The sequence below is a fragment of the Rana temporaria genome, chromosome 1 (assembly GCF_905171775.1).
Source record: "Rana temporaria chromosome 1, aRanTem1.1, whole genome shotgun sequence".
NCBI lineage: Eukaryota > Metazoa > Chordata > Amphibia > Anura > Ranidae > Rana > Rana temporaria.
Genome location: NC_053489.1, coordinates 610912584 through 611168094, shown reverse-complemented (window position 1 = coordinate 611168094; position 255511 = coordinate 610912584). Strand labels below are relative to the sequence as shown.

The window sequence follows — 255511 nt, the reverse complement described above, 5'->3', positions numbered from 1 at the left end:
TCTACCTTTTTTTGACCTTTAACATCTTAATTTACATCTCTTTAACAACATTTAAACACCACACATTTGCACATTGAAAGTACTATACCTGGCTCCAGCTGGGCAAATCCGGATCTTCATCCAGGATGGAAGGCTGCTGAGAGGGCTCATCTGCAGAGGGAGCAGCAGGTTGGCTGGAGGGAAGGCTGGACCTTCTGTTACTTCTGGGGGGAAGGCTAGAAAGTGACTCCCTTACCTCCAGGTGTTCATCCAGGAAGCTCAGTTTACTATAGTACCACAACTTTGGTACATATACCTGCCTTGCTCCAGCTCCAGACCTCATCGAAGCCAAGACCCTGTTGCGTGCCTTCCTGTAGGTGCCTCTCAAGGTCCCAATTTTGACCTCCAACTGGTCAGTCGTCACATCAAACCCCACCTGTCTCCGCACAAGTGGGAGCAGGCTCTCCAGTGCTGTTTTACGCAAGTCTTTGTTGCGGGATATGGGGTCTTTGGTGGCCCACAGAACTGGAAGTTCTCTCCACCTGTCAATAAAGATCTCCAAAAACTCAGGTTTGTTGAACTGGTTCATCTTTTCCTGTCCAAAACTGCTGTCCCAAGTTCTAAGCATACCTACACGTTTGTCGTTCAAACGTCTTTCTTCCGCACCCCGGTCGGACGGACGCCACGTGTGTTGGAGCTTTATATACACTCCGCACACGTCGTCCGCCCATGCTTAAATAATTCGATGTTTCCCCCCGCCCCTTATCTTTCGTCGCGCAATCGACAAGAAGGAATTATCTGAGCAGGAGTTTGATACTCGGTCACGTTAGAAAAGCATTACGGGGGGGGGGCGTGGCCGGACGAGGATGGCGTTGGACGCTTTTTAGATGAGCTCCGTGAGGCCGATTCTAATCTGGAACCATCGGCTACCAATATTGCCGTTTTGGTTCTAAATTCGTCCCATCCTGTATCAGGAGGTATACCTACACAAAAAGATACCATTATTGAGGAGGTTGGTGATATACTTATCCGTTGATGTGACCCGAGGCCTCCTCTACACTCTGTGGCGTCATCGCCATTTTGAGGCCTACGGCTGCACGGACATCCCCGGACTCGAGTACGGATTGCGGTGCCGATTTAGCGGTATCCACCCCTCCGTCCACCCAGGATACATTACTCTGTACTGAGAGTCAGATACAGCCATAGGCTCAGGGATCTAGGACAGACATCGATACCATTAGGTTCGATCCCTCCAGTGGTCACTACCAGATTCCTTATCCCTGAGGCCTGTAATCCCTCCGCGTTCCGCGGGCTCCATAGGACCCAGCTACTTGCTTACCCAGGAACATCCTTACCTAGGATTCGATTCTCTGCCCCTCAGCAAGCCGTCGGAAGCGACAGGAGGCATATCTCCTTCCCCCTCAGCTACTCGAGGCCCGTAGTCTCGGCCTACATACGGAGGCCCGGCGGCCATCTTGCTTTACCCACTGTTTTACCTCACGATCGATCCTCTCTACTCAAGGCTCTGTGTTGCTTCACCTTTACCCTTCACAGTGGATGAGACATTTCTATGCTTTAAATGAAAAGAGCCCGATCCTACCACAATAAGCCCACAGACTCCCCTTGAGGTATATACAAGGAGGTAACGCCGCCATCTCGCGGCCTGCATATTTCATACTAATATAAAAATATTATAAACACTTTTCTGTGGCAAAAACTACTGCAATTAACCACTTTTCTCTCATAATCCGCCTCAGTGACTTATACTCAGTGTATAGTAACTTGTGACCATTATACTGCGGAATTACTGTGAGGATCTGATAGAGTATAGATGGATTTTATCCCCAGGTCACCGTGACATCCTGAAACATACATAATCCACTGTATCACACTGTTTGGAGTTCTTATTATATTTATTTCTTCTCTAAACTGAGGTAATTCTTTGTTCACTGGCTACCTGACTGCAATAATAGTCTAATAACAGTAGTCGAAGGTTGGTTACCAACTGGATATGGTGCCCAGGGTCTGTGTTATACATTGTGGGATTATCCTTTGATTGTCCCTGCTATGGAAACTTGCTGAGGTGTTCCTACACACCGTCCGATGTTAGTCGACAAAAGCTACAAACCAATCCGCTAATATGACACCTGCATGATAAGTAATTTGAGGCATTTTTATGATGCTGATCTTTTCACAATACTTACTGTAAAGGCTCAAAACTGGGCTTGGTCTGTTCACATAAGTAACACCCACTGAATGATGTTGGTTATAGGACTGTTACACCTATAGGTGCTGATATAGGAGTGAACTGTTGATTCTACAATATAGAGCAACTTTACCCCTGCTAATACGAATTCACTATAGCACTTCTTATATATGAAGGGGAAACAGTGCAAAAAAAAAAATAAGAACTCAATTATCAAAGAGTGTCTTTTTAATATGGACACACCTCCTCATACAAGTCCTCAGGTGCCTGTGGTGGATCCTAAGTTTACTGAACATTTCTCATCTCATGTGACACCCTCCTCATCACCTCCTCCCTTAAGTTCTACTACATCTTCAGCTTTATTTTCATCTGTAGTAAGGGAGGGTATAATACCTATAATGGCTGATCACGGGATTCCTATGGTTTCTCCCTCACATGACCCTATACAAGTACCTGCTAACGTTGAAACTGCCCCAGAAGTTTCTTTCAATGTTGCTGATCTCTATAACAGGATTTCTGAAATGCTGGAAAGGGGTTTAGCTCACACGGCTGAGAATATTACTAAAGATATTAGGGCAGACTTCCAATGTCTTGGCAACAGGATTGATTCAGTTGAGCATAAACTGGACACTAACGTTTCTAAAACTGACCAACATGATGATCATATCCATTTCCTACAAGAACAACTGGAGGCCGCTCAGGCTAAGATTGACGATTTGGAAAACAGGTCAAGAAGAGAAAACTTCAGGGTTAGGGGTCTCCCTGAATCCATTATGGACATTCATTCAGCAATACGAGATATTATGAGAATCCTCCTTCCATCTGCACCTGATATAAAATTGGAGATTGATAGGGCTCATAGATCGTTAGGCCCACTGAGAAGAGATGGTTTGCCCAGGGATGTGGTGGTCAAGCCTCATTTTTTCTCCACCAAAGAAGACATTATGAAACGGTCCAGACAACAGGAGAATCTTCAATACCAAGGTACTAATATACAAATATTTTCTGACATTTCACCATACACCATTCAGAAAAGAAGAGCAATGAAACCGTTATTGTCTGCCCTCATCAACAAAGACATCAAGTATAAATGGGCTTTCCCCTTCGCCTTAAAATTCAATTATAATGGTAGAAACCATATAATACATAATTTCCAAGAAGGTGAACGACTTCTGTCTGATCTGAAAATTATATCTCTTGATCCTGTCATGGACACTAATCCGCCTCAACTTCCATCTGCCAAGAGGAACACACCTACTAGTCCGACTCAAAATCCTTGGAACAAAGTCAAGTACAGGAAAATTGGAGGTGACCAAGCACCCTGATATTGAATAGACTTACCCAAGACGTATCTCTTTTTCTTTTATTCAGATGAATTTTTATCCCAGAAGCTTTCTAAAAAAAGAAGACTCCGGGATTACATGTCTAGTTTAATGCAGTTTTTCTTTAGATTATTCTCCTATTGTTTTTTGGTCATCCTATGATTCACATGCCTTTTTTCTTAAACTTGTTTTAAGATGTGATGTTTAATCTGTCGGCAACTGACGACGGTGAGGTATTGAACCTCAACTTACCTCTTGTGTCGACACTTTGTCGACCCAATGGGTAAGAATATAGTCCTTTTCCGGGACTATGCAAAAATTTCTTGTTTGAATGAGGGAAGGAGAATCATTCTCTTCCCCCATTCTGGGTCACGAATTGACCTTGCACGATCTAATAGTTTATTGTGCTATATGTTTTTTTATTTTTCTCTTCTTATCTCTCCTTTTCATTTCTTTTTCTTTCTTCTTCATACTCTCTTCGTTTCTTCAGCCTGCCTGCCATTGTTCGTATTTACGAGACTATTGATGATATCTGTACGGTCCTGCATGTTCATAGATGTCGACAAGACTTATGGCTGGATCGAATGATGTATCTAAACCCCTTAGTGTTGTTACTCACAACACTCAGGGGTTGAATTCTCCTGAAGAGGCGCAAAGCTTTTCAAGTATATAAGTCTCTCCGTGTAGATGTGGTTTTCCTTCAAGAAACCCACTTTCCTAAACGATACAACCCTTCCTTTATGCATGCCCACTTTCCAATGTTTTACCTAGCTAAAGCAGAAAACAAAACTAAGGGTGTGGCCATTTTGTTTTCTAGGTATTGTAATTTTAACCTGACTAAAGAAGTCGGAGATCCGGAAGGTAGGTTTCTATTGTTACAAGGTACCCTTGATGGCAGATTATACACATTTATTTCTTATTATGCTCCTAACAGAGGTCAGAAAAAGTTTTTCTCTCAGATGCTTGATACCCTCCGACCATTTATGGAGGGGATCATTCTTATGGGTGGAGACTCTAACCTAGCTTTTGACACAGGATTGGATAAGTCCAAACCTTCTGTCAATGGAATCGTCAGACCGACTAAACTTAGTCTACAAGTAGCACGCATTCTACATCAGTCTAGATTAACTGACATCTGGAGGGAGTTGAACCCCAAAATTAAGGACTATACTCACTATTCTAACCCTCACCATTCTTATTCGCGTATAGATCATATATTAATCTCTAACCATCACGTCCCAGCTGCCATTAAGTCTCACATAGTTGATGTTTCTTGGTCAGATCACTCGATGGTTCTATTGTCACTGAGGAGAGAGGACACTTCTCCTAAAGTGTCTCATTGGACACTAAATAAGTCTATTTTGAAGGACCCTGCCCTACTGAAGGATATTGAGCAATCTCTTCTAGAATACTTTAAGCATAATGATACAGGAGATGTGTCCCCTGAAACTCTGTGGGCTGCCCACAAGGCTTATATCAGAGGCAAAATTATACAAGTGGCCGCTGGCCTCAAGAAACAAAGAAACATAGACATAAGGAAGCTGGAAAACAACTATATAGAGCTCCGTAAAAACATAAATCTGATCCTCTTAACTTTCCTACTCAGGCACTTGATGCAGCTAGATCTGCCCTAAACTTGGTACTTACCACCAAAGCTGGGGAAGATATGAAATGGACTGGAGCTAATTTCTATAAATTTAAAGATAAAATAGGCCCGATGCTAGCTCATAAACTCTCACCCAGATTTCAATCACGGTCTCTCCCTAAAATAAGGATGACGGATGGTTCTCTTACCCTGAATCCTAGGAAGATAATGGAGGCCTTTCATGATTTTTTTTCTAAGCTTTATGCATCCACTGATGAGTCTTCTTCAGAGGGAATGGATGATTTTCTAGACAATTTGAATCTACCTCAATTGACTGAAGTTCATAGAGAAATGATGGAGTACAGGAAAATTGGAGGTGACCAAGCACCCTGATATTGAATAGACTTACCCAAGACGTATCTCTTTTTCTTTTATTCAGATGAATTTTTATCCCAGAAGCTTTCTAAAAAAAGAAGACTCCGGGATTACATGTCTAGTTTAATGCAGTTTTTCTTTAGATTATTCTCCTATTGTTTTTTGGTCATCCTATGATTCACATGCCTTTTTTCTTAAACTTGTTTTAAGATGTGATGTTTAATCTGTCGGCAACTGACGACGGTGAGGTATTGAACCTCAACTTACCTCTTGTGTCGACACTTTGTCGACCCAATGGGTAAGAATATAGTCCTTTTCCGGGACTATGCAAAAATTTCTTGTTTGAATGAGGGAAGGAGAATCATTCTCTTCCCCCATTCTGGGTCACGAATTGACCTTGCACGATCTAATAGTTTATTGTGCTATATGTTTTTTTATTTTTCTCTTCTTATCTCTCCTTTTCATTTCTTTTTCTTTCTTCTTCATACTCTCTTCGTTTCTTCAGCCTGCCTGCCATTGTTCGTATTTACGAGACTATTGATGATATCTGTACGGTCCTGCATGTTCATAGATGTCGACAAGACTTATGGCTGGATCGAATGATGTATCTAAACCCCTTAGTGTTGTTACTCACAACACTCAGGGGTTGAATTCTCCTGAAGAGGCGCAAAGCTTTTCAAGTATATAAGTCTCTCCGTGTAGATGTGGTTTTCCTTCAAGAAACCCACTTTCCTAAACGATACAACCCTTCCTTTATGCATGCCCACTTTCCAATGTTTTACCTAGCTAAAGCAGAAAACAAAACTAAGGGTGTGGCCATTTTGTTTTCTAGGTATTGTAATTTTAACCTGACTAAAGAAGTCGGAGATCCGGAAGGTAGGTTTCTATTGTTACAAGGTACCCTTGATGGCAGATTATACACATTTATTTCTTATTATGCTCCTAACAGAGGTCAGAAAAAGTTTTTCTCTCAGATGCTTGATACCCTCCGACCATTTATGGAGGGGATCATTCTTATGGGTGGAGACTCTAACCTAGCTTTTGACACAGGATTGGATAAGTCCAAACCTTCTGTCAATGGAATCGTCAGACCGACTAAACTTAGTCTACAAGTAGCACGCATTCTACATCAGTCTAGATTAACTGACATCTGGAGGGAGTTGAACCCCAAAATTAAGGACTATACTCACTATTCTAACCCTCACCATTCTTATTCGCGTATAGATCATATATTAATCTCTAACCATCACGTCCCAGCTGCCATTAAGTCTCACATAGTTGATGTTTCTTGGTCAGATCACTCGATGGTTCTATTGTCACTGAGGAGAGAGGACACTTCTCCTAAAGTGTCTCATTGGACACTAAATAAGTCTATTTTGAAGGACCCTGCCCTACTGAAGGATATTGAGCAATCTCTTCTAGAATACTTTAAGCATAATGATACAGGAGATGTGTCCCCTGAAACTCTGTGGGCTGCCCACAAGGCTTCTATCAGAGGCAAAATTATACAAGTGGCCGCTGGCCTCAAGAAACAAAGAAACATAGACATAAGGAAGCTGGAAAACAACTATATAGAGCTCCGTAAAAAACATAAATCTGATCCTCTTAACTTTCCTACTCAGGCACTTGATGCAGCTAGATCTGCCCTAAACTTGGTACTTACCACCAAAGCTGGGGAAGATATGAAATGGACTGGAGCTAATTTCTATAAATTTAAAGATAAAATAGGCCCGATGCTAGCTCATAAACTCTCACCCAGATTTCAATCACGGTCTCTCCCTAAAATAAGGATGACGGATGGTTCTCTTACCCTGAATCCTAGGAAGATAATGGAGGCCTTTCATGATTTTTTTTCTAAGCTTTATGCATCCACTGATGAGTCTTCTTCAGAGGGAATGGATGATTTTCTAGACAATTTGAATCTACCTCAATTGACTGAAGTTCATAGAGAAATGATGGAGTCTCCCGTATCAGCTGAAGAAGTATTGTTAGTAATTAAAAACCTAAAATTAGATAAAGCCCCGGGCCCTGATGGGTTTTCAAGTGCTTATTATAAAACATATTCGAACATTTTAACACCCTACATGGTTAAATTCTTCAACCACATGACCGGTGGAGTTCCCATAGACAGGCAACTTAATTTAGCTTATATTTCGGTTATCCCAAAGCCAGAAAAAGACCATAGCCTGGTGGAAAACTATAGACCTATATCCCTCATTAACAACGATCTTAAGATACTCACTAAGGTAATGGCCAATAGAATGTCCTCTTTCATTGGCCAGTATGTTAGTAAAGATCAAGTAGGCTTCATCGCTGGAAGGCAAGGTCCTGATCAGGTTAGGAGGGCTGTGGATCTGATCTCCATTTTGAACTCGGGTTGGACTGGTGATACTAATCAAAGGGGAATGCTTCTTTCTATTGATCTACAGAAAGCATTTGACTCAGTATCATGGCCATTCATGTTAGAAGTGATGAAACGTTGGGGGTTTGGCACGAAATTTCTTGGAATCTTATCTGCACTTTACTCTCATCCTAAAGCTAATATACGCTTTCAGGGTATCTTTTCGGAACCTATTGAGATTCATAGGGGTACTAGGCAGGGTTGTCCTCTGTCTCCCTGGTGTTTGCAATAGTTATGGAATCTTTGGCTATAGCTATTCGTGAGAACACAAACATCAGGGGAGTTAGATGTGCCAAAATGGAGCATAAATGTGCCTTATTTGCAGATGACCTTTTACTGTTTTTGACCGCTCCAGATACATCCCTACCGGAATTATATTCTCTTTTAGACAAATTTTCTATAGTTTCAGGTCTAACTGTGAATATGGCCAAGTCTAGGGCCCTCAATGTTTCTCTCTCTGAATCCACGGTTTCTCTACTAAAGGAAAATTATGGATTCAAATGGGACACCTCTTATATCAAATACCTAGGTATCTATTTGACTCCCAACATCCAAAACTTGTATTTGGCCAATTATCCACCTATGTATAGAAAACTTGAGAAAGATTTGAGAGATTGGGGGACTCAGAATATAGGTTGGATTGGTAGAATTAACTCGGTTAAGATGACTCTTCTCCCTAGGCTTTTGTATCTTTTTAGATCATTACCCATACCGATATTTAAAAGTCATCTAAAATCCTTTCAAGGAAAGATTATCAAGTTTATTTGGAACAATAAGGGTCCACGCCTTCCATCTCGCACTCTCTATAACTTGCCTGAACAGGGGGGTCTGGGGGTACCCAACTTATTATGGTACTATCAATCAGCAAGATTGGCACAGTTATCGGAAACTTTTCTTAAACATGAACGCCCTGACTGGTTAGATATAGAAGAGCAGGCGACCCCGAATCTAACGATAGAGGAGTTAATGTGGAGTCCTACCAAGAATAGGGCTTCTATTTTATCTCCGACTCTTTCTCAAACCTTTGTTTTATGGGATTCACTTAAAAACAATCCCTCTCTAATTTACAAGCCGACCTCAATGCTCTGTCTGATTGGGCGACTAAGTGGCAGATGAGGTTTAATGTAGATAAATGTAAAGTTATGCACTTGGGGGCTAAGAATATGCATGCATCATACATACTAGGGGGAGTACAACTGGGGGGGTCTGTAGTGGAGAAGGATCTGGGGGTTTTAGTTGATCATAAGCTCAATAATGGCATGCAATGCCAAGCTGCGGTTTCCAAAGCGAGCAAAGTCCTTTCTTGTATTAAGAGAGGTATGGACTCCAGAGACAGAGATATAATTTTGCCCCTGTACAAATCATTAGTAAGACCTCATCTGGAATATGCAGTTCAGTTTTGGGCACCAGTTCTCAAAAAGGATATAGGAGAACTGGAGAAAGTGCAGAGAAGAGCAACCAAACTGATAAGAGGCATGGAGGAGCTCAGCTATGAGGAAAGATTAGAGGAACTAAATTTATTCACTCTTGAGAAGAGGAGAATAAGGGGGGATATGATCAACATGTACAAATATATAAGAGGTCCATACAGTGAACTTGGTGTTGAGTTATTCACTTTACGGTCATCACTGAGGACAAGGGGGCACTCTTTACGTCTAGAGGAAAAGAGATTTCACCTCCAAATACGGAAAGGTTTTTTCACAGTAAGAGCTGTGAAAATGTGGAACAGACTCCCTCCAGAGGTGGTTCTGGCCAGCTCAGTAGATTGCTTTAAGAAAGGTCTGGATTCTTTCCTAAATGTACAGAATATAACTGAGTACTAAGATTTGTAGGTATAGTTGATCCAGGGTAAATCCGATTGCCTCTCGGGGGATCAGGAAGGAATTTTTTCCCCTGCTGTAGCAAATTGGATCATGCTCCGCTGGGGTTTTTTGCCTTCCTCTGGATCAACTGTGGGTATGGAGTTGGGTGTATAGGATTTTACTGTGTTTTTTTATTTTGTTTTTTGTGGTTGAACTGGATGGACTTGTGTCTTTTTTCAACCTGACTAACTATGTAACTATGTAATTTCTAAAGGCAGACCTTTATCGAGTATTTTTCTAGACCCACTCTTTGTTTCTAAAATTGAAGTAGATTCGTTTAAATGGTGGCATGACAAAGGGTTGTATCGTATAGGCCGTTTTTTTTCGCGCTCGGGTCCACTTCCTGAACAACACTTCATTGACAAGCTAGGTCTTCCTGTCTCAGAAAAATTAAGATTTTCTCAACTACATGACTATGCACAAAGCCTATGGGATAGTGGCTCGATCTCTGGACTATTGACACCTTATGAAAGTAATTGTGATCAGGGTTTGATCAGGAAGGGGAATATTTCAATCATATATCAATCGCTTGCTAATAACTGCACCAAATTACCTCATATGCTGGCCTGGGAAAGGGAACTTAATAACAACTGGGATTTATCTGACTGGTGTAGTAATTATACTAGATCCATTAAAGGATATGTGAATATATCCCTTGTAGAGGCTAATGTAAAAATTTATACTAGGTGGTATTTAGTTCCCGTTAAACTGGCTTCCATGTATCCGTCAACTTCGCCCCTTTGCTTCAGAGGTTGTCAGGGATTGGGGTCTATGGTACATATATGGTGGGAATGTCCCAAAATACGTGGATACTGGAATAAGGTGTTCAACATAATAAGACGTGTCACAGGCTGTAATTTGCATCAATCCCCCACTATCGCTTTACTTAACGGGATGTTACCCCAAACCTCCAAGGTTACTAGAAAACTCATCCTATACATTCTGACAGGTGCCAGGATCACAATTGCAGCTGCGTGGAAAAAATCTACTGTCTCCATCCGGTATATGAAACAAAAGGTTACATGGATTATGGAACAAGAAAAGAGGGTCTGTTCCATGTTGGATATGTCTACTCTTTTCCATGAAATATGGGAACCGTGGATGAAATTTATGGGAATATCTTTTATCCCATAAAGGCTGTGGTGATATTTATATCCTTAGGACGATGTTGTTCGTTGACAGGCAGGCTGCCATCTCTTTTTCCTTTTACTTTCCCCTGATCTTCTTTTTTTTTTTCTCTCTTTTCTTCTCTTTTTTTCTCTTCTTTTCATTGATTGTTATTTGATTTGATAATTTTGTTTTTTACACGAGGATAACATCCTTGTTATTTCTCATTCTCAGAGTGTTATGTTTAGAAAAAAAAAAAGATATATATAAACATTTGTATTAGCCTATGTTTGGGTTATCAAAAGATTCCACCAAATTTTTGGGGATGTTAGGCATGTTAAGGGTTTTGAAAATATATATTTACAGATACTGGTGGGTATTGGTGATAATTATTGGAGGGAGGGAAGGGGGATTGAAAGGTTTGCTTAACCTCTTGGACACAGAATGTTCCCAGTGGGGGTGTCGGAGAGGTCATTGTTAGCCAGAAATCCTGTCCTTTATTCGTTCCATGAAATTAGACCCAGCACACACATGGGGTTTTTTATTGTGTGACAACAATAAGCCTAAGGAATTATATAGTATATGGAAATATCCTTTTATTTATTTAATTATAAATTATTGGTTATACCTAGCTTTTCTTTTTAACTATTACAATCTGTTATACTCTCACCGTATGGTGATAGCATATGATATGGCTGTATATGATAGTCAGTTTCTATGACAAGACCATCTTCTATGTAAAACAATGCATTGGATTTATTATTTACTGTGTATTACTGAATTGTATACTGCTGTTATAGTACAAATGTATGTACTTTTATTGAAAATAAACATAAATTTGAATGAAAAAAAAAAGAAAAGCATTACGCTCAAGTTTACTCATGAATTCAAACGACAAGATTCTTCATGCAAAAAATTACCCCTTTGATGGTCAAAGAACGACATTGCCCACACAACATAGTTTTGGCAAAATGTCCGAGGAAACCGCGGTTACGTACAGCACGGCACTAGAAAGGGCCATTTGCATGTCAGATCTTGGCTGACTTAAATCTAAAGTTATGTTTATTGCTTCTTTCTGCTAGGTTAACACCATATCTAGGTGACAAACTCAAACGTTCAAAAACAAGTTACGTACCGTCGTCTGACACGATCTTCTAAAGATTGGGAACGCCGCCTTCACTCACGTGGTTTCCCTTTATACACGCGCATGCGTGACGCTCCGCCCGTATCCACACCCCTGACGTTCTTTCTCGTGATTTCACCGCCCCTTCTCTATCATCACACCCACATGAACAAGATGGCAGCAGCAGCACCCCAGCCCTCCAACATGCCTGCCCCACAACAAGAGAGAGCCCACAGATCCGCTGGCCCATCCAGGAGAAGGACCTTTAAAGCCACCAACATGAGCTTTATGGAGATGGTAGAGATGGCTCAGATCCTCCGAGAGGAGGATTATGATTGCAAACACGGGCCATATGAACATCCCAACAAATTAAAGGCCCTGATTATGGACAAGGTTGAAAGGCGACTGTACCGAAAGTTTGGGGTCACAAGGTCACCCGAGCAACTCCGTAAGCGATGGTCGAACCTGAAGCTGCAGGAGCCAGAGACCATGAAACTAATCAGAAAAGAAATTAGAAGAAGTAAGTAATTTTGATGTGTAATCCTGTCTTGTGTTTGCTATTTGCGCCATGTGCTTTTTCTTTAAGGTTGTACTGTATGTATTTCATGTTTGTGGGCCCAAATATTTGTCGGAAAAGTCGACGTTCATTTAGAACGACGACTCGTACGACCAAAGATTGTGCCCACAAACATGAAATTTTTGCATTTTTTATGGGGGGGGGGGGGGGGGTGAGATCCATTGTGGAATTAATGTCAATGTGTTTTTAATACTCAAAATTAAGACAATATACAGGAAAAGGATAGTCTGCTCAGCAGTTGGTGACACACATGGACTCAGTAGCACAATTGTTGGCCACAAAAACGTCATTATTTAGGGGTTAACACAGAGGTGAGGTCATCCAGTGGATACTTGGTTTGCTTCCATGTTGAAAAATAAACCAAAGGTACAACGAGTTTATTCATCTTTGGCAATGCCTACAATCCTGCGTCCTGCTTAGAGTGGATTTAAAAACCAACAATAGTCCCCGAAATTAGTTGAAGAATGATTCATATTCCTCTTTCAGGCCTACAATCTTTTGAAATAATGTTTAAAACACCTTTTCTTCATTCTTGTAGGGCGACATGAAGCAGAGAACCAGGAAGCACAGATCCAAGGCCCACCCCCGCGGGATGAGTCTGCCACCACATCCGGTAAGAAAGTATCATCTAACCCAGCTTCAGGTAATCTAGATGTAGGTCTGCCTAATTGTAATAAATGCTTTTGTCACACATTTCAGGGGCAGGTGGTGGCTTGGACATGCATACTGCCCAGATGATAATTTCAGAAATCTTGGTGTGCAGGGAAGAAGTGGAGGAAATAAATCAGGCCAGCCGAGAAATTGTACAAAGGACAAGGAGGGTGGAAAATAAATTACGCAATCTAATAGATGTTTTGGGTAGAGTTTAAAACTCCAAACAAAAACATAACAAAAAAAAAAAAACAAGATTGGTGCTTTATTGGGGAATCAAAAAAAAACAAAAAAAATAAAAAACAAGATTGGTGCTTTATTGGGGAATCAAAAAAAAAAAAAAACAAGATTGGTGCTTTATTGGGGAATCAAAAAAAACCAAAAAAAAAACAAGATTGGTGCTTTATTGGGAAATAAAAAAAAACAAAAAAAAAAAAAAAACAAGATTGGTGCTTTATTGGGGAATCAAAAAAAATACAAAAAAATAACAAAAATGTGATTTTGGAATGTTTATAATAAAAAAAAAAAATACAAAAAACATAACAAAAATGTGATTTTGGAATGTTTATAATACTAAAAAAAATACAAAAAACATAACAAAAATGTGATTTTGGAATGTTTATAATAAAAAAAAAATATATATATATATATATATATATATATATATATATATATATATATATATATATTTTTTTTGGAAACAAAAAGAACCCCAAAAATATACATCTGTGATATTTTGTGTCTAAAAAAGATGATTATGTTAAAAAATAAAGAGATTTGGAAATTGCAAAAAGTGTGTGGGGTTTTGCTTAAAATGCGTCTAAGTTTATGTGTGTTTTGTTTTGGGGTCACCTGGGAAATGTTTGCTAGTTGATAAGGAAAATACACTTGACACTACATGTAGAACAATAGTTACAATTAGTAAACAACTACAAGCAACACAAGCAAGACATAACAAGTTTTTTAAAAAGATTTGTATTTATTTTTTCTAAAGTAGAAATTACGGCAAATTGCCTTGAGATGGTATTGCCCCCCTACCCAAGAAATAGTCCATGTATTTGTCCCGCACTTCACGGGCACTCTGGGGGGGGGGGGCAGTCCTGTGTGGCCAGCTTCAAGGCCCGGCAAAGTTTCTGCTGGAGACAAAAGTTGTGCCTCGGGCCCAACCAGGGCCAGATAAGTAGGAGATTGTCTCCGCAAATAATTGTGTAGGATGCAGCATGCAAAAATTATTGTATTCCACTTATATTCCGCCATGTGGAGAGAGGTGAGGAAAAGGCGGAACCGGCTGGCCATGATGCCGAAGGCGTTCTCAACCACTCTGCGGGCTCGGCCCAGCCTGAAATTAAAGACACTCCTCTCTGGGGTGAGGGTGCGCTGAGGGTATGGCCTCATAAGATGGGGTCCCAGGGCAAACGCTTCATCAGCCAGGAAAACAAATGGCAGGCCTTCTACATTCTGGTCATCCGGTGGCAATGACAGATCCTCATCCTGAAGGCGAAGCGCAAACTCCGTCTGCCTGAAGGCTTCCCCATCCGATATCCGTCCGTTCATCCCGACATCCACAAAAAGGAATTCGTACTGTGCTGACACCACCGCCATCAGCACAATACTGTTGAACCCCTTATAATTAAAGAACTGGGATCCCGAACGGGGTGGAGGCACGATGCGGACGTGCTTCCCGACGATGGCTCCCCCGCAGTTGGGGAAGTTCCAACGGGTCTGGAAGTCCAAAGCCACAGACTGCCACTCCTGTGGTGTGGACGGAAGCTAGGGAAGAAAAAAAAAATTAATTAGCCACATAACCTTGCAAGCAGATTAGACAAAGACATTCTAAGCATTATAACATTTCTGGGAACTAGCATATTATATCTAAATATATTTTGACAATTAGCACATTAAACACCCCCTCTGATGGGCCAGTGCCCAAGTTTGGGGGAGGGCTAGATGAGTTTGGGAGTAAAAAAATATATATAATTAGGATTATTGGTGAACATAGACTTTACAACACATTTTGGAGGGGAGGGCTAGATGAGTTTGGGAGTCCAAAACTCAAAAAAAAAATATAGTTAATATTGGTGAACATAGACTTTACAACACATTTTGGAGGGGAGGGGGGGAGCATTACAATGGATATAACACAATACATTGGGAAGTGACTAGGCTAGGTAGGTTGGGGCCCAGGATAGCATGCTGGGGAGGTAAGTGATGGGAAATATGCATGTAGGCCAAAAAAGGGGCATCAATAAAGTTTACAGCATGCATGGGGGCAAAGGGGACATTCACAGCATATTCCAGACATGGTAATTAGGGAAGGAGGAGATAACTACAAGACATTAGCATACATTATAGACATAAAATGGGATATTAAAGGAGAAAACTTACCCTCATATATTCCTCCTGCAGAACCTGGATGATGGCAGAGCAGGTGTCAGGAATGATGAGGCCCAGAGCCTGGGGGGAGATGCCCGTCGAGAACTTTAAGTCCTGAAGGCTTCTCCCAGTTGCCAGATAACGGAGGGTGGCAACTAGCCTCTGCTCAGCACTGATGGCTTCCCGCATAACGGTGTCCTGCCTGGTAATATAGGGGGACACCAAAGCCAACAGGTGCTGAAAGACGGGATCAGACATCCTCAGGAAATTCCTGTAATCAACAGGATTATTTTCCTGAAGCTCCCGCAGCAAAGGCATGTGAGAGAATTGGTTCCTACGGAGCAACCAATTCTTGGTCCATGAACGTGTCCTCCTCCTGTTCATGAACTCCTCATCGTCTAGGTCATAAACAAACAGACCTACACACATAAGATGCTGAGCACTAAGTCGGCGACGACGAGGTGCCTGCAACATGGCTACAAGGCTAGGAACGAATGACAAATCAGAATTGCACTAAACAGACCGCAGTGAAGAACAGCAAGACCTATGAAGAACGACCTGACAATGAAAAACGCGGGGACAGGACCGCAATGTAAAACAATACGACCTGACCACACGTCCCGATTGCCTAGATACGACCCCCACAAGTACAAACTGAACGGCAGAGATCAATCTGAAAGCACAAAGACTGAAAAGCACGAATCGTCACTCACCAAACTTTTACTAACACGCGTAAACACGGAATCAGCAAAAGGAGCCCCAAGGGTGGCGCCAACAAAATCAAACCTCCCCTTTATAGTCGCGTCATACGTGGTGAGCTGGAGAACGACCAAATTGTTGTCTGTTACGTGTGTACGCAAAGCAAGCCTGTCGAGCTTCTCGACAAGTCCAACAAGGAACTCGACGAGGAACTCGATGTGTTTGGCACGTCGAGTTCCTCGGCCGTGTGTACGAGGCCTCAGATACATTACGGCGGCGTAGTGTATCTTAGTTACGATACGCCCGGCGTAATAATGCGCCGTTGTACGTGGATCTACCCCCAGGTGTTTTGTTGGTTAGATAATGACGGGTTTTCTCCCTTTTCCTGTCATTTACATTCACCATTTGTATATATTTTTCTGCCCTCTTATTTTATTTAATATAGGTTGGTCAATCTCCGTTTAGTTAGTGACCAGACTGTTGGTATTGCCTCTGACCTTTATTTTTATTAGCGTTTGGTATCAGTTCCCGTCTGTTACCATTCTTGGGTGCAGTTCCGATGTGAGCCACTATTGGCCTCGCATGTCGGATGGCCTGATTGGTTGGTTGTCATGACACCATCCCCGCGCTATATATATATATATTTTAACAGTGGGACGTCTGCGTTGTTGTTTGCCCTACGCTGAGGAAGTGCCGCCCACGGGACGTAACGTGTACGAGGGGGAGGAGCCACGTGTGACGTCACCCGCGATTGCCGTTCGTATGCTGTACACAACGATTGGAGTTATCTGACTGTTAGCCCGCACTCGGCTGAGAGTGCAGTGACATGTGAGTGTACTGCTAGTGTACTTTTAATAAATGCCGTTTTTGTACTGAGCATTAAATCTCTCTCCCTTTTATTTCCACATACACCACATTGCTGTCTTATATGGGCTTTCCATCTTGGAGTTGCCAAGCAATCTTCTGACCGTTCCCTATAGGACCTGAGATTGATTGACATGCATTGTGACCTTTTTAAGGTCGAATTGTTGAGGTGAGAGGCCATCCTTACTTCTTGGTGGAGGATCTGTGTTTTGGTCACCTGCTTTTGTATCTACACCACTGAATGAAAATCTATTGGATTTCTCCTCTTCACTTTCACCTATGGACTCTGTTCTGTTTTATATATCATTATTTGAATGTTTGCGCTGCACTGTTTCACTTTATATGGCATTTTGGGAAGTTTATCTGAATTTATCCTTGAGTGCTGGCTAGCAATTTTTTCTTTTTATTATTATTTTTATTATTATTATTTCCAGCGCTGAATACTCTTTTTGTTTATCTTCAAATTCCAACCAGTCACCTCTTGTAAGTTGAGGAATTACATACTGCCGTTTTTGTTTTGCCTTCAATAATTTAAGGGATTTGACAGACATCAGCTCAGAATAAGTTAGAAATTAGTTTAGGAGTTTGTCAAATTGAGGCGTATAAATAAAACAATATCAAATTAAGAGGTTTATGTATGAAAGAGTGTATTCTTGATTATTACAACCAATCAGAATCCTCCTTTAACCTTTTCTGCCCCAGAAGGTTTTACCCCCTTAACGATATGCACTGTGTTACTTTAACTGACAATTGTGCGACCCAAATAAAATTGATGTCCTTCTCTTCCCACAAATAGAGAGCTTTCTTTTGGTGGTAGTTGATCACCTGCGGTTTGAATTTTTTGCGCTATAAACAAAAAAAAAGTGACAATTTAAAAAAAAAAATAACATACACACACACACACACTATATATATATATATATATATATATATATATATATATATATATATATATATATATATATATATATATTTATATTTAACTTTCAATAAAAAAAAAAAAAAAACAATCAAATTTCTTCATCAATTTAGGCCAATATGTACTCTGCTACATATTTTTGGTAAAACAAATAATGGCAATAAGCATATATTGGTTGATTTGCACAAGTTATAGCCTCTACAAACTATTTTTTTTCTACTAGTAATGGCGGCGATCAGTGATTTTTTAGCAGGACTGCGACATTGCAGCAAATCAGACACCTGACACTTTTTTGGGAACCAGTGATATTACAGTGATCAGTGCTAAAAATATGCACGCTCTTTTTTCGTTTATAGCGCAAAAAATAACCGCAAAGGTGATCAAATACCACCAAAAGAAATCTCTATTTGTGGGAAAAAAGGACATCAACTTTGTTTGGGTACAGCCTCGCACAACCGTGCAATTTTTAGCTTAAGAAATGCAGTGCCGTATCGCAAAAAATGGCCTGGTCAGGAAGTAGTTAAATCCTTCGGGGCTGAAGTGGTTAAAGTGTAACCAACTTAAAGAGTAATTTTTTTTTATATTGTGTCTTTACAGCCCTTAAATGTGGTGGAGGCATTTTTTTTTTCCTTTATTTTTACACATGTAACAGAAACTTTTGCTAGACAACTTGGACTGTTAAAGGAAGTACAAAAATAAGGGATTGACTGCCAGGATTAACAGGTACCTTAACAGGGGCACTGCTCTGCTAATGCCATCAGACTGGATCATACTGTATATGTTTTTGATTTTGACTAATTCCACTTTAACGTTATACATATGGCATGCCTACACTGGAAGCATTGCACATGACATAAAAAAGAAAAAAAAGAAATGAATATTACAGTTGACGCCATCATTCACCCTTTGTTTCGCATTTCACAAAGTGCGACAAAGCTCAACATGAAGTTCCTCAATATATTTAATGGTGCACAACATTTTTTCCCCCAGACAGAATCTTGATAATGCACAACGCGTGTTTTTGTGCCTTACACCAGTCTCTGGATCCATTGAAACTCACAGTTGGAGTTTCTAAGCAAAATGGAACAGATCCTTCCTTCCACAGAACTGCCTGCTAATTGCTTCTGTCTATTGGAGCCTAATTACTTCAGATGCCAGCCACCCGGATTGGAGAACCCATCTACAGGTCTAGACTATGGGATATTGGATTTTTCATTCCAGTATAGCATTGAATTTCTTAGGACTCAGAGCAACTTCAATGTCCTTGCTCTTTCTTGTTATCACTTACATTCATCTTCAAGGTAGGACCCAGAACATCTACATTCCCCCAACCCAAATAGGGGGCAGATGTTATTCTCACACCTTTCTAGTACAAAAATCAGGAAAGTTTCGATTCATTCTAAACCTAAAACAGGTGAATACGTTTGTACAAGCGTTTCAAAATGGAATCAATATATACAAGAGAGCTGGTGTCGTATGACCTCAGGGACGCCTATCTTCACATTACCCTTTTGATGGGAGTCCAGAAGATACCTCAGGTTCGCAATGCAGAACGGGCTTAAGACGTTATATTTTCAGTTCAATGCTCTGCCATTCGGCCTAGCGTCTGCTCCCTGTATCTTCACGAAAGTGCTGGCAGAAGCTCTTCAGACTCTAAGGTCAGACGGGATCCAAATAATCCCCTACCTAGATGATCTACTGCTCTTTGCAGATTCTACAGGCGAGGTGGAGCAGAATCTAAGCAGAACTATAGATCACCTCCAGCATTTGGGATGGCTGGTCAATCTGGAGAAGTCCTATCTGATTACCACTCAAGTGATCGTGTTTTTGGGGTACCAGGTAGACTCAAGGATTTTTTTTTTTGAAGAAGGAAAAAGTACAGACATTGGCCCAGATTCAGGTAGGGGCGCGCACTGATACGGCGGCGCAGCTTATCGTTTTTACGCTACGCCTCCGTAAATTACTTGAGCAACACTGCATTCACGAAGCATTTGCTCCGTAATTTGCGGCGGCGGTTCGTAAAAGGGGCCGGCGTAAGCGCGCGTAATTTAAATGATCCCGTAGGGGGCGTGGATCATTTAAATTAGGCGCGTTCCCGCGCCGAACGTACTGCGCATGCTCCTGACGTGCATTGCGGTAAATGACGTTGCAAGGACGTCATTGGCTTCGACGTGAATGTAAATGGCGTCCAGCGCCATTCACGAACGAGTTACGCAAACTTTAAAAATCGCGACGCGGGAACGACGTCCAAACTTACCATTGGCTGCGCCTCCTAATAGCAGGAGCAGCCTTACGGCGAAAACGACGTACGCAAACGATGTAAAACCGAGCGCCGGCCGAGCGTACATTTGTGAATCGGCGTTGGTATGCAATTTGCATACTCTACGCTGACAACTACGGGTGCGCCACCTAGCGGCCAGCGTCAGAATGCACCCTAAGATACGACGGCATAAGAGACTTATGCCAGTTGTATCTTAGGCTACAGTCGGCGTATCTAGCTTTCTGAATACAGAAAGTAGATACGCAGCGTAATTGCTAAGTAGCGCCGGCGTATCTATTGATACGCAGGCGTAATTGCTTGCTGAATCTACCCCACTGATATCAGAAGTTACCAAACTTTGTGCAAGCCTGGATTCTTCAATACGGAATGTAATGTGAATCCTCTGGCTTATGACCACAGTAATTCCGGGTGTTCAATGGGCACAGTTCCATACAAGAACACTACAGAACATTTATGCTCTCAGCTTGGGACAGCAAAATCGGGTAGGGATCCTGCAGGCGGTAAAGAGTCAGCTGGTGGTTGGACACCATAAATCTATCAGCAGGTCGTCTTTGGTCTCAGCTCAATTCTGTGATTATCACGAAAGACAGACGCCAGTGCTCATGGTTGGGGAGCTCACTCAGGCAGATAGCCCAGGGTCTCTGGGATCAGCAGCAAGGCTGCCTCTCTTCCAATGTAGCTTTTGGTCCATCGTTAAGGGAAGACATATCCAAGTCCTTTCGGACAACGTGACCACAGTGAGCTATATAAACAGGGGGGTCTGATGGACTGTTCTCATCAGACCAAACCGATCGTGTGTGGGCCCCATGAATTATTTATCCATCGGTTAAAAATTTGAAACTTGTTTTAAAATTAACCGATGGATACCTAACCGATTGTTTTTTTTTTTTCTTCTATCGGTTATGTATCCATCGGTTAATTTTAAAACAAGTTTCAAATTTTTTAACCGATGGATAAATAATTGATGGGGCCCACACACGATCGTTTGTAGGCACGTCCATCAGTTAAAAATCCACGCATGCTCAGAATCAAGTCGACGCATGCTTGAAAGCATTGAACTTTTCAGCACGTCGTTGTGTTTTACGTCACCGCGTTCTGACACCATCAGTTTTTTAACTGATGGTGTGTAGGCACGACTGACCATCAGTCAGCTTCATCGGTTAACTGATGGAAAAAAATCCATCAGACCGTTCTCATCGGATTGACCGATCGTGTATACAGGGCATTAGAGGAACCTATTACCTTCAATCTGCATTGAGCGCCGCTAAATTGGGTAAAGCCCTGGGCCCCGACGGGCTTACCACTACCTATTACAAGATCCTTCTCCCTTCCCTAGGCAACCATCTGGTGTCCCTTTTCAATAGATTTGGCTCAGGGACGAAGCTACACAACTTTACATTACAAGAACAGATATCTGTGATCCCTAAAGAAGGCAAGGACCCAGCCCAATGCTGTAACTATTGCGAATCTCACTACTAAACACGACCTTAAGCTGTTCACCAAAATCATAGCATCCAGAGTACAGCAGCATCTATCCAACCTAATACACCTGGACCAAGTTGGATTTGTGCCAACCAGAGAAGCCAGGGACAACACCACTAAAGTTCCTTAACACTACTGTCTGGGGTAAAGGCTCATTCAAACAGGGCAGTATCAACTTCTTGCTGAAAGGGCTGGAGCATCTCCCCTCCAAATTTGAAAGGCAGCAACCTGGTCCAGTTTCCAGAAGGCATTACAGGCTGGATCTGCTGGCCAGCCAGGACCAGTCTTGGCAGGAAGATTCTGCAGGCTGTGGTCCCGCCCTAATCAGGTATTCCTATTTTGTCCTCTCTGTAAGCGGTCCTGGAAGATGACTTGGAAAAACAGTCTTATTACCTGTTCACTACTTTTTCCAGGATGGCGTCAATCACTCCCTTTTATTTTGTGACATACTTAAGCGGTCGTATAGGGAGCTTCGCTAAGAGAAATGTTTATTATGTGCCTTCGGTTATTTGTTAACACTGAGAGGCTACTGCCTGAGTCTGCTTTTCTAATGTGGATCATGCGTTTCCTGTGCTAGGTGGGAGGAGCTTATGTCTCTGTAAGCCTTCCTGGAAGACTCCTGCAAAAAGTAGTAATAACAGGTAATAACACTGTTTTTGCAGCTGTCGGGGCCGGGCTCAGCTGGTGCTGGTTTCTTCTTTGTAAAGAAGAGAGCTGAACTGAGACCTTGTATTGATTATAGGGGTCTCAATCGTTTTACGATTTAGAATGCCTATCTGATTCTGTTGATTATGGAGTTATTTGATCGCCTCAAGGGAGCATACAATCTTGTGAGGATTAAGGAAGGCAACAAGTGGAAAACTGCGTTTAATACCAGAACAGGCCACTATGAGTACCTCCTAATGCCTTTTGGCCTTTGTAATGCTTCGGCAGTTTTCTAGGAATTTATTAAAGATGTCCTCTGAGATTTGTTGGTTATGTGTGGTGGTTTATCTCGAAAATATCCTAATATTTTCCAAGTCCCTGGAGAGCCACCACAAAGAGGTCTGTCGTGTGCTTCAAAAACTAAGAGAACAATCTCTATTGTAAATTGGAGAAGTGCAAATTCCATCGTAAACAGGTTAAATTCCTGGGTTATGTAATTTCCACTGCTGGTTTTTCGATGGACACAGATGAACTTTCAGCAGTCCCGAAGTGGCCCTGTCCCATGGGTTTACATCCTCTGCAGCGTTTTCTTGGCTTGACAACCATTATCGGAAGTTTATTCGTAACTGCTCGTCTCTAGTCAAGCCCCTGACTGATATGACCAGAAAGGATAGTAACCCACAGAGTTGATCTCTGGAGTCCATTAAGGCCTTTGAGAGTCTCAAGGCTGCCTTTGTTTCTGCTCCTGTGTTGGCACATCCGGATCTTACGTTACCCATTATCCTTGAGGTTGATGCTTCAGGGACTGGATTTGGTGCCCTTCTGTCTCAACGTCCTACCTCAGAGCGCTATGCATCCTTGTGGCTACTTTTGTCACCTGCGGAGTGCAATTACAAGATTCACTAAACAGCCAAATTTGAAAGGAAATTCCAATACCTAATTTACAAATTTCTGAAATTTTGAATTTCCAAAATTTTGAATTTACAAAATTTCCGTATTCCAAAATTAAAAATTTCAGAATTTGAATTTTCGAACTTCCTAACTTCTAATTTTCTAATTTAGGATTTTTAGAATTTTCTAATTTTACGCTTTTCAAATTTCAGATTTTTGAATTGCCTAACTTTAAATTTTCGAATTAATGCTTTTCGAATTTACGATTTACCAAATTCGAAAATCGAAAATTCGAAGTTAGGAAGTTAAAAAATTCAAAATTCTAAATTTCGGAAATTCAAAATGTCGGAAATTCGGTATTGGAATTTCCTTTCAAATTTGGCTGTTAGTGAACGTAATAAATACAAATTCATCCGAAGTTACGAATTATCCGAAACAAATGCTGCATCTCAGTAACAATCTAATAATAATAATAATAATAAATAATAATGTTTTATTATTTATTTATTTTTTATTAATTCGTTCCATTTCTTTAGATGCAAAAATGTGTTATTTTGGATAATTCGTAACTTTAGATACATTTTATTGGTTACATTCACTAAGAGCCAAATTTGAAAGGAAATTACAATACTTGTAATTTAATAGTTATTATTAGTTAGTTATTATTTCAAATTTTACTGATGTTAGAGAGAGAATTCTTGCATGAATAACAACGTATCCACCGTTCGGATCCAGGGCCAGATCCAAAAGCCTAAAGGGGAGCGGTTTGAGCACCAAAACGCTAATGCCTTGTGCAAAATGAGTAGGTGGAGTGGTAGTGATGACCTATCAAGGTTTTTTTCAGGGTCAAAGTTCAGCTACCCATTAAGTGGGTCTCCTGAAGGACACAGATGTGAGGGTTATAAGTTTTAAGAAATTGGAACACCAGGGATCTCTTGATCGGGGAGTTCATGACAAAATGTTAAAGAAGGACATGAATACTGTGAAGGACATGAGGAATAGGATCATGAGGTTGAGGCTTTTCTGGGTATAGCGGTCGGACCCAGATGACACAGACACTTTGCCAATGTAATGCTGACACATTGATTTTATGCTCATATGCAAATACAATCATACTACAATTTAAAATGAAAGGGAAAAAAAAAAATAGCCCCTACTGTGCAAATAACCCCCCAAAACTGAGGACTTCCATCCCAAAATCCCAACTCAGCACGTCGGCTGCAAAGGGGGGACCTGTGCAAGAAGCGTGCCGCTCCCCTTTTGGATCTTATCTGGGGGGTGCGATCGAGCGAACCAGTTTTCAACTCCCCTATCCTCTGCCGGTCATTGAGGACGCTAGTGGAGATATGGCACAGTCACAGAATGGAATGAGTCATTTACTTCCCCAGCAGCAACTGAAAAGATGACCCAATCTATATACCTGACAATAAAGGGGTTGTAAAGGTTCATGTTTTTTCCCCTTAAAGTGGTTGTAAACCCACTTTTTTCACTTTTACCTACAGGTAAGCCTATAATAAGGATATTCCCCTCGCAATGCGGGCGGCGCATGCGCAGGGGGGAATCCACGGCGAAAGGACCGGCATCCGCCGGACCCTGCCGATTTTAAATCTCCTGCGCGCACGCGACGTCATCGCCGCTCCAGCCAATCACAGCGCTGGAGCGGCGATACCCGGAAGACACGCCGGAGCAAGATGACATCTCGCTCGGCGTGAACCAGGTAAGTGTAATTCACCTCGTTCCGAGGTAAGTATTTCATAATCAGCTAGTATGCGGTGCATACTAGCTGATTATGCCTTTTGCCTTGCAGGTTTAAAAAAATAAAATAAAAAGTTTATGCGGTTTACAACCGCTTTAATGCATCCTATGCATTAAGGTGAAAAAAACATCTGTCGATTACCGCCCCCCCCTGGTTTTACTTACCTGAGCCCTGGAAAGTCCTGCATCGTGAATGCGCTAAATCTTTGCCTGGGCTTCTCAGCTCTTCATTAGATAGATTGATAGCAGCGCAGCCATTGGCTCGCGCTGCCGCCAATCAAATCCAATGACGCAGGTGCCGGGCAGCGGGACCAAGTCATACACTCGGCGGCTATGTACGGCAAGTGTATAAGACGGGAGTGCGCCCGCAAGGTAACCCCCTCGGGAGAGAGCTTCCCAGAGGGGGTTAGCTATTGCGGGGAGGAGCCAAGATAGCCGCCACGGGACCCCAGAAGAGGATGATCGAGGCGACTGTGCAAAACGAACTGCACAGTGGAAGTATGACATGTTTAAAAAAAAAAAAAAAAAAAACTGAACCTTTACAAATCACGTTAAACATGTGGATCCTTGCACTGCCCAGCAGTAGACGATGAGTGGGCAGTTTCAAATCTCCTGATTATGTCAGGGGCAGAAGCTTGGGTTGTTGAAGAACAGTCTAACCATACAGTCACCCCCCCAATAACTTACTCCATCTTCCCAGTGAAAGCTTACCGCTGCACACCCAAGAAATCCAGTGTAATAGGAAGAGGTGGTGGATGATTAGGAAAGGAAGAAAACAGGGAGGTACTTTTCAGTATATGGGCCATGGCACACGAGCATCCCTCAATGGGCATAACAGTGCAATGGAGGTGGGCATCAAGGCCTTTCCACGTGGCATGTGGGTGAATCTCAAGGTCCTAAGCCCAGGCCATCGCTACTAAAAACCAGGCAGTTTAACCGTAGGTGTAATTCAAGAGAAACTCTCGGTCAGCGGGCAGGTGGCAAGGAATCCAGCCAAACAGAGGCATCTCTCGGCGAGGTGAAAAAGTGGGTCGTCTCTCCATCCATAGTTCTATCAGGACCTTGGAAGCCCGCAGAATTTCGTTGAGCATGCAGAGGATGAAGGTCCGCGGGGGGGGGGGACCCTCTAGGTGCTGGTTTAGTGGGACTCGGTCTCTCTCCATGGCATAGTGGGGAGAGAAGCGGGCATCAGGCAAGAGGGAGCGTAGCATATCTTCCACAAATCCCGCCGGGTTTCCTCCTTTTGTGCTCTCAGCCCAGACCTATTATGCACAGATTATTCTTCCTGTTCCTGTTTTCTGCGTCCTCTGATCTGTATTCCAGGGCCTTCACCTTAGTTTGGAACATGCAGAGGGCAGGGGAATGCTCCATAACATTATCTTCCGTTTTAATTGACCCTCTGCTCGGCCTCCGCCACTTTGGATCGGAGCTTGTCCATGTCCTGGCACATTAGGCCGACATCCATCTGTACTGCCTCAATCTTAGCCATGAGCGTGAATTGGCAAGTGGCTATTACGGCCATCACTTCAGCAAGCCAGGGCACAGGGGCCTGTCTGAGGTCATGTGAGAGCAGTGCTTGGAGCGTGTCTCCACGTGTGCGCAGAAGAGTGGCGGTGGTTCTTCCGTGATCAGTGGGAAATGGAGCCTATTCCCATTTCCGGATTGTGCACCGATGATCTGCGCCTCATCCAGGTGGTACCAGGGCAGAAATTAGTAAGTTCTGTTCTACAGATCCAGATTTTAGCCAAGGAACCAGCGGAGCTCGAGGAGAATGCAGCCGCTCACGTCGACATCTTAGACGCGCCCTCTACTGCAGGTTTAACGCAGTATATTTCAGTGTGTTACTGCATGTATACGCAGTATATTTAAGTGCATTACTGCACGTTTAATGCAGTATATTTGAGTATGTTTGAGTTACTGTTACTGCACGTTTAACCAAATATATTTATGTGCGTTAGTGCAGTTTTACTGCAGTATATTGAAGTGTGTCTGTGTAGTGAGTACTCAGGTTAAAGTGCACCAAACACCACTTTCTATTGATGAATGTGAATCCACGTACACATTTCCACATCTTTATTGCATTTTGTTAATAAGCGTCCCCCCCCCATCATGTCGAGAAAGGCCGTTCCTATGGCACTGGGGGGTGGCCCAGCAGCGTATGTGTCCACAGGCAAAAGGTGGATGTGGTCCATCCTCAGGTAGGGCATAATTTCCTCTGTTTAGTGATGTTGCCCATGCCATCCAGCCACAGCATGCAGAGGAGGTGGTGGACTGACTTACTAAACCATAATCATCCTCCATAACCCAAGCAGAGATTAGTGTGCAGTCCACTGCAGCTGCCAGAGGGGCCTTTTTCTGCCTCCTTGCCCACAGCTACTCCTGCCATAGCCCTAGCATTGGGCATGGAGGAGTCAGCTGAGTTATTTGAACATAGCATCAGCCACTTGCCCTTTGATGATGCACAGCCATTACTTGATTCGGATCTTGGTTCTGAGGAAGGTAGGGAGGGGAGAACACTGGTAAACAAGTTGGCAGCCATGTTCCCCCAGCCACAGCATATTGCCAAGTTGTCTTCAGTGATAATGAGAATGGAGGGGATGATGGGTCACTGACACGACACAACTCAAATGGGTGCTGGATAGAGCAAAGGAGGAAAGTGAGGAGGAAGCACAACCCCAAAGAAGCAGTCGCCATGGAAGAGAAGAGTGCAGCCATCCTATTCCACCAGATTTTGGAGTTGTTATCTCTCTGCCCACTTTCCTCAGCTCAGCTGTTTGGGCCCTTTTTAGCACATTTGCAGCCAATCACACTGTTGCAATTTGCAAGCTATGCCACAAGCTCATCAAGCATGGCAAAAACACCAGCCATTTGGGTACCACATGTACGAAGGCATTTAACCTCCCATCACAAAGCCTGTTGGCAAGAGCACCTCAAAGGGCCCCACAAAAGGGACGCAATTCTGCTCCTCCTCACGCCTCTCCTTTCCAGTCTACCCCCACTATACCTCATGACCTCTCAGCAGCCTCCACTGACAGGGATAATGGTAAAGAACAGGGTGTCCCAGGTCCTTACAGCACGTCTGGCAGTAGCACACCACTAGCTGTAGACTACAGGAGGCAAATTTCTCTGCCCCATTTGCTGCAGCGAAACAAAAAAAATACAGTCACTGCCACCAACATGCCCAGCGTCTAAATTCAAGCTTGTCAAAGCTGCTGGCTTTACAACTCCTGCCTTTCCGTCTGGTGGATTCTGCCTCTTCTCTGAATTTGCAGAATGTGCTGGCAATGGCAGGTTCCTAGTCACTATTTCTTTTCATGCAAGACTATTCCAGCTCTTTGCCATTATGTTGAAGGCAATGTTGTGGCATCGTTGGGCAAGGCAGTCAGCCGCAAGGTCCACCTTACTGCTGACACGTGATCCAGCAAGCATGGTCAGGAAAGATATATTTAGTTCACAGCACTTTGAGTATCTCTGCTTGAAACGTGGAAGGATGCAGGACAGGGCTGAGTGCTGCAGCTTGTTGTGCCACCACGTCTTCATACAGCTGGAGGTGATAATGCAAGATTTGTCAGCTCGGCCCCCTTCTCCATGCCTTTCTGTGCTAAATTGTCCCATGAACTACCCCCTAAGCGTTCAAGTGATTATTCAATGAGTCAGGCTGAAAGGTGCCATGCAGTGCTTCAGCTAGTCTGTCTAGGGCACAGGAGCCACACCGAAGCAGAGAGTTTGGCAGGTCTGCAGGGGCAGGCCCAGAGGTGGTTAATGCCACGCCAGCTGGAGCCAGGAATGGTGGTATGCGATAATGGCACAAACCTCCTGTCTGACCTTAGACAGGGAAAGTTGACACATATGCCATGCCTGGCACATGTCCTCAATTTGGTGGTGCAGCATTTTTTAAATAGGTACCCAGGGGTGAAAGATCTAAACCAGGCCAGAAAAGTCTGTATCCATTTCAGGCAGTCATAGACAGCCAGTGTTTGGTTGGCTGAAATTCAACATGAATTCCACCTGCCCTGTAAACCACCTGATTTGTGTCATGTCCACCAGGTGGAACTCGACTTTGGCAATGCTTCAGCAGCTGCACATGCAGAGTGCCTGTGAGTATGGCACAACGACAGGCTCAGGCCAGCTCACGTTTTTTTCCCACACCAATGGCTGCTCATAAAGGATGCATGCACTGTACCGTCACAATTTGAGAAGGCCACACAAATGGTATGCCGTGACAATGCATGCATCAGTGACACAATGCCTATTGTGTTCCTGCTGGAGCAGACTCTGCGTGGCATTATGGACCCTTTCCATCCTCTCAAGGCCCACTTTATGCAGACACCATTCTTCCTATGCCACAGAACACACAAGAGGAGGATTCTGGCAGCTTTGGAGGCATTGAAGCAGAGCAGGACATTAGTCAACCCTTAACAAATGGTTTTCCATTCCCAGAACCCTTGGGATTAGTACATGGCTGGGAGGAGGCAGCTCCAAATACTGTAATCCTTACTGACCCCAAGGAGTCTACTTCTCATGCCTCTGCAAACTTGCAGTGTATGGGCTCCCTTATCCTTCAAAAGCATGTGAAAGGACCCAAGAATAATTGGGATCAAGGAGAAGGATTACTATTGATTGTAACAATGGTCAAGAAGGGTTGCCAAAGGACAGTCTCGGAACTCATCCCATCCCCACAGAGGGAACAGAAGATCAAATCTCTTGGTGACATCTTAAAAAGAGTAGTTTATGTAACACCTTTTCCGACTCTGGAAGGTTACAGTCTGGTGGTAAATGTTGTTTTGAGGCTTCTGTTGGTCAAGAGAGGAGCAGTGGAGAAGGGGGCCACCTCCGTGATGACTTTCAAAATGTATTTAACCGTCGGTACCCAGGGCTGTCAGAATACACATCACATCAGTGTCTTCATCATATGGTGGGAGATTAACTAGGGGCAAAAACAGATATGGAGAGCTTTCCAGTTGACCATCCACTGGGGTACTGGGTCATGAGAATAGACCACTGGCCAAAACTTGCCCAGTATGCAATAGAGCTGCTGGGCTGCCCTGCATCCAGCGTATTTTCTGAACGGGCAGACTCTGTGGACGGGCAGACTCTGTGGACTGGCTGATAGTTATCAAAATGAATCAGTCCTGGATTAGCAGCAGCTATCAAGCCCCTGATGCTGATGTCGCTGTTTAAGTGCTTTCTGGATCTCAAATCTCTGTAAGACTGTCTAGGCTGCCTAGCTTTGTGGGTGTTAAATTTTTAATTTTTTTTATGGGCACAATTACACCCAAGGACCATTTTTTCCACACCTGTTTGACAGGTGCATATTATTGCAATTTTTGACAGCAAGGCCAATTCTTGCTTTCATCAAGAGTACCTCGATAAGGTTAGGGTTTCAAGGCACCACTGACAGCCAAAGACCAATTTTTCCACAACTGTTTGAGCGGGGCATCACATTTTTTTTTTTTTACATCAAGGCCAGTTCTTGTTTTCTGTAAAAAATAACCTCTATAGGGTTACAGTGTGAAGGCACCACCAACACCCAAAGCCCAAATAAATCACTGCTCATTTAAAAATTATGTTTTTTTACAAATAAAATGTCCTCCATGCAGTACCCAGACCCCCATAATAATTGTATGCCCAATTATTTGCATATAAGCCTTCAAAATAGTCACTTTTGATTTTTAAGTTTGGGTCCCATAGACTTTAAGGAGTTCGTTATTCAGTTCTGAACTTTTGCCATGTTCGAAAGTTCTGCCGCAAACCAAACAGGGAGTTGTCAGCCCATCTCTACTGCCTAGCCAGAAACATGTTTAAAGCTTCACAGGGACCTTTTACTTCATACTGCACCCTGAAAGCTGTTTTACCGCAATCACAGATTTCTATAGGTTATGTTCTCAACTTGAAATGTATTTGTAGCCTGCGCTTATATGTATTAGCCTTGTTTCCATATCATATGCACCAAAATATAGGAACCGGGGTGCAGAGAAATGGCAGCAGGTGCTCTGGACTGACGAGTCAAAATTTGAGATAGTTGGCTGTAGCAGGAGGCAGTTTGTTTGGCAAAGGGCTGGAGATTGGTACAATAATGAGTGTCTGCAGGCAACAGTGAAGCATTGTGGAGTTGGAGATTTGGTCAGGATCAAGGGTGTCCTCAATGCTGAGAATTTATTCTGCAGCAGGACAATGACCCAAAACATATAGCCAATTTCATTAAAAACTATCATCCGTGTAAAGAAGAATAATGAGTCCTGGAAGTGATGGTTTGGCTCCCACAGAGCCTTGATCTCAACATTGAGTCTAGCTGAGATTACATGAAGAAACAGAAGGATTTGAGGCAGCCTACATCCACAGAAGATCTGTGGTTAGTTCTCCAAGTTGACTGGAACAATCTACCTGCCAATTTCTTTCAAAAACTGTGTGCAAGGGTACCTAGAAGAATTGATACGGTTTTGAAGGCAAAGACATCAAATCTGTTAACTTACTTTCCATGTTTTTAATTTTTAATTGATAAAAATAAACTATTAACTATTTCTGAAAACATTCAAAATGTATAGTATTTTACACAGTACTGTATATACAGTACTGTACATATATAATTAAAGACAATGAACTATAATTTTATATAGTGAAAAGCTATCCCTATATAATATAGAACTGGCTTAATTTTCTTTCCTCTACGGACCAATATAGCAAAAAAAAAAAAACACTATTTGAAAGTTATACTTATCCTGTCCATGCTCCAGCACTGTCCCCGACTACCTCTTTAGTCCAGAGCTGGAGTCAGGGATGGCCCATCCATTAAGGGCGCACGGGTGCCGCCCCCTCTCTCCGGCCACCCCCTCAATGACTAATGGATAGATTCATGCATGGCCGCCACTGCCATCCCCTATTCAGGCGTCCGACCCCTTTTCAGGCAACAGGTGCCTGATTTTCAGTGGCGGGATGTTTTTTTGAAGAACCTAAGAGCCATAGGCTCCAATAGGCTTAAAAAAGGTAGACTTTGAGTGCAGAGCATTGCGCTCGCAGTCCACCCAGATGTGTTAGAAAAGAAAATAATTATTTGCTTTTCTAACACTGAACCGCCTCTCCACCAAATCAGGTAGCACGGGTCTAATACCAGTCACCTGATTGGCTAAAGGCACAGGTGCCCTGATTGGACGCCTAGCAGACTGAAAAAGAGAGGAGGGGGGGGAAGCATGGAGGACACAGGAGCCATCCCACAGCTCACCTCGGTCACCCACCACTAAGATGGGGTAAGTGCCAGGCAGACAGTGGGTGGGGATCACAGTGGCAGCACTTGATGGGCACAAGTGGTGGCATTTTCTGGGCACATGTGGTTGCATATGATGGGCACAAGTGGCTGCATTTTGATGTTTTTTTCTTCAGTATTTTTCAGTTTGTTTGCGCCCCCCAAAAATTTCGAGCATCAGTCGCCACTGGCTGAAGGTCCACCTCTAGGCTGAACACCATCATTCTGCCCATTTTCTATGAGCCCAGATATGGGGGCGCATCATCTTGCAGGCTGAGCTCACAAAAGATCAGGACTGAGTGGCACAGAATGCCCACTACCCAATGAAGTGTGAAGCCTCGTACACACGATTGGATATCTGATGGAATCTAATCTGATGGATTTTTGTGTCGGATATCCGATGAAGCTGACTTTTATCAGTCTTGTCTACATACCATCAGTCAAAAATCCGATCGTGTCCAAACGTGGTGACGTACAACACTACGACGAGCCGAAAAAAATGAAGTTCAATGCTTCCAAGCATACGTCGACTTGATTCTGAGCAAAAACTTTGAAAAGATATGGACAGCCGCACACCAAAAAAACTTAAGGTAGCCTTTTAATGGTAAAGGAAAGAAGGCACTACAAAAAACAGCAAGCAGTGGGGTATATAGCCGACGCGTTTCACACTGGGGTTCAGTGCTTAATGACTAAGCACTGAACCCCAGTGCGAAATGCATCAGCTTGCTGTTTTTTGTAGTGCCTTCTTTCCTTTACCATTAAAAGGCTACCTTTTTAAGGTTTTTTGGTGTGCGGCTGTCCATATCTTCTTTTCAAAGTTTTTGCTCCGTGCATTGCCAGCACCCATCTGGTTCTGAGAGGACATTGATTGCTTAGTACACTCACCTGGAGCGGCAGTTCTCTCCTTTTTGATTCTGAGCATGCGTGGATTTTTGATCGATGGAGTTCCATACAGACGATCAGATTTTTCTATCGTTTTTTTATCCATAGCAAAAATTTAAAACATGTTATATTTTTTTTTACAGATGGAAATCAAACTGATGGGGCCCACACACGATCGGTTTGTCAGATGAAAACAGTCCATCGGTCTGTTTTCATCGGACAAACCGATCGTGTGTACAGGGCTTGAGGCTCTATTCTGAAAGTCCCCCCCCCCCCCCTACTTGTGTCTCCATTGGAACAGCTTACATAGGAAACTGTTTGCATGCAGACCATAATGGCAGAGAAATGCACACAACTTTTTGTAGAATTGGTGTGTGCACAAACTGTCTTGAATCAGATTAATTATTTAACACAGGCTAACTTTGCAGTTTATTGAATCAGGCTGTGAGCTGAAGTATTTTTTGAGCCAGGCTGGGAAACTGGAATTGATGTAAAATTTGTTCTCAGTAGGCAGATACCAGCATTTACAAAAAAGTTAAGGTTGGCCGACTACAATAATGTCTTGAAAAAAATAATGAAATTAGTAATTGATGCCACGAATGAAAAAAAAAGGGTAACAAAAAACACACTAGAAATTACTTGCGATAAGGATGAGCAATAGCAATATAACAGAACATTTCTAACAGGAATAAATGCCTAAAATAGCACCCTAGGAAGAAACAAATATGATATGTTTTACATAGTAGATTGACCTCCCATTACTCTCTGTTGGCGTTTTAAGATACCCGTGGCTATGAATTACATATTGTGTTCTCTAACTGAAAATGTTCAGAGTCAGTGCATGTTCGTGTTTATTACAATTATAAAGCAATGCAATTAAATGTTATCACCATTTTATGGTTTAACAAATATAATGCTAGTAATGTTATAGTCCTCTATTTGTGCAAAGTACAATATTAAATAGCAATGCAGGAAAAAAAGCAAAGGGTTACTTATTAACTGTGGGATATATATATTCTTACATGTACAGGTATTTGTATTCTTCTATATTTCTGTACTTTAATTACCCAATCCTTGTAAGTTTCATGAAAGCACCGTGATATTTTTCACGTTTGAGAACCACACAGTCCTGCCACTATTCAAATTCAGCACTGATTTCATGGTTCTTGAATATTGCATACTAAAGTGTTAAAGTGATATTAAAGCGGAGTTCCGCCGATTCTTTTTTTTTTTTTTTTAAAGTCAGCAGCTACAAATACTGCAGCTACTTTTAAAATATGGACATTTACTTGTACTGGGTGCCCACTAGGGATGAGCTGAACACCCCCCTGTTCGGTTCGCACAAGAACTTGCGAACACACCAAACGTTCGAGTCCCATAGACTTACCGGGGTTCTAAAGTGCCAATTTTAAAGGCTAATATGCAAGTTTTTAGGACAATAAGGGTTTGGGGACCTGGGTCCTGCCCCAGGGGACATGTATCAATGCAAAAAAAAGTTTTAAAAACGTCAGTTTTTTCGGGAGCAGTGAATTTAATAATGCTAAAAGTGAAACAATACAAGTGAAATATTCCTTTAAATTTCGTACCTAGGGGGGGTGTAAAGTTAGCATGTGAAATAGCGCATGTTTGCAGTACTTAGAACTGTCCCTGCACAAAGTAATTTCTGAAAGAAAAAAAGTAATTTAAAGCCGGACTTGCGGATATAATGAATTGTCGGCTCCCGGCAATTCAGAGAGGATTCATTTAAAAAAAAATATAGCGTGGGGATCCCCCCAAATTTAATTACCAGGCCCTTCAGGTCTGGTATGGATATTAAGGGGAACCCCGCCGTTAAGTTACAAAAAATGACGTTGGGTTCCCCACAAATATCCATTCCAGACCCTTCAGGTCTGGTGTGGATTTTAAGGGGAACTCCACCCCAAATTAAAAAAAAAAAAGCGTGGAGTTCCCCCAAAAATCCACACCAGACCCCTTATGCGAGCACGTTAACCTGTCCGGCTGCAGAAAAGAGGGGGGGACAGAGTGCGGCCCCCCTCTCCTGAACCGTACCAGGCCACATGCCCTCAACATGGGGAGGATGTCCCCATGTTGATGGGGACAAGGGCCTCATCCCCGCAACCCTTGCGCGGTGGTTGTGGGGGTCTGCGTGCGGGGGGGCTTATCAGAATCTGGAAGACCCCTTTAACAAAGGGGACCCCCAGATCCTGGCCCCCCCCTATGTGAATTGGTAATGGGTTACATTGTACCTCTACCATTTCATGAAGGAAGTGTAAATAATTGTAAAAAAACACACACACACACACACAGTAGAAAAAAGTTCTTTATTAATAAAAAAATAAATCCAGCGATGGTAATCCACTCGGTTCGGGCTCCCTGCTCCAATGCTGTCTGTATCCAGCGACGGGTGATCTCCTCTCCGGTTCCAGCGATGAGAAGATCATACGTGATCCAGAGCACAGCGTCGCCCGCCTCCTCTCTCCGCCGGACACAGCCTGGCAAATGAGCGGCTGAAGCTGTGACATTTATTTTATTGGTGAGGCGGGGCCACCCGTCACGTGACCCCATTCCCCTCTGACGCACCCTCTGCTACGTCACTGGGGAAGCCTGGCTTCCCCCTTGCATCAGAGGGGGCGGGGTCATGTGACGGGTGGCCCCGCCTCACCAATAAAAGAAATGTCACATGTCCGGCAGAGAGAGGAGGCAGGCGACGCTGCGCTCTGGATCCCGGATGATCTTCTCATCGATGGACCAGAGAGGAGATCACCCGTCGCTGGATACAGATAACGTTGGAGCGGGGAGTCGGGACCGAGTGGATTACCACCGCTGGATTTATTTTAATTTTTTTTATTAAAGTACTTTTTTCTACAGTGTGTGTGTGTGTGTTTTTTACAACTATTTACACTTCCTTCGTGAAATGGTAGGGGTACAATGTACCCCATTACCAATTCCCATAGGGGGGCAGGATCTGGGGGTCCCCTTTGTTAAAGGGGTCTTCCATATTCTGATAAGCCCCCCGCCCGCAGACCCTCACAACCACTGGGCAAGGGTTGTGGGGGATGAGGCCCTTATCCCCATCAACATGGGGACATCCTCCCCATGTTGAGGGTATGTGGCCTGTTACGGTTCAGGAGAGGGGGGCGCACTCTGTCCCCCCCTCTTTTCTGTGGCCAGCCAGGTTAACGTGCTCGGATAAAGGGGTCTGGTGTGGATTTTTAAAAAAAAAATAAAAATTGGGGTGGAGTTCCCCTTAAAATCCACACCAGACCTGAAGGGTCTGGAATGGATATTTGGGGGGAACCCCACGTAATTTTTTTTTAAATTGACGGCGGGGTTCCCCTTAATATCCATACCAGACCTGAAGGGCCTGGTAATTGAATTTGGGGGGACCCCCACGCTATTTTTTTTATTTATGAATGAATCCTCTCTGAATTGCCGGGAGCTGACAATTCATTAAAGCCGCAAGTCCGATTTTAAATGACTTTATGTCTTTCAGAAATGACACTTTGTGCAGGGACAGTTCTAAGTACTGGAAACATGTGCTCTTTCACATGCTTACTTTACACCCCCCCCCCAGGTACGAAATTTAAAGTAATATTTCACTTTTATTGTTTCACTTTTAGCATTATTAAATTCACTGCTCCCGAAAAAACGTCAGTTTTTAAAGCTTTTTTTGCATCGATACATGTCCCCTGGGGCAGAACCCAGGTCCCCAAACACTTTTTAGGACAATAACTTGCATATTAGCCTTTAAAATTAGTACTTTAGATTTCTCCCATAGACTTTAACAGGGTGTTCCGCGGCCTTTCGAATTTGCCGCAAACACCTCAAATTGTTCGTTGTTCGCCGAACAGGTGAACAGGCAATGTTCGACTCGAACAGGAGTTCGACTCGAACTCGAAGCTTATCCCTAGTGCCCACGATGTCGGCACCCGAAGCCGATCTGTTCCTTGGCTCTTGGGTGCTGCCGCCATTTTCGGTAAGGGAATCAGGAAGTGAAGCCTTGCGGCTTCACTTTCTGGTTCCCTACTGCGCATGTGCGAGTCGCGCAGCACAATTGGAATGGTCCCTGCTGTCTTCTGGGACCTGTGTGTCTCCCAGAAGACAGCGGGGGGATGGAGGAGGCGCCGGACGTGGCTAGATATCCACGGATATCTATAACTGGAAGTGGGAGCAAAATACCTGGATTCCGAAAAGCGAAGTTCAATTTTTGGGTGGAACTGCGCTTTAAAGCTTATGTTTTTTTTTTTTTTTAGCCTTGCAGGAGTTGTATGTGTGCGCTGTAATCTTTTTTTTGTCTGTACGGTCTTATGGCTGCACCATCTTTGATGCATTTTTTTAGGGTGTGCCCCCCAAATCTTTGTTTGTCTAGTGTATGCTGGAGCACCCCCCCCCCCATTATTGCCTCTTATTAGTGTCCATCTGTGTTATAGGAGTCCTTTAGTTCACCCATGGTTCAGAGAAGCAGGATCTTCCATTCTATGGATAGTGTAGGACCCACTGATATTGGGGTACCTTGACGTAGTAGTGGGCTTAGCACTAAATAGCCATATGGTGTAACTAAATCCCTCACATTTTCAGGTGTTTTTAAATAGCCTCGCTATTTTTGTATGTGTGCATTGTAATCGTTTTTCCTTTTTTTACCTATAGCAGCCCCCTTTCCCTTAACCACTTGCTGCCCGCCATATAGCAGAATGACAGCGGCAAAGTGGTTTAGTTATCCTGATCGGACGTCATATGACGTGATCAGGATAACAGAGCTGGTGATCAGAGGTGCTGTGTGTCAGTCGGACACACCGAAACCCCAAATCGTGATATGAAGCCTCTGACAGAGGCTTCTTACCACGTTATCAGCTGTGACCAATCACAGCTGATCATTGCGTGAACCAGGAAGTGCCTGTAAACGTCTCTCCTCGGTTCACGCTGACAGGGAGAGACAATCTGCGTCTCTCCCTGTCAGAGGGGGGGGGGGTCTATGCTGATAATCAGCACATTGATTATCAGCACAGCCCCCATCAAAAGTTTCCCATCAGCTGCCAATCGGTGCCCAACACCTGCCAGCCTGTCCCCATAATAAATGGATGCCAGTACCAATCAGTGCCCACAACAGTCCCCAAAAAAGTGCCCGTACCCCATTTGTAATGCCTGTCAGTGCCACTCAGTAATGCCTGTCAGTAGCTCCTCATCGGTGCCGCCTACCAGTGCCACCAGATTTTTTTTTTTTAATTGTTGTTTTTTTATTGTTTATAGCACAAAAAATTTGTGGGAAGAAAAAGATAAAAATTCAGTTTGGGTACAGTGTTGCATGACTGCGCATTGTCATTCAAAGTGTGACGGCGCTGAAAGCTAAACATTGTCCTGGGCAGGAAGGGGGGAGAGTGCCTGGTATTGAAGTGGTTAAGGCAAGCAGACCTACCGGTACTTGGTTGCTCCCAGGACTTTGGCAGACAGATAGCGTGGTTTTATTACAGTCCAGGTAAAAGGCATGTTGAGTTCACGGAATAGTCCAATATCCGATCCAGGTCATACACAGGGAAATCCAACAGCAAAGCAGGGCAGACAAACATGAGGCTTGATCAGGAACAATGCAGGTAACTGACTGTCACAAGCAAGGGATAGAATGTTCGGTTTGCTTATATAAGGTGACTGACCAGATCAATCACCTTGCAGGGGAACACAGACAGGGGGAATGCAACAGCAAACACCTGGATGCTGGAATGGGAAGCAGGAGCACTAAGTGTTACTAACAGTTTTGCAATACCCTGGTATTGATTCCTAAGGTCTTCTTTGACAAAATTGATCAACTTCTTACCACCTTTATCTGGGATGGGAAGGGCCCCTGCTTAGCAAAACACTCTGCAGCTCCCTATGTCTATGGGAGGATTAGCCTTCCCTAATTTTAGATATTACTGGGCGTCAGGACTGGTCACTGTCAGTGGCGGCTGGTGCTCAATATTTTTTTTGGGGGGGGGGGGGGGGAACCAACACCCCCCTGTGTGGAAGACAGACAGCAGTGATCGTCCCCATATCTCTCCCCAGTGAGCCTTATTTAAAGTCTCTTGCCATCTTCCCATTGATGATTGCCCGGCCTCCATCCCCCTACAAGCATGACTCCAGGTCACCTAGCATCTCCAATCACTCACCCACCCTTCGATCCGCAATACACACAGCCCAGTCTGATCAGGAACAATCCATCCCATCCCATGGCAGGATCAGAGGAATGTATAGAGATGGGGGATCCAAAGAGCTCTCCATCACTCCTCTCCCCCTGGGACTCAGGTGCAGTGACCTCGCTCATAACCAATGATTGTCTGCTCACACTCTTCATGTCCATGCACACCATCCATGTCCTCAGGGTGAGTGCAGTCAATCCCCAACCACAGCAACCCCAGCAGTGGCAACTGGTGGGTCGGCGTGTTGGTCTGCCTTCCCTTTCGTCTTCTCCTCACATCACGGCGGCCATGCATCTCCTCCCTCCATGCCAATAGGATCGCTTCTCCTTTTAGACAATCGGCAAACTGGTTTCAGGACTCCCTTCTTGACTGTCCGGGAGAAGAATCAGTGTAACAATAGCAAATATTAAATTCGCTATTGTCACACAACTGGGTGGACTCGGGCAGCAGTGCTCTGCATCCTGAGCCCACCCTTTTTTCAGTCCTTTTATAGCCTTCGATAAACTGAAGCTGGAATTTCATCTCCCCAACAAAATGTTTAGATAACCGTGTCATGCGGTTAGGGCACAATTCCCCCAATTCTTTTACACTGGAATCACATTCAGTTGAGCGCTTCTTGATTTCTAAAAACACGGATAGGATACTTTATTCTCTCCATCTCAGGATTTCTGGGAAGGAGGCGACTAAGGTCACTTAATTGTGTTGTATTTGGCAAAATTATATTTCAGACTGTGATGCTGAAGACAGGGGGGGAGGGCAGGGGGGACATACAGCAATTTATTCCAATGATGATTTCAACTAGGGATAGGTTCATTCAATTGACGTTTTTGCACTGTGCATATTATACTCCCCAAAGACTATCCAATATTTACTCTACAGTTGACAAGCACGGTCCTAGTTGTGGGACGGAAGTAGGCACCTTCATACATATGGTCTGGTTCTGTCCTGCCCTTCAAACCTACTGGCAAAGGGTGGTGAAGGAGCTTGGTGCACTTTTAAATCAGCAAGTTCCTTGGGATCCAGTTTTTCTACTGGGTACTCGGTTGGAGATCCCTTTCCATCAAAGTTGCTTCCTTTTCTATGCAACGTTTTATGCACAGAAGCTCATTTTACTTGGATGGAAGTCTTCTGCAGTCCCAGTGCCCACAGTACAGCAGTGGAGAGCACTGGTGAACCAGGTGTTTGAGGCTAGAGGACTGTCTTTGTGATATTCTTTGCTTCTTTTTTTCCCCCTTTGGGTCTTCCCCCTCTGTAGAAGATGTATGTGTTGTATTTACATAGATGTATGAGGACCTGGGGGTGGGAACAGGAAGTAGGAAGTTATGAAGTGAAACTAGAAGAAAAGGGTTTTACATGCTGGCTGGAATAAACACGTTCTGACTATGCATCGTGACTTCTACAAAATCTTTTTTTTTTTTATTCATTTATTTTGATTTTCTTAATCCAGCAATTGATAAGTACAAATAACAGTTACAGAATACAAAAAAATTGCGAAGAGAGAGAAAAGTGAGAGACTTCTACAAAATCTACATGGTGACAGATCGCTGAAACATCATGGCTCAGAATCTACGTGGCATACAACCTCTAATCTTTGATAATGACATTGCTAACAACTGGCTGAAATTCAAAAGAGAATAGGATGTGTACAGCAAAGCAGGACTCTCAGGCAAGTTAATGGTCACTAAAGGAAATTATTTTTTTGCTGAAATGAATGTTTACAGGGTATAGAGACATAATAGTTAACGGATTCCTTTTAAAAATAGATACAAACCAATCATATAATGTACCTACAGTTTAGTTTTTGCTGTTGTTTCCTGGTTCTATGATGTACAGAGCCAGAGGGCAGTGAAGGTTTTGCAAAACGAAACTGGATTGGTGCTGAGGAGTTTTAGACGCACAGTAATCACACCTCCTTGATTAGTCACCACAGTGAGAAATCTCCCAGTACTGCGGTGATCAGGAAACAGACAACCAGGAAGTGTCCAGAACAGAGAGGAATTACAGCAACATCAGAGCAAAAACGAACGAGGACATGAAACCAGGACTGCCGTAAGGTAAAGGAAGCTATTTAGCTAAAAAATGTTTTTCCTTTAGTGACCCTTTAAACTCTTCTCAGTTTTGCTGATTCAGATGCACTAGACCAGGGGTGGCAAACTCAAATTCATCTGGGGCCGCATTAGCAGTATGGTTGCCCTCAAAGGGCCGGTTGTATCTGTAAGACTACGTGTCCACTATTATCATAAACAATTGTCACTGCATTTGTTTATTACTGGTTTTATGGAGCGCAGGATTCAGGAGTTTGCTGCGTACGAAATGCAGGATACAGGAGTATGCTATGGACCGTGTGCAATATGTGACCTCTGCACCCTCCACTCTCCTTCTATCCACCCTGGGATGGGGTGGGGTAGGATGAGATGGGATGGAGTGGGATGGGATGGGGGGATGTGCCGTAGGATGGAATGGGGACGGGATGGGGTAGGATGGGATGGGGGTGGGGTAAGATGGGATGGGGTAGGATGAGATGGGATAGGGTATGGTGGGGTGGGATGGGATGGGATAGGATGGGATGGGCTACCTGACATACACAATGACTTCACCTACCTGACATACACTGACCTGACATACACAGACCTCACCTACCTGACATACATGGACCTACCTGACATACACTGACCTCACCTACCTGACATACATGGACCTACCTGACATACATGGACCTACCTGACATACACTGACTTCACCTACCTGACATACACTGGCCTCACCTACCTGACATACACTGGCCTCACCTACCTGACATACACAATGAGAAAAAAGGGGGGGACCACCCGAAGGTGTTTGGGACTTTAAATGAGAATACCTCTGTGATGTATCTCCATCCTTGTGTCTTGGACTTTATATGAGATTACATCCATACTATATCTCCATCCCGTATGCGGAAAATTGCAACGAAGGGAATTTGGGACTTTAAATGAAACAGTGGGCTGAATGGGGACAAAGTAATGAAACAAGCCATAGATGAAATGTTCATGTATTGAGAAAATAGAATATTTAGTAAAAACAAATAACTTGTACAAAAGTACAGAACATACATTTCATACATAATACAATAATTGATATAAAAATACATTAAATAAATAACAGTCCATGACAACATATATAGCCACATAGAGGTTGGGCATAACCACGCAATAGGTGAAGTATAAAATGTAAATAGATCATAGAAGTACTGGTTGATCAGAATGGGTCCCATAAACGCATATAGCTACATCTTTGTAAGCCCGACGCGGCGTTTCGTGTATATGAAAAACACTCATCAGGGGCGGATGTAGTGGGATATCTGGAATACAGATTTGATTAGTGATCAAGGTATTAAAATTGGATCCACCAAAAAAGAGGTAGTAAGTCAATTCTGGTTACTTACATAGTATGTCAAAGTGGTAATGTAAATACAGTTAAGACCAAACATATGCCTGTCCCGGGACAGAGGTGGCAGACCAGCAGGCAAACAGCAGAGCGCATAAAGCATCCCTCCCAGACAGCACAGCGACCATGGGTAAAGTAAAATTGTAGTGTATCCTCATAGTACAGGTAGGTATCTGTAATGAATGAATGAATGAATAGGTCCATCAAACAGTGACCCACATAGTAAGGGGATAAGGGCATAACAATTACATTAAAATTAACAAAGGATACCTGGAATGCGAGTAGGATGGCCACAGCTAGTGACAGCTGTAAGGCCTGCATAGAAAATGGCCACTGGCTGAAGAGCTGGGAAGGTGCTTAAATACGTCCAGCAAATGCACCAGACTGCCCCCAACGTCACGTCAGCTGACCAGTGTGGGGGCGGGGCCCTCAATCAGACAGCACAATTGCCTGTACTGAAGAGATGCTACACACACCCACTTGATCAGCTGTGATGGATACTAGCCATACAACAGGGCGACGCCCAATAAGGACATCACTCGGATGGCACGTAACGCCGATGCACTGACGGTAACCGCCCATACCCCCAAAGGGGGGGAAAAAGGAAGCACAGTGAGTGCATCGCAATCCCGGGATGCAGACAAAAAAAAAAGGGTCTAAACAGTGCGTGATGTTTGCAAGCAGCTAAGTGGTGTGTTCAGCAACTGAATGGCAAATTAAACCATAATTAAAGTATGCCGTTTGTGTGGACAGATTATGCACACTTTGCACGGACAGCCCCATATAGGGCTGGCAGGGGAACACTGCCAGCTGCCGATCACTGTTTCCATCCCTGGTACTATAAGAAAAAAGGGGGGGACCACCCGAAGGTGTTTGGGACTTTAAATGAGAATACCTCTGTGATGTATCTCCATCCTTGTGTCTTGGACTTTATATGAGATTACATCCATACTATATCTCCATCCCGTATGCGGAAAATTGCAACGAAGGGAATTTGGGACTTTAAATGAAACAGTGGGCTGAATGGGGACAAAGTAATGAAACAAGCCATAGATGAAATGTTCATGTATTGAGAAAATAGAATATTTAGTAAAAACAAATAACTTGTACAAAAGTACAGAACATACATTTCATACATAATACAATAATTGATATAAAAATACATTAAATAAATAACAGTCCATGACAACATATATAGCCACATAGAGGTTGGGCATAACCACGCAATAGGTGAAGTATAAAATGTAAATAGATCATAGAAGTACTGGTTGATCAGAATGGGTCCCATAAACGCATATAGCTACATCTTTGTAAGCCCGACGCGGCGTTTCGTGTATATGAAAAACACTCATCAGGGGCGGATGTAGTGGGATATCTGGAATACAGATTTGATTAGTGATCAAGGTATTAAAATTGGATCCACCAAAAAAGAGGTAGTAAGTCAATTCTGGTTACTTACATAGTATGTCAAAGTGGTAATGTAAATACAGTTAAGACCAAACATATGCCTGTCCCGGGACAGAGGTGGCAGACCAGCAGGCAAACAGCAGAGCGCATAAAGCATCCCTCCCAGACAGCACAGCGACCATGGGTAAAGTAAAATTGTAGTGTATCCTCATAGTACAGGTAGGTATCTGTAATGAATGAATGAATGAATAGGTCCATCAAACAGTGACCCACATAGTAAGGGGATAAGGGCATAACAATTACATTAAAATTAACAAAGGATACCTGGAATGCGAGTAGGATGGCCACAGCTAGTGACAGCTGTAAGGCCTGCATAGAAAATGGCCACTGGCTGAAGAGCTGGGAAGGTGCTTAAATACGTCCAGCAAATGCACCAGACTGCCCCCAACGTCACGTCAGCTGACCAGTGTGGGGGCGGGGCCCTCAATCAGACAGCACAATTGCCTGTACTGAAGAGATGCTACACACACCCACTTGATCAGCTGTGATGGATACTAGCCATACAACAGGGCGACGCCCAATAAGGACATCACTCGGATGGCACGTAACGCCGATGCACTGACGGTAACCGCCCATACCCCCAAAGGGGGGGAAAAAGGAAGCACAGTGAGTGCATCGCAATCCCGGGATGCAGACAAAAAAAAAAAAAAAAAGGGTCTAAACAGTGCGTGATGTTTGCAAGCAGCTAAGTGGTGTGTTCAGCAACTGAATGGCAAATTAAACCATAATTAAAGTATGCCGTTTGTGTGGACAGATTATGCACACTTTGCACGGACAGCCCCATATAGGGCTGGCAGGGGAACACTGCCAGCTGCCGATCACTGTTTCCATCCCTGGTACTATAAGAAAAAAGGGGGGGACCACCCGAAGGTGTTTGGGACTTTAAATGAGAATACCTCTGTGATGTATCTCCATCCTTGTGTCTTGGACTTTATATGAGATTACATCCATACTATATCTCCATCCCGTATGCGGAAAATTGCACGCACTGTTTAGACCCTTTTTTTTTTTTTTTTTTTTGTCTGCATCCCGGGATTGCGATGCACTCACTGTGCTTCCTTTTTCCCCCCCTTTGGGGGTATGGGCGGTTACCGTCAGTGCATCGGCGTTACGTGCCATCCGAGTGATGTCCTTATTGGGCGTCGCCCTGTTGTATGGCTAGTATCCATCACAGCTGATCAAGTGGGTGTGTGTAGCATCTCTTCAGTACAGGCAATTGTGCTGTCTGATTGAGGGCCCCGCCCCCACACTGGTCAGCTGACGTGACGTTGGGGGCAGTCTGGTGCATTTGCTGGACGTATTTAAGCACCTTCCCAGCTCTTCAGCCAGTGGCCATTTTCTATGCAGGCCTTACAGCTGTCACTAGCTGTGGCCATCCTACTCGCATTCCAGGTATCCTTTGTTAATTTTAATGTAATTGTTATGCCCTTATCCCCTTACTATGTGGGTCACTGTTTGATGGACCTATTCATTCATTCATTCATTACAGATACCTACCTGTACTATGAGGATACACTACAATTTTACTTTACCCATGGTCGCTGTGCTGTCTGGGAGGGATGCTTTATGCGCTCTGCTGTTTGCCTGCTGGTCTGCCACCTCTGTCCCGGGACAGGCATATGTTTGGTCTTAACTGTATTTACATTACCACTTTGACATACTATGTAAGTAACCAGAATTGACTTACTACCTCTTTTTTGGTGGATCCAATTTTAATACCTTGATCACTAATCAAATCTGTATTCCAGATATCCCACTACATCCGCCCCTGATGAGTGTTTTTCATATACACGAAACGCCGCGTCGGGCTTACAAAGATGTAGCTATATGCGTTTATGGGACCCATTCTGATCAACCAGTACTTCTATGATCTATTTACATTTTATACTTCACCTATTGCGTGGTTATGCCCAACCTCTATGTGGCTATATATGTTGTCATGGACTGTTATTTATTTAATGTATTTTTATATCAATTATTGTATTATGTATGAAATGTATGTTCTGTACTTTTGTACAAGTTATTTGTTTTTACTAAATATTCTATTTTCTCAATACATGAACATTTCATCTATGGCTTGTTTCATTACTTTGTCCCCATTCAGCCCACTGTTTCATTTAAAGTCCCAAATTCCCTTCGTTGCAATTTTCGACATACACAATGACATCACCTACCTGACATCATGTGTCACAGCATCCAGCCAGCCAGAAAGGAGGGGAGGAGAGCCACCCGCCCATGCACTAGTGTTGTCATATTCTGCTCCCTAGTGCATGGTGTCAAGGAGGCTTGTAATTGCCGCCTTCTGGAGTCTGCGGCGCCTTTGATGGACGTCACACGTCCCGCAGTCCTGTGATTGGATCTCCAGGACGTCCATCATAGGAGCCGGGTGTACCAAGATGGCTGACTGCTCCGGAGCTAGGCCGAAGCCGCGGCCTTTCCTAAGGCCGAGGCAGCGGTGCGCTCCGCGGATCGGTAACGATCCATTGCATCACTAGTGGCAACGGACAGCCCGTTGCGCGGGCCACATGGCAAGGTCTCAGGCCTTGTGTTTTCCACCCCTGCACTAGACAAATATGCGTCATTTCATTTACAAGAAAATTAAGACAGCGAGGATCCTGATGTCTTAATCAAGAATTTTGATGAGCTATGCTTACCACAACGTAATGTGATAATAGACAGACATGCATTTAACATGATGTCTTGAAAACCTGATGAAGGAATACAATCCTATGTAGCCACACTGAGACTGCTAGCTAAAAAATGAGAATTTGGTGCAACAGATGAACTGAGACGTGACAGGATTGTATGGGAGATCTACAATGATGAAGTTCGTGCTCAGTTGTTAAGAGAGAAAGATTTAACACTGGAATCAGCCATCAGACTATGTATGTTGTTTGAACATTCTGAAAGGGCCACTAAGGAACCAAAAAGAGGCAGAAGTTTTTGCGGTGCAACAGAACAAAAGGCAATGCAGCAACTGTGGTAGTGAACATGCTACTGAGTGCAAAAAGTGTCCAGCTTTTAATAAAAGGTGCAACTCATGCAACAAATGGAATTATTTTTCAAAATTTTGTAGGTCCAAACCTACAGATAGAGGTGCATGGATGACACCATCTAGTCATACTAAACAAAATGTGCACAGAATTAATGAACTGGATAGTGATGATCAATCATAAAAATAAAATAAAAATGTTTTCATTGTGAAAGTGTGGACCTAATTGCAAATAAGGGAGAAATATTCACCACATTCTCAACTGCATGCAACAAACATGTCAAGTTGAAAGTTTACACTGTTGCCAAATGCAATGTCATGTCCTTATCCACATTGCACAGCATCACCCCAAAGCTGAAATTGATCAGTTAAATAAAGTAAACCCGATAGCTTATGGCGGTCAAATAATTCAGACACTAGGGTCTTCTACCTTGGATCTATCAGGGGACAAGCTGCTATTCCACATTGTTGATAGAAATGTTAAGAGCCAGCTAGGCTTGCCAGACAGCATGTGCTTAAATCTAATCCAACTCAGTCCAGAAGTACATGCAGTATAACAGGCTCCTGAGATGAACGCTTATGAGGACTTATTTTGAACTGACACTGTTGGTAAGCTTCGTCATTTATCACATGCGCTTAGATGAAACGGTACAGCCTACTGTATGTGCCCCTCGAAGGATCCCATTGGCTATAAAAGATGAAGTCTTGCAGGAGTTGGAACGGATGACTACACAGGGCATCATTGCACCAGTGCAGGAGGCTACCCCTGGGTGTCCGCCATGGCAGCAGTAGTCAAGAAAGATGGCAATGCCTGAATATGCATTGATCCTGTGCACCTCAATAAGGCTCTCCTGAGGCCGCCTCACCTATTAAAAACTGTAGAGCAAGTGATACTGATATGCCACAGGCAAAGGTCTTCAGCATAGATGCAAAATGAGCAAATCCCTCTGGATGAGGAATCATTACTCACATCACTGATATAGCACCCTGGAGTTTAGGCAGGGATGTTCCTCAAATTTACTCCACCTGGTTGATTGTTAGTGATCCATTGATTTATCCCTAAGTTTGGCCTTATTGCACTTTTCTCTTCTACCACTAGGTGGCCGGCTACTTAGTGGTACTAGATATGGGACGGGCAACTCAAGGTCAGGCTATAGATATATGGGTTGTCTCGGCCAATGGGCAGGGGTTTTCTTTTCTCTGTCCTCTTATTGAAGTCTCTGAGTCTGCTAATTGAACTTGCAACTCCTCAAGGGTGTCCTGGCCCTAATCCTCTTTCCCCCATAAAATAAATAAACATCTCTTTTGCATTCAATAAGTGTCTGGTGCTCAATAACTTCCACCTTGCACCCACTATGCCTCACAACCCACCACATACTGAAGGATGTCAGCTATCTTTGGCCCTGGAGGTTCTCATTAGACTGAAGGAGACCAGAGACCTTGCTACATTTATGACCCCATATTAGAGATGCAAATGCTTATGGATGCCATATGGAATTTTAACTAGAAGCAAAGTCTTTCAGAGATTTATAGAACAGCTCTTTGATGGACAGCCATGTGAAATAGTCGTGGATGATATCTTGATTTGGGGATTCTCCATTGAGGAACATGACAAACAACTTGCATGCATACTAGACCTTGTCAGAGCCATCAATATGCAACTCAACCCAGGGCCGGCCCAAAACATTGTGCTGCCTGGGCCCCAGAAAAAAAATGGCGCCACCCCCCCAAAAAAATAATAATCAAGCCCACCAAAAGGCCAACACAATCATTATTTTATATCATGATGACTAAAATAAAAAAATTCAGAAAAAAGGATTAAAAATGCCATAAATCTATTCACTATTTTGTAGACGAGATAACCTTTGCACAAACCAATCAATATACGCTTATTGCAATTTAACCAAAAATATGTAGCAGAATACATATTGGCCTAAACTAATGAAGACTTTTTTGGGTATATTCATTATAGAAAAAAGTATAAAATATATATATATATATATTTTTTAAATTGTCGCTCTATTTTTTTGTTTATAGTGCAAAAAATAAAAACCGCAGAAGTGATCAAATACCACAAAAATAAAGCTCTATTTGTGGGAAAAAGAGGACATCAATTTTGTTTGGGTACAACATTGCACGACCGCGCAATTGTCAGTTAAATTAGCAGTGCCGTATCGCAAAAAATGGCCTGGCCATTAAAGGGGGCAAATCTTCCAGGGCTGAAGTGGTTAATCAGGGCTGGGTAAGGCAAGTACCTCTCAGGCTCTCATGACTCATACAACGTGTGAGGTGTGACAGTGCACTTACAGTACTTGGATTCGGACTCCTGCAGTCAATGCTGCTATGGGGAACTCAATGGGGGCAGAATGGACAGGGTGAGGGTCAATGCCGAGCCTCCAGAATATGGACACAGCATCAGGCAGGCTGCAACACCTCAGGCAGCGGCAGGTGCTGTGCAGTTGGACTGTGAACAGCTCACACTCAGGCACAAGCAACCCTCTTCAGACGTGCTCCCTTCACTCAGGCTCTGAGCCACGCTGAAGAAGATGGGAGAGGTGGGTGGAGGCGAAGCTAATTGACTAGGCGTGGGAGCTGAGCGCTCTGAATGCTGGGGCAGCCACGGCCTATGAAGTCACTGGGGGTCATAAATCATGATCAACTCTGGTCGACCCTATCATTAGGAATAATTCCTTATACACCACTGCCCCCTACAGGTTAATATCGGCATGGTTCAAGATAGCCATATCCTTGTTTGCTAAGGGCAGCTGACCCAACATAGCATCATGTGACATCGCCAGTCACGTGATAGTGAAATACACACCCACTTCTTTGGGGAGATAAAAAGTGATTACACAGGACAGGAGGGAGCTGTAGGCTTGATGAGGGGGCTCAGAGGAAGGCTGATGGGATCTCTAGGCTGATGGGATCGCAAGCCTGATGGGATCTGATCTCTGAAGGAAGCTGGAAGGCAGACATTGACCGCAAACATGTAGCATAGTTCAAAGACAGTCATTCATTAGGACTCCCACTTCTCAAAACAGAAAGAATTCTTACATACTGGCAATGTATAATCTTGATTATTTACCTTTTGGTAATTTGAAGATTTTCACATACACACAACTGAAACCATTTAAATATACTTGGCAAATATAATTTGGGAGTTGGTTATTTCTAACTGCAGTATGAGATAATTGTATTCCAAATATTAAAGACATACACATTACGTTTGTCTTTGAAAAGCTAAGTGCCAACGATGGTAAATCGGTTCCTAGAATGAGGTATGTGAAAATAAATTCTTCCTAAATTTAAAATTAAGCTTGTTTGCATTGCAAAGCTTGTGTACAATATGAAGTTTGTTCTGTACACGTATATATATATATATATATATATATATATATATATATATACACACACAAGTAGTAGCAAGAGATCTGTTTGTTATTGAGAAGAGATAATACAATGTCAAGATACAAGCCGCCCAGCAGAAGCAGCAATGCGCGCCGCCTCGGGCGCGCACACAGAAGATTCTGTGCGCGCCGGGTCTATGAGACCCGGCGCTACACAGATCAAGGAACAGTGGTCTTTTTCCATGTGATCGCGCCGTCCAATGACGGCGCGATCACAATGTAAACACAAAACACAAAAGGTCAGTGAAAGTTTATCTCCTCTCCTCTCCTCTCCTCACACAGTATCAGCGAGAGAGAAGAGGAGATAAACTGAGTTTTACAAACCATACAAGTGCCCCATAGTGCCAAATCTGTGCCCATATTGCCCCATAGTGCCAAATCTGTGCCCATAGTGCCACATCAGTGCCACATCTGTGCCTAAAGTGCCACATCAGTGCCACATCTGTGTCCATAGTGCCACATCTGTGCCCAGTAGTGCCACATCTGTGCCACCTGTGCCACACCAGTGTCACCAGAGCCGCACCAGTGTCACCAGAGCCGCACCAGTGCCACAACAGTCCTATACCAGTGCCAAAACAGTGCCGTACCAGTGCCGCCTGTGCCCACCACTGCCGCCTGTGCCCACCAGTGCCGTCTGCGCCCACCAGTGCCGCCTGTGCCCACCAGTGCCGCCTGCGCCCACCAGTGCCGCCTGCGCCCACCTGTGCCCACCAGTGCCGCCTGTGCCCACCAGTGCTGCCTGTGCCCACCAGAGCCACTACAGTGCACATAAGTGCCGCCTTCTGCTAATCAGTGCACACCAGAGCCCCACCAGAGCCACCTGTGCCCACCAGAGCCACCTGTGCCCACCAGAGTCACCTGTGCCCACCAGAGCCACACCCGTGCCACTACAGTGCACATAAGTGCCGCCTGTGCCCACCTGTGTCCATCAGTGCCACCACAGTGCTCTGCAGTACAGCCTCACCAGCCACCAGTATGGCAAAACAATTCTTTACCGGTGAGCAGGCCGTACAGCGTCTACTAGCCATGAGCAATGAGAGCAGCGAGGAGTCTCTGTCCGATTCGGATTCGGCCTATGAACCCGTTATAGACAGTGGGTCGAATTCAGAATCTGAAGAGGAACGTGGGCCCAGGAAAAGAAGGGGTGCTGGCGTGGAGAAGCGGCCTACTCCCAGACGCGCAGGGCCGTCCACCTCAAGCGCTGTGCCGTCCACCTCAAGCAATGTGCCGTCCACCTCAAGCAATGTGCCGTCCACCTCAAGCGCTGTGCCGTCCGCCTCAAGCGCTGTGCCGTCCGCCTCAAGCGATGTGCCGTCCGCCTCAAGCGATGTGCCGTCCGCCTCAAGCGATGTGCCGTCCGCCTCAAGCGCTGTGCCGTCCGCCTCAAGCGATGTGCCGTCCGCCTCAAGCGATGTGCCGTCCACCTCAAGCGATGTGCCGTCCGCCTCAAGCGATGTGCCACTGCAACAAAGCCCAGGCACCAGTAGGGTGTCATCTCAGCCCCAAAGGGATAGGGGCCATGCCAGCCTTCCCTATGGCCTTCAAAACCCCCTGTGGCTTCCCCCTAATTCCGGAGCAACAAATATCCCCCCTTTCACTGCCCAGCCAGGTGTCCAGGTGAACACCGAAAACTTTTCAATGCTTAATTTTTTTAATTTACTTTTCACCGAAGATTTGCTATCCTTCATTGTGGCCCAGTGCAATCTCTACGCACAACAGTACATAAGAAGCAACCCTGGTTCCAGATATAACGTTTACTATGGCACTTTCAAAAAAAAAAAACAATTGTACTCCTACTGGTCCACCAAACCCATTCACCACATGCCACTCTTCTCCTCCCTTATGCCAAGATCCCGATATTTAATAATTATGCGGTTCCTCCACTTTAACGATAACGCCCAGTGCCCTCCCCGAAATGACCCTGCTTTTGACAAGCTATTTAAAAATCAGCCACTTCTAAATTTTTTCGCTCAACGATTTCCCCAATTATATACCCCTGAACAGAACATATCTGTGGACGAGTCCCTTGTCAAATTCTCAGGCAGGCTGAGCATCAAGCAGTTCATCCCCAGCAAAAGGGCCCGATATGGGGTCAAAATGTACAAACTTTGCGACAGAGCCACAGGGTACCTATACTCATTCTTGGTGTATGAAGGGAAGGACTCCCAACTGCATCCCCCTGAATGCCCAGAGTATATGGGAGTCAGCGGAAAAGTGGTCTGGGATCTGATGTATCCACTCTTTGGAAAGGGATACCACCTTTATGTGGATAATTTCTACACCAGCTTGCCCCTGTTTCGCTGTCTTTACCTTCGGAATACCCCAGCATGTGGCACAATAAGACCCAACAGGAAAGGCTTCCCGCAAAAACTGGTGGATCAAAAGCTCAGACGAGGGGAGTCTGCAGCATTGAGGAACCAGGAGATATTGGCTGTCAGGTGGAGGGACAAACGGAACGTCCACATGCTTACATCAATCCACGACGACACCTGCGTGGAAGTCCCCAAAAGAACCGGCCCAATCCAAAAACCAAAATGCATCTATGACTATAATTTGTTCATGGGGGGAGTGGACTTCAATGACCAGATGATAGAACCCTACCTGCCCACAAGAAAATCCCGCCACTGGTACAAGAAAGTGTCCATTTATTTTTTTAGTTTGGCCTTTTATAACTCCTATGTAATCTACAAAAAATCATCAGAGAACCCCGTATCATATCTGGACTATCAAGAAGAAGTCATCACCGCCCTTTTGTACCCTGAAAACCCACCGGAAAATATTCGCTCTGATTCTGTGAGCAGACTCCACGAGCGTCACTTTCCTGAGAAAACCCCCTCCCCTGAAACAGGCCACAGAAATCAGAAGAGGTGCCGGGTGTGCTCCAGAAGAGGAATTCGAAAAGACAATGTGTATTACTGTCCCGATTGTCCTTCCCAACCAGGCCTCTGTATTGGAACATGTTTCCGCCGTTACCATACGTTTCTTCATTATTAGGGACGTATGGTAAACGCAATTCTAATTTCCTGTAATTTCCCCCCACACCCCTTATGCCACTGCACTCATACCTCTGCCTTCTCCGGAACCGACCATGGCCTGTTATACGACCACTCTTTTGCCTAACCCTAAACATACTTCTGCCTTCTCCGGAATCGACCATGGCCTGTTATACGACCACTCTTTTGCCTAACCCTAAACATACCTCTGCCTTCTCTGGAACTGACCCTGGCTTGTTATATGACCACTCTTTTGCCTAACCCTAAACTGTACCTACCTCTGTCTGCTCTGGAACTGACCCTGGACTGTTTGACCACGTTTTTTGCCTGCCCTCTTCGGATTGATCTTTTACCCTGCTATACTAGTGGGAACACAGGGGTCTCACATATGTGAGGGGCTCCAGAATTGTTTTTCTGGATAAAAAAACTAATTTTTTTGTTTTCTCATTCCCGGATTAGGGTCTGGTTGCCCGGAGGCTTCAAAGAGATTTGGGTGGGAGAAGCCTCTACCCCTGTCCCCATTCTTTCCTGGCCCGCTACTTGGACCATGTTCCTACCAGGACGAATATTTTGCCTGACTATGGACAATATTCCTGCCTGCTGCCTGCTGCCTGGACAATTCCATTCACTGTCGCTGACCAGTGACCACGTCCCTGCCTGCTGCCTGGATCGGGGCTCTCCTTCTGTGGACAATTGCACTACTAAAACCACAGGTAATCTTTTTTTTTTTACCCATTACTCAGCAGAATGTATTTTAGGGTGTAATTCTTGGTATGTACATGCTGTGTTAGAAATATGAAGGCCCTTCAAAAATGTGATAGATTGTAAGGAAATTGGATGTGTAATTTATGTCCCTAGAACACCTGATGGTGCTTCTTGGATGTTGGGCCTCTGTATGTGGCCACGCTGTGTAAAAGTCTCACACATGTGGTATCGCCATACTCAGAAGGAGCAGCAGAATATATTTTGGGGTGTAATTATTTCTATGTACATGCTATGTGTTGGAAATATCCTATAAATGGACAACTTTCTGTAAAAAAAAAATGCGTTTTTATTTTTTTTTTCACATTTTCCAAGAACATCTGGAAAAAAATGAACTGTTCAAAAGACTCATTATGCCTCATAGATTATACGTTGGGGTGTTAGCTTTCCAAAATGGGGTCACTTTGTGGGCGTTTCCATTGTCCTGGTGCTCCAGGGCCTTCAAAAGTGTAATAGGTGGTTGAGAGATTAGATGTGTAATTTATGCTCCTAGAATGCTTGAAGTTGCTACTTCGGTGTTGGGCCTCTGTATGTGGCCACACTGTGTAAAAGTCTCACACATGTGGTATCGCCATACTCAGGAGGAGCAGCAGAATATATTTTGGGGTGTCATTTGTGGAATATACATGCCATGTGAGAGAAATAACCTGTTATAATGACAATATTGGTATGAAAAAAAAAAAAAAACTTAATTTTGCAAAGAATTGTGGGAACAAATGACAACTTCAAAAAACTAACTATGACTCTTACTAACTACCTTGGAATGTCTACTTTCCAAAAAGGGGTCATTTGGGGGGTATTTGTACTTTATTGGCTTGTTAGGGTCTCAAGAAATGAGAGAAGCTGTCAGTACTTCAGGTGTGATCAAATTGTTCAATTTTCAGAAATTGGTACCATAGCTTGTAGACCCTATAACTTTCACCCAGACTAAATATCCAAATTTTTTTATTTTTTTTTTTACCAAAAATATGTAGCAGTATGCATTTTAGGCCAAATGTATGAGGAAAAATTACTTTTTTTACAAAATGATATGATAGAAATGAAGAAAAATTCATTTTTTTACAAAATTTTCGTTCTTTTTTCATTAATAGCGAAAAAAAAACGCAGAGGTAATTAAATACCACCAAAAGAAAGCTCTATTTGTGGGAAAAAAAGGACAACAATTTCATTTGGTTACAATGTTGTATGACTGAGTTATTGTCATTCAAAACGTGAGAGCACCAAAAGCTGAAAATTGGTCTGGTTATTAAGGGTGTTTAAGTGCCCAGTTGTCAAGTGGTTAAATAAGAGCTATGAATATACCTTGTCATATAATGTAAATATCTGAACATTCAACCATCGCTTCTCTTTGATTGTAAAAGTATACCAATTATTTGTTTTATCACAAATTGTACCCGATTTTAATTGTTGCACTATATCTTTAGTTAATAAATATATTTATATATACTTTAAATATTCAGTTGTGTTGCTTGTCCTCAAAATAGCACGGATAAAAGAATTTTGATATCTTGTATTGTAGGAAAATTGTATATCTCCCAAAGCACAGATTTACAGATTTACATAAATACAATAATATTTTATAGTTCAGTATAAACATTGACGGTATAGGTAGGCTCTATGCTGAGATACGTCAATGGTTCTGACATTATAACCTGCTGGGACTTGTAGTTCCCCATCTTCTCCTGGGCTCAGGTGCATGCCATCCACACCCATCCACCTCAGAGCCTTATTGTATGTATAACCTGCTGGGACTTGTATATCTCCAATCTCCATCTTCTCCATGAGCCCCAGGAGAAGATGGAGAACTACAAGTCCCAGCAGTCTAGCTACAATAACAGGCTCCGAGGTGGATGGGTGGGGATCAGGCAGTGCACCGCTGATGACTTTGGAGGCGATCACTAGAATTCCAATCCATATTGTCACTCAATGACACGAGGCAATGACATCCATCAGCTTACCTTGGCACTGCAGCTCCGCTCGGGCAGTGTAAAGAACTGAGCTGCCGCGTGACGTCACTTCCGGTTTTCATCTGTAAGAAAAATCCCGGCCGGAACTAACAGCAATAGTAATGCTCCCGGCACACGGGAAGCTATTCAGCGCTTTGCAATGCGCCCATAAGGTGGGATAAAAGCCTGCAAAAAATGAAGCGCCATGCCTGCAATCTAAAGATTGCATTGACGTGGCGCTTCATAGGGCAATGGTGGCTGGCGCTCAATCTTATTTTATTAAAGGACATTTTTTTTGTGCCTACAAGAGGGGGGGGGGGGCTATGGGCGGGCCACCACTGCTCAGGTAAAATCTCCATAGCCCCTTTCCATTCCTCTTCACTAAGATCTGTCAGGTCTTTTTGGCAATGGATAAGACTATTCGCCTGTCCATCTACCTTCTCTTCATTTAGCAGCATCAGGTAGAAGTCCCTTATTAATCCTCGTTTCATAGGTCGTGATGAAGTTGCCTTCATCAGGATCTCTGATGGATTATATTGTAATTGGAATGTTAAGGTCTGGCTTTGTAAAGCGTGTATTTGAAGATACTGATAGAAATTACTATTTAATAATCAGAAACAAACTTTCAGTATATCGAAGGGTAAAAGCACATCTCCTGCGAACAATTGGTATAGAAAAATGAATCCTGCTTTTCTCCATTATAATAATTTTGGTAGTTTATTCAGCTCAGATAAACAATTGTTATCCCATATTGGCATGTGTCTAGTATATCCCCCATGGTGAGTAATGATACGTATAGTTTCCTATAACCTATAGGTCCTGACTGACCTCTTAGATGTCGCTGGGCCAAGAGAGGAGTGCCAAGGGGGGACCCCAAAAGAGGAGGTTTGGGGCTGCTCTCTGCAAAACCATTGCACATAGCAGGTAAGTATGACATGTTTATTTAAAAAAGAAGAAGAAAAAAAAAGTGCAGTACCACAGAATTGTGCAGGAACAGATTTGCTGATACAGGTGCAGATTGACAGGAAAGAGTACTGTATACGATTTCATGCATAGTTACTGTCACTTAACCATATTTATGTAAATACTCCCCTCTAGTGGTCAGAATTTCCACTGCACACTTTTCCTTATCTACAAGTGCATGAAGAAAGTTCAAAAACAAAATAAGAAGAATGTTTCCAAGCAGTCAGGCACAGTGGTCAGAGATTCAAAAATAGGTTGCATGAATCAATTTGTAATAATTTAGGTTTAAAGTGATTGTAAAAGCATGTATATATTTTTTCTAAACAAGTTAAACTTACCTGCTTTGTGCAATGGTTTTTCATTCATCCCTTGGATCCACTGGCAAGGGTGTTTGGCAATCCCCCCTCAGGTCTATGGGGGAGAGGACGTGTGGCATGTCCTTTTCAGGCTGCCATTGCAGCAACTACACCTTTTTGCGAGGCTGCAATTTCTATCCGCCTCTCCCCTACTTGGGATGCTAACTGCTGAACCTCCTCTTTGGGGCACCATTACCAGAGTAGGGAATGGCTATCACTGATGAGTTTTAACTTTCTTTGGCTGATGTATACAAGTTGTATTTGCTGCCAACATAAGCATCGACTTCTACTATTATATAAACCCCTGATGAAAAAAATTTAAGTTTGAAACACGTTGGGCGTGCTCTGCCACAGTATCCTCATTGTGGCGACTCTTGGTATATGTAGAACCATTGACTGGAACTTTTTACACCGCCTTATTTTGTCTTTTAATGATTGTTAATAAAATTTGTACTTGAGATTTTAAATACCTTTTTGGTTTTCCTATTTCATCATTATGTGTTATGTATTATAGACCCTTAAAGCGGTTGTAAACCTTAATTTTTCACTTTTACCTACAGGTAAGCCTATAACAAGGCTTACCTGTAGGTAAAAATAATATCTCCTAAACCTGTACGGTTTAGGAGATATTCCCCTCGCAATGCGGGCGGCGCATGCGCAGGAGGGATCCACGGCGGAAGATCCGGCAGCCGCCGGACCTTGCCGATTTTAAATCTCCCGCGCGCACGCGCGGGAGTGACGTCATCGCCGCTCCAGCCAATCACAGCGCTGGAGCGGCGCCGCTCCAGCCAATCACAGCGCTGGAGCGGCGATACCCGGAAGACACGCCGGAGCAAGATGACATCTCGCTCGGCGTGAACCAGGTAAGTGTTGTTCACCTCGTTTTGAGGTAAGTATTTCATAATCAGCTATTATGCGGTGCATACTAGCTGATTATGCATTTTGTCTTGCAGGTAAAAAAAAAAAAAAAAATTGTATATGCGGTTTACAACCGCTTTAAAGTCCCCTGCTGTACTGCTGCCCCCATAGCAAGCCGCTTGCTATGGGGGCACTCATGCATGCTCCTTCTCAAGCCCTACCCCCATTCCCTCCTTGCTGGCTTCTGTGTCTGAGCCAATGAGGAGAGAGAATAGGGCCTCTGCATTTGTGCACATTGCTGGATCAAGATCAGGCTCAGGTAAGTATAAGGATGAGGCTTGGGGGGGGGGGGGGGGGGCTTCTGGCTTTAGAACCACTTTAATTTACAGTGGTTAAATAGAAAAAAAGTACTATATTTTCCAGTTCTTTATTATAACATTATTATTGCATGTAATTGCTGAAAGATTTACATCAAATTAAGTATTGCTATGACTCAGTTTTTTACTTGCTTTCTGTTCCATCTTTTCATGATGGTAGTTGATATTTTATAAGGCACAGGGAAAACTGTTGGTGCTATAAAAATCCTGAGTAATAATAATAATAATAATAATAATAATAATAATAATAATATTGTACAAATATATTGAATGTGTTCTCTCAGCCCAGTGAAGCAAGGTTCAGTTCAATAACTCAAAGTATTTGTAGCCACAGATAATCAGAGGTTAGTGCTCTGCTGTCCCTCTATAAGTCTGCACACCACTGTGCATTTATAGTTTACCTATTCATGGCTAAAGGAACATAGTAAAGAGCATATACCTTCAATATACAGTAAAACCTTGGTTTGAGAGCATTTTGCAAGACAAGCAAAATGTTTTAATAAATTTTGCCTTGATATACAAGCGATGTCTTGATATAAGAGTAGCGTCATGTCACAACTGAGTATAAAAAAAAAAGAAGAGGAGCCTCTGAGGCCCCATACACACGAGAGGATTTATCCGCAGATACGGTCCAGCGGACCGTATCCGCGGATAAATCCTCTCGAGGATTTCAGAAGATTTCTATGCGATGGCGTGTACACACCATCGCATTGAAATCCGCGCTGAAATCCTCTGCCGATGACGTGTCGCGCCGTCGCCGCTATTATGACGCGGCGACGGGCGCAACGCTGTCATATAAGGAATTCCACGCATGCATCAAATCATTACGACGCGTGCGGGGAATCCCTTTGGGCGGATGGATCCGGTAAGTCTGTACAGACGAGCGGATCCATCCGTTGGAATGGATTCCAGCAGATGGATTTGTTGAGCATGTCAGCAAATATCCATCTGCTGGAAATCCATCCCAGGGGAGATTTATCTGCGGATAAATATCCGACGGAGTGTACACACCATAGGATCTATCCGCAGAAACCCATTTGATGGGATTTATCTGCGGATAGATTCTATGGTGTGTATGGGGCCTAAGTGTAGCAATATGGTTACATTTAATGAAGGTACAACATTTAGCAACTTATTGCTACACTAAGGCCCCATACTCACGAGCAAACATGTCTGCTGAAACTGGCCCGCAGGCCAGTTTCAGCAGACATGTTTGGTCGTGTGTGGGCGCGAGCGGGCCGAATTCCAGCAAACATTTGCCCGCCGGGCCTTTTCCCAGCAGACAAATATTCCTGGACTTGTTTTAAAACAGTCCGCTGGAATCCTGCCCGCTCGGACATGTACGGTCGTCAGTACAGACCTACCGTACATGTCCAGGCGCCCGCCGTCCCTCGCATGCGTCGAATGACTTCGACGCATGCGTGGAAGCATTTTAAAGGCGGGCCGCGCACGTCGCCGCGTCATTGTCGCGGCGACACCGCGTCATCGACGCGGCGACACCGCGGACACGCCCCGCGTATTGTTTACGCGCGGACTTCTGTACGATGGTGTGTACAACCATCGTACAGAAGCCCTCTGGCAGACATGTATGGTGAAAACGGTCCGACGGACCGCTTTCACCATACATGTTTGTCCGTGTGTACCCGGCCTTAGAGTTGCCTCTCTTCTCTTGTATACCCTATAAATAAAATGCTTTAATATACAAGTGCTTTGGATTACAAGCATGTTTCTGGAATGACTTATGCTCACAAACCAATGTTTTACTGTATTTTCCTACTCATGTTTTTTCACTACAGCCTTAACTTTATTCCTAAGTTCCCTTTAAAAATTGTCAGTTTAATATTTTAGACTATGGTCTGAACCACTAAAATGTATTCCTTTGGTGTCCCTTTTCTTTTGTATTCCACAGAAGGTTGCTAGTGGGTCTGTTCTGTGCAGAACTGGGCAATTTACATTATTTTAGAAGATATTTTAAAGCTTTTGTCGCCACCTAGTGGCCAAGGTTATATATGTGCAAATATGTTTCTCTAACAAATGCTACGCTGAGGCCCCATACACACCATAGAATCCATCCGCAGATAAATCCCAGCAAATGGGTTTCAGCGGATAGATCCTATGGTGTGTACACGCCAGCGGATCTTTTTCTGCGGATATATCTCCCCTGGGATGGATTCCAGCAGATCGAATATTTGCTGACATGCACAACATATCCATCTGCTGGAGTCCATCCCAATGGATGGATCCGCTGGTCTGTACAGACTCACCGAATCCATCCGTCCGAAGGGATCCCCCGCATGCGTCGCAATGATTCAACGCATGCGTGGAATTCCTTATATGACAGCGTCGCGCACGTCGCCGCGTCATAATCGCGGCGACGGCGCGACACGTCATCGCCAGAGGATTTCGGCGCGGATTTCAATGCGATGGTGAGTACACTCCATCGCATTAAAATCTGCTGAAATCCTCGAGAGGATTTATCCACGGAAACGGTCCGCTGGACCGTATCCGCGGATAAATCCTCCCGTGTCTATGGGGCCTAATACAATTGCTGTCATAAGACATAGTAAAAAGACACCCATTATAAAAAATAAAATGTCCTCATATATATGTTTGGAGACCTACAGCACCAGGAAGTGCAAGAGCTGCTCCTATGCCATTAGGCAGGGGTGTACTGGAGTTTCTCTAGCAGTCTCATTCCGCTTCATACAGCTATCTCTACATCAACCATTAATAAGTATCAGACTTGTACGTACCTGATCAACGAGCCCAATGGAGCAGAGGAAGGTCCCCCTTACAGATCCGACTCACAGCCCCTGGTAGTGCAGACAGGTGGTGCGGGAGTACGGAAGGTTATGAGAGCCCGGAGAGTAGTTAGAGTGGTGGCTCAGTATCCGGATGCAGATGGTGAGATGATCCACTCAGGCAGCAAGTAGGTAAGCAGGTCCACAGGAGGGTGAAGCTAAGCAGGAGCAGAGAAGAGTGGTCAAATACAGGCAAGGTTGGCAACGGTCAGGCAACGTGGTACAGAGGGGCAGGCAAGTTCAAGGTAAAAAGCAAGCCGTGATCAGATGCAGGCGGAAGACAGGAGTAGTCCAAGTGACAAGCTGGGTGGTCAGAAGATCAAGTTCAAGCAGACAGCAGGAGCAGGGTTAACAGGGAGCTGCAGATCAGACAGCACTGGTCTGAAGTATTCCAGCCGTTTAAAAGGACTGTTTGGCGACAAACGCATAGGCACGCACGCCCCGCAGAGCGGCTTGTAAACCAGCACGCCCAGAGGCATGGACAACAGCCCGCACCGGCGAGCAACAGGGCAACCAATACCACGTCCAGCAAGGTAAGTTCTCTGACAATAAGGAACTATGCATATAAGCTTAAAGTAGGCACCCCCCCCCATTTTGGATTGAGCAAGGGAGGGTTATAACCCCTGTCAGATTTATTTTTCACCATCTGTGTCCCATTGCAGAGATTTACCATCACTTCCAGTCCCATAACCAAACAGGAAGTGAGAAGTAGTATCTGCAAATTAACGGAATTCTTTGTGGACCCCCAGGTCACTGGAACTAGTACCCCTATTGGAAGAGTTGCCCCCTATTACTTTTAACCACTTGACACTTAAACCCACTTCATAACCAGACCAATTTTCAGCTTTCGGTGCGCTCACATTTTGAATGACAATTATTCAGTCATACATTACTGTAACCAAATTAAATTTTTGTCCTTTTTTCCACACAAATAGAGCTTTCTTTTGGTGGTATTTGATCACCTCTGCGGTTTTTATTTTTTTCAATAAATGAAAAAAAAAAAAGAACGAAAATTTTCCATTTTACAAAAAAGTAATTTTTCTTCATAAATTTGGCCAAAAATGTATACTTCTACATATCTTTGGTAAAAAAAAAAAAAGTGGATATTATTTAGTCTGGGTGAATAATTACTGAAAATTGATCAATTTGATCATACCTGATGTACTGACAGCCTCTCATTTCCTGAGACCCCCAACAAGCCAGTAAAGTATAAATACCCCCCAAATTACCAATTTTTGGAAAGTAGACAGGCGGCACTGGTGGGCACAGGTGGCACAGGTGGAACTGATGTGCAAAGGTGGCACTGGTGCGGCTCTGGTGGGCACAGGCAGCACTGGTGCGGCTCAGGTGGCACTGGTGGGCACAGGTGTCACTGATTGGCACAGATGTGGCAGATATGGCAACGATGTGGCACTATTGGGCACTTACAGTTTGTCTCTAATTGCTCTCCTCTCATGCTGGATCGATGTGAGGAGAGGAGAGCGATGAACTCAAAATGTCCCTGTGTGTTTACATTTGTGATCACGTGGTAAAGAGCCGCGTTCATTGGCCCTTTACCGCGATCCTTGTTGATGCGGGTCCCGTGGACCCTGCGTGCACAGATGATCGCGTGTGGGTGCCCGAGGGAGCGCGTGGGAACGATTCTTTGGGAGGACGTCCATGGACGTCCTCCCAGAGTTAAAGTGGAGGTTCACCCAAAAAAAAACAATTTTTAACATTAGACTGAGGCTATTTAAAGCGGAGGTTCACCCCTACAATATACTTTTTCCCCTTAGATTCCTGCTCGTTTTGTCTAGGGGAATCGGCTAGTTGTTTTAAAATATGAGCAGTACTTACGGTTTACGAGATGCATCCTCTCCGTCGCTTCCGGGTATGGGCTGCGGGACTGGGCGTTCCTATTTTGATTGACAGTCTTCCGAGAGGCTTCCGACGGTCGCATCCATCGCGTCACGATTTTCCGAAAGAGGCCAAACGTCGGTGCGCAGGCGCAGTATAGAGCCGCACCGACGTTCGGCTTCTTTCGGCTACTAGTGACGCGATGGATGCGACCGTCGGAAGCCTCTCGGAAGACTGTCAATCAAGAAGGAACGCCCGCTCCCGAAGACCCATACCCCGGAAACGACGGAGAAGATGCATCTCGAAAACGGGTAAGTACTGCTCATATTTTAAAACTAGCCGATTCCCCTAGACAAAACGAGCAGGAATCTAAGGGGAAAAGAGAAAAAAATAAATAAATGGGTGAACTCCCGCTTTAAAGGGAGCAGAAACGGGTATTTTTTTTTAAATCAATGCGTTCTTTCCGTTTTCGAGATAGATGTTCTCCCGCTGCTTCCGGGTATGGGCTGCGGGACTGGGCGTTCCTATTTGATTGACAGCCTTCCGACCGTCGCATACAGAGCGTCACGAGTTTCCGAAAGTAGCCGAACGTCGGTGCGCAGGCGCCGTATAGAGCCGCACCGATGTTCGGCTTCTTTCGGCAACTGGTGACGCGCTGTATGCGACCGTCGGAAGGCTGTCAATCAAATAGGAACGCCCAGTCCCGCAGCCCATACCCGGAAGCGGCGGGAGAACATCTATCTCGAAAACGGTAAGTACGGCATTGATTTAAAAAAAAAATACCCGTTTCTGCTCCCCTTAATTAGCCTCAATCTAATGTTAAAAAAAAAAATTCGGGTGAACTCACGCTTTAAGGAACCGCCTTGTAGCTGTAATTCGGCTATGGGGCGGTGATTAAGTGGTTAATGATAAAGGTACACAAGACAAATAGAGACGGTGAATCTCCCTAATGGCACACATGCAGGAAAAAAACTGAAAGGTGTGCTAATCCCTCTGGACTTTTCAGAACAAAAAGACTTTAAAGAAATGTTACTCTACACAAAAGTTAGGGCTCTTTCACACGTCCGTTCCGTTCGTCCGTTTTTTGGACGTCCGTTAACGGACCGCAATGCTTCCCTATGGGCTAGCGTCCGTTAGCGGATGAGCATCCGCTAACGTCCGTTAGCATCCGTCTGCGTTCAGTTCCGTTTTTTTGGACGGAAGAAAACCCTATTTTTCTTCCGTCTAAAAAAGTGCCAAGTGTGGTATCAAGCTCTTATCCCCAGCATCTGCAGATCCTGATGACGTGCGGGACAAGCACGAAATGTGTTGAAATCAAGGCTCTATAAAAAGTACAGTCCTCCTCTTCCACATTGTTGAAGCGCACAGCTGAGGTGCATGCTGCACACACTGCCTGCCCATAGAGCGAACCATTGGGGACAAAATGGCTCACGCTTTCCCTCAAGCTGCGCATGATTGTTTGCTGCATCTGGCTTACATGCATGAACTGTAAGTGCTGATTTTATTATTAAAAATAAGTTACTGCCCTATATTGGCTTTTAATGGCTCTGTTTGGCCAAGCCAAATATCTGCAGATGCTGGGGACAAGAGCTTGATACGACACACACTTTGATTCTGATTGGATGGGAGAATTGATTGTTATCTGATGTGATCTGTCGTGCGATTCCTGGAGGCCACTGATGCCCTGTATTACATGCTTGTGGGTCACTTGGTGGCCAAAGATTTCTGGTGAGAATTCAACCATTATCACTTCGAGTGAAGCACTTTATTGAATATTATTTGCACATGTTAAAAAAGTCACGGTGATTGGATATACAGAAGAAATCTGCCTGGACACAATATATTTGATTTTTGTGTGTTTTTATTAATTTCCCATATGGTTCTCTGCGCCCTATGTCATTTCACATTTATCTATTAGTATCCACTAATCTAGTGGCTGCATTGACCATTCATCTATTAATTGGTAGCGCCATTCCCCTTATATATTCACCTTATTATATTTTACATCGTTTGCGTAAAACGTTCGCGAATAGGGCTTTGCGTAAATTACGTTCACGTCCAAAGCATTGACTATTTGCGACGTGATTTCGAGCATGCGCACTGGGATACCCCCACGGACGCGCATGCACCGTTAAAAAAAACGCAATTTACGTGGGGTCAAGTTGAATTAACATAAAACACGCCCACATCTTTGTCATTTGAATTCCGCGCCCTTACGCTGACACATTTACACTACGCCGCCGTAACTTACGGCGCAAATTCTTTGTGGATAAGGAACCTCTGCACTAAGTTACGGCGGCGTAGTGTACGCTACGCCCGATTATATTTACGCCGAGGTACGTGGATCTGGCCCTATATCTTTTCATGTGACAACACTGAAGAAATTACACTTTGCTACAAAAGTAGTGAGTGTACAGCTTGCATAACTGTAAATTTTTTGTCCCTACAAAATAAGTCAACACACAGCCATTAATGTCTAAACTGCTGGCAACAAACGTGAGTACACTCCCGTGTGAAAATGTCCAAATTGGGCTCAAAGTGGCAATATTTTGTGTGGCCATTATTTTCCAGCACTGCCTTAACCCTCTTGGGCATGGCGTTCACCAGAGCTTCACAGGTTTCCACTGGAGTCCTCTTCCACTCCTCCATGAAAACATCACGGAGCAGGTGGATGTGGGAGACCTTGCGCTCCTCCACCTTCCATTTGAGGATGCCCCACAGATGCTCTGTAGAGCATAGGTCTGGAGACATGCATGGCCAGTCCATCACCTTTACCCTCAGCTTCTTTAGCAAGGCAGTGGTCATCTTGGAGTTTTTATCATGTTGGAATACTGCCCTGCAGCCAGTGTAGGCTAGTGCTCAAAAAACATTTTTTTTGGGGGGACCGTCTGTCCGTGTTCACCCGATCCGATCCGCCAGACGGATGGAAAAGTAGGTTTTTCCGCCGTCACACTTTGGCGGATCGGAGCGGGTCGGATGTCAGCGGGCATGTCACTGCTGACATCCGTGGCTCCATAGAGGAGCACTGAGTGCCCGTTCAGGTCCGCCTAAAAAACTGGCAGGCGGATCTGAAAGAGCCCTTATGGGCCATACACACGATATGAAAATTGGACAAAAAATACCACTTTCAACATGATCGTACGATAATCAGATCGTTAGTACAGAGCTTTTGAGAGCTGATCACGACAATTGATCCGATATTATTCGATCGGACAAGCACAAAAATTTTCCTTGTATGATACCAGATTGTACAATTTTCATTTAGTCAGTACAGAGGTCATCCGAAAATATAATACAAATACACTACAACACTTGAAATCACTTCCGATTTATTTTTCTGTCCTACGAGAATTTTGGTGACTTTAGTAACCTTTTCAATTTCTACATGCGACTAGTAACCGAAAAAAGTCAGACGATCTGTTGTCAGATTTTCGGATCGTGTGTACAGGGCATTAATGCAGCAAACATACCTGAACAGCCAGTGTTGTGATTAGATCAGAGTAGCATGCAGTACATCAGATTACACAGCAAAAAGGAGCCACCTGGATTGTCAGTCTGACCAGCATGTCATGCAGAGTTCCTTTTACAGCACCCTGTATATATAATTTTTACTATTATTTTTTTTAAAAAAAGAATAAAGTATATTAAACATATTATAAACACTAAAAGTTGGTATATTTCCTATCCATTCACTGTGAGTGATTCATAGTACACATTAATTCATACTTTTTGTTAGCATCCCCACATGCAAGTTTTGTGTGCTCTGAGTCGTCTTATTAATGTTTATAACATGGCAATAAAATGCCTAATAAGGCAAAGAGAGAAGGAGATTGTTGTACTTTATAAATAAGACATTGGGCACAGCATTATTTTGGCAGCCTTTTTCTGAAAATAGTTAGATTTTATTATTTGTGTTGGTAATAGGGAATGTTTTTTTTTTAAGATTTTGGTTGTATTGCATTGCTGTATATGTTTACATATGTCTTTCTATGTTACTTCTTGCTATATATATATATGTAAATGTGATCAGCTTATTGTAAAATAATCTTATTAATTTCACTAAAGATATATATATTTTTTTAAATAACAAACATGTTATGCCGCATACACACCATCACTTTATGTGATGAAAAAAAACGACACTTTCTGTGAAGTAAAAAATGACGTTTTTGAAACTTCAATTTTCAAAGACGAAGTTGCCTACACACCATACCGTTTTTCTCACAATGTTCTTGCAAAGCGAGGTTACGTTCCACCACGTTTTACCATTGAAGCTTGCTTCATAAGTAGCTTCTGGGCATGCGTGGATGAAAAAACGTCTTAGAAAACGACGTTTTTTGCTACACACGGTCAATTTCTGTGAAGTAAAAAGTGCACTTTTGAAAAACGACACATAAAATTGAAGCATGCTTCAATTTTTTTTGGTCGTTTTTTACAAGACATAAAACAACGTTTTCCCCCACACACAGTCAATTAAAGTGACGTTTTTAAAAACGTCATTTTTTTTCATCACATAAAGTGATGGTGTGTACGCGGCATTATACTTACCTCCACTGTGCAGCTCGTTTTGCACAGAGTGGCCCACGAACCTGGTCTTCTGGGGTCCCTCGGCGGCTGTCTCGGCTCCCCCCGCAAGGACTCAACACCTTCATGCGAGCGTGCTCGCATGGTGTTGAGCTCTTGCGGGCGCGCTCCCGTGATACAGCCGGTGGCCACTCGACCCGCCCGCCGCATCATTGGATGTGATGACAGCAGCGCAAGCCAATGGCTGCGCTGCTTTCAACACATCCACTGTAACCAATCAATGGCCAGGCTGAGCGGCGAAGAGGATGTCGGGGACGAGCGCAGGATTTTCGAGGGGTCAGGTAAGTATAATGGGGGGGGGGGGGGCTGGTATTGTCGGATGTTTTTTCACCTTTCTCCTTTAATGGTTTTAAAAGCCTGCTTCTATGTATAGTTTGTAACCATACTAGCAAATGTGTGCCCTTTATAAAATGGTGTAATTGTTGGAGTGGGTGTAGGCTTTTTTGTTATTGTAGTTGTGTGCAAGTGGAATGTTTTGCACAAGATATTTAAAGGGGTTGTAAAGGAAAAACATTTTTTTTCCTAAATAGCTTCCTTTACCTTAGTGCAGTCCTCCATCACTTACCTCATCCTTTGATTTTGCTTTTAAATGTCCTAATTTCTTCTGAGAAATCCTCACTTCCTGTCTGTAACTCAACACCGTAATGCGAGGCTTTCTCCCTGGTGTGGAGAAAGCCTCTTGAGGGGGAGGGGCGAGCAGGCAAGTCAGGACACTCTCTACTTTGCAGATAGAGAAAGGAGCTCTGTGTTAGTGGGCATCCTGACATTCCTGCTCGCCCCCTCCCCCTTCAAGAGGCTTTCTCCATACCAGGGAGAAAGCCTTGCATTACCGTGTGTAGTTACAGACAGAAGAACAGGAAGTGAGGATTTCTCAGAAGAAATAAGGACATTTAAAAGCAAAATGGAAGGATGAGGTAAGTGAAGGACTGCACTAAGGTAAAGGAAGCTATTTAGGGAAATTTTATTTTTCCTTTACAGCCCCTTTAATTTCTGCAGTTCATCAGTTCATTATCATCCTACTACAGCTCACAATTACATTGTTAAACCTGAAGCATTAACCCCTGCTCAACCCAGTACTTATGTTACTTAAATAAAAAAAAAACTAAGCTATTTAATTCCCTGGCCACATGACTCACTGGGTCCCAAGTCTACTGTGTAATGTCTAATGACCAGGAGGTAATCCAGGAAGTAGTAGAACTGAAGTAGAAATGAGTAAAGTGGTCCACCTGGCTTTGCAGTATGGCAGAGATGTGAAAAAACAATTCCAATGCCTTGGCAGCTAAAGTGGTTTGCCTGTGTAGCACTATCCCCTTAGGAACGGCTGAGTATTTTTGAGTTCAGGGGTGCACTGTATATAGAGTGCAGGGTTTAGGGGTGCTCTCTGTACAGAGTTTAGGAGTATGCTGCATAAAGAGAGCAGAATTCAGGAGTATGAGGTGTACAGAGTGCAGAGTTCATGGGTGTGCTGTGTACAGAATGCAGGGTTTAAGGGTGCGCTATGCACAGTGTCAGGGCCGTCTTTAATATTGATTGGACCCTGGGCAAACATTTCCTTTGGGCCCCCCGAGCTCCTCCCAACTGAAAATCAGGTCAGGCAGCAATTGCGATCAGTGGCGTAACCAGAGTTATGGGCGACCGGGGCAGAATTTTTTTTTCCGCCCCCCTCTACCCCCTTTAAGTATTAAACCCCTCTTCTTTCCCAAATTCTCTTATTCCCCCAACCAAGCCACCCTCAGCACAAATCTCTTATTTAATCCCTCCCTGACAATTTCCCCATACAAGCACAACCCTCACCACAATACAAAGGCACTCGCCTCCGGATTTTCCCATAAAAAACAAAAACAAAAAAATCTTAATCCCTCTCAGCATAAATCCTTCCTCTTATTGCACAAATCCTCAGATCCTTTCCCCCAGCACTGACTTACCGGTTATCAGTTACCGGGTCCTCATCGCAATACGTGTATATTGATTGGTTTGCGCAAAAGTTATAGGCCCGGATTCACAAAGCACTTGCGCCGACGTATCTCCAGATACGCCGCGTAAGTGCAAATATGCGCCGTCGTATCTGTGCGCCGTACTCACAAACTAAAATACGCCTAAAAACTGGCTTATTCCCGCCGACGTAACTTGCCTACGCCGGCGTAAGGTGGGCGCACACTTACGCTGCCCGCTGGCCGCATGGTGGCGCTGCCATTGATTAGCCATTCAAATATGCAAACGAGGAAAATACGTCGATTCACAAACCTGCTCCCGCCCGACGCAGGCTACGAGAGGTGCGCGTAAGTTGTACGTCCGGCGTAAAGTTAAGCCCCATAAAGGAGGTGTAACTCAGCAGCAGACATGTAAAGGTCTGCACCAGGGAACAGAAGCCGGCGGTTTTTACATAGTTTACGTTGGACGTGTGTCTGGATGGGCGTAGATTACGTTCATGGCGTAGGCAGTGATCCGGCGTATCTTAGGTAGTTGTTCCGACGTGGTTATGAGCATGCGCACGGGGATGCGTCCACGACACGACGCATGCGCAGTTCGTTCAACGTACTTGTCTGGCTCTCAAACCATCATTTGCATGGGGTCACGCCTCATTTGCATGGCTTTGCATTGGGGAAGCCCACTTCCACCTACTCCGGCCTGCGCCTTCTAAATCTACACCACGCTGAGACAGCTTTGGGAGCTCTGGCTTCCTGAATTCCATGCTTGCCTCTCTGCGCTGCGTTAGCGTAGCGTACATTGAGATGCGCTACGGCGGCATAATGTGCGCCCGTTCTCTATGAATCCGGGCCATAGTGTCTACAAAATAGAGGATAGATTTATTGCATTTTTATTATTATTATCATTATTATTTTACTAGTAATGGCAGCAATCTTTTTAGGGGGACTGCGACATTGTGGCAGACAGATCGGACACTTTTTTGGGACCAGTGACATTTATACAGCGATCAGAGCTAAAAATAGCCACAGATTACTGTATACATGTCAATGGCAGGGAAGGGGTTAACACTAGAGGGCGACCAAGGAGTTAAATGTGTTCACTGGGAGGTGTTGCTAACTGTGTAGGGGCTGGGCTGACTGGAGGAGGAGAAAGATCGCTGTTCCTAATTACTAGTACTCCTCCACTGACAGAACAGGGATCTGTTTGCTTACACTGACAGATCCCCGTTCTGCCTGTCTTTGGAGCAATCACGTGTGGCCAGCGGACATCGAGTGCACCTGACCCGCTGGTTGGCTCCTTCTCTCGCAAATGTGCGCGCCTCCGGTGGCATGAGTGTGCCCACAAATCGCCACCCCCCCCAAACCCCCTCTTTTTCTTACCGAATCACATCTGATCCAGCGATGTGCGATAGCGCAGCGACTCCAGCCTATGTCACCTCTTTGGACAGATTGATAGCAGCGGGAGCCAATGGCTCCCAATGTCAATCAAATTCGGGAGCCAATGTCAATCAAATCCTGTGACAGGGGGCTGGGGGCGGGGCCAAGTTCCGATGTCTATGTCGATGAATCCAGCAGCAAGATTTGGGAGCAAGCCCGCACAGGTGTCCCCATGGAATGCGGCTTTCTGTGGGGGGCACCTAACGAAGAGGAGGAGAATGGAGCGCCAGCGGGGGATCCCAGAAGATTGGGGCTGCTCTGTGCAAAACCATTGCACAGAGCAGGTAAGTGTAGACATGTTTGTGATTTTAAAATAATAAAAGAAAAGATTTACAGACACTTTAAATGCCACCAAAAGAAAGCTCTTTTGTGATTTTTTTGTGCAAATTATTATTATTATTTTTTTATTCATGTGGGTACAGTGTTGCATGACCACGCAATTGTCATTCAAAGTGCAACAGTGCCGAAAAGCTGAAAATTGGTCTGGGCAGGAAGGGGGTCAAAGTGCCCGGTATTGAAGCAGGATAGAAATTTGTATTCCTAAGCTCACACCCAAAAGCTGTTTTTTTTTTAAAAAAGGGACAGGTCTCCCCTAATGAGGGGAAGTTGGCGGCTTTGCTGACATTGGGCCATATTCTGAGTAAAGTTACGATGGAGTAACTCAGGATACTCCATCGTAACTCCCTTTTTTGACCCGTGTATCTATGCTCCTGATTCTCAGAATCATTTTTGCATAGATACACTTAAGATCCGCCATCTGTAAGTCACTTACACTGGCGGATCTTAAATGCAATGACGCCGGCCGCCGCTAGATGGCATTTACATGAAGGAGTCATTTGCATATGCAAATGATCCTTCTACGCCGATTCACGAACGAGTTTGCGTCGCGTAACCGTCGCTAACGTCGTTTGCGTAAGCGGAAACTTACCCCTGCTATATGAGGGGTAAGTTTCCGCAAGTCTCGCGTAGGCCATGTTACGGATGGCGTCGGGTCCCCGTCGTGTTTTTTCGCCGGATACGTCGTTTACGTAAGTCGTTCTTGAATACGACTTTACGTCAATGACGCACACGTCGGCGTCATTGACGTTTTCCGCCGAGAATTGGAGCATGCGCACTGGGCTTTTTGCAGCCCGGCGCATGCCCAGTTCTTTTGCGTCGGGGGCGCGCTTCATTTGAATAGAAGCCGCCCCCTTGGGGGTACCGATCCAGCAGACAGAATCCTGGGGGTCTCTTTTCAGCAGACAGAAGCCTGGAGGTCCCTGTCCAGCAGACAGAATCCTGGGGGTCCCTGTTCAACAGTGTGAAGCCTGTGGGTCCCTGTCCAGCAGACAGAATCCTGGGGGTCCCTGTCCAGCAGACAGAATCCTGGGGGTCCCTGTCCAGCAGACAGAAGCCTGTGGGTCCCTGTCCAGCAGACAAAAGCCTGGAGGTCCCTGTCCAGCAGACAGAATCCTGGGGGTTCCTGTCTAGCAGACATAAGCCTGGGGGTCTCTGTCCAGCAGACAAAAGCCTGTGGGTCCCTGCCCAGCAGACAGAATCCTGGGGGTCCCTGTCCAGCAGACAGAATCCTGGGGGTCCCTGTCCAGCAGACAGAAGCCTGGGGGTCCCTGTCCAGCATACAGAAGCCTGGGGGTCCCTGTCCAGCAGACAGAAACCTGGGGGTCCCTGTCCAGCAGACAGAAGCCTGGGGGTCCCTGTCCAGCAGACAGAAGCCTGGGGGTCCCTGTCCAGCAGTGTGAAGCCTGGGGGTCCCTATCCAGCAGACAAGCCTGGGAGTACCTGTCCAGCAGACAAAATCTTGGGGGTCCCTGTCCAGCAGTGTGAAGCCTGGGGGTCCCTGTCTAACAGACAGAAGCCTGGGGGTCCCTGTCTAGCAGACAGAAGCCTGGGGGTCCCTGTCCAGAAGACAGAATCGTGGGGGTCCCTGTCCAGCAGTGTGAAGCCTGGGGGTCCCTGTTCAACAGACAGAATCATGGGGGTACCTGTCCAGCAGACAGAATCCTGGGGGTCCCTGTCCAGCAGTGTGAAGCCTGCCCAGAAAACAGAAGCCTGGGGGTCCCTGCCCAGAAGACAGAAGCCTGGGGGTCCCTGTCCAGCAGACAGAAGCCTGGGGTCCCTGTCCAGCAGACAGAAGCCTGGGGGTCCCTATCCAGCAGATAAGCCTGGGAGTACCTCTCCAGCAGACAGAATCTTGGGGGTATCTGTCCAGCAGTGTGAAGCCTGGGGGTCCCAGTCCAGCAGACAGAAGCCTAGGGGACCCTGCCCAGCAGACAGAAGCCTGGGGGTCCCTGCCCAGCAGACAGAAGCCTGGGGGTCCCTGCCCAGCAGTGTGAAGCCTGGGGGTCCCTGTCCAGCAGACAGGATCCTAGGTTCCCTGTCCAGCAGACAGAATCCTGGGGGTCCCTTCCAGCAGTGTGAAGCCTGGGGGCTTCCCTGTCCAGCAGACAGAATCTTGGGGATCCCTGTCCAGCAGACAGGATCCTAGGTTCCCTGTCCAGCAGACAGAATCCTGGGGGTCCCTGTCCAGCAAACAGAAGCCTGGGGGTCCCTGTCCAGAAGACAGCCAGCTAAATGTTGTACTGCCTGGGGGTCCCAGCACCCTTTTCTAATATCCAGCAGACAGAAGCCTGGGGGTCCCAGCACCCTTTTCTAATATCCAGCAGACAGAAGCCTGGGGATCCCAGCACCCTTCTAGCAGACAGAAGCCTGGGGGTTCTATCAGACAGGATCCTGGGGGTCCCTGTCCAGCAGTAGCAGACAGAATCCTGGGGTCCCAGCACCCTATAATATCCAGTAAACAGAATCCTGGGGGTACCTGTCCAGCAGACAGAAGCCTGGGGGTCTATGTCCAGCAGACAGAAGCCTGGGGGTTCCTGTCCAGCAGTTAGAATCTTGGGGGTCCCTATCCAGCAGACAGGAGCCTGGGGGTCCCTGTCCAGCAGACAGAATCCTGGGGGTCCCTGTCCAGCAGTGTGAAGCCTGGGGGTCCCTGTCCAGCATACAGAAGCCTGTGCAAAACCATTGCACAGAGCAGGTAAGTGTAGACATGTTTGTGATTTTAAAATAATAAAAGAAAAGATTTACAGACACTTTAAATGCCACCAAAAGAAAGCTCTTTTGTGATTTTTTTGTGCAAATTATTATTATTATTTTTTTATTCATGTGGGTACAGTGTTGCATGACCACGCAATTGTCATTCAAAGTGCAACAGTGCCGAAAAGCTGAAAATTGGTCTGGGCAGGAAGGGGGTCAAAGTGCCCGGTATTGAAGCAGGATAGAAATTTGTATTCCTAAGCTCACACCCAAAAGCTGTTTTTTTTTTAAAAAAGGGACAGGTCTCCCCTAATGAGGGGAAGTTGGCGGCTTTGCTGACATTGGGCCATATTCTGAGTAAAGTTACGATGGAGTAACTCAGGATACTCCATCGTAACTCCCTTTTTTGACCCGTGTATCTATGCTCCTGATTCTCAGAATCATTTTTGCATAGATACACTTAAGATCCGCCATCTGTAAGTCACTTACACTGGCGGATCTTAAATGCAATGACGCCGGCCGCCGCTAGATGGCATTTACATGAAGGAGTCATTTGCATATGCAAATGATCCTTCTACGCCGATTCACGAACGAGTTTGCGTCGCGTAACCGTCGCTAACGTCGTTTGCGTAAGCGGAAACTTACCCCTGCTATATGAGGGGTAAGTTTCCGCAAGTCTCGCGTAGGCCATGTTACGGATGGCGTCGGGTCCCCGTCGTGTTTTTTTCGCCGGATACGTCGTTTACGTAAGTCGTTCTTGAATACGACTTTACGTCAATGACGCACACGTCGGCGTCATTGACGTTTTCCGCCGAGAATTGGAGCATGCGCACTGGGCTTTTTGCAGCCCGGCGCATGCCCAGTTCTTTTGCGTCGGGGGCGCGCTTCATTTGAATAGAAGCCGCCCCCTTGGGGGTACCGATCCAGCAGACAGAATCCTGGGGGTCTCTTTTCAGCAGACAGAAGCCTGGAGGTCCCTGTCCAGCAGACAGAATCCTGGGGGTCCCTGTTCAACAGTGTGAAGCCTGTGGGTCCCTGTCCAGCAGACAGAATCCTGGGGGTCCCTGTCCAGCAGACAGAATCCTGGGGGTCCCTGTCCAGCAGACAGAAGCCTGTGGGTCCCTGTCCAGCAGACAAAAGCCTGGAGGTCCCTGTCCAGCAGACAGAATCCTGGGGGTTCCTGTCTAGCAGACATAAGCCTGTGGGTCTCTGTCCAGCAGACAAAAGCCTGTGGGTCCCTGCCCAGCAGACAGAATCCTGGGGGTCCCTGTCCAGCAGACAGAATCCTGGGGGTCCCTGTCCAGCAGACAGAAGCCTGGGGGTCCCTGTCCAGCAGACAGAAGCCTGGGGGTCCCTGTCCAGCAGACAGAAGCCTGGGGGTCCCTGTCCAGCAGACAGAAGCCTGGGGGTCCCTGTCCAGCAGACAGAAGCCTGGGGGTCCCTGTCCAGCAGTGTGAAGCCTGGGGGTCCCTATCCAGCAGACAAGCCTGGGAGTACCTGTCCAGCAGACAAAATCTTGGGGGTCCCTGTCCAGCAGTGTGAAGCCTGGGGGTCCCTGTCTAACAGACAGAAGCCTGGGGGTCCCTGTCTAGCAGACAGAAGCCTGGGGGTCCCTGTCCAGAAGACAGAATCGTGGGGGTCCCTGTCCAGCAGTGTGAAGCCTGGGGGTCCCTGTTCAACAGACAGAATCATGGGGGTACCTGTCCAGCAGACAGAATCCTGGGGGTCCCTGTCCAGCAGTGTGAAGCCTGCCCAGAAAACAGAAGCCTGGGGGTCCCTGCCCAGAAGACAGAAGCCTGGGGGTCCCTGTCCAGCAGACAGAAGCCTGGGGTCCCTGTCCAGCAGACAGAAGCCTGGGGGTCCCTATCCAGCAGATAAGCCTGGGAGTACCTCTCCAGCAGACAGAATCTTGGGGGTATCTGTCCAGCAGTGTGAAGCCTGGGGGTCCCAGTCCAGCAGACAGAAGCCTAGGGGACCCTGCCCAGCAGACAGAAGCCTGGGGGTCCCTGCCCAGCAGACAGAAGCCTGGGGGTCCCTGCCCAGCAGTGTGAAGCCTGGGGGTCCCTGTCCAGCAGACAGGATCCTAGGTTCCCTGTCCAGCAGACAGAATCCTGGGGGTCCCTTCCAGCAGTGTGAAGCCTGGGGGCTTCCCTGTCCAGCAGACAGAATCTTGGGGATCCCTGTCCAGCAGACAGGATCCTAGGTTCCCTGTCCAGCAGACAGAATCCTGGGGGTCCCTGTCCAGCAAACAGAAGCCTGGGGGTCCCTGTCCAGAAGACAGCCAGCTAAATGTTGTACTGCCTGGGGGTCCCAGCACCCTTTTCTAATATCCAGCAGACAGAAGCCTGGGGGTCCCAGCACCCTTTTCTAATATCCAGCAGACAGAAGCCTGGGGATCCCAGCACCCTTCTAGCAGACAGAAGCCTGGGGGTTCTATCAGACAGGATCCTGGGGGTCCCTGTCCAGCAGTAGCAGACAGAATCCTGGGGTCCCAGCACCCTATAATATCCAGTAAACAGAATCCTGGGGGTACCTGTCCAGCAGACAGAAGCCTGGGGGTCTATGTCCAGCAGACAGAAGCCTGGGGGTTCCTGTCCAGCAGTTAGAATCTTGGGGGTCCCTATCCAGCAGACAGGAGCCTGGGGGTCCCTGTCCAGCAGACAGAATCCTGGGGGTCCCTGTCCAGCAGTGTGAAGCCTGGGGGTCCCTGTCCAGCATACAGAAGCCTGGGGGTACCGATCCAGCAGACAGAATCCTGGGGGTCTCTTTTCAGCAGACAGAAGCCTGGAGGTCCCTGTCCAGCAGACAGAATCCTGGGGGTCCCTGTTCAACAGTGTGAAGCCTGTGGGTCCCTGTCCAGCAGACAGAATCCTGGGGGTCCCTGTCCAGCAGACAGAATCCTGGGGGTCCCTGTCCAGCAGACAGAAGCCTGTGGGTCCCTGTCCAGCAGACAAAAGCCTGGAGGTCCCTGTCCAGCAGACAGAATCCTGGGGGTTCCTGTCTAGCAGACATAAGCCTGTGGGTCTCTGTCCAGCAGACAAAAGCCTGTGGGTCCCTGCCCAGCAGACAGAATCCTGGGGGTCCCTGTCCAGCAGACAGAATCCTGGGGGTCCCTGTCCAGCAGTGTGAAGCCTGGGGGTCCCTGTCCAGCATACAGAAGCCTGGGGGTACCGATCCAGCAGACAGAATCCTGGGGGTCTCTTTTCAGCAGACAGAAGCCTGGAGGTCCCTGTCCAGCAGACAGAATCCTGGGGGTCCCTGTTCAACAGTGTGAAGCCTGTGGGTCCCTATCCAGCAGACAAGCCTGGGAGTACCTGTCCAGCAGACAAAATCTTGGGGGTCCCTGTCCAGCAGTGTGAAGCCTGGGGGTCCCTGTCTAGCAGACAGAAGCCTGGGGGTCCCTGTCCAGAAGACAGAATCGTGGGGGTCCCTGTCCAGCAGTGTGAAGCCTGGGGGTCCCTGTTCAGCAGACAGAATCATGGGGGTACCTGTCCAGCAGACAGAATCCTGGGGTCCCTGTCCAGCAGTGTGAAGCCTGCCCAGAAAACAGAAGCCTGGGGGTCCCTGCCCAGAAGACAGAAGCCTGGGGGTCCCTGTCCAGCAGACAGAAGCCTGGGGTCCCTGTCCAGCAGACAGAAGCCTGGGGGTCCCTATCCAGCAGATAAGCCTGGGAGTACCTCTCCAGCAGACAGAATCTTGGGGGTATCTGTCCAGCAGTGTGAAGCCTGGGGGTCCCAGTCCAGCAGACAGAAGCCTAGGGGTCCCTGCCCAGCAGACAGAAGCCTGGGGGTCCCTGCCCAGCAGACAGAAGCCTGGGGGTCCCTGCCCAGCAGTGTGAAGCCTGGGGGTCCCTGTCCAGCAGACAGGATCCTAGGTTCCCTGTCCAGCAGACAGAATCCTGGGGGTCCCTTCCAGCAGTGTGAAGCCTGGGGGCTTCCCTGTCCAGCAGACAGAATCTTGGGGATCCCTGTCCAGCAGACAGGATCCTAGGTTCCCTGTCCAGCAGACAGAATCCTGGGGGTCCCTGTCCAGCAGTGTGAAGCCTGGGGGTCCCTGTCTAGCAAACAGAAGCCTGGGGGTCCCTGTCCAGAAGACAGAATCCTTGGGGTCCCTGTCTAGCAGTGTGAAGCCTGGGGGTCCCTGTCCAGCAGACAGAAGCCTGGGGGTCCCTGCCCAGCAGACAGAAGCCTGGGGGTCCCTGTTCAGCAGACAGAAACCTGGGGGTCCCTGTCCAGCAGACAGAAGCCTGGGGGTCCCTGTCCAGCAGACAGAAGCCTGGGGGTCCCTGCCCAGCAGTGTGAAGCCTGCAGGGTCCCTATCCAGCAGACAAAATCTTGGGGGTCCCTGTCCAGCAGTGTGAAGCCTGGGGGTCCCTGTCTAGCAGACAGAAGCCTGGGGGTCCCTGTCCAGAAGACAGAATCGTGGGGGTCCCTGTCCAGCAGTGTGAAGCCTGGGAGTCCCTGTTCAGCAGACAGAATCATGGGGGTACCTGTCCAACAGACAGAATCCTGGGGGTCCCTGTCCAGCAGACAGAAGCCTGGGGGTCCCTGTCCAGCAGACAGAAGCCTGGGGGTCCCTGCCCAGCACACAGAAGCCTGGGGCTCCCTATCCAGCAGATAAGCCTGGGAGTACCTCTCCAGCAGACAGAATCTTGGGGGTCCCTGTCCAGCAGTGTGAAGCCTGGGGGTCCCTGTCCAGCAGTGTGAAGCCTGGGGGTCCCTGCCCAGCAGACAGAAGCCTGGGGGCCCCTGTCCAGCAGTGTGAAGCCTGGGGGTCCCTGTCCAGCAGTTAGAAACCTGGGGGTCCCTGTCCAGCAGTGTGAAGCCTGGGGGTCCCTGCCCAGCAGACAGAAGCCTGGGGGTCCCTGTCCAGCAGTGTGAATCCTGGGGGTCCCTGTCCAGCAGTGTGAAGCCTGGGGGTCCCTGTCCAGCAGACAGAAGCCTGGGGGTCCCTGTCCAGCAGTGTGAATCCTGGGGGTCCCTGTCCAGCAGTGTGAATCCTGGGGGTCCCTGTCTAGCAGTAGCAGTGTGAAGCCAGGACAGGCTGTGTTGGGTGAATTGCAGGTTGTAGGAATCATGCTGTATATATATATATCAGCCTCCCTCCCCTCCTCTCCTTCACTCCTCCTTCCCTGAATATGATCGCAGGAGAAGCAGGGCAGCTGCTTAGAGATTTGCTTCTCCTTGCCTGGCCCTCTCCCACCCTGTGAAAGCATTTGGTGACAACACTGCCTGGGGAAAGAGAGAGCCTATTCCTGCCCAGTGCCAACAGCTGGATCCTCTGCCCAGTGCCCAGCAGCACAGCACCCAATGGCTCAGATCTCACTTGCTTCTCCTTGTGACAGATAGAATCCAGTGCAAAGAGCTTATTGTCTGCAGGACACAGCTGACTGTCACCCCCAACCATGGTGTCATGGATCATATCCCGGCTTGTAGTGTGAGTACCCTCCATTGTGTGACATGTGTGACATGTGTGTGTGTGTGTGTGTGTGTCCACCCTGACACTGCTCCCTGTGTCAGTGCAAGGTGATCTGCCAAAGCTATATATAGCTGTTGTCTTATCCCATGTGTTGCAACTGTTAGAGGGCCCAGGGAAGGTATTTTTTGTTCTATTTCTACAGGGATGCATGTTGCTTATTCATTTCAGCTGCAAGATTTTTATCATTAGAGTCTTTGCATGGGATAGATAATGATGATTTAAAAACAGCCTTTGTTTGTGCATTGGAATAAAGGGCAGTTACACGGTGACACCGCTAGGGGGCTCTGCAGTGACTCCTCTGTTCTGTGTATTACCTATTACTGTACTCTATTGGGGATCAGCAGTGCAAAGATGGTGTGCAATAACCCAAAGAAAACAGATTTAAGCTTTTATCAGCCTGAAATAGTAGAAGAGGGTTGTCTGCTGAGGGGGACAGCACACTGGCCTTTGTTTTTACTAATGCACAGCATAATGCAATGCATGTTGTGTTCTACAATCTGCATATTAGAATTGTCAGTAATGGATTGTGAGGCTGAGCTTCAGCTAAGTGACAGTGATGGGGGGTCAGCAATCAAATATTTATTAAAGGCACAGCTGCTATGAAGTAGCTTGGGGGCAGAACATGTCCAGACAGACATTCCTTTATTATTTGCAATGTCATATCTAATATCTTCTAATTCTATGGGAGTGCTGCAGCAAGGATGGGGCTCCTGTATAGCAAGGCCCACTGGAAAGACACAATCTATGCAGTGTGTTTATTTCTTTATTATGACAGTTTACGTTGTGATGTTTGGAAATACTGACGTCTGATTTGTAGAATATAGCGATAATGTAAAAATATTTTCAAATCAAGTTAGGTGTAACATTTCAGGGCCAGCCTACTATCCGTTTCCTGCCGGTATCCATTGTTTTGTCTTGCTTGGCTGTCTGTTTTACAATGGAACACAATGATGGTCATGGAAAATTTCTGTATTGGCCTGTAGTGATGAATGACATCCATACCTGCACTGGAAAGTGACAACTGGGGAATGAAAAGCAAAATCGGTTGCTATAGGACAGCCTTTATTGACCTTTTTTCTCCGGAGGTGCCCTTAATTTTTTTTCCAGGTCTCAGAGGACTAAAACAGATGCTGATCCTAAGACATTCTATGGTCTGACCAGTTAGTCATCCCCATTTAACTGTAGAAGTGGTCATAGCTATTCAATGCAAACATGTTTACTGTATTGCATTTGCTCTCCTTGCAATTGCATAATAATTTTTTTATTTTATTCTCTAATTTGGTTTCCATTGGTTAACGTTAGTGAAACCCGAAAGGTTTCCCCATCAGGGATCCCACTCTAAAAAAAATGATATGACTGTATCTTAGCATGATCACTTTGTATAACGTTTTATATATAAGAAAAATAATAATATAGCAATCCTGGTATTTTTGACACCCTGGGCTGATGATTTTTTTACATCCTTCTGCTCAGTATCATACATTTTTTTAGTGGTAATCTAAACTTGAAAATACTGTAAATGAATAGTAAGGGCCCTTTCACACGTACGCATTTTCATCCGTCCGTTTGCGGATGAAAACGGGACATACATGGGTCCCTATGTGATTACGGGTGTCAGCGGATGAACATCCGCTGACACCCGTAATTTGTCCGCCTCCGCAAAGATCCGCATTTGCAGACGGAAGAAATCCTATTTTTCTTCCGTCTGCCGGATCGGATCGGATGAACACGGACATACGGTCCGTGTTCGTCCGATCCCCCATAGGGGAGAGTGGAGGAAACACAGGGCGGTCCCTGCACAGTGTGCGGGGACCGCCCTGTCAGCTGCCAGCTCAGCGGGGATTTTACGGAGGATCCCCGCTGAGCTTTGCGGACACACGGAGCGGATCATTACTGATCCGCTCCGTGTGAAAGGGCCCTAACAGTAAAGAAAATGCAGACAGTAAAAATGTTGGTGTTCCCTAGGATTAGTGTTCAGTGCAGAATTTCTTCCTTGCATTGTTGGTCAGTGTAGGCCATGGGTGCTCAATCTGTGGCCCTCCAGCTGTTGCGGAACTACAAGTTGCAAGCTTTGGCTCCCAAAGGCTGAGGCAGATGGAAATTGTAGTTCCACAACAGCTGGGGGGCCACAGGATGAGCACCCATGTTGTAGGCGGTAGATCAAGTCACCAGTGCTCACTGCTCAAGGAAGCCCTGAGAACCTCAGAAAGAACCCTAGGGATCCATAGGACCATGGTTGAGAAAGGCTGTTCTAGTGTAGGGGTGTCAAACTTAATTTCATCGTGGGTCGCATCAGCATTATGATTGCCCTCAGAAGGGCCGGTTGTGATTGTGAGATTAGATGTCCAGCGCATCCCCTCCCCTTTTCATTAGATGTCAAGAGCCACCCCACCATCAGAAGTTGAGTCCCCCACTCTCTCTTACATCACAGTGCACCCCCCTTACCTTATGCTGCTGCTGGGAAGAAGCTGGATGCATTGCTTGAAAGCAGAAAGTAAGGGTCTGGTATAGGGGTAGAGGAAGGCTGGAGCTCTCCTGCAGCTGTAGGAGAGGTGCGAGGGCCACATGAAATGGCCTAGAGGGCCGGATTTGGCCCGCAGGCCTTGTGTTTGACACCTGTGCTCTAGGCTATTGCTAAGGCTGGACATAGACGGTTCGAATCTTGGCCCGGTTCAGCAGGGACCATGTATGGGCAGGCTGAATGTACTAAGTTGATAGTTCGATCAACTTGGGTACAACCAGCCACCTGGATTTTACTTAAGATTTTTTTCTACTGGCTGCTATAGCTGCTAGCAATAATTGCTGTCTTCTCCCGGCAGAGACGGTTTCCCCTGCCACCCGACCCCCCCCCCCTCCTTCCGCTGGGAGAATCTCGGCATGCAGGTTTCCCTTCTCAGCACTGTGTTGATGGGGGAATCGTGCACATTTTTTTCCTGCAACCTATGGTTGCAGGAAAGAAATTTGCACTGTCTACGTACGGCCAGCCTTAAGGCCCGTACACACGATCGTATTTTCTGGCAACAAATGTGTGATGTCGGATTATCCAATCGTGTGTACAGAAGTCCGTTGTAAAGAAAAAAAATATACAAAAATACAAACACGCATGCTCAGAAGCAATGCTAACCACAAGACAACATTAGCAGAAGTTGCCCAAAGGGTGGCGCTAAAGAGATGAAAAAACACGTAGTTTCTGTTTGTTGGCCAACAATTCTTTGCTGTTTGTATGGAAGACAAGTTCACAGCCAACGCCCTTCGGAACAAAATTCCACGGCTTTGTCCAATGGAAATCCGATCGTGTGTACGAGGCATTACAGTTCTCATTTCAGAAACTTTGATAAAAAAAGGCTGCTCCAGCACCTTGACAATTAAGGCCCATCATTTTTTGACTCTAGAAAAAAGGAAAGGTTTTCCATATCAGCCGAAAAGATTCTATGTATAGTTTTCTAATTCAGTTTAGACAAACAAAAGCTCAAACGTGTGCTTTGCTTGGGTCTTTTTAAGGCAGGCTTTTGTACATAGCATATGTTTCTCTGTGGCTTTTGCATGCTACGATTGTCCATTCCAGCTGCTGGCTCGGCAGGGTGTGGTAGGATGTGTAGTTCCTTAGCAGCTGTCTGACCATGCAGTTTAGTCCATTGTATGTGATATTTAACAATCATTTGTATTGGCCCCAATTCACACTCGAAAGTGCGGGTTTTTAAGCAATTTTGACCACTTGTAAATTTTTTTAGGGCGTTTTAAGGCTCTGTGTACACGGGATGTTTTTACAACTGCTTCTAAATGATTAAACCTGACAGATAGTAACCCACCTTTAAAACGTCCGTTTTGCCGCGTTTAGCGGCGTTTTGCCACGTTTGCGTTTAGAAGCGGTTTAAAAAAGCGTTTAGCCGCATTTGGCGACTGAAACTTGGAAATCGTATGCGTCTGAACCCATTTTTTTGCTTTCAAAGAAACGCTGTTAAACGCAACTGCCTAAAAACGGCAATAAACGAGACTCTGTACATGGTCACATAGGATAACATTCAGTGAGTTCAGGAGCAGTAGAAAAAAGCTTCCAACTGCCTCTGAACGTAAGTTTAGCAGCGTCCCGTGTACATGGGGCCTTAGGCTTTGCTCACTTTGTTGTAGCTTTTTGACTGACATGTTTCAAGTTACATGATGCTCAGGTGCAAACGGGCATCATTGAATATAATGGGAATCCTGATTTTTGATTGTTGAAGACAGTGCTTCAGGAAGCGACCTTCCAACCACTCATGTCTTAAGCTGCATACACAGGAGCTTGCTCGCATGAAGGTGGAAAGCCAAGACAGCCGCCGAGGGACCCCAAAAGACAGGGTTAGGGGACACTCTGTGCAAGACGAGCTGCACAGTGGAGGTAAGTATAACATGTTTGTTATTTAAAAAAAATTTTTTTGCCTTTAGTGTTCTTTTAACCACTTCCCGACCCCCGCATGTACATATACGTCCACAGAATGGCACGTACAGGCAAATGGGCGTACATGTACGTCCTTGCCTTCTAGTGGGTGGGGGGTCCGATCGGGACCCCCCCCGCTACATGCGGCGGTCGGATTCCCGCGGGGAGCGATACGGGATGACGGCGCGGCTATTCGTTTATAGCCGCTCCGTCGCGATCGCTCCCCGGAGCTGAAGCACGGGGAGAGCCGTATGTAAACACGGCTTCCCCGTGCTTCACTGTGGCGGCTGCATCGATCGAGTGATCCCTTTTATAGGGAGACTCGATCGATGACGTCAGTCCTACAGCCACACCCCCCTACAGTTGTAAACACACACTAAGTGAACACTAACTCCTACAGCGCCCCCTGTGGTTAACTCCCAAACTGCAACTGTCATTTTCACAATAAACAATGCAATTTAAATGCATTTTTTGCTGTGAAAATGACAATGGTCCCAAAAATGTGTCAAAATTGTCCGATGTGTCCGCCATAATGTGGCAGTCACGAAAAAAATCGCTGATCGCCGCCATTAGTAGTAAAAAAAAAAAAATTTATAAAAATGCAATAAAACTATTCCCTATTTTGTAAACGCTATAAATTTTGCGCAAACCAATCGATAAACGCCTATTGCGATTTTTTTTTACCAAAAATAGGTAGAAGAATACGTATCGGCCTAAACTGAGGAAAAAAAAAAAATTGTATATATGTTTTTGGGGGATATTTATTATAGCAAAAAGTAAAAAATATTGAATTTTTTTCAAAATTGTCGCTCTATTTTTGTTTATAGCGCAAAAAATAAAAACCGCAGAGGTGATCAAATACCACCAAAAGAAGCTCTATTTGTGGGGAAAAAATGCCGCCAATTTTGTTTGGGAGCCACGTCACACGACCGCGCAATTGTCTGTTAAAGCGACGCAGTGCCGAATCGCAAAACCTGGCCTGGGCATTAAGCTGCCTAAAGGTCCGGGGCTTAAGTGGTTAAGACAAACTAACAACAACAGCAACAAACAAACAAAAAAAACAAATCTATTTTCTTATTGTTTATGATCTACATGCATGTATCTTAATATTCCTACAGGGACCCAACAATTCGAAAAGGCGCTGAGCATGCGCAGCTTATCCTGGACACTTCTGACTGGCATTCTGACAGTGGGTGTCCAGCTGTGGCTTCACAGCCAGGCACGCACTGCGCGTGCTGCGCGCTGTGATTGGCCGGGCAATCTTCTGCACGGAGGGAGGGATGAGAGGTGAACTTCCTTCTGGCGCTGTGGAGCCCCAGCAGGAAGTGGGAGCTGGGTGCCTTTAGGGCAGGGGTGCCCAACCTTTTGAAATGCAAGGGCGACTTTGGTAACCGGTCACGGGCCACAATGAGCGGAGCGGGTGGATGGCATGTCCGTGTCTGCTTTGCTATACTCTTTTTTTTTTTTTTTTTTTTCGGATCGAATTGGAGGTAGGACACAAGTCGGTTTATGTCTGCCACTACTTATAGGTGAATGGAGGGTCCAATTGGTCGAACTGTCGGACTGACAGTATGAAAGGAGCCCAAGGCTGCTTTCATACTGATGTGCTACAGTTTAGCCGCACCTCGGGTGCAACACAGTGTCACTTTGGCTTTCGTGCACTTTGCAATAGACTTCTATTATATCTTCTATTATATTCTGCAGGTTTGGTGCACTTTCAGAGAGCTCACCAAACTCGCAGAGTCGCAGATAATAACAGAAGTCTATGGCTCAGTGCAGGTAACCTGCAGGTAAACTGCTCTGCACCTGCGGATCAGTTTGAAAGCAGCCCAGTACCCACTGCAGAACAGATATGCCCATATATACACTGTGACTTTAGTAATAAACTTACCTTTAATAATGGTATTCTATTCCATCCCAGAGCAGGAGGTCGCAGGAAACATCACAGGGCTCCGCGGGCCACATGTGGTTCCCGGGCCACTGGTTGGGCACCCCTGCTCTAGGGTATCTGCCCCCCCTCCCCCAAAAAAGACACGCCATTTGGCATGTCAGGGGGTCACCTTCACTTAAAGCGTAAGTTCCATTTTTGGGTGGAACTCCGCTTTAAACTCAAAAATGTAGTATGTTGCACCTTACTGATCATTAGATGTGGAAGCTGCATCAGTTTTCTTTTCTTTGACTTTCTCCCTCTGTTTTCACCTGGTGATCTGGCCAGCAACGCACCTCCTGTATTAGTGAGACACCATTCTGGATGAATGAGAAAAGGAGGCACAGCAGACAACAAACAGCATTGTCAGTTGGTGGGAAGGGTATTGTTAAATGTATATTATTGGAATTTAGAAGAAAAGAAAAGATTTTGCATAAGATAAACACAAAAGTCACACATTCGACCTATCTCCAATGAGAGTGGGAAAAAATGTCTGGATCTTTTAGGGTTAAGTGTTTCAGGCAGTCTGTTAGGAAAGGGATTGGGGCATTGTTGTTCTCCTGCCAATGGATTTTGGGCCAAACTGCTTCTTGAGCTACATCCCTGGAAAGTGCTGATCTAGTGCATGCGATACATAGGCCGTGAATTCTCCGTCAGGTGCCATTCTCGTCTGTGCTAATCATAAGTGCCTTCTTTTAACCACTTGCTTACTGGGCACATATACCCCCTTCCTGCCCAGACGAAATTTCAGCTTTCGGCACTGCGTCGCTTTAACTGACAATTGCGCGGTCGTGCAACGTGGCTCCCAAACAAAATTGACGTCCTTTTTTTCCCACAAATAGAGCTTTCTTTTGGTGGTATTTGATTACCTCTGCAGGGTTTATTTTTTGCGCTATAAACAAAAAAAGAAAGTCAATTTTGAAAAAAATACAATATTTTAAACTTTTTGTTATAAACATCCCAATTTTTTTATTTTTAAATATTTTTTTTCTCAGTTTAGGCCGATACGTATTCTTCTACATATTTTTGGTAAAAAAAAAAAATATTGCAATAAGCGAATAGTGATTGGTTTGCGCAAAAGTTATAGCGCCTACAAAATAGGGGACAGAATTACGACTTATTTTTTAACTAGTAATGGCGGCGATCTGCGATTTTTATTGTGACTGCGTCATTATGGTGGACACATCGGACACCTTTGACACATTTTTGGGACCATTCACATTTATACAGCGAACAGTGCTATAAATATGCACTGATTACTGTACAAATGTGACTGGCAGAGAAGGGGTTACCACTAGGGGGCGGGGAAGGGGTTAAATGTGTACCCTGGGAGTGATTCTAACTTTGGATAGAGGGGACTGACTGGGGGAGGTTACCGATCTGTGTCCTCAAGGGACACAGCATCGGTCTCCTCTCCCTGACAGGACAAGGATCTGTGTGTTTACACACACAGATCCACGTCCTTGTCTGTGTAACAGCCGACCGCGGGCACCTGGCGGACATCGCGGTCGCCAGGCACGCGCATCAGCACCGCAGTGTGCCCCCCAGTGGCCAGAGGAGCCGAGGACGTCAATAGACGTCCTCCCGGCATTATAGAGCCACCTTGTGGCCATCATATTACAATGCCGCAGGCTCCAGGTGGTTAAAGAGAATAAAGTATTTTTAAAATAAATATGTTACGTGGTCAGGGTAACACTATTTTTAAACACCACCTTAAGACGCCTTTCACACTGGGTGCTTTTCAGGCGTTTTAGCGATAAAAACGGCGCCGGTAAATCGCTAAAAATAGCACCTGTAAAGTGCCTCAAAAGCGCCTCTCAAGCCTCCCCAGTGTGAAAGTCTGAGTGCTTTTACACTGGAGCCGTGCGCTTTCAGGACTAAACCACCCCTGCCATTCAAATCAGTGGGCAGCGCTGCCGAAGAGCCTGCAAAGTGCTTCGGCAGCAGTGCATTGCGGGCGATTTTAACCCTTTATTCGGCCGATATCTGGGTTAAAATTGCCCTGCTAGCAGCTAACCTTAGCAGCGCTTTCCCGCTAACAACGCCCCCGCCCCGGTGTGAAAGCAGCCTCAATGTGACTTATATAGACTTAAAGTGTTTGTTACCCCAACATTTCATATTCCTGATATGTGCCTGCTGTACCTCGTACTCATTTATGTGAAATCCCTGTTGTTCCTGCCAGTCCCTTTGGTTTCCTATTTAAAACTTACCACACCATGAAGTAGAGCACACCGTGCTCAGTTCTCTAGCTGTGCTGGGAACTCAGCCTGCTCTCCTTCAATAATAAGACTTGACCTGACACGCCCTCGCTGCACAGCCATTCACTGGGAAGCTCAGTGTGCTGCTGCTTCTCCTCCCCTAGCTCTTATGCAGTTGAGAACAGAGGGAATGTGATCACTTTTAAAAAAGGGGGGGGGAAAGGTGTTTATAATGTATTTTTATATTTAAATAAATGTTTTGCCTTTGATTTCTGTTTTAAACTAAATGGGTTGTTTTACAAGGTGATGGTTTACAATCATTATAAAGTGGATCTAACATCAGATATATTTTTTCATGTAAAAAAGGAGCTTCAGGCTCCTTCTGCCAAAAATTAATAGTCAGCAGCTACAAATACTTGAGCTGCTGACTTTTAATATTATGCCACTTACCTGGGAAAACAAGTGTATAGGTGCTTCAAGCTTCCCACCTAAAAGCTCCGCCCGGTGCTCAGACCTTAAGGCTGCCGACACCTCCAACGTACCAGGATAGGGAAAGGGATGGTCGGCACAACTCAGGATGACATCTAAAATAGTATTCCCTAATTAAATACGTGTACAGGGCTGTAAAACAACCTACGCGTTTTGGACGTTCGTCCTTAGTCATGGCCCATGACAAAGAACTAATGTCCAAAACGCGTAGGCTGTTTTACAGCTCTGTACATGTATTTAAAGTGGAGGTTCCCCCTAAAAAAAATTCTAACAATACATTCGGAAGACTGCTTACACTGCGGGTAGGCTGGCTTTTTTTTTTTTTCGTACATACCTTGATATCGCCGTTTCATCCCTCGGCTTCCGGGTATGATTCTTGCTGGACCTAGTTGATTGACGTTCTTCCGACCGGCGCATACTGCGCGTCACGACTTTCCGACAGAAGCCTAACGTCATTGCGCAGGCGCCGTATAGAGTCGGCTCTATACGGCGCCTGCGCAGCGACGTTCGGCTTCTTTCGGAAAGTCGTGACGTCAAGTATGCGTCGGTCGGAGGAACGTCAATCAACTAGGAACGCCCAGCCCCACAAGAATCATACCCGGAAGCCGAGGGACGAAACGGCGATATCGAGTTATGTACGAAAAAAAAAAAAAAAAAGCAGTGTAAGCAGTCTTCCGAATGTATTGTTAGAAATTTTTTTTAGGGGGAACCTCCACTTTAATAAATGAATACTATTTTGGATGTCATCCTGAGTGCCAACCACACTGACCTGGCCTGGAATCCTGCTGTGTCTTCACCCCAGCCGATTTTTTTGTCTGGCTCTCTGGTGATGCCTCCGCCATTTACTGTAAGGGAAACCATCAGTAAAGCCTTGTGGCTTCACAGCCGCCTCCCTACTGCACATGCGTGAAGTGCGCTGTTCTTTGTGAATGGCCTGGCGGCAGGGTAAGGAGGAAGGGGGCTAAACTTCCGGCTGACTGCCACAGAAAAGTCACACAGAAGTGGGAGAAGGTACCAGTCAAAACCAGGTACCCACTCCCCTCTCCCCCAAAATGTGCCAAATGTGGCAGCGGAGGGGGGAGGAAGCAAACAAGCGGAGCTTCCCCTTTTAAGTGGAGCTCCCTTTTAAGCACATCTCCACTAAGAAATATGTAGATGTAATCCTGTTACAGTTTTTGTGTTCACAAATGTCTGACTCAAGTCAGTCCCTGTTTGTGACTTGCTACAATGTTACAATGTTTCAGTCTCATTGCCAGGGAAGAGGAGACTGAGTAAATACTTCCTCCTGCCTGCAGCAGACTGAAAACATTATCTCAGGCTAGGTAAGTCACTAAAGTCACTAAACTGGACCCCTACAATGATAGAAGGTGGAGCTTTTTTTCAAAAGCAAATACTGTTACTGTGTAATGTGACTTGTCAGGAATTTATGCACGTAGATTTGTAAAGTTACCAAAAGTTCCACAGGAAAGGGTTGATGCACCTTGCCCAGCCCCCCCCCCCCCTTGATCTAAATTTTATGGAGCTGGGTAGTAGTTTCAAACTCCACAGAGGTCTGCAATGATAACCCCCTGGTGTCAGTGGTGGCAATAACCCCCCTCCCTCCCCATTTTTGTTCAGTAAAAAAATAAATAACTCCCCCCTCCTTTTATTGATGTGCAATCCCTTGCCAGTGATATTTTATCCTTTTGATTTTGTACATGCCTTTCCTCAAAGCCTTCAGAAAGGGCACCTGAAATGTAGAACCCTCCTTATTCTTTTTCTGACAGTGGCTGATCCTTGATAATGTAGAGAGCATTGCACTGGGAGTGCAGCGCCTTAGTGGGCAGGTTCAAGATGCCTAGCACTCACAATATGTCCTCAGTCTTTTCCCAGTTAAATGACACTCATGGAAGACTGAGGACATCTTGTGGCAGAAAAAAATACTACAGGGAGACATGATCACAAGAGGTGAATATTGCAGCCTGGGCTACTTTTTTTTTTTGAATGCTGCTTGTGGGATATTAACCAGTTAACAACAGTTAACAACGGCCCTATAGACGATATACGTCTACAAGGTGGTTGCTTAACTCTGGGAGGACGTCCATGGACGTCCTCCCAGAATCGCGCTCCCGCACGCCCTCTGGGGCGCGCACACGGGAATGTCCGTGATCCCGGCGCATCACGGATCACGGTAAATCGCCGCTGAATGCGGTGGTTTACCACATGATCGATCCATCCAATGACGGAGCGATCACTAGTAATGTGATGACGCCGGTTCCTCCCTCTCCTCTCTGTACCGAACGGTACAGTGTGAGAGGAGAGGGGGGAGAGAGCAGATAGAGCAGGAGTGCTGTGGGCTGGATCTGTGACACATGCAGTCACAGATCCAGCCAGCCATCCATCCCTACTCAGCCATCCCATACCCATACTGTGCAATACGCAATACACAATACCCATACTGTGCAATACACAATACACACTACCCATACTGTGCAATACCCCACAATACTCTGCAATACGCCACACTACTCTGCAATACCCCACACTACTCTGCAATACCCCACAATACTCTGCAATACCCCACAATACCCTGCAACGTCGCCTATGGGGATTTTTAAGTAGCAAAGTTTGGCGCCATTCCACGAGCGTGTGCAATTTTGAAGGGTGACATGTTGGCTATCTATTTACTCGGCGTAACTTCATCTTTCACATTTATGCAAAAAAATGAAGAAAAAATAAAAAATTTGCAAAATTTTATAATTTATAAACAAAAAAATCATTTTTTTTTACAGAATTTTCAGTCTTTTTTTCTCTTATAGCGCAAAAAATAAAAAACCCAACAGTAATTAAATACCACCAAAAGAAAGCCCTATTTGTGTGAAAAAAAGGACGAAAATTTCATTTGGGTACAATGTTGTATGACTGAGTAATTGTCATTCAAATTGTGAGAGCACCGAAAGCTGAAAATTGGTCTGGTTATTAAGTGGGTTTACGTGCCTGGTGGTCAAGTGGTTAAAAAAAAAAGTAGCCGAAAGTTAAGCTTTAAACATTCCTTCAGGTGTCCTGAAAAGACATCATACCTTGTAGCAGCTTTTCCCACCCAGGAACAGAGTCTTTCTTTTAATGAACAAAGAGATTTTTTTCCCATAAACACCTTTCTTTTCAGAATAATGTGCAACCATATCATTTACAGAAGTATGTACGTATGTGTATAGAACATTCTGGGCAGGAGATTGTTCTCCTTTGCTCTTAGTCTCTGGAACTCATTACCTTCTGATAAACTTGGCTCAGCGCTTGCACATAACCTGTCTACAGGATTGCTCAACTCATTTAATACTTCACCAATGCTCTATCTACAACCATTAGAACAGACAATGGAAAGACAACTAATTTGAAAAACCCTGCGGTCATAGCTGAGAGGTTCCCTGAGGCTGACAGTAGCTGTTCAGTCAAATGCCTGACTTCAAGTGGTAGTAAAGCTTAAAAAAAAAAAACCCTGCAAGGTAAAGGCATAATGTGCTAGTATACATTTCATACTAGCACATTATGAAAACTGATCTGTTACTGCTGCAGATGCTTTCATCTTCACCAGGTCTTCCTTCCATGACTAAGCACTGATCGCAGTGCGAAACGCGTAGGCTGTATCCCACTCTTTGCTGTTATTTGTAGTGCATTTTCCATCCACTGTTTTTAATAAAGACAACCCAAGCGTTTTTTTGGAAGTGCGGCTGTCCATCCTTTCAGCTTCTACGGGTCTTCCTTCCAGGTTCATAAGCTGCGGCCAGTTGAATGGCCGAGCCATGATGATGTCACTTCCGCACATGCGCACGGGAGTCACGGCCGTGTCACAGAGCTCTGAAGGAACGACATGGTCATGCCGTTCCCTCAGAGCGCATGCATAGGGTGACTTCACCAGCTGCTGCTCCCTAGAATTTCGATGCATGTTTAGGAGATATTAACCTGTTCCGGATTAGCTTATGCCGATATATGTCGGCACTTAGAAGAAGGATATCGTTGTTATGGCGGCAGCTAGCTACTTTAACCCCGGTATCCTCTTCTTCAGTGAGCGGTCCAGTTTCAGATAAAAGTGGTCTCTGCGACGGATTCGCCGCAAGATCACTTTTATCGGCGGCGGGAGAGGGACACCCCCCTCCTGCCTCTCCGCCTACTGGAGCTGCCAGCAGCGGCGGAGGTGATCGGATCCTTTTCCCTGTGTGGTATGGAGATGAGTGAGGGGAAGATGGCCACCACCCGTCTCCATACCATTTTTTCTTTTTTTTTACCCCCAGATCTCACATTTAAGAGGTTCTGTCATGTTTACATTCCTTGTAATAGGAATAAAAGTGAAACTTTTTTTTTTTAAAGAACAGTGTAAAAATAAAAAGTAAAATAAATAATATATTTATATTTTTTTAATGCTCCCCGTCCCGCCGAGCTTGCATGCAGAAGCGAACGGATAAGTGAGTAGCATCTGCATATGAAAACGGTGTTCAAACCACACACGTGAGGTATCACCACGATCGTTAGAGCGAGAGAAATTATTCTATTCCTAGACCTCCTCTGTAACCCAAAACATGCAACCTGTAGAATTTTTTAAACGTTGCCTATGGAGATTTTTAAGGGTAAAAGATTGTCGCCATTCCACGAGTGGGCGCATTTTGATGCATGACATGTTGGGTATCAATTTACTCGGCGTAATATTATCTTTCACAATATATTAAAAAAAAATGGGCTAACTTTACTGTTGTCTTATTTTTTAATACAAAGAAGTATATTACTTTGTATAGAAGTTCTGAAAACCTTAAACATCGATCTGTTGATTTAGAGATTGGATATGGGTGATATTGCTTTGTAGGTGTCCACAGTGTTCCCGTCACCAGATATGCTTTCACAACACAGGCTGTTTCAGGTCAATCTGTGTACAAAACCATCCAGAGTATTCCCAGCTATCTGAGTCATTTGTGTTTTCTTCTCCTTCCTTCATACAGTGTTTATGCGGATATGCTGCCATGCTGCCAAGGCTGTCAACCAGGACTGGTTTTATTACAGGCAAATGCAGCCCAAAATTTCAGAAATCTCAGAAAGATATGAACCACTTCAGCTACCACACCAGAGCTAATTTTATATTTTTGCAGTGGGCCTATTGCTTCTTCAATAACTTTGACATTACTTCAGCTCCAGGAGGTTTTCCCCCCTTCATGACCAGGCCATTTTTTGCCTTTTTGGAATGCAACGCTGTACCCAAACAAAATTTATATAATGTTTTTCACACAAATAGAAACAAAAAAAATAAGAAAAAAACAAAACAATATTTTTTTACTCTCTGCTATTATACAGGATTTATATAGTGCCGACAGTTTGTGCAGCACTTTACAGCATGAGGGCAGACAGTACAGTTACAATACAATTCAATACAGGAGGAATCAGAGGGCCCTGCTCATTAGAGCTTACAATTAGAGTTTACAATCTAGAAGGGAGGGTCAAGTGGAAAAAAGGGTAATAACTGTGTGGGGTGATCAGATGAAGAAAATGAAAATGCAGTTGTTAGGTGTGGGTAGGATAGGCTTCTCTGAACAGAGGGGTTTTCAGAGATCGTCTTAAAGCAAATAGAGTAGGCGACAATCGGATAGATTGAGGTAAGGAGTTCCATAGGATTGGAGAGGCTCTGGAAAAGTCCTGGAGGTGAGCATGGGAGGAGGTGATGAGAGAGCTAGAGAGCAGGAGGTCTTGAGAAGAACGAAGAGATCGATTAGGTTGTTTTTTTTGAGACTAGGTTAGTAATGTAGCTGGGGGAAGAGTTGTGGATAGATTTGTAAGTACCGTATTTTCCGGCATATAAGACGACTGGGCGTATAAGACGACCCCCTAATTTTCCAGGAAAATGTTGGTTTTAGGATTTACTCACTGTATAAGACTACCCTCTTCTTACTAGTCTTTCTGGAAGCTGAGGGGGAGCCAGAACCGCTGACAGAAACAGGCTTTTTCAAATCTCACTGTGCCATTACATTACATTCCTCACTGTGCCATTACATTACATGCCCCCACTGTGCAATCACTTGCCCCTCACTGTGCCATCACTTGCCCCTCACTGTGCCATCACTTGCCCCTCACTGTACCATCACTTGCCCCTCACTGTACCATCACTTGCCCCTCTCTGTACCATCACTTGCCCCTCTCTGTACCATCACTCTCCCCTCACTGTACCATCACTTGCCCCTCACTGTACCATCACTTGCCCCTCACTGTGCCATCACTTGCCCCTCTCTGTGCCATCACTTGCCCCTCTCTGTTCCATCACTTGCCCCCCAGTGCAATTACTGCAAACAGACAGTGCAATCACTCACTTTTTTGTGTGAATAGACAGGCGGTGACAGTCTCCGGGCTGCGCGTGTCAATGATTTGAAAGCCGCGCCTTCTCTTTAGAGTGTTCAATAATAGGCGGAACACAAATCTTCCCAGCAGCGCCTCTGTTCTGTGTTCCGCCTATCACGGACGTCTTCTCATCTCGTCCGAGGATGAGAAGGCATCTGTGATAGGAGGAACACAGAACAGAGGCGCTGCTGGGAAGATTTGTGTTCCGCCTATCACAGAACACTCTGAAGAGAAGGAGCGTCTTTTAAATCATTGACGCTGGCAGCACGGAGACCGTCCCCGGGGTATAAGACGACCCCCGACTTTGGATGCATTTTTTGCATCCAGAAAGTCGTCTTATACGCCGGAAAATACGATAGTTAATATTTTGCCCCGTTCCTCCTCTTCTCGAGTGCCCCATGGAGAGCCGCTCTCCCTCAGGGCACTCATACGGCATGCTCCTGTGTCCTGCTGCTGCGTCTATTGATACAGACAGCAGGACTCGGCCCCACCCCCAGCTCCCGCGTCATTGGATTTTATTAACAGCAGCGGGAGCCAATGGCTGCGCTGCTTTTAATCTATCCAATCAGGACACAGGCTGGAGCTGGTGTGCTCGTGACCGTCACTGGAAAGACCAGGTTCAGGTAAGTAAAAGGGGGGCTCTGGGGGGCAGCTGCAGCACAGAAGGAGTGGAAGCCAGTGAGGGATTAACAGAGAGGAGCAGCAGAACGAAAATATATAAAACATATATAAACTAGGGTTGTCCCGATACTAGTATCTGTACTAGTACTAGTATCGGTATCGGTACCGATACCAAGCATTTCCCAGAGCAAATACTCCGATGCTTCACCCGATACCTGGGCAGTCAGGGATGATCGGTGCGGGGAGTTACAAGCACCGATCTCCCTGTATAGATTTCAATACAGCCTGACAGCTTCTCCCCGGATCCCCCCCCCTTTTCAGCTGCTTTAGTGAAATCTATACAGCGGTGATTGGTGCTTGTAACTCTCCCCAAAGCCGGACCGATCACCGCTGACTGTCCCTGTATCCTCCTCCAGTTCCCCCATCTGCTCTCCCCCTCCGTGCTTGGCCACATTTTTTTCTGCTACATGTCTTTGATAAAAAAATCCCAAAAAGTGTATATTGATTGGTTTGCGTGAAAGTTATAGCGTCTACAATCTATGGTGTATATACTAGGGATCTACCGATATTGGCCCAGATTCAGGTACATTTGCGCTTTATTTGCGGAGGCACAGGGCAACGATTTTTTGCCCTGCGCCCCCGCAAATATTTTGCGCTGCCCTCGATTCACGGAACAGTAGCTCCGTAAATTGCGAGGGCGCGCCGGCAAAATTGCCCGGCCTAAGCGCGCGCAATGTAAATGATCCCACCGGGGGCGGGAATCATTTAAATTAGGCGCGCTCCCGCGCCGAGCATAGAGCGCATGCTCCGTCGGGAAACTTTCCCGACGTGCGTTGCGGCAAATGACGTCGCAAGGACGTCATTTGCTTCAGAGTGAACGTGAATGGCGTCCAGCGCCATTCACGAATCACTTACGCAAACGACGTAGATTTTAAATCTCGCGACGCGGGAACGTGGGTATCCTATAGCATTGGCTGCGCCTGCTATTAGGATGTGTAACGTTGCGCGAAACCCGACGTATGCAAACTAAGTAATTTGCGTACGCAGGGCTCGCGCAACGTTGTGAATCGGTGTTAGTATGCAATTTGCATACTATACACAGATCACAATGGGAGCGCCCCCTAGCGGTCATCGCTAGAATGCAGCCTAAAATCTGCGTGGCATAAGAGCCTTATGCCACGCAGATTTTAGGCTGCAGTCGGCATAGTGATGTTCCTGAATCAGGAGCATTCGCTACCCCGGAGCAAGTAAGCAATTGCGCCGTGTAACCTATGGTTACACAGGCGCAATTGCTTCTTGAATCTGGGCCATTGTTTTTTCAGGGCCGATACAATACTGATTTTTCGGCTGCCTTTCAGACCGATAGCCGATATCGGGTGCTGATATTCGGTACCGGGTAATGCCTGCCACTGCAGGCATCAGACCGATACAACCCCTTGTAGCAATATTGGTAATATCGGTACGTTTTGTGACCGATACCGATGCTTAAAAAATATCAAGCTGCACCAATAATTGGTCAACCCCTAGTATATATTGGATTTTTTTTTTTATACTACTAATGGCGGTGATCAGCGACTTATAATGGGACTGCAATAGTGCAGCGGTCAATCTGACACTAACTGACACTAGGGTAAGCTGACTAACTGCCACTGACATCATGACATTAATACAGTGATAATAATACTATACACTGCCACTGCACTGGCTGGGAAGGGGTAACATCTAGGGCGATCAAGGGGGTAAATGTGTGCCTAACTATATGTAATGTGTGTAAAGTGTGCTGCTTTTACTAATAGTTTCTCATCCCTGCTTTGTTCAGAAATGTTTCCCTATTAAAAACATAAATGAAGACGCTTATAAATACGATTTGACACGTTTGCGCACTGTTACAAGCTTTTGGTGTTTCAAATGCCAAACTTCCATCCTGAAGGTGATTTTTTTGCTTTTAAAAAAAACTCACTAAACTCAACTGCCTCTAAACCACTATAAACTACTCAGTGTACATGTACAGATAATATAACATAAAGGAGAGTTCAGGGGCTGCTGAAAAAAAACGCCCAACTGCTCCTAAACGTCTATTTACCAGCAGCAGTGTACATGAGGCCTAAGGCTGCATTGAGCGATTATCTGCTTGAAGCTCAAAAAATGCCGGAGGAGAAAAAAATCAATGATTCTCTATGGAGATGGTTCACATCGCCACTCCATGTTGCCTGAAGCTCAAACAAGCTCTGGAGCTTTTTTTTGTCGCTCAAATCGGGCAGATTTGGGCATTTTTGGCATGTTTTTATTCTTGTAAAAATGTATGGAAACGTGCTGTTTGGGCGTTTTGTCACACGTTTTTCTGCATGATTTTCTGCTCAAATTTAAAAAATAAATAAAAAAATAGTAATAATATATAAATAAATACATGTAAATGAAATACACAAAAAACTAAAAATCATCATAAATAAGTAAAATTAATTAATAATATGTAATAATTCATTAATAAATAATATATGATAATATAATAAAAATATGAATTTATAAAATTAATAATAATGTTTTTTTTGTTCGAGTTGGGTGTTTTTTTATTTTATTATTAATAATATATATGATGTATTTCATCTATAGTATAAAAAATTGATAAATACAAATTCCAGCATATACTAGGGGTTAACCGATTATTGGTGCGACCGATATTCACTTTTTTAAAGCATTGGTAACTTACCGATATTACTGATATATAGGGGTTGTACGGGCTGATTAAATAATAATAATTTATTTTGTGTTAGGGTTAGGGTGTTTAGTTATTTATTATTGCTTTATTTTTTAAGGGGTAAGGGTTAAAGTTAAGGATTAACTATTTATTTATAGTTATTTAGTATTAATTTATTGATTTTTTTTATGATTTATTTCTGTATTCCTTTTACATTTCTTTATTCATTTATTATTATTCATATAATAATAAACAAAATAAAATAAAAAGAATAATAAATAACCATAATACACAACTCCTAATTGTAACCCTAACCTAAACTAAACTCAAACCCCTTACTCTAACGACAAAAACATTATAATAAATGAATAATAATAAAAGAAGAACACTTTTCAGATAATTATTTGTAAAAAATGTGGAAAACCATTTATCATTTTCTTTCCACTTTACAATTATGTGCCACTATGTGTTGGTCTATCACATAAAATCCCAATAAAATACATTTACGTTTTTGGTTGTAACATGACAAAATGTGGAATATTTTAATGGGTGTGAATACTTCTTTAAACCACTGTGGATTCTCGGGTATTAGGCACCCCAGCAGAAGCTGGCTACTCGGTGGCATAGCATGGGGGGGGGGGGGGTTGCGGAAGGGGCTGTGGCCCCAGGTGCAAAATGTAGGGGGCCTAATGTGTACGGATGGTGCCACCATGTTCCGGCTCAGGAATGGGCAGCTGGTCCCCGGTGATTGGACGAATGGGGGTCATGTGCGGTGGCAGGGATGAGTAGCTCCAGGAGCCCCACCTCCACCTCGCTGTGTGAGCCGCCGCCGTCTTCTCCTCCACTCTGGACTGGATCTCCCCTTTCCCTATGGTGGCAGCTAGTCTGGCACTGGCACGGCCGAGCCTGCTCTACCCCACATGCACATGTGATGAAATGATATCTACTGGAATCTTCCAGACCAAGTGAACTGTGGTATGTGACACGGATGTACACTCACACAGCGTACACTACACAAACACACAGAGCATCACCCTCTCTCCCAATGTTCCTCCTTTCCCCCCAATGTCCCCCGAATTATTCCCAATGTCCCTCCTGTCCTCCCATTTATCCCCAATGTCCCTACTGTTCTCCCACTTATCCCCAATGTCCCTACTGTTCCCGCAATGTTCCTTCTATCCTCCCACTTATCAATGTCCCTTCTGTCCCCCAATGTTCCTCCTGTCCTCCCACTTATCCCCAATGTCCCTCCTGTTCCCCCAATGTTTCTCCTGTCCCATGAGGCATTGCAAGGCTGGCAGTTACAATTACTCCCAGAGGCATGATGGGACTTATAGTTCTGCAACAGCTGGAGGGCCCCAGGTTGCCTACCCCTGACCTTACATTATTTAACCAATGGTATTCCGTGGCTTTCATGCTGCCATGTCACTTAAACCTAGAGCATGTCCTGACAGCCAAAATCAACTTTTGTTGGTGTCCGCTATAGGGCTGCCAACTGTCTAAGAATTTATGGGCTCACCATTTAATTGAAGACCATATAACTTTTTTGTTGTGAAGCCCAACTAAATCTTCAATTTAAATGAGCTAAAACACATCACAGGTGCCTCAAAACAAAAAGTATACAAAATGTTTGTTTTCTTTAAAAGCAGCCACACCTGCACTAGAAAAGCCTGTCCCTTTGTCTGCAGCTGCAGAGTGGGACCCTTATGCCCCGTACAAACGATCAGATTTTCTGTTGAAAAAACCTTGGATGGATTTTCCATCAGAAAAACCCTGGATGGTTTTTCCGACTGAATTCCACTCAAGCTTGTCTTGCATACACACGGTCACACAAAAGTTCTCTGAACTTTTCAAGAATGCAGTGACGTACAACACTACGACGAGCTGAGAAAATTAAGTTCAATACTTCCGAGCATGCACTGAATTGTTTCCGAGCTTGCGTCGGAATTTTGCACGTCGGAATTGCTACAGACGATAGGATTTTCAGAGAATTTGAGAACCAGCTCTCAATCTTTTGTTTGCGGAAATTCCGACAGCAAAAGTCCGCTGGAGCATACACACGGTGGGAAACTATTTATCATTTTCTTTCCACTTCACAATTATGTGCCACTTTGTGTTGGTCTATCACATAAAGTCCCAATGAAATACATTTACGCTTTTTGGTTGTAACATGATTTAAAAAAATTTCAAGGGGTGTGAATACTTTTTCAAGGGACTGTAGCAATTCCATAGGGCCAACTGCATCCCTAAGGACCGTTAAATTGAAGAGGGTCTGGAGCATCCCAAAAACCCTGGGCCAGAAACCCACCAGTCTCCTGCAGGACCACCAGGTATGTAGGATATCTCCCCTTTGTCCATAATTCCGAAAGCATCTGTCACTACTCCCGGGGTAAGCTTTGGTGACTCTGGTAGGCACCCAGTACCACCTGAAAAAATACTTATAAGCAGTTTCAGGCGTATTTGTATCAAGAAGCATTTTGCAACTGTTTTCCAAGCCTTACTCCAGTCCTCTAGATGTATTGGGGATTGAAGGTCGCATCCCATTGAGTCATGATTGTAGCCTTAAATCTCTAGACATAAAAAAACACAAATGCATGTTGGTTCTCTTTAAACCTGACTGCTGGGCAATGGCTCCAGTTTTGTTTCAGTGTTTCTTTGTTCCTTGTTTTGCTGATCATTTTGATAGTCTAAAGCCCTGTACACACGACCGGGATTCCCGGCGGTATAAAGTCCGCCGGGAATCTCAACGAGAAAACCGAGAAACTGCCCGGTGAGTTCCCCTGTGTACACACGGCCGGGTTTCCCGTCTGGAAAACTGCGGGGAGAGCTTTGGCCGGGAATCCCGGCTGTGTGTATACTCCCTTGCAGTGTTTCCCCATAGGAAAACTGCCCAGGTGGAAAATAGAGAGCAGGTTTGCCTTTTACACGCGATCGGTTTTCCCAGCGGTAAAAAGTCAGAGAACAGCGAGGAAAACCGAGAACCTGCTCGGTAGCTTTTTCCCCCTTCCACACGGCCGGTTTTCCTGGCAGGAAAACTGCCATGAGAGCTTTGGCCGGGAAACCCGGCCGCGTGTATGCTCCACCGCAGTATTTCCCATAGGAAAACAGCCAGGAAAAAGACAGCCCGAATCCCGGCAGGAAAAGAGAGACATGTTCTAATTATTCCCGGCTGTTTTCCTGTCAGGAAAACTGCCATGGAGCATACACATGGCCAGTTTTCCCCGCCAAAAGCTGTCATGGCAATTTTCACGATGGGAAAACTGGTTGTGTGTACGAGGCAGTTCTCTATTTCCCTGCCGGGATTCCCTGCAGTTTTCCTGGCAGGTAAACCCGTCGTGTGTATGAGGCTTAACTGCCTGAAACCCACACCTTTCCTCCATTATGACTTTCTGTAAAGCTCCCATTTAAATCAGTCTTTGTACAGATGGGATAGAGGTAATGATTTTCTCCTCTCCCCACCCATACTAACCCTCAATCAATGTACTTGAGGTTTTAAAGCCACTTAAATAGATCAGTTCTGTCTGCTTCTGTGACATGTGCCGCTCCTCAATGGGACCTGAGACCCGGGAACAGTTGCAGCAGTGAAACCTAATCCCCTCAGAGTTGACACAAATGTCTCCTACAGAGGACGAGATTTCTCCCTACTCAAGGCCTTCACCTCTTGTGCCCTGCGCTCAGTAACCGGTTTGTCACCTGTTCTGGGATTGTCACCGCACTACGGGACCTTCTCCTTTTTCATTAGGGGCAGATTTGGCAGCAATAACTCTGACTGCACATATTTCTGTCTGCTGAGATGACAAAATGTTACCGCAATGACATGATAAATCAGTTATTCGCACTGAATGAAAAAGACAAAGTGTGTACGATGGACGTTGTCTAGGAGTGACTTTCACATTTTGAAGTGTTTCCATGGTTTTACTCTTTTACAGTCATGCCGTTTTTCACGACGCGATTCCTCTCCAGCCTGACTTGCATACACTCGTTCATGCAAAAAAAACGTTCGACCAAAGCGCGGTGACGTACAACGCGTATGACGGGACTATAAAGGGGAAGTTTCTTTCAAATGGCGCCCTTTGGGCTGCTTTGGCTAATCCTCGTGTTAGTAAAAGTTTGGTGAGAGACGATTTGCGCTTTTCAGTCCCTTACAGCGTGAGGAATGTGCTAGCTTCATTCTGAACGCTAGTTTTACCAGAACGAGCGCTCCCGTCTCATACTTGATTCTGCTAGGGTGCATACACACGACCAGTTTTCTCGACAAATATAAAAAATGGCAGTTTTCTCGTCGTAAAAAACGGTCGTGTGTACAAGGCAATCAAACCTTGGATTGCGAGCATAGTTCTTTCCGGAAACATGCTAGTAATCCAAAGCATTTGTATATCAAAGCAAATTTCCCCATGAGAAATAATGGAAACTTAGATGATTCCTTCCACAACCATTTATTCAGAAGTCCTTATAGTCCATATAAAAAGATTATAACAATGTGATAAGTTGTGTAACCATAACATTTCCCTCCACAAATGGCAGCCTCCATTAGGAGCAAAATCCAGCAGGAGCTACAGAGTATAAAAGAGAAGAGAGGCGCCTCTAATGCCTCGTACACACGCTCGGTTTTCTCAGCAAGAACCAGCAAGAAAACTGCTGGCAGAGCTTTCTTGCCGAGTATACCGTGCCTGTGTATGAGGCTTTCAGGTTTCTCGTCAAGAAAACTGCCTAAAATCTCGACGAGAAAAATAGAGAACCTGCTCTCTATTTTCTCGTTGTGATTCTCGGCAGTGTTTTGCAGAGAAACCAGAGAGTGTGTATACTTACCTGTCGCCGTGGAAACCCGTGCATGCTCAAAATGACTTTGACGCATGCGCGGTAGCTTCCTAGGCATAGGTAGGATGCAGCAAGATGGCGGCGACGGCATCGAATGTGACGAGCGCATGCTCATCGTACACGATGACGCCACCTCGTTCTTGCCTTTCAAAAGAACCGCCCATCTATAAAAAATTGGAGGCTGATCTCAAACTGTGGTCTAAATTTAATCTCTCTTGGCTGGGAAGAATAAACTCTATTAAAATGACCCTATTCCCCAGAATACTATACTTATTTCGCTCCCTCCCTAACCCAATAAGAAGAAATCACCTGAAATCTTTACAAAGCAAACTGCTTAAGTTCATATGGGGTTCGTCGGGGTATCGTGTGCAACAGGACACACTAATCCGCCATAGAAGCAAGGGGGGTCTAGGTCTACCCGACCTTCACAAATATTATCTCTCAGCTAGATTAGCACAATTCTCTGCCTTATATTCCAGGCTCAATGTACCAGATTGGGTTAATATAGAACAACTAGCTGTTCCCTCTGCTCCCCTTGATTATCATCTTTGGTCCCCCATCAAATCCCGTCCTTCCATTCTCTCCCCAGTATTATCCCAATCTTTTGCTTTGTGGGATAGCCTTAGACACAACGCCAGACTGACATCAGCTGCCCGTCCTCTAGCTCATATTTTTAATAACCCTGATTTCCCACCGGGCATTCGACCCTCAGAGTTCAAGTGGTGGCTGGACAAGGCGCTGTATCGGATAGGACAATATTTTTCTTCTAGCGGTCCCATCTCCCAGGATTACTGTACTCATACTTTGAAGCTTCCTGATTCGGAGAGGGATCACTTTAAAGAAATTTCTGAATATTTACATAGCATCTGGAAGTCCAGACCCCTACCCCCTGACTTCACTTCATACGAACAATGGTGTGGTCAAGCCGTGGGGCGGAGGGGAGGCATCTCGGTGATCTATTCGGCCCTCACTCACCCAACAGATAAAACGTCTTATATGAAGGCTTGGGAATCTGACTTCCAAAGCAATATGAGCCTGGAGAACTGGCACAAAACTTTTTTCAGATCATTTAAGGGCATACAGAGCGTCTCCCTAATGGAGGCAAGTGTGAAGGTTATCACCAGGTGGTATCTTACCCCCTCCAGATTAGCCACCATGTTCCCTACTGCGGATCCCCTTTGTTTTCGGGGGTGTCTGCTGCGGGGCACCATGGCCCACATATGGTGGGAATGTCCTAGAATCCGTTCCTTTTGGAGAATTATCTTCAATATTATCTTCAAAGTTACTGGAAACCGGATCTCTAGGACTCCCAATACGGCCCTCCTGAATGCCCATGTACCGCATCTTGCCAGATCCACACAAAAGTTGGTGCACTTCATCTTACTAAGCGCCATCGCCAAGTCTTGGAAACAGCCCAGGCCGCTCATTTCAGTGGTTAAACAAAAAGTTTCATGGATCATGATTCAGGAGAAGTTATCCAGCATACTGAATGATTCCTCCGAGGCATTCTGTGAGACTTGGGTCCCTTGGGCTGACTATGTTGGTATTCCTCTTACCCCTGTATCTGTATAGGCCAGTATGTTCACTTGATTGGTATTAGGCATTAAATTCCCCCTCTTCCCCTTGACCCCCTTCCCTCTGCTTCCTTTTCTTCTGTCCTTTCCCCTTTACTTCTTTTGCTATCCCTGTTAGATTTAGTTTTATTCACAGTTCACTTAAATGAGTTCTTGGGGGTTATGGCCCTATAGTATTATTGCTCTTTGTTTTTTTCTCTCTTCTGGTTTTTTTTTCATCTTGTTACCCCTAGAGGGCTGTATATTCCTTGCCCGCATTGGTGAGAGTGGTGTGGGTTGGGGATGGGGGTCTGGGACCTTTCGCTTGGCACAGCTGGTTCCCAAGTGGGGTGTCGAGGGCTGGGTCCCGGATCTCATTCAGGTCCGGCCCCTTGGGTATTGAGTACTAACACTAGAGGCACATTGGTTCTCTTCTGTACCCTAGCTGGACCGTTATTTAGTCTGTCCCATTATCTACCTACTCCCCCCGGAAGAGATTGTTATTGTCTTCTTTCTATTCTCTGTTGTAACCACAAAATGGTATTAACTGCCTCTTGGGGCTTCTGTTATTTTTATTAATATGAACTTACTGTAACCCTTTTGATAAATCTCAATAAAAATTATTGAAATCAAAAAGTAACACTCACATGAACGAGCTGTTACAAACAGCATGCAAACTTCAGCGTGTGTCCCCGCTCTGCGGCCGCGAGCGGATGACGTCACCAGCACCCTCCTAGTCCTATGAAATAAAAAATATTGTGTTTTTTTAAAAAATTGTCGCTCTTTTGTTTATAGTGCAAAAAATAAAAACCGTAGAGATGATCAAATACCACCAAACGAAAGCTCTATTTGTGGGGGGGAAAAAACATAAAGATTTCGTTTGGGTACAGTGTTGCATGACCACGCAATTGTCATTCAAAGTGCAACAGCGCTGAAAACTAAAAATTGGTCTGGGCAGGAAGGGGGTGAAAATGCCCTGTATGGAAGGGGTTAAAGAGGAAATAAACCCTGATGGGTTTTACTTCCTCTTTTGGTCGCTGCAAAGCCTGCAAATGAAAAGCATAATGGACTTGTATGCATCGGATACAAGCCCATTATGTGAAAAGAATCCAAAAAAAAAAGAATCCAGCAATGTCCCCTGTGTAGGCAGCATCCATCTTCTGGCCCCTCTTCCTTCCGGGCTCTGTGATTCGTCGGAGCCGCGTGATTGGATTTGATTGATAGCAGCGGGAGAGTCAATGTCTGCGCTGCTATCAATCTATCCAATCAAGAGCCGAGACCCCATGGAGAGAGGGACAGCTCAATGGGGGGCTGGTGACTGCCAGGTGTTTTTTCACCCTAATGCATAGGATGCATTAAGGTGAAAAAACACAAGGGTTAAAGTTCATGTGCGTGTAAAGGCAGGCGTCCCAATACTTTTGGTATTGTAGCGTACAATATATGTATGTATTGTCTATATGTACTTAGGGTGACCACATTTTCAAACTACCATTCAGGGACACCTTCCCTTTCCAAAAATCAGCTTGTGCTGTAACGAATCACAGCACAGTGATTGGACACAAGAAGCAGGATTTATGATTTCTCCAATCACAAGCAGGGGGCAGGATTGTGCTCCTCCAGGCATTCCAGGCCAGGACAAGTACTGTCAGTGAGTAAAGCGGTGATATAGCGGGCTTTTTTGGGCGCATCAGATTGGCCCGGGGGGGGGGGGGGGGGGGTGGCTGTGTCAGGTTCATTCCGGGACACTGTATTGTCCTGAAATGAATGTGCCCGGGACAGACCTGCAAAATGCGGGACTGTCCCGGTTAATCCGGGACACCCTATATGTACTGTATGTAATGTTGCATACATATGGAACATAGATTTTGGTGCATTAAGCAGGTTGGAGAAAAATAAAAAGATTATAATATCCATTAATGTAAATTCAGAGAGGTGTTTATAATGAATTATATGACAGACATCGCACTCTGAATACAGCAATGCTGATTTGTTATATAAGCAGCTGTGCGCTGAAAGGTGGCGTGTATGCAAGTGAATGACTTTGTACGGCGGGATGACGACTGATAAACGATGTGCGTGCTGCTGAATTAATAAATCATTATTATTTCCGTCTGTAGTCACTGTCTATCACTGCGCATTGTATGCAAAATGAGGAGAATTATTCAGTGTGCTTCTGTTTACTGTCACCTGAGGTAAAACTGTTTTGGATAGAATGATAGATGCTGTCTGCTTTGCAGTCCCAGTTTGGGGAATTTTTCCTCACTTCCTGTCACCTGTCACCAGAAACTATGGCAATATCCTAAATAGGGACAGAGGGCCAGATTCACAAAAGAGATACGACGGCGTATCTCCTGATACGCCGTCGTATCTCTGAGATACGATTGTCGTATCTATGCGCCTGATTCATAGAATCAGGTTACGCATAGATAGCCCTAAGATCCGACAGGTGTAACTGTTACACCGTCGGATCTTAGGCTGCAATTCTAGGCCGGCCGCTAGGTGGCGATTCCATTGCGGTCGGCGTAGAATATGCAAATGACTAGTTACGCCGATTCACGAACGTCCGCTTTGCCCGTCGATCTAAATTTATGTCGTTTCCGTAGAGATGTGTCGCGTAAAACTAAGCATGCCCTCTAGGTGGTGTAACCCATGTTAAGTATGGCCGTCGCTCCCGCGTCGAAATTTTTAATTTCACGTCGTTTGCGTAAGTCGTCCGTGAATGGCGCTGGACGCCATTTACGTTAACATCGAAACCAATGACGTCCTTGCGACGTCATTTAGCACAATGCACGTCGGGTAATTTTACGGACGGAGCATGCGCAGTACGTTCGGCGCGGGAACGCGCTTAATTTAAATGGTGCCCGCCCCATTTGAATTAGGCGGGCTTGCGCCGAGCGGATTTACGCTACGCCGCCGCAAGTTTACAGGTAAGTGCTTTGTGAATCAGGCACTTACGCTGTAAACTTGCGGCGGTGTAACGTAAATGGGATACGTTACGCCGTGGCTAAGTTACGCGGAAATACGTGAATCTGGCCCAGAGTTATTAATGCAAATCTGACAGAGGAACCCTCTCCTCACTCTATCCAAAACTTAAAGCGGAGTTACATGGAAAAAATAAAAATATTAAAAGTCTGCAGCTACAAATACTGCAGCTGGTTCCCTACTGCGTATGCGCGAGTCGCACTGCACAATCCCACTGGTCCCTGCTGTCTTCTGGGACCTGTGTCAGCGGGGGGGCGAAGTGGGAGCTGGACGTGGCGTAGGTCACCGCTGTGATCTATGCCAAGAAGTGGGAGCAAATATCTGTATTACACAGGTATCTGCTCCCCCCTCCCCCTGAAAGGTGCGAAAATGTGAAACCGGAGGGGGGAGGAATCCAAAAAGCGGAAGTTCCATTTTCGGGTGGAACTCCGCTTTAAAATATACTGGACAGATATAAAGGAAGACTTTCATATGAGAAACTGAGCTCCATTACTTACCTATCCTTCTGAAAATGCTAGTTGCCTGGCTGCTACTCTGGTTTCAATACTTTCAGGATCCAAAGACAATTGCCGTATGCAGTCTGTTGCAGATTCATTGTGTTCAATGACAGTCGTTCACATCCATGTGTTGCGATAGCTATGCCAATGCGATGCAGCAACAAAAAAAGGGTCCTGTGCGAGTTTACTGCGTTGCGATTTTCCTCTCCATAGACATCAATGAAAACCGCACTGAAATCACATCTTGTGTTCAGATGTGTCCGAATACTTATTTTTCTCTGTAGAATTTTACACCCCCCCTCGCAGCCCAATCCCATCTAAAAAATTTAATTAGCATTATAATCGCACTGTCTTTAGCACAAATCGCAACACAAAATCGCACTGAACTCCAGAAAAAATCTGCATGAGAATTGCACCTATTCGCATTGCATCAGTGTGAACCCAGACTAGAGCCTCTTACACGCAATCAGATTTTCCACCAGGAATTGTGTGATGGCAGGCTGTTGTCGGAAAATCCGACCATTTGTATGCTCCATCGGACAATTGTTGTCTGATTTTCCGCGGACAAATGTGGGATAACATTCTTTAACATTTTTCCCCAACAATTGTGTATTGTCGGATTTTCCGATCGTGTGTACACAAGTCCATCGGACAAAAATCCAAAGTACAAACCCGCATGCTCAGAAGCAATGCTTACCAAACACAACATTAGCAAAAGGTGTCCAAAGGGTGGCGCTGAAGAGCTAAAATTTCACGTAGTTTCGGGTTTGTTGGCTGCCAATTGTGTGCCATTTGTATGCAAGACAAGTTCACGGCCAACGCCCTTCGTACAAAAGTCCTACGTTTTGTCTGCGGAAAATCCGATCATGTGTATGAGGCTTTAGTCTGGGTTCACAATAATGCGGTGCGGGATTCACACAGATTCCTGCATGTTACCTGCACCACATCACAATCACATTCCATTCATGCAAACTAATGTGGGTGTCAATGTTAAGTCAACGATACCCCAAACACAGGTTGCAAAAACCGCAGTGCGATTGGCTGAATCGGATCATGATCCGATTCAGGTGTGGCCAAAAAAAGTGCACCTTTTTCGTGCAGGTGCCGTGCGATTTGAGCCATACAAAATGAATGGTCTGAAATCGCACTGCAAAGAATCGCATGTGATTTGAACAGAAATGAGGTGGAATTCCAGTTCTGAATTACATGCACTTATTGACAAAAGTATTGTGACGCGCGCCTGCCATTACATGAACTTTAATGGCATCACAGTCTTAGTCCATAGGGTTCAATATTGAGTTGGCCCAGCCTTTGTAACTATAACAGCTTCAAGAGGAGTTCCACCCTAAAAATTGACCTCTGCTTAACCCACTCCTCACCCCCTTACATGCCACATTTGGCATGTAATTTTTTTGGGGGGGGGGGGGAGTGGGGGCTTCAGGAGAAGGGGACTTCCTGTCCCACTTCCTCCTTCCGCCGAGGGGCTGCAAAGGTGATTAAGCTTAATCGCCTTTTGGCAGCCCCTCCCTGTAGGCGATCGCCTAGGACACGTGACAGGTCCTAGGTGATCGCCTGTCCAATCAAACAGCGCAGCGCCGGGCCGCGCCACGCGCGCATGCGCAGTGGGTGCCCGGCCGTGAAGCTGAAAGCTGTCACGGCCGGGTGCCCACAGTGACAATGAAGACGCCGGCCGGGGAGGGGGGGAGAGGAGCGGAGCCCCGGCCGGCGCGTCGCTGGAACGTGGAGCAGGTAAGTGGCAGTTTATTAAAAGCCAGCAGCTACACTTTTTGTAGCTGCTGACTTTTAATAAACTTAAAAAATGGGTGGAAAACCCCTTTAAGCTCTTCTGGAAAGGCTGTCCACAAGGTTTAGGAGTGTGTCTATGGGAATGTTTGACCATTCTTCCAGAAGCGCATTTGTGAGGTCAGGTACTGATGTTGGTCTCAGCTTTAATTCATCCCAAAGGTGTTCTATCAGGTTGAGGTCAGGACTCTGTGCAGGCCAGTCAAGTTTCTCCACCCCAAACTCACTCATCCATGTCTTTATGGACCTTGCTTTGTACGCTGGTGTGCAGTCATGTTGGAACAGGTAGAGGCCATCCCCAAACTGTTCCCACAAAGTGGGAAGCATGAAATTGTACAAAATGTCTTGGTATGCTGACGCCTTTAGAGTTCCCTTCACTGGAACTAAGGGGCCAACCCAACCCCTGAAGAACAGCCCCACACCTAACCCCCCCTTCACCAAATGATTTGGACCAGTGCACAAATCAAGATCCATAAAGACATTAATTAGTGAGTTTTGGGTGGAGGAACTTGACTGGTCTGCACAGAGTCCTGACCTCAACACCTAGGGGATGAATTAGAGTGGAGACTGTGAGCCAGGCCTTCTCATCCAACATCAGTGCCTGACCTCACAAATACACTTCTGGAAGAATGGTCAAACATTCCCATAGACACACTCCTAAACCTTGTGGACAGCCTTCTCAGAAGAGTTGAAGCTGTTATAGCTGCAAAGAGGGAGCCAACTCAATACTGAACAATACTGACTAAGACTGGGATGTCAATAAAGTCCATGTGCGGTGATGCATGATGAAGCACGTTTTACCACTCATTACTACAATGCATTGAACGAAATGGTCTCTCAGACTCCAGAGATGAGATCTCTGCACTTTAAGTTCCAACCCTAAGCCCCCTGTCCCTCCATCATGGCAGGCATGTTAAATAAATGTTTCTGTATGTGGCATATAGCAAGAGAGAATCACTTTGCTTGGCTTCACGATGACGGTGTCTGGGGAATAGGGAGGGGGCTGGGAACACTTCCAGGGAGATCTTGCGGCATTACTTCCCAGGAGATGTCAAAAGCCGACAAATGATTTAACACGCCTCCATTCACCTGTAACTGGGGCTGGATTACCATCCCGGGAGCTATAGGCACAAATAGCTAGATTCAGGTAGAGTTAGGTCGGCGTATCAGTAGATACGCCGACCTAACTCTGAATCTGCGCCGACCTAGGTTTAAGGCCTCGTACACACGACCGAATCTATCCGCTGGGATTGATCCGCGGATCAGTTCCAGCGGACAAATCCGGTTGTCTGTACGACCTAGCGGATATTTATCCGCGGAGATTTGTCCGGCCGATCGATTTCAAGCGGATAGAAATTTCTTAGCAAGCTAAGAAATCTATCCGCTTGAGTCGTGTCCAGCGGATTGATCCGGTCGTCTGTACAGACTCACCGGATCAATCCGTCCGCTCCCCTCCCTCGCATGCGTCGTAATGATTCGACGCATGCGTGGAAGTACTTACCTTCCAGCGTCGCCGCGTCATCGTCGCGGCGCGACACGTCACCGCGGATGTATTCCGCGCGGATTTTGATCCGATGGTGTGTACAAGCCATCGGATCAAAATCCGGAGGAGGAATCTCCGCTGGAAACGGTCCGGCGGACCGTTTCCAGCGGCGATCCCCTCGTCTGTACGAGGCCTTAGTGTATTCTCAAACAGAAATACACTTAAACCTATCTAATATATGACGGCTTGCGCCGTCCTATCTTAGGGTGCAATATTTTGGCTGGCCGCTAGGTGGCGCTTCCATTGCGGTTGGCGTAGAATATGTAAATCACTAGATACGCCTATTCACGAACGTACACCCGGCCGACGCAGTACAGATACGCCGTTTACGTAACGCATTAGCAGGCCTAAAGTTATTCCATCAAATAGATGGAATAGTAATGTTAAGTAATTCGAAAGTAATTCGAAATTTTTTACGTCGTTTGCGTAAGTCGTCCGTGAATAGGGATTTACGTCGTTTACGTCCACGTCGAAATCAATAGGCCCGTGCGGCGGACTTAGCCGCAACACACACTGGGAAATGTAGGCGCACGGCGCATGCACAGTTCCAAAAAAACGTCAATCACGTCGGGCCAAGCCTAATTATAATAAAACATGCCCCCTCAGCCGAATTTGAATTAGGCGCGCTTGCGCCCGCCGCATTTACGCTACGCCGCCATAAGTTAAGAGGCAAGTACTTTGAGAATACAGTACTTGCCTCTCTGACTTAAGGCGGCATAGCGTAAATATGATACGCTACGCCGCCTTAAAGTTGCGGCCATCTCTGTGGATCTACCTAATAGTACCTAAAGTAATGCCTATTTACAAAGAACATTTTCTTGTTTTACTGGTTCTAACTTGGCTTGGAATATTCTGGCAGTGTGTAAATATTCTTACAGTATATAGGATGACTGTATTCTGCAGATGATGTAAAAGAGATATCGGGTCAAAGCCGCCCCTGACAACTACATGGGACAACATGTGTACTGTGCCGGATGGCAAACCCAGTTCTTCTAGTAACTAAAGTACTGAATTTAATTATTCTTGTTTTTTAAAGGAAACCTGTCAAGATAGAAAAATAAAAGGCCTAGTTCACACAAGAGCAGTTTGATGCGTTATTTAAAGCTCCACCACTAGCGTCTCAACACTAGACACTGGGATTTCCTATATATTTTATGGGGCCTGTTCACAACTGAGCAGAGTGTTGCTTGAACCTCTCTGCTTAAGGTGGTTGTAAACCCTCCAATACAACTTGATCTCTCTGTAGTCTAGATAGCACAGGCAGCTGATCGCTGATTGCTGCCTGTGAAAGTGTACTCATTGTGTTCGTTTCCATAGAAATCGTCCTGCAAGTTTGAGTGACGTCAGGCGCGATTGCGCACTAGTTATTTTTATTAATGGTACACTATATGTGCCGTTTCTATCTCCCCTGCATGCCGGGACATTAGTATTGACAAGCTTCCTCTCAGAAGGGCACAGAGGGAAGTCTCACGATGCTACTGTGATCATCTCCTTCCTGCTTCTCCTCCTTGTGACGGCGCTAAGGCGCATGCGCATGATTTCCAAAGGGAAACATAGTAAGGGCGGAAGTGACGTCCAGAATAGATTCATGAAACAGTACAAGTAATGGCGCGGCCGATAACCAGAAGTGGAGATATAAAAAAGCTGATAAATAAGTTATTTCCCGACCTCGTTTTATGCCGATATTAATGTATTCAAGTGGAGGTACGGCATTAAAACAATAAAAAATAAAAGTCAGCAGCTACAAACACTGTAGCTGCTGACTTTTTATAAGGATACTTACCTGTGCAGGGTGCCCGCGATGTCGGCAGCCGAAGCCGAGCAATCGCTCGGGTCTTAGCTGCCCCGCCGCCATCCTCGGTGAGGGAATCAGGAAGTGAAGAGTTGCGGCTTCACTTCCCAGTTCCCTACTGCGCATGCGCGAGTCGCGCGGCGGTATGTGAATGGGTGGATGTCTCCTGGGACACACACAAGGTCCCAGAAGACACCGCTCCCCATTTCCCAGGAGGCAGCGTGAGGATGAGAAGAAAGAAAACCACAGCGGACGAGGAAGTGGCAGATTGGGACGATCTGCCTAGTAACAGCCATTTCTGGTAAGTATAAAAAAAAGTTTTTTTTCTAATTTTTTTGTAGCCTTTTTGGCATTTTTTTTTAGGGTGGACCTCCGCTTTACCATTTGTAATTAGCTATAGTGGGGTAGATTCAAAAAGAAATTGCGTCTGCGTAACCATAGTTACGCAGCGCAATTGCTTACTTGTGCCGGCGTATCGAATGCTCCTGATTCAGGAACCTCGATACGCAGACTGCAGCCTAAGATATGACTGGCATAAGGCTCCTTATGCCGTCATATCTTAGGCTGCATTCTTACGCAGGCCGCTAGGTGGCGTTCCCGTTGTGGTCAGCGTAGAGTATGCAAATTGCATACTAACGCCGATTCACAACCGTACGCGCGCCCTGCGTACACAGTTTACGTCGTTTGCGTACGTCGGGTTTTGCGTAAGGCTGCCCCTGCTATTAGCAGGCGCAGCCAATGCTAAGTATACCCGTCGTTCCCGCGTCGCGAAATTTGAAAATTACGTCGTTTGCGTAAGTGAATCGTGAATGGCGCTGGACGCCATTCACGTTCACTTTGAAGCAAATGACATCCTTGCGACGTCATTTACCGCAATGCACGTCAGGAAAGTTTCCCGACGGAGCATGCGCACTACGCTCGGCGCGGGAACGCGCCTAATTTAAATGATCCACGCCCGCTACGGGATCATTTAAATTACGCACGATTACGCCGGGCATTTTTCAGGAGCGCCCACGCAATTTACAGACCTACTGCTCCGTGAATCGAGTGTAGCGCAGGTAATTTACGAAGGCACGGCGGCAAAACGGTGCGCTGCGCCTCCGTAAAAAATGCGCAAATGTACCTGAATCTACCCCAGTGTTTATATGTTGAAAAGAAATAAGAAAAATCGCCCAGGATTTACTTCCTCTTTAAAAAAGTACATGAGCTAGTTTTTGGGCAGGGTCACACTTTTTGGCTTCTATAGACTTCATTGAAAGTGCATGAAAAACATGCATAAAACACATTTCTCACATTTACTTGCATAGAATCGGCTATATAAATGTTCTACGTCAAATAGTCTTTCAACTTCATTTTTTTTTTTTTTTAATCATATTCATTATAGATTCTGAACCGTATATTACAGCCACAGCGTTACAAGGTGCAGTTTAGCGATGCAGGAAAACATAATAGGTGCCACAATAATTGAGAACATTTTAATAATTTCAATAATTGAGAATTGAGAGCATCTCACTGTATATGCATTTTTTTAAATCATCCCTTTATACAATAAAGGAGACCAGTGATAATTCTTATTTGTATTGTCAAGTTCAAGGGTAGCTCTCAGGTTTCCATTATTCTATATAGTATAAGGTTCCCATTATTCTATATATAGTATAAGGTTCCCATTATTCTATTTAGTATCAGGTTTCCATTATTCTATATAGTATCAGGTTTCCATTATTCTATATAGTATAAGGTTTCATTTATTCTATATAGTATAAGGTTTCCATTATTCTATATAGTATAAGGTTTCCATTATTCTATATAGTATCAGGTTTTCATTATTCTATATAGTATCAGGTTTCCATTATTCTATATAGCAGGGTTTGACAAATTTTCTTGGAATCTAGGAGCTAGCTAAAAAAGTTAGGAGCCAGAAAACGCACCCCGTCCCGACGAGCTTGCGCGCAGAAGCGAACACATACGTGAGCAGCGCCCGCATATGTAAACGGTGTTCAAACCACACGTGTGAGGTATCGCCGCGATTGGTAGAGCGAGAGCAATAATTCTAGCCCTAGACCTCCTCTGTAACTCAAAACATGCAACCTGTAGAATTTTTTAAACCTCGCCTATGAAGATTTTAAAGGGTAAAAGTTTGTCGGCATTCCACAAGCGGACGCAATTTTGAAGCGTGACATGTTGGGTATGAATTTACTCGGCGTAACATTATCTTTCATAATATTAAAAAAAATCGGAATAACTTTACTGTTGTGTTATTTTTTAATTAAAAAAAGTGTATTTTTTTCCCAAAAAAGTGCGCTTGTAAGACCGCTGCGCAAATACGGCGTGACAGAAAGTATTGCCACGATCGCCATTTTCTTCTCTAGGGTGTTAGGATAAAAAATATATATAATGTTTGGGGGTTCTAATTAGAGGGAAGAAGATGGCAGTGAAAATAATGAAAAATGACATTAGAATTGCTGTTTAAAGTGGAGTTCCACCCATAAATATAACATTACATCAGTAGTTTTAAAAAAAATTCATTAGTCCTTTACGAATTTATTTTTTTTTTTTTAGATGCCTTCAAAGTGTTGTTGCTAGGCAGAATAGTTAATCTTCCCACTTCCTGCACCTAGGTGCTTAATGCTTCCTAACCTACACCGCACAGACTCCTGGGAATGTAGTGGGTGTAACTTTCCAGAAGTCTGTGCACTCCCCAGTCTCAAAGAATCATGTGACTTGGACAGCACAGGTGCTGAAACCTGATCTGACACTGCTTGTGCAGCACTGAGCATGTGCGAGATTTGCAAGGCTGAAATCCAGGAAGTCATACAGTCTGGCTTCATGATGCCCACACTTAAGATGGCCCCAGTCAATTTCTATTTTATAAAGTGTCTAAATGCTGTAACAACCTAACAAAACGGACCTTAGTTTACAGACTAACTTTACTAGAATACATTAAGCTTCTGTATTACAGGGGTATTTATATTTAAAAAGTGAAATTGCGGCCGGAACTCCGCTTTAACTTGTAATGCTTAACTTGTAAAACCAACGGCCACCACCAGATGGCGCCAGCCCACACAAGGAAGAGCTGGGGACTTGCCCACTTTCCAAGCCAAGTCGCCAGGAGGCCATTTCTAGTCGCCATGGCGACCTGGCGACCGGGATTTGTCGAGCCCTGCTATATAGTATCTAGAGTTATCTCCTAGCCCCAAAAAGATCTCGACAGATCTAAAGTGGCCATTCTTGGGGTGTTAAGCCATTTGTTCTACAGCATCCCAATTGTAGGAACTATCTTTTTGTTTAGTATCAGCGGCAAAATTTGCCTGTTCTACACATTACCCAAGATGACTTACACTATATTGTCAAAAGTATTGGGACACCTGCCTTTACATGCACTTTAATGGCATCCCAGTCTTAGTCCATAGGGTTCAATATTGAGTTGGCCCACCCTTTGACGCTATAGTAGCTTCAACTTTTCTGGGAAGGCTGTCCACAAGGTTTAGGAGTGTCTATGAGAATGTTTGACCATTCTTCCAGAAGCACATTTCTGAGGTCAGGCACTGATGTTGGACGAGAAGGCCAACACATTCTCCGCTCTAATTCATCCCAAAGGTGTTCCGTCAGGTTGAGGTCAGGATTTTGTGCAGGCCAGTCTAGTTCCTCCTTTCCAAATTCGCTTATCCACACTATATTGCCAAAAGTATTGGGCCACCCCTTCAAATCATTTGATGGAGGGAAGAATTATGGTGTGGGGTCGTTCTTCAGAGGTTGGGCTTGGCGTTCCAGTGAAGGGAACTCTTAAAGCGTCAACATTCCAAGACGAGTCAGGCATTCTCATCCAAAATCAGGACCTGACCTCACAAATGCGCGTCTGGAAGAATAGTTAAACATTCCCATAGACACTCCTAAACCTTGTGGGCAGCCTTCCCAGAAGAGTTGGGCTGTTATAGCTGCAAAGGGTGGGCCAACTCCATATTGAACCCTACAGACTAAGACACCATTAAAGTTCATGTTTGTTTGTAAAGACAGGTGTCCCAATTCTTTTGAAAATATAGTGTATCTATGATTGTTCCTCTGCTCTTCATAAGGGGTATAGGTCTAGTGGGTTCAGGAGGTATCATGACCATATATCATTCAGACTATATATAAGATCTTGAGAATTGTAGGACCGTATGAATGAAGCTCTTGTATGATTGATTGTTATGCCTTGTACACACGATCGGACTTTTGACTGTGCAAAAGTCTGCCGCGAGTCTGTCGGAAGTCCGACGGAAAGAAAAAACAGTTTCTCTACCTAAGGTCCGTCGGACTTCTGAAAAAAAATCAGATGGAGCTTTTTTTCTCTGAAAATCCGGCCGTGTGTACAAAGCATCACTGTCTGGATTGGCCAGGTTTGTCAGAGTTGGCCATTGCTTTGGGCAACCCTCACCCGAGAAGCACAAGTGGGCTGATCTACAATATATGGTCCACTAAAACCTAATTTACTGTTGCAGCCATTTGGGATTGCATCTTTTTCAAACTATAATGCCTCAAACACACGACCGGTTTTCCTGTCAGGAAAAAAAAAACAAAGTTTTTCCCGACGTGATTCCTCTCCAGCCTGCCTTGCATACAAGCGTTCATGCCAAATTCCCCCCCCGACCAAAGCGCGGTGACATACAACACGTACGACAGGACTATAAAGGGGAAGTTCCATTCAAATGGCGCCACCCTTTGGGCTGCTTTTGCTGATTCTCGTGTTAGTAAAAGTTTGGTGAGAGACGATTTCATGCTTTTCATGCGCTGCATTAAACGAATTTACAGCGTGACAAATATGCTGTCTCCATTACCAACACTAGTTTTACCAGAACGAGCGTTCCCGTCTCATACTTGATTCTGAGCATGCACTTTTTTTTCCCCTCAGAAAAGCATACACACAAGCTGTTTTTGCGATGGGAAAAAAGACCACCGTGAATCACGGCGGGAAAAAAAGAGAGCTGGTTAAAAAAAATTTGCAGGCAGTTTTCTCGTAGGGAAAACTGCTATGGAGCATACACACGGCTCGGAAAAACCGGTCGTGTTTACGAGGCATTAGAGTGCTGACAGTCTAATACCAATATTCAGTGCTTTTATCACAAGATATACAGTATGGGGTAGATCCACGTACATCGGCGCATTTATGCGCCAGGCGTAGCGTATCTAAGATACACTACGCCGCCGTAACTTACTTTTTGTTTTTCAAATCCACAAAGAATCTGCGCCGTAAGTTACGGCGGCGTAGTGTATCTTTGGCGGCGTAATGGCGCGGCATTCAAATCTCTGTGATGGGGGCGTGTTTTATGTAAATACGTTGTGACCCGACGTAAACAACGTTTTTTTTTAACTGCGCATGCGCCGTCCGTGGGGGTATCCCAGTGCGCATGCTTGAAGTTAACCCGGAACAAGCCAATGCTTCCGACGGTGACGTCATTCTACGCAAATCCCTACGACGTAAAAATTTCAAAATTCTACGCGGGAACGACGGCCATACTTAACATTGAGTACGCCTCATAACAGTAGCTTTAACTATACGCCGGAAAAAGCCGAACGCAAACAACGTAAAAAAATCCGCCGGTCGGACGTACGTTCGTGGATCGCCGTAACTAGCTAATTTGCATACTCAGCGCGGAATTCGACGGAAACGCCACCTAGCGGCCGCCGAAATATTGCATCTTAGATCCGACGGCGTACTAAGACGTATGCCTGTCGGATCCATCCGAGATGCCGTCGTATCTTGTTTTGTGGATACAAAACAAAGATACGACGCGCAAAATTTGAAATTACGCGGCGTATCAAGAGATACGTCGGCGTAATTCTTTTGTGGATCTACCCCTATATATGTAACAGGAAATGGTTCATTTCCGGAACATGCTTTTATGTTATGCTTATTTAAAACCCAAGCATTGAGAAAATAATTTTTTATCGTTTGATGATAGCTCAAACATTATGTTTTAATGAGCCTTCATTGTGGAAAGCAGATACAGTACTGAGGCTGAAACGCACGTTCGGCTCAGTCTTTCTGTGTGATGCTGCAGTGCTGAATCAGGGTGTGATTATAAATGCTCATGAGACACATGGCTGAAGATATGAATGTCATTAGAATTTGCTCATAGGATAAGGTGACCAGATTTGTAAAATTAAATCGGGGGACATATTTTTTTTTTTTTATTGGCAAATGGTAAACTCTTTTATAAGTATATTTTCCTCAAATTATATATGCAGTCAGTGGTGTAGTGTGGGTTGTCAGCGCCCGGGACAAGGCAAGAATTTGCACCCCCGCCAGACTTTGAGCACTTCCTTCAACTAGTACAGTAGTACTGACCAACTTGATTTCTACACTGACCTACCTGACCACTGCACTAACCTACCCGATTCCTACACTGACCAACCTGATTCCTAAACTGACCACTACACTCATCTACCTGATTCCTACACTGACCACTACACTGACCTACGTTTTCCCTACACTAACCCACCTGATTCCTACACTATCCACTATACTAAACTACCTGGTTCCTATACAGACCACTACACTAAACTACCTGATTACTACACTGACCTACCTGATTACTACACTGACCTACCTGATTCCTACATTGACCACTACACTGACCTACCTGATTCCTACACTGACCACTACACAGACCTACCTGATTCCTACACTGACCACTACACTGACCTACCTGGTTCCTATACAGACCACTACACTAAACTCCCTGATTCCTACACTGACCTACGTTTTCCCTACACTAACCTACCTGATTCCTACACTATCCACTATACTAACCTACCTGGTTCCTATACAGACCACTACACTAAACTACCTGATTACTACACTGACCACTACACAGACCTACCTGGTTCCTATACAGACCACTACACTAAACTCCCTGATTCCTACACTGACCTACCTGATTCCTACACTGACCACTACACAAACCTACCTGATTCCTACACTGACCACTACACTGACCTACCTGGTTCCTATACAGACCACTACACTAAACTCCCTGATTCCTACACAGACCTACCTGATTCCTACACTGACCACTACACTGACCTACCTGGTTCCTATACAGACCACTACACTAAACTCCCTGATTCCTACACAGACCTACCTGATTCCTACACTATCCACTACACTAACCTACCTGATTCCTACACTACTCACACACCCCTCCCTCCCTACATGAACAGTGTAGATCAGTTAATTTTGCTTACCTCTCCATGGCCTCCATGATAATCCATCGGAGCAGGGCTCTCTCCAGCACCAGGTACTATTCCGAAACCCAGTTGCTCCTCAATATACATTGCCATTCTCACACACACACACACATCGGCCGCCCACACCAGAGGGATCATGGGGGACAGGCTGGGCCACAGGATTCCCTGGGTGGGGGAAGCAATACAGCACACTTTGTGGGGCACAGTAATGATTTTGTGCCCCCCTAAATGTTGCAACTGGGGTGAGAGTACCAGATCCCCCCCCCCAATGCCACTGAAATCCGGGGACAAATCCGGGGACAGACTGGCTCCGGGGACAGTGTCCTCAATCCGGGGACTGTCCCTGGAAACCGGGGATGTCTGGTCACCCTATCATAGGAACTATATTATGTAAGAGTAATTAACCAATCACATATTTTATAAGAAGGCAATACTCAGAAGAATCATCTAAGTGTTCTTTTTTCCCAGATAGTATCTTGTACACCCAACATATACATTTAGGGGGTAATCCACAAAAGGGATACGCCGGCGTATCTACTGATACGCCGTCGTATCCTTGTTTCTATCTATGGAACTGATCCACAGAATCAGTTTCTCATAGATAGGCAGAAGATCCGACATGTGTAAGGGACTTACACTGCCGGATCTTAGGATGCAGTACCGCATCCGCCGCTGGGGGCATTTCTCGTCGAAATGCCGCTTTGGGTATGCAAATTAGCACTTACGGAGATCCACAAAGCTTTTACGCTTCGTTTTTTCTCCGTAAGTATTAGTTTGCCATCGCAATATTAGGGCTGCTTTTACAAGGCCTAAACTGTTTAGGCCTTGTAAAAGTAGACCCTTCTATCCCGCGTCGCTGTCTTTTTTTTCCCGCCGCAACTCGTATTTTTTTTTTTATGCCCGTCGCGATTCTCAAAACCCGGCGCAACGTAAAACCGCGCAAAGCACGTCGGGAAAATTACGTCGGGAGCATGCGCAGTACGTCAGGCGTGGGAGCGCGCCTAATTTAAATGGGACTCGCCCCATTAAATTAGGAACGCCTTGCGCCGGCCGGATTTAAGTTACACCGCTCAAAATTTCTAGGTAAGTGCTTTGTGGATCGGGCACTTATTTTGCGGCGATGTAACTTAAATGGAAAAAGTTACGTTGCGCCGGGTTTTTGAGGATTAGGCCCTTAGTCCATGATGAGCATCTCACCATTATTGTCAATATTAGACATGTGCACTACCGAAAAATTGTTTGTTTTAGTTTTTGTTTCATTTGTTTTTGTTTTTTGTTTTCGGGTCATTCGAGTAAAAACGACAGTGAATAAGATTTGTTTGATTTTTTTTTTAATTATTGTTTTTGAGAATCTGTTCACAGACTTGAAAATTTCTGTTCACAGACGCTCTCCATCCAATCTGACAGAGCTTGAGCTGTTTAACAAAGGAGAATGGGCAGATATTTCACTCTCTAGATGTGCAAAGCTGGTAGAGACATCCCCCCCAAAAAACTTGCAGCTGTAATTGTAGCAAAAGGTGGTTCTATAAAGTGTTGACACAGAACCACACTTTTCACATATTTATTTGTAAAAAAAATTGAAAACCATTTATCATTTGTCTTCCACTTCACAATTATGTGCCAATTTGTGTTGGTCTATCACATAAAATCCTGATAAAATAGTTTTAGGCTTCATGCACACTGGAGCTCATAAACTGACGTTTTGAACGCCGGATTGCTGGCAGGAAAACGCTGCTTTATAAACGCGATTTGATCAGCGTTTTGCATTGCCGTCAATGCTTTCAGCAGCGTTTCTCTGGGCCCCGCCCCAAAGCACCCACACCCCATGTTGAGGGCATGCGGCCTGATACAGTTCAGGAGGGGGGGCGCTCGCTCGTCCCCACCCCCATTCCTGGTTGGCCGGGCTGTGTGCTCGGATAAGGGTCTGGTATGGATTTTGGGAGGACCACCACGCCGTTTTTCGGCGGGATTTCTTGGGATTCCCCTTAAATCCATACCAGACCGAAGGGCCTGGTATCGTCCGAGGGGGAACGTCACACCAATTTTTTTTGTCATTTTTTTGGGCGCCTGAAAAATACCCCAGTGTAAAAGGGGTCTTAATATCACCTAAATGAAGTGCAATTGGATCTTGTGTGGATGTAAAAATATCACGACTCATGAGTACCATTCACTGATGTATGCTGACCAGGTTAAAAAAAATTGGGTGATTCATACTGTTCTATGCAGATTAAATGAAAACTACCGCTATTTTACAGGGGGTGGATTCTGATTGGGTAAAAAACATGGCATTTAGAAGAGAAATTTAATTCCTCACATCAAGAACCCAGCGCTGGTCCCTTCACTTCTATGATCAGTCCCACCATTGTACCCAAGTCAGGATGCTTCCTCCTTCATGTACAGGACATTTGCTAGTTAAAAAGGATTCATTCTACTCTATTTCTAGTGCCTCTCCAGATGTGCATCCTCCATTCATAAGGTTTTCACCTTCCATTCTCCCAACACAGGATCTTTTGATGGTGCGTCTAGAATAATGTGATGCGATAGGTAGCCAATCTTTTTGCTTTCCATCTAGTTACAGAGGCCTTAAAGTACAACTAAAGGCAAAACTTTGTTTTTCGTTTTGGATAGAGTGGAGAGGGATACACTTGTCAGTTTTTATTGCTGTCAGTGCCCCCGTTAAAGCGGAGTTTGGCACCTTTCAGGGAGGAGAAGATACTTGTCTTTGACACTTCCAGGAGACAGGGCCACGGCAAATTACGTCACAGCTCGGCTCCCTCCTCCTCCCCCCGTGACCGGGCCAGTAGGAGAGTGCAGCCCTGCCTCGTGCATGCGCAGTAGGGACCCGGGGTAAAGCCGTAATGCTACACTGCCAGGTTCCCTTACCCGTAATGTCAGCGGCAGCACCCGACAGCTGATGGAAACATCAGCTGCCGTGCCGTCATTGCTGGACTCCAGGTAGGTGTCCTATTTTAAAAAATCAGCAGCTGCTGGCTTATAATTTTTGCAGGCGTGGGCGGACCTCCGCTTTAACCACTTCAGCCCCGGACCATTTTGCTGGTCAATGACCGGCCCACTTTTTGTGATTCGGCACTTCGTCTCTTTAACTGACTTGCGTGGTCGTGCGACATGGCTCCCAAACCAAATTGGCATCCTTTTTTCCCCAGAAATAGAGCTTTCTTTTGGTGTTATTTGATCACCTCTGCGGTTTTTAATTTCTGCGCTATAAACAAAAATAGAGCGACAATTTTGAAAAAAATAAAATTTTTTGCTATAATAAATATCCCCCAAAAATATATATAAAAAAAAATGTTTTTTCCTCTGTTTAGGCCGATACGTATTCTTCTACATATTTTTCATAAAAAAGAAAAATCGCAATAAGCGTTTATTAATTGGTTTGCGCAACAATTATAGCGTCTACAAAATAGGGCATAGTTTTATGGCATTTTTATTAATATTTTTTTTTTACTAGTAATGGCGGCGATCAGCGATTTTTATCGGTACTGCGACCTTATGGCAGACACTTCGCACACATTTTTGGGACCATTGGCATTTTTATAGCAATCGGTGCTATAAAAATGCATTGATTACTGTAAAAATGCCACTGGCAGGGAAGGGGTTAACACTAGGGGGCGAGGGAAGGTTTAATTATGTTCCCTAGGTGTGTTCTAACTGAAGGGGGTGGGACTGACTAGGGGAAATGACAGATCGCTCTTCATACAATATATGAACAGACGAACAGTCATTTCTCCCCCTGACAGGACCGGAAGTTGTGTGTTTACACACACAGCTCCCGGTTCTCGCTCTGGAACGAGCGATCGCGGGTGCCCGGTGGTGATTGCGACCGGCGGCACCTATTGGCTGCAATGCGAAATGACGTATAGCTACATGATTTCGCGAAGCCGAGCCGACCTGCCGCCGTATAACTGTTATACGGCGGCTGGTCGGCTAGTGGTTAAAAGGTCACCAATGTAAAAAGCAGAAAAATGCCTGTAATCTGCCCAAAAACAAGGTTATGTACTTTTTTGTAGACATGTGCACAGAAAAAAAATTCGTGTTTTTTTTGTTTCATTTCGTATCGTTCCGTAGGTTCGTTTCCATTCGTTTTTCGTAAGACGCCCGTTTTCCTGTTCGTTCCTGTTCGTTTTTCGTACAACGAGATTTTTTCGTATTCCGATCCTTTCGTATTTTCGTTACCGTTTTATTTTCGTACATGCGGGATGGTTCGTTATTCTGTTTAATTCATGTTCGTTACTTGTTAGACAATAATTTTCGTGAATTTTCGTCAATGATTTGCATTCTGTGTTTTGGATTCCTTTTTCTGTTTGTGTTTTCGGTCGTGTGTTTGTGTGACATCTATGACAATTTGTTGTGGATGTCATGTGGGCATGTGACTGAAGATACGAACAGAAAAAGGATTTTCGTCATTTTGTACTTTCGTAAATATATCGCGGGATTCGCGGCACTTTCAACACGCGGCTCATCAAAATTAACTATTGTTAAGCCCCATACACTTGGTCAGACTTTTTTAACAACAAACATAAAAACGATCGTTTTCCGTTCGTTCTCAGAAAATTTGTTCGTTTTTAAACTCCATCAGAAAACCATTTTTGGGTTCAAAAGTCTGGCCAACTGATCTCCCTTCAGATGAAAATCCACAGAAAAGTTTATTTGGCTTTACTGTACTACTCAGCACAAAAGAGAAGCTGCTAACTACACTCACTGCCCATTCAAAAAAACGAAAAGTACATCTGTGGCAAGGGATTTGCATTCTGTGTTTTGGGTCCTTTTTCTTTTGGTGTTTTCGGTCGTGTGTTCGTGTGACATCTGTGGCAAAAGATTTGCATTCTGTTGAATCCAAAATACGAACAGAAAAAAGGAATTCAAAATACAGGGTGCGGGTCTTTTGTTGTGGATGTCGTGTGAGCATGCGACTGGGGATGCGGACAGGGAAAGGATTCAAACAAAATGCAGAGTGCGGGTCTTTTGTTGTGGATGTCTTATGAGCATACGACTGAGGGTGCGAACAGAGAAGGGATTCAAACAAGATACAGAGTGCAAATCTTTTGTTGTGGATGTCGTGTGAACATACGGCTGAGAATACGAGCAGAGAGGAGATTCAAACAGGATACAGAATGCAATCTTTTGTTGTGGATGTCGTGTGAACATACGGCTGAGGATACGAGCAGAGAGGGGATTCAAACAGGATACAGAATTCAAATCTTTTTTTATAGATGTCATTTTCATTCTTTTGCCGTTTTCGTTTTGTCGTATTTTTGTCGGATCGATCGTTCGTTCGTATTTGCTGTTGTTCGTTATGCGGCTCATTCGTAATCCCGTCGTTTTCGTATTTTGGTGCTTTAATTTTTTCGTATGTACACATTATTCTGCGGGTACGAAAATGAAAATTTTCGTCCGAAAATAACATTCGTACGAACGGGAATGCACATATCTACTTTTTTGAGCTTTAGGCGTTTTTAAAGGCAACATGCATAGATGTAAATCGAGCCTTAAAGGAGTTGTAAAGGAAAAACATTTTTTGGCTAAAATTAATGTCTGCAAGGTAGACAGACAGAATAGTGTAATGATTCTGTTAAAAAACAAGTAAATACCTATTAAATTCCTTCATCTATATCACCTCCGGCATTCTAGTTTCTGTTCTCTCATTCACTTCCTAGTTTGCGGCACTCGTTCATGTAAGAACTACATTTCCCAGTATGCATTGCGGCACGCCCAGTAATTCACACCTCCTTGAAGTCAATAACACGTAGAGACCCCTTGGGTCATTTAGCAGCATATTGGCCCGGTCCTTAAGTGGTTAAGGACCGCCGCACGATGATATACGTTGACAGAATGGCACGGCTGGGCACAAGGGCATACATGTACGTCCCTTTTAATAACCCAGCCATGTGTCCGGGACCCGCGGACCCGTTCGCCGCCGGTGTCCCACGATCAGGGTCATGGGAGCTGAAGAACGGGGAGAGGTGAGTGTAAACAAACCTTCCCCGTTCTTCTCTGTGGCAGTGTCAGTGATCGCCTGTTCCCTGTCATAGGGAACAGCGATCACTGACGTCACACGTCCAGCCACGCCCCACTACAGTAAGAAACACACATGAGGTCACACTTAACCCCTACAGCACCCCCTAGTGGTTAACCCCTTCACTGCCATTGTCTTTTTCCCAGTAATCAGTGCATTTTTATAGCACTTTTCGCTGTGAAAATGACAATGGTCCCAAAAATGTGTCAAAAGTGTCAGATGTGTCCGCCATAATTGTCGCAGTCACGAAAAAAAAACGCTGATCGCCACCATTACTAGTAAAAAAAAACTATTAATTAAAATGCCATAAAACTATCGCCTATTTTGTAGACGCTATAACTTTTGCGCAAACCAATCAATAAACGCTTATTGTGATTTTTTTTACCAAAAATATGTAGAAGAATACGTATCGGCCTAAACTGAGGAAAACATTTTTTTTTATATTTTTTTGGAGGGATATTTATTATAGCAAAAAGTAAAAAATATATAGATTTTTTTTTAAATTGTCGCTCTATTTTTGTTTATAGTGCAAAAATTTAAAAACGCAGAGGTGATCAAATACCACCAAAAGAAAGCTCTATGTGTGGGAAAAAAAGGACGCCAATTTTGTTTGGGAGCCACGTCGCACGACCGCGCAGTTAAAGCGGCGCAGTGCCGAATCGCAAAAAGGGGCCAGGTCCTTCAACTGCATTATGGTCCGGGTCTTAACCGGTTAAAGTAACGCCGTGGAAAAAAGCAAAAAATGGCCTGGTCATTACAGGGGGGGGGGGGGGGGGGTGTAATCTTCCGGGGGTCAAGCGGTTAAACAGCAGTAGCATGGCACTGTGCAAAATCCTCCAGAGGGACACAACCTACATACACTTTACAATGATCAAACAAGCAAAAGGTCAATCGAGGGTCTGAGAAGAGAAATAGGACAAGCCCCTGTATAGGGTTAAATCTTGCTCCACTTTTTCCCCAAGCATAAACTTGCTTCTCTAACCAGCAATCCTAATAATTAAATTGCATGATTTTAAACATACAGAGCTTTTCTTGTGCTATTCCCTCGCTCAATTAAATATGCAACACATAAGCTGAGTGTACATAAAATATACATTAGCGGCTGAAATTTGTGGGGGAGGGGATAAATTTAGCCTTGATGTGCAGCTTGTTGGTTTTTTCATTTGTTATTTCTGTCTGCATGTTACTTATCACAGCGGCTGGATGATGCTCTTTGTTCTCTGACTGTCTTCCAACGCCCCTCTTCCTTGGCTGACACATCAGGTCCTGAGATAGCTCTGTAGAGGAAATGCACAGCAGTTTTACAGGAAAGAATCTTATGTAATTGGGGAAAGCATGACATATCCCACATTTATCAATAAATCAATATTTGCTTAGAACAATATAGTTTTATTTTCATTTGAAGATTCTCAGTTTATTAGGAAAAAGGCCTGATGCGTTTATTGCAGTGGCTTTAGTGAAGTTTATTACTGCTGCTCCTGTTCTGTAGCTAATATATTTTTAGAGATGCTGATTTTGAGAAAGAGAAATGGAAGATTGAACAAACAGGATGTGGTTATCAATCATTGTTCTGTATCTGAATGTAGAACTAAGGCCCAGATTCTCGTATCTCGGCGTAAAACTATGCGGGCGTAACGTATCTCGTTTACGTTACGCCGCCCCAAGTTTTACGGGCAAGTGCTTGATTCACAAAGCACTTGCCTGTAAAGTTGCTGCGGCGTAGAGTAAATTCCCCGGCGCAAGCCCGCCTAATTCAAATGATCTGGGTAGGGGGCGTGGATCATTTAAATTAGGCGCGTTCCCGCGCCGAACGTACTGCGCATGCGCCGTCCCTAAAATTTCCCGACGTGCATTGCGCGAAATGACGTCGCAAGGACGTCATTGGTTTCAATGTGAACGTAAATGGTCCAGCCCCATTCACGGACGACTTACGCAAACTACGTAAATTTTTTAAATTTCGACGCGGGAACGACGGCCATACTTAACATTGGTTGCCCCTCATATAGCAGGGGCAACTTTACGCGTCGCAAATCTAACGTAAACGATTTATCTTCACTGCATCGACCACGCGTACGTTCGGGAATTTGCGTATTTTGCTAATTTGCATACTCGATCGGGAAAACGACGGAGGCGACACCTAGCGGCGGAAGAAAAAATTGCATTTAAGATCCGACAGCGTAAGAGCCTTACGCCTGTCGGATCTAATGGTTATCTATGCGTAACTGATTCTAAGAATCAGACGCATAGATACGACGGCCCAGATTAGGACTTACAACGGCGCACATGGCGTTGCGCCGTCGTAAGCCCTTTCAGAATCTGGGCCTAAATGTCCATCTTTGCTTGCTAAATCCACCTTGTGGCTGCCTATAGGGTTGCCACCTGTCCAGGATTACCCCGGACAGTTCGGGTTTTGAATCATGTGTCCGGGTTTCAGTCCACCCCGAAACCCAGACACAATATTTAAACAGGAATGTATCTCAGAACAGTGCCTGATAGGAGGGTAAGGGGGCACCATGCACGCCATATTACCATTCTCTTTGGATAGCCAAAATGTTTCCCAGGTATTTTACAATCCTATAGAGCAGGGATATGCAATTAGCGGACCTCCAGATGTTGCAGAACTACAAATCCCATGAGGCATAGCAAGACTCTGACAGCCACAAGCATAACACTCAGAGGCAGAAGCATGATGGGACTTGTAGTTTTGCAACAGCTGGAGGTCCACTAATTGCATATCCCTGCTATAGAGTATGCTAATAAAAAATGTGTTTGCTGTGCACCGCTAAAGTGTTCGGGTTTGGCTTAAAAAAAAAAGTGGCAACCCTAGCTGCCTACCAACTTGGCACTGCCCAACTTTGATGTCTATTACTGGGTGACACTGCTAGTTTCTGTATAATGTTTCTTTTATGGGTCCTCCATCTAACGCTGCTGAATGTTTGGACGCCGCTTTCCTGGGCTCCTTAGCCGACCTCCAAAACTTGGTTTACAGAGCACCCAAAGCATACGACACGGTTCTGGGACCGACGCGTGCCACCTGGAGAGTGCGGGGGGGCTGCCCATCGTTGTTTTTTACATCCGAATCAGTGATCACCTGCTCAACTTCTATGGGGCAATACTTTTCTCCCCCCAACTTCATACCATCCGGGTGACCACGTGTCCCGGATTGCCCGGGACAGTCCCGGATTTTGCAGGTCTCTCCCGGGTACCTTCATTCCAGGACAACACAGTGTCCCGGAATGAAACTGACAAAGCCACCCCACAGGCCAATCTGATGCCCCCAAAAAAGGCCGCCACATCACTGCTTTACTCACTGACAGTACTTGTCCTGGCCGGGAATGCCTGGAGGAGCACAATCCCACCCCCTGCTTGTGATTGGAGAAATCATAAATCCTGCCTCTTGTGTCCAATCACTGTGCTGTGATTCGTTACAGCACAAGCTGATTTTTGGGAAGAGGGGTGTCCCGGAATGGTAGTTTGGAAATGTGGTCACCCTATCCCTGATCCTCAATTGTGTGCAGCTTGCTGGGCTCAATTTCCTCACCGCTCCTCCAAGCTGACTCAATTGAGAAACTACTTGCACAGGGTGACATTGATAAACCCCTTTCCACACTATATGGGCGCTCCTCAATACTGACTCCCCTGAATCTAGAATTATTGCTCTCTCTAACGTTCGCGGAAATACTTCACATGTGTGGTACAAAGGTTACCATCCAAGGTTTTTCCGACGGAAAATCCAATCATATGTACGTGGCATTACAGATTCCTGCATCCACATACGCAAGGTGGATGTTGGAAACCAACCCCCCCCCTGGTGGGACATTGCCATACACTGATCAGCGCTGTAGCTAATTGGCTGCAAGCTGCTGATCTAAGGTTTTCAGGAGTGTCCGTTTGAGAGAAGCTGATAGTAAGATCAGCTTCTGTTGAACAGAGAGGGCTGCACACAGACTGAAATTCATCTGATTCCAATAAAACCTGCTGAATTTCAATCCGTGTGTTGGGTAGGCTTTACTTTATTCAAAATGAAAAACAAAACATCTTGCCTTTACTTGTACTTTAGGCTTGGTTCACACTGGTGTGGTGCCGGAAACCCTGCGATTTCTATATGGGTTCCCGCATTGCACCTGAATCACAGGCAGTTCACACTGACATCTGTGAACCGCTGCGGTTGTCAATGTAAAGTTAATGACACCCCCAAATCGGTTCGCAGATCGCACTGCGAACTGTGAAATTGAACACCCATGTGATCCGATTCCAGTGCGGAACAAAAAAAAGGGTCCTGCCCCATTTTGGTCTGAATGCGATGCAATTTTAGCCATACAGTTTGTATGGCTGAATTTGCATCGCACAGGCATCCCATGTGATCGACACAACAATGTGGTGTGAATCACATGCGATGTCTGGCATCAGACTTGTGTGAACCCAGCCTTAAGCCTTGTACACACGATCGGATTTTCATCGGACAAAGCGTAGGACTTTTGTCCGAAGGGCGCTGGCCGTGAACTTGTATTGCATACAAATGGCAAAGAATTGTCAGCCAACAAACATGAAACTATGTGTTTTTTCAGCTCTTTAGCACCACGCTTTGGGCAACTTCTGCTAATGTTGTGTTATGGTGAGCATTGCTTCTGAGCATGCGTGTTTGTACTTTGGAGTTTTGTCCCATGGACTTGTGTACACACGATTGGAAAATCCAACAACACTCATTTGTTTGCGGAAAATTTGAAAGCATGTTATCCCATATTTGTCCATTGAAAATTGACAACAATTCTCCGATGGAGCATACAAACGGTCGGATTTTCCACCAACAGCCTGTCATCACACAATTCCCGTTGAAAAATCGGATTGTGTGTACGAGGCTTTAATCTCCATTACATGTGGGATGATTGGATTAGTAGGTTACACCAGATGAATACTCATAGCACAGGAAAAGACAAGGACACAGCAAAATCAATAGGCATTTTTAATACTTGGTAAAAAATATTCTTAACCAAAGAAATAAGACCTAATGCAGCCACCATATTTAGGGCCCGATTCACACTCCGCATAGTAGGAACTCCAATTTGCCTTTGTTTGGGTGATTTTTACGCGATTCTGCGATGCTGAGGATTTCTAGGCAGAAAAATTGGAAGTACACTTGTTCTCGTTGTTGTTTTTAAGTATAACATAATGGAATGTTAAATCACCACACCATCATAATGCATAATACAAACTTTTCTTGCTAATTTATACCCCTGAAGAAGGAGACACCTGTACTCCGAAACGCGTTGGGTAGGTAGAAGAATATTAGACTGTACTACATTAAAGTGATGGTGACAATGTTGTAGATTTGTAAAGAATTCCTTGTTTTTACATGTTTTATATATAATGTTTTATAAATATTCTCTCAAAAAGCTTAAATATATTTCTAAATGATTGTGCCTTTAAAGTCCACCACAAGGGGATTTTTCTTTTCTCCTAAAAATATTGGACGTGGCACTAATGAATGCATGAAATTGCTGGCTTACAAATTCCGTCACTCATAGGGCAGCACATTCACTTCAATGGGCTGCCCTATGCGAGTTTGTCGCCCATAAGAAGCTTGTGCTCCTTTTTGGGCAACAAGCTTCATACGGTTTTTAAAGCCGCATTTTGCCACTATTGAAGTGCAATTGCAGCAAAATTGCACCACATTTGGGTTGCCATTTACAATAAATGGCACCCAAATGCGATTTGTACCTATTGCCCCATGATTTGGATTTGTGGGGCAAAATCATGCCGATTCCTCCCACGATTCCAAATCGCCAAGTGTGAATGAGGCCCAACGACTTGTAAACCGCATTTCACAGTATTGCAGTTTTGTGCCTTAGTTTAGTTATCATTTTGGCCTCACATATCTGGGTCTCCTGCTCTGTATGGTGGATTCACAATGTTGCTGCTATGGGTGTGTCTGCCACAAGAAAAATTATAATGATTAATTTATTAATCTTAATAATCTCATCATTGTGTCCGCTATAAATGGGCATACTGTAATTGAGCAAGAATTATCTCCTAGTGTCATGTCATGCTTCGCAGTGCAGAGCTTGTAACTCTGAGTGGTAGACCACCCACCCCTTTGTTTCCCGGATTGACTGCTCATCTGTCTACCACAGAGAGAAGACCTCTCCTGGGAGCGACGTTGGCTGGCAGATGCTCTCCATTTAGGCAACATGCAATTTTCAAAGAATTCATTTAGATGATAGAAACATTTGGCACAGTGCAGCAGAGAAAACTGTAGCAGGGGTTAATGGATATATCTGGTGACCATTCCCTAATAATAGTATTTTTGTAGCCAGGCTAGCACTCTATAATCAGTCTATGCACATAGGTCAGTTTCAGGGCTTTCCTGACCATTTATGTATTTTTATGTGTTTTCCTGCACCGCCGTACAGCCAGCTTACACACCAATATGAACTTTCAGTTTTCTGGCTATTTTGCTCGCTATCTATGTCTGTTTCACTCTCAGAAAGGAACACGCTTACACAACTTTCCAACCTTAGACAGACACTTCCTGTCTTTTATGGTCTACCCACCTGTGACATCTGCAAGGTGGAAATCCTGACCTAGAGTGGAACCCAACCTCGTTCCACCAGACTCCAGAGTCCAAATCACAGACTTCCTGCCTGATCAACACAGTGTTATCCTCTTGAGCTTTTTTTTTTTTTTTTGCTTTTTTTTATTGAGTAGTAACTCCACTTTTGATGAGATAAAAAAAAAAAATATCTGATTCCTACCTTTTGTTGCTCAGAAGAAGTAGCTATTTGTTTTACTATGTCCTTTGATGACTGAATCTGAATGAAAGGATCTGGTTCATTATAATCACCTGGTGTTCTCTCAGTGTTTTGATAAGAAAAGCACAAGGGCCTGCATCTCCTTGGAAAGTATTTATTAGAGATGCACAGATATATCGTCCGCCGAAGATTAGCAGCTGAAAATAGGGTTACAGAAAATTAAAGGTGACGATAATGGCATGCTGAGTCCCATAGACTTTAATGCAAAAACGCCCCCTTAGTGACATCAATGCGAAATCGCTTTCCATAGACTTCAATGCAAAATCTCCCCCTAGTGACTTTAATGCAAAAATCGCATCCTTTAGACTTCAATGCAAAAACAGCCCCCTAGTGACTTTAGTGCAAAATCACGTCCCATAGAGTTCAACGCAAATCACGTCCCAAAGACACCCCTTAGCGACGTCAGTGCAAAACCGGTCCCTCTTAAAGCGGAGGTTCACCCAAAAAATAAATGTTTTAACATTACAGTTAGCCGAGTTGTCATAATGACAATCGGCTGTTTTTTTGTTTTTTTTTATCCCCGTACATACTGTATTTTCACCGCCGCTTCCGGGTATGTCTTCTGCGGGACTGGGCGTTTCTAATTGATTGACAGGCTTCCGACCGTCGCATACTGCGCGTCACGAGTTGCCGAAAGAACCTGAACATCGGTGCGGTTCTATACGGCGCCTGAGCAACGACGTTCGGCTTCTTCTTCTTATTATTATTATTATACAGGATTTATATAGCGCCAACAGTTTGCGCAGCGCTTTACATCAGGGAAGACAGTACAGTCACAATACAATCAATACAGGAGGGATCAGAGGGCCCTGCTCGTTAGAGCTTACAATCTAGAAATATAGAACCGCACCGATGTTCAGGTTCTTTCGGCAACTCGTGACGCGCTGTATGCAACGGTCGGAAGCCTGTCAATCAGATAGGAACGCCCAGTCCCGCAGAAGACATACCCGGAATCGGCGGTAAAAATACGGTAAGTACGGGGATAAAATAAAAAAAAACAGCCGATTGTCATTATGGCAACTCGGCTAAATGTAATGTTAAAAATTGTTTTTTGGGGTGAACCCCCGCTTTAACCACTTGCCATCTGCCTCACGTAGATATACGTTGGCAGAATGGCATGGGCAGGCAAAGTAATGTACCTGTACATTGCTTTGAATCTGCCGCCTATCCGGCGCGCGTGCGCAAGCTCTGTGACCGTACCTGCAGACTCAATGTCCGCCAGTGTCCCGCGATCGTGTCACGGAGCGGCAGAACAGGGAGATGCCTGTGTAAACAAGGCATTTCCCTGTTCTGCCTAGTGACAGGACAGTGATCTACTGCTTCTTGTCATCGGGAGCAGTGATCAATGTCATGTCACTGGTAGCCCAGCCCCCTCACAGTTAGCATCACTCCCTAGGACACACTTAACCCCCTTCCTTGCCCCTTAGTGGTTAACCCCTTCCCTGCCAGTGTAATTTACACAGTAATCAGTTCATTTTTATACCACTGATCGCTGTATAAATGACAATGGTTCCAAAATAGTGTCGCAGTCACGATAAAAATCGCAGATTGCAGCCATTACTAGGAAAAAAATAATAATAATGCCATAAAAACAATCCCCTATTTTGTAGCCGCTATAACATTTGCGCAAACCAATCAATGTACGCTTATTATTATTGCGATTTTTTTTTAATTAAAAATATGTAGAAGAATACATATCGGCCTAAACTGAGGAAAAAAATCGTTTTTTTAATATATTTTTTCAAATACCACCAAAAGAAAGCTCTATTTGTGGGGAAAAAAGGATGTCAATTTTGTTTGGAAGCCACGTCGCACGACCGCGCAATTGTCAGTTAAAGCGACGCAGTGCCGAATTACAAAAAATGGCCTGGTCATTGGGCCAAATCGTCCGGGGGTGAAGTGGTTAACTTTAATGAATAGTTACATCCCATTGACTTCAATGCAGAAGCGCCCCTTAGTGAATTCAATGTAAAAACGGCAACCACATTAATTAAATAAAAAATTAGCATTTTTCTGATTAAATAATTAAATAAAAAGGTGCCAATTATGGCATGCTGCGTCCCATGAACTTCAATGCAAACTCACATCCCATAGACTTCAATGCAAAATAGCTTCTTAGGCCCCGTACACACGACCGAACATGTCAGATGAAACTGGTCCGTGGACCAGGCCCCTTTTTGCGATTTGGCACTGCGTCGCTTTAACTGACAATTGCGCGGTCGTGCGATGTGGCTCTTTAATAAAATTGGCGTCCTTTTTTCCCCACAAATAGAGCTTTCTTTTGGTGGTATTTGATCACCTCTGCGGTTTTTATTTTTTGCGCTATAAACAAAAATAGAGCGTAAATTTTGAAAAAAAATGCAATATTTTTTACTTTTTGCTATAATAAATATCCCCCAAAAACATATAAAACATTTATTTTTTCCTCAGTTTAGGCCGATACGTATTCTTCTACCTATTTTTGGTAAAAAAAATCACAATAAGCGTTTATCGATTGGTTTGCGAAAAATTTATAGCGTTTGCAAAATAGGGGATAGTTTTATTGCATTTTTATTAATTTTTACTACTAATGGCGGCGATCAGCGATTTTTTTTGTGACTGCGACATTATGGCGGACACTTCGGACATTTTTGACACATTTTTGGGACCATTGTAATTTTCACAGCATAAAATGCATTTAAATTGCATTGTTTATTGTGAAAATGACAGTTGCAGTTTGGGAGTTAACCACAGGGGGCGCTGATGGGGTTATGTGTGACCTGAAGTGTGTTTACAACTGTAGGGGGGTGTGGCTGTAGGTGTGACGTCATCGATTGTGTCCCCCTATAAAAGGGATGACACGATCAATGCTGCCGCCACAGTGAAGAACGGGGAAGCCGTGTTTACACACGGCTCTCCCCGTTCTTCAGCTCCGGGACCGTTCGCGGGACTCTAGCGGCGGGACTCTAGCGGCGATCGGGTCCGCGAGTCCCGAAGGCGCGGTCACGGAGCTTCGGACCGGGTCACGGGAGCGCGCCCGCGACCCACCGCTGGGCTTTATACAATCACGTACAGGTACGTGATTGTGCCCAGCGGTGCCATTCTGCCGACGTATATCGGCGTTAGGCGGTCCTTAAGTGGTTAAAAAGAGAAAGTATTCAAAAATGCAGATCTTGACGTTTTGAAAACTTTCAAGTGGAGGGGTTTGGGGTCCCTCTATAAAGAGTACCTGTCACTGCCTATTACAATCACAAGGGATGTTTACATTCCTTGTGACAGCAACAACAGTTATAAAAAAAAAAAAATGTTTTAATATACAGAAAATCAGCAGATAATATCAGTTATCGGCCTGACAGGTTGCCAAAATATAGGTATCGTATTCGCACCGAAAAAACGATATTGGTCGATTCCTACTGTAGATATATGTCCCCAATTTCATGAATAGGGTTTACATCCACTTTAATGCATAGAATGCATTATGTTGAAAAATCTTGAGGCTTTACAATCACTTTAACAAGATAAATAGCTTTATATGTATATATCTTTTATCATTTAATTCCAAGTATCTGTGAAAAAAGATAGATATTCCAATCTTTCTAATGCCACAGGGGCCCATCCACTTGGTATTGGTGATATATCACATCAAAGAAAATGGAAAGACACATGTACAGTAGGTTCTCTTGTTTTTTTTTTTGAGAGCAACAAACATGTTCTCCTGTTTCCGAGGGGTACCACCTACATTGTACAGTAATACCTTGGATTACAAGCATAATTTGTTCCAGAAGCATACTTGTAATCCAAAGCACTCGTATATCAAAACAAGTTTCCCCATAAGAAATAATGATGATTCGTTCCACAACCACTGCTAGTGTATGCAGTACTGTATGTGGCCAGAGGTGCGGGGGCGCTGGTGACACTCTGAGACACTCAGGAACTGTTCATGCCGCGTACACACGGTCGTTTTTTGCGATTAAAAACGTCATTTTAAATGATCGTGTGTGGGCAAAACATTGTTTTTTGTCTTCTGAAAAAGAAAAAAAAAAATTCGAACATGCTTCAATTTTTTATGTCGTTTTTCAAAACGTCGTTTTTTGTGTCATAAAAAATTATCGTGTGTGGGATAAAACGACGTTTAAAACAACGTTTTTAAACCCGCGCATGCTCAGAGGCAAGTTATGACGCGAGCTTGTATGGAACCGAGTGCCGTCGTACGTAGAGCATTTTGAAAAAACGATGGTGTGTAGGCAACGTCGTTTTTTAAAATGAAGTTTGAAAAACATTGTTTTTTTTCATGAGAAAAAACTCTGTTTTTTTACAAGACAAAAAACGACCGTGTGTACGCGGCATTCACACTTTTGGGTGCTTCAATGCACGTTATGCCTACCCTACCTAGCTGACATTGTCCCCGAGTGTCTGAGCATCTCCGACTTCTTCAGGAAGCCTCCAGCACCCCCAGACGTTTGGCCACATACGATAATATATACACCAGTGGCTTGAGTCCTGCTCGTCTTGCAAGACAGCGCTCCTGTAATTCACATGTTACAGGAGAATGTTTTAAAACAAAATAATTTCAATCTTGATTATCTACCCAAGTAGAAGGACTTTAACCTCTTGTCACATGATTTTATTCTGCACATTCTCAGAGTACACTTTAGCTAATTAGATGTACAAAGTGAAGGCCAGGGTAAAAGATTTGGACACTCCACATGTAGGACTCTAATGACTTGGCTGAAATCCCAAACTGTAATTTCTCCTTGGTAACATTGCTAAAAGATCCAACTAAAGTAGAAGAGGAAGCAGAGACAGACTTTAAAATGTAACTTTTCCAGGGAAAAGCCCTGGGCTGTGTTTGCTGAACCCCTTCTCATAAATATTCTATTAACCCCCGGAAGATTTGGCTGCTCAATGACCAGGCTATTTTTTTGCGATACGGCACTGCATCGATTTAACTGACAATTGCATGGTCGTGCGACGTTGTATCCAAACAAAGTTGACATTTTTATTATTATTTTTTTTACTAGTAATGGCGGCGGTCCAATTTTTATCGGGACTGCGACATTATGGAAGATACATCGGGCACCCTTGACACCATTTTGGGACCATTGGCATTTATACAGCGATCAGTGCTATAAATATGTTACAGGGTTAAATGTGTTCCTTAGGCCCCTTTCACATGTCCGTTCCGCTCATCCCTTATTACAAGTCCGTTAACGGACTTGTAATACATCCCTATGGGATTGCGTCCGTTAGCGGATGGAGCATCCGCTAGCGTCCGCGTCCGTCGGGATCCGCTTTTCCGAACGGAAGAAACCCTATTTTTCTTCCGTTCGGCGGAGCGGAACTGATGCAGACGGACAGACGGTACGTCTGCATCAGGTTCCCCATAGGGGACAGCGGAGCAGAGACAGGGCGGTCCCTGCACTGTGTGCGGGGACCGCCCTATCCGCCGACAGCTGAGCGGGGATCCCCGCTGAGCCGACGGAGACACACGGAGCGGACCCGGAAACGGTCCGCTCCGTGTGAAAGAGCCCTCAGTGTGTGTTCTAACTGTATGGGGGATGAAAGTGACTGGAGGAATTGACAGATCGTGGTTCCCAGCTTGTAGGAACTCACAATCTGCCTTTCCTCTCCTCACAGAACAGGGATGTGTGTGTTTACACACACGTGTCCCTGTTCTGCCTCTCGTGCCCGCGATCGCTGGCTACGCACATGTGAACCCCCGCAGTGCGGAGAGCACACGTCTGGTATCCCGCTTAAAGGGGCCTATGTACAGCTAGAACAGTTCGCGGGATCGTGCCGACCTGCCGCAGTATGACGGCAGCTGGTCGGCAAGTGGTTAAAGGTGACTTCAATATTGGTCACTGAAATAAATTATTTAAAATAAATATTACCTGGGTGGTTGTGGATTCCCTCTATTTTTTTCATATACATATTAACTTGTTTTTTCCTATAGTTAGCTAGTCTATTAAAACTCTGATAATGTTACTGTTGATAGTACTGTATCACATAGCAATTTGTTCTATTATGGTACAATGATATAAGTTTAGCTATTGTGACAGGAAGTCAGGTAAATCTGTGGGTGTTGTCACAGACGGGACATACATTTCTGCCTCGTTTAGACAATACACCAATTGTTATTAGGCGTCGGCTGCAAAAGTAGCCAGAAAAGGTCTAAGGGCGTTGGAAAACATCAGCTGTTCAGAATGAGGCAATTAAGGCCTATATAAGTAATCCAGAGGATTATCACTGATTTTCTGCATCCTGAGGCTTTTTGAGTGAAGGAGAGCAGTGTACTGAAAGTCTTCTGAGGAGGTGAGAAGGTGATTGATTTTTCTGTGTGATAAAAATCAAAAGACTATTGTTTTTCTGCTGTATGACCAGCAGTGTCTGCCCAGCACTAGGCTGTGCCAGACTCCATAGATAGGTTCCTGCGTGGTGAAGATAGATGCCCCAAGTGGCCAGGGTTTATTTTATGTTTGATTGTGTTTATGCTGTTTGGATGCTTGCACTTGTTTCCAGCAAGATGGAAGAATAAACCAAAATCTTTGTTTTCAACCATCTTCGACTGCCTGTCTGTATAAATTCAGTGTGTAGTGAACCCATCCAAGGGGTCATACACCCCGCTACCGGATTTTCTTCCGTCCGAAAAATCGGATCATTGCGGAGGAGGGTGATTACGGGTGTCAGCGGATGGTCATCCGCTGACACCCGCAATCACATAGGGACCAATGTATGTCCCGTTTTCATCCGTAACGGATGGATGAAAATGCGGACATACGGTCCGCACGTCTGAAAGGGGCCTAAGTCACCTGGTTGTATCAACCAGAAAGAAAACTCCAGAAATATGATAATAAACCATGTTGCCTCCCATCAGTCACACTTTCATCATTCTGAACTGTGGGCCTCTTTTTAAAATAAGGATAAAAGACAACAGTTACCGATTGCTGCCAGTCTGACCATTACTTTCATTGCCTAACCTATACCAGAATAGTGGTATTGTATTGTTATAACAATCCTACTACAATTACTGCATGAATATTTTGTGCTCATATTTTCTTTCTCTTTTGCAGGCTGATCTTTGGCACTCTTTATCCTGCCTATTATTCCTACAAGGCTGTTAAGTCCAAAGACATAAAAGAATATGTAAGTGTTCATTTTATTCATCAAATTTCACATTATTCTGTGTTTGGCATTAGGGTTGCCTCTGTAATGACAAGCAGATAATTACAGGATCCATTTGTACATGAATCATGTTCTTCTGTAATGGGCTTATTCCATAACAGTAAGTGCAGTAGTAACACATGGCAGCTATTCAGCGGTCATATTCTTTGATCTAATGCTTGCCATACACTATACGGAAAATCGTCCGAAATTCGGTCATTTGACCAGTTCGTTCATTTTTTGACCAGTTAATGGGCACAAAATCGATAATTGAGACTTTTTTGAGCCGAAAAAACTAAGGATAAGTTTGGAAATTTTCTGCCAAACAAACAATAAATTAACCACTTGTCGTCTGCCTCACATACATATACGTCGGCAGAATTGCACAGGTAGGCAAAGCAACGTACAAGTACATTGCTTTGACACTAGTAGGGCACTATTCCTCCTTATGATATCAATGATAGGGCACTATTCCTCTAACGGTTCCAGTAGTTCTCAACCATCTAGTGCCGTGACCCCTTGATAAAATTTCCCAAGTTGTGGGAACCCCTAACAGTAAAATTATTTTCGTAGTGTGGGTTGTCAGCACCCAGGGCAAGACAAGTAATTTGTGCCCCTAACCCACGGACATTTAGCGCTCCCTGAGTCCCTTCCACATGTACAGTATTAAAACCCCTTCTGGTGCATTTTAAGGTGTGCCACTCTCTTTTTGTTCTCTTTTCTTTCCCTTTAATCTCTCGCTGTCCTAATTTTTTATTTTTTTCCCCCCAATTCCTCTCTCTAGCCATCTTTTTTGTTTTTTTATTCTTTCTGTACTTTTTATTTGTTCCACCCTCTCTTTTACTCTCCCTTCCAGTGGCGGAACTACCGCCATAGCGACCCACGCGGGCGCTATGGGGCCCGCAGCCGAGTGGGGCCCGGCAGTGTTGCCAACAGGAAGCCTGCAGGACTCGGCAAAGATCGTACAAACTCGGCTGGGCGGCTCATGCGCAGTAGCGAAATGTCGCCATCTGGCGCCATTTTTGAATGGGCAGTGGCGCGTCTCGGCAGTATATCAGTGGAGCGGGCTTTGGAGTCGGGCAAGGCGGTGCAAACTATTCCTGCCCTATGACTGCGGATGAATTCCCCTCCCAGCACCTTCTGCAGCCTGCCCAGTGAGTATGGGATTGCCCGGCCGTGCCGCCCTCCTGCTGTGTGCCTGGATGGGAGCTCCGGTGGATGGATCACATCCCGGCGCCTGCTGCAGCCTGACCGACCCCCCCATAAAGAAAGTGAGTCCCCGGCCGTGCCGCCCCCCTGTGTGCCTGGATAGGAGGAGCGGCGGGGACAGCTGCACATGGAGGAATTGATCTTTCCATATTCCTCCTGCAGCCGCTGAATGACCGCTTCTTCTGCGGGCGTTCATTGGCTGCAGGAGGAATATGGAAAGATCAATTCCTCCATGTGCAGCTGTCCCCGCCGCTCCTCCTATCCAGGCACATAGGGGGGCGGCACGGCCGGGGACTCACTTTCTTTATGGGGGGGTCGGTCAGGCTGCAGCAGGCGCCGGGATGTGATCCATCCACCGGAGCTCCTCCTATCCAACTTTTTACTGCCAACGTGCTCCCTAGTTCCTCCCAGTTCTCCCTGCATACCTCCTCTGCTCCCTGGCTCCTCCCCAGTGCTTTCTGGCCCCCGTGCTCCCTGGCTCCCCCACTGTGCTGCCCTGTCCCCCCCCCCTGTGCTCTCCCCCCCCCCCACAGTACTTTCTGTGCTCCCCCATGCTACCCCCACTGTGCTGTCCAGTCCCCCCCCCCCACTGCTCCTTCGCTCCCCCGCAGTGCTCTCTGGTCCCCTCTGTGCTCCCTGGCTCTCCCCCCTCACTGTGCTGTCCAGTCGTCGTCCCCCCCCCCCCAATAGCTCTTCACCTCCCCTCCAGTGCTCTGTGCTCCCTTGTTCCCCCACACTGATATCCCCACCACAGTGATTTCTGGTCCTCCCTGTCTCCCCCCCCCCCCCCTACTCCCTCCCAGTGCTCTCCAACCCCCTGCTCCCTGGATCCCCCAACATTGCTCTCCAGCCCCCTAGAGCTCTCTGCTCCCCACGTACTCCCTACAGGAGGGGCTGCAGACATGGACGGGGCTAGAGATCCCTCTCTCCCCTCCTCCTCTTGTTCCTGAGCCAGGAAGAGTGGGCTGCTGGGGACCAAGCCTGCCTTGAGACTGTAACTTTAATGGAGGTCATCTGTGTTGCACTGCTGAAGTGCTGTCAGAGTCAGTAATTTTCATATGTGCCCATATCTTGTCTTCCCCGAGCCGTAAAGGGGTAGCAGTCTGTTTTCTGGGCACTGCAGTCTGAGGCTCTTTTGCTGTTGGGGGCAAAGGCTGCATCTCTCTGTGGGGGGGGGCAGAGGCTGCGTCTCTCTGTGGGGGGGGGGGCAGAGGCTGCGTCTCTCTGTGGGGGGGGGGCAGAGGCTGCGTCTCTCTGTGGGGGGGGGCAGAGGCTGCGTCTCTCTGTGGGGGGGCAGAGGCTGCGTCTCTCTGTGGGGGGGGGGCAGAGGCTGCGTCTCTCTGTGGGGGGGGGGCAGAGGCTGCGTCTCTCTGTGGGGGGGGGGGGCAGAGGCTGCGTCTCTCTGTGGGGGGGGCAGAGGCTGCGTCTCTCTGTGGGGGGGCAGAGGCTGCGTCTATCTGTGGGGGGGGGGCAAAATCAGTCTCTCTCTCTCTTATAATAACCTGCCTTGCTATATATATATATATATATATATATATATATATATATATATATAAAATTAGTAATGTCTTGTTCAATGGCATTAGTTCATTTTTTTTGGAGGGGGGGGGGGGCCCATACAACATTTTGCTATGGGGCCCTGTGATTTCTAGTTACGCCCCTGCTCCCTTCCATGTATTCTCCATTGTTTTCCTTCTCTTTTCCTTCTCCCCCCCCCCTCCTGAATGGGATGAGAGGCAGTGCTGGCAGGGAGTTGCAATGAGTGGCAGTGCAGGCAGGGAGTTGTGATGAGTGGCAGTGCAGGCAGGGAGTTGCGATGAGTGGCAGTGCAGGCAGGGAGTTGTGATGAGTGGCAGTGCAGGCAGGGAGTTGTGATGAGTGGCAGTGCAGGCAGGGAGTTGTGATGAGTGGCAGTGCAGGCAGGGAGTTGTGATGAGTGGCAGTGCAGGCAGGGAGTTGTGATGAGTGGCTGTGCAGGCAGGGAGTTGTGATGAGTGGCTGTGCAGGCAGGGAGTTGTGATGAGTGGCAGTGCAGGCAGGGAGTTGTGATGAGTGGCAGTGAAGGCAGGGGAGTTGTGATGAGTGGCAGTGCTGGCAGGGAGTTGGGATCAGTGGCAGTGCTGGTGGGGGGTGGGATCAGTGGCAGTGCTGGGGGGAGTTGGAAAGAGTGGCAGTGCTGGGGGGGGGGGAGTTCTGATCGGTCAACTCAGGTGTTCTTGATCAAGGTCATCTTCTGATCTGAGAATTGTAGTGGGGACTTATAATGGCAACTATAACCACAGGTAGTGTTACTCACTGTGTCTCTGGTTTTGTGGTGTCTCGTAGCAGTGACACCTATGCGAGAAATCAGGAGATAGGGTCTCCTCCAGCCTTTCCCACTTCACATTCCTCACCAGTCAGCTGATCTCTAGTCCCTGCCCCCAAGTCATCCTGTGAACTGAATGGGCGGCTGCGGGCTTCAGGAACAGCCCTGCTGGGTGGCTACCAAAAGGCTGGGAGAGCAGCACAGAATTCAGGAACAGCCCAGGATTTGGTGACCCCTGGCAAATCATCATTCGACCCACGAGGGGGTCCCGACCCCCAGGTTGAGAACCACTGCTCTAACCTAATACCAAATGTGGTGATGTTTACTCCTACTGATGGCAGAAAAATTTCCACTCACGCTGGCCATGATCTGGCCCTCCTGAAGTCTGAAGGACAGTAAACCGGCCCTTTGTTTAGAAAAGTTTGAAGACCCCTGCTCTAGACTATCAACTACACAGTCTCCAGTGCTCATGCACTAACCGCTGAACCTTCCTCAGCTCTGACTGTTCCTCCTGCAGCTCCCTGCTGCTACATCCTTACAGGCTCGACCTTTTACCGTCCCATATGGAGAGTATGGAGCAACGTTCTCCTAATATCTCCCTTGCACTAGACTGACCTCTTCAGGAGGGTAGGAGCCACTAACCTCTACTCCCAGCTCTAACATAAACCTAGTGCACACTTGGCTCATTAGTGTGCCTGTTTTCTGCAAAACATGGGCCTAAACTGCCAAATAAACCACGGCATGGGCTTGCCTTTCTACAAAGCCTTTGGACATTTCATGGTCCACCAGATTATTATATTATCGCTGAAAGAAATGCAATATGTTTTTACAACTGTATGTAGTATTGTATGTTACCTTATGAAATTAAAGTGACTCCTTGGTTCATGACGTGTATATGTGTGCAGTGTGAGAGATAAGGGACAGTGTGGCTCACAGTTGTATGTTGGTTACTGATAATGTTGCTGTTTAATCTTTCCTTGGTTGCTGGTGGTGTCGTACCACACTTTATAGCCACACAACAATGTTAGATTACTCTGAAGCATATTACAGGACTTCTGATACGTGAAACTGTTAAATTTGTTTGTATGAAGCCTAGTACACACGATCGGATTTTCCGATGGGACTTGTGTGATGGCAGGCTGTTGTCGGATAATCCGAACGTTTGTATGCTCCATCGGACAATTGTTGTCGGATTTTCCACCAACAAATGTGGGATAGCATGCGTTAAAAATTAAAAAAAATGTGTGTTGTCGGATTATCTGATCGTGTGTACAGAAGTCCTTCGGACAAAACTCCAAAGTACAAACACGCATGCTCAGAAGCAATGCTAACCATAACACAACATTAGCAGAAGTTGCCCAAAGAGTGGCGCTAAAGAGCTGAAAAACCACGTAGTTTTGTGTTTGTTGACCAACAATTCTTTGCCGTTTGTATTCAATACAAGTTCACGGCCAACGCCCTTCGGACAAAATTCCGAGGCTGTGCCTGTGGAAAATCCGATCGTGTGTACGAGACTTTAGTCTTTGCCACATACCACACAACTTTCTGTAATAATTACCTTTTTACTACTAACATTTTAACTGCTTGCCGACCAACGCACGAAAATATACGTCGACAGCATGGCATGGACAGGCAGAAGGACATATATATATACATTCCCTTTAAGAAGCGCCACGAGTTCCGTGACTCTGATCGTGGGTCCTGTGGACTCGATGTCCGCGGGCATACCCGCGATCATGTCACAGTGAGGAAGAAGGGGGAAATGCTGATGTAAACAAGCATTTCCCCAGTCTTCCTAGTGGCAGGACAGTGAGTGACAACAGCTTCCTGTAATCAGAAGCTGTGATCACTGTCGTGTCACACATAGCCCACCCCCCCTACAGTTAGAACACATCCCTAGGCATACTTAACCCCTTCAGCGCCACCTAGTGGTTAACCCCTTCACTGCCAGTGTCATTTTCACAGTAATCAGTGCATTTTTATAGCACTGATCGCTGTAAAAATTACAATGGTCCCAAAAATGTATCAAAAGTGTCCGATGTGTCCGCCATAAAGTCGCAGTCATGATAAAAATCGCAGATCGCCACCATTACTAGTATAAAAAAAAAAGAATAATAAAAATGCCATAAAACTATCCCCTATTTTGTAGACGCTATAACTTTTGCGCAAACCAATCAATATACGCTTATTGCGTTTTTTTTTTTTTTTTTTTAACCAAAAATATGTAGAAGAATATGTATCGGCCTAAACTGAGGAAAAAAATTTTTTTTATATATTTTTGGGGAATAATTATTATAGCAAACAGTAAAAGATATTGAATTTTTTTTCAAAATTGTCACTCTATTTTTGTTTATAGCGCAAAAAATAAAAACCGCAGAGGTGATCAAATACCACCAAAGAAAGCTCTTTTTGTGAGGAAAAAAAGGACATCAATTTTGTTCGGTAGCCACGTTGCGCGACGGCGCAATTGTCAGTTGAAACGACGCAGTACCGAATCGCAGTGGCCTGGTCTTTGGCCAGTAAAATGGTCTGGAGCTTAAGTGGTTAAACCCTTTGATTATTTCAGGCAAAAAAAAAACAGAACATTCATTTTTTTTTTCAAAAAATGCACATTTCATATGAGTAACTTACAATTTCAACATCAGCAAAATTGAATAGCGTATTTGCCGGCGTATAAGACGACCCCCTAATTTTCCAGGAAAAATGTTGGTTTTGGGATATACTCGCCATATAAGACTACCCCCTTCCTACTAGTCTTTCTGGAAGCTGAGGGGTAGCCAGAACCGCTGACAGAAACAGGCTTTTTTCAAATCACACTGTGCCATTACATTACATTACATGCCTCACTGTGCCATTACATTACATGCCCCCACTGTGCCATCACTTGCCCCCACTGTGCCATCACTTGCCCCCACTGTGCCATCACTTGCCTCGACTGTGCCATCACTTGCCTCGACTGTGCCATCACTTGCCTCCACTGTGGCATCACTTGCCTCCACTGTGCCATCACTTGCCTCCACTGTGCCATCACTTGCCCCCACTGTGCCATCACTTGCCCCCACTGTGCCATCACTTTCCCCCCACTGTGCCATCACTTTCCCCCACTGTGCCATCACTTTCCCCCACTGTGCCATCACTTGCCCCCACTGTGCCATCACTTTCCCCCACTGTGCCAACAGTGCCATCACTCACGTTTTGCTGATTCTGACTTCCAGGCCGATGACAGTCTCCGTCTGCTGCGAGCGTCCATGATTTGAAAGCCGTGCCTTCTTCTCAGCCTGTCCTGTGATAGGCGGAACACAAATTTTCCCAGCAGCGCCTCTGTTCTGTGTTCCGCCTATCACAGACGTCCTCTCGTCCGAGGATGAGAAGGCATCTGTGATAGGAGGAACACAGAACAGAGGCACTGCTGGGAAGATTTGTGTTCCTCCTATCACAGGACACTCTGAGGAGAAGGAGCGGCTTTTAAATCATGGACGCTCGCAGCAGACGGAGACTGTCACTGGCGTATAAGACGTCCCCCAACTTTGGATGCATTTTTTTGCACCCAAAAAGTCGTCTTATACGCCGGAAAATACGGTACTATAAAAACACAAATCATATAAACACACTGATGACTATTTAGAACAATAAAAATAATGTGTAGCCTAAAGAAATAAAAACGATAAATAGTGAAGAAATAAAACTCCATCATATCTCTAGAGCAGGGCTCTCCAAACTTTCTAAACTAAGGGCCGGTTTACTGTCCTTCAGATTTTAGGGGGGCCGAACTGTTGGGAGTAGAAAAGGTCCCAACATCACTGAGAGGAAAATAATGCCCCATTGTTTGTCTCGGTGGGAGGAATAGTGCCCCATCATTGGTGTCATTGGGAGAAATTGTGGCCCATCATTGGTATTAGTGGGGGAATTGTGCCCCATTGTTGGACTCACTTGGAGGAATTTTCCCCTATCATTGGTGTCATTGGACCCCATTATTGATGTAATTGGAAGAAATTGTTCCCCATCGTTAGTGTCATTGGGGAAATTGTGCCCCATCATTGGTGTAATTGGACCCCATTATTGGTGTAATTGTCCTCCATCGTTGCTGTCATTGGAAGGAATAGTGCCCCATCATTTGTTTTACTGGGAGGAATAATACCCCATCATTGGTGTCATTGGACCCCATCATTGGTATCATTGGGCCCCATCATTGGTGTCATTGGGAGAAACTGTGCCCCATCATTAGTGTCAGTGGGAGGAATTGTGCCCCATAATTGGTGTCATTGGGAGAAACGGTGCCCCATCTTTGGTGTAATTGGGAGGAATTGTGTCCTTTCATTGGTGTGAGTGTGTGTGGGGGGGGGGAATTATGTCCCATTGTTGGTATCCGTGGATGAAACCTAGAGGGCCGCATAAAAGCAAGCAAAGGGCCACATCTGGCCCCCGGGCCGCAGTTTGGAGACCCCTGCTCTAGAGTAAGGTAGACAATGAAAAATATGTTATTGGTTGAAGTAGGGGAACCTCCCTGTTTTTCCTATATGCTACTGTTTTAAAATCAGGAGCTGTAATTCATAGGAACATAAAGCTAGTATAAGCTATTGGTTAAGCAACACATAGCTAAAGAGCGCAAAAGATGGAGAGTTGGCGGCTATGCAGTCAGCCCGTGAACCACATGACAAAACACCAAACCACATTTAAGATGGGAAAATACATTTAAGCGTCATGGAGCAGAGAAGTACATTAGCTTCAGGGTAGAGTCAGATATTTCTGGACAGACAGACATTGGAGTGTTTCCTATCCTTTTTCAGAAAAAAAGTAAACTGAAGTACAGAAAAAAATGGTTTTAGCATAGACAGACTTTAGCTGCACAGAGTATGGTGCATTATATTTATTAGTGTCACTCCACTGTTCCTCGGTGGCAGCCAAGGGTGTTCATAGTGAAGCTACATCTCCCACAGCTTGTGAAATGCCAGGCGGCAGAGTTGCTTCCTGCAAAGCCCAACCCCTTTAAAGGGGTTGTAGAGGTTTGTTTTTTATTTTCTAAATAGGTTCCTTTAACCGCTTAAGGACCGCCTCCTGCACATTTACGTCGGCAGAATGGTACGGCTGGGCACAAGCACATACAGGTACGTCCTCTTTAAGTGCCCAGCCATGGGTCGCGGGCGCGTGCACTTTGACCATGACTGTGGGACCCGCGATCGGTCCCCGAAGCTGAAGAACGGGGAGAGCCGTGTGTAAACACAGCTTCCCCGTTCTTCAATGTGGCACCGTGATCGATCGTGTGTTCCCTTTTATAGGGAAACACAATTGATGATGTCACACCTACAGCCACACCCCCCTACAGTTAGAAACAGAAATGAGGTCACACATAACCCCTTCAGCGCCCCCTTGTGGTTAACTCCCAAACTGCAATTGTCATTTTCACAATAAACAATGCATTTTAATGCATTTTTTGCTGTGAAAATGACAATGGTCCCAAACATGTGTCAAAATTGTCCGAAGTGTCCGCCATAATGTCGCAGTCACGAAAAAAAACGCTGATCGCCGCCATTAGTAGTAAAAAAAAAAAATTAATAAAAATGCCATAAAACTATCCCCTATTTTGTAAACGCTATAAATTTTGCTTGAACCAACCGATAAACACTTATTGCGATTTTTTTTTTTACCAAAAATAGGTAGAAGAATACGTATCGGCCTAAACTGAGGAAAAAAAAAGTTTTTATATATTTTTGGGGGATATTTATTATAGCAAAAAGTAAAAAATATAGAATTTTTTTCAAAATTGTCACTCTTTTTTTGTTTATAGCGCAAAAAATAGAAACCGCAGAGGTGATCAAATACCACCAAAAGAAAGCTCTATTTGTGGGAAAAAAAGGACGCCAATTTTGTTTGGGAGCCACGACCGCGCAATTGCCTGTTAAAGCAACGCAGTGCTTTAACTGGCCGGGTCCTTTAGCTGCCTAAAGGTCCGGGTCTTAATAAGCTTGTGCATTGTTGGTTCACTTACTTTTTCCTTCCATTTCCCTTCTAAATGTTTTTTTTCTTTGTCTGAATTTCTCACTTCCTGTTTCTCCTCAGTAAGCTGTTCTGGCTGACTAACCCCCAGCCAGAACGGCTCGGATGATGGGGACAAGCTTACTGAGGAGAAACAGAAAGTGAGAAATTCAGACAAAGAGAAAAATTTTTAGAAGGGAAATTGAAGGAAAAGGTAAGTGAAACAACAATGCACTAGCTTAAAGGAACCTATTTAGAAAATACAACCCCTTTAACTATGTTATCATGATGGGTGAAGAATTGGACGTTTGAAATTATTGTGTTCCTACCCGGTTCCAAGTTGGTAATTTAATGACTTTGATAAAATTAAAGAACTGCTCCGACATTGGGAGCCTCATGTCGCATGACGTGTGAAAATCAATGTTTCCCTATGAGAGCCGTCTTAACTGGTCCTACACAAGTCGGTCCGACTTTGAAAATGCTCCCTGTACTACTTTTGGTCCTACATTGATCCTACTTCAGCCCATTGAATATCATTGAAGTCGGACCAAAGTAGGATCCTTGTCCTTACCATCCGACTTTTGACATCCGACATTGTGATTACAGCAGCAGTTAGTCCCCTTTCACACTTATACTACAAGTCATTCTTCATGATTTTCAATGACTACCATTCATACTGGCACGACTTTAAGTCGGGCCGACTTCAAAGTAGTTCCTGCATTACTTTTTTTCTGAAGTCGGATCAAAGTCGGATTCCATATTAACAGATCCGACTTTGGCATGCGGCTTGTACACGACTTGTGCATGAAAAAAAAAACGGCATGGGTTCCCCCTTCATGAGCATACCGGGCCCCTTCGGGCATTTTTGAGGTAATAGAGATTTTCTTTGTTATCTTAATTGGCTTAATCATTTCCTTATTTATTGTAATATGTACATACACTATATTGTCAAAAGTATTGGGACACCTGCCTTTGCACGCACATGAACTTTCATGGCATCCCAGTCTTAGTCCGTAGGGTTCAATATTGAGTTGGGGCAGTATAGTGTCACATTAGGGCTGTTTGGTGTCAGGTTGGGGCAGTATAGTGTCACATTAGGGCTGTATGGTTTAGTGCGGTATAGTGGCAATAGCAGTATAGTGGCAGTATAGTGTCACATTAGGGCTGTATGGTATCAGGTTGGGGTGGTATAGTGGCAGTATAGTGTCACATTAGGGCTGCATGGTGTCAGGTTGGGGAAGTATAGTGGCAGTATAGTGTCACATTAGGGCTGTATGGTGTCAGGTTGGGGCAGTATAGTGTCACATTAGGGCTGTATGGTGTAGTGCGGTATAGTGGCAATAGCAGTATAGTGGCAGTATAGTGTCACATTAGGGCTGTATGGTATCAGGTTGGGGCGGTATAGTGGCAGTTTAGTGTCACATTAGGGCTGCATGGTGTCAGGTTGGGGAAGTATAGTGGCAGTATAGTGTCACATTAGGGCTGTATGGTGTCAGGTTGGGGCAGTATAGTGTCACATTAGGGCTGTATGGTGTAGTGCGGTATAGTGGCAATAGCAGTATAGTGGCAGTATAGTGTCACATTAGGGCTGTATGGTGTCAGGTTGGGGCAGTATAGTGTCACATTAGGGCTGTATGGTTTAGTGCGGTATAGTGGCAATAGCAGTATAGTGGCAGTATAGTGTCACATTAGGGCTGTATGGTATCAGGTGGGGGCGGTATAGTGGCAGTATAGTGTCACATTAGGGCTGCATGGTGTCAGGTTGGGGAAGTATAGTGGCAGTATAGTGTCACATTAGGGCTGTATGGTGTCAGGTTGGGGCAGTATAGTGTCACATTAGGGTTGTATGGTGTAGTGCGGTATAGTGGCAATAGCAGTATAGTGGCAGTATAGTGTCAGGTTGCGGCGGTATAGTGGCAGATTAGGGTGGTATAGTGGGAGTATAGTGTCACATTAGGGCTGTATGGTGTCAGGTTGGGGTGGTATAGTGGCAGGTTAGGGTGGTATATAGGGTTGCCATCTCATCCCTTTAAACCAGAACACATATTAATTACACAGGTTCTGTGGCTGATTAAGGTGGTAATTAAACTCACCTGGTGCCATATCTGCATTACATTAGCCACAAAACATGTGTAATCCATATGTGTTCGGGATTAAAGGGATGAGGTGGCAACCCTAGTGGTATAGTGTCAGGTTAGGGCAGTATAGTGCCACATTAGGGCTGTATGGTGTCAGGTTAGGGTGGTATAGTGTCACATTAGGGTGGTACGGTGGCAGGTTACGGCAGTACAGTTGCAGGCTAGGGCTGTACTGTATGTAGTAACAGTGTGCTCAGTCATTTACAGCACGGTTGGTGATTGAATACTCCCCAGGCTGCTGTGCGCCGTCCTCTCCCCCCCCCCCCCTTCCTATACTTCAGGATCAGCCAAAGTGAAAGGAGTCCGTGGAAGGAGTAGAGGGGGCAGCCACACCCAGCCTGACCCATCTGCTCTGACTGCATTGGGAGATATTGATGATCCCAGAGGGACAATGGAAGCTAATTATTAGATGACAAGGAAGTAGTACAGACAGCCTCCCCCACTCCATTGGGCCTGCTTCTGTCCTGATCATTGATTTAGCCGTGCAGTATATTTACTAGTTTATTTAAAAAGCTGCAAGGAGAGGGAAAGTGCAGCTGTCTGCAGTATGGTTCAGCAGGCAGAGCATTAAGGCAGTTGGCTTTGGGCGGGGGGGGGCACCCGCCCCCTAGATTTGGCCATGCCTACTGCATTGAGCTACATTGATCTCAGTTGATGAATGCAGGCGCAAGGACACAGAAAATACAATTTCTTTCTATGTGGCCCATTCACACCAAAGTGTTGGTGTGTGCTGGGATAGATGTAGACATGCTGCATTTTTTGCAGCGCAACAGAAAAAAAACTCTTGCTAAGCACATACATTTGTCACAACGTACTGCTGTGCTATAGATTAACATTGAGGTTAAAAAAAGGGATAAAAGCAAGCACTGAAATGCATTCTAACAACACATTTCAGTGCATGGCAGCATGCATTTATACCGCACATCAGCGCATGTGAGTTTTTTTAAAATTATTATTTTTAAGGTTTTTTGCATAACATATAACACCAGGCCATGTCAACAAAACACCAGCCCGCTTCTGCAGCCATATGAGCGCATGTGAATTTTGCACACAGTAACTCGTGCTGTGCGTTGTGAGCAAGCCCTTAACCACTTGACCTCCAGAAGATATATCCCCTTCATGACAGGGCCATTTTTATGCGATACAGCATTGCGTTACTTTAACTGACAATGGTGCGGTCATTCAACGCACTATTTCCCACAAATATAGATTTTTGTTTTGGTGGTACATGAATCACTGCTGCAGTTTTCATTTTTTTGCACTATAAACAAAGAAAAAACTGACTATTGTGAAAAAAAACTGTATGTTTTACTTTCTGCTATAAAACATATCCAAAAAAAATTACAAATAAAATTTCTTCAGAAAATTTGGGCAAATATGTATTCTGCTACATATTTATGGTAAAAAATCCCAATAAGCGTATATTGATTAAAGAGGAGTTCCACCTAAAAATGGAACTTCCTCTTAACCCACTCCTCGCCCCCTTACATGCCACATTTGGCATGTAATTTTTTTTGGGCGGGGAGTGGGGGCTTCAGGAGAAGGGGACTTCCTGTCCCACTTCCTCCTTCCGCCGAGGGGCTGGAAAGGCGATTAGCTTAATCGCCTTTTCACAGCCCCTCCCTGTAGGCGAGCGCCTGTCCAATCGGACGGCACCGCGCCGCTCGCGCATGCGCAGTGGGTGCCCGGCCATGAAGCCGAAAGCTATCACTGCCGGGTGCCCACACTAGTAATGAAGACGCCGGCTGGCGAGGGGGGGCGAGGAGCGGAGCCCCGGCCGGCGCGTCGCTGGAGCCGTGGAGCAGGTAAGTGTCAGTTTATTAAAAGCCAGCAGCTACACTTTTTGTAGCTGCTGACTTTTAATAAACTTAAAAAAAGGGTGGAAAACCCCTTTAAGTTTATGCAAAAGTTATAGCGGGACTGCAATATTGCAATCAGACACTAACCCTTTTGACACTTTGCGGAAACCAGTGACACTAATACAATGATCAGTGCTAAAAATATGTACGGTCACTGTACTAATGACATTGGCTAGGAAGGGGGGTTAAATATCTATGGTGATCAAAGGGTTAACCGTGTGCCTAGCCAGTATTTTTATGTAAACAGTGTGGTGCTTTTACCAAGGGATGTGATGGATTTTCTTTCCCTGCTTTGCAGGGAAAGAAAGTCCATCACTTCCCCCCTGTCAGGATGGAGCTCTGCCTTGTTTACATAGCCAGAGCTCCATCCAGCCTCTGATCGGCTTATGAAGAATCGGCGCTCGTGTGCCGGAAGTGCAGAATCTTGCATATATATGTGATTCTGCACAGAACGGCCGCCCTGTAGAAGTAAATCTGCTATAGGGCGGTCTTTATGAACTGTAATTTCAGAAACAACTGTGTTTTCATTGTCATTTTGCAGGATGAGAAGTTAAAGCATAAAAATCTGATTAGTTGCCTTTTAACTAAATACAGTTCTGTTACAGGTATTATCACTAATAAGTATTCCAGAGATACTAACAAAACCTTTCCCTCGTTCCTAGGTAAAATGGATGATGTACTGGATCATATTTGCACTTTTTATGACACTAGAAACATTTACGGATTTATTTCTGTGTTGGTAAGTGTCTCATAATAATATTCATTTACATTATGTATACAGTATATATTTAACAGATATGTATTTCCAGGGCTTTTTTTCTCAGAGAATAGGTGCTGCAACTCCCCCCTTCTGAGTCACTTCTTGTCCCCGCCCCCTACCCACCTTCGAGCACCGTTCCTTGGTTCCACCCCCAAACACCGTTCCTTGGTTCCACCCCCTACCCACCTCCGAGCACCGTTCCTTGGTTCCACCCCCAAACACCGTTCCTTGGTTCCACCCCCTACCCACCTCCGAGCACCGTCCCTTGGTTTCACCCCCTACCCACCTCCAAGCACCGACCCTTGGTTCCACCCCCTACCCACCTCCAAGCACCGTCCCTTGGTTCCACCCCCTACCCACCCCCGAACACCATTCCTTGGTTCCACCCCCTACCCACCTCCAAACACCATCCCTTGGTTCCACCCCCTACCCACCTCTGAGCAACGTCCCTTGGTTCCACCCACTACCCACCTCCGAGCACCGTCCCTTGGTTCCACCCCCTACCCACCTCCAAGCACCGTCCCTTGGTTCCACCCCCTACCCACCTCCAAGCACCGTCCCTTGGTTCTACCCCCTACCCACCTCCAAGCACTGTCCCTTGATTCCACCCACCTCCCAGCACAGGCTCATTTAGAGAATACAGAACCAAGTATCATTATGTCGTGCTAAGTAATTTGTATAGAACTTGGTAAGAAAAGCAGTAAAATAGATCCCCCGCAGCCAGCAGCAATACACCCCCCCCCAGCAGCAATAGATCCCCCTGGCAACAATAGATCCCCCTCGCAGCAACATAGGACCCCTGCAACAAAAAAATCACCTCAGCAACAATTGACCCCCAGCGGCAAGAACAGATCTCCCAGCAGCCAGGAACAATAGACCCCTCCCTCAACAGTAGATCTCTTCAAGCAACAATTGACCCCCCCAGCAGCATAAGCTTTCCCAGTAACAGTTGATTTCCCACCAGCAACATATAAACCTCCCCAGCAACAATAGGGCACCACACAAAAACAGATCCCTTCCAGTAAAAAATAGATCCCCATGCAACCAACATCAGTAGACCCTCCATCACATCCCAGCCCCCCTTGCCATTACATACAGTGCTTGAGGTGACGAAACTGCGGTCCGCCTGCGTTGCTTGAGGTGATGAAACTGCGTTCCCCCAGTGTTCCCGCTGAAAACATGCCCTGTGTCTTTCTGTTTTTTTTCTGAGAATACAATATAGACGGCCCTTTTTTAAGAATTGCTTGTGTGCCCTTGTGTATGTTATCATATGTGTGAATAAAACTAAACAGTTATTTTTGTCTACAAGTTTTTTGTAACAATGTTTAATCATTTCTTTTTTCTTATTGTATGTAATGTATTGTATACTTGGACACTTTATATCTCTTAGGTTCCCATTTTACTATGAGCTGAAAATAGCATTTGTGGCCTGGCTCCTATCTCCTTACACAAAAGGTTCTAGCTTACTTTATCGGAAATTTGTCCACCCCACCCTGTCATCAAAAGAAAAGGTATAGACGTTTGCATTACTTTTATTCTATTTACATTGTATGGATCATTACCTTTGTACATTTGTTCCATTCCCCCCGCCTTCAGACCACAGTTTTCACTGCTGTATGCTGAGAGCCCTTACAGTGAGCCCAGGTTCACCGTATCCTAATAAACTGATGGCAGACATACTGTATGTAGCAGGCACTTGGATAGTGTGGGGAAGAGCTGAAGAATATGTAAACCCAACATTTCATATTCCTGTGTCTTCTGTACCATGTATGTGTATGAAAAAGTATCCTGTTCTCTTTGTATTGCTTTCTTTGTGTGAAATCCCCAGTGTTCCTGCCAGTCCCTCTGCTTTCCTATACAAACCTGACCATACTAGGCATGAGAGCACAGCGTGGTCAGTTTGTTGGCTGTTCTGAGAACTGAACCTGCTCTCTTCCAATGATCAGACTTGTTCTGATATGCAGCCCCCCCAGCCATGTACTGGGAAGATCAGTGTCCTGCTGTTTCTCCTCTCGCAGCTCTCTGAGCTCCTTATGCAGCTAAGAACAGAGATTATGTGATCACTTATGAAAAAGGGGAAAACATTTATTTATAATGTGTGTGTATATATGTATTGTTTACAGCCAACTGTGCCCATCATATGCAGCCAACTGTGCCCATCATATGCAGCCAACTGTGCCCATCATATGCAGCCAACTGTGCCCGTCATATACAGCCACTGTGCCTATCAGATATATACAAATGTGCCCATGATATGCAGCCAACTGTGCCCCATCATATGCAGCCACTTTGACACCTGCCAATCCGTTTGCTGTCTGCCTGGCTCTTACCCCATCATGGTGGTGGGTCAGGCAGCGGGTGAGGCCCCGTACACACGGCCGAGGAACTCGACGTGCCAAACACATCGAGTTCCTCGGCGAGTTCAGCCCTGAAGCCGCCGAGGAGCTTGGCGGGCCGAGTTCTCCCATAGAACAACGAGAAAATAGAGAACATGTTCTCTATTTTCTCGACGAGTTCCTCGGCGGCTCCATCGGGCTGAAAGTGTACACACGACAGAGTTTCTCGGCAGAATCCGGCTCTGACCGAGTTTCTCGCTGAATTCTGCCGAGAAACTCTGTCGTGTGTACGAGGCCTTACTGTGCATTAAGGTGAAAAAACATCCGAAGATTAGCCGCCCCCCAGACCCCCCCCGTTTACTTACCTGAGCCCTCAAAAGTCCCGCGTCGTGAACGCGCTGGATTCTCGGCCGGGCTTATTGGCTCATTCATTGGATAATTGATAGCAGCGCAGCGATTGGCTCCTGCTGCTGTCAATCAAATCAATGATAAGGCGCGCCGGGGCCGACTGTATCACAGGAGCGCACCCGCAAGCTAACCTCCTTGGGAGAGCACTTCCCATGAAGGGGTTAGCTCTTGTGGGGACGAACCGAGGCAGCCATCGAGGGACCCCAGAAGACGAGGATCGGGGCCACTCTGCGCAAAACGAGCTGCACAGTGGAGGTAAGCATGATATGTTTGTTATTTTTTATTTATTTTTTAAAAGGAACCTTTACAACCCCTTTAAAGTATCTGCTACTGACAGCTCGGTGTCAGATACCACAGCTTACCTTCAGAGGTTTAGTGGCATCCATGCCTCAATGTGTCAGAGCTGTTTTGGTGGCAAAAGGGTCTGTTTTGCTAGTAAAAGGAGGACCTACTCAATATTAGGTGGGTGGTGGTAAAGTTATGGCTGATCAGTGTACATGTGTCAGGTATCTGAATCCGGCCCATATTGTCTAAATACCAGAGCATATCTTTATACCGGCGTAACGTATCGGACATACGTTACGCCGCTGTAACTTTGGGCGCAAGTTCTGTATTCAGAAAGAACTTGCGCCCTTATTTACGGCGGCGTAACGTATGTGTTGCGGCGTAAGGCCGCGTAATTTAAATGGGGATGTTGGGGGCGTGTTGTATGTAAATTTGACCCCGCGTTTTTTACGTTTTTTTTGAATGGCGCATGCGCCGCCCCTAAAATATCCCAGTGTGCATTGCGCCAAAGTACGCCGCAAGGACGTATTGGATTCGACGTGAACGTAAATGACGTAAAGTCGTATTCGCGAACGACTTACGCAAACGACGTAAAAATGTCAAATCTCGGCGCGGGGACGATGGCCATACTTAACATTAGCTACGCCTCATATAGCAGGGGTAACTATACGCCGAAAAAAGCCGAACGTAAACGACGTAAAAAAATGCGCCGGCAGGACGTAAGTTTCTGAATCGCCGTATCTACCTAATTAGCATATTCCTCGCGTAAACATACGGAAGCGCCACCTAGCGGCCAGCCTGAAATTGCAGCCTAAGATACGACTTACACCTGTTGGATGTTAGGGATATCTATGCGTAACTGATTCTCTGAATCAGGCGCATAGATACGACCTCCCGCACTCAGAGATACGGCGGCGTATCAGGAGATACACCGTCGTATCTCTTTTCTGAATCTGGCCCTATATGCTTATCCTGGAGTTCAGCTTTAACCGCTTCCCGATCGTGCTATAGTTGAATGATGGCCAGTTCTGGGAGGGGATCATATGATGTTCTTCCATGATCGCGCTCGCTATGTCCTCCTGACACAGCTGATCACAGATCGGGGGGAAAGGACCAATCAGCGGCTCTTTACCACATAATGAGCTGTGTCCAGTCACAGCTGATCACAATGTAAACACAAGCCAGTTATCTGCATTCCTTTCTTCACGCTGACAGCACGAGGAAAGGAGAGCCAATAACTGGCTTGTGTAAAAGGGTCATCTACACTGATCAGTGTCCTAATTATCAGTGCAGTCCCGACAGTGCTGTTAATCAGTGCCTATCAGTGCTGTCAATCAATGTCCATCTGTGCCTCCTCATCAGTGTCACCTATTAGTGCTGCCTACCAGTGGCCATCAGTGCAGCCTCATAAGTGAAGGAGAAAAACCCTCCTAAAGTCTGAAGGACAGTAAACTGGCCCCTTGTTTAGAAAGTTTGGAGACCACTGCTCTATATGTGTGAAAAAAATGATAAAAAAATTAATTTGGGTATAGTGTTAAACGACCGCGCAATTGTCATTCAAAGTGCAAGAGCGCTGAAAATTGGCCTGGGCAGGAAGGGGGTAAAAGTCCCCAGTAGGCAAGTGGTTAAAGTGTAACTCCAAAAAAATATAGCATATACAATTGCTATATAAGCCATGTTGTAATTAAATGTTGTTAAAAATTACCTTTCCTTTTCAAACTGTGGCACTGTAGTTTTCTGTAAAATGGTTCCACCCCCTACCCACCTCCAAGCACCGTGCCTTGGTTCCACCCCCTACCCACCTCTACAGAACACCCCCTGCTTGGGTGAAATACTCTGCACTAAGATACAAGTCAGGTTTTAGGCATCATCTGCAACAAAAATAAAATCTATGGCAAGATACTCGCAAAGGAGTGTACAGACACTGCAACTTTTCTAAGCAGAAAAAAGAGTGCATCAGCTGATTTACCACTTGCCTACTGGGCACTGTCACCCCCTTCCTGCCCAGGCCAATTTTCAGTTGTTTTCAGCGCTGTCACATTTTAATGTAAAGAAAACAATTTTTTTTAATAATTTTTTTCCCCACAAATAGAGCTTTCTTTTGGTGGTATTTAATCACCACTGGGTTTTTGTCTATTTGCTAAATAAAGGAACATTTTGAAAAAACTCCCAAAAAGTTCTCATAGTTTTTCCAACTTTTTTGCAAACAGGTAATTTTTCTCTTTCACTGATGTGCGCTGATTAGGCTGCACTGATAGGTGGCACTGATGGGCACTGGTGGATGGCACTGATAAGTGACACTGATGAGGAGGCACTGGTGGGCACAGATTTTTAGCACTAGTGGGACTGCACTGATAATCAGGACACTGATAATCCATGCCCTGATTATATGTTTACATGTCACTTTTAGAGATGGCGGTTATTGGCTCACTTTTCCAGTCTTCATGCTGACAGCATGAGGAAAGGAGTGCTGATCACCCGCATCTGTTTCACTCCATGATCAGCTGTGATTGGATACAGCTGATCAAGTGGTAATGAGCCACTGATTTGTACTACAAAGGACACTACGATCACAGAGTGCGCCGCCTGCACTCTTAACTGCTTGCCGACCAGCCGCCGCAGTTCTGCGAGAGCCCGTAGCTATACGTCGGCTCTCGACGCGGCCACTAGGGGCGCGCGAGCGCCCCCGCTCGCCCCTGACTCCCGTGCGCGTGCCCGGCGGGCGCGATCGCCGCCGGGCACACGCGATCGCTCGTTACAAAGCGAGGAACGGGAGCTGTGTGTGTAAACACACAGCTCCCGGTCCTGTCAGGGAGAAAAAGGCTGATCTTCTGTTCATACAATGTATGAACAGAAGATCAGTCATTTCCCCTAGTGAGGCCACCCCCCCTACAGTTAGAACACACCCAGGGAACATACTTAACCCCTTCCCTGCCCCCTAGTGTTAACCCCTTCACTGCCAGTGGCATTTTTATAGTAATCCAATGCATTTTTATAGCACTGATCGCTATAAAAATGCCAATGGTCCCAAAAATGTGTCAAAATGTGTCCACCATAATGTCGCAGTACCGAAAAAAAAAACGCTGATCGCCGCCATTACTAGTAAAAAAAAAATATTAATAAAAATGCCATAAAAATACCCCCTATTTTGTAAACGCTATAACTTTTGCGCAAACCAATCAAAAAACGCTTATTGCATTTTTTTTTTACGAAAAATACGTAGAAGAATACGTATCGGCCTAAACTAAGGAATTTTTTTTTTATATATATTTTTTGGGGATATTTATTATAGCAAAAAGTAAAAAATATTAATTTTTTTCAAAATTGGCGCTCTATTTTTGTTTATAGCGCAAAAACTAAAAAACGCAGAGTTGATCAAATACCACCAAAAGAAAGCTCTATTTGTGGGAAAAAAAGGACGCCAATTTTGTTTGGGAGCCACATCGCACGACCGTGCAATTGTCAGTTAAAGCGATGCAGTGCCGAATCGCAAAAAGTGCTCTGGTCTTTGACCAGCAATATGGTCCGGGGGTTAAGTGGTTAATGCAGTTCTTTCCAAGGTTTTATTTGTGATTGACATACCTACATTAATGTGCCCTAGATTTTTTTTTTTTTTAAAGTGTTGTTACTAAAGCCACTTATCACGTTCAAGCCTTTCTTTAAAGCTTGGATTTGACAGAAAGCCCTCTCATTGGTGGGCAGTAACAATGGCCACTCAGGAGTATATTAGCCCTTAAATCCTAGTACTGCATTTTTGTTCTAAATTCTGTTTATCTCACTTTTTCTATTTAATTCTAGGAAATTGACGAATGTCTCATCCAAGCAAAAGATCGCAGTTATGATGCTCTGGTTCATTTTGGCAAAAGAGGCCTCAATGTGGCTGCTTCAGCGGCAGTCACAGCTGCAGCAAAGGTAACATGGACCTGCATTTTCAACGTATCGTGTCATTGCTGCATGTGTGCCAACCAGAGGTTGTTGGGATTATATAACTCAAGGGGCAACTTCAGAATAGAGATATAGGAACTGTTTTATCCAGAAAAAGACTATCCACTGATGTTTACACTGTATGGTGATCTGATGAATGAATGAAAAACGTATAAAGCGCGGCGCATGCGAACTGAATCGCTTCTGGGCGCTAGTTGTTCGTGTCTCATGACATCAAAAGAGCAGAGTTTTGATCTGTCTTCTGAAAGTCAGGTGGTTTTCCTCCAACCGAATGCTGGTTGGTAAAGCGTTCCATAGTCTAGGACCCTGAAAAGCAAACCTTCTTTCTCCTTTGGACTTGTATTTGGTTTTTGGTACCCTGACCAGATTTTGGTCGGTGGATCGCAGAACGCGATTCGAATTGTGAGGTTCTATCTTGTCGCAAAGATATTGCGGAGCCTTCCCATGGATGCACTTATGTGTCAGGCAGAGTGCTTTAAATGCAATTCTGTCTTTTACTGGCAGCCAGTGAAGGGTTCTCAACGAAGGTGAGATTGATTCCCATTTTTTTTCCCCAGTCACCAGTCTGGCGGCCGTATTCTGAACGACTTGCAGACGGGAGATTTGGTACTTTGGGAGTCCGAGGTACAGGGCGTTAGCATAGTCCAGTCTGGAATTCACGATTGTTCCCACCACGACTGCTACGTCTTCTTTGGGGATAAATGGAATAAGTCTGCGTAGTAGGCGCAACAGATGGTGCGCTCCGCTGACTACTGACCCTATTTGTGCGTCCATTGTCATGAAGGTGTCGAAGATGACCCCGAGACTTTTGACTTTGGAGCTAGGGGTGATGATTTGGCCCAGAATGGGCGGGGGTGTCCAGGTTGTTGCCAGTTGACTCTTTCGGCTGGCGTGAAACATAAGGAGTTCTGTTTTTGAACTGTTGAGTTTAAGATAACTCTTAGTCATCCAGTTTTCTATCAAAGAGAGACATTTTTCTAAACTGGGATGATGATCCTTTTTGTTGCAGATGCGAAAATACAGTTGTGTATCGTCTGCATAAGAGTGATAGAGTCGTTCTTGGCTACTGATAATATCAAAGAGAGGGCGAAGATAGATGTTGAAAAGCACCGGTGACAGGGGGGATCCTTGGGGGACTCCACATGACACCGTGCGCTTTTCCGACGTGAAAGAACCCAATTTAACTGTTTGTGATCGGTTTTCAAGAAAGGAAGAAAACCATGGTAAATCACCTTCTGCGACTTCTGCTACCTTGGCTAGTCGCATCAGTAACAGTTTGTGGTCTACCGTGTCAAAGGCTGTGCTTAGGTCCAGCAGAACCAGGAGACAAGATTCTCTTCGTCTGCGGCCTCGAGGGCATCGTCCCATATTTTGAGTAAGGCCGTTTCTGTCCCGTGTCCGGGACGGAAGCCTGATTGTAATGGATCCAGTAGATTGTGGGTATCTAGATGCTGTTGCAGCTGTTGTACCACTACTTTCTCCATTATCTTGGAGAGAACATTTAGGCCTGTTATGGGACGGCGGTGAGTTGGGTCCTTGGGATCCAGGTTAGGTTTTTTCAAGATGGGCTGGATTGTGCCCTCTTTCAACAGGGATGGCACTGTGCCTTCCTTAAATGACTGGTTTATAAGCTGTGTGATGGGTGGTGCCAGAATGTCGGCACATTCCTTCAGCAGTTTGGTGGGAATGATATCATTGGGCGATGTGCTGTTCCGCAAAGCACCAATGATATTTTTTGTGGTATCGATGGAGATCGGTTTCAGAGTGAACTTTGTTGATTGTAGAGCGTTTCTGTGGGTGTTTTGTGGTTGATTGACGGTGGGGTTGAGGGGGGTATTGTTTTGCAAGATGCTTTCCCGGATTCTTTCAATTTTGTTGATGAAGAAATCCGATAGTTCATTACAGAACTCTTGGGTGTCTGAGTTGGGGACTTCAAGACATCCTGGATTCATGGTCTGGGTGACCATCTTGAAGAGTTCGCGGGGGCGGTTTAGGGCGCTGTTAATCGCCATAGAAAAATGATGTTTCTTGGCTTTGAAGATTTCTTTATGATATCGTGTTGTTATTGCCTTGTAGATGATGAGGTTATCCTCTGCAGGGCTTATTTTCCAGGCTGCTTCCGCCGTTCTGCACTCTTGCTTCAGAAGCGACAGCTGGTTGTTGAACCAGCCAGACTTTCTTTTTCGGATGCAGGCTTTGCGTTTCGGTGCTACTAAATCGGCTGACTGTAGCAGGGCTGCGTTTATGGCATCCAGTGTATCTGCGGCTGTTTGATGTGGATGGATTGTTTTGATTCTGTTTCCCAAGGTAGATTTAAAGAGTTCCGAATGGAGCTTCTTCTGAGATCTAGCCCAGTGTATTGTCACCGGCTTGGGTGCTTTTATCACTGGGGGAATTTTGGAGATTATGAAATTGATTGCATGGTGGTCTGTCCATGGCAATGGTTCATTTTCTAAAATGCTTATTTTCAGATTTTGTCTGAAAATTAGGTCGAGTGTGTGACCTGAAGCATGTGTTGGCCCGCATATAAGTTGCTGTAGCCCTAATCCCTCCAGGTGATCGATGCAGGCGTCCGCAATGGGATCCTGTGCGGAGTTGGCCCACAGATTAAAGTCCCCGAGCAGCAAAAGGTGTTTGCTGTTAAGGGTATAAGTGGATATAAACTCCGTTAAAGATGGCAAAAACTGCGATTTTGGCCCAGGTGGCCTATAGCAGAGGAGAATGTGAACAGTCTCCTGGGGGGAAGTTTGAAGTTGAAGAGTAAGGGTTTCCATGAATGGAAGAGGATTTTGAAGGGCTGGCTTAGTGATTGTAATGTGATTCTTGTGGATCACCGCCAGGCCTCCTCCTCTTTGCCCTATTCTGTTTTCCGTTATAATGCGATAGTTTTCTGGCACCAATTCTCCGAGAATGGTGTTGCAGTCGTCTGAGAGCCAGCTTTCTGTAATAAAGAGGCAGTCTAGATCGTTTTGTAGTAAGAAATCGTGGATTTCTAATCGGTGTTTTACTGCCGATCTTGTGTTGATCAAAGCACATGATATGTGCTTGAGCTGGGTTAAATAGTTTACATTTTTGATGGTCGATCGTCGATCGAATCTCAAAAGTTGCTCTATTTTTAAGGCCTTTTTGGTGACGGCTGGTAATGCTGTTGCGAATTGTCTCAGACCCCGAATAGAGTCCGCAGAGTATCGCAGATTAGCCATTGTCGCCAGTCACATTGTCGTCAGTCTTTCCTAATTGCGGCGGCCGCGAATGAGGCCTGGTCTGGCGCGGATGCGGGAAGAGCCGCGAGACGCCGGACGTGATGGGTGGAAGACTGTCCAAGTGAGCCGTCACTCGTTGAGTCTTCTCTCCCCGATTGGTCCAGAGGAAGGCGAAAAACCCCAGGCGGGCTGTGCCAATCTGCAGCGATCGGGGGAAAAAAATCCTTCCTGACCCCTTATCGGCGATCGGTGCAACCCTGGATCAATTGGCTAGGGTGGTGTGGGGGTGGGGGGATTGTCTTAGTCCTGTTTTTTTGAGCTGTGTCTGCAGCACCTGAGAGCTGGGAGGACCCTGCCTGGCTGCACTATCCCTGGGGAGAGCCGACTCGTTTGAGAGCGTCCTGCTCTCACTATCCCTGGGGCGAGCAGACTAAGATGAGAGCGTCTGCTGCACCGCTGAATCTATATAGCAAGAGTTCCAACTTTATTAGCTGCAAGCTTGTTCTGGATCAGTGATTGAAAAAAAATAATGAAGACTCCTGTCTTACCTCCTGTTTCAAACTCCTGGTTTTTAACTCAGGCACTTTTGATCAAAGAATGCACTTCTGATCAGAGAGTCCACATGTGAAGCCACCATCATTGGGAGCCAGCTCCTCTGGGAGCTTGTACAGCCACTTTATACTCACACGTGAAGACCTGTGAACAAACACACACCTGTGAACAATTAAACCCTCCCCTTAATTAGCAGAAAGGAAAAAGAAAAAAAGCTGTTTAAAAAGTACACAGTAGGGAATGTTAGCACTCCATGTTTGCTATCCCCACCTCTAAACTTGCTCAAACCAATGCTTTTTTTATTGAACAATGTCTCTGTTCTGTTTTTACTGCGCTCAACTCTAGTAAGTTACCTCCAGTTCACTTATCTCTGCTCCTGCTACGGAGCCAACTCTTTGCTCTGAATCTCTACTACACAAGCAGTGAGAGATGTTATACAGTGGAAACTCAGATGGCAAGTAACGCAGTTAACAAACGTTTCGCAATACAAGCTTTTTTGTTTTCAAAATCCTGACTCAGCTTACGAGTGTTTTCTCACAAAACAAGCAGGATTCAAGCCTCTGTGGTGTGCAGTACTGCATTTGGCCAGCGTTGCAGGGGGCGCCAGTGACACTCTGAGCCATTCTGAAATACTCAGTTACTGAGTGTTTCCAAGCCTTTCAGAGTGTTACCGACTGCATCTGAACGGTCTCCGAGTATTACCGAGTGTCTCCGTCACCCCCCCCACCTCTGGCCACATGCGGTATTGCATGCAATAGAAGTCAATGCGGAACAAATTATCTTTGTTTCCATTAACTTCTATGGGGAAACTCATAATCCAAGGTTCCACTGTATGACCAACTTTTTTAGTTGGATTGAAGTGCACCTTTATAGAGCTAACACTGACCACTACACTTGTAACATTGCTTGCAATAATGAATATGTGACACATTAATTTAATATGTGCTTCTGAGAAGTGAGAGTATTTTGAACATGTCAGTAATTTGGAATGTCACAATTCACCTATATTTTATTTAGATATGTTTTTGATTGCTGTCAACTCCGTGCAAATCAGCATTTCAGTTGATAGACTGACAGTGGATTGACTCACCTACAAGCTTCTTGTTTCTCTGGTCTCCTTCACTGGGGAAGTTTTTCTACAATAATTGTTATCACCACTCTTGCTTTACAAGTTCATAATACCGGTGTCATTTTATCGCAGCTAGAATATCCAATTTCTTCTTTAACCGTTTGCCGACCAGCCGCCATCATAGTACTGCGGCAAGGTGGCATGATCCCGCGGATCGCCGTAGGTGTATGTCGGCGTTTGACCTCGCTTTTATGCTCCCATTGGCCAGCAGGAGAGCCAGTCACCGGGTCCGACGGACTTGATGTCTGCTGGCCACCCATGATCGCTCCACAGAATAAACACGTATTTCTGTTCTGACGGGGAGGAGAGAGAGATCTGCTTTTCCTAGTGATTAGGAACAGCGATCTCTCCCCTCCTCCTGTTACTACACTGCCCCCACAGTTAGAAACACCTTCCTAGGGAGCACTTAAAGTGATATTAAAGGTTCACGTTTAAAAAAATAAAAATAACAAACATGTCATACTTACCTCCACTGTGCAGTTCGTTTGGCCACGATCCTCTTCTTCTGGGGTTCCACGGCGGCTCTCGCGACTCCTCCCCGCAATGGCTAACCCCCTCTGGGAAGCTCTTTCCCAAGGAGGTTACCTTGCGGCTGCGTTCCGTGTCATACACTTGGCGTACATAGCCGCAGAGTGTATGACTCGGCCCTGCCGCCTGGCTGCTGCGCTGCTATCAATCCATCCAATGAAGAGCAGAGAAGCCGTGGGGAGAGCGATGCGGGATCGCGCCCACAGAAAGTTTGGGGCCAGGTAAGTAAAACGGGGGCTGGGGGACAGGAGGTTGCAAGGTGTTTTTTCACCTTAATGCATAGGTAAATAATGCATTAAGGTAAAAAAACACAAGGGTTTACAACCCCTTAATCACCCCCTAGTGTTAACCCCTGTTCCCTGCCAGTGACATTTATACAGTAATCAGTGGCTATTTTTTAGCGCTGATCGCTGTATAAATGTCAATGGTCCCAAAAAAGTGTCCCGCCATATTTTTTACTCTCTGGCGTAAAGCACATCCAATAAAAAAAAGAAAAACTAATTTCTTCATAAATCTTGCCCAAAATGGATTCTGCTACATGTTTTTGATAAAAAAATTATAAAGAAATCACAATAAGTGTTTATTGATTGATTTGTGTGAAACTTATACCGCCTACAAACTATGGTATACAGTATATACTGGAATTTCGAAGTTTTTTTATATACTACTAATTAGCGACTTATAACTAGGGGGAACTCACAAATTGCCATTGACACCTCCAGTAAAACAAATGCAGTGATCAGTGCTAATACTGTACACTGTCACTGTACTAATGACACTGGCTAGGAAGGGGTTAACATTTAGGGCAATCAAAAGGGTTAAATGTGTGCCTAACTGTGTGTAAAGTGTTTACTGTGTGCTGCTTTTACTAAGAGATGTGCCGGTTTTTATTTCCTGCTCCCCTGTTAGAAGAGAGATTTGTGTTGTATAGATACACAAAGCTCTCTCCTGTCACTCTCTCTGATGATCGGTGGGTCTTGGCCATAAATTATTGGCTGGGAACCAGTGATTGGCATGTGCTGGAACCAATGACGGCACAGTTTGGTGGGCAGGCGGGCGGGCGCACGCATCCCCTACCTGGAAAAGGCAAAATCACGTATATATGTGATGATGTGCAGCTGGTCTGCACTGTAGCAGTAAAACTATAGTGCGTGGTGGTTGGCAAGTGAAGCCCTGTATGAGCTTTGTCACAGAAGACATTTTCTAGCAGTGATTTGTAGCAGCTAGATAATCTCTCTCATTAGCATTTTGGTGCTAGGAAAAAATTATTGCAGCCAATGACAGGTTTATCTCAGCAATTGCAGCGATTTGTAGCTCATATGGTTAGCAATAGACTTTGTCCTTTGAAGTCAGCTACAAGGACAGTATATTTTTACTGAGCCATTTACCCTAAAGTACAATATGGCACAGAAGTTAATAGTGAGATTTGTGGCAACTACAAATTTGTTGGTGTGACATGGCCGGGCATCTTATGTTTTTATATTTTAAATTGAGTCTGAACAAATCCTGGTCCCTATGGCAACTGGAAAAAGTCTCCTGGCTGACATGATGCCTTGTCCATATGCATCCCTAGACCCCGAATCTGATTCCTTGGCCAGCGGCATCCCCAGAGACAGTGGTATTGTGTGTAATTATTAGTACTGGGCCTTAAATTGGCTGGGCTCTGTAAAGAACAAAAATTGTAAGCAGGTAGGCTCTTTATTTCAGAAGAGACATGCTATGTAATATAACAAACGTACCTGATTGTTCATGATACACCTACGCAGCTAAGTGTACATTCTCCGAAAACCATGGTGCTGGAATTAATGAACTCCCACACACATGCAGTGCCATCATTCCCCACTGGGGTTCCTGAATGAATGAACTCCCACACACATGCAGTGCCATCATTCCCCACTGGGGTGCCAGAATGAATGAACTCCCACACACATGCAGTTCCATCATTCCCCACTGGGGTTCCTGAATGAATGAACTCCCACACACAGAAAATGTAATCATTCCCCACTGGCTAGAGTATGGCATCTAATGGAGTATTCCATTAAAGGAGTTGTAAAGGAAAAAAAAAATTCACCTTAATGCAATCTATGCATTAAGGTGAAAAAACATCTGATGATGCCGCCCCCCGAGTCCCTGTTTTACTTACCCGACCCCTCGAAAGTCCCGCGCTCGGTCTCGAGATCCTCTTCGCCGCTGATTGGCTAGAGCGGATGGATTGAGAGCAGCGCAGCCATTGGCTGGAACTGCTGTCAATCACATCCAGTGATGCGGCGCGCTGAGGGGCTGGGCCGAGTGATACAGTGATGGCCACTCGCTGTATCACGGGAGCGTGCCCGCAAGGACTCATCACCATGCGAGCTCTCGCATGACTGTGGTGAGTTCTTGCGGGGAGGACCAGAGACAGCCGCCGAGGGACCCCAGAAGAACTGCACAGTGGAGGTAAGTATAACAGCAGGAAAGAAGAGATCTTCAGGTCCGGGTGAAGTAATACACCGGGCATTATAGTACAGGGTTGCTTTCACACTGATGTGCTGCGGTTTGCCCACACCACGGACGCAGTGTACCTGCAGCTTTCCTGCAGGTTAGCTGTACTTAGCCATAGATCTCTATTATCATCCTGTGGGTTTGGTGCACTTTCTGAAAATATGTTGCCTCCTCACCACCTGATTTTAACCCATGATTCCTGTGCAATGCATGCGATTGTGACTTGGTAGTACGGCAATTAGAGGTTTAAAAATGTGAGGAGGTTACATTGTTCCTGGTGATCTTTGACTTCTCCCATGTTGTTCAGGTAGATCGCCACCTCTATAATGTTGCCTACTCCTGATTTAGATGTTCAATGGCAAACTTCCGACGGGCCTGTACATGTACCTTCTTGAGGAGGGGGACCTTGCGGGCACTGCAGCATTTTAATCCATGGCGGTGTATCGTGTTACCAATGGTTTGTTTGGTGACTGCGGTCCCAACTGCCGTGAGATCATTCACAAGCTCCTCCCGTGTAGTTCTGGGCTGATCCCTCACTTTTCTGGAGATCATTCTTACCTCATTAGCGAAATCTTGCATGGAGCTCCAGACCGAGGGCGATTGATGGTTATTTTGTATTTTTTCCATTTGTAAATAATCGCTCAAACGGTTGTCTCCTTCTCACCAAGCTTCTTGCTGATGGTCTTGTAATCTATTCCAGACTTGTGAAGGTCTTCAATGTTGTCCCTGATGTCCTTTGACAGCTCTTTGGTCTTCCTCATGATGGTGAGGTTTGAATGGAAGAAAGAGATTCTGTGGACAGGTCACTTTTATACACATAACGAGTTGTCGTTAGGAACACCTTCTTAAGGCGGCCATACACGGTTCGAATTTCGAAAGAATTTTCTTTCGAAAATCGTATCAAAGAATTTTCGTACGAATTTCGCACTGTTAGTGGGCTGCAGCAACAACCGATTTGAGAAATCCGACATGTTGGACATTTTTTGAAAAACAAACGATTTTCTTATCAATGATGGGAGAATAATGCGAGAAATGTAATAGAAAAAAAAACGCGCATGTGCAAGAAAAGAATATTCCCGGAGAGAAAAGAATATTCCTGGAGAGAAAAAGGAAAATTTATTACCAAATACTTACCGTAATTTTCCTTTCCTGATAGGCTCCATGGCAGCATACGTGTGGGTTAGCCCCGCCTCCATAACTACCCAATAGGACCCCTCCCCTATAAATCTTAGCTGTGGGCTCTCAGCCTTGTTCCGTAACTATCCTACTCCACGCATTTTGGGAGGGACTCCTGCTGCCATGGAGCCTATCAGGAAAGGAAAATTACGGTAAGTATTTGGTAATAAATTTTCCTTTTTCCTGACTGGCTCCATGGCAGCATACGTGTGGGAAATAACTCACAAAAAGAAACCCGGGTGGGCAAAAATGCTGAGAACATAAATTTATTTAACACTGTCCACCGACAGCACTTGTAAACCAAAATTTAAGGAAGACAAAGCAGCCGGTTCAATACAGTAGTGAGAGACAAAGGTATTAATTGAAGACCACGAAGCCGCTCTGCATATAACTTCAGGTGCGACATGTCGTGAGGCTGCCCAAGAAGTCGAGATGCTCCTAGTTGAATGTGCAGTTACTGCCTCTGGAGGAGCCAGGCCCTTCTCCTTATATGCCCTCTGGATGGTCTGAACTATCCAAGTTGAGATGGATCTGATTGATGCCCGCTTCCCTCTATTCTTCCCATGGAGAAGGACGAAAAGAAAGTCTGTTTGCCTGAAAGAACTTGTCATTTCTAGATATAGATTTAATGTGCGTCCTACATCAAGGGGATGAACACTTTGATCTTCAGACAACCCAAAGGTGGGCAGGACAATTTCCTGATTTTCATGAAAAATGGATGTCACTTTAGGATTTGAGCCCAGCATAGGAATTAATACTGCTCTGTCAGGAAAGAAGGTCAGGAATGGTTCTTTTGAACCCAGATTTCTTATGTCGGAGATCCTCTTAGCTGAAGTGACTGCAACTAAAAAGATGGTTTTGAGAGTAAGGTCTCTAGCTGAAAGAGGTTTATCCGGATTAGAGCTGATCGAGGTAAGATAGTCCAGAACAAGAGGTAGATCCCATTTGGGGAACCTCGGTTTTCTTTGGGGCCTGAGCCGAATGGCACCTTTGAAAAACTGGCGAACCAGGGAATGGTTAGCCCAAGAGATCCCTGTAAACGCAGAGATGGCTGAGACTTGCACTCGGAGAGAACTGACTGCTAAAGGTAAGACCAAGCCCGTCTGTAGGAAGCTAAGGATATCTTGAACCTCTGGAGAGCTAGGAGGGTTGGACCTCGACGACATATGGTCTGAAAATTTTGACCAAATACGTTCATACACTCTGTTAGTACTATTTCTTCTGGCGTTAAGCAGGGTTGACATGACTTCTTCTGGACAACCTAGTGCTTTAAGCCTTCCCCTCTCAAGAACCACGCCCTGAGGTGCAGACGAGCTGGACATGGGTGCCATATTGAGCCTTGGGAGAGAAGATCTGGTTTGGGGGGGAGAGGAATTGGGTCCCGATAGCTGAGGAGCGATAGGAGAGAGAACCAGGGCCTGTTTGGCCAAAAGGGGATCACTGCGAGGATTTCCGCATTCTCTGATTTGAGCCGGTGAAGGAACCGAAAGATCACAGGGACTGGTGGAAAGGTGTAAGCTTTTTGAAATCTCCATTGATCTGTGAGAGCGTCTATCCCATAGGCTTGGGGATCCCTGCCCCTCGCATAATACTTCATCAACTTGTGGTTGCGCGGGGACGCAAATAGATCCACTTCTGGGGATATTCCCAAGGTTAGAAGCCAATTGAACACATCTGTGTGTAGGCACCATTCGTTGTTGTCCAACTGGACTCGAGATAAGAAGTCCGCTTGAACATTCTGAATCCCCGGAATGTATACTGCCGAGATGTTGGCCAGATTCTTCTGGGCCCAGTTCATAATTGGTTCTACTTCTCGAAGTAGGGTCCAACTGCGAGTTCCACCCTGTTTCCTTATGTAGGCCACTGCAGTCGTATTGTCCAGCCTGAGCATCACTGAACATTTTGTTAATATATGGCTGAAGGACAGGAGTGCTTGAAAGGCGGCTCGTAGTTCCAGTATGTTGGAAACAATTCCGTGAGAGGGTGTGCTCCATCTGCCTTGAGCTATCTCTGAAAGGCAATGGGCGCCCCAGCCCAGATTGCTGGCATCTGATGTTATTGTAACCCAAGTGATGGGACGAATTGAATGGCAGTTGCGGAGATTCTTCCCCTGAAGCCACCATAGAAGAGATCCTCTCATAGATTGAGTGATCGTGATGCGCTGACTCTTCCTGGAGGAGACCCATTGTTGGAGAAATCCTTTCTGGAATGGACGAGTATGCCACTGGGCCCATTTCACCATTGGAATTGTGGCTGACATGGTACCGATTAACTTCAGACAATGAAGGGCAGATAGCTGAGGAGCAGCGAATGCTCTGCGGATCCTGCCTCTGATCGTGGTAACTTTTTCCTCCGGTAATGAGATGGTGCCTATTGATGTGTTGAAGAGGGCACCCAAAAACACTAGGGTCTGTGATGGGACTAGATGACTTTTCTCCACATTTATTAGCCATCCAAACTCTTGCAGAGTGGTAATTACTAGATCTCTCTGTTCTATCAGTTGATTTCTGTCTTGGGCTAGTAGCAATAGATCGTCTAAATAATGATGAAGACGAACTCCTTTCACCCGCAGAAGGGCTACGACAGCTAGCAGGACCTTGGAGAACACCCGGGGTGAGGTCGTGAGGCCAAAGGGTAGGCAGGTGAACTGTAGGTGCTGGTCGCCTACCGAGAAGCGGAGGTATTTTTGAAAACCTATTGCCACCGGAACATGAAAATAAGCATCTTTCAAATCTATTGACACTAACCAATCCCCTGGATGGATCGACTGTTGGATGGTTAACAGAGATTCCATCTTGAATTTTTCTTTCCGAATAAACCGGTTGAGATGAGTTAGGTCTATTACTGGTCTCCAAGTACCGTTCTTTTTCTGCACTAGAAATAAAGGGGAATACATGCCTTCGCCTCGTTCTGTTCTTGGTACACTGACAGCTGCGCCTTGAATTAATAAAGAGTTCACGTAGGCCAAAAGGATTTGTCTTTTCTCTTCTGTGCCTGGAAGGTTCGTGGGAACAAACCTGAGCCTGGGGACGCTGTTGAAGATCCAAGTGTGCCCCGACGAGACCGTCTTGATGGTCCAGAAGTCCTGAATAGAGGCCGCCCAAACATGCCGAAAGTGGGAAAGGCGAGCCCCCACCTGAAATGCTTGGGCGGGCCCAACCTCAAAAAGACTTCGTAGATTCCTGGCTGTTAGAAGTAGTGCCTTTAGTTTGCTTCTTAAAGGGAGGTTGTCTGGACCTCCATGGTCTAGAGAATTCACGACCGGGTCTATAGTTGCGTGCATCCCTCCAGCGATCTGTATTCTGTGGTCTGAAGAAGGTGCGTTTTTGATTCTGTAAACGCCTGTCTTGAGGGAGAAACCCTGACTTACCTCCCGTGGCCCGAGAGATGGCACTATCGAGTTTATTGCCAAAGAGGGACCCGCCCTCAAAGGGAATACGGCACCAAGCCTGCTTTGAGGCTGCATCCGCAGACCATGGACGGAGCCACAAAGCACGGCGGGCAGTGACTGCCGACAACATCACCCTGGCCACTAGGCGAGTAATATCAATAGAGGCCTCCCCCAAGAAAGCGGACGCTAGCCTAATTTCCTGGATAGGAGAGTTCTTAGCTGTGTCCTCAGAAATGCTTCTCAAGGAATCATTAACACTGTCAGACCAGGCTTCTAAGGCTTTTGAGGCAGCTGCTATAGCCAGAATGGGTTTACAAGCGGACCCTGCTGTCAAGTAGATTCTCTTTAGGTCCGAATCGATCCGTCTTTCCAAAGGATCTTTAAAAGAAACTGTATCTTCCAAGGGAAGGGTCACATACTTCACCAAACGCATCAACGCTGCGTCCACTGACGGGGCAGCTTCAAGATGGGTCACGTCTTCTTGTTTGAAGGGATATAATTTTGTTATCTTCGACTGCATAGAGCCTTTTTTATCAGGTTTACTCCACTCATTGGAAATAATGGCGCCTATCTCCGTAATAAACGGGAAATAATGTCGCTCCTTGTTGAGCTGTTTAAAGAGTTTTCTCTGTTTAGGGGGGGAAGTAGCTGGATCCTCCAAATTCAGGGTTTCCTTAATAGCTTTCACTAAGGCAGGGACTAAGGCATAATCAAAGCCTATTACTGTATCCTCCAATTCTGAACCACTTTCTGAAGGAGAAGCAGCCGACTGGCTGGCCTGAGTGGCTGCGAAGACCTCATGTAAATGTCCCTGATCCAATAAGGGAATCATTGGGTCTATAGGAGAGTCCTGCTGTATTATAGTATCTCTCTCCTGCAGGGATTTATCCACGACCCTTTTGACAAGAGCTTCCAGGTGCTTATCTACACCTCCCCTTTCATTGGCTACTTTAGAGAAACAATGATCACAAAGGGATTTGTTAATAGATAACGAAGCCTTGCACCCCCCAGCAAGAATTTTCCAATCTTTCATCATGGGGGGAGAGATGAGGAGTACTCCTACTAGCATGACCCGTTCTGGATGAACTATGGTGTCTGGAGGATGAGTGCCGGTGATGTGACCTAGAAGACCTGCTGTGACCGTGGGACTCATTATGCTGCTGGTCAGACCTAGAAGGGCTGAGATAAAGAGAAGAAGAAACACAAATAGTCACACTATGTCCCTATACTCCACTCTCTTCCCCCCCAGCAGGTGCAGAAAACATAGTTTTCCCCTTAGCCATACCTGTTGAGGGAGGGCTGGCCACTGAGAGGCAAAGAGATGTCCATGTAGCCTTGGATAGACACTGTAACAGGAAAGTGACAAGTTGTCAAGTAGAAACATGAGGAAGGTTTTTAGTCCAAAAACCGCACCAGAACACTTACCTAGATGTGGACAGGACAGTACACCGGGAACCGCCGTACGAACGCACGCCCCCGGTGTACACATGTCTCTCGCTCTGTTTTAAAGGCTGGGCGTATGACGCCATGACCGCGTCAGCCGTAACCAGTGCGCATGCGCGAGTCGAGTCTCGCGCATGCGCTAGCCAGGCCTCGCTCGCGTGTGAGCCAGGCCTCGCTTTCAGTCCTGGTCTGTCTGTGTAGAACGCAGACAGAACCCGGAAGTCAGAGGGAGCGGCGGCTGGAACGCAAGGGAACCAGACGCTCACAGGGCAAGTAAGACTTTAACAAACAAGGAAAAACAAACCACAAACATAAACACTGCTGCCATGAAAAAAGAAACGATACTGCTCACCATCACCACCATGATCCGTTCGGCCAGGGACACACACCGGTCTTTAGATAAAAGAAGGCTACCTGCACCGCTAGGCATACCACTCTTGCGCAATAGACTCCATAACTTCAGCGCTATTCCATGCATTCCATACCCTGCTTAACAGACAAGGCTTATTGGAGAATTCATTGGCCGAGCTTGATCAAGGGATGAGTTGTGTATATGTTATATATATATTTTTTTTTTTTTTTTTTTGGGTAGAAGAACCAAACACATGGTCCTACGGAGGAGGACAAAAAAGGAACAAGGCTGAGAGCCCACAGCTAAGATTTATAGGGGAGGGGTCCTATTGGGTAGTTATGGAGGCGGGGCTAACCCACACGTATGCTGCCATGGAGCCAGTCAGGAAACGAATATTCCTGGAGAGAAACTAATATTCCCAGGGAGAAAAGAATATTCCCGGCAACATGAATATTTTGTCGGCGGAATTTCGAAAATCAATGGTGGCATTATCGGATCACGAAAAAAAACGAACTTTCTGATTTTGAAAAGAAAATTTGTTTGAAATTCGACCGTGTATGGCCTGCTTTAAAATGACAGGACTAATCTGTGTACCACATGAGCACATACTAAAGCCAGTCTGTGGGAGACAGAATTATTGTTGGTTGGTATGGGGTTAAATACTTATTTTACTCACTGAACTGCAACTCGATTTATAACATTTGTATAATTTTTCTGGATTTGTTTGTTGACATTGTGTCTCTATGATTTAAAATACCTCTATAATAAAAATGATAGACCCTTCATTTTTTACAAAATCTGCAGGGGGTCAAATTTTTGTGTGCAAATATATATTTAAAAACAACAGTCTCATTATATCACTCAGTATTACAAAACAGGCAGTTTCTTGTTACACTAATACTTGGTATCCTCCAGAATAGCAGATGGAGGAATAATTAGTCCTCGGTGAACATTTTTTTGTAGCCCTAAAAAAAAAGAAAAATGGACCCTGTTCCCTTAAAGCATACAGTATTTATACAGCACAGTGCTTGTGCTGTGTAATTTGCCGCCCCCCCCCCCCCGTATCGCCTGAAATACCTGGTTGATCCTGCCTGGTTTTGCCCTTCCCCCTGTAAAATGACCACGGTTTATCATGGCTGCTGAGCCCTGACACTGTGGTCAGGTTACATTCCTCCGTCATCCGCAGCCCTCCTCTGTCCCCTCTCCTCCCTCCCTGCCTACCTGTCAGCTGTGTCAGTGCCCACTCCTTCTCCCATGCTGCACAAATTATTGTTTTTTTCCTATAATCCAACGTGTTATAATAAAGTATGTGCCCTAGTTTATGTTACTTATTTTAAAATACCACTCACGTGACCGCCCAAAGGTCTGTAACAAAGAAACTGGAGTTCAAAGTATTGGAGCAACTATACTTGCAAAGTGTCTATTTTCCTTTAGTAAATCAACTTCATAGTGTACACTTGAGCAATGCATTTGTTGGGATGAAATAAACACCGGGGACTTGTTTGTTTATAGAGAGTACATTTGGGACTCGCCTGTATTAGTACAGTGCTGTATCTGACTGTTTATTTAGCAGAATCTCGTGATGAGACACTGCAGTACATTAATGGTAGTGTTGTCATCTTCTCTTTCATCTGGCATAATTTTCTCCGGTATCCTAGTTATATCCAAACATGATTTCAGGGAATCTAAGCCTTGTCATATTCTTCTCACAGCCTGCATATTTCTTGCACATCTGTAATTCTTCACTGTAGCTGCACCCACATTTTGTCTCTGCAGCCAGACCTTCTGACATTCGAAAATAGAAAACCCTACGCTTCTCATTTATAAAAGTTTAATATTTTATATTTAAAGAAGAATGATCACTGTGTTTTTTTTTTTTTTTACATTACTCAGTTCCCCATGGGACAAAGACATCTTTCTAGGTGCCCTGCAACCCTAGTTACGAAGTGGAGCAAGGTGCCTCCCCTTGGCACAGGGCCTCCTGACACTGCTCCTAAAGCGCCCCTTCCCATTGAAATCAATGGAAAGCACCTGCAAAGTACCTTGGCAGCGGCGCTTTGTGTGGGCTTTTAACCCTTTATTTGGCGACTAACGGGGGGTTAAAAGTGCCCCGCAAAAATGCTGGTAAAGCGTTGCTAGTTTTAGCGGCGCTTTACCAGCGTTTTTCGTGCGCTGGCAGTGTGAAAGGTCTCTGAATGAAAACACTTGACCTGGAGAGAAAATAGAATAAAACATTTGTTTTCCCACCATGTGCACAAAAAAAATGTACATGTATTATCTCAGGAAGAATAGCATTTGTCATAAATACACCCCTAGGCGTGGGGTTTCATATTTTATGTGTGTAATTTATAGGGGTGCACCGATATATCGGTGCCGATACATATCGGCCGAAAATCGTGATTTTGGGGTCATGCCGAAACAGAAATAATCGCCGATATAAAACCACCTCAGAGCCGGACTTAATTACCGTCCGTACGGCTCATTTCCTGTTTCCCCTGCTCTGCCACTGCCAGCGTCGGCGTCGTGACGTCGCAGCCAGTCACTGGTGGTGGGGGGGGAGCCCATAGAAGAAGTATGGAGGGATGGATGGCATACACAGTCCGCACTCACCGCTGCTGGTACGAGCTGACCCCGGGCACATTGAGCGGGTGGCTCCCCCGCTCTTGGCCGCCCCGGGCTCGGGAGGAGCCCCGCCAGCCCCCGTAGCTGCCGTCACCCGCACACTGAAGTCGGGGAAGATCCGGATCATCGCGGCGACCGCTGAGCCACTAAACCCGGGCAGATCGCATCCCCTGCCCGGGGAATCCTGCACACCATCCGGCACTGAGACCCGGGAGAGAGACGGGGAGACAGACAGAGAGGAGAGGAGAGGAGAGAGACAGAGGGGGAGAGCAGAGAAGAGAAAGAGAGAGAGAGGGGAGCCTCACACCATCCTCCTACTGAGCACTGCCTGCTACTACTGAGCTGCAACTAGTGACTGGGGACTACACACTGCACCGGAGAGAGACTCTATATCTCACATCTCCCCATCTATATACACCTCATCTATATACTATGTGTATACATCTCCCCATCTATATACACCTCATCTATATACAGTATATAGATGAGGTGTATATAGATGGGGAGATGTGTGGTGTGTGTATACACATAGTATATTATATACTATGTGTATACACACCACACATCTCCCCATCTATATACACCTCATCTATATACTATGTGTATACACACCACACATCTCCCCATCTCCTGCAGTACACACAGACATCTAAGATCATTGTGATCTGAATGAACTAATACTCCCACTGCTTGTCAACAGGAGTGGCAGTATTTACTCCAAGTCCACGCATATTCTCACACAAGTATCACAGATTAAAGGGGTTTGTGGTGTTTGTCTCGGTCAGATTGATTACAGGTACTTATATAACACCATTAATTTATGCAATTTATACAATTATTTAAAAAAAAAATTGAAATAGGGGGGAAAAAAAGAAAAGTAATTTTCGGTTTCGGTTTCGGTTTCGGACTGAATTTTTTTTTTATTTCGGTTTCGTTTCGGTTCCAAAATTTCCATTTCGGTGCACCCCTAGTAATTTATATTGTAGGAGTGTTATATAACCAAACTGAACACCTTGGCTTAAAGTAGAACTATAGGCAATTTTTTTCTCATTTTTTTATAGAGCAATAGAGGGTTGTAACCCCTGTCAGATTTTTTTTTCCCGTCATCTGTGTCTCATTGTGAAGATTTTACTTCACTTCCTGTCCCATAGCCAAACAGGAAGTGAGAGGAAATCCCTGAGAATTAAAGAAATTTGAATTATATGGTTTGAAGATTTCCCGTTTATTACTTTTCACGGGACAACCCAAAATGTGGGGTTTTCTTTTACTTTCAATGAGAATGGTAAACAGGACAGATAGAGAGGGTGGATTTCCCTAATGGGGACACAGACAGCAATACAAACTGACAGGTGTTCTAATCCCTCTCCACTCTTATCAAAAACAACAAAAAAGTTTTGCCTTTAGTTATACTTTAATAGATGTTATCCAAGTGAGTCACACATGTGGGTGTATTTACTCTGGTAAATGACAGCCCATTTTCTCCCTGCTCCTCTTCAATGCCCACTAACCAACTTAATACAATAGGGGTGGGATATTACATGTAGATTAATGGAAGCTTCACCCTCCTCTTATTCTAAGACACAGGCTGGAGGGGTCGTGACACAGCCTGTGACTGACATACATCCGCCCACACCATGTTGTTACCAAAAAAATAAGAAAGACTGGATTTCAAATATACATTTGTATGACAATTTAAAACAGTAAATTAATATTAATTATGTATTTTTACTCTGTATTCCAAAGGCAGTTTTTTTTTTTGAACATGTGACCGGCAGCAGAGGACTAGAAGCTCCTCCTGCTGATGTTTCCCTGCAGACAGGCTGGGAAAAAGCTGGGTCATGTGACAGTTGTATATCGATTAGTCCCATAACCTAACAGGAAGTGAAAGGAAATCCCTGAAAGTTAAAGTGTTACTAAACCCAGGACTCTGCATTCACTATATCTGGTCTCCCATAGTACACTGGACCTTGAAGATGCAATTATTTTAGTAAATATAAACTGCTAAATACCCTTTCTCATTAGCAGTTAGAGCAGTCTTGTGATTTCTATGAGTCTCTGGTTAAAGATTGTAGGAGGAGCTTTCACTCTCCCACGATTGTCCAATGAGAATGCAGGACCCCTGACCCTCTGTCTGAACAGTGCTGATTGGTCCTGTGCTGATCACATGCACTCTCCCAAGAAAAATAAAACTCAATACACACGAATCTGAGCATGTGCAGCCTGTCCCCTGGCTCTGTAATTATCGGGTTATTTTTTGGAGACAGTGGAAGATGGGAAGGATCAGAGAAGACAGTATCGAACAGACTTTTTACACAATGTAGAAAATTAACCCCTTAGGTTCCACAGTAAATATACCAAGGATGCTTTACTACATATATAGACCGATTTTACTGTTGTGGGTTTAGTAACACTTTAAGGCCGCGTACACACAATAGGATCGCCAGAGGAGAACGGTCTGAAGGACCGTTTTCATCAGTCCAAACCGATCGTGTGTAGGCCCTATAGGTTATTTAACCTTCGGTCCAAAATTTTAGAACTTGCTTTAAAATTGAACCGATGGACTGGCAACCGACAGGTCAAAACCGATCGTTAGTATGCAAAAGCATCGGTTAAAAACCCACGCATGCTCAGAATCAAGTCGACGCATGCTTGGAAGCATTGAACTTCGTTTTTTTTCAGCACGTCCTTGTGTTTTACGTCACTGCGTTCTGACACGATCGTTTTTTTAACCGATGGTGTGTAGGCGCGACGGACCTTTAGTTGGGTTCATCGGTTAACCGATGACAACGGTCCTTTGGACCGTTCTCATCGGATGGACTGATCGTGTGTACTTAAGGGAATTTGAACTGAATGGTTATAAGATTTCTGGGGACAACCCAAAGTTTGGAGTTTTCTTTTACGTTCACTTTCAATGATAATGGTAAACAGGACCAATAGAGAGGGGGAATCTCCCTAATGGGGGCACAGACAGGAATAAAAACTGACATAATTTCTAATCCCTTTCCACTTTATTAAAAACAACAAATAAGTTTTGTCTATAGTTTTACTTTAATATATGTTATCCAATTAAATGCCACATTTTATTGTAACACTAATAAATAATACATATAAATGTGAACATTTTAAAACAACACTACCTAATAGTTTTATAATTTCTTTATTAAAACTGAAAATTAAGATTTCAATTTTTAAAATGCTCCTTCTATACCTTCTGTATTAAAACTCTGAGCAGTTAGTGTCTCTTTTGCTTACGTTAACTTTTGGTTTATGTTTACTTGCACTTAAAAGCCAGCACAGGAAAAAATTTATAATTTTAAAGCAATGTTTTTTCCCCCTTCTTCCAGGGACAGGGGGCGCTGTCAGAAAGACTGAGGAGCTTCAGCATGCAGGACCTGTCTAGCATTCGGGGTGAAAGCCCGTCACCGTCTCCGGTCATACCACGCGCAACGAGCAAAACCACCAAGTCTAAATTATCTCGGAGTGCAACCCAGGGCAGCGAGCCATCAGGTTGGTGGAGATGTCATAAAAATGTGTCCTTGTCCGCCATGTCACCTTGTCACCTAATAATGTCCTTTGTGTCACTGTGATCACACTGGTTTCACAACTGCCATTTTCAGCAATACACAAACTATGTCGTTTACAGCAGACAAGTGCGTTTGTTTCACTCAATCTAAGCCCAGCATGCAGATTTATGATGGAAATTGTTCCTACCAGGCACAGCTGTTTACACCATTGATGTACATAAATAGTCCTACAGATAAATTCTTGAAGACATATTTTGGTTAAACTATACATTTTGACAAAAGGAGATTCTTTCATTTGAACCCCTCATTCAAACGTTACAAGGATTTCAACTTTGCCAAGAGGCCTTATTAGAATGAGGAGAGAATGCAAAGGTGGCTTGTACGATATTCAGGCTGTGGATATTCAAGTATTTGCATATTCTTAACCAGTAAATGAACTTTAAAACAAGTCCCCAACAAGCTCTGTACTGTAGCTGCAGACACTGTGGGGAAATTCATCCTCAAAGCAGAAGAGCTTAAATTGAATTCATTGGATCGCTCTGGAACTCGGTATATTCTCCTCCCCTGGGTGAGTGCTCAGAGGAGAGCAGAGGGAGGCTGAGTTGTTGAACCCCCTACTTGAAGGAGGGGGTGAGATGTTAAGTCACTGCTGGGAGAGTAGCGGAGGGAGTTGAGCTTACAGTTGCCCAGAGTACTAAGTATCTGGACGCTGGGATATGTTGTACTTACATAAACCCATGCACGGTTGTAAATCCCTGGATGCGCAAAGTCAATTTTATGGATTTAGGCTTGTGTGCGAGTTTATGCAAGTACGACATACACTATATTGTCAAAAGTATCGGGACACTTGCCTTTACACGCACATACACTTTAATAGAATCCCAGTTTTAGTTCATAGGGTTTAATATAGAGTTGACCCACCCTCTGCAGCTATACCAGCTTCAACTCTTCTGGGAAGGCTGTCCGCAAGGCTTAGGAGTGTGTCTATGGGAATATTTGACCATTTTTCCACCAGCACCAATTTTTTTGAGGTTAGGCACTGATGTTGGACAAAAAGACCTGGCTCGTTGTCTCCGCTCTAATTCATCCCAAAGGTATTCTATCGGGTTGAGGTCAGGACCAGTCAAGTTCCTACACCCCAAACTCGTTCATCCATGCCTTTATGGACCTTGCTTTGTGCACTGGTCCAAATCATTTGGTGATGGGGTTATTTTCACTTGGCCCCTTGGTTCCAGTGAAGGGAACTCTTAGGCCCCGTACACACGAGAGGATTATCCGCTGGAAACGGTCCTCCGGACCGTTCCTGCAGATAAATCCTCTGGCGGATTTTGATCTGATGGTTGTACTAACCATCAGATCGAAATCCGCGCGGAATCCATCCGCGGTGACGTGTCGCGCCGTCGCCGCGATGATGACGCGGCGACGTGCGCGACGCTGGAAGATAAAGACTTCCACGCATGCGTCGAATCATTACGACGCATGCGAGGGAGAGGAGCGGACGGATTGATCCGGTGAGTCTGTACAGACCACCGGATCAATCCGCTGGACAGGATTCCAGCGGATAGATTTCTTAGCATGCTAAGAAATTTTTATCCGCTGGAAATCCGTCGGCTGCAATTTTTTCCACCGTTAAATGTCCGCTCGGACGTACACACCACCGGATCTATCCGCTGGAACTGAGACGCGGATAAATCGCAGCGGATAGATCCGGTGGTGTGTACGAGGCCTTAAGGTATCAACATACCAAGACATTTTGGACAATAGCAACAGTTTGGATTTTGCCCCTTCCTGTTCCAACATGACTGAGCACCAGTGCACAAAGCAGGGTCCATACAGACATGGATGAGTGAGTTTGGGGTGGAGGAACATGACTGGTCTGCAGAGAGTCCTGACCTCAACCTGATAGAACACCATTGGATTGAATTAGAGTGGAGACTGTGAGCCAGGCCTTCTCGTCCGAAATCAGTGCTTGACCTCACAAATGTGCTTCTGCAAGAATGGTCAAACTCTGCCATAGACCAGTGGTTTTCAACTCCTGTCCTCAGGACCCACTAACAGGCCAGTTAAGAATTACCTTGGGGAGATGCAGACTAGATTACTGCAATCACTGAGCAGAAAATTATATCACCTGTGATATATTTCAGCTATCTTGCAAACCTGGCCTGTTGGTAGGTCCTGAGGACAGGAGTTGAGAACCACTGCCATAGAAACACTCCTAAACCTTGTGGACAGCCTTCCTAGAAGAGTTGAAGCTGTTATAGCTGCAAATGGTGGGCCAACTCAATATTGAACCCTACAGACCAAGGCCGCGTACACACGATCGTCATAACCGATGAAAACGGACTGAAGGACCGTTTTCATCGGTCCAAACCGATCGTGTGTGGGCCCCATTGGTCAGTTAACCTTCGGTCAAAAAATGAGAACTTGCTTTAAAATTGAACCGATGGATGCCTAACCGATAGGTTAAAACCGATCGTTAGTATGCAAAAGCATCGGTTAAAAACCCGCGCATGCTCAGAATCAAGTCGACGCATGCTTGGAAGCATTGAACTTTTTTTTTTTCTCAGCACGTCGTTGTGTTTTACGTCACCGCGTTCTGACACGATCGGTTATTTAACCACTTGCTTACTGGGCACATAAACCCCATTCGTGCCCAGGCGAAATTTCAGCTTCCGGCACTGCGTCATTTTAACTGACATTTGCGCGGTCGTGCGACGTGGCTCCCAAACAAAATTGACGTCCTTTTTTCCCCACAAATAGAGCTTTATTTTGGTGGTATTTGATCACCTCTGCGGTTTTTATTTTTTGCGCTATAAACAAAAAAAGAGCGACAATTTAAAAAATATATATATATTTTTTACTTGTTGCTATAATAAATATCCCAATTTTTTTTTTAAAAAACTGTTTTTTTCTCAGTTAAGGCCGATACGTATTTTTGTAAAAAAAAAAAAAATCGCAATAAGCGTCTGGTTTGCGCAAAAGTTATAGCACCTACAAAATGGGGAACAGAATTATGATTTTTTTTTTTTTTTTTACTAGTAATGGCGGCGATTTGCGATTTTTATTGGGACTGCGATATTGCGGCGGACGTATCTGACTCTTTTGACACAAATTTGGGACCATTCACATTTATACAGCGATCAGTGCTATAAAAATGCACTAATTACTGTATAAATGTGACTGGCAGGGAAGGGGTTAACACTAGGGGTGAGGAAGGGGTTAAATGTGTATCCTGGGTGTGTTCTAACTGTGTGGGGGGAGGGGGGTGACTGGGGGAGGTGACCGATGCTGTGTCTCTATGTACAAGGGACACAGATCGGTCTCCTCTCTCCTCTGACAGCACGTGGAGCTCTGTGTTTACACACAGAGCTCCACGTCCCTGCTGTGTTACCGACGATCGCGTGTACCCGGCGGACATCACGGCCGCCAGGTACACGCATCGGCTCTTCAGTGATGCGCCGGGACAGTGTTTACCCGCTGCGCGCCCCCCAGAGGCGCGCGCGGGTAATGCACTTTAAATGACGTCCAAAGACGTCCACTTGGCACTTGAGAGCCGCGCTGTTGACGTCTTTTGTCAATAGCGCGGGTCTCAAGTGGTTAACCTATGGTGTGTAGGCACATCAGACCATCAGTCAGCTTCATCGGTTAACCGATGACAACGGTCCTTCGGACCTTTCTCATTGGATGGACTGATCGTGTGTACGCGGCCTAAGACAGTGATGCCAAAAAATGCCATGTGTGTCTAAGGGCAGGTGTCCCAATACTTTTGACAATATAATCTATAGCTCCTGAGTGCAAAAATATTGCCAAAATTGACATTGTATGTCCTCATTCCTCTGTGTTCATGAGGCCTTAGGTTGGTTGATGTTTTTCTTCAGAGGCAAGAGAAGATGGTTGGCATTGTGCTTAGTAAGTGTTGGAAAACCAACATGCTGTGGTTTCTTTGTCTTTGAAGCTACAATAGTTTCAGTATTGATCACTGGGGCTGAGTGCATGAGGTCATTATATATAAATGTGTCACCCCCACATTACCAGAATACACATGAATAATAGTAGTATTGTACACAGCAGAAATGGGAGAACATAATTACAGTGGATACACAGAACTGGTTGTAGGATCGCTGACTTTATTCTCTAGGTCATTTGTCCCTTGGGTCATAGAGAATGCCAGCTTTGTCATGTATGCATGTGATGGCGTGACTGCTAATTATCTCAGCATGATGGTCACTGATTGAATGACAATACAAATGATATATTATTTTAGATAATACATTTCTGTAAACGGTAATTGCATTACTGTAATAGGATAAGTAGTGACACTTGTAGTGCTGGAACATCAAGGCTGGCCATGGCTGTAGTAAGGGTGGCACCTTATTGGACTGGTCACAGCTTTTGTCCAGGCGGATGTTGTAATAAGGGTCATTTTGAATCTTTTTGCTGCACTCTTGCAGTTCTCTTTTATGCCCTCTGTGGGCAAAGCTCTAAGAACAGCCCTTGGCTGACAAATACAGTGCCTTGAAAAAGTATTCATACCCCTTGAAATTTTCCACATTTTGTGATGTTACAACCAAAAACGCAAATGTATTTTATTGGGATTTTATGTGATAGACCAACACAAAGTGGCACATAATTGTGAAGTGGAAGGAAAATGATAATTGCTTTTCATTTTTTTTTTTTTACAAATAAATATCTGGAAAGTGTGGCGTGCATTTGTATTCAGCCCCCTTTACTCAGATACCCCTAACTAAAATCTAGTGGAACCAATTGCCTTGAGAAGTCACCTAATTAGTACCTAATCACCTATGTGTAATTGAATCTCGGTATAAATACAGTTGTTCTGTGAAGCCCTCAGAGGTTTGTTAGAGAACATTAGTGAACAAACAACATCATGAAGGCCAAGAAACACATCAGACAGGTCAGGGATAAAGTTGTGAAGAAGTTTAAAGCAGGGTTAGATTATAAAAAGAAAAATCCCAAGCTTTGAACATCTCACGTTCAATCCATCATCCAAAAATGGAAAGAGTATGGCACAACTGCAAACCTACCAAGCACCAAAAAACGAACAGGTGTAAACCAAGCCTTCAGCTGGATACACACTACACAACTTTTGTTGTTTGATTTCCTTTAAGCCTCGTACACGCAATCGGATTTTCCGCAGACAAAGCGTAGGACGTTTGTCCGAAGGGCGTTGGCTAGGAACTTGTATTGCATACAAACGGCAAATAATTGTTGGCCAACAAACACAAATCTAAGTTGTTTTTCAGGTCTTTAGCGCCACCCTTTGGGCAACTTCTGCTGATGTTGTCTTATGGTTAGCACTGGTTCGGAGCATGCGTGTTTGTACTTTGGATTTTTTTCCAATTTGTGTACAAAGAATTGGATAATCCGACATCGCACATTTGTTGTCGGAAAATCTTAAAGCATACTATCCCACATTTGTTGTTGGAAAATCCGAAAACAATTGTCCGATGGAGCATACAAACGGTCGGATTATCCGACAACATCCTGCCATCACACAAGTCCGATCGTGTGTACGAGGCTTTCGATTTACCAAAACCATGTAGTGCAAGGGCCTGCCTGATTGCATACAAATTGAAACTGTTAAGGTTTGACCTCATTTTATACGGTTTTGGTAAATCTAAAGGAAAATATCTGAAGAAAATTGTATAGTGTGTATCCAGCTTTAATCATTATGGCCCGGATTCTTAAAGCGCTTACGCCGACGTATCTACTGATACGCCGCCTAAGTGCACGGATGCGCCGTTGTATCTATGCGCCTGATTCTGCAAGTAAGATACGCCTGAATTTTGGCTTCATACGACCGACGTAAGTTTCCTACGCCGTCGTATCTTGGGCGCATATTTACGCTGGCCGCAAGGGGCACTTCCATTGATTTACGCTTTAAATATGTAAATGAGCGAGATACGCCGATTCACGAACGTACTTACGCCCGTCGCAGTAATCTACGCTGTTTATGTAAGGCGTACGTCCGGCGTAAAGTTAAGCCTCATAAAGCATGTGTAAGTCATGTTAGGGTATGGACCAGGGAACAGCCGTCGTATTTTACGTAGTTTACGTAAGTCGTACGTGAATGGGGCTGGGCGTAGGTTACGTCGTAGGCATTGAGCCGTCATATCTTAAGGAGTATATTCGACGTGATTCTTAGCATGCGCGCCTATGCGCCGTTCGTTCGGCCCTTCATTTGCATGGGGTCACACTTCATTTAAATGGATCACGCCCACTTCCTTCCTACTTTGAATTACGCCGACCAATTTACGCTACGTCGGCGCAACGTAGGGAGCAAGTGCTTAGTGAATACTGCTCTTGCCTCTCTATGTTACGTCGGCGTAGCGCATATGAGATGCGCTACGCCCGCACAAATGTACGCCGCTCTACGTGAATCCGGGCCTATGTGTGCAAATTCCAAAAGATACCCCAGCTGATGGAAAAGTTAATCGATTGGTTTTATTAAGATGCTTATTATTGCTATTTAATAATAAGATTTGGCGATCATCCCTTTTCGTCGCTGTATTAACATGCCTGCCCAGGCCAGGTTTGGAATTATCCTTTAACTTTACATCAGTCGGGTCGTGTTTCCACTCCCAACCTGCAAAATAATTCTGTTACTGAAAACACAGATGGGAAACGAGTAGGAGAATTTCCTTGTGTCTGAGTTACATATAATATGACATACACTCATATAATGCTGCCACTTTTTGCAGTGTGTTCATGCTGTTCATCTGGCAAAGTCCTGCGAGGTGAGTGCAATGGCTCCATCTAATGCCGCGTACACACCATCACTTTATGTGATGGAAAAAAATGACGTTTTCAAAAACGTCACTTTAATTGACTGTGTGTGGGGGAAAACGTCATTTTATGTCTTGTAAAAAACGACCAAAAAAAATTCAAGCATGCTTCAATTTTATGTGTCGTTTTTCAAAAGTGCACTTTTTACTTCACAGAAATTGACCGTGTGTAGCAAAAAACTTCGTTTTCTAAGACGTTTTTTCATCCACGCATGCCCAGAAGCTACTTATGAAGCAAGCTTCAATGGTAAAACGTGGTGGAACGTAACCTCGCTTTGCAAGAACATTGTGAGAAAAACGATGGTGTGTAGGCAACTTCGTCTTTGAAAATTGAAGTTTCAAAAACGTCATTTTTTACTTCACAGAAAGTGTCGTTTTTTTTCATCACATAAAGTGATGGTGTGTATGTGGCATAAGGCTTCTGTCCTAACAGCTGTCAATTGCCTGTTCTTGGAATGAGAATCATTTGTGTGCAAAGACATCATTTCACTGGTAACCCCATTTAGGATCAGACTTGGTTACTAACCAAAAATCTTTGCTAGAGGAAATCTGTAGAGCAGAGCTAGATGACAACATTGTGGCTTTCATGCATGAAGATGTTCTATGCTCTACAAGGGATTGTAGAAATGTGTTGGAGCTGTCTGCCTTTACAGCTTTGTATGTCTATCGATGGGATCAGGCGCCCTCTACTGTTAAATACGAGCATAGCAGTGTTAGTCAAGATATCAATGCTGTCATTTTAGGAAGGGATGTAGATCCATAATATGGTTTCTAATTGTATTAATATACAGGATTTAAATAGCGCCAACAGTTTACACAGCACTTTACAGCATAGGGGCATACAATACAATTACAATACAATTTCATTTTTTATTATTTTTTTCTCAAAGAAGTTTATGAGCACACAAATAAAAGTACAATACAATTTAATACACTAAGAATCAAAGGGCCCTGCTCGTTAGAGCTTACAATCTCATATATTTATTATTTTCTGTATGCGTTCATTATTCTTATTACACAGTTGGAGTGCGCTCTTTGTTTCTAATGCTCGGGTATTAAAGCGGAGGTTCACCCTAAAAACAAGTATATACCATTCAATCCAGCATACTGCCGACATGTACAGTATGCTTTTTTTTTTTTTTTTTTTTCGGGTTTACATACCCTAGTATAGGTATTCCCCCCCCCCCCCGGCTTCCGGGTAGTGAATCCCGCGGGAGTGGGCGTTCCTATTCAGAGACTAGTGATTGAACGCCCACTCCCGCGGGATTCACTACCCAGAAGCCGGGGGGGGGAATACATATACTATGGTATGTAAACCAAAAAAAAACAGCATACTGTAAATGTCGGCAGTATGCTGGATTGAATGGTATGTACTTGTTTTTAGGGTGAACCTCCGCTTTAACAGTATTAAACCCAAAAGCAGGCATTTATTATATTGCAGCTTACCAATTCTTGGATGTGATCGCTGCATTCTGTCTTATTTTTTGGCTTTTCTTTTATTTTCACCTTGTGATCCAGCCAGTAAGTCTGTTATTTTTCAACAGAACAAGCTGTCCTGCAGATGTAACAATTACAGGGATGAGGCAAACCATTTAATACTGACATTGGGTGCTTGCTGTACAATGGTCTGCTTTTATTTCTTAATGTAAAACTTTTATCCCTCAAAAAAACTGTTTTCTGTTAACTGCTTATAAAGTATTAGCTGGAGTTCTGCTTAAAGTGGAAGTTAACCCAATCGATTTGCCAGTTTCAAAAAACAGTTCCATTTCTGGCACAAACCATGTAACTGTCACATTGGTTGTGCTGTCAACCAAACTGTCAAACTATCCGATGGCTGGTGTCCATCGGCGGACTGACAACTCATGGAGCCCCAGGCAATAGGAGATTATGGGGCCCCAGGGCAATAGGAGATTATGGGGCCCCCAGGCAATAGATTATGGGGCCACACAGTATACACACACACACACGCATACAGTATGTATACACAGTATACACACACAGTATACATACACACAGAATACACACACACACACTGAAAAGGTACTGGAGAGGCGGGACAGCTATAATCTTGGGATTTTTAGACCAAAAGGAAGTCGGTAAGGCACATTTTAGGGACAGATGTAAAAAAAAAAACAGATTTTTACATACTGTCCCTGGTTTTACTGAGGCTGACAACCTTGATGGGGCCTGCCCGAGGGCCCCAATGGTCAGTCCGCCCCTGCTGGTGTCATAACTGATCACATTGTGCAGCATCATGGAAGTTGAAGAACAGAGTCCAAGATGACAGCTTCCTTGGTTGAATAGTATAGGAGGGTTTACTTCCACTTTAATTTTGTTTGTGTATTTTAATCTGCTAGTCCATCTAACACTCCCCTACCCCCAGATTAATAATGCTGCTGTTCAAAGGTGCCTCTGTGCTCCTTCATCCAGAGTGGAGGCACTCTAATACAAGAGGCGTGCTACTGGCCAGATCACAGGTGAAGAGGCCTAAATAAAAGAATGCAGCCACCACATCTTTATGATTCAAAAGTTGCATTTTTGGATTTAGGTTAATACCACTTTAATATTGCTTGAGAATTTCTTACAATGAAAATAAGAAAACCAATTTATATGGAAATATAGTAATGTATCTCTAGGCATGTAATGTCTAAATGTAACATTTTTAATTTGAGTAATTTTCATTCTTGGTAGATCTTGAAAGGGAGCAAAGCCTAGCTGCTTAGTAGTTGAGATTTTTTTTATCCCGCATTGCTGTAGTGCTCCAGGCTTCCCTTCTCCCTTTTACCTGTTATCTGGTGATCCTGAAACTCATCTGCTAGTGATGCTAGAACACCCTTCTTACAGCCTCTAAGTCTAACACACTGAATGCCTGATGTAAAATAATGGCAGTACTAACAAGTTTCTCACAGCGTTAGAAAATGCGACGGCCGCGCGTACGTTCGTGGATCGTCGTAAATCGCTAATTTGCATACCCGACGTGGAAAAGTACGCGAACTCCACCCAGTGGGCGCCGAAGTATTGCACCTACGATCCGAAGGCGTACGAAGCCGTACGCCTGTCGGATCGAACCCAGAAGCCGTCGTATCTTGGTTTGAGGATTCAAACTAAAGATACGACGCGGGAAATTTGAAAGTACGCCGGCGTATCAGTAGATACGCCGGCGTACTTGCTCTGTGGATCTGGCCCATAGTGGCTTAACAACCACTTTAACTACTCTATTGAAAACTATAGGGCTCCATGCACACTAGCATTTTTTTTTATAAGCTCAATGCTAGAAAACAAAATGCTGGATGAAAAATGTCGATAATGACTTTTCTGAGCTTTCTTGTTTCAGTAGCTTTTAGAAGCTGTTAGGTGCATTTTATTATCGTTTTTACAGTACATAAAAAAAAAAAAAACGCTGATAGGAGTGTTTCAGCGGCGTTTAACTCTACAAATACAACTCTAATGCCACGTACACACAATCATTTTTCAGGTTCTAAAAAATTTTGTTTTTCAGGCTCTAGAAAAAACAACGTTTTTTTCAACTTGGTCATTAAAACGGCCTTGCCTACACACGATCGTGAAAAAAAATGCTCTAGCAAAACGCGGTGATGTACGACGGCACTATAAAGGGGAAGTTCCATGCGGATGGAGCGCTCCCGTCTCATAACTTGCTTCTGAGCATGCGCAGATTTTTCACGTCGTTAAAGCCTACACACGACCATTTTTTACAACCCGAAAAACAACAACTTTAAAAACGTCCTTAAAAAATAGAGCATGTTTTAATTTTTTTTTTTTGCCCATTTTTTAGAACCCGAAAAATGCTCTGAAGCCCACACATAATCGTTTTTAATGACATTAAAAAAAACATCATTTTTTATAACCCGAAAAATGATCATGTGTACGCGGCATTAGACGCTGAAGCTCAAAAAAACACTAATGTAGTGTACTTGGACCCATAGGATAACACTATTTAGCTTCTAGGAGCAGGAAAAAATGCTAATAACAGGAGTTAAAAAAATAAAATAAAAACACTAGTGTGCATGGAGCCTTAAAATACATTTCGGCCATACATACTTTAATATTTGTAATTTTCCTAAACAGTAAAATAATATATTGATAAGAGTCCCTCTATGAGGTGCAGTAACACAGGTGAAAATGAACCCACCAACACAATTGAGGACTAGCAGGAAGTAGCTCTGATTATTTCATATCACTGCTATAGAACATTCATTAGCTTAAAGTGGATCTCCACCCTAAAGTGGAACTCCCGCTGATCGGAACCCTCCCCCCCTCCGGTGTCACATTTGACACCTTTCAGGGAGGAGGGGGTGCAGATACCTGTCTAAAGACAGGTATTTGCACCCACTTTCGGCCACACAGTCTCGGGCAGACTGTGGGACTGTGGGCATGACGTCACCTTCCCCCCGTTGTGTTCTGGGAAAACTCGGCTCCCAGTACACAGTGGGAGCCAATCGGCAGGCGTAGCGCGACTCGTGATGAGTGATGAGCGATCGCTGGTCCTCTGCTGCGGACGGCGCTGGACTCCAGGACAGGTACGTGTCCTGATATTAAAAGTCAGCAGCTGCAGTATTTGTAGCTGCTGGCTTTTAATAATTTTTTTTCAGCGGACATCCGCTTTAATTGTCACATCTGTATGACTTATCCAGTGAACCATTCCGAATTTGATCAGAAATAAAATTGCTAATAGGTCTTTATAAATTGATAACTGCAAGCTATTATCGGAAAAAGGATTTTTCTCGTCTGTGTGATTGAAAATTTGCAGCAGAACATATCGAGAAGGTCATAATATATAGTGCCTGACGATGTTAAGTGCTTCCCGGGATGGAGGCCAGTTCTCAGTATATTGCTTTATGACATTATATCAGAGCAGCATTACCTAAATGTAGAATACTTTATCTAGCCAGTGCACAGTCAATGGACCTTCTGCAATATGTCATTCATGAAATGTTATCTTAATATTAAGGTTAGTCTTTGTAGAGACAGAATCTGATTGCAGTATGTGTATAATGCAGCATTTTTTATGCTGTTAGATAAGAAACAGTAGCAATATATGTGGAGGAAAAACAAACTGACCACACAGGCATGACTAAGGTACCTCAGATGCAATCCCGACCCTTGAACTTTAACTGCTACCCAATCCCCATCGTTTACCCCAACTTAAAATTATAAGAAAAACTATTGACACCAATGTTGGAGTAAAAATGGCTGTCTCGGTCCCTTTATTAAAACAATAACAAAAAACATGACAAAAAAACCTTCATTAAAACAGGAAACCAAAATAATAAACAATCACCAGAAAATGAAGGTTGACGATCCTTATTAATTATACATTTCGTATCTGTGTAAGTACTTACACGGTCCCTAAACGCACCACACTGGCTCGGGGGACGAACCACATTCGGCAGATACCACACTTTTACCACACTTTTACTTACCAGTTAATCCACCATAACTGCCATTCCACCGGGGACTACCCTAGATGGGTCCCTAATATGCCTCCAAAGACCCCAACCGTAATAGCAAGAAACAACAGACATAAGACTAGTTAGGGTTGAACTAGATGGACTTTTTTTCAATCTGACTAACTAAGTAAACCACTCTGATGAAGGGCCCCATGTTCCCCCCCATGTTTCCTCACCGTGGGGTTCTTTTCTCCCCTCCCAAAACTCCCCATGAAGCCCCTCCTAAAGTGACTGTCCGCACCAATCCCCTAAAAGGCCCTCTTAACTGCAAAAAATGTTAGCCCTGTCACCTCCAGTCACATATCATGTTAGCCCTACGTTAATTTTTTATTTTTTTGCTTCGGGCTGTACTAACACTTCTCACCCTTATAATATTCCCACCACCACTAGTCTTTCCTCCTTACTCCACAATAAGTTATGGAATATATGTCAGCTCCTTTTACATAGGCATTTAAATACACTTTAAATTGTATTTCTTTGTACCCTTAGGAGTTCATTATTGATTCAGTTTTTTTTATCTAATATTATCGACGAACTATGTGTATATTGGTAATAATAGACATCTAATTTGACACTTTTACACAATTTTTATTGACTTTTGTCTCATATTGCACTCTTGAACTCTTTTTTTTTCTTTCATTTTAGATGAATTATATGAATATTGATTAGGGGAGTCTAATTTTGCACTGTCTCACGTTTCACTGTTTGACGTTTCATATTGCACTTTTGCACTTTATATCATTGATTTGGATTGCTGCTTTGGTTTATATTTAAAATGGGAATTGTTATCACAATTTTTAACAAGCTGCTTTTTACTTTGTGAACCTAGCGCATATTTTAAAAATTTGGAGAATGTAAGAATTTGCCTATTAATTGATCAAGCTCCCTACACAATAAAGAATGATTTTATGACCTTCTAAATAAAGAAGCTACATTTATGTGAATGAAGGTTTTCATGTGAATCTGGAGGAAGATGGAATTGTAACATTACTGTTTCTTTTTCCCGTATGTGACAATGTCCTGGCCTTGGGCTTCTGTGTAAGTGTCATTCTGCATGCCTTTGACGATTTTTTGCACTGTTTTTTGTGAGTGTTTCACAAGGAGTCTACAATGAACTACAATTGATAGTCTAAATCAGTAGTTGTCAACCTATGAGCTAAAGAGGGCCTCAAATGTGGCCCCTGACATCACCAAAGGGCCGCATATAATGATCAATATATATATAATGCTTGAGAGGACTGTCAGAAGCTGCAGACCTAATAAAGGAAATGAGAGTCAGAGTGTGGACAGGATACATTGTTGGCTGGGGATATACTGCAGAATACAAAACTGGGAACATGTTACATGAGGCTAGTATAGATCAATGTGATTACCCTAATCAATGTTCCCACTACAGTCTGCTGATATCCCAGGGCTGCACATTATATACAAAAAGGGCCACATGCGGCCCTTGGGCTGCAGGTTGGGCACCAGGGATCTAAAGTATTCCAGTTTGCAATGATTTCCCCTGGGGAATTTTAAAGGGTCTCCCTTTGAAAATGGCTCTTCACACTTTAACTACCAGCAAACCTACATACAATTGAAACATGAAAACCATTCTCCAATATTGTGGACACCAAAGGCAAATCCACTTTGCACTACAAGTGCAAACTACAAGTGCAAAGTGCACTTGGAATTGCAGTGAAAGTGCTCTTGGAAGTGCAGTTGTAAATCGGGGGGGTAGATCTGCTGATTTATCCAATCATGTGCAAGCTAAAATGCTGTTTTTTTATTATCTTTGCATGTCCCCCTCGGATCTACAGCGACTGCACTTCCAAGTGCACTTTCAAGTGCACTTTGCACTTGTAGTTTGCACTTGTAGTGCAAAATAGATTTGCCATTTGTAAATAACCCTCCTCACAGCACTGCACAGCCAGATTTCCCTTTGATGATGCGAAGAGCACCACAATAGTTTTGGGTATCTGAACTGAAGCTTTGTTTAGTGGATGAGGGGGAAACTCAAAAATATTCATACTGACTTTCAAAAAGTCAGTATTTGCATAGAAACCGTCATTATTCAGCAATATGTAGGCTGTCATTGCTAATATCCATTTGAAAAGGCTAGTTACAGAGCAGTCTCTAGCTTCAGAATGTTCTATATCTCTGACCAGGGCCGATCCGCCCTATAGACTCACTATGCAAGCCGCTTAGGGCCCCGCAAAGCTGCAGAGGGCCCCCTAAATTACTAGAGGCCCCCCCCCCCTGGTGAGAAGTCATTTTCGCTGGCTACATGGGAGAAGAGGTAAAAAGTCAGCACCCCCTGCTTCTCACTTTAATGTAAGATGTAATTTCCGACTGCAGAACACCACGCCCCCCCCCCCCACATCTCAACTTTAATGTGACATGTCTATTTGCTTAGGGCCCCAGGGAGGTCAGGATCAGAACTGTCGCTGACCTAAGCAAAATATATTCAATGAAAAGCAAGGTGCAGTCATCTGTGGTGCCCTGTTATGACTAGACACAAGTCTTTCAACAGTCCATACTTAAAGCAGAACTAAACCCATTGGTTTAATGGTTTCCCAAAGCAATTACGTTCAAGGCATGTTGTGAATGATATCTTTCACAATTGCTTGTGTTCTCAAGAGAACTGTCAAGCCATCAAATGTCAGTGATATAACTGATCACATGTGCAGCACCATGGCAACTGCAGCTCAAACAGAGGCTTATGCCGCGTACGCACGATCGGAAATTCCGACAAGGAAACCGTGGATTTTTTTTCGACCAAAAGCTCCCAACGTACTTTTCTTGTCGGAAATTCCGATCGTGTGTACATGGCATAAGATGACAGCTTCCTTGACTGTAAAGGTTAGGAGGGTTTAGTTTCACTTGAAAGACTAGTTTGTTTTTATACCCTATAGCAACCAATGAGCAATTAGCTATATTTGTAGTAAATGGAACTAACCTAGGAAAAAATAAAGATTCCATTGTAGATTCCATTTATTTGCCACTAACCAGATTGGTTTGTCCTGATAAGCATGTTGGGTTTCTACTACATAATTGATTGGCTCTTTTACTGTCTGGAAAAAAATAACTGTTGTTTGGATAACATTCACTTGATGGTTTCCATGCGTGGTTTATAACATTTACTAAGTGCATGTTGACACACTTGCCAAGATTGTAGCAGACATGTACCTGTATTGTTCAGTATCCATTAACTAGGTGTTTTCCGCCATGCTCTTACACTGGCCATATGTCCTTTCTGCATCCAGGGCTGAAACTGGGAAGGGGGGGGGCAGGGGAGAACGTGCCCCGGGCGCCAGCGTGGAGGGGGGGAGGCACTGCCCACCCTGGTGAAACACATTGAAAGATGCTGGCCGGGGGAGCCTGTCTGACTCTTTCTCTGTCTCTTTTTCTGCCTCTCTGTCTTTCTCTGCCTCTCTCTCTCTCTCTTTCCCTATACCCCCCAATATCTCTCTCTCTCTCATTATCATTATTCTCTCCTCGCTCTTCTTATTCCCCTCTTGCCATACCCACTGTTCCCTGGTCCTTTATGTTCCATTCCAGGGTGCCCCAGGTCGTTGTACTTTTTTTATACTGGTTAATGTTTTAAATGTTTTGTCAGTAAAAACAAAATGGGGGTTGGGGAGGTTGGCAACCCTGTTAAGCAGGGATCTGGGGGTGTGTGGATGGAGAGCTTCTCTGCAGGGGAGTCCAAACAGAGTCCTTGTCTGCCAAACGGAGTCCTTGCCCCGGGTGAAGGAAAGCCTAGCTTTTCCAAAAATAAATTTGCTCATTTCCCCCTTCAACACAGACAGTTGAGCCATTGTATTCTCCTCAAGGGTAAAGCTATCGCCATCAGGAGAAGACAGTGATTATTGCATGTAAAATCCATCAGGCTGGATCGATTGATCAACTTGGTACATTCAGCTTGCCCATACATGGTTCGAATCTTGGCCAGTTACTGCTGAATCAGCTGAGATTTGAACCATCTATGGCCAGCCTTAATGCAGTTGCAAAGGAATTTTTTTGTTTTTTAAATAACAAACATGTTATACTTACCTCCACTGTGCAGTTTGTTTTGTACAGAGTGGCCCTGATCCTCGTCTTCTGGGGTCACTCGGCGGCTGTCGCGGGTCCTCCCCGCAAGGTCATTTATGCGAGAAAGCTTGCATTGTGTGTAGTCCTTACGGGCGCAGTCCTCTGATGCAGCAAGCGGCCTTAGCCGCTCACTGTATCACTCGGCCCCAACCCTCGGCACGCCGCGTCATTGGATGTGATTGACAGCAGCGCTTGCCAATGGCTGCGCTGCTTTCAATCCATCCGCTCTAGCCAATCAGCAGCCAGGCTGAGCGGCGAGGAGGATGTCGGGGCCGAGCGCGGGACTTTCGAGGGGTCAGGTAAATATAACGGGGGGCCAGGTGGGGGGGGGGGGCGGTAAACTCTGAAGTTTTTTCACCTTAATGCATAGAATGCATTAAGGTAAAAAACCTTTTTCCTTTACAACTCCATACTACTTTACAACTGCCCAGAAACAACTTAACTGTTCCAATAGCATTATAAAGCAGTCGTCCCTTACTGGAAAATGGTAGCTTGCTGCTTCATAAGGTACAGGTTAATTGGATGTAAACCTGATTCAAGAAATCTAACCTAAGCACATATATCTGTAGTGTTTTATTATCTCTCTCCAAAGCCCTGAGTCCCATTTGTTTCTGCTGTTTCGTTGCTCGGTTATGCCGCATACACACGATCGGACATTCCGACAACAAAATCTTGGATTTTTTTCTGACGGATGTTGGCTCAAACTTGTCTTGCATACACACGGTCACACAAATGTTGTCGCAAATTCCGCTCGTCAAGAATGCAGTGACGTACAACACGTACGACAAGCTGAGAAAAATTAAGTTCAATAGCCAGTGCAGCTCTTCTGCTTGATTCTGAGCATGCGTGGAATTTTGTGCGTCGGAATTGTGTACACGTGATCGGAATTTCCGACAACAAAAATTGAATTGTTGTCGGAAAATTTGAGAACCAGCTCTTAAATTCTTGTTGTAGGAAATTCCGACAGCAAATGTCCGATGAGGACTACACATGGTCGCAATTTCCGACAAAAAGCTCCCATCGAACATTTGTTGTCGGACATTCTGATCGTGTGTACGTGGCATTACAGTATCAGCATGATAACTTTCGCTGTCTCTGTTCTCTGTCAACCAAGATAAAACCAGCCTGAAATTTGTGTCGTGGGAGGTTGCTATAAATACATTACCAGAGAGCTTGACTTGTCACAGCTCTGTAAGTCTCTAGTCCCTATGTGGAGGGGAGGGGGGGAGTTGTGTTCCTTTCCTCCATTCAGCTGTTTTGGCTGATTGGAGGATCCACTCCCAGTGCTGCTGAACAGGTAGAGAAAATCTCTAACCCAATGTGCACTTTCTAAAGAATATATAAAGCTGAAAACTGCAGATATGCATGTAAAACTTACAGTATGCAAGGGGTATTTTTCATCTCTGTGTACCATCTGAGGCTGTTCACTTCTATGGGTAAAGAAGGGGGTTTACATCCACTTTAATGGCTGGCCTTTACATCTGTGCCGTTTTACAGCTATAGGGGCATGAGGATACTAGCAGTTGAAATCAAGCTATAAAAATGGCAGAGGATTTAACCCTCCCAGTAGCCTAATTATACTCACAGCAGCCCACACTAGTCCTATGGTATCTGGGGTGGTAGGGGGCACCATTAGGGAAGATGGGAAGGCAAACATTTGACCCTGCCAGCCAAGAAGGCTAGATGTACAGGAGTGCATATCAAAACCCTGGCTAGTCATAAATCCCTCTCTGTAAAGTAAAACTGTCTTGGCAGTGTTAAATATTCGCTCTTAGAACTTTTTGTCCAGCCAACAGAAAAAAAAAAAAACTGTATATCTAATTAGGTCAAAAATCCCAGAGTCCCCCCTCAGCTAAAACCTGATAAGACAGTTAGAATTTGTAGGTCTGCAAAAAAGCTAAGTTTATAGACGTTTATAGTAAAAATCTAGAGTAATTGTGTGCAGGAACATTAACACACATTTGATCATATAAATATATTAATTGGTATTATTATCACTTATACAACTTTTTTCTAACTACTAGATTGCCTTTTTCAAGGCTTCGATTTTTTTTTATTAGGGCCCTGAGATCTCAAATCTGATATACTCTTAAAGACTGGTAAGCACATGAGAGCTAACTGGAAAATAAAGTTTAAAAGTGAATCCCCTGCACTGCTGCCCCCTCCTTCCTTTCCACAGATACACAACACTGGTCTGTAGTGTGTACAGACTTTGCAAGTGATGGCGAACCTTGGCACCCCAGATGTTTTGGAACTACATTTCCCACTCTGCAGTGTAGTTATGCATCATGGGAAATGTAGTTGACTTGTCTGGGGTGCCAAGGTTCGCCATCACTGGACTATGCCGATAGCTCTCCTGCTGTCTGTCCTTGAGGTTGGAATACTTGTTATGCTAAAGTGGAATTAAATTACGCAATACTTACCTTGCTTCAACAGTCTGATGCCCACAAGGTCCCTTGTCAGTGTTGGCATCTTCTCCCCCATCTTGATTGGGCAGAGTCTCTTCTACAATTAAAAGCCTACCTGCTCCTTTTTTATTTATTTTTATTTAAGTCGTCAGTTCCACTTTTGGATCAATGACAGTATTGTCACAGTTGACAATGGCATGTACAACAGTGGGAGGTCGCCAGGTGACCCCAACTAAATTTTGCAGCGTTGCCCCATGCTTACAGTCCTATACCCTTCTTCACCTTATCCAAATTTCAAAAAAGGTTTTAGATGACGTTCCACATGCATTTCCTATAGAGGAAAACCAAAACCACTATTCGAAGAACTGTACCCCTTGCTTCACTACAATTTACCATTTGGGCTTTGATCTCAGTCATAGTTGTATGACCTTAGTCTGACTGTCCACTGAACATCCTAGCATGGTTTTAGACGTAAGCCATTTCATATCTGCTAGATTGTAACTTCCCAGTTCCCTCTCAAGCAATTTGTTGATCAGTCAGTAACGTTTAGCAAAGCTTTGTTGAACATTATAGTAAGAAAAAATAGAAATGACGGACAAACAAATCTGTGAATTTTTTGTTTAATATTAGCAAATCTAAAAATCAGAACTGTTCCCCTTTGTATTCCACCTATTACGAAACTTGACTTGAAAGTGGACCAAAAGTCAAAAGCTGACTTTAGGGCTGCTGGTCCACAAATGCTGTAATACAAACAAAAAAAAAGAAGAAAAAGACTCTCTCACCCCTACAAAACACAAAATGTTCCTGAGCTGAGTTCACTTTAATATTTGATTTGTGCATGTTGGTTGCAGTGCCCCTTGCTAATGCCAGTGCCCAGTTTGGATACCCTTTGTAATGCAGTGTAATAAGAGTGGTCTGTCCTATGGTTTGGTTCATTTGCAGTAAATTTAATTTCAACGTGAGATTGTGTTCACTAACCATAGAACTCTGTTAATTATTTTGCAATGCAGTGAAATGAGTGTTTCATTGTGATATTTATTTATGCTGTGTAGCTTGATGTGGACTTAGTGATTGAGGTAGAAATGGATCAGACAGAGGTGGCCGATAACACAATCCATGAGGTGCAAGAGGTGATTTCAGAGGAGGAAGAAGATGATGGTGGGATAGTTTTCCTGGAAAAACCCACCATATACAAACCCCCTCGGCGGAAGGAAAGACCTGTGGAGGTATGGGAAAATGATGGTGTGTCTTACATCTAGAGCTCTTTGCTACGTATAGTACAGTTGCGTCTCAAAAAATGTGAATATCATCAAAATTTTTATTTAATTTAATTAAAAAAGTGAAATTCATATATTATATATAGATTCATTACACGCAGAGTCATATATTTCAAGCATTTCTTTCTTTTATTTTGATGATTATGGCTTACAGCTAGTGAAAACACAAAATTCCGTATCTTAGAAAATTTGAATATTGTGAAAAAGTTAAATATTGTAGACTTATGGGGCCAGATTTAGGTAGAATCGGCTTACTCTGCGGCGGCGTAACGTATTACATTTACGTTACACCGCCGCAAGTTTTACGTGCAAGTGCTTGATTCACAAAGCACTTGCCTGTAAAGTTGCGGCGGCATAGTGTAAATCCGCCCGGCGCAAGCCCGCCTAATTCAAATGGGGCGGGGACCATTTAAATTAGGCGCGTTCCCGCACCGAACGTACTGCGCATGCTCTGTCCCTAAAATTTCCCGACGTGCATTGCGCTAAATGACGTCGCAAGGACGTCATTGGTTTTGACGTTAACGTAAATGGCGTCCAGCGCCATTCACGGATGACTTACGCAAACGACGTGAAATTTCAAATTTCGACGCGGGAACGACGGCCATACTTAACATTGGCTAGACCACCTAGAGGGTAGGTTTATCTTTACGCCGCGTATCTCTACGGAAACTACGTTAATTTACAGCGACGGGCAAAGCGTACGTTCGTGAATCGGCATAACTAGTCATTTGCATATTCTACGCCGACCGCAATGGAATCGCCACCTAGCGGCCGGCCTAGAATTGCAGCCTAAGATCCGACGGTGTAAGTCACTTACACCTGTCGGATCTTAGGGAGATCTATGCGTAACCTGATTCTATGAATCAGGCGCATAGATACGACAGTCGTATCTCAGAGATACGACGGCGTATCAGGAGATACGCCGTCGTATCTCTTTTATGAATCTGGCCCTAGGTGTCACACTCTAATCGGCTAATTAGCTGAAAACCTCTGTAAAGGTTTCCTGAACATTTAAATTGTCTCTCAGTCTTGTTCAGTAGGTTACACATTCATGGGGAAGTCTGCTGACTTGACAGTTGTCCAGAAGACAGTCATTCACAGCATAATAATGGAAGGTTGAGTGGAAGGAAAAAGGTGTGGTAGAAAAAAGTGCACAAGCAACAGGGATAACTGCAGCCTTTAGAGGATTGTAAAGCAAAGGCCGTTCAAGAATTTTGGGGAGACTCACAAGGGGTGCACAATGGCTGGTGTTCTTCAAGAGCTATCACACACAAACGTATCCAGAACATGGTCTACAATGATCGCATTCCTTGTGTCAAGCCACTCCTGAACCGGAAACAATGTCAGGAGCATCTTACCTGGGCTGAAAAAGGAGAAAATGGACTTGATTGTTGCTCAGTGGTCCAAAGTCCTCTTTTCGATCTAAAGTATTTTTAATTTCATTCATTTGGAAATCAAGGTCCCAGAGTCTGGAGGAAGAGTGGAGAGGCACAGAATCCAAACTGCATGAGGTCCAGTGTGAAGTTTTCACAGTAAGCGATGATTTGGGGAGCCGTGTCATCTGCTGGTGTTGGCCCACTGTGTTTTTTCAAGACCAAAGTCAGCGCAGTTCTCTACCAGGAAATTTTAGAGCACTTCATGCTTCCCTCTGCTGACTAGCTTTATGCTGATTTCATTCTCCAGCAGGACTTGGCACCTGCCCACACTGCCAAAAGTACCAATACCAGTTTTTTTGATCTTGGTATCACTGGGCCTAATCCACAAAAGGGATACGCCGGCGTATCTACTGATACGCCGTCGTATCCCTGTTTCTATCTATGGAACTGATCCACAGAATCAGTTTCACATAGATAGGCAGAAGATCCGACATGTGTAAGGGACTTACACTGTCGGATCTTAGGATGCAGTACCGCAGCCGCCGCTGGGGGCATTTCTCGTCGAAATGCCGCTTCGGGTATGCAAATTAGCACTTACGGAGATCCACGAAGCTTTTACGCTTCGTTATTTCTCCGTAAGTATTAGTTTGCCGTCGCAAAATTAGGGCTGCTTTTACAAGGCCTAAACTGTTTACACCTTGTAAAAGTAGACCCTTCTATCCCGCGTCGCTCTTTTTTTTTTCCCCGCCGCAACTCGTTTTTTTTTTTTTTTACGCCCGTCGCGATTGTCAAAACCTGGCGCAACGTAAAACCGCGCAAAGCACGTCGGGAAAATGACGTCGGGAGCATGCGCAGTACGTCCGGCGCGGGAGCGCGCCTAATTTAAATGGGACTCGCCCCATTAAATTAGGAACGCCTTGCGCCGGACGGATTTAAGTTACACCGCTCAAAATTTCTAGGTAAGTGCTTTGTGGATCGGGCACTTAGGTAGAGATTTTGCGGCGGTGTTACTTAAATGGGAAAAAATACGTTGCGCCGGGTTTCTGTGGATTGGGCCCACTGTGCTTAATTGGGCAGTAAACTTGCTTGACCTAAACCCCATAGAGGATCTGTCAAGAGGAAAATTAGAGACACCGAACCCAACAATGCAAATAAGCTGAAGGCCGCTAGCAAAGCAACCTGGGCTTCCATAACACCTGAGCAGTGCCACAGGCTGATCGCCTCCATGCCACGCTGCATTAATGCAGTAATTCATACAAAGGAAGCCCTGATCAAGTATTGAGTGCATACTATACTGTACATGAGCATACTTTTCAACAATCTAACATTTCTGTATCAAAACTCCCTTTTTATTGGTCTTATGTAATATTCTAATTTTCTGAGATACTGAATTTTGGGTTTTCACTAGCTGTAAGCCATAATAATCAAAATTAAAATAAAGAAATGCTTGAAATATATCACTCTGTGTGTAACGAATCTTATATAATATAAGAGTTTCACTTTTAGAATTAAATTACTGAAACAAATTTACTTTTTGATGATATTCTAGTTTTTTTAGATTCACCTGTAAATCTCATTACATTTACAACGCTGGTTTTACAGTTTTGCGATTTCTGTTCCAGAACTTAAAGGATGACTCCACCTTTTTATATATTTGTATACCTTTATTTACCTTTTTTGTTCTATGCTTGCATGTGGAATTTTCAATTGTGTACAAATCAATAAAGTTACAATTTTGTTTATCACCAGTCCACATGGGGATTAGACACAATGTAATGGCTGACTGTGTATACTGTAATAGTCAACTGTATTTACCCTCATGACATCCAGCAAAATCTGAAAATTTCTTGGCTACATTCACACCTGGGCGTTTTAAATCGTGGGCAGACTTGCCACAATTCTGTCCGCGATTTCAAAACGCCCAGGTGTGAATGACAAATCGCACAAACACGGAGCGGTTCTGCCACGGTTGTCACACGATTTGCAGCAAACCGCATCATGTGAAGCATGTCACCCAAAAAAAGCTCAACTATTTTCTCTTTCGTGTTTTGAAATCGAGGGCAGAATCGTGACAAATCTGCCCGAGATTCAAAATGCCCATGTTATACGTCAAAAGACTGAAAAAGACAAATTGTATAGTAAATACGATATTAAAACCTGCATGAAAAAAGAAATGTAATGCAGCCACATCTAAGGACTAGAAAACTGCAATATATAACATTTTTGTTTCTGGGTTTAGATACACTTTAAACAGTTAAAGTGGAAGTCCATGCAAAAACTAAAATCCTCTACATCTATAGACACCACGGATCTAACACTTACCTCTTCCATCCTTGTAAAGAAAAAATTAGTATACATAACTTTTTGGAAGCCGATCTGACCCGCCCCGACCTGATCTCTAGCGGCGGAAGCTCTGTATAGGACACGGCCGTCAACGGCTGTGAAATTAATGGGAAGTGACGTCACCCATAGTTACTATGGGGATTGTCGTCCATCTCCTGTGCATCTGCCTCTACAGTGAAGCCGTGGCTGACAGCTCAGCGTAGGATCTGGTCGCAAAGGGTCAGATTGGCTTCCAAAAAGGAGGAGCCGCTGGTTAGATTTGGGATCGGCGTATTTAAGTTACCTCTATACTGTGCCTAGGGGTGATGGTGGTGTTAAGAGCAGTAACAGAATGTCCATACCATTGGCTGCCGTTTTCAATGCTTTATTTTCTGGTCAAACATGACCAACATGTCAACTTGAGGTAGACAGGACAGGTTGCTGAAGGAAGAGCAACTTCACAGAATCAGGCTATGGATAATAAAGGCAGTCCTGCCCTTTAGCAATTGTATTAGTCTCGTTGCCACTCCAGCCGGAGTGGGTAAAGTGCCCCTGGACAGACCTCTCTCACAGGCCTGGCAGCCAGAGCGCCACTTAGAGCTTCTGGGAGGAACAAGCCTCTGCCACCGTCTTGGCTCTAATTAAACCGGGATGTTACGGTGAGACCTCTGCCACATGTCTTTCGAGGTCACCGACTGACAGTTTGAATTGTAACCTGTCAGTGTCCGGCCACCCAGATCCCCGATGGTTCGTTCAAGTACTGATGGATCACCTGCCTCCGGGTTCTCCTCAGACCGATCCCCCACCGAACAGTACCCAGCTTGGGATCTTCTCAGTAGGTGTGGGAACCCAGTAAGTCACTGGGGTCCCCTGGCAGCATCAGTTGCTCTGGGCTATGAGAGCGCAGAGTCAGGAACTCCACGTAGCACGCGACCCCGGCCTGGCAGGCCATAGTGGTGGGGCCCGTGATGTGCGCACACCCTAAAGGTGGGTGCCGCACCCAGAACCAGGAACCCGCGAAGAACAACGGGCTCCGCCACAGAAATACCCCTCCCCAGCATGCCCCACAAGGGAAAACTCCTCCAATTGGCTGCTTGGAAGAAGTGGCTCCGCCTGGACCCCTCTGGCGCCACCTGCTGCCCATAGATGAGACTGCATCTCTGGGGAACAGACTGACCCACAGGACAAATCCAGATTTGGCGACAGCCAAATTTAACAGATCACAGAATGAGAGCAACATAACTCTCTCATTCCCCCACTAAATTTAAATATAGCACCTGTACGAAAGTACACAGGCGCTACATTTTTTTAGCGCTAAGAACTAGTGGCCAGGATATCAGAAGCTAGTATTTGTTTGCTGAGTGACATCCAAAGAAAATTGTTTCAGAAAATATTATAAATATAAATTTCAGAGACTCATGGTGAAAAAGTTTTATTAACTTTCCAGAACAATGTTGGGATCCCTGCATCATTCCTGTGTCGGCACACATGTAATGAGGTTGGGGTAGGGGTCCCATTTTCACTGCTAGAGATTTGTTTTTTCTTCTGTTATGTAGAATGTAGAAAAGGGGCAGGACAAGTAAAATGCCAAGCTGTCTGAGAATTGTGGCTTAGACCTCTTGCAGCTGGAGCTTCAAAAAAAATAGGTGACTCAAACCAGTACACTATACTTACTAAATTGCTCCTTTTTGTATAAATCAGTCATATAAATCCTAGATCAACATCTGAAATTCATATTTGGATACATACTGGTAGACCGAATACTGTATTGTACATAGAGAACTCACACAATTAAATCTTCTGTTACATCATAAAATAACATGCAAGAAAAGCTTGGCACCATGGATCTGCTTCATAATAGAGGCGCAATACAGAATGTGAATAGCTGCCATCAAGTCAAGGAGATAACCAAGATCAGCAGTTCTCCCACAACTACCCAAAATGTATACGTTTTAGTGGGGCTCAAACCTTCCATTTTAGTGGAGGATGAGGTGGGACCCCCACTGTGCTATTTTGTGAGCCTTACATTTGTTAGTACAATCAGTGGCAGCTGGTGTTTTTTTTGGGGGGGGAAAAACAATCCACCCCCCCAAGTCGATCGGGTCACAGAGGGCCACCACACCCCACCCCCCCCCCCTCCGGTCCGTCAGTTTCCTGGACGGGTAATGGGGTTCATGGGCTCCCCCCCTGGGTCGGTCAGTCAGCAGTCGCGGCCCCACACTTACTCCATCTTGCAGGCGGCAGCGCCTTCTCTCCGGGCTGCAGGCGGCTGCTTCCGGCTGCTTCCTCGCTTCCCCTGCATCTCCTCCCTCTTCCTCCTGGCGGCCAATCTGATTCTATCTCCTTTCGGCCAACCACTTACTGATTGGCCTGGAGGAGAATCAGTGTTACAAAAGCGAATATTCATTTGCTATTGTCACACAACTGGATGGGCTACGGGCACAGTGCCCTGCACCCCGGGCCCACCCTTTTTTGTAGCCTATTAGAGCCTCTGGCATATGTATCTGGCACATGTATTTTTAGCACAATTTTGCTACAGAGCAGTGTGAAAGGGCTCCTAGCGTTCAGCCACATCTAGTCTGAGCTTATAGAATGCATCTGCAAGTGCTGGTAATTTGCAACCTATTTTTAATTGCATATAAACAAATAGAAAATACTGCCTCTGTAAGACTTGAATGCACAAGTGAGTTTAGACCAACTGTAGGATGGCCTTTGAGACCAAGCTCCAACCATCGACCATACATGCCCAAGTTAGGGGGTGGAAGCCACCAAAACAAAATTGCACTTGGATTACATAGAAAAGTCCACTAGATGCATGCCGCAAAGAATCAACTTGTATGAATTTTGATAAGATATTTTATCAGAACTTTATAAGTGACCATTTAGCAAAATTCATGTTCAACAATGTTGCTGTCAAATGTTTGTGTTAGAAACAGGCCTTGAAACAAAGAAGTTAAGTATGGTTTGATTAAATATTGGTGCGCAATCAGTAATCTTATCAAAAAGACACGATTTTTAGACGTGCTTTAAAATGGGTTCTGATCATGAAATAAAACATTGAGTTTCATACTTCACTGGACATGTTTATAAAGCAGTGGATGTGACATTCACTAAACTTGTGGGGACTCAATCACTGTCATTTAAAACACACGCACCTGAAGGATAAACAGTGAATGTTTGGAAAATATCAGCTTCACTGCTTTACAAATATGTCCCTGTGTGCACGTCACCACCCCGCCTTGTCACCTCATCCAATCAGCAAACACTTTGCATTCATTGTGAAAATGCAAAGCATTCCCTGAATTGCACCAGTGCCAAACGACTGACTACCTGTGTTCAGAATGCAACAGAGTAGCCACTTGGCAAGGGACCTGGAAGCTAGTGGAAATCAGTGGTAGTAGTGGTATCTACTGTACTACAATGATTTTCAGCTGCTAGGAAGATTCACAGGTATGGTATGGTATATGCACAATATGCCAAGCTGGACCAATGTACCTATGCAAAGAATGCCATACCTGGACTTCTTTAAACCTTCCTTGGAAATCTTAAAGGATAAGTTCACCTTTGGGAATATGTTACATGTTCATGCTTCTGCAGCTTCTCCCTGACAGCAGGCTGGGGATTTTTTCCTCTGCACCAGCTGTCACTATTTGAAAAGAACACAACCCTAACCCACAGGGCCACATCATTCATTCACAGAGGAGATGATGTTCTAACACTGGAGAAGCTCTGCATAATAGAAACCAATCAGTTTTCCAGGTTTTGTTTTTTAAAGTTTAATTAACAACCTAGAGTTAGAAGCTGGCTGCGTCAGATTCTGCACTCTCCAGTTTTAGTAAATCAATCCCAGAATTCTGTGAATGAATGAATTACAAATTCCCACAACCTTTACGACTGGCGGCTTTTAGGTCTCAATGAACTACCAGGGCGCTGTTGAGTGCTCTAATAGTTAATCGATTGCTCCTGTCATTGTGTAACTGCCTGTCTGTATGATGTATGAGCAGACACCTTACACTGACAGTCTGTAGGAGCCCTGCATTGCACCCACGATTTGCCGATCATAGATACAATGCTTTCCAGGCTCCGCCAATAATTAAAAAATAGTAAGACTGCTTTCACACTGATCTGTTTTGATTTCATTTTTGCGTTAACAAAAGCGGAAGAAAAAGGGGATGACCAAAATCCTATGGAACTCTTCACACTGGTCAGTTACAGGTCCATTGCATTGCATTGTCCTGCTTGCTGCATAAGAGTTGCAAATGCCTTTAAAAACCCAATGTTACCCTGTGAGGTTGGGTTCATACCTATGCAAATTGGATGTGAGTTTCCCATCCAATTCGCAATTTCAGGAGATTGTGACCGGCTCTCTATGAAGGCTGCGGAGTGGCTTGCACAGGAGTCCTGTGCATCTTTGGCTTAGTTTCAGGACTGAATTCAGCCAAATATTTTCCCCTGATTCCTCCCTGAAATGGTGAATAAGGACTCACCGGACCCCTGCTGCGAGCCGCATCCGTTGGAGATGTGAACCTAACCTAATTGTAGGGATGACATCTTCTCTGTGTTGTACATACCCTGTGCAGAGAAGAGCTGTGGTTGGGACTCAGCAGGTCACCCACTACCATCACACATTTGTGCATATTCCCAGTCAAGTGCTTTCTTGATTTTTGCTGCAAAAATTAAGAAGAATACAAATCAAGGTAAACTTCCTGACGTTATCACGGTTGCAATATTTACTGGATAGCATCAGTAGCTTGCCGACTGGTTTAATTTCCTTCCTGGAGTTGCTCACATTCTTTACCTGGAGGTGAGCTGAGCAGGATTTTGGAAAGATAAAATGTCATACATGTTCCTTTATACAAGACTTGCGTCACTCTTTTTACAGTGCCTTGCGAAAGTATACGGCCCCCTTGAACTTTGCGACCTTTTGCCACATTTCAGGCTTCAAACATAACGATATAAAACTATTTTTTTTTTAAGAATCAACAACAAGTGGGACACAATCATGAAGTGGAATGAAATGTATTGGATATTTCAAACTTTTTTAACAAATAAAAAACTAAAAAATTGGGCGTTTGAAATTATTCAGCCCCCTTAAGTTAATACTTTGTAGCGCCACCTTTTGCTGCGATTACAGCTGTAAGTCGCTTGGGGTATGTCTCTATCAGTTTTGCACATCGAGAGACTGACATTTTTGCCCATTCCTCCTTGCAAAACAGCTCGAGCTCAGTGAGGTTGGATGGAGAGCGTTTGTGAACAGCAGTTTTCAGTTCTTTCCACAGATTCTCGATTGGATTCAGGTCTGGACTTTGACTTGGCCATTCTAACACCTGGATATGTTTATTTGATACCCATTCCATTGTAGATTTTGCTTTATGTTTTGGATCATTGTCTTGTTGGAAGACAAATCTCCATCCCAGTCTCAGGTCTTTTGCAGACTCCATCAGGTTTTCTTCCAGAATGGTCCTGTATTTGGCTCCATCCATGTTCCCATCAATTTTAACCATCTTCCCTGTCCCTGCTAAAGAAAAGCAGGCCCAAACCATGATGCTGCCACCACCATGTTTGACAGTGGGGATGGTGTGTTCAGGGTGATGAGCTGTGTTACTTTTACGCCAAACATAACGTTTTGCATTGTTGCCAAAAAGTTCGATTTTGGTTTCATCTGACCAGAGCACCTTCTTCCACATGTTTGGTGTGTCTCCCAGGTGGCTTGTGGCAAACTTTAAACAAAACTTTTTATGGATATCTTTAAGAAATGGCTTTGTTCTTGCCACTCTTCCATAAAGGCCAGATTTGTGCAGTATACGACTGATTGTTGTCCTATGGACAGAGTCTCCCACCTCAGCTGTAGATCTCTGCAGTTCATCCAGAGTGATCATGGGCCTCTTGGCTGCATCTCTGATGAGTCTTCTCCTTGTATGAGCTGAAAGTTTAGAGGGACGGCCAGGTCTTCGTAGATTTGCAGTGGTCTGATACTCCTCCCATTTCAATATTATCGCTTGCACAGTGCTCCTTGGGATGTTTAAAGCTTGGGAAATCTTTTTGTATCCAAATCCGGCTTTAAACTTCTCCACAACAGTATCTCTGACCTGCCTGATGTGTTCCTTGTTCTTCATGATGCTCTCTGCGCTTTAAACGGACCTCTGAGACTATCACAGTGCAGGTGCATTTATACGGAGACTTGATTACACACAGGTGGATTCTATTTATCATCATTAGTCATTTAGGTCAACATTGGATCATTCAGAGATCCTCACTGAACTTCTGGAGAGAGTTTGCTGCGCTGAAAGTAAAGGGGCTGAATAATTTTGCACGCCCAATTTTTCAGTTTTTTATTTGTTAAAAAAGTTTGAAATATCCGATAAATTTCGTTCCACTTCATGATTGTGTCCCACTTGTTGTTGATTCTTCAAAAAAAATAGTTTTATATCGTTATGTTTGAAGCCTGAAATGTGGCAAAAGTTCGCAAAGTTCAAGGGGGCCGAATACTTTCGCAAGGCACTGTAACCCAAGCTCATTAATTGGACAGCCCTTTCAAAAGGTTTTCTCAGAGGAAGTTTTATTCTGCATGGAACTTGCCTCCAACTGGTGTAGTAGTGATTAATACAGATCTCCTGATCTCCTTCAATCCAATGAAATCAATAGACATCTGGAGGTCTATTCTACCTGCTGGTAATGGAGCAGTTACTAAGAAAAAGATGCCCATAGCAGCCACTGTGTGACTGCCAGTAGTTACCAAGAGAAATCTTACAGGTAACCATTCACGGTTGGCACACTAGCAAAGTGAGCACTGCAGTCCTTTTTTATTTGGCATCCTTTAAAATGTGACTATAGCCAAAAACGTGTTTTCTAATGGAGTGGAGAAGGGTTGGAACCTCTGTCAAGTTTTCATTGCTGTCTCTAGCCCTATCAGTGAGGTTGTCTTGCAGTTCCTAACCCCAGACAATAGAAAACAATTGTAAACCTCTCCATAATAAGGGAAATCCTACCTTTGACAGTTGTCTTCAAATCAAGTGTTCCCATTGGAAGGTATCCCCTTAATCATGTTCTGGTGACCACCACTCCTACTGGCCACTAGGACAAACAATTAGGGTAGTACTTCCCAACAGGGATGCAGAAAAGCCCTTCCACGCTCTATATAAAAATACAACGGGTTTGGCTTGAATTTTACTTCAAATTTATTGGCTCAAGACCAGTTTTGGAATATGACACTCGTAGCTTCTCCAATAAAGTGCTTATAATTTTCAGTCGAGAATATCTATTTTAACCCTTGTTTTATTCTTGTTAAATTGATCAGGAAATAAAGAGTGGAGACCACCGATGCCATGAGCCTCAGTTTAAAGTAAAGAACTAGGTGATGTACATATATGAAGAAGTATAGATAGAATGCATGGCGCAAATGTCGGCTGTGCCTTGCTTGACTGCAGCTGTACAGTGCATGGGACAGTAGAAGTAATGTAAATCATGGGATAACCTGCTAACTTTCTTACATAATTTGTAGTCCATCGTATTTATACTTTAATGTGTGTGTGTGATATCTGTTCATTCGTATCTGACTCTCGGAAATTTCATGAGTCAGTTCTCTGGGCACCAAGTCTGATATGCTTGAGAGTCTTTTCCATATCTTTTAGGTAGGTCTCTATTCCTTTTTCTAAACCCTCCCCATTTGCATGGTATGGCAGAACCCATGCAAGCACAGGGAGAACATGAAAACTCCATGTACTGTAGATACCACCCTGGCTGAGATTCAAACCAAGGACCATTGCTGCAAGGCAGAAGTGCTCACTATTAAGCCCATGTGTTGGCTACAGTTGGTTGTACTAAGGCTTTTAAAGGGTAACTCCACTTTTGTTAAACATTCTAATGCAGGGGTGCCCAACCAGTGGCCTGGGAGCCACATGTGGCCCACAGAGCCCTCTGATGTGGCCCGCGACCTCCTGCTCTGGGATGGAATAAAATCACAGTGTATAAATGGGCATATCTGTTCTGCAGTGGTTACTGGGCTGCTTTCAAACTGATCCACAGGTGCAGAGCAGTGCACCTGTGGGTTACCTGCACTGAGCCATAGACTTCTGTTACCCGCAAGTTTGGTGTGTTTTCTGAAAGTGCACCACACCTATAGGATATAAAAGAAATCTATGGCAAAGTGCAGCTAACCTGCAGGAATGCCGCAGGTGAACTGTGATGCACCTGTGAGGCGGGTTAACAACCGTGCATCAGTGTGAAAGCAGCCTTAGGCCCCTTTCATACTGTCAGTCCGACCAAATCTGATCCTCCATTCACCTATAAGGAGTGGAAGATGTAAATGTACTTGTCCGTTTACAAACCCCTACCACCAATCTAATCCACGAAAAAAAAGAGAGTAGAGTGGGCTCTATAGAGTCGAGTGGGCTGCCAGCCACCGCTCCGCTCATTGTGGCCCGCTACTGGTTACAAAGTCGCTTAAGTGGCCCTTGCTCTTCAAAAGGTTGGGCACCCCTGCTCTAATGCATACATACAGTATCTCACAAAAGAGAGTACATCCCTCACATTTTTGTAAATATTTTATCATATCTTTTCATGTGACAACACTGAAGAAATGACACTTTGCTACAATGTAAAGTAGTGAGTGTACAGCTTGATCTTTCTGGTTTAGCCCATAGTCATCTATGTTTTTCTTAGACAAAAAGTTCTTCTTTTATGCTACATAAATTGAACCGGCAATAAAAAGAAAACAAAGCTGGTCTTCCTTGTTCCCTGCATGTGACGCTTCTCTCCGAAGGCTGTTGTCAGCTGCACTATGCTTGATTTGCAGTGACAAGCAGGTTTGTGTGCTCTACCACAGCCATCTCTTTACCCTGTAGGGTAATCCAATGTGTACAGATTACCAATGCCACCCAGCAGAAACTGAAAAGTGGGAGGGGGGCAGAAAAAGTCAGCAAAGAGAAGACAGGTTACAAAAAATAAAAATAAAAATGCACAGCCAATTAGGGGATTTGTGGTATAAAGATGGCCATACACTATATTACCAGATTGTACAATATCTGAACAATCTCTTTTAGATTTACCAAAATATATCATATAAGGACAAACCTAAATATTTTCTTTTTTTATTTGTATCCAGTGAGGCAGGTCTTTATACTACATAGTTGATGGAGATTGTACAATCAAAATACATAGTATATGACCAGCTTTAAAGGTATTATGAGATGGAGAGAGAATAAAGGATATGCATGACTGTATCCCAATAGAAACTATAGGGTACTGCCAGCTGGCTACACATTATACCTTTTTTGTTTGTTCAATTTACTTTAGATTTACCTTCAACTATGTAGCGTAAGGGCCTGCCTGATTGCATACAAATTGAAAGTGTTAAGATTTGACCTCATATTATATGGTTTTGGTAAATCTAAAGGACAATTGTAGAAGAAAATTGTATAATGTGTCGCCAACTTTACTTTCTATGCATTAAGGTAAAAAAACGTCTGGGTGGCGCTACTCCCCCAGCCCCCCCTTATACTTACCTGAGCCCCATCTCGATCCAGTGATGTGCACAGGAGCAGGGGCTCCACCAGGCTTCTCTCTCCTCATTGGCTCACACAGCAGTGGGAGCCATTGCCTCCTGCTGCTGTCAATCTCAACCAGTGAGCCACTGAGGAAAGAGCAAGGAGCGGGGCCGAGCAAGGCTCTGTGTGTGAATGGACAATGTCTGTTCACAGGAGCCTGATTCGGGAGGCTTTCTATTGGGGGCACTTGGCAGGGGGGAGGAGTTAGAACCACTGGCAGAGGACCCAAAAAGAAGAGGATTGGGGCTGCTCTGTACAGAGCAGGTAAGTATAACATGTTTATTAGTTTTATTCAGGGCTTTTTTTCTCAGAGCATAGGTGCAGGAACCCCCCTCTTTAAAGCCACCCCCTGTCTCCGCGCCTTACCCACCTCTGAGTACTGTCTCTTGGTTCCACCCCTTTTAGAGAATACAGAACCAAGTATTATTTTCTGGTGTCAAGTAATTTGTATGCAATTTGTTAATGATAACAACAAAAAGGATGAAAATAGATCCCCTGCAGCCAACAACATTAGACCCCAACCCCATCCCAGCTGCAATAGATCCCCATCCCAGACAAACTATATACCCCCCCCCCAGCAATAACCGATCCACCCAGCAACAATAGACCCCACCCCAGTAACATTATAGCGGCTGTTTACCACGTGATTGCTCTGTCAAATGACAAAGCGATCACTTGTAAACAAACCGGCGTCATGTGATGACGCCGGTTCCTCCCTCCCCTCTCTGTACCAATCGGTACAGTGTGAGAGGAGAGGAGGGGAGCGGAAGCAGCAGCAGCTACTGTGGGCTGAATCTGTGACAAATGCAGTCACAGATCCAGCCATCCATCCCAGTGCAATAATCTGCAATACCCCCAATACTCTGCAATACCCCCAATACTCTGCAATACCCCAACACTCTGCAATACCCCCAATACTCTGCAATACCCCCAATACTCTGCAATACCCCCAATACTATGCAATACCCCCAATACTCTGCAATACCACCAATACTCTGCAATACTCCAATACTCTGCAATTCCCTGCAATACTCCAATACCTTGCAATATGTCACCTATGGGGATTTTTAAGTAGTGAAGTTCGGCGCCATTCCACGAGCGTGTGCAATTTTGAAGGGTGACATGTTGGGTATCTATTTACTCGGCGTAACTTCATCTTTCATATTATGCAAAAGCATTGGGCTAACTTTACTGTTTTTTTTTTTTTTTTAAGCACAAAGCTTTTTTTTTTTTAAAACAAGCGTTCAAATTGCTGCGAAAATACTGTGCGAGATAAAAAGTTGTAATGGCCGCCATTGTATTAAAAAAACATATATAATGTTTTGGGTTTCTATGTAATTTTCTAGCAAATAAATGATGATTTTTACATGTAGGAGAGAAATGTCAGAATTGGTCTGGGTGCTCCAGAACGCCTGATGGTGCTCCCTGCATGTTGGGCCTCTGTATGTGGCCACGCTGTGTAAAAGTCTCACACATGTGGTATCGCCATACTCGGGAGGAATAGCAGAATGTGTTTTGGGGTATAATTTGTGGTATGCTGTGTGTGAGAAATAACCTGCTAATATGACAGAAACGAGAATTTATTTTTTTATTTTTACCGAATTTTCAGTGTTTTTTCTTTTATAGCGCAAAAAATAAAAACCCCAGAGGTGATCAAATACCACCAAAAGAAACATCTATTTGTGGGGAAAAAAAGGACAAAAATTTCAGATGGGCACAATGTTGTATGACTGAGTAATTGTCATTCAAATTGTGAGAGCACCCAAAGCTGAAAATTGGCCTGGTTAGGAAGGGGGTTTAAGTGCCCAGTGGTGAAGTGGTTAACTAATGAAAAGTTCCTATGATTACCCGTTTTTCAGGTCAGCACCAACAGGTGCGTGACATCATGGAAAAATATTGGTATCTCCTTATGGGGGATACCAATATTTCCAAACATCTCAAAAAATATCCTGAAATGACCTACAGAAGATCTCGATCGCTGAAGGATAACTTTGTGCGCAGTCATTATACCCCACCAGTAGAAGTGGGGAAAAAGGGGCAACATGTCAATCCATCGATGTGGTATATGTCATGATGTGTTAATGTGATGCCTTTTACGCGGGGAATACCAAGTGACAGTATCAGGGACCATGTTTCCCTGGTATCAAAAAAGAAGATGGAGACACCCATAAGTCGCCATATGGGTCTCTATCATGATTGTAACAGTTCAAAAGTCCCAAGGTTTGTTACCTATTTTCCCTCTCTTATTTTCTAGTCTATTGGGATGTGGTGTTTAATTTGATTTCTCTGTGTCGTTTTGTAAAATTCATTCTTTTTTTTATTTATTTAATCATATATCCAAAAGGTAAAAACAATTAAAACATTCAGCCGACAAATGCTTCTCATGCAAAGCTTGGTCCCAACTACCTTGAAAAAGCCCAGAAACGTTCATCAGCTGGAGGTGCTTTATTTGGGTTTTTAGCCTTTGTAATTAAAATAAAGAATTGTGACATGCTGTGAGTGCCCTGGATTTAGTTTTCTTGGATTGCTACTTTGAGTAGGCCTATAGCTGTCTTCAAGACTCCACCAACTTCTATTTGAACCTATGATAGTGGAGAACGACACTTGAAACAAATACATATGCTATTTTGAAGGAATGGTCTGATAAACAATGAAGTTGAAACATTATCCATACTGTTTAATTGTATCTGTGGTCATCATTAATCATTCTGCATTATGTGTTTTATCAAACACCTGCGTGGATGAGATGTTTGAATTGCTTGAGATGGTCAGAAGCTGTAAACCACATACTTGCCCAGGCCCATACAGTTCATCCATTTTCATGTGTATGTCTTTATTGTAAAGACTGAGGGATGAGATCAAGATGAAATTCTGCTCCTTCTCCACCTCTCTCTCCCTCTCCTTCCCCTGATTGATGTCTTCAGACACAGGAGAGGCCGAGCAGAAGGTCGCTCAGTCCCCACCAAAAGCTGCTGCGGTGAAAAGAACTGAAGAATCAAGGAGCAGAACAAGCTTAAAAAAGCCACAATAAGACTCCATTAACCATGAGACTGCTGGTTAATGTGAGTATTGAACCTATTATATGTCTTGGAGGTGACAGATGGGAGATTTACAAGAATAAAACTTTACACACAGTAATTACAAATTATTCCATATTGGTTGTTCCATTTTAATACATTTTTCGCATTGAAGATAAATGTTCATTCCTAAACAAAGATATCAGCACCTGCCCAAAGCTTCATTAGCATACAAAGAATAAAAACCATGATGAAGAAACTAGAAAAATATTTAAGTTTTGCATTCTTTTTATGACTGTTTACGCTTTTTAAAGGCCAAGTCTGGGTACAAGATATACAGTCTTTTGGATTGAATTAATAAAGTAATAATGCGCTAAAATCAACCTTCCAATATTACATAAACTTACACAAATTCCAATGTCATAAAAACAATGGGAGTACAATTAAATTACAGCCATGAAAGTCCAATATGTGAATAACTATTCACCACCACCAATTAGTGGGTGTACTGCTCACCTAACAGTTAAAGCGGGAGTTCACCCGAAAAACAATTTTTAACATTAGATTGAGGCTCATTTTGTCAAGGGGAATCGGGTGTTTTTTTTAAAATCGAAGCAGTACTTACCGTTTAAGAGATAGATCTTCTCCGCCGCTTCTGGGTATGGTCTTCGGGACTGGGCGTTCCTATTTGATTGACAGGTCTCCGACAGGCTTCCGACGGTCGCATACATCGCGTCACGAGTAGCCGGAAGAAGCCGAACGTCGGTGCGGCTCTATACGGCACCTGCGCGCCGACGTTCGGCTACTTTCGGAAAACCATGACGCGATGTATGCGACCGTCGGAAGCCTGTCAATCAAATAGGAACGCCCAGTCCCGCAGCCCATACCCGGAAGCGGAGAAGATCTATCTCTAAAACGGTAAGTACAGCTTCGATTTAAAAAAAAACCACCCGATTCCCCTTGACAAAATGAGCCTCAATCTACTGTTAAAAATTTAGTTTTTGGGTGAACCTCCACTTTAATTAGTTGATTGCCAAGAAAAAGAAAAAACACACACACATCTATCTTGATTAAGAAAGAAATCCCTGGGGTAGTCCTCCCTGGTTCACATCAGTGCTTAAGTACACAATTTTTATATAGTTTCTACTTTTGGGTTAAATGACACCCAGCATCACTCAACCTGGAAGATTGAGGAAACCCCTCAGTAATAGAAGGCTGCCTTATGAGCTTGGTGCCCTGTACTCACAATGTATTCATGCAGAGAGCAGAGCTGATGATATCATGTCAGTGCTGCTCTCTGCATCACCTAGGACTGCCCACTGCTAGGAGAAGAAGACACGTGACCAGCCAGAAGACATCAGACAAAGGTAAGTATAAAAAACGGGGATAATGTTCTTTAAGGGGGAGCCTGGAGTTGTGCATTAATGGACATCTGTGCTGAGAAAAAGCTACCATTTATGACCTTCTAAAAATGCTAGCTGCCTGGCTGTCTGACATACATTTCTACACTGGCCTGCACAGGGCTTGCGCCTTGCAGATTCTCCCTCTCTGCAAGTGTGCCAAGATAACTAAAAGCAAAATACTTTCTGCAACCTCTAATGAAACCCCTTCAATTCACTTGGTTAGCAGATACATTTGTGGTTAGACTGCACATCACGCGAGTCTTCACCCACCTTGGAGGAAATTGCATCAGATGTAAGGCTTATTTTACATGCGGTAAAGCTTGTATATGAGCAACAGGTTTTTATGAAACGTTTGGCAAGCTTTGATTAGCTTTCTCTAAGCTTTTAAAGTGCCTTTCAGCTCCTTTTGGGAATATATTATACACAGGTCTTAATAGGAGTGCTGATTGCCACTTTAAACAAGCTGCTAGCAGGCTTCAGCAAGCTTCAGGTCTTCTGAAGCCTGCTAGCAGCTTCTTTAAAGTGGCAATCAGTACTCTCATTAAGATCTGTGTTCAACATTTTTACAAACTGCAGCTGAATGGTACTCTTATAGCTTCAACAAAGCTTACAGAAATGCTTTGTAAAAGCTTGCTGTTCACACTGCTCTTATACAAGCTGAAGCTCCTGTGAAACAGGCCTTAGGAGACCAAGAAAGAAGTTTATCTCTTACTCGTTACATTCTGCTTCTGATTTTAAACTTAAAAATGTAAAACCAGAGGAGTATGCCGCAGGAATATAAATGGCACAAACATGGAATAAGAGCAACATGGTTGTGTATAGCCAATTGATTTATGTAACTTTGTAAATTTTAAGAAGTCCACTGTATTGTAGAGAATCGGTGTTTGGCTGTGGCTGTAAGGACTGTGGGCCAGATCCTCAAAAGAGATACGGCGGCGTAACTGCTGTTACGCCGTCGTATCCCTGGTCCTAACTATGGAACTGATCCACAGACTCAGTTTCCCATAGTTAGGACGAAGATCCGACATGTGTAATTGAATTACACTGTCGGATCTTAAGGATGCAATTCTAGGCCGGCCGCTAGGTGGCGAGGCCATTGAGGCCGGCGTAGAATATGCAAATGACCAGTTACGGCGATCCACGAACGCTCCGACGGGCCCGACGCTCTAAATCTACGTCGTTTACGTCGAGTTCCGCCGCGTAAAACTAGGGCTAAGCCCTAGTTGTCCTAAGCCATGTTAAGTATGGCCGTCGTTCCCGCGTCGAATTTTAAATTCTACGTCGTTTGCGTAAGACGTCCGTGAATGGCGCTGGACGCATTTACGTTAACGTCTAAGCAAATGACGTCGGAGCGACGTCAGTTAGCGCAATGCACGTCGGGTAATTTACCCGACGGAGCATGCGCAGTACGTCCGGCGCGGGAGCGCGCCTAATTTAAATGGGACTCGCCCATTTGAATAGGAACGCCTTGCGCCGGACGGATTTAAGTTACAGCGCCGCAAAATTCCAGGTAAGTGCTTTGTGGATCGGCACCTAACTTGGGAATTTTGCGGCGGACTTAAATCAGAAAAGTTACGTTGCGCCAAGGCTTTGTGGATAACCCCCAGTGTGCTTTAGTCAAATATACAGCCCTGCACACCAGGAACAGAAGATAGACGTGTATAATGACACAGATCTATAGACGCCTCATTACATTATCTGTCTTCCAAAATAAACACCCTCATTAACAGGTAATAGCAGGAATCATAGGGTGATTGTACCTTTGTTTTTCTTAAATGTAATGCTGTGTATAGGTCATTGTGGTTCCCACGTGACATTATAACATATGGGATGGTGGAGGAATGCTTCTTGTTGGTATACAGCATGTGGTCCCGTATGGTAGTCATTTGCTTATGTGATTTTATGTAAAGAAAGGTTTGCTTTTTGATGTTCTTTATTTATAAGTGATCAGTACTGGACCAGAGCAGTTGCTTTGTGCAGAGTACAGCAGAAAATGCTTCTACGGTTGGGCAGCCATTGCATGACAATAAAGACTGTTAAAGGGGATTTACACTTTCACTGGAAACATAGCAACCTGGTGAGACCTAATTTTGTGGTTGAAATTAATTTTCATTGACTGAACATCAGCAGTTATATAGGCTTTCTCCTTACTCGAAGAAGTTGGGTGGGTGGTGACCACTTTGGCCATCACACAATTGGTATGACTCCTGAACTAAAGAAAAAAATGTCCTATGTATTCAAGGCTTTAAGCTAGCCATAGGCCTATGGTTTGATGGGCATGATTGAAGATATATCTAGCTGGGTATGTAATAAGCATATACACCTGGCTGAGCATGTACATTTGTGTAATGGAGCAGGAAAGTGGAAGGAGGAAGCAGCATTGAGACGGGAGAGGGGATTTGGTGCTGTTTCTAAGCTGGCTTCTAGTTTTGCCTGACGCCGGGTATGTAGGAGTTTTCTGAGTGAAAGAGGACTACCCCTTTAAGTTAAAAAAAAGTGTTTTTGTATCTGTCTACTTTTTTGTAACTCAGGATTCTTACTAATACATTTACATATCTATCTTCTTTTCAGCCTCCTCCCAGAGTCCATAAGCCTCGATTAAGGAAGAAAAGTACCTCTGCCTCTAATACGGAATCTGCGTGAGTGCAGCCAACATCGAGCACCACAGAATGTCTCTTCACTGCCTTAAAAGAGCAAATCATACCACATGACACAGGTGGCGCCAGAGTTCAGACAGCAGGCGTGACTTTTCCCAGAAACCCTTGCTCTCCCCGCACCATATCAGTTAAACTGTGTTCAGCTTTCTGTTTGTAGCTGCTGATTAAATCGCTACAAAGAAATTCAATGGCAGTTACCTTATTATTGGTTTTGGGCCCGCTTGGAACAATGTAAAAATGTTCTCCCCACCTCCTATGTGCTGACTGAATCAAAATGGAGGTTGCCAGAGCTCTGAACAGACAGGCTGACTATTACATTATTACGGAACTGTGGCCATGTTTGGTATGGATGTTCTATGAAGTGAAATAGCCATGTGTTGAAAAAGTGATTTTTTTTTCTCTGTACCTGCTATGTATTTACATATTTCTTTTTGTTGTCTGAACCTGTATAAATTATGTCTCCATATGTGTCTGTTTGAAATGTGATTTTCAAGGGCAGATGTTCTTCTACACCAGTATTACTCAATTTAGACCCAATTTGAAACTCAAGATCATATTTTATCAACCTTTTTATCCCAGAGGAACCCTTAAAATAATTTTCAGGTCTTTTAGGAATCCCTCCGAAAACCAATTAGACATCAGTGAGAAAAATGTCCCTTATTGGTGGTCATTGGGGGGATTCCTTCTTACATTGATGGTAAACCTTCAGACAGCTAGTAGTGTAGGCCTCAGAACTAGGCAAGATGCATCAGATTAGAGGTCAATCAGCCACAGCTCTGGGAACCCATAGCAACCTCTGGAGGAACCCTAGTTGAGAATAGCTGCGCTAGATTGTAAGTACACAGACGAGTATACAGCTTACTGTGGCTTTAAAATGTCTTTAGGGTAACAGTCTAGTAAAAAAAATGTTTTTTATTGATTCAGGTAATAATATTGATAGTAGTAGTTAGTCACACTAAACTGGACTTGTTTAGAAATGTTAAAGACATGTTGTTGATGTGTCAACGTTCCACTCATCCATCTAGCCTCCCGAGGTACCCAGAATCCATGGTGTCATGAAGTGTATCAATGCAAATGGTCAAAGTACTTGGTGAGCTGTGCATGGTATTCAATCAGCTTCTAACATCAGCTTGTTCAGTTTTGACAAAAAACAACAACCTGGAAGCTGATTGGTTTCTATGCAGAGCTGCACCAGATTTTGCACTCTCCAGTTTTAGTAAATCACTCCATGAGACTAAATTTTTTTGCTAGTGTATTGAGGTGATTGACCTCTTCTCTTTCTTTTTAAACATTCCCTTTTTCTTCTGATGGTTCTATCAAGATCTGAATGCTTATTGCCTTGGGCTATCTAACAGTATCCATAGGTCCCACCTGTATTGTTTGCCTCCAGGGTTATGTCAAAATAGCCAATTCATCAAGATCTCCAATTACGTCACTTCCGGTTACTGTAAATCATCAGTAATTGGAAATTGCCGTTTTGACACAACACCGGCAAGCGTGTACATGAATACTTTGCTGTTTTGACAGAACAGCGGGTAACAAAAACAAAGTTGTCACCGATGTGCATGTGGCCATTTTGTTGGTTAGTATCGGAGCGGACTAACAATATATGCTCATAATACTGTGTACCAGAGTGTATACTGTTGCCAGTGTTGTGTCAAAACGGCAAGTCATTAAAATCTCCAATTATTGATGGTTTACAGTAACCGGAAGTGACGTAATTGGAGATCTTGATGAATTGGCTATTTTGACAGAACACCAGCACTAGATCCTGTGTTAGGTACTCACCTTGTGAAAACACTCTTCTAATTATCATTATCGAATCACCATGGTGCTGTGAGGTCTGGGATGGGTGTTTTTTTATCCTGTGAATATAAATGTTTCAGAGGATATTTCTAACACTTATTTGAGTCAACCACAGTTGGCTGAAAGATCTTTACATTACAAAACAAGCCCAGTTCAATCTGACTAACTCCTATTGACTTTAAGACATCAGATTGACTAAAAGTTATGGATCCGAGTTCAGCATGAAACAGAAGTGACCCTAAACCTAAAATTTTAAAGGAGACAAATTATCTGTCACACAATAGTCTCCCAACCACTGCTGAAGGCTGACATTGTGTGACTGTTGGACGTTGTTTTGGGGCAAATCACACCTCTGCAAAGTCTTCCACAGTGACAGGTCTACCAAGGAATTGGACATTTGGAATCTCCAGGTCTGTATGATATTCCTAACTGACACCTGAAGGTTTTCATGACATACAAATCTGGGAGAAAAAGCAAAGTGTGAAATTAACAAATATATTTAATCAACATGACAGACTTTTTATTTGTTTAAATTATCGGGCTAATCATATGAAGCTTTTGCAAGGTCTTATATAATTACACATTATAAAAGTGCTTTCAGGTACAGTTCGGCTCACATTTGAGATCCATTTAACTTCTGATCTGCTCCTAACCTCATTCTAAGTGACATTGAGACTGCTTTTGCATTTTTATTGACTGGTATATGGAGAAAAGCAGTCCTGGCATGAACAAATGTGCATGTATCCAAGCCCTGAGCCAGATTGCGCTAAAAATGTAAGACCTGAAGTACAAACAGTTGTTTTCATAGGGCAACAGTATGCAATTTGCAACAATCCACAGCAACCATTGAGCTTTAAAGTTCACTCACACTTGTACATACACAAAAATAAATGGAAGGAGGGCAATAGAAGAGCAGTACATATTACTACATGTTCAGCTCCAGGCCTACAGCTTACTGCCCTCATCGCAAACCCACCTACATATTAGACATGTTGAGTTAAGTAGTTGTAGTGGCATTGTTCATATTTTATTAACATATCTTGATAGTGTTTCTTTTATTAATAATATAACTACTATTATGGACTCAGTGAAGTTGATTGCTAAGCTGTTTGCTATGGAAGGATTACTGCATTTTCCACAATGCCTTATAAATTAAGTCTGTTAAAGGCTACTTTATGAAAACTGTGGCTCAGAAATAAGTACTATTTCCTACAGTAGGCAAGCTTTTTATTCTCTAACTTGGAGGCGTGCAGTCTAATGTGCAAACCCAGAAACTACTTTGGAGGTCACTATATTTCTAGTAAATTACCACATCTCTGCATGTCACTGAACAATGTCAAATCTGACATTTGTGGGCTTTTTGAGTAAATTCGTGCACTAGGACATCTGAATGGTTGCTACAGATCAGTGTATTTTGCACTGAGGGCTTTGCTCATTAAACTGGTTGTTTGAGATCCAGATGAGTGAAATGTAATCTTGTTGAATAAGTACCTTCTGTCTCGCATACACTGGAAAGAGATAACATGGAATCTCATCTTGCTTCTAAAGGTAGCCTTGTTACTTGTTTGTTATCAATGTATGGTTATCTAAATGTGAGGTCCTTTGGTTATTCATATATATTAAAAACCTGCCACAGTAAATAAAAAAAGAGCTAAAATGAAGCACTATGCATAACTGATAATTTTAATGAAAAGTAAAGTCCAAAAAAGTCTACAAATGGGCTAAGCACACCAATTTCTATGTCGGTATCTATCAAAGAACTAAAAATTTGAATTATCCAGTTAGGGAGCAATTGTGTAACACAAATAAGCACCAAGCAACATATGAATGTACTTTCACTGTGCTAATATGCCCCATAAAAGTGTAGTACAGCAATTTTCACCAAAGGGTCTACAAGCAGCTAGCTCACAGGATTTAGGTTCCTCCATTATTATCTTGTCTCCGCACTAGAATTATGCAAAGCTGCTGAAACTTTTCTCAGTGACAGCTGATGACCTGATAATTCTATATTTACATATATTTTGTATATAGCGTTTATATTTTATTGTTATTTATGATCACAGTTAAGAAAAGAAGCAGCTTCTGTAGTTTTAAGCAGAGTCCACAGCTATATGAATAGGTGATAAGCAATGTGTATTCCATATGTGTAGACATCTCATTAAATAATGTATCTGCAGTAAGACTCAAAACTCAGAGTCTTCAGGATATGGGGGTTTTCTGTCCAGTTCTCCCTACAGGTTAAAGTACCATTGCTAAAACATTGCAGTTTAATTGTTATAGAATAAAAAGCAGCTTCCAGAGGGTATACTATAAAGAAGAACCTGGTAAGAAGCAAATGAACATTGTGGTACTAAGAGCAAAGTGGTTTATGGGATACTTGCTCTCTTTTCCTTTTTTTGTTTAAAATTCTTTATATGGACCACCACCAGAGAGGGGCAGACAGTTACAAAAGAAAAGCATCATGATAGGTTTTAGATCATACAGCTTCTATTAGAGATGCATAGTAGGTATCAATTGCCCCTATAAACCATGTCAAAAATAGAAAGGCACAAACTAAAAATTTATATATGCTTTTTTTTTTTTCCTGGAAATACCAATCAGGCAGGTGAAAAAAAATGTTTTTCCCAATTACTATCATTTTCCCTGATAACTTGGCAATGACCAGTGTTCATGTACTCATCGGTATAAGCTAAACATAACTACTTAGCTGACCCTCCTCTGCCCCTCGAGGTCTGTGTCAGCAGTATGTTCTGGTTGGTCATGTGATGCACAGGGTGTTTGTCTTTGGACCTCTGCCAGCAGTAGATGGTCTTGGATAATGCAAACAGAAGCACTGGACATGATGATATCAGCTTTGCTGTCTGCATCAATACTCTATGAGCACAGGGCACTATGGTGGGCCCATAAAGCCCTTCATTCAGTCTTTAGGGTTGAGTGACACTGGGCGTCATTTAACCTGGAAGATTGAGAATATCTTAGAAATACTGTGGGGGTAATTCTGGGTTTAAAGATGAGTATTTCATTTTTTTCTATATGTACCTCCAGAGGGACATAAACTAGCCCAAACTAGAGTTTGACTTTAAATGAATATGGCAAGAAAAATGTTAGCTGCCCTTGAGGACATTATTATAAGTTCAGTCAATCATTGACCTAAAAAAAACGTTTAACCTAATATTACACGCTTGTTCCAGGTCACTGACAAACCATGCAGGGAGGAAAGAGTCGCTATGATAGCCCTTACTGTAAATGGCCTAATAAATTGCACAGTCTAACGACATCACAGAATGAATAGGCATAACTTATAAGATAAGTCACATCCATATTACAGAATGTCTCCTCCATCATTTTAAAGAGTCTCTGTGGCATCTGTTACTAAGTATTATTCATGCCGTTTACACACACACCCCACAGTACGATCACCTATAAAGTGGAAAATCTATTTACGGTAGATTTGGATTAGAATCAGAAAGGCTTTACAATTTTGGTGGACCTTACAGAATTGCCTTATATCGCTTACTTATATTATTGCCTTTACAAGCAACTAAAACAATAGCTATCGCAGACAAACTGGTTAATTTACCAAGTCGTTTTTACTTATTATGAATTGAAATGAGCTAAGGGGGGAAAAAACAAGAATTTACAAGCAATGTAAAAACAGGCACTAATGATCGATATACAAAATGTTGAGCATAATGTTCAATCCAACAGGCTATTAAGCCTTGCAAGGATAACTATAGTATTATTAGAGACTATGAAATAAATATAATGTATGTAAAGCAACTTGGCTGACTATAAAGATAATGCACTAGGTTGCTCCTTATTATTTATTTCATGACTGATAATTTATCATTTAAAGTGTTACTAAATCCACAACAGTAAAATCTGTCTGCATATCCAGAATAGCATGCTTGTTATACTCACTGTGAAACTTAAGGACTTAATCCTCTTGATTGTGTAAAAAGGCTCTTTTGACCTGTATGCACAGATCCTCTCCCTCCTGCTGTCACTCTGGGCAAGGCCAGATAATACACAGTCAGAGTAGTACTGCTGCACATGCTCAGTTTGGTCTCTATTGCTGGAGAGAACATTTAGTGTCTTGAGCTGAGCTAGTCAAGTCACATGGTATGAAATCACACATGTGGGCATGTATACAGATCCTAAATGACAGCCCAGTCCCTCCCTCCTCCTCGTTGCCCAGTAACTAAAAAACACAGTGGGTGGGATGTCACATCTTGATTCATGGATGATCTGCCTCCCATAACATCATGAGGACACAGACTATAGTGGAAATCTCCTCCTACCTGAACACTGAGCACTCGGGCAAACCCTGCAGTTTATTACGTGACCATGGTATACAGATCAGTATTTTAATGTAAAACTAAGATTTTTAAGCTGTGGACACTGGGGGGGGGGGGGTAACTATTTTCCTATTACTGGGTTTTGTAAAACTTTAAGGCTGACTTGTCAATTAATATCCTTTAACTTTGTATTGATTTCAGTGTCCTTGTCACCTCCAGTTGATAAAATAAATCATTAGCTCACATATCTCTTGAGCCGTGACATTACTTAGACCACAGGAAACTTTGAAATAATTTTAAAGTCTCAGGGAACTCTTGAGGATCATAGAGAAAAATTATCTTAGTGCTGGTCAGTGGGAAGAATTATTTATTTACAGACAGCTAATAAAATAATTAGTGTCATGCTGCTGGCTCTGCCAAGTAGTGTTGGCCCTAGAACTGTGCAGACACCATTAAATGTGAGGTCAATCAGCCACAGCTCAATTAACCTGTGGCAACCTCTGGAGACACCCAAAGGTTCCATCATGGAAGCCAAGTTGAATTCAATAGAAACCAGCCAACATTTGGCCTGTGTATATGGTAGCCATTCGGCGGGCTTCTATCAAAAAGGTCTGCTGACCGGCTCTCGATATGCACTCTCAGCCAATGGCTGTCCCCCTGTCAGAACAAAACAGCTCAGTGGGGGAGATTGCTGTACTAACTTCAGATCGTTAATACAGCATCCCTGACCCCAGCTGTCAGTTTTTTTCCATTCAACACAGGTTGAATGAAAAAAAAATAGTGGTGTGTACGAGGCTTGAGACCATGTCTTGCTGGTATCTCCAGGCTCAATTTTCCATGCTGGCCAGCATTAATTGTCGATAAGCGAGAGGGACTTCAGGTGACAGTGGGGGAACGAAGATGCTGCTTCCAGGTTGATAGGGGTAATTAGGTGTTTTATTGCTTAAGTAGGCCCAATTTGTCTCAGGTTTTGGAGAGTCATGGCATATGGTGTTATTTGAGAATGCTAAAATGCCTAGGGGGCCCAGGTTTATAGTACTTACTAAGGAAAAACTCTGATAAGCTTTGTTGTATTTAAATTTGCCACAAAATATAACCTCATCATTCTTTGTGTAATATATTATTGATGGTGTCTTCATGCTTCTATCTGCTAGAGAGTTAAGAAGTTTTGTTACTGTGTGTGGCCACCGCATGTCACAGCAGAGGAGGTCTGATTCAGGGAAAAGGTGCCGCTTTCATGATGTAATACTAAATTTCAATGCTTTGCTATGTGTATGAATGCTACATGGGAGGGGTGGGAAAAGAAATACCAAATTCATGGGTGAATCTAAATGATCTGCTTTGTCATATTCAGGCTCCATTCACATTTGTATGGCTCCAAAGATGCACCGACTTTAGAGTGCAACATTGGTGCAACTTTGATGGAACTTTAGATGGGTGACACTTGGAAGCGACTTTGGCTTTGACCAATGATAATGGACAACTGTGGCAACTATGACTTTCATGCAACTTTTGATTGTTAACATTAAAGTCTATGAGCCTGAAAGTCAGCCCAAAGTAGTGCATAAACTACTCTGACATTGCTGCAACTTTAAGTCTTGCATATATGAATGGTTATCATTAAAAAATATGGGGAATGACTTGGACATCAAAGTTGCATGACAAGTCACACAAGTGTGAATGGAGCCTTAGGGAACTTAAAACCAATATCAAATCTGCACTTGGTGACGTACTTGGACCAGCTGCTATCAAAGGAAATAAAATATATAATTCCCAACCAGATATGTAAGTATATCTGCAAACATACGTCTTAGGGGCTCATTCTCACCAGCCTCATTGGGCATCACCCAACACATAGACTTGGAAATTTGCCCGTTGTCCTATTGTTTCAGTTCAGGCAAGCACAGCACTGAAAATAATTAGGTAGCATGTTTTTGCAGAATATTGCAATGAGCTAAAAAGCATCATACATGCTAAGTTAAATAAAATACTTAAGTTTTAAGTAGTTTTATGAGAGCTCAATAAAGTAAAACAGTGCAGGGCATTATAACAACGCATCGCATCACCCCTATACAAAACACACCAATAGGTGCTCGTTATATGGAACCTAAAGCATGTCTGCTGCTGTGAATGGGCCTTTAAAGGGAAACATATTAGTCAATTTACATAAACATGTTAATTATAATGTTGATTCACATTCTGAACAGCTAATTTTAGAACGTCTTGTATTATAAATAGACCAGAGTTGCCCTTTTATAATAGTGCCTGTTTCTACATGGAGTAAATGTAACATTGCTTAAGTATAACTTCTTTGTCTACTGAAACACTTGAACAGCTGTAAAAAAAAAAGCAGCTGAAAACTCTATTTGCTGTATAGTTTAAAACTGCACAATCGTGTCCGACTGTTATTATGCTGATTAGTATATTTCACCTTATAGTGTTGTTCACTTGGACAGTAGATAGGAGCACCTCTCACTGATTTTTTTAGCCAAAAGATTAGCCATTAGAATCAAAAAGGTGGGTTTGCCACACTTGGTGTTCACTGATAACCCTTCACAGATTTTAGTGTTAGGAAACCACATCTGTCAAAAGTCATGTCTACGCGAAAGAACGTCTCTTCATTTGTGTAATGTATCTGGCAGGCCAGAGGAATTTTCATTACAGGTGTTACTGTATATTTTGAGCGTATTATTGCTACCTGTATGTGTTGCATGTTGATTTTCTTTTTCTTTGTTACTTTTTTTTTTTTTACAGCTGTATGTAGTTTAAATTAAATAAAAACAAATGCTGAACTGAAATGTATATCTTCTGTATTGTCTCAATGAAGAAACACACCTGACTTTTTGACTTGACTTTGTGAGTAGGGAAGAGTTTAAAACCCCTTTTAGGTTTTTACTGTTATTCATAAAAAAGTGCAGCACTATTGTGATTCTATTGTCAGCGTATATAGAATATCAATTTAGTGTGAATCTAGTGATAGTTCAGTGTGAGCGTAGTGTGACCATTAATTTTTACATTAGTGTGGTGAGTACTAAAGTTAAAGTGCACCAAACACCACTTTCCATTGATTAAAGTGCATTTACGTACACAGTTCCACATTTTTATAAAATTTTGTTAATAAGTACCCAACCATCATGTTTGGGAGGACAACAAGGAGAGGCAGACGTTCCCTCTGCGCTGTGAGGGGGTCAGCAGCGTATGTGTCCACAGGCAAAGGTGGACGCAGTCAGTCCTCAGGCAGGGCATAATTTCCTCTGTTTAGTGATTATGCCCGTGCTATCCAGCCACAGCATGCTGAGGAGGTTGTGGACTGACTTATTAAACCATTATCATCCTTCTCACCCTCGGTCATCCAAGAAGAGACTATTGCGCAGTCCACTGAAGCTGCCTGAGTGGCTTATTCTGCCTCCTTGTCCACAGCTACTCCTGCCATAGCTCCAGCATCAGGCATGGAGAAGTCAGCTGAGTTTTTTGAACATAGTATCAGCCACTTGCTCCTTGACAATGCACAGCAATTATTTGATTCTGATCTTGGTTCTGAGGTTGATGAAGGTAAGAACATGAGCCTACAGAGAGGGGAGAATCCATAAACATCATATAAAAGACTGATCATCAAGGAAAAAAAACACAGGAAGGTAAAAAATCTGAGTTCATATGTGTGTTGAATCCATATAGACGAAATCATAATAGAAAACTCCAAACAGATGAGCAGTGAATGTTCAGGGACAGATTATTTTCAAACGAAATGTAAAAAAAACCTCCACCACAAAACGTGCTCTTACCAAAAAGCTTGACCACTTACAGTATGACGGATGGCCAAACAGACTTTGTGCATAATCCATATAACACAGGAATCTTCAGACCTCCAGGGAAAACACTCTCATAGTCACTCAAAAGCTTCCATGTGATCAGGAAAAAAAAGATGATTTAATGTAAAGTTTTTACAAAGCCAACATGTAAAGTGGCATGTTAAAAAGCAATATACAGGCATCCTCATGCTGCACATCCACTTCCAGGTCCCAGCTGGCATGATCGCGCCACACTCTCTGGCCCTGTCCAACGTCATTACAGGGATTGAAATCGGTTTGATTAAATACATTTTTCCCCGATCACAATGGATGCTTTTTCAGGAACCATAAATCAGACGGAGACAGAAAATGCAGTAAAAATTACACCTTTTAATAAAATGGTAAAAAAAACGGTACAAATTGTAAATATAGTCAAAACATATCCAGGGTTCAGTAGTCAAAGCGGGTAGTCAGAACAAGCCAGTAGATCAGGAAGCCAGAGAGCAGCATAGTCGGAGGCAGCAGACAGGATCAGGAACCAGAAGTCAGTCGTGCAATAGGAACACAGCAGAGAGTCTTCAGATATGTTTGACCAAGGTGAAGACACGGAAGGAATGAATCAGGTAGTTTAAATAGCCAGAAGGGGCTGGCTGTAGGCTGGACTGATGAGCAGTAAATGATCACCAGGTAAGTCACTGTGGAACGAGTTCTGGTAATTAACCAACAGCTGAGAAACCTCAGCACTGAGAAGGGAGGGCTGAGAGCCTAGCCCTGACAGTACCCCTCCTCAATGACCCCTCTCCCTTGGAGTGCTACCAGGTTTGAGGATAAATGTCTATGAAAGCACGGAGGAGGACAGGAGTATGTATGTCTGAGGATGAGACACAAGAGCGTTCCTGCGGACCGTACCCTTTCCAATGAACATGGTACTGTATGCGCCCACAGAACCTACAGGAGTCAATGATCGATTGTATCTCATACTCTTCATGGTTCTCCACCTGAACTGAGCGAGGACGTGGTACCGAGGTAGTAAAGCGGTTGCACACCAAAGGTTTTAAAAAGGAGACATGGAATACATTTGAAATAGGCATGTTTGAAGGAAGGTCTAATGTGTAAGCCACTGGGTGGATCCTACGGAGAATACAGAAAGGCCCAATAAACCGTGGTGCCAGTTTCAGTGAGAGAAGACAGAGGCGTAGGTTATGAGATGACAGCCAGACCCTCTCCCCAACCTGGTAGGAAGGCGCAGGTAGGCGTGGAGTCTGTACCTATCACTGGCACGTCACAAAGATTCTTGGACCTGCACCCAAGCGGAATGAAGATCATGGAGATGCTCCCCTAATATAGGAATTCTTTGGGGAACAAATGAATCAGGCAACGTTGATGGTTGGAAAATAATAAACAAAGACAATTAGGAAGCGGTATTAATGGCACTATTGTGAGAAAACTCTTCCCAAGGTCTGACCATGCAAAACAAAAGAACGGATTCTTCTGGACAGCCGCACTCCGAATAAAAATTGCCTATATTGTAAATCGAAATAGAAAAACAGCACTACATGCCACAGCACACCGGCAGAGCTGACACGTTTCACACTATACTTAGTGTTTAATCTGCCGGTGTGCTGTGACATGTAGTGCTGTTTTTCTATTTGGATTTACAATAAAGGCAATTTTTATTCGGAGTGCGGCTGTCCAGAAGAATCCGTTCTTTTGTTTTGCAATCTCATAATGCATTGCCTGCACCCGTGGTTCCTTCGAGAAGCAATTATTTTGAAGATTTCCACACCTGAGCGGCATCTTTCTCTAAGAGGTCTGACCAGTTATGGTGGTCAGAAATATAGCAACATAGAAACTGCTCCAAGGCTTGGTTGGTTTGTTCTGCAGCCCCATTGGACTGCGGGTGATACATAGAGGAGAAGGAAAGCTGAATTCCTAACTATGCACAAAAGGCTCACCAAAACCTGGAGACAAACTGGCTACCCATGTCTGAGATGATAACCTTGGGTAGCCAATGTAACCGAAAGATTTCTCAAACAAAAATGGATGCCAGTTCTTTGGATGTTGGCAACTTCTTTAGTGGAGTACAATGTGACATTTTCGAGAACCAGTCAACCACCATAAGAATAACTGTGTTGCCCTGGGAGTTGGGTAACGCCACAATAAAATCCATAGGTGGGTCCAAGGCCTCTCTCCATTGGGTATGGACTGTAGGAGGCCCACTAGTAGGTGTCGTGGTGTATCACTTTGAGCATACACGGAACAAGCGGCTATGAAGGCGGTTACATCAGCATGGAGACTAGGCCACCAGAATTAAGAAAAAGCCCAAATTAGTTGATTCTTCCCTGGGTGGCCAGCTGCCTTGGGAGAATGGTAGGTCTGGAACAAAGCAGTGCAGAGATTCTCAGGGACAAAGCAGCGGTCACCAGGTTTCTCGGGAGGAGAATAGATCTGAGCGGCAAGAATTCTGTCACCCAACAGTGAAGTGAGACTAGTACGAACAGTGGCCAGATACGATCAAAAGGTATCACAGGAACCAACTCCATCTTGGAAGCGGAGGAAAACTGTTGCGACAATATATCAGCTCTTACGTTCTTAGTTCTGGGTAAAAAATAGAATATGTAATTAAAGCTTAATAGAAAAAGAGCCCATCGTTCCCTTCTGGGATATAAGCGTTTGCCTCAGACAGGAATGTGAGATTCTTGTGGTCAGTCAAAATGAGGACCGGCACAGTGGTACCTTCAAGGAGATACCACTAAAATGATAGCTAACAATTTTCTGTACCCAATCTCATAATTGTATTCTGCAGGAGACAATTTCGTAGAAAAGTAGCCACAAGGATGCATAGCACTCTCAGAGGTAGGATGCTGAGACAGAAAGGCTCCTACTCCAGTATAGCCTAGTGATCCACCCATATTTGCTTTCTGCAAACTTCAGCTGGCACTGCCTGTTATACAGAGCCTCGAGTCACTCTGTGTCCTCACACCTCCACCTGTCATCACTACCAGGGGTGTTGGACAAGAGGTGCAAACAAAGCCCCCTCTACAGCTCGATCTCTACCAGGTACGTGACAACCAATGAGCCAAACCTGTATTAGACTGTGCTTATTGTAACTAGAGTGACACCTCTGCCACTGCTTATAGGGTTCTTGGATTCAAAACTATATTTCTCTCACTGTGTACACGTATGTTTGACCTAATTTGATGTAGCATCTAAACGGGGTCAAGTCCCACTGAGATACTTTACACTGCAGTTGCATAACAAGCACAGTGCAATGCAAGCTTTCTTAAAGAAAACCTATAAAGGTTTTATGTCAATTTTATGATATTTATCTTTTACAAAAAAAAAACATTTTATATATGAAAAAGGCTTTCTAAAGCACTGTAAGTTACATATAGAAACAGAACTGCAGTGTCACATACCTGGATGGAAAGCCCAAGATGATGAGGGCAGCCTCACCTACTGCTCTAATCCAAACATCTCTGAGGAAAACAGGGAATGAAGAGTTGGTGAAGGTGGCACCAGTGCTGATGGAGGGTATCAATGTGAAGTGGTAGATGTGGTGGAGACCACGATGAGAAAAAAACAAGTCAAGGCCATCAACAGGTGGGCAAGGCAGTACCAGATCAGCAGGCAGAGACAGAGTTAGAAACAGGCCAGGTCAGCAAATTACAGGCAGCAAGGTAACAGGATGTATGCAGGAGATGTAGTCGGTAAACAAGCCTGGTTCAATAAATGAGCAGACAGGGAAGAGTCACAGATTGTCAGAAACCATGAATCAGACCGAGACAGAAGTACAGTTAAGAGCCGGTTCACACTGGGGCGACCTGGGATCCGACTTGAAGTTGCCCCAAGTCGTCCCAAGTCGTGTGGTTGAGAAAATCAATGAAAGTGAATGGAGCCGTCTTAATACACACTACTGAAGTCGCTCCGACTTCAGAAAAGGTTCCTGTACTACTTCAATCCGACTTGTAGGCAACTTGTACCCATTGATTTCAATGGAAGTTGCCTCAGAATTCAGATCACTGTCTTAACTGAAGCAACAACAGGAAGATAACATACATTTCTCAGGCAAACCCCTCCCTCCCCATCCCTCCCACAGAGCTGATTGTTGTTTGATTGGCCACTGGAAAGCCTCCTGTCCTGGAGGCGACTTGAAGTTGCCTTGTACTCTCCTGGAAGCAACTTGAAGTTGCCTTGTAAGTTGCCCTATGATTCATACTCAAGTCGTGTCCAAGTTGCCTCCCAAAGTCGTGCTTGAAGACGTGTTGCCCCTGTGTGAATCGGCTCTAAATCACACTTGTTTAATAAAAATAAACAGAGTAAACGTAGTAAAAACAGCAAGCAGGATCAGGAGCCAGAAGGAATGTCTTTAACAGGAACACAGGAGATAGTCTCTGTCATGTTGACCAAGGCAAAGGCAGAGATCATCTAAGCTGGACAGCTTAAGTAGGCAGGACTGACGAGCAGGATATCATTAACAGGTGAGTGACTGTGGAGAGATAGGAGCTGGCAATTAGCCGTCAGCTGAGCGGCCAGCTCAGAGATGGAAGGGCTGAGCCCAGCCCGGACACAGATGGGTCAAGGAACAAGCCAGGTCAGTAACAGAAATCAGAATCAGATTTTAGAAATTGCCAGAAATGTATAGCTGAAGGGGGCTATGACAAGGGGTGGGAAGAAGGAGCAGCTACTATTAAACACTGTGGTATTGTGAGGTGTGGGGTACCACAAAAAGATTACAGGGGGAGGGGATTTGAGTTGGGAGGGAGATATTGGGGGAATGGCAGGAATTGTTCTAGGAGGAGAAATTAGGTGAGCTAGGAGCATACCTCCCAACATTTTGAGATGGGAATGAGGGACACTTTCTAACAAATGTATGTAGGCATAGGACACGCCATCTGTCACACCCCCTTAAAGGAGAATTAACCCAAAAAAAGTTTAATTAAATCCAGAAGGTTTTTTTTTAACCACTACTATTCCTTTATATTGGCTTTTAAAATGTACAAATGCAGCAATTTAGAAATTAAATGAAATTAAATTAAAGATTTAGCACTATGAAACACTTTTTGAAAGATAAAAAGTGAATTTTATATAAAACTATATAGATCGGACCAAAATGAGGGACAAATGAGGGGGACAGAGGGACATTCCTCCAAATCAGGGACAGTCCCTCCAAATCAGGGACAGTTGGGAGCTATGTAGGAGTGTTGAATTGGGGGGGGGGATTTGTGTTGAGAGGAGGGATGGGGAAAGAGTTTTTGTGCTAGGAGTGGGGATTTGAGGGGTTTGTGCCAGAAAAGGAGAGGACATTTTTTTGGGGAGGGGGATTTGTGCTGCTTGGGGAAAATTTGGGATAGGAGGGGGGATTTGTGCTTGGAGGGGGAAGTTGAGGGGTAGAGGATTTGTGCAAGGAAGGGGGATTTTTTTGAGTGGGAGGGGAATTGTGCTGGGAGCATATGTGGAATGAGAGGATTTGAGCTGGGGGGAGAAGATTTTTGCTGGCAGGGGGGGGGGGTGTATACTTAGGGTTAAGCATGGAGATTAGTGCTCAATGTTTTGGGGGGAGAGGGGATATTTGCTGACACATAATGCTCATATATCTTTGGGAGGTGGGGGCAAAATTTTCCATGTTTGCCATGGGCTCTAGATGACCTTGTCTCGGCACTGTAGCTAAAGACCACTTGGCACTCAGGAATGGCAGAGATCAGCATCAAAATGCCTGTTTGGCTCCACTATAAGGAATGAAAATGCATGCAAATCTATAAACAGAACTAAGCACATTGTGCTGGATTCCGATTGTGCAGACTAGCACGATCTTTGTGTAAATGGGCCAAACTTTTTAGGAGAGGTGTCACTGTGATGGAGTTCTGTTAAAAAGGGGTTTCCTATCACCCACTTGGTAAACTACCTACCCCTAACCCCTGAGTGGGCACTTTTTTGTCTTATCAATATCCCAGGTATCTACTGTTCATCAGTGATCTTATTTGGAACCCCCCACGACTTCTCTGTTTGTAACTAAATTATCTTATGTTTTCCCCATGGAATGGACGGAGGCCTCCTTATATAAGGACTCACGGGCCCAAAATTTCATAGAATTTTTTTATTCAAACCTTGCCCGTAGGTGCTTAACAATCTATAGTACAATGTTTCCAAAACACCCAGTGGTAACAAATTAGATTATTAATCATTGATCCTCCAATTGATGTCTTACCACCCACTTAACCTGTATGATGTTTTATAATCTATTGATTGAAACTTCCCCCCTTTTCCTCTATCTTTTAACAACTAGGCCGACTGCCATTCATCCAAGTGCTTTGTACGATTCACCCCTGAACCCAGCGCTCCTAGTTTGTCACCAAGCTGTACTAACAAATTGTACATTGTTATTCACTTGTTTTGTTGGCAAAATGTTGTGTATTGCCAATTGAATTCTCGAATAAAAAAAAAGAAAAGAAAATTAAGAAGCGTTTTCTTTTAACACAGCTGAAAGCTGAAAAAATTGAATACCTAAAAAGGACACTAGGGCTCCATCTGTTGGCTGAAAGATGATATTAATTTGCAATATTTTATATTTAAAAAAAGAAAAATCCCCCTCACTACCCACAATATTAACCAAAATAAACTCAAAGATTATAATGTTTCTGCTGCCCGCACTGACATGTGTTCCCACATCAACAGCAAAAATTTAACAAAGTGCTGCGTAATCTAAAATAACCACTGTGAACAATGAACCAACAATTTCATGTGATATATATTGCTCACTTCATATAAAATATCGTACTTAACATGAAATATGCATAATGGTTGATAGCATTCCTAATGACATGTGTGCACTGGTAATGTGCCTAAATATACAATACTGCTTAAAGTGGTTGTACAGGTAAGCCTATAATAAGGGCTTACCTGTAGGTATAAAGAATATCTCCTAAACCTGTACGGTTTAGTAGATATTCCCCTCGCAATGCGCCGCTGATTGCAGCGGCGCATGCGCAGGGGGGATCCTCGGCTGAAGGGCCGGCCCCGCGGACCCATGCCGGAAAGGAAATCTCCCGCGCGCATGCGCAGGAGTGACGTCATCGCCGCTCCAGCCAATCACAGCGCTGTATCGGCGATACCCGGAAGACACACCGAGGCTCGGCTCGGCGTGGACCAGGTAAGTTACCTACCTCGTTCCGAGGTAAGTATTTCATAATGAGCTAATATGCGGTGCATATTAGCTCATTATGGCTTTTTCCTTGCAGGTGTAAAAAATAAATAAAATTATATGCGGGTTTACAACCGCTTTAAAGTGCCTCAAAGTTCCTGACTTGCGAATGACATGTGTGTATATCCAAGGTGTTTAAAATACTGAATGCCAATAAAATGCTTCCACCGAAAAAAAATTGTATTGTGTCAGTTGTTACTTTTCACCCCCTTGTGCTCCATTACCAGTTGCACCACCTTCTCATCTTTCAACTTTGACCTATAGTGATAAATTGATCAAACAGCACATGGCCCTTTAATAAGCCACCTTGGAATAACCACCTGCTGACCCACTCACAGTAATTATACCACTGGTGGATGGCAGCTGCACTCTCAGCAACATACTGAAGTACATGCGAACACAGCAAATGACTGTGATTGATACCCGGCAACTCTAAATTGCCGGGGTATCATGATTGGTCATAGCGGTCACATGATTACATTGTAAATAAAACAGTCATGAATGTCTTCAGTTCATGACTGTTTGGATTACTATTGTGCTGTTGTGATTGGCCCAAAACTACCACAAGCTACATGGGCCAATCGCAGCACCCTGTACCATGTGATTAGTTGTAGCCAATCACAGATCACAATAGTAACAATGGTGACACTGACCTATTCTGATGATGACAGGATGTAAAAAAAAAAAAATTATAAAAAAAAAGGTAAAAATTTTACTACAGACAAAATAATATACAACTCAATAAAATACCATAGAAATGTGCAGAATATATATATATATATATATATATATATATATTTATGGTCGTTACCCTCTGACCGAGAGAGATGTGGATCACATAAACACGCGACAAGACTTACAACATAAATAGACCTGAAGTGTGCCTTGGTGGTCTGGTCAGTATGCCAAGAAAAGGGGGCATACCCAAGGTAAGTAATGGGTAGTTAATTGAAGAAGGATATGCTGAGAAGTGCCCTGAAAAAGGGAAGGGCGGGAGGGTGTCGAATGCGATTGAATGCGCAGACTCACGGACATGAGGTGAGCTGGAAAGAGTCGGCCCAGTGACGTGTAGTACCGCACACTGAACCGACAAAGAGCATGTGTGAGTGGGCTGCTTAAATACCCTCCGGGCTCCTCCCATAAACTCAGGCCACCATACTGGCCTTCTTATATATATATATATATATATATATATATATATATATATATATATATATATAAAGATTTGTTTGCAAAATGTTATAACAGAAACTCAGAAAAACATGTTTTCTTTTTTCAAAATTCTCAGTATTTTTTATTTATATAGCAAAAAATAAAAATGCCCTATTTACGGCTGAGAGTTGAAGCCAGCTGTGCCCGCCCCCTCACAAGCCTGGCGCTCCAGTGAGCGCTGGAGGGGCAGTGCATTGAGTGGTTCCTGACAGTCTCTGCTCTCCATTCTGAGAACATAGCAACCAGCGGTCCTGTGATCAATGAGATCTCAGGCTTAGAGACAGTGGGGGGCAGCTGCAGCATTTTATATAAAAAAACGTAAATACCTCAAAAGGTTGGGATTTTATGGGAAATAAATGGAATCAAAAAAATATATAAAACATATATATTTTAATACAAAATATAGAAAAATTACACAAAAAAATCACAAAATATACATACAAACATGGACCACAGAAGTGGTCAGTGATTAAAAACAATAGTACATAGAATTACAGTGCACATGTAGAAATGATGGACAATATCTGCATGTAAACCTCGAGAACCTAGGGTAGAGGTCCCTGAAGGTGTCAGACAGCTGATCCAACGCGTTTCGAAATATATGGATATATACTAATATCTTCCTCAGGGAAAACAGCGTCTCTGAAATTGCAGAATAAACAATCAAAAAATACATTCACTTTGTATCAAGATTTAGGACCAAGATGAATATTCGGTCCCAAATGGATAATACAACCTATTACAATATACAAAGAATGCATAAAATGTATATAAAATACTCACATGTACATGCATCTGTCTAGATATGAACCAATCCCCTCACACAAAACCCGCACAAGTCCCCCAAACCGTCCACAGCAAAGGAATCCATAGAACACATAGAACACAAGGTTCAGTTTTGATTGCCAGAAAACAAAATGCCCCAAAACTCCTCCAAGCAAAGCACTGAAGTGAAGCTCATCCAATGAGGCCAATGGCCAATGAGGACTGGTATAAACACATTCCTATCAGCCACATTGGCCAATATTATGCAGAATTCTATACCCTGGTGGATTCAGCATACAGTAATCGAGTCATCTCTATGGACACTTATGAGTTTATTCGAACCAAGTATCCCAAAACAGCTACTTTCTACAGCTTACCGAAAATTCACAAACAACCAAACTTTCCACCCGGACGACCCATAGTCTCTGGGAATGGACTACCTTTTGAGGTATTTCCTTGACTTACCAGGGATGGTGGCAATTTACATGTCAGTTTGTTGGGAGTACATCTTTTTCTCTGTTTTTTTTTTATATAGCTGAACTCCCTTAAAGCCCATTTAAAGGGCCACCATGAGTTAAAGTATAACTAAAGGAAAAAACTTTTTTTAGTTTTGGAGTGTTGAGGGATTGGAACCCCTGCCAGGTTTGTATTGCTGCCCCCTGGGAAATTGAATTTTACTGTTATCACCAATAGTATAATTGAAAGAAAATCACAAATTTTGGGTTGTCACCAGAACAGGAATAGAGGAGAAATCTTCCAATGGGGACACTACTGACAGAGATTCCTCTACTTTGGTGGAATTTTGTCTCAATTCCTGTTTTGGCTATTGGACAGGAAACAAAGAGAAATTTCCCCAAAGAGAAACAGAAGAAAAAGAGACTGGAATTATAACTGGTAACAGGTAAAAAGCCGTGGGAATCCGTCTCCCCAGTCTTGAGGTCCCTCCACTGGCTGTCCGTACAGGACAGGGTGACATTCAAGACGCTCTGCCTCGCCCACAAATGTATACAGGGGAAGGCTCCACAATACTTAAGCGAGAAAATAAAACCGTACGTCACCAAGCGCGTGCTCCGGTCAACCAACCAAAACCTTCTTCAAATTCCTAAATCCCGCTACAAATCCAAGGGAGAACGAAGATTCTCGGTCCAAGGACCACGGCTCTGGAATGCTCTACCCATCACCATCCGCTTAGAGGAAAACCATCGGGCATTTAGGAAAAAACTAAAGACCCACCTCTTCTGAAAGACCGGTACGACGCTGGATTCCAAGCGCCTTGAGGCGATTAAGTTCGCAATGGCTGCGCTATACAAGTCACTCACTCACTCACTCATAACCCTCCTTTACTCTATCCAAAATAAAAATAAAAAAAGTTTTGCCTTAAAGGGGTTGTAAAGGTTTGTTTTTTATTTTCTAAATAGGTTCCTTTAAGCTAGTGCATTGTTGGTTCACTTACCTTTTCCTTCAATTTTTTTTTCTTTGTTTTTTTTGTCTGAATTTATCGCTTCCTGTTCCTCCTCAGTAAGCTGTTCTAAATGACTTTCCACCGCTCGGATGATGGTGGAAAGCTTACTGAAAAGAAACAGGAAGTGAGAAATTCAAACAAAGAAAAAAAACATTTAGAAGGGAAATGGAAGGAAAAGGTAAGTGAACCAACAATGCACTAGCTTAAAGGAACCAATTTAGAAAATAAAAGACAAACCTTTACAACCCCTTTAATTCCACCATAAGGGACATCATACAGCTCTAAAGCTGCATTTATTGAAATAAAAAAACTGGACAGTAGGTGGCGGTCATGCTCCACTCTATGTACACTACAATTCCCATAGCCAATATGTCTGCACATAGATGTGTAATTCAATTTGGAGGCAAGCAGTCAAGCACCTCTGTTTCAGTTTTCTTTGTATACAGTGCACTCAGTACAATGTAATAAAGCAATGTAACAAATACATTTTTTATAGCAGAATAAAACCTGTTTTTCGACAAAGATGGCTGCAAAACAATTAAAGCATTTGAGGTATTTTCCCAGTCTGTTATTTAGTGCTGCATTGCAGCTTTAGCTTGCTCACAGAATTCTGAGTGGATGCATCAAAAGCTGCATCGAGTGGATAACAGATATTGTAGAAAAAGCTGGAAAACAATTCCATACCTCTCAACTCAGCAAAATTATGCAGGCATCTGACACACCCCTTTCCACGCCCTCTTAACCACTTCCATACCAGGCACTTACGCACCTTCCCGCCCAAGCCAATTTTCAGCTTTCAACACTGTCGCAATTTGAATGACAATTGCACGGTCATGCTACACTGTACCCAAATGAATTTTTTAGCATTTTGTTCCCACAAATAGAGCTTTCTTTTGGTGGTATTTGATCACCTCTGCGATTTTTTTTGCGCAAAAACTAAAAAAAGACTGAAATTTTTGAAAACAATTTATTTTTTATTTTTTTTCTGTAATTTTTTTTGTAAATAAGTTTGTTTTCTTCTTTAATTATGGGCACCGATGAGGTGGCACTGATGGGCACCGATGAGGTGGCACTGATGGGCACCGATAAGGTGGCACTGATGGGCACCGATAGGCGGCGCAGGTATGCGGCACTGATGGGCACTCATAGGCGGCACTGATGGGCACTCATAGGTGCACTGGGCACTCTTTGGCGGCACTGATGGGCACTCATGGGCGGCACTGATGGGCACTTATGGGTGGCACAGATGGGCACTGATAGGTGGGCACTGGGCATAGATGGGCACTAAAAGGTGGCACTGATGGACACTGGGTGACACTGAGGGGTGGCACTGATGGCATTGCTGGGCATCATTAATCAGTGCCCATGTTGCCAGTCATTGCCCATTTGTGGGCACTGATTGGCATTGATTGTTTTCAATTTTGTTTTATTTTTTTATCAATCTGTGCTCTATTGAGCACCAGGGGGCACTCCCTGGTGGTCCAGTGTGGCGATCTGAGGGGGGGCTGCGCTGATAAACAATCAGCGCAAACCCCCCCTGTCAGGAGAGCCGCCGATCGGCTCTCCTCTACTCGCGTCTGTCAGACGCGAGTGAGGAAGAGCCGATCAACGGCTCTTCCTGTTTACATTGTGAACAGCCGTGATTGGACACGGCTGATCACATGGTAAAGAGCCTCCGCCGGAGGCTCTTTACCGAGATCGGAGATGCAGGGTGTCAGACTGACACCCCGCATCACCGATCGCTGCACGCCCCCATGAAATCCTGCAGGACGTCAATAGACGTCCAGTCAGGATTTCACAACCACTTCCCGGACGTCGATTGACCATTGACCGGGCAGGAAGTGGTTAAAGGAGAATTGTACAAAAAAAACAAGATTAGTTAAACCCCTTTATATTTCTTTATATTGACTTTTGGAATTTACAAATGCAGCAATTTAGAAATCAGATGAAAAGTTTAGCACTGGGAATCACATTTTGATAGTAAAAGGTGCATTTTATATACATCTGTATAGATCAGACCAAAATAAGGGACAAATAATGAGAATGACGGAAAGAGGGACATCGCTCCAAATCAGGGACAGTCCCTCAAATTCTGTGTAGTTTTTGATTAATACTTATGGATAAATAGTACGGGTAAGTCACATTCAAGTAGACCCCTTTTGAAATAGGAATATCACAAGAGTATCTCCACCTCCAAACAATATCAGGGATGTCAGCCTCAACAGCCCAGGTTCCTGTACACCTCCAACACTAAATACATTTGAAGAGAGAGTTGGAGTCTGATAACAATCTTCCACAATACATTATTTGGTAGAAGATAGGTACTCTGGGACATCCAAATAAACCCAGCAGAATGCGAACACCTTTCAGCCAAAGCCTCATACACACGATCGGACTTCCATCGGACTTTTCCGTGCATTGTGGTCCGAATGGGTGTTGGCTGTGAACTTGTTCTGCATACACATGGCAGAACATTTTCAGCCAACTTTCACCAAATCACATGGGTTTTCAGCTCTTTATCGCCACCCTTTGGGCAACTTCTGCTATTGCTGCCTGATAGTTAGCATTGGTTCTGAGCATGCGTGTTTGTACTTTGGACTTTAGTCCGACGGACTTGTGTACACACGATCGGATTAGCTGATGTAGGACATGTGTTTGCGAAAAGTTTGAGAGCATTCACAGCAAACAATTTTCTGATGAAAAAGCAAAAATAATTGTGTGATGGAGTATACACACAGTTGGATTGTCCGATCAAACAAGTCCGTCGGACCGTTGTTGTCAAGAAAAGTCAGATTGTGCGTATGGGCCTTTAGTCATGCCTATGGAAGTAATGTTGAAGATTCAGCACTCATCCAAGTGGCTTCCTATGTTCACCAAACCTTCACAGACAATATTTATAGACTTCTAATATAGTATTAACACCAGTTCTCCGAAGACTAAAACTTCAGCTTTTGGCAGGGGGCCAGTGAGTAGAATCTCCTACCTGCTTATTGTTTATTTAGCTGACTCCAGCATTTAGTATATCTTAGGTCTGCCCATTAGAAGAACACTGTACAAAGAAATTTACTCTCCAAGGTTTATTATTGATATGCATGACTTTCCATGGTTGTGGTGCAAAGCTGGAAACTCTAGAGCAGGGGTCTCAAACTGGTGGCCCTCCAGCTGTTGCGGAACTACAAGTCCCATGAGGCATTTCAAGGCTGACAGTTACAAGCATGACTCCCACAGGCAGAGGGATGATGGGACTTGTAGTTCTGCAACAGCTGGAGGGCCACCAGTTTGCGATCCCTGCTCTAGAGGAAATCTTACCACTAATTTCCCCATATATGTATATAGGATATAGGAAGCCAATGGATGGTCAGTTCACCATTCCTCACACAGGATCAGATGTAAAAGGATCTATGGATCCTCCACAGCAGGATGTTGATTACAGAAATGGCCAATGCTTATGATAAGAGAAGGAATAAAAAAAAAAGTGATCCAGCAGACATTTAACCTCCCTGGCGGTATGATTCTATCTGGAATTACGTACCAAAAGCAGTACAATTATTTTGCAAGGAAATTTGGTGTTTTATACTGTAGGCCTGCAATTCTTAGGAATAACTCATTTAAATCTGACCAAACAAGAGTCTAGTAGGCATCCCGGGTATGATTTTTTTTTTAAAACAAAATTATAAATTATAATATAATAAATAATTATAAATAATTATAAAAAATAACAATATAATTATAATAAAAATTATTCAATAATGTAATCAACTCAAAATCACTGAAATTTGCTCAGTTGCAGAATTGTCGCTGTCATTACTTTTATTTTTTTATGACAAATTTCCCCACAAATCGCTATCGCACAATTCTGCAAGTGATTATAATTTATTATCGTTGTTTTCTAGCTGCTCTAAAACCATTTTTGACATAAAGGGACACTTTTGGTTGCTATGGACAATCTACAGTTTGCAGGCAGAAAGAAGTTTTTATTATATAAAAGAACATGCAGGGCACTGGACAGACCACTAGGGACAAGGGGGGTGTGTATTTTTTACATACAGTACTGTAATCTATAAGATTACAGTATACTGTATGTAATGTGTTTGTTTACTTTTTTTAATTTGGCACCGTTCTCCGCCCCCGTGCGTCGTAACGTCGCAGGGAACGGAGATCGGCGGCACACGGGGACACTGTGAATCGAGCGAGGTCCCGCTCGCTCACACAGCGCGGTGGCATCGCTGGATCCAGGGACAAGGTAAGTAACTTGTCTGTGGATGCTGCGAAAGGTAAGCCGCGCCGCTGCACGCTCTGCAAATCTACCCCGAGCGTGACTCGGGGATACCGATCCTAGCATAGAAAAAACACCCCGAGTCACGCTCGGGGATACCGCTAAGGGGGTTTAGTACTAAATCCTTGATGCTAGGCGAAAAACAGGGGCTATGTTAGCATATGGGGTGGGGTGTTGATTTGTCCACCAACAGGGTATTCCTCTAAGCTGTTTTTTGTATCTGTATCAAGCTGTCAGCACATTTTTCCATCACAAGGTTTTTTGTGGATCAAAGAAGCCTTTTTCAACCAGGGCTCCTCCAGAGCTTGCTATGGTTTCCTTTAGCAATTTCTACCCCTTTCACACTGGGGCGTTTTTTAGGCGTTTAGTTCTCTGCAATCCCAATGTGAAAGCCAGAGTGCCTTCACACTGAGGTGCTTCGCTGGAAGGGCATTAACAAAAAAGTCCCTCAAGCAGCTTCTTTGCAGCGCTTTAGGAAAACTGAGAGCCACAATTGGTCAAAGCCAGGGTGGCTTTGGCCAATTATGTCTCAGGGGGTTTAGTACACGCCCCACACTATATAAGGCCGCCTCCATGGCGGCCTTGTGTAGTGTGTTGGTGGTTAAAGAAAGAGAGAGAGAGAGTTTTTTATTTTGAGTTATATAGAGCAGGCAGGCGAGTCAGTTACAGTTACAGCGTGTAGAGCAGTGGTCCCCAACCTTTTTGGCACCGGGGACCGGCATTGTGGATGAAAATTGTGCCAAGGCCCGGTGATGCGGGCCGACGATACGGTTTTTCGCAGCCAATTTGTCAGGAAATGGCTGGTGTTAGCACTTCAGGATTTGGAGGAAGGGAGTAGGGAGATGGGACGGAGGTGGCTATAAAGACCAATGGCTGAGGGATGCTGGAGGAGCAGGGGTGGGGGCTGACTCTCTCTGATGATGGTGGTAGCTGGCTGCAGAAGGGGGTTGTGGCATGACACCTCTTCTTTCCTACCTCACATCGGCTTCATACAGCCCTGGTAAGGCTTCCTCCCCCACGGGGCCCTCCTCCACCCCTCTGCTTACCAGATGCCGTACGCATCCTCCAGGTGTGCGGGGATTGCTCAGCGCAGCACTCCAGTGGCACATTGGGGGGTGACGGGGGGCGATCTGCGTCCCCAGAGTAGTGGGAACCATTAACTTTTTGCTGCTTGGAATGTGTCTGCTCCCCTTCGTCTCCTCCGGACAACACAGTGCTGGCCCGCCTCCTCCCCAGGACACATACAGAGCCATGGCTCCGTCCTCTCTCTCCAATCTCCACTGCCTGGCTGTAGAGCTCAGGGTGCTGCAGTGTGTGGGCGGAAGTGCCGTGATTCGGGCGGGCAGTGAGAGATATCACCTCTCTGCTTGCCCGCCGCCGCACCTCACACAGTGCAGCCTTCGCAGCACGGCTGCAAATAGGCTACGGCCCGGCAGTGGGCCGCGGACCGGGGTTGGGGAAGCCTGGTGTAGAGGATATATATGCATCCCAGGTGTTGTATATATATTTATACACTGTATTGAGTTTAGCTAGATCCGCTCTTCCTAATATACTGACAGGCAGGCAGGTGATTGTGCTAGCTGCAGTATTTTCACTTGGTGTACTGTGTCCTCTGCACAGTGTGCACCTAAAGCTTCATGAATACATTTGCTGGTGTTCTCATAATAATACCACAGGCAGTGACTGATCAGCAAGTATTTTGACTTGGTGTACTGTGTCCTCTGCACAGTGTGCACCTAAAGCTATGTGAAAACATTTGCTAGTGTTCTCATATTAATACCACAGGCAGTGACTGATCAGCAAGTATTTTCACTTGGTGTACTGTGTCCTCTGCACAGTGTGCACCTAAAACTACGTTAATACATTAGATGGTGTTCTCATATTAATACCACAGGCAGTGACTGATCAGCAAGTATTATCACTTGGTGTACTGTGTCCTTTGCACAGTGTGCACCTAAAGCTACGTGAATACATTTTCTGGTGTTCTCATATTAATACCACAGGCAGTGACTGATTAGCAAGTATTTTCACTTGGTGTACTGTGTACTCTGCACAGTATGCACCAAAAGCTAGGTGAATACATTTGCTGGTGTTCTCATATTAATACCACAGGCAGTGACTGATCAGAAAGTATTTTGATTTGGTGTACTGTGTCCTCTGCGCAGTGTGCACCTAAAGCTACGTGAATAGAATTGCTGGTGTTCTCATATTAAAATCACAGGCAGTGATTAGCAAGTATTGTCAGTATTTGTGCAGCTACATCTCCCTGCAGGCCATTAGTATGTCTGAAAGGACAACAAGGAGAGGCAGAGAGTCACGAGCCGATAAAAGAGGGCAAGCAGGCTCTGCGTCTAGAGGCAACAGTGCTGGTCATGGACACGGTGCATCCTCATCAGTACATGGCCGTGAGACACGCTCATCCTTTTTTTCGGCAGCTGGCCGCGTTGAGCCGTAACATGCCGAACACTTGGTAGAGTGGATGACCAAGCCGTCCTCATCCTCCTCTCTCACCCAGCTTCATGGTACTTTGTCTGGCAAAGCAGCTGCCAACGCGGCCTCTTCCCTCTGCTCAATGGCATCAGTCACTCCTTCCCTAGCCCCACCATGTCCTCCTGAGGAGTCCCCCGAACTGTTTGACCACAGTGTTGGGTACATGCTGCAGGAGGATGCGCAGCGGTTTGAAGGCTCCGATGATGGTACACAGCTAGAGGAAGGCAGTAACGTGAGCCCAGAGAGATGGGGTGCCCAAGAAGGACAGCAATCTGGCAGTCATTTTCCCCCAGCTGCAGCATACTGCCAGGTTTTCCACAGTGATGAGGCGGGAGGGGATGATGAGGTCACTGACTCCACGTGGGTGCCTGATAGGAGAGGGAGGACGAGGAGGCGGCACATCTCCAACGAGGCAGGATGCCCTTTAGTGGCCAGCTTAAGGGCAGCACACCGACTGCATCACAACGAAGAGCTCCGCATGTGCAGGGCACTGCTGTCTCTCTGTGTTATTCCAAAAGTTCTTTGGTGTAGGCCTTTTTTGAGACAAGTGCAGCAGATCGCACCGCTGCTATTTTCAACATATTTCGCAAGCGTATCTCGCATGTCCAAAACATCACCCGCTTGGGCACCACATGCTTGACCAGACATATGTCGACCTGCCATGCAGTTCATTGGCAAGCGTACCTCAATGACCCACACCAAAGAAAGCGGAGCTCTCCTTGCTCCTCATCTGCTGGGATCTCCAACCCCACTATACCTTCAGTCCTCTCTGAAGCCTGCACTGATAGGACTGAAGGTGTAAAATTAGGTGTGTCATAGCCAAGTACTTGCGGGCAATCTACTATCTGCCCCAGCTGCTGCAGCGCCGAAAGAAGTTCTCTCCCAGCCATCCACATGCCCAGCGGTTGAATGCTAGCTTAGCTAAATTGCTAGCACTTCAACTGCTGCCTTTTCAGTTGGTAGACTCTGCCCCCTTCCGTGAGTTTGTGGAATGTGCGGTACCTCAGTGGCAGGTTTCCAAACGCTAACTTTTTCTCACGGAAGGCGATTCCGGCTCTTTACCGACATGTGGAAGGCAATGTACATGCCTCGCCGGACAGGGCGGTCAGTGGTAAGGTGCATATTTCCACTGACTCATGGTCCAGCAGGCATGGACATGGACGTTACCTATATTTCACGGCACATTGGGTGACTCTGCTGGCAGCTGGGAAGGATGCAGGACAAGGTACGGTAGATTTGGAGGTTGTTCCGCCACCACGCCTCCAAAATTCTACTACTGGTGATTGTGACACCTCTCTCCTCCTCCCCCTCCTTTTCTTCTTCCTCTGTGGCCTCTTCCTGTGCTGATTTGTCCTTGGAACCAGCGGTGCTCCGTAGGCATTCAAGGGGCTATGCAGGTACACAGGCAAAGAGATGCCATGCGGTGCTTGAGCTGGTGTGCTTGGGGGACAGGAGCCACACTGGAGCAGAGGTTCTGTCAGCTCTGCAGGGGCAGGCTCAGAGGTGGTTGACGCCACACCAGCTTAAGCCAGGAATGGTGGTTTGCGAAAATGGCACAAACCTCCTCTCCGCCCTCCGACAGGGACAACAGACCCATGTGTCCTGTTTTGCTCATGTCCTTAACTTGGTGGTGCAGCGGTTCTTGGGCAGGTACCCGGGCTTACAGGATGTCCTGAAGCAGGCCAGGAAACTCTGTGTGCATTTCTGATGGTCATATAATGCCAGTGCTCGACTGGCAGATCTCCAAAAGGAACACAACCTGCCCAACAACCGCCTAAAAAAATGTTATGCAATACTTTGCAGCAAGGCTCCTTCCTGCGCTCCAACTAGAGTATTTGTGAGGGGTTGCATAAGGCCCAATTTTTCTGCCCCTGTTTAACAGGGGCGTGCAATTACAATTCTTGATCTAATATTTCACAGCAGGGCCCATTCCTGCGCCCACCAAGACTAACTGTGAGGGCTTACAGTGTTGTGGCAACACCAACACCTAGGGCCCAAATTTCTGCAGAGTATATACGGCAGGCCCCTACTTTCAAACATCCAACTTACAAATTACTCCTACTTGCAAACGGAAGGAGACAGCAGGAAATGAGAGGAAATCTACCCCTAGGAAGGGAAATTCTCTTCTGTAAGAGGTGCCTCCTGTCCACTGATGCTTTATCACCAATCCTTGTTTCACAAAAAAAAAAAAAAAAAAAAAAAAACATTTGTCATTGGGACAGAAAGTGAGGTGCAATCTACTGAACAGATGCACACAGACAGCAAAACAAATGTTACAGGGTGATAACCCTTCTCTATGTTTTCCAAAAAGCTTAAAAATAGATTTTTTGGCTGGGGCTACACTTTAAAAAAGTACCAGTTCAAAATTACAAACAGATTCTACTTAACAACAAACCTACAGTCCCTGTCTTGTTTGCACCGCCTGTATACTGCTGTTCAAAGTATATAGGGCCAAAGGGGCTGGTAATGACCTGAGGTGAGGGGGGGGGACCCATGCTATTTTTCTCAATAATTTTCATCCATATTGCAGGAAACAAGACATTACATTAAAGCCGCAAGCAGTTTTAAATGACTTTTTTTCTATAGTAATGTCATTTTGGGCAGGGACAGTTCTAAACACGTGCCACTTCACAGGCATACTTCAGACACCCAGCAGGTACGATATTTAAAGGAATTTTTCAATTTTTTTCCACTTTAAGCATCATTAAAATCACTGCTCCCGAAAAAACTACAGTTTTTAAAACTTTTTTTTTGCATTGATACATGTTCCCTGGGGCAAGACCGGGGTCCCCAAACCCGTTTTAGGACAATAACTTGCATATTAGCCTTTAAAATTAGCACTTTTGATTTCGAACATTCGAGACCCATAGACTTCAATGGGGTTCCAAAGTTTGTGCGAACGTTCGGTCCGTTCGCAGGTTATGGTGCGAACCGAATGGGGGGGGGGGGTGTGTTCGGCTCATCCCTAACCATGTGTTTATATAAGCCAACAGCTGCAGGTAGTCTGTGTAAGTGTATGGGAACACAGCGGCTACATAGATCCAAATGCACACTGTCTGCATTTGGAGCAGCTCACCCACTGCTGTGTCTCCTATATACCTACATGAGCTGCCTGCACACACAGCTCAATCGTGGCCTAAGGGATCCAGCAATCAAATGAATGAGGCCTAACTGTTGATCCCACCGATAACACAATTTCTGTCCTAGGGAGATGCTTAATCACCACACTGGATCTATAGAGAAGCATTATCACTCTAGGACAGGAAGAGTATTAGGACTACAAGAGGTCTCCCTCTTTTAGAAAATGGGGGGACATGTTTCGCAGTCCATAATAGTGACTTGGGCAGGGCTGTTAAAATTGTTTGAGATTCCAAATGCAGCATTATCAGTTCAATACAGGAAGTTATGAGTTCACTGGATTTCTGGTAGAGTCACCAGGTACTTTTTTCACTTAAAAAAATAATAATTATAACAAAATACTTTGTTTGGTATTTTTAACAGACCAAAGGGGAGCAAATAAGAACAGTTCATTGTTGGGGTTTCATACACCATTATGTTTTATTTTCCTTAGTTCTTTGAAAATTAGGAACTGAGACTCTTAAACAGTAAAATCAGTCTGTATATGCAGTAAAGCATACTTGTTATACTCACTGTGGAACCTAAGGGGTCAATCCTCTACATTGTGTAAAAAGGCTGCTTGATCTTGTATGCACAGATCCTCCCCCTCCCTGCACTGCCCTTAGACAAGTCTGGATAAGACAGAACCTTTGGAGTCAGGCTGCACATGCTGAGTTTGTGTGTATTGCTAGAGAAGTTTTATTTTCCTTGGGAGAGTGCATGTGATCAACACAGGGCCAATCAGCACTGTCCAGAGAGAGGGTCGGGAGCTCTGCAACCTCATAGGACAGCTCAGTGCAGTATGAAAACTCATACAAGCTTCAGAAACTGATAGAAGTCACAAGGCAGCTGATGTACTGCTGATGAGAAAAGTAACATAGCAGTTTATATTTACTAAAATAATTGCATTTCCATGTTCTGTGGGAGACCAGATATAGTGAATGCAGGGGGGGGGGGGGGGTAGAAACACTAAGTTTTGTTTGGCAATGGGTAGTAGGACTAAGAGGTTTGTTGTATGCACTTACAGTGAGCTGCTCCAACTTATCTGGCTACAAATGGTACAACTGCTTGTGATTTAATCCTTTTCTCATAGTATCTAGATGGTTTTCATTTTCTAACCTGCAGTCGAGTAATGTCATTGAGAGCCTGGTCACCATGTATAACACTATGCACACCCTCCCACTGTTCTACATGAACTTCATTGTGATTCAAGAGCTGTATCTTACTGATGTAATAACTGCATTCTGGGGTGAATTTCTCCTTCACCTTGCTGCAGTCTGAGAAGGTTAAATGAGAAGGAGCTTCTTCTACAGCCAGGAATTAGGTTGGATATGTAGCAGTAATTATGACACCAGGCAACTAATGACAAATTAATGCAGTGGTGATCACATACATTGAGAGTTTGGAATGCAAATTACAATGTGCATATAAAGATTAAAGTAAAAAAAAAAAAAGTTCAGTGCAGCTATACTTTGTGCAATCAGTTTTGAATTCTTCAGTTAAAACAATGTTTGTTCCTTCTTTCAGACTTTATTTGGTTTCCTGTATTCGCTTGTAGTCTTTATCCTTGTTTCTAGTGGTCTAGTTTTTGTTGATATGTCATAGAATGCCACATCAGTGATCATCAGTGCCACTACAGTGCCTCACAAAAGTGTAATAGCTAGTCAAATTAGATTTTACATTTTTGTCCCTAGAACACCTATTGGTGCTCCCTGCATTCTGGGCCTCTGTATGTGGCCACGCTGTGTGAAAGTCTCACACATTTGGTATTGCCATACTCAGGAGGAGTAGGAGAATGAATGCGGAGGGAGCTGTTTTAAGCTCCCCGAGCACATGGGAATGGTGGCAGAGGGAGTTTCTAGGTACCCTTGGTGCTGCATGCTGCACACCTGTTGGAATTAGAAGGGCGTGTCCCGGTCTGATAGGGGGGTGGTTCCTCCCTCCCTAGCACACCTGTAAGGTAAGGGGCTTTAGTACAGGTAGCCAGGGACCAATGATAGGCGGGCCGTAGGTCACAAGGACACAGGGAACTTTCTGGAAGGAAGGTAGTTTATTTAAGGCAGGAGCGAGCAAGCGTGGGCACCAGTGCTTCAGGAGCCATTACCTTTTTTTTGAACTCCCGCGCCCCCGAGCTGCAATGAAGAGCCTGGTAAGAAGAATCCTTGAGAGAGCGGGCGCTGAGGACGGGGACTCCT

The 255511-nt window shown here is 44.4% G+C and overlaps 1 protein-coding gene and 1 long non-coding RNA gene across 6 annotated transcripts; both read left to right on the top strand.

Moving 5' to 3' along the window:
• The first annotated feature begins 45331 nt into the window (after positions 1-45331).
• On the top strand, positions 45332-46072 carry LOC120924340. The gene is made up of 3 exons (XR_005746358.1): positions 45332-45674; positions 45772-45946; positions 46031-46072. It is a non-coding gene; the product is annotated as an uncharacterized LOC120924340 (long non-coding RNA).
• A 33604-nt stretch (positions 46073-79676) lies between these two features.
• REEP1 (receptor accessory protein 1) lies at positions 79677-223369 on the top strand. Of its 5 annotated transcripts, XM_040335228.1 has the most exons (10): positions 79677-79991; positions 140836-140908; positions 155073-155149; positions 156561-156681; positions 161998-162111; positions 182366-182528; positions 189268-189303; positions 202373-202530; positions 213577-213633; positions 222816-223369. In XM_040335228.1, the coding sequence occupies exons 1-9, from the start codon at positions 79960-79962 to the stop codon at positions 213631-213633; spliced, it is 831 nt and encodes a 276-aa protein (XP_040191162.1). In that variant the 5' UTR covers positions 79677-79959; the 3' UTR covers positions 222816-223369. The 5 variants fall into 5 exon arrangements, with proteins under 5 accessions (XP_040191162.1, XP_040191161.1, XP_040191165.1 ...); XM_040335227.1 differs by lacking the exon at positions 213577-213633; XM_040335231.1 differs by lacking the exons at positions 189268-189303; positions 202373-202530; positions 213577-213633 and adding an exon at positions 218749-218886.
• Positions 223370-255511: the final 32142 nt, after the last annotated feature.

Excerpts from the sequence above, each read along its gene's own strand:
- REEP1 (XM_040335227.1), top strand. The coding sequence starts at position 79,960 with ATGGTGTCATGGATCATATCCCGGCTTGTAGT. Across the intron at positions 156,682-161,997 it reads CCCTGTCATCAAAAGAAAAG|GAAATTGACGAATGTCTCAT; the intron begins GTATAGACGTTT and ends ATTTAATTCTAG. Across the intron at positions 202,531-222,815 it reads GGAAGGAAAGACCTGTGGAG|CCTCCTCCCAGAGTCCATAA; the intron begins GTATGGGAAAAT and ends TCTTCTTTTCAG.